This window comes from Strix uralensis, chromosome Z (genome assembly GCF_047716275.1).
Source record: "Strix uralensis isolate ZFMK-TIS-50842 chromosome Z, bStrUra1, whole genome shotgun sequence".
In the NCBI taxonomy this organism is placed as follows: Eukaryota; Metazoa; Chordata; class Aves; order Strigiformes; family Strigidae; genus Strix; species Strix uralensis.
Window position 1 is genome coordinate 12,692,783 of NC_134012.1, and position 210,004 is coordinate 12,902,786.

The window sequence follows — 210,004 nt, forward strand, 5'->3', positions numbered from 1 at the left end:
CATTTTCTTACTTTTCATAAAGCTTAAGCGAGTGTGGTGGTTTAGCCCCTGCCGGGGTCTGAGACCACGCGACCGCTGCCCCTCCCCCACAAAGGGAATGAAATACAAAGCCCCGGGGCTGAGATAAGGAAAGGTTTAATATAACAATGCAATAGCAACACAACCAACAACAACAATAACAGTAATAGTGATGGCAATTAACAGAGCAAAATAGCTACCAAATACAGCAGTTTGAAGCACGATGTACAAAACCACGAGTGCACCGCGATCCGCGCCAGGAAAAATGTGACCTGCCAGGATGTGACGTCCGCATGGTATCTGAATAACCCGGCTAGAGCTCCCCCCACTGCTGGGGAAACTTAACCCTATCCTGGTTAAACCAGGACAGCGAGGGAGTACAATTGGACTATGCTCCTATAAATTGATCTGCCAGGACTGAAGAGTGTCAGCTATCAGCAAGCAAGTACAAAACCTTCATAAAGAAAAGATGCTCCCTTTCAAACTCTTAACTCATAACAGTTTTTTTAAGTAAGGATAGATAACAGTAATAAATAAACAGCATAATAAATAAACTACATAGAAATGTAGTACCTATCATGTGCTCAATCTTCAATCTACAGTTTTCCTGGTATACAAAGCTCTAGAAGCTCTAGATATTCAACATGCTTTAAAATCTTGTCACTTAGGCTAGAGAGTAAATACAGAGCTAAATGCACAGCACCGATTCATAAATGCTGTTTGTCAGCCTCTTCCAACAAAGATGTTATGTGGTTTTGCGATTATCATTCCTTTTTCCACCTTACCAGTTTTATGTGTGACAGCATTTGTCTCATACCAAAATCTATTGTTGAGAAAACTCTGTCCTTTTCTGATGGAAATAAATTCTTATGTTCTGGAAACAAAGGACTGGAAAGCCAAATAAAAGCTATGACCTGGATCCCTATGGGCTGTTCACACAATCCTTTTTTAAAATATTTTCACTATCAGTTACTGGCATCAAGTGGTAGGCTAGCAGGAAGGAAAGCGTAACAGAGTCTGAGGCCACCTAGAAGAGGTGTCCACAGGTTTTTTCTGTGGGAACAATTTTTGTAGTATTTTAGCATTTTCCAGCTGAACTAGCATGGAGGTTCACTCACACTCTCAGACTTCCCTCATAGGGTCCAGATTCCTGTCCCTGTGCAGGTACGTGATTACCAGGGTCAGTTGTCCCTCATATTTTTTTCCATGTTGATAGAGCAACCCAAAGCAGATTTTCTGTGTAATACTAAATATGTACTGGTCCATCAGTTTCATATGCCAATCTTCTGACAAGTGTTCCACTGAAGATGGGAGAGGGACAGCTGAATGATTCACAGAGCTAACCAAATTATCTGCATGTCGTCTTCATCCACAATTCCTCTTTGTCACTTTGGCAGCTCAGGTGTGCACCCCTCACAAAGAGTTTGATATTTGTGGTGATGACTTGCCTCTCTGGAGTCAGTACTAAGTGACAGATGAATAGCCTTAAGAATTACCTCACCCAGAGATATTGGTATGGTGTCTAGATCAAAAATTTTACAGACTTTGTAGTTGCATGGAATGCAACACCTTTTTCCTCCATAAGCAGACTTAGCTGGACCTCTGGGTATCCTGAAAGTTGTAAATGGAAGGGAGATGCATCTACCCATATCTGAAAGTGTTTTTCTCCTTGCTTTTTGCAGCAGCATCCCAATCAGATGAAGATTGGCTGCTCAGAATGAGAAGGCACCTGAAGACCCAAGGTGATTCTCAGTAGCTGATGGTCTATTACAAGGCTGACACTTTTTCTACTGGTTAAGACATGGCCTAAGATGCCGCTGAAGGAGGATGCTCTTCCCATATACCTTCTAATGTGCTGGGAAGGATCTAGACTTCTTTGTTTTTATTTTTCATCCCAGGGCTTTTCCTTCTAACATGATTCAGTGCAATTCTGCAAATTTTCTTTCACAGTTTTACAACATAAAGGGTTACTTGCACATTTATTACTGGGAAATAATATATGGGCTAATATACTGAGAAATAATATGTGCTAATAATCCCATGTTTATAGGGAAGCTTTTGGAAAAGTCTAAAAAAGAAAACCTGAACTGAGAATTTTTCAGTAATTTAACTGAAGAACAACTGCAGGCAGTGCGCTGTTCACAAAGCAGCTAAAACTCTGCATCTGGTTAACCTTCTTGATGGGAAAGGGACCATTATTTACCCCTTAGCTTGCTCTGGACACTTCTGTAAGAAAAAAGAGATGCATCCCCAGAATTGCCTCAGAAACCAAATGAAAATATTTTTTTGAATGTATTAGCTTTGAAGAGAAAATTTTCAGAGAAAATTGAGAAACAGAGAAAGCTGTGCACAAAGAAAGCAACTGGATAGAGGCTCAGAGCCAAAGATTGGTCTGGTTTGAGTTACAATAGGGTTAGGGAACACCCTGTTGTGAATACTGCTTGACCTAGAAGGTACTGATTTTGGAAGGAAAAATGGGAGAAGAAAGGAAATAGAAAACATGGAAAGTCAAGAACAAAATACAGAGAAAAAAACCTTAAAATGTGTATGGGGGAAGATGGAAAAAGAAATAGACAGAAAATCTCTCAGGAAAAATCTATCATACAGTCTTTTTTAATTGTATGAACTGGTGGTGTGAACATGATAGAAGTAAAAGAAGAAATGTCACTTTTTTCCAAAATAAAATTATAATTCTTACTCTAGAATTACTCTACATGCAATACATGGACTGAGATTTTAACATCATGGGATGTAACATAACAACTTTTTTTAAAATTTTAGGCTACTAAAGGATTGATAAGCACTTCATATACTGCGTAGTATATAAAACCAGTAGCATGCTATTTGTACTTCATTATGTATCACTATGCCAAAATGGAAAACCAACTTTCTAAAACTGATCACATCTTGGCTTATCCTTTAATTATCAAATGCTTTGGAAGGAACAGTGATTATAAGCAAAAAAAAAATCTATTTTAATATCTAGTTACCATATAGAGTATTAATAAAGCATTGCAATGATTACTTACTGCTTCAGTTTAGTTGAAACACACTATTGATCAACAACGATGTTTTGAATACTGTTGCTATTGTCAGTAAATTTATGCAAAGGATTTCCTTAACCATGCAAAAAGCAGGCATAAACCTTTGAAATAAAACACTTTCATGGGAAAATATAACACTCTAATTAATATACTAAAAATATTCTATTTGGTCTGATTCAGACTGATTTGTTGCTTATGGACGATTGTGTAGTTTGCTAATAATTTGCAACCCATATCTGATAATGTTTTTTCACATAAGCTTGATCCCTGCCATACATATGCATGTTTATTGGAAAACCGTGTACTAATATTACTTCAATATTATTTGCCTCTTAAATTGAGTTCTGAATTGCTACCACAAATTAGATATTTGAAAGTGAAACACATCAAATTCAGTTTGATTATTTCAGTCTCTAATTCTTTCTAGGTACTCCTGCTTTTTAAAATTGGCAATGGATTTGTGTCCCCTTGCAGAATTACGTGCATGTTGACTACCTTCCAGATTGCATTTTTGAATAATAACAGTCTGAAAACAACCGTGCTAAAATGTGGCAAAGGTAACTTTGTTCAACAATCATGATAATGCTTCTTTGTAAACATTGATGCTGCAGTAATTCGGTGGGACAGTTTCATCCCTGGTGTAGCCCCACCAACTTATCTCCAGTGGAGAAGAACTGCAGCAGGAATTAATTTGTCTGAGTAAAATAACTCTGTCTTAATTCAAGGTGAAGGTTTACATCTAATTCCTGATAGTTCTATATAGAATTAGCTGATTTGTTTTAAGATGTTTCTGGCATGGCACAGGAGACTTCTCACTGTAAGTACTATTCCTATCATAGGGGCTCTGTCTGTCCTCTCCCTATTTAATTTGGTTTATGTGACTCTTGGCTCTCTAAGAAGTGCTGCTTCTCTTGCAGTAATTCACAGTTGATGTAGAGATGTAGCATTTCATAAAATTAGTATCTGTGTTACATTATAAAATTTGAACACCACCACAGCTACACTTTTCCTGACATAGAACAGTCACTGTTTGACTCAGTCAAGACATAGTTGTTACTCTGTTTCACTGTTCCTGAACTGTAACCCATACATGAGAGCTTTCTTTCTGAATTAATCATCTCCAAGTTAGCAGTCCAGAGACTTGCAAATGTTTTTTAAACTCAGCTTTGTTGTTACTGCCTGCGTCAGTCCCAGTTGTGGCAGGAAAGTTACATTCAAATTTGTGTGTTGTTCTTAGCAGAATTCTGCTGAGACCCTCACATATGTAGTTATGGAATTATTTTTATAGGTTTGCCAGTTTTTCAATACTTCATCTTCCCAAATAATAGACTACAGGCAACACTGCCAGAATTCTGTCATATACAAGGGACTTTGATCAGGCCACACTATTTTTGTCAAGTTTGCACAAAGAGTGTATTGACTGCACAGCCTTAGCTTTCATATGCAAAGAGCATCAAAACTAAGCTCCTGTTTGCAGTCAGGGGTTGCCCTGCAAAGTTTGAGCCACCTGGGAACTACCTGATAAAGTCTAGTTACATTTTTAATTTCCGGAACAGGTAGGAGGACTATTCTGAACAGACTGAGTAACATTAAGTTCAGCTCAGTGGAGCTGTTCACCTTGCCATGATGAAACACAGATCTGCTTCTTTTCTATTAAGCAGCTTTATTCCTATTGACCTCAGCCTTTTGATTCTTCTCTCAAATACAAATTGATTACTTATTTTTTCCAGTGTTGCTGTTTAGTGTTGCAGGACTATAACCAACACCTTCCTGGGTATAATCAAAATACAGCTTTCAATGCAATGACTTTCACAAAACAAAACCTTCTAGTAGTGAAACAGACACAAGTCCAACAAGGAATGGTAACTCAGATAAAAACATGCTGTGCATTCGAATAAAACCTAGATGCAACTGCATCTGGTTATGCATACACAGTAAGCTAACACTTGGTCTTTGGCAACATTTATTAATTTAAATTAATAATTTAACCATAAGAGCTTTACAGTCAGTGCAAATAGACATAAAATTAAACAGTTCTTTTAAATAAAAGCAAATGAAGCACCAAAGATGAACTATTACAAGAGACATCAATTTTAAGCACTGTAATTTGTTTCTGTGGATAATTTAGTGTTCTGGCAAAGATGTCTCTAGGTCATGACACCAAGAATAGTGGCTTGCCTTGTCACCAATCAAAATTCCCCAGTGTTCTATCAAATGAAATAAAACCACTTTATAATCTTAAAGAAACCTGAGCAACTGATTGTCAGGGAAATTATTTACTATAAATAGGTAAGGACTGGTTATTTATCAAGGAAACTGCAACATTAATCTAGTTTAATTCGTATTTTAAGTCCTTCTGCCTGAAACAGTCTCCAGCAACTCATTTAAATGCAACCTAAATTGCAATTATAATAGGAATGCCACCAAAATTACATTTGTCTTGGCTAACTATAATCCAAAAGCTCATTTGGAAGCACCTGCAAGCAGCATTTGTTGCCAAATAGAGAGGGCAAGATTATGTTTCATTTGACACAATAAATTTTCTAAAGTACAGAATTTAAAACGTTTGCAGAACAAAGATCTTCTTGTAACCATGGCTGATTATAATTATGAGTAGTTCGGCAGTGCTGAGGTACCTTGGAATGCGCATTGTTTAACCTGGAAACAATCTGAACTAAAACCTAGTGTTAGTATTGCCTGAAAATATGCATTAAATAGTCTCAGTGGCTTAATAACTAGAATTTCACATTTGGGAATAAGTAAAAGTATTGTGATCAAAAAGTTGTTATGCTAAAACAGTTTGAAATTAAATAAATAAATAAATAAAATAAAATTCCAACAAGAAAAAGAACAGTAGATCAAATTCAGTAAACCAAACCAAAACACTGAAAAAAATACCCTTCTTCAGCAAGTACATGGATTAGCTATCTTTTGTGAATAAATAACTCATGAAGGATGAATTGCAGACTCAAAGTAAACAGGCGCAAGGTGGCAATACCTTCTCAGGTGTCTCTGTTTTATATGCTGTTTATTGGACTTTTCCTTTTTTTCCCCAAAGAATCAAATACAATATAAGATACAGAGAATGTAGTGTCATTGTACCAAAATACTAAAGAATACTCAAGGTTTCAAGATAGACTTATTTTTACAAGATTATATGCCCGTGACTAGCCATAGCAATCTTCATTAGCATCACCTGTTCTCTCTCACATAAGCAAACAAAAAGCTCATGTGTATTTCTGCCAAAACTTTTTATCTAGAAATTTTTATGTCAGTCTTTCAAAATCATGGTTCTCTTATCTGCAGCAAAATCCAGAAAAATATAAGTTAATTTTAATGCCACCATCAAAAGTTGAAAAACTATCTGCAGAACAATTTAGTTAATTCACTAGGAAATGATGTCAGTAAGTTTGTACCAATCACAACTGAGTTTGTGAGAGCAGACGGTCTGCTCTTCCTTGTAACCTTGTAATACTACCTGCAAGAATGTGTTCACATCGCTAGATCAATTTTCTCACAATTTGAAGTTGGCTGTACCTATGTATTCTGAAAAGTGAGAAGAGCTGGGGGCTCTACACTGTACACACAGTCCATACTGTGGAGTGAGTCATTTTTTCCTCTTCATGTGTGTGCCAGTTTGGATCCCATCAAATCTGAATGGCAAGTAGCACTCCCTCAGGTTGAGATTTTCTACTGCATCAGTCACAACTGAAACCACTGTTCTCCCAGATTTGGCCTCTGATTCAGCAGGTGATTGTTTATCCATGAATTATGCCCTGGATGGTGACAGGGTTGTGACTGACATCTTTTTCTTGATCATATTAAAATCACCAGCTCAATACTGGGAGAATATGATATGGGTTAGATGGAGAAGCCCCCTGCTTACCTGATGCTTAGCAGAGTCAGAACTGTGAGGGGTTTTAAGCAGCATCAATACTCCAGAGATATAGCCTAATCGAATAAACCAAGCCAAGTACAATACTACCTTACTCAGTAACTATTGAAGTTAAAGAAATCTGTCCTTATTGCTTGTTGCTATCATGGCATCTATTTGATCACCACTGGTTATTATAGAAAACACAAAGATTAATTGAGGTTTACCAAGATGTCTGATCAACACTTCTCAAGATTGTCCTGTTATGATCAGCCAATTGTCTATATATGAACTGACAGACAAGGTTTTATTTAAGATCTCAGAGTCCAAGGGCAGTTCTGTGTGTTAGTAAGACTGGCTCAGCTGTGAATCTCAGGTACACTTCTCATATGTCAGATGGATATGATGTAAATAACCTCTAATTCAAAGCATGACTCTGAAATGATAGAAATGAGCATTGCCATTCAGAAGCCATGGTAACATAAGGAGTGTTCAGTTTCATTTGATCTAGGATATTATGAAGTGTCCTCTTCTTCAGAAAAAGGAAATAAGAATTTCAGCTTGCACTTCTGCTTGATCTCTTCTACAGTTCCAAAGTAAATCAAAGCAACCACTTCTTTTTATAAGAGTTACTGAAAAGTGAGGTGCAAAAATCGTCATATGAACATAAAATGAGATTTGCCATTGCTGATGATGTTTGCTGTTCAGATATCAACTGTAGTCTCTGACCATGTCCAGTGGAACCCACGTTTCCAAAAGTCAGCTCCAGGATGGTTTTAATGTGATTCATGCTCATGTCATGAAACTGCAGACTAGGCAATCAATTATTTTAAGAACAGACAGATAAGATACTGTCATCAGCTGGAATCACAGACACCTTTAAAAAGGTGTCTGAATTGTGACTCCTGCGTCCATGGATCAAGCAATGCTAAAAACTCATTACACAGACAATCGATATGAACACTAAAAAGCTAATGATAAAAGAAATTAATAACCTGGGTACATTCTCTGGAATCACTGTTGCCTTAATTTTAAACTCTAAATTATTTTCAAGAGCCACTTAGAGAAGATTTGGAAGTTATCAGCAGCCTGACAGACTAAATTTCCTAAAAAGATTAATTAATTTTTTCCTGAGCCACACTTCTCTGCAACAGAGATTCCCCTAAATACAGTAAAAACTATCTGAATAAAGATCACCTGTAGGTGGTGGGAAACGCATTGTTTTTTTCCCAAGATGTGTGTCAGAGCTTCGGTTCCGGAGTTGAAAAATGTGAAATCTCAATGATGTCAACAGTAACAGCAATCCACAAGTGGTCGGTTTGCCATCACTCATGTGTTAGACCTCAATATAGGATGCTTTCTGGATTTTAGTTTTGTGATTACTACTACCATATCTGGCATGTCAAGATGGACTGTGTTTCCAAAGGTTTGGTACCAGGAAGGACTTGCTTGTCTAGGTTGGTATAGCAGTGAACCCTTTTTTGTTATTATCCCTGCCTTTTGTTACTCTTCCACAATGTTTTAATGAGTCGGCTTTGCTTGGCTTTTTGTTGTAAGTTGGATGCATTTGTACTGATTTATCAATATGGCACTAAGCATGTGAAACTGAAATGTGATCTCTTGGTCACAGAGCTGATGCTGATGAAATTAATGTCAAAGTCATAGACTCCAAGGTGCAGCAAATTATAAACATGCTGGTATCAACAGTCACAACTCTTTTTATATTTCTTCCTCTTGGAATTACAGATGTCTTATTTTGAAGTAAGGGTAACTTAAAGCTTCTTAAATTTTGACTGAAGGACAGTAACAGATAAGAGTGGCTCAAGTGCTATAGCTGAGTATTCAAGTGCAGGATGTAAGAGAGCAAGAGCAATGGCTTTTTCACAGTTAAGTGATTTGTAACTGTGTACTAATTTATACACTAGCAAATGTACTTGATATACTTATATCAAGTATACTTATATGCAGGTTGCTCATTGTTGGCCCTTGACTAGGACCAGGCACAAAATGATTATTGTGAAGTGACAGAGAGGTCCAGCTAATTGAACCTGTCAATATCTCCCCTCTAAGAAAATTCGTAACTATCCATGCTTACACTATCACTAAAAGGTCATAATCAGAAAATGGATGACTGTGGGTTAGATCAAATTTTCATCTTACTCAGACTGGTAGCTCTGAATATTCATTGAACTTCCCTTTTTTTTTTTGTTAGCTTTGTAGAGGTAAAAATTGACATTAAGATAAACAAATCCTTATTTCATAGAATGCACACAGGTAGAGTCCCAGTATTAGCATTTATGGAAGAGTTAATTCCAATTAAACAATGTCACTTAGACATGCACAGAGAAAAAAAATTGAGAAATTACCCTACTCTGTCTTTAGATGTACTCCCCAACCTTCCTGAGTGTTGATTCTACTGATGGAAGATCCTGTTCCAAGCTTTTCTTATAATGAAGATCTGTTCCTCATTACTGCCTTGAACTTCTTCCATTTGCTTGCCAGGATTTTTCTAGGAGCTACAGCTTCCAGCTAGCTCTGTTTCAGTCTGAACCAGTTTCCCTTAAAAAGTGATAATGCAGTTTAGACCATGAGAGAAAATGGATTACCTCTTTCTGCAGCTTTTCTTTTACTGTAGTGACTTAATAGAGCCCAAGGAAAAAGCTCCATGCTGAAGTTCTGGGTTCTGAGCATGTGCCAAGCCTAAGCAGAAAGGCTTTAGGGAATGGATTAAGATACTGTAGAGCTGCAGGAGGGTCTCAAGGAATATCTATGTATCTTTTCAGGGCCCAACAGTTAGCAGGATAGGGATTTCTGAAACAGCTGACTGCCAATTTTCTTTAATAACCACTTCATGAATCTAAATTCTATAAACTTGCATTTTCTCAAAATTTGTACTTAATCTTTATAACACATTTTATGGTAGTGAGTTCTGCAATTTTATATAAAGCTTTATAGGAAGTGTTTTCTTTTAAATCTATTCTGATAATTTACTTGGATGAGATTTGATTTTGTGTTAGGAAAAATAATGAATATTGCATATACTCTAGAGCATTCATTTAGAGACTATCCTATCTCCTCAGTGGTTTGCAGGTTTTTTTTGGGGGGGGGGGGGGGGAGGTTTTTTTTTTCTTTTTAGAAGTAGAGAAGCTACTTGGTGTTTTCTTCAACTTACCAGTGTCACCACAGAAGCAGGCATCCAGGGTCAATGAAATATTTGAGCTTTGTAATATTAGTAATAAGGTAAAAGGATAGCAGACTACAAAGTATTTAAAATGAATGAAGAAAAAATCTAACAAGACAATGCTAGAAAGCAAGGCCAAGTAACTTGCTATTTGTATAATTAATTAAAAATCCTCTAAGATAAATGTGTATAGATTAGTTACACATTAGAGCTAGACTCTGAATAATGGAGGGCAGTTGGGCAAGCAGTATGAAACCAAAAAAAGTCAATGTTGATGCACAACAGCACACACTGCGACCTATACTCATACCTAATCCCCAGTTGTGTAGGTAAAATGAACAGCATTCACTCAAAAACACACAAGACATCGTGATTTTTTTGCTTTACATTTAATAGGGCTAAAAAAGGCAATTATGCTAGAACTTAGATGAGTCGACCCCTCCTCTTCTATGCATCCTTATACCATCTTGTAAAGTCATCATGTGAAATACTCTGTTGAGTCCTGTTCAGGACTTTCAAGTAGCTACAAGACCTAACTGCAAAAAATATCCTGATTTCAGTCATTGCATTTAGTTTATCTAGGAAGTTAAGGACAACTGCCTACTGCAGGTGGTGGAGAGCCCGATGAGAAGAGAGGCACTTCTGGACCTGTTGCTCACTAATGGAGAAGAACTTATTAAAGAGGTCAAGACGGGAGGTTGCCTGGGCTGCAGCAATCACACCCTGATGGAATTCTCAATCTTGAGGGGTACAGGATGGGTAAAAAGTAGTCAGGACCCTAAACCTCAGAAAGGCAAACTTTCATCCATTTAGGGTGCCAGTGTCTGAGATCCCTTGGGAAACTGCCCTTAGAGGCAAAGGACTGAATGAGACCTGGGAGATATTTAAAGACATTTTCCTTAGTGTGCAAGAGCTCTCAATTCAGATGTGCAAGAAGTCAGGCAGGGGAGGCAGGAGGCCAACTTGACTAAGTCAAGACCTAATAGCCAAACGAAAACACAAAATCAAAATGCATAGACAGTGGAGGCAGAGATATACATCCTGGGGAGATTATAGGGATATGGCCCAAGAACACAGGGAGCCAAGGCATAACTGGACCTGAACTTGGCTAGGGATGTGAAAAGTAACAGGGTTTCTTCAGGTACATAGGACAACAAAGGAAGATTAAAAAAAATCTGTACCCCCCGGATAAGTGAAATGGCAGACCAGGCTACAACAGACATGGAGAAGGTTGAGCTACTGAACAACTTTTTTGCCTGTCTTCACTTGCAAGTGCTCTAGCCATGCCACCCGGTTCACAGAATCCAAAGGCAGGGATGGAGAGAATGAAGAACTGCCCGCCATAGGAGATCAGGTACAAGACCATCTAAGGAATCTGAATGTGCACAAGTCCATGGGACCTGATGTGTATTGGGTTTCCATGGCAAGGTTTTGGCAGTGGGGGAGTGCTACAGGGGTGACTTCCATGAGAAGCTGCTAACAGCTTCGCCTATGTCCAACAGAGCCAGTCCCAGCAGGCTCCAAGACAGACCCACCATTTGCCAAGGCTGAGGTCATCAGTGATGGTGGTAGTGCCTCTCTGATAACATATTTAAGAAGGGGGAAAAAACCATGCTGTGGAGCAGCAGCCAGGAGAGAGAAGAGAGAATATGTGAGAGAAACAATTCTGCAGACATCAAGGTCAGTGAATGTAATGGTTTAGCCTCTGCCGGGGTCTGAGACCACGCGGCCGCTGCCCCTCCCCCACAAAGGGAGTGAAATACAAAGCCCCAAGACTGAAATAAGGAAAGGTTTAATACAACAGTGCAATAGCAACACAACCAACAACAACAATAACAATAACAGTAATAGTGATAGCAATGAACAGAGCAAAATAGCTACCAAATACAGCAGTTTGAAGCACGATGTACAAAACCACGAGTGCACCGCGCTCCGCGCCAGGAAAATGTGACCTGCCAGGATGTGACGTCCGCATGGTATCTGAATAACCCGGCTAGAGCTCCCCCCCACTGCTGGGGAAACTTAACCCTATCCTGGTTAAACCAGGACAGTGAAGAAGGAAGAAGAGGAGTTGCTCCAGGCACCAGAGCAGATTCCCCTGCAGCCCCTGGTGCAGCCCATGGTGGGGCAGGCTGTGCCCCTGCAGCCCATGGAGGTCCACGGGGGAGCAGATCTCCACCTGCAGCCCCTGGAGGACCCCACGCCAGAACAGGTGGATGCCTGAAGGAGGCTGTGACCCTGTGGGAAGCCCACGCTGGAGCAGGCTCCTGGCAGGACCTGTGGACACCTGGAGAGAGGACCCCACGCTGGAGCAGGTTTGCTGACAGGATTTGTGACCCCATGGGGGACCCACACTGGAGCAGTTCATGAAGAACTGCAGTCTGTGGGAAGGACCCACATTGGAGAAGTTTGTGGAGGACTGTCTGCCATGGAGCAAGGGAAGAGTGAGAGAGCGTGTGTGATGAACTGACAGCAGTCCCCATCCACTGCCCCTTGCGCTGCTCAGGGAGAAGGTAGAAAATTGGGAGTGAGGTTGAGCCCGGGAAGAAGGGAGGGGTGCGGGGAAGATGTTTTAAGATTTGGTGTTATTTCTCATCACCCTACTCTGATTTGATTGGCAATAAATTAAATTAATTTCCCCAGGTCAAATCTGTTTTCCCAGTGATGGTAATTGGTGAATGATCTCTCCCTGTCCTTATTTGACCCACAAGCCTTTTGTTATATTTTCTCTTCCCTGTCCAAGTGAGGAGGAGGAGTGATAGAGCCACTTGGTGGGCGCCTAGCTGCCAGCAAAGCTCAGCCTACCACAGATGCATCCACGGGTCCTGAGGGAACTGGCAGATGAAGTGGCTAAGCCACTATCCATCATATTTGAAAAGTCATGGCAGTCCAGTGAAGTTCCCCCTGACACGAAAAGGGGAAACATAACCCCCATTTTAAAAAGGGAAAAAAAGAAGACCCTGGGAACTACAGACCAGTCAGTCTCACCTCTGTGCCTGGCAAGATCATGGTGTGGATCTTCCTGGAAACTATGCTAGGGCACATGGGAAATAAGGAGGTGATTGGTGACAGCCAGGATGGCTTCACGAAGGGCAAATCATGACTGACAAATCTGGTGGCCTTCTGTGATGGGGTTCCAGTGTTGGTGGATAAGGGAAGAGAAACTGATGTCATCTACCTGGACTTGTGCAAAGCATTTGATGCTTTCCTGCACATCCTTGACTCTAAATTGGAGAGACACAGATTTGACAGATGGACCACTCAGTGCATAAGGAATTGGCTGGATGGTTGCACTCAAAGAGTTGTGGTCAATGGCTCAACGTCCATGTGGAGAGCAGCGATGAGTGGCATTCCTCAGGGGTTGTTGTTGTTGCTGTTTAACATCTTTGTTGGTGACATAGACAGTGGGATTGAGTGCACCCTCAGCAAGTTTGCTGATCACACCAAGCTGAGTGGTGCGGTCAACACGCTGGAGGGAAGGGATGTGCCATCCAGAGGGACCTGGACAGGCTGGAGAGGTGGGCCCATGCAAACCTCATGAAGTTCAACAAGGCCAAGTGCAAGGTCCTGTACATGGGTCAGGGCAATCCCAAGCACAAATACAGGCTGGGCGATGAGTGGGTTGAGAGCCGCCCTGTGAAGGACTTTGGGGTAGTGCTGGATGAAAAACTGTATATGAGCCAGCAGTGTGATTCTCCCCCTCCACTCCACTCTGCTGAGATCCCACCTGGAGTTCTGTCTTCAGCTCTGGAGTCCTCAGTACAGGAAAGACATGGACCTGCTTGAGCAGGTCCACAAAGATCATCATGGGGTGCAGCACCTCTCCTGTGAGGACAGGCTGAGAAAGTTGGGGTTGTTCAGCCTAGAGAAGAGATGGCTCCGAGGAGACCTTATAGCTGCCTTCCGGTGGGGAGGCCTACACGAAAGATGGGGAGGGACTCTTTATCAGGGGGTGTAGTGGTAGGATGAGGGGTAATGGTTTTAAACTGAAAGAGAGCAGATTTAGATTAGATAGAAGGAAGAAATTCTTTAATGTGAGGGTGGTGAGACACTGGAACAGGTTTCCCAGAGAAGTTGTGGATGCCCCCTCCCCGAAAGTGTTCCAGGCCGGGTTGGTTGGAACTAGATGATCTCTAAAGTCCCTTCCAAGCCAAACCTTTCTATGATTCTATACAACCCTTTAGTTTTCTATGAACTGAAAAATCATTACAGTTCCTACCTCAATAAACTGAAATCTGGGTGTATTTTGTTTCCCAAGGTTATAGTCACTACAGATACGCAAGAGTAGAATTCTGCACACACACGAACTACGATAATGAGGGCTACAGAAGAGCAGATTAGGATGACGCAGAATACCAGCATTTATTCTGAAGGTAACTGTGCATTGACATAACAGAAACTGTAGAAATTGAACAGAAGAGAGATCTGTTACAAGCCTTGATAAACTAGATCTTGAAAAAGCGAATACAGATGCTATTAGGCTATATGGCATAACACAATACGGGCTGTTTAGGAAGCATGCTGTTGTAGAGTTGCACACTCAGCATCTGTAGCCCTTTGCACAGAAAGATGTGCAGCTTTCCTAAGTGTTTATCTTAAAGCAAATAAATTTGTTTGCAAAGGCTCTGGAAAAAAACCCACAAAACCAAAAACCAAACCACATTCTGAGATGACACTTCACTGTTAGTTTCAAGTGTTTGGAAGGCCACATATAGGAGGAGCTAAGTTATTTAAAATTTTGCCTCTACAGAGTACAATAACATTTTAAAGGAAATTGAGAAGAGTTAAAGCAATCTAAGAAATGAACATTAAAAAATCATGTATAAAATATGATTTTTGAAGTGAAAAGGATTGTTGAAATCTTTATCTCTTACATGAATCTGCATCTTAGTAAAGCAGCTGAAAAAACTCTCCACAATGCAAATCTTGGCATTGCTTGCCATAAAACTGTAACTGTGAGCAGTTAAAAGTAGAAATTTTTGCATTTTTTCCTATTTCACACTGACCAAATATACATTTTTACTAAATTAAAATCCAAAAAAAAAAATCCTCCAACAAGAAGAGATTACCGATATGAAAAAAGCTTATCATAAGTATGCCTTAGCCCCCAAGTAAGAGTACACTGGTGCTTTGTTTCATTTTAAAGTAAACATGTAGGTCACACTACATATGAAAGGCTTCTAGGCGCATTCTTTTTGTATCTTCTGGATGTCTCAGGGCAATTCCATATCGCAGCAGGAGTTCTATATAAGGTGGCCAAAATGAGTCATTGATTTTTACGTAGGGTTCATGAGGTGTGCTCATTAATTTGTTTATAAGCATCTGGAAGACGAAAAGGATAAGATTTAGAAAATGAACAAAACAGCTAGATTTTTATCTCCTTTAATCAAATGTATACAAATTATTATAATGAGACACTTATGTAGGCCATATAAGAAATACAAGACTACAGGAGAAATAAAAGACCTGTTCAAAGTAGAAATAAAACTAAGAACTTCTATTTAACTTCATCATATCTTTTTTGATGTAAAAATTAGAACCAGAATTCTCCTTTTATCCAGACTAAGTTTTTCGCAATCTGTCAAAAATTTTTAGTGGACATTAGATAGTGAATCTATAAATGGCTAAAAAATCTGAACATGAAGGTGATAAATCCTTATATAATTGATCTTTAAATCAGTACCTGTTAATTTAAGATTCAAAGCATTAAATAGGAGGGAAAGCTAGATTTTTGGGAATCACCTCAAAACCTTAATGAGTTGCTGTCAACAAATAGTATTTCTCCTTCACTCTTTCAGATTTTAGCAGAGAATGTCCATCTTACAATTTTTCTAAATTTCATCTCACTAATAAGCTAAAAAACCCCTCTCTTCTGAGATTGGGAGGAATTTTTTTCCTCTATTTTGTGTCCTTCTGTAGGTAGTGTTAGAAATAAGTAAGTTTGCACATGCGAACAGTTTAACATCATCGTCCTACATTAACTTCACTATGTTTGCACACCAAATCTTTCTGCTCATCTCATAAATGGGTTATCCAAATTCTTAATATTACTTCTTGTTTGGGCATGACAAGACTCTTGCAACAAGTCACCTCCTTTTGATACTTCCTTACTCCTCCTTTGTTCCGTAACTAAACATAGAATTAGTTAATGGAGTTAAAAACAAGCATCAGTTTTGACATTCTTCTTCTGTTCTTGGAGACCATGTTTATACCCTCAGAATACTGCTCATGGGAAATACAGCACACATTAAATAATTTTACCATCCCATGGTGCTCTCTCTATTCATCCCAGATATTTCATCTTTCTACTCAGAGTTTCTAAATGTTACAGCTTTCCCAATTTCATTAGGTACAAAATACTCTGTCTGCCTCTTTATTGCTAAAGAAAAACTAAAAATCCTTACTACCAGACTTTAGTCTTTTTTCACCCATTGCTATTTAAAAAAAATTACTGCTCTTCTTTTTCAGAATATTCTGAAGAGTTGTTCCAGTTTATGTATTTTGTACTTATCTGCCAAAATCTGAGTATTTACTTTAAATGTATTATGTTAGATGATTTGTTACTTAGTCTTTTCCAACATCTGACATTCCAAAATAGCCTTTATAGCTCAACTTTACATACATTTCTATTGTAAACAGTCTTTCAGATCTTAAATTAGTTCAACAAATTCTCAATCAGAAAGGAATAATCCTCAGATTGTTTAAAAGGAAAAGAATTACTATATTTGTAAAAAATTACAACTCATTACCGGAACAAAAAGTAGTGTAATAAAAATTTTGAAGTTTGCATGAGAAAAGTTTACTCCTTGCTTACTACTTATGCTTACTATTTATGCTATTTTGAGGCCGCACCTCAATGACTATGTTCAGTTTTGGGCCCCTCACTACAAAAAGGACATTGAATTACTCGAGCGTGCCCAGAGAAGGGCAACGAAGCTGGTGAAGGGTCTGGAGCACATGTCGTACGAGGAGCGGCTGAGGGAACTGGGGGTGTTTAGTCTGGAGAAGAGGAGGCTGAGGGGAGACCTCATCGCCCTCTACAGCTACCTGAAAGGAGGTTGCAGAGAGCTGGGGATGAGTCTCTTTAATCAAGTAATAAGTGATAGGACAAGAGGTAATGGCCTCAAGTTGTGCCAGGGAAGGTTTAGACTGGATATTAGGAAGCATTTCTTTACAGAAGGGGTTGTTAGGCGTTGGAATGGGCTGCCCAGGGAGGTGGTGGAGTCCCCATCCCTGGAGGTGTTTAAGAGTCGGGTTGACATAGCGCTGAGGGATATGGTGTAGTTGGGAACTGTCAGTGTTAGGTTAATGGTTGGACTGGATGATCTACAAGGTCTTTTCCAACCTTGATGATTCTGTGATTCTATGTATTTTAATTAAGTAGGTACTGATATACTTAAATAATATAAATGTATACACCTAGCTTGTCAAAGTGGATTTATTAAAATGTACATTTTAATTATTTAACAAACACATGGATATTGAGGAGACATGGTTAGGAACACATGCACTGATTGCAATTCTGTGAATGAATTACATTTGTACAGCAGCAAATCCTAATTCTTTAATTATAATACAAAGATAACTTTGCATTTGTCTCTTTAAGAAAGTATTATCTGTATCTACAAAAACACTTTTGAAATTTAACAGGCACTTGAAGCTAGAACTGAATTGCTCAACAAAAAAACCTCCCATAAAACAAAGATAATGGACATGGACAGTTTACGCCAAGATAGTTAAAATGAAAAATAAGTCTGGGTTTTTGGAAGTAGTACGTTCTTCCAAATGGAAATCAGACATTGCTTAGATGTGTTCACATTTTGAGGAGATTAACAATATCAGAAAAATGTGAAGGGCAATTTTAAGCATTAGAAGAGCTTTAAAATTTTTATTCCATAGGGAGTGTGGCTATTTTAAATTCTGATCTGTTTTCAAGCTCTGCCTAATTTGGCATTAACAGGCATGCTGAGATACTTGAAGCATATAAATGATTTTGATGGTGTAAACCCCAAGTATGGGCTTTAAACTAAAGCACAACAATGTCATAGTGACCAGATCATAGCATCTTAATACCAGAAAGTTGTTAGTTATCAAGTTTTCCCTCAGGAAAAAACTTTTTCCCCCAGGAAGGTCTTACACATAGATACTTACAACTGTCTGAAGACTGAGGATGGAGGAGGAATAGAAAATTTCACTTCAAATCTTACATTTAAGAGAAGAAGGAACAATGCTAGTGAAAATATTTTTAATGCTCCTTCAGAATTGTGCTTTGCAATTCAAATTCATAAATTGCACAGTGATTAAAAATACACACTAAGCAATGCTCACATACTTATAAAATCAATTAGAAATGCTTGCATCAGATTAATTGATCTTTCATATGAAAAGATAATCCAGTTAATACGTGAGACTACACATTAACTGGTCCTTCTAGAACTGTTATTGTATTATATTTCAGAAATATTTTTATTGAAATAGTACAAAATATAGCATGAAATGGAACAATTAATTTTTTTAAGCATAGTGTTTGTCTCCTCTAAAATGAACCACTGAGGCTCATAAATCTTTAAAATAAACATTATAAAATTAAGAAATAAGGGATAATTATTCTCTATCTTAAACTGAAGATTAAATTATCTAAATTATTGCCACATCTCTTGTAAAAAATCGAGGGATTAATTTTATAGGAATTAAAACAGAAATCTGATAAAAACATTCTTAAACGTTCTACTTTTCAATTAACTATTTTAATTGTATGTCATATACTGTTATTTATCTTACTAATATATTATGATCAGATCTGAGTACAGGAAAAACCCCTAATCTCTATGTAACAAAACCATCTTACCTCTAAAATTTCATGCAGCGTTATCAGTTCTACAGATAGCTCTTCAGAAGAACCCTGCAAAGATAACCACCCCCCAGCCAAATTAACAAACGCCAAGACTATATAGTCAGGAAAAATGTTAATTGACAAAGAAAAAATAATCACCCAATTATTTGATTACATAGTACACAACAGATGAAGACTTTTACTTAGATTTAGTCATGACAGAAATACAAGGTAGTATTTAAATCTACCCGTTCAAAATCACACACTTTAAATGTAACATTTTAAAAATTGTTTATTAAAAAAGTGACCATAGTGTATCTACCTGGGTTTACATTTAAATAAAACCAAATACATCATTTTTATAATGTTGTACAGGGCAAAACATTCTATGAATATGATGTTAGGAAAAAATGATGTTTTTTCGTGAACTTTATGAAAATGTTTACAATGCAAATTTGACACAGCGCAAGACTTCTGTTCATAGTGCCTTAATATTTTTTCATGATTTGCCAATGAATATTTGTTTACTCTTACTCCGACTTCAATTAAAAAAATTGGCCAAACTTAAGAATCATTAAAAATTTGGGAAAAAAGTCCTTGATAAAATATCATTACAAAATTACTTGTTTTCATTTGCAGCAAGCAAATCAAGCCATTTGCCTATAAATTGATATGGATTTCGTAAATTGATATGGATTTCTTAAACAGCAATGCTAACAAAATCGCTTGTGCTGTTGCAAGGTGAACTTGATTCTTTTATTTTTCAATTTTATCCTTTTTCCCCATCCACTTCACATTCAACAAAATAATACAGCACTGGTGGCTGCTTACTCAAGCACTGCTGTTGAATATATCAACTTAAGTCCTAAGATATTAACAGCTGTGCAGCACCTTATACAAACTCCACTTCTGGAACAGAAGGAGAATACAAGCGATAAAAAAGAATTCATGAAAGGCAAGTTCTGGCTCCTTTTTTCCAGTCACAGTTGTTAATATTCTCACCTTCAGAAAGCCACAAGGGGGGACATACTACTGCCTGCTCCATGGACACCTCGCAAACCATGGAGCTAAGGCTCAGTAATGCCTGTCTTTGTGAGTAGGCTGAAGAAATAGAATCTGCACTAAGAAGCTGCAAAAGGTTCCTCAGAGCAATCATGAAGATACTTCATAGCCTTGGCTGTTGTATTTCCCTGGCCAAAAATATGACTTCATAACTTATATAGTGGGTTCAGAATTCATGTTTCAGAGTTGAAATTAGGTTATCACTTCAACAATTACTAAAACTGACATACAAAGAACAAAATCCTAAGGATATTAGTGTAAAGAGGTTTGCACTCCCACAGAACTAGAAAACTTATTTTGCTAGGTTTGTAATATACCTTGTATATGTTTTGTTTTTTATTATCTTACATATTTTAAGTGTCACCAATATAATAAGTACTTCTAATTAATTAATTAATTAATGCTTATAAAGTAACTTTTAAGCAGGATGTTTAGTATTTGTTTATTTAACCTTCCATGAGATGGACTGGCATTAAGAATATTCCTCAACATATGGCTTCTCATATTTCTTATCTTGGAAAAAAAAAAAAAGTCTTTTTTTAATCCAAGATTTAAAATGCAAGATAATTCTTACCTCAAACACTACCTATTCTAAAGGTGTTGGGCCACGGCAACAGAGGCTAACCTGAGCGGTGATTCAGTCTTCCCTCCCACTCCCAATCCCAGACGCAGGTGCCTGGTGAAAGGCGAGTGGAACCAGAACAGCGAGGCTGGGAGCAGTTTACGCTACTCTGCAGCTGTGCCCTAAAGACATCAGCCCTGTGCATTTGTCCTCACACAGAACTACTGGGAGCACAAGAAGCTTCCACAAGGTGAAGCAGAAATTACTGCTGTACAGAGTTAAGTTCTTCCAGAGTATTGAACCAAGCTGATAATAGATGTGAATAACATATTTCCCTGAATCAATGTAGCAGCAAATTTCATTGCTAATGATGACAATTTGTATTTCTGACACAATAAAGAAAACTATACAGGTAAAAAAAGCTGTTTCTCCTGCCTTCACAGTTAATCACTTTAGATGCAGATTATAGGGGACCAGCAGTTAAGGCATTCAGATCCAAGTGAGTCAAAAGATAAAGAAGAAGCTATGAATTCATAAGGAGTGAAAAGAAAGAAAAAGACATGTCAGAAAACAAACTGTGTTTAGGAGTTCAGGCAATGCATAAATAAAATTAAAGCTAAGACAAGATAAGACTTTGGAAATTTATAAAAATTAATTTTACATTTAAGTAAAACAAAAAAAAAGGTAGAAGGTGACTTCTGTGAGCAAGGGGAAGGGTTGATTAATCACTTTGGGTGATAATTTTTTTCTTTAGATTTTAATAAGGAAAATTGCATGGAAGAGAGATGAAGTCAGGGTAGCTAGTAAGAATTTCTGACAGTCAGTATAACAGAGGCTGAGAAAATTTAAGCAATTGATTTTGCTCTGGGGTGGAAGATTTTACATAAAATCTTCCTCAGAATTCTGAAACACACATGAATTCACTGTTCCTTTTATTTAAAACAGCTGGATATGACCATGAGCAACTTGATCCAACTTTGACATTGGCACTACCTTGACGATGGTGTTGGAATGGAAGATCTCCAGCAGTCACTTCCAGCCTATATTTTTCTATGGCATCACATAAATAGGAGCAAATAAATAGATGCATCTCATTATAGGAAATATATTTTTAAGGAAATAATGATTATATATACGGAAAAAATGGACAACTGCTTAAAATGCATTTGGGAAAGTCATTAGGTTTGAAGAAGCATATCCTAGAACAACTGTAAGATGAGTAAGAATCAGCAAATAGGGAGATGAGACTATCACGCCAGAATCAAGAAATATATGATTGAAAGACAACTGTTAATTACATCCCTGAAACCTTAATTTCTTAATGTTGGAGCAAAATGTATCATATTTAGTAATAGCAGAAGACTGTAAGCCATTGATATGCAGAAGAACTAAGCTGTAATAGAATAAGATGTTTGAAGATGGTTGAATAGGACTTAGAAAATGAACATCATGCCTTGAAGGCTCCATTTGGTATTTTTATGTGCAAAACAGGTACTTCTGGCAAAAACAAGTTGGGTTTTTTTAGTTAAAAGCTCAACGTTCATCAGTTGGAAATAACAGGAAGAAAAAAGACAAGGGTGTAATTAGTTGTTTTATGTGACTGTGAGCTAGTAGTTTTGTTTATAACATTGATTTTTACCAGGTTCCAAAAAAGATGAATCCAAGTGGAAGCAAATATAAAAAATGGGTATTAGGATATGCCAGGGAATTGTAAAAAATTATCTTACAGAAGAACAGGAAGCTTTGCTACTTCAAATAGCAAAACAAAGAAAGAAAGGGTATAAGATTGCTGTCTATAAATATATCAGGAGGAATAAACACAAGAAAGAAAAAGAGCTATTCTAAGGACAATGCTGGCGCAAGAATACATGGATCTGTGTTAGACATGAATAAATTTAGACTGGAAGTTAGGAGACCGGTTCTAACCAAAGTACTGAGGTAATAGAACAAACCCCAACAGGAACAGTAGTAACGAAAATAATTACTTTTTAAATGGAGCTCCATTATAATACTAAAGAAATTTTATTTTGTGGTGTCTGAAATAACAGGGAACTGGATTAAAGAAGTCCTTTCTATTTCTGTATTCTTAAGAATGTCTAAAATCAAAATCAATCCCCACCTTTTTTGTAACTATTCTTTCAAATAGTAATGGTAAAAGATTTATTTTTACTGCAGACTTTGAATTTATTATGCAAAATACTGCCTGACTGCCTATTTTCCCTAAAGTTTTAAGATAATTTTAGGCCCATTTTGCCTGAGCAGAAACTGATGGTTAACATTCCAAATCACACCATAATTATAAACACTTGTCCTTGTAATTGTTTCAAAAACATTGTTAGACAATTAAAATTTCTTTTGCCAAGGAAAATATGAGCCCACTTGCCTAGTCCAGTAAAAAAGAAAATGGGACAATTTGGAGTAAACCCCTCACCATTTCCAAATTTGGCACAGCTTAGAGTTCAGTAAGAAATACCATACATTGCTATGCATCTCACTGAGTAAAGGATACATGCATTAAAAAAGAAAATATCCAGCTGGGAACAGCCTTACACAATATAAAACAACCTGAAAGATACCAGTTAAACCTAAAGGATCAGCTGTAACAACCACACTTATTTCAAAATATAACTGCAGATTCTATGTTAGTGGATTTAAAAAGATATTGCTTCTAATTAAATAGAAGTCAAACATTCCAAGTTTTATCATTGTTAAGAAAATCTTACCTTCTTTTTAGCACTTCCACCATTCTCTGGAAGGGGAAAATGTTCTGCTAGGAATCCACCCAGAGCATTCAAGAGTTCTTCCTTATATATCTTTAGTTGTAACATTTTATTTTGCAGTTCATTAAATGCTCTAATATTCAAACTAATAGTAAAAAAATAGCAAGAGAATATGAAATTCAATAAAATAATTTAATTAAAAAGTTTTAAAGTAAAAGAGTCCCTTATTTTATATTCTTATGAGTTCAATGTCTTAAATCACAGGACATAAGCAGATAGGAGCAATATTTTCCATGTTTCAAATATGGATTACTGAGTTATTATATGATCTATTTAACAAAGCAAGGAGTATATTTTGTTTTCTCATTTGCTCTTATTGATATTTAAATTCTTCAGTATTGTCCTGGTTTCAGCAGGGATAGAGGTAATTTTTCTTCTTAGTAGCTAGAATAGTGCAGTGCTTTGGATTAAGTATGGGATTTGGTATCAGAAGAATGCTGATAATACACTGATGTTTTCCGCTGTTGCTAAGAAATCAAGCACTTTCCAATTCCCCATGTCCTGCCCATGCACAGGTGTACAAGAAGCAGGGAGGGAGCAGAGCCAGAGCCCCAGACCCAAATTGGCCAGTGAAATACTCCGTATCATGTAGTGTCATGCTCAGTATATAGAGGAGGGTTGGCCAGGAAGAAGGGGTTCTCTCTCATTTCTGGGATTGCAATTGGGGGATCTTAGTCTTCTCGGGATCACTAGCCAGGAACAGGCTGGGTATCAGTTGACAGGTGGTGAGAAACTGCATGGTGCGTTGCCCATTTGCACTTCCTATTATTGTTATAATTTTTTTTTATTCCAATTATTAATTTTTTTTTGTCTCAACCTATGAGTCTCCCTTTACCCCTCCAATTAACTCCCCCATACCCCAGGAGCAGGAGGGGGAGCAAGCGTCTCTGTGGTGTTTGGCTGCTGATCAGGTTTAAGCCACAACGGTCCTTTCTGCCACCCAGTGTGGGGCTTGAAGGTTGGAGATAATGACAGATCTGGCCAGAGTGTATTACAACGAATTTGCTATAAGCATTCATTATATTGGCTTATCAGTTGCTGGTCATAATGTTGATTTATTGGCTCCTAGGGTTGTGGCTCATTCTTAGAGTTGTGCTATGCATCACCTCACTTGCCGGATGTAGTTCCTGTGCTTCTGCTGCTGATCACCCATGTGAGGTGGATTAAGATTTTTGCTTTGCTGCACTAGGTAATATTGTTTTATGGCACAACAGAGTTGTTGGTCCCAAGATTAGTCCACTATTTGTACTCAGCATTGTCGTAATTTCTGTACTTCAGGAGTCATCTAACGGAAAGGGTTAACAATTATACCCTTTACCTTTTCTCCTCAGAGACCCAATCCATGGGGGAAACACTTCCCTTCACCTTCCCTTCTCCTCCAGGCTACTTACAATAGCGTTTGAAAATTTCGGACATTTTGAATATCCTTGGAATGTTCGTCTTACTGCTGGGAACCAGCATGTTCCTGCATGTGGTTCAGATTTTGTTCAGGGTTAAGCAACTATTTAAGAGTATCACACAGAGATCTACCCCAAGGCTGAAGAGTTATGAGTAGCAGGGTGTGTGAGATAGCATGGGCAAGTACCTAGGACAGTGGGTACCCCCAATGTTTTGGAACTTCACCCCTGAACAAGTGCAGAATCCTGAAAAACTAGTGAAATATTTAGAAGAAGTATTCTGTCACTGTGGTAATTCCAGAGAGACACAGATGACTGCAACATGCTGGGGCCTGGCCCGTGCCTACCGAGCCCTGTTCAACACTATTCAGTACCCTGAATGTGATTTAAACCACAATAAATATAAAAACACCGTAGAAATACCTTTTTTGGGAAAGTTGTTCAACTTGGGTGTTTGCCTCTTCTTCAGTTCCATTAAAGGCATATAGTAGCTGCTCCTGTTCCTCATGCCACTGCTGTTCTCTTTGAACCATGAAAAGTAGGAAATGGCACAATAGATAAATAGTTTTCCTGGACCGTCAAAAAAAAAAAGTGTGGTACACAAGCTTACGGCATTCAGAAGGCCAAATTATTGTATTACCTTTTCAGATCTTCTTCCAGTTGTTTATTTTTTGACTGAACTGTGGACAGCACCATTTCAAGGTGATTCTTTACTTTCTGCAACTATAAAAAAGTAAAAATAAACCTACAGTTTGCAGATAGCCCAGTCTGTGCTATTTGTTCTATGTAAGGCTACATCTGTAAATCTGGTAAAGAGGGCCAAAATTATCTAGAATTTCTTAAGAAATATGGCTACAGAGTGACACTCTATTTTTAAATCCAGTTGGAGCTATTTAAAATGTTACTGTCACCAGCTGCTAATTAGTGTCTTACTGAAGCTCTGTAAATTAGTTGATTTTACCTGAAGCAGATTATGGAGCATACACATGAACTTCTCATCTTATGAAAGACTGAGGAGAAAACATCTGCAGCACCAGGGCTGCGTTGTTTAAATTACTGCAGCTGCTTGCAAGAATGAATCTGTGCTAATAGCACCAACATAAAATGTAGAACACTCAGAAAACAAAGATGCTGCAAAGAAAGACTAATTGCATCCATTAATTAAATGGTCATTAGTGATATGGACATATCTGGGAGAGTAAAGAGGGAGAAATAAAACTACTGCAGCCAGAAGCTATATGCACTGCTAAAGATAGGATACAGTGGACTCTCAGTGGACTAGATCTTTCATTAGTGCATTATGTTCTACAAAGTAGTATTTCTAATAGTTTATGGCTTTTAATATAAACCATATATATGGTTTTTTAATATAAACCTATGATTTGGATGTATTTTGTCTCCTACCATAAAAACTATGAGAACTTTTACATTTAGCTCAAAGAAATAAAAATTGTGAAAATATTCTACAGAAGCAAATATTCTCTATGTATGCAACATCTGAAAAAAAATTTGAATCCTCAACAAAATAGGCCACAAAATGGGATATCAGATGAAATATGTCATAGCAATACAGTCAAATGAAAGTGTGTAACCAAACAACGTGTTAATTGTGATCCTTAACAGCAGTTGGGTACTAGAGGGAAGACGAAAACCAAAACGTTGTTTGGGGTTTTTTTAAGCCATAGTAATAGGAATATTCTCAGGTCATGTTGCATACCAATGTCCAATCAATGTAGTGTAATGGTACCCATAAGACATTCTTGATTTGCTTTCTTCCGGGGCTGGAAGAACTCAACAAATTATTGCCACAGAACTCTAGAACTAAGAATACTGACTCTTCTGTGTAAAACGTAATGTTACGTTATTTTATATCAAGTATGAAATGCAATATATAAAAAATTATTGTTTAAAAGGTCATTCATTGCAACTAGGAAATTTTAGTAGTTATAATACAGGGGAAGAAAAACATTAGAACAACAATGCCTGAAGAAACATACACAGTATCTTAGCAGTAATCCACCACAAGAGTAGTCATAGGAAAATGCAGCATTGTATATACTTTCTTCATTTTTATTCAACAAAATGTTATCATCCCTTAACAAACAAAAAGACTTACCTCTTCTTTTCCTAATGATACCAGTACATCTGGATTGGTAGAAATTACTGAAAAATAAAATTAATTGGGTTTTTTGCACTGAATGATACAGACTTGTTTATACTGAAAAGCAGCCTGGCTAGAGAGAAACTTGTGTAGCCTCTAAAAATCTAGCTTGGCTGTCAGCAGTTCAACCACGTTTTGTGGTGTCCTGCTGTGCTAACCTACTGTCACATTTCAGCAAGTGAAATCACACCAAAAAAAGTGTGGTGTTAATGCTTCTGCGTTATTTTTCATATCTGAACTAGCTTAGTTATATAGATATAAGTGCATAATACTGAAGTGTGAAGTAGTCATACTTCAAGATAAGCAAGACTGATTTTTCCAGTGGAATGGATTCCATCAACATTACTAATGTGGGCAATGAAATTCTTCTAGTCTTCCAATTCCTTGTTAAACAGCCTCCCAAATGCTTGATCAGGATTGTAAAACTTATCAGATTTAAAGAACTTAGAAAGCATGTCACTATTCTTACTGTTCACAAGAGCAGTCACATGTAGGGAGATTAAAGGCCCAGCAAGGCCAATATCCTAACTCCAACCCTGACCAACAGCAGTACTTAAGGGAAAGTACGGTACTGTTCAAGGATGTAGTAATGTTTTCCCAGAATGCTTCTGCAAAATGCAGTGATTTATGGCTCATGGATTTTCTGAATAAGAAGTGCGTTGTTGTATTTGATAGTCTTCAATGGACTCCAATCAATTCTCAGTTCGATGTCAACTTGCAGCATCTGCACACACATATAACTTGAAAAAGTGAGGCATTTGAATCTATTAACAGGAGAAATGAAAGTTACTCTAACAGATTTAAATCTTAATATGACAGGGATATTTTTTGTCCAAGCTTGGGCTCCAAATCTCAAATCTTAAAAATAATTACTTCAATAAAAGCTTTTCCTTTAACAAAAAGGAAAACCCTTAACCCTCTTATAAAAGCATTAAATATGTCCCAAATACAATACAGTTGATTTCATAAATTTATAAAAGTACTTTTTTTCGGCAATTTTATAGTTACTACCTCCACAAATTTTGAAAAGCATTAGACTAGTAGTTTTAATAGCAGTGTTTGTTCTGAGATGAAAATCAGCAAAACTACCGAGTTCAAAATGCATTAAATTACATGTCACAATAAAACTGCTTTTACTTAGAGAATTACTGTTTCTAAATCTTGACACAAAATCTGAGTAGAGTGCTCTCAAATTAAGCTTATGTTTAAGAGCTGTGGGAGGTAGTTGTCTGTGCTATTATTAGAGCAAGATTTCTTTAATCACATGAATATCCCACATACACAATAGGATTCACTGGTGTGCCTTTACTCACATTCACTGGCGTATTTGAAGAAACCCATACAACTCTTCCCCCCGCCACCCCTCTTGTCGATAATTATTGTGAGCCCTTACTACTTGGAATTACCAGTTTCTACTGCTGTTTTCCACCATGTCTTCATTTTTAGATACCCAATCCTGACTATGTACTTCCCATTCAAAATTCACATTGTGTGAGTATCAGAGTACGCCACATCTTCCTAGGAAAGAAATCACTAACCCTAACTTAGTGAAGGAACAGTGCAGATCTAAACCACTGTGACAACACATTTATGGCAGCTGCTACTGTAAAGAACACAGGTTGCTCTATCTGCTAGAAGTTAAAGCTTTTTCAGTTATGAATCACTACACTTGCAAAAATCAAATGTCAAACAGGATTGCTTAGTGATACATAGTACAACTACTAAGCAAAATACTACCAGATGCTAGGAATGTAAAAGCAACTACTATGCACATGTTTATACAGAAACTCCTATTAAAATAAGAGGAATCTGGCAGAATACTGATACTTTGTAAAGAAAAATAGAAATTATGCAGAGACCACAAATGTTTTATATGGTTTAAAATATGGTTGCTTCCACTTCCTTATTTCGCAAATATAAGTTAAATTCTACTTTTATGAATCAAATGCTTCTAACAAAGTTTTAATTCAGCTGATTTAGCAGCTCTAGAGCTACATAAATAGTACCAGAAATTGAGAAAGAACAAGAGACCAAAGTAAAAGCTTTGCAAAAACAAAATTTGCATTGTGGACTCAAGTCTGTTTGCCAATATTGCACCCAAAGAAATGTAGAACTGCCAAGTTATAACCTCTGAAAATAAGGTTTAAAATTGAAATGCTGACAGGCCCTTATTCACAAGAAATGAACTGTCCATTACTAAAAGCAGAAACCAAAGTAAAATGAGCCTGACATTCATGCACTATCAGTAAATTGTATGAAATTATTATTTCTGCTATTCCTATTTAGATAAATGCAGACAATGTCTTAAATTAAGTAATTCCTCCTTCAAAACAAACAGTAGGTATAAAGGAGCCAAGACTGACAGAGAAGATGTAAGCACAGTAGACTCCTCAATTTCATATAAGCACTTTAAGTCTATTCAAATTCTTAGCAGAAGCTTTTTTTTCTTCTGTCAGAAAGGTAGCCAAAAAGGCAAAGCTTTGGCTACAAAATATTATTTGCATTATAATAAGCATAGATCATTTATCTAGTAAAAAATTAAGATTTCTAATAATAAATCTTATCACCTGGGAACAAGTAAGAATAGTTGAGCAAAGCAAGTCAGCAAGCCAATAAAAATAGATCATGCCCCAAGAATATTTTTTAAGCAAATAGCTTAAAGTTTAAAATAATTACATATTTTAGTACGGAAACCTAACATCTCCAGGTATTTTACCCAGATAAAAACTGTAAGTGCTTTCAAATAATTTTCTTTAAGCCAGCATCTTATTCATGAGCAGCAGCCAAGAGCTAGTGTTTCCCAAATTCGTTCAATGTCACACTTTTGGTCTACATACCTCTAAGAAGCATTTGAGGCTGACCACTCTTAAGGGACGGGCTTACAAAGCACATGAACTATGAATTTATTCTAATAGAGCACAATATCTATTTATAAGAAGGAAGAACTTTTTTTCCCAGTTCCTATTATTTGAGCACAATATGCAGCACATTCATGAACTTGGAAAGAAGCCGAAGAAGTGACTTTACTGTTCATCTGAAAATGCATTCCAATTTGGCCAAATTACAAAATATTGAAAATTACCATTTGCTGTCTAAAACACATTCCTATCATTTTGTAAACCAAAAAACCCCAAGCCTTTTCTGGATTAAAAATATTCAAATGAGTCAATGTATTAATTTAAAGATTAACTAATAAGTTTTACTGGGTTGAAAGGTTCTTGACAGGAGACATAACAGTGAGTACTACCAGAATACTAATGATAGTGTAGTGTGAACTGTTTTACGAGTCTCCAAATGAGACATCTGAAAAAGCAGATTACTTTACTCACACTTAGATTCTGAATGGTTTTATTTTCAGTGTCTGGTCACATCAGCCTTGCAACAGAGTAAAATCAGTCAGCACTGATGTTTATGTACAAAAAGATACTTGAAGAACCGAGGAATTTATACCTTTTGACTGATAATGCCTAACAAATATAAAAACTACCACTTGTCTCAGTGGTTTGTGCTCCTCAGATCAGTAAGTGATCTGGATTCCTGTGTTGTTAAAATAAACTGTAGTGTCTTTTACTACCTTTTCTTGACCTGAAATCTCTGACCCCTGTTAAATCCAACATAGATACTTTATTACACTGTAATGGGCTTACCACTAAAGGTTTACTTCAAAGTTTTCAGCTAGTACATCATAATACAACACACTTTTGTGAAGCATTAATAAAAAAATCAAAGTAAGTATAGTTAAAAATATGTCTGGGTAAATTATTGTTAATTTATTAGCAATACTTGCAAAAATAAAATAATATATTAGCTTCTTAAAAGACAAAATGGATACAAAATTATTTGCCAAAGTAGTTCTGTCCTAAAAAGGAAATACAAATGAAAGATGGAGAAGAAACTACCACAGAAAGGAGAAACCTGAACAAGGGTAACAGCATAACAAACTTCTGTTATTTTGTTAGGAGTTCTACTACCAGTTTTTTTTCCGTTTATATGAGTATACCTTACATGGAAGCAGTTACTTACTTTCAGGACTTCTGTTTTGCCATTGATTATGTTCTGCTGTTAAAGCTTTCATTTGCATCGTTGTGAGTTGGAAGGAAAGCTGTATAATAAGAAAAGAAGCATCTTTTGAAGTGTGTTGAGTTGCATTGGAGTAAAATGAGATAGAATGGGATAGAAATTCAATTATTAAGTTTACAAACAGAAAACAAAAAAGCAACTATTACAATAAGCCGCTTATTCCTTCCAAAGATTTAAAAAGGCACTCACAGAGATCAAGAAACATTTTTATTCTTTTTTTAAAAGGGGGAAGTCAGAAGTAGTCAGAGTTGGCATTTTCCCCCTAATTTTCTCTGTACTATCAGGCAATGAGCACAGCTGAAGATGAGCCACTAGAAGCAATGACAGTGCTTCACATCCCCACTACTCCTTAGATGCATGGTTGATACACATTTAAGGTAAAATGGACTGTGCTTGATATGTGATGACTAAACAAAACATTGTCTTCTAAAAAAAAAAAAACAGTAGTCAAATAAATGTTCTATCAAAACCACATCTGTGGACTCAACAAAAAATGCTTTAGAACTAGTGCTCTAGCTCACTGTAATCACTGAAAATATAGGAGCAATAATGAAAAACACCAGTTCAGAAAAGTTTATTAAAAAACCCAGACTAAACAAACAGATTTTTTAAATCTTGTAATTACTTATAATCTGATACAAAATTAAGTATACATTTAAATACAACAGGTACTGCTGATATGGTCAAGCATTCCATAAAAAGCACTGCAGACTGCAATCGCCTTTTCATCAACTAAAAAGAGAAAAATATGCTAAGAATCATCAGCCAAGTTCTTACAATAAAAATACCAAGAATTGACAACTTAAGCTTAGCTTTTCACTACTCAAAATAACTTTGTAAAGTGCATCTTCAAAAGACAACCTTTTAAAAGAAAGGAAAACAAACCCAAACCAAAAGAAATAATCACCATACAAACATTTCTTATTTTCTAAATCAGCTGGTGTCATCGCTTTTGTAATGGAGCACTACTCTTGACAGTACCATCAGCTCATTCTTTGTTCCTTTAAATGTGATTTAAAAAAGGATGTACGAAACATTTTGGATATTCCAGTAATTGGACAAAAAACTTCCCAATAAATTAACACTATCATTAAGCAACCTTAAATCAAGGACGGTCTCTTAAAGACAAATGCATCCATCATATTTGAAAAGTCATGGCAGTCCAGCAAAGTTCCCACTGACTGGAAAAGGAGAAACATAACCACCACTTTTACAAAGGGAAATAAAGAGGACCTGGGAAACTACAGACCACTCAGTCTCACCTCTGTGCCCAGCAATATTACGGAGTGGATCCTCCTGGAAACTATGCTAGGGCACATGGGAAATAAGGAGGTAATTGGTGACAGCCAACATGGCTTCAGGAAGGGCAAATCATGACTGATGAATTTGGTGGTCTTGTATGACAGGGTTACAATGTTGGTGGGTAAGGGAAGAACAACTGACATCATCTACCTTGTGCAAAGCATTTGACACTGTCCCACATGACATCCTGTCTCTAAACGGGAGAGGCATGGATTTGACGGATGGACCACTCGGTGGATAAGGAATTGGCTGGATGGCCGCAGTCAAAGAGTTGCAGTCAACAGCTTGATGTTGAAGTGGAGAGCAGTGATGAGTGATGTTCCTCAGGGGTCGGTGTTGGGACAAGTGTTGTTTAACATCTTTGTTGGAAATGGGGACAGTGGGATCGAGTGCGCCCCCAGCAAGTTTGCTGATCACACCAAGCTGTGTGGTACAGTCGACACACTGGAGGGAAGGGATGTGCCATTCAGAGGGACCTGGACAGGCTGGAGAGGTGGGCCCATGCAAACCTCATGAAGTTCAATAGGGCCAAGTGCAAGGTCTTGCACATGGGTCAGGGCAATCCCAAGCACAAATACAGGCTGGGTGATGAGTGAATTGAGAGCAGCCCTGCGGAGAAGGACTTGGGGGTACTGGAGGATGAAAAACTGCTATGAGCCAATAATGTGTGCTTGCAGCCCAGGAAGCCAACTGTATCCAGGGCTGCATCAAGAGAAATGTGGCCAGCAGGTTGACGGAGGTGATTCTGCCCCTCTACTCTGCTCTCATGAGACCCCACCTGGAGTCCTGTGTCCAGCTCTGAGGCCCCAACATAAGAAGGACATGGACCTGTCGCAGCAGATCCAGAGGAGGCCATAAAGATGATCAGGGGGCTGGAGCACTTTCCTTATGAGGACAGGCTGAAAGAGTTGGGGTTGTTCAGCCTGGAGAAGAGAATGCTCCAGGGAGACCTCAAAGCAGCCTTCCAGTACCTAAAGGGAGCTACAGGAAAGAAGTAGGGAGACTCTTTATCAGGGAGGGTAGTGATAGGACAAGGGGTAACAGTTTTACATTAGGGCAGATTTAGATTAGAGATAAAAAAGAAATTTTTTCCTGTGAGGGTGGTGAGACACTGGAACAGGTTGCCCAGAGAAGCTGTGGATGCAACCTAGTGGAAGGTGTCCCTGACTGTGGCAGGGGTGTTGGAACTAGATGATCTCTTCAGGTCCCTTCCAAGCCAAACCATTCTATGATTCTATGAAGTATGTACATCATGCCTGGTATCTCTCATGCCTGGTGTACATTCCTAGCAAAATATGCTGCTCAGGAAGTCATCCATTACATCATAGACTAGAATCAGTCCCCAGACTTAAAGGATAAAACCAGGAGAGTACTTTGCAAAATTACAGTCTTGAGGTGATTAAGGTGCGAACATTAGTGACAAGGTCAACATCAAGGAAGAAAACCATAGCTTCTTGGTCAGCTACAATGAAAATATAATAGAATCATTCCAGTTGGAAGGACCTACAATGATCACAGAATCATTCAGGTTGGAAAAGACCCTTGGGATCATCGAGTCCAACCATCAGCCCTACTCTACAAAGTTCTCCCCTACACCATATCCCCCAGCATCTCATCTAAACGACCCTTAAACACATCCAGGGATGATGACTCCACCACCTCCCTGGGCAGCCTATTCCACTGTCTGACCACTCTTTCTGTGAAAATTTTTTTCCTAATGTCCAGTCTAAACCTCCCCTGTTGCAGTTTAAAGCCATTCCCCCTTGTTCCGTCACTAATTACCTGTGAGAAGAGACCAGCACCAACCTCTCTACAATGTCCTTTCAGGTAGTTGTAGAGAGTGATGAGGTCTCCCCTCAGCCTTCTCTTCCTCAAACTAAACAGTCCCAGCTCCTTCAATCGCTCCTCATAGGATCTGTTCTCCAGGCCCTTCACCAGCTTCATTGCCCTCCTCTGCACTCGCTCCAGCACCTCGATATCCCTCTCGTATTGAGGTGCCCAAAACTGGACACAATACTCCAGGTGTGGCCTCACCAGTGCAGAGTACAGGGGGACTATCACCTCCCTACTTCTGCTGGTCACACTATTTCTAATACAAGCCAGGATGCCGTTGGCTTTCTTGGCCACCTGGGCACACTGCCGGCTCATGTTCAGCTGCTTGTCAGTGAGAACCCCCAGATCCTTCTCTTCCAGACAGCTCTCCAGCCACACCTCCCCAAGCCTGTAGCCATGCAGGGGGTGGTTGTGGCCCAAGTGCAGGACCTGGCCCTTGGCCTTGTTGAAGCTCATCCCGTTGACGTTGGACCACTGATCCAATCTATCCAAGTCTCTCTGTAGAGCCTCCCTATCCTCATGCAGATCGACACTCCTGCTTAACGTGGTGTCATCTGCGAACTTACTGATGATACACTCTATGTCCTTATCAAGATCATGTCCTTATCAAGATCATCAATAAAGATGTTGAACAGAAATGGTCCCAACACCGAGCCCTGAGGAACACCACCTGTGACCGGCTGCCAGCTGGATTTGGCTCCACTGACCACCACTCTCTGGGACCGTCCATCCAGCCAGTGGTTGACCCAGCAGACTGTTCCCTCATCCAGGCCATGAGAAGCCAGTTTTTCTATGAGAATTCTATGAGGAACTGTGTCAAATGCTTTTCAAAAACCCAGGTAGACAATATCCACAGCTTTTCCCTCGTCCAATAGTCGGGTCATCTTGTCATAGAAGGAGATCAGGTTTGTCAGGCAGGACCTGCCTTTCATAAACCCATGCTGACTAGGCCTGATCCCCTGGTTGTCCATTATATGACTTGTGATGGCACTCGAGATGACCTGCTCCATGACCTTCCCTGGCACTGAGGTCAGACTGACAGGTCTATAGTTTCCCGGATCCTCCTTTCTGCCTCTTTTGTAGATGGGTGTCACATTTGCCACCCTCCAGTCCAACGGGACCTCCCCAGTTAGCCATGACTTCAGGTAAATCATGGACAGTGGCTTGGTGAGCACATCTGCCAACTCTTTCAGCACCCTTGGGTGTAACCCATCCTGTCCCACAGACTTGTGTGCACCCAAGCAGTGTAGCAGGTCTCTGACCACTTCCTCTTTAATTGTGACGACCTCATTCTGCTTCCCCTCCCCACCTCCTAGCTCATGAGGCTGGGTGTCCAGGGAACATCCAGTTCCACTGCTAAAGACTGAGGCAAAGTAGGCATTGAGCACCTCAGCCTTTTCCTCATCCTTTTTTACCATGTTTCCCTCTGCATCCAATAAAGGAGGGAGATTTTCCCTAATCCTCCTTTTGTTGTTAATGAATTTACGGAAACATTTTTTATTATGTTTAATAGCTGTAACCAAGTTGAGCTCTAGCTGTGCTTTGGCTCTCCTAATGTTCTCCCTGCATCTTTATAGTCTTCATGAGAGGCCTGCCCCTTCTTCCAAAGGTCATAGATTCTCCTTTTGTTCTTGAGATCCAGCCAAAGGTCCCTGTTCAGCCAGGCCAGTCTCCTTCCCCACCTGCTTGTTTTTCGGCACACAGGAACAGCCTGCTCCTGTGCCTTTAAGACTTCTCTCTTGAAGTATGTCCAGCCTTCCTGGACTCCCATATCCTTCAGGGCAGCCTCCCAAGGGATTTTGCCAATCAGTCTTTTGAACAGGTGAAAGCCTGCACTCCAGAAGTCTAAGGTGGCAGTTTTACTAACCCCTCTCTTTACTAACCTCTCTCTCCAAGGATGGAAAACTCAATCATCTCATGACCACTGCTGCACCCTAGACGGCCTCCAACCTTTACTTCCCCCACAAGCTCTTCCCTGTTCACAAGAGCAGGTCCAGGAGGGCACCTTCCCTGGTCGGCTCACTCACCACCTGTGTGATGAAGTTATCCTCCATACATTCCAGGAACCTCCTGGATTGTTCCCTCTCTGCTGTGTTGTGTTCCCAGCAGATACCTGGGAGGTTATCTGCTGATCATTTAGTTCAATTGTCTGGCCACTTCAGGGCTGACCAAAAGTTAAAGCATGTTACTGAGGGCATTGTTCAAATGCCTCTTAAACAGGCTTGGGGCATCAACCACCCTTCTAGGAAGCTTGTTCCAGTGTTTGATGATGCTCTTGGTCAAGAAATGCTTTCTTATGTCAAATCTGAACCTACCCTGATGCAGCTTTGACCCATTCCCATGTGTCTTGTGACTGGGTAGAAGGGAGATCACCAGCTTCCTCTCCATTTTCCCTCCTCAGGAAGTTTCAGAGAGCAATGAGGTCACCCCTCAGACTTCTTTTCTCTAAACTAGACAAACCCAGAGTCCTCAGCCGTTCCTCAGAGGACATGCCTTCCAGGCCTTTCACCAGCTTTGTTGCCCTCCTCTGGACGCATTCAAGGACCTTCACATCCTTCTTAAATTGTGGGGCCCAGCACTGCATGCAGCACTCAAGGTGAGGCTGCACCAACACTGAATACAGCGGGATAATCCCCTCTTTTGACTGCCTGGTTACGCTGTGTTGGATGCACCCCAGGATGTGGTTTGCCCTCTTGGCTGCCAGGGCACACTGCTAACTCATACTGAGCTTAGTGTCACACCAGCACCCCCAGATCCCTTTCTGCAGGGCTGCTCTCCAGCCACTCCTCTCCCAGTTTATACCTGTGCCCAGTGTCACTCCATCCTAGGTGCAGAATCCAGTATTTCTTCTTGCTAAATGTCATGCCATTGATGATTGCCCAATGCTGCAATCTGTCTAGATCCCTCTCCAAGGCCTCTTGTCCCTCAAGAGAGAGTCAACAGCAACTCGCAGTTTGGTATCATCAACAAACTTGTTAATGGTGCATTCAGTTCCTGCATCCAGATTGTTGATAAAAATAATGAATGAAACTAGCCCTAGGATTGAGCCCTGAGGAACACTGCTGATGACTTGTCACCAGCCAGATATAGCCCTATTCATTACAACCCTTTGAGCCCTGTCTTCAGCTGGTTCTTCTCCCAGTGCACCATGAACTCACTCATTCCACCGCTGGACAACTTGTCCAGAAGGATGCTGTGAGGGACAGTATCAAAAGCCTTACTAAAATTCAGAAAAATACACCCACCACCTTCCCTTCATCCACTGGGTGCATGATCTTGTCATAGAAGGAGATCAAATTAGTGAAACAGGACTTCCCCTTTGTGAACCTTTGTTGACTGTGCCTGATGATTGTATTGTTCTTTAAATGCCTTTCAGTAGCACCCAGTGTGATCTTCTCCATAATTTTTCCAGGTACTGACGTAAGATTAACACATCTGTAGTTTCCTGGGTCAATACAAGTGCCTATGTTAGGGCTGCAATAAGATTCCATGAAAGCTGCTGACAGAGGATGTAACATGACCTTTTCCTCTCCTCCCTATCTTCGATCATGAAGTGCAATCTTAATTTAATCTTCATTGTTGTTACTCCATTTAATCATTGCCTTGCTATGACAATTTTCAAGAAAAGCGTATCTCTAAAGCTTAAGTATTAATTACAAGGGTATGATGTGCTTCAGTAAAGCTGCAAAGAAACGTAAAAACCTCAGTCTACACCCAATTAAAGTGACACAGAGTTTATTTCTACTTATAGGATTTTATCCAGAGTCCTAAAAGGAGAAAAATATTGTATTTATGCATTTGAATACATATCTTCATTTATTTATTCTGATTAAATAATAGTTTAGAACATTGATTATTACTAGAAAGAGATGTTAGTAATTACATGGTAATTAAACATCTGAATGTATTCAACAGATACATCCCTGAAGTGCTCTTTTTGTTAGTTATTGAGTCAAGTGTATTGAATTAATCATCTGAATACTCTTACTGAAGTCACATAAGATGGAGCTTTATAGAACCTACATATTTCACCCAACCAGCCCAATGTTTAACTATTTATACTTCCCAAATTTGGAGTCCTCATATACATTGTATTTCAAAGGTTCCTATTTTGAGATTACAAACAGCTAAACAGTGGGCCAGCATTGCCTTTTTGCATGTTCCCAAAAATTTGAGGGATACAGGAACTCATGTTCATGCACTCGGCATCACTCAGTTCATTGCTAATTGAAGCACATGAGTTTCCTAACAATACCCACAAATGGGGAACAACTGTAATTTGCAAATACAAAGTTCCGGAGTAAAACTAAAGTGATCCATATAGTTTCACAAATTACATATACACTGATTAGGAAATAGCCCAAATGAGTACTGAAGTTACACATCCCTCCATTTTGCTGCCTATGTCAGTCATTTAGCAGTTGTGTGGCAGGAATGTGTGTAACCTTTCTACTATACAAAAAATGTAGCTGTTTAGTATAGGCTATATGCATGCTTCAGAAACATACCATATCTTTACAGAAAACTATTTTGTGGAGAATAAAAAAAAAAAAAGTCTTACCTTGGCATCTGACGTTTGAGGTGTCTCCATTTCTAGAAGCATTAGCTTGCTCTGACACTTGATAGAAAACAAACAATGTTTACTTACTCTTGCCTTTTGTAAGAAATAAACATGATGGTTAGAAATTCCAACAAAAACTGTTTAATATAGGAATAAAAGAGTTTTGACTTGGCTCCTACTACATCCCTCAGACCCTGACCCAGAACAGCAAATTAAAAATAATTCGAAATCATACCACAGTAAAATAGTAGAAATTCAATTAATTGAAAAGCAGAAAAGTAGCAGTTAACAAAAGATGTATGATTTGAGGAAAAAGGCAAGTTATGACGGAAAAGTTGATATGGGGAAAGGCACTGTACAGATAAAGAACATGAGAAACTAGGAAGAGTGAGTCATGGACAAGGCTGAATAGGGAAGCTGCTGAGAAGTTAACACGCTTGCTGCTACTATTCTGGCTCTCCAACAGAGCAATTGCATTATAATACACGTTTTTAGTTTTAACTCACTTAGGGCAATATACTGTAAACTTCAGAAATGGTCTGATTTTTAGAAGTGCACTACGTCAGCTATTACTGCAATGGGATGTATATCAAGTCTGAAATTCAGGCCATCACAGATATCCAAGGCTTCAACAGGATACACCTGCTAAACTCTTCCTTGTTTTGTAATTGTCAGCCATTTAACCTGTCCCGTGACAGGACAGCATGTATTCTACTGAGCAGTACTTTGGAAACACTGCTGTTAATGTTTTGGAAGCAAAACACAATACAGGATTTCTCCAATAAAAACTGCTAATGCTGACACACAATCATTGGGACATTACATCATAAACCATATAACCTAGGAGCTAATTCAATTACTATTAGTTCTTTAAACTTTTTGCTGAAATATGCATGCATCCAGGATGCAACAATCACAAAGTAGTAAAAATCCTACTGTTTATACCAACTTTCAAAAATAACACATATTATCACTTCCTGTGTTGTTTTGAGGATGCTGGGAAGGAGATACAAGATATGAAAGATTGTCAATTAAATTAAAAACAATAAACATTATCTTCCCTTCTAATCTGAAAATTTCAAAGACATTGTGTTGCCAAACAAAACTTCTCTTTATAACTTATTACATTACTTCACAAACACAGGATTCCCTGACGCTTACTGAATATTAAGATAAGTTTATATGTAACAACAAATAAAATCACATTAGTCTTTTAAAATCTAATTCTGAAAAATTGTTGCACACTGGCTTGTCTGTACTTTGTTCTACTTCAAGTTCTACTTCAAGTTTGAAAGTATTTTTACTTCAGTTTCTGATACTTTGAATCTACAAATCGGAACTTAAGCAAATAGCATATAAATACCACGTAAAATTGAGTGAAGCAATTAAGACTCTCAAAATATGATTTACAACATGAGTTTTCATCAGACTCAGCAGAATCTTATAGTATGCATAGCATTCCCTCAGAACCACTAAAAGTTTATCTTTCCTGGGATTCCTGTAAATAAAAATAACTCACTCTAAAACATTATTATTAGCAAATTGGATCATATATTGAGAGGGATAAATTTTATTCTTGAGAATGCAACCATCAGCTTGCATGAGCATATGCTAACATCAGCATTCTTCTAAGCTTCTTTCTCATCTTATTCTCTCTCTCCTTGAAGATCCAAAGTACTTGTGAACAGCAGTTGAATCCCATCTTGCACGAGGCTAAAGAGAGAAGGATCTCAAGTCTCAGTGTGCTGGTACTAACAGAACACAAGTAAATTGTTTCATCTTCCCTAGTTTTAACTTAAGTTTAATATTCCCATTCTATTTAACTAAATCATAATAATATCATCACACTGTAAACAAAGTTGGCACTGCAAGGCATTCTTCACCCTTTAGCCTGTGTGAGGATATTTTCATTTTCCCCTTTTTTTTTTTTCCTTTTCTTGTTGTGGTGGTTTCTTTGGAGGCGGTGAGGTAAGCATGCAGTGAAGGATGCAGAAATGAACAAAAAAATGCTGAGGAAAGTTTACAACAAATCTAGTTTACCACTTGTGATTTGCATACCTCTTCCATCTGCTTCCAAATACTCTCGCATTCATCAATGATTTCTTCCTTGGCCTCTACAGGACAGACTGACTCAGTGGTGATTTCTGGTAAATATTCAGCCTATTAACAAGCAAATAGAACAGTTATGTAGATCTACAATGATTATTAATAGGTTACTGAATCATACCTGCTACTTCAGATCAAATATGTAACAGAGCAATCCCACTGAATCCAAAGCTTTCAGTTAACTCCCCTATATTTCTAGATAGTACCCAATCATGCAGTAAAATCAGCTAACAATGCTACTATAGTAACATCTGAAGACACTAATAACGTTTCTTAAAATCAATCACAAAGTCCTAAATTTTCAACACTTCTTTGATTATCTGCAATGGTGTGGGGTTTTTTAACGACTTTAATACAGAAACAGTAAAAGAACCTCACATCTACAAAACCACACTTTTCTTCCATGTATCTGCAAAGTTCTTAGGCATAGTTATTTTTTCTCTGTCTTCCCATAATCCTCATCTATTTCTCCTTATTGCAACTTGAATTCAGAATCTTTTTGATTAACAAATTAAAGTGTTCTGGAGGTTACTAGAAAAACAGACAAAATAACCTGAAAGATATGCAGGCAACAAGGAGAGAGGACACCAGGACAGTCAAGAGAGAGAAAAATCAACCCAAGTCAAATTAAAAAGTGTGAGAAACTTGTGTCAGATAGAAGCACATACAAATTTAGAAATTTAATCTTAAATATATAAATTGCTGTTGTTATTCATATATGTCTTAAGAGGGGAAAAACAAAAAGGGACAAAATGGCACTCAAAGGGAATCTTTTTTAGTATAAAACAACCAACAGGAATTTCCTAGATGTACAAGATGCAGGAAGCATTTAAAAATACTTAAGTGAATCACTAAACCCACCAAATTCTTAAGAGATTAAAACCAGACATTAAAAAAGATAATGATCTAAAGAAGATATAAACATATCTGCTTTCTTAATGATGCACAATGTCCTAACTCAACCTTTTGTTCATTTGCAGAACAAAAACGCAGCATCAGAGAAAATTATGTCAAAAACCTGAATAATATAAAAGGAATGAAATATTCAGCTAGTACCTCCGAAGTTCAAGTATGCCATAGCAAAGTGGCTAAGAAAAAAATCAGAATGCCTTACTGAACACTGGAAGTGTTCTAGAGAACTGAAAGGTAGCAATAGTTCTACTAAGCCTTCCCGACAAATTTCTTGCATCAATAATTAAAAACAGAATCTGGATTGCCATGATGTGATAAGGTCTAATAAGCACAGTTTTTGCAAAGGAAAATCATCATCTTTTAAGAGTCTTGGAATGTCTCCATAACATAAAAGAGAACTAGTTCACAAAAGTTATTAAGATTTCTGAAATGCCTCCAGTGAAGTCCCCACAGAAGGCTAATAAAGAAATGAAGCAGTCTCGAGATGCAGTGTACTTTTTTTTCCTCAGACCAAAAACTGTCAAGGAGACAGACAACCACAAAAAAAGCCTGAACATACAATTTTCATCACGGCAAAAAGGTTCAGCAGCAGAGCTAAAAGGGCCTGAATGAAAAAAAAAAAAAAGTGGAAGAGAAAAAAAAAAAAGACGACATAACCTTTGAAAATTTAAGGGGGGTCTTTGGGTAGGAATAAAAAGTCCTATGCCCCTATGGCCTCCCGCAATAATACAATCCATCAACATGAAAACAAACAAAAAACAACCCACAAAAATAGTTAAATGATTATTGTTGACCTTCAAAATTTCCATGACTGATTTCACACAAAGTTTCAAAATGTACATATTATGAGATACTACAGGCCTCTGTAGCTCAAGTGACTGATTTGTGGTCCCTAATGCTGTGCTGTTAATTACCTTATAAAGTACATACATACAAGTATCATGTTCAGATACTTGCAGCTTCCCCTATTTCTGTATGTTAAATTAGGTTTCCATTTGTACACCATATCCGAAAACTGAAGGCTTTTTTTGCATCACATGAAAATTAATGAATTCTAGTTTCAATACTATTCCTTCTTACTTCATTTTAGAGCTACATAATTAGGTAAAAAATACGCACAGCAACAAGTGTGCATGGTAGGCTCTCTGCCAGCCAAGCAAACAAGCAAGCTTTATGGGAAATGTTTCATGTCGACAAATACAAAATGATGAACTACTGGAAGAAATTCAGAGATGAGGAAGAAAAGTAAAAGTAGCTCTGGGAAAACTGATGGGGGGGAGAAAAGAAAAAAAGAGCCAGAAACCAGGGAATTCACCTTAGGAAGAAGAAAAATAAAATCGGGATACAAACAGCATCACAAAAGAGGTTAGACAGGGAGCTCCCACTGTCACAGAATCATCTAGGCTGGAAAAGACCTTGAAGATCATCCAGTCCAACCATTAACCTGACATTGACAGTTCCCAACTACACCATATCCCTCAGTGCTGGGTTAACCTGACTCTTAAACCCCTCCAGGGATGGGGACTCCACCACATCCCTGGGCAGCCCATTCCAACACCTAACACCCACTCTGTAAAGAAATGCTTCCTAATATCCAGTCTAAACCTTCCCTGGCACAACTTGAGGCCATTACCTCTTGTCCTATCACTTGTTACCTGGTTAAACCCCATCTCCCTGCAACCTCCTTTCAGGTAGTTGTAGAGGGCGATGAGGTCTCCCCTCAGCCTCCTCTTCTCCAGACTAAACACCCCCAGTTCCCTCAGCCACTCCTCGTACAACATGTGCTCCAGACCCTTCACCAGCTTCGTTGCCCTTCTCTGGACATGCTCGAGTCATTCAATGTCCTTTTTGTAGTGAGGGGCCCAAAACTGAACACAGTCATCGAGGTGCGGCCTCACCAGGGCTGAGTACAGGGGTAAGATCCCTTCCCTGTCCCTGCTGGCCACGCTATTCCTGACAGAAGCCAGGATGCCATTGGCCTTCTTGGCCACCTGGGCACATAGCTGGCTTGTGTTCAGCCGGCTGTCAGTCAACACCCCCAGGTCCCTCTCTGACTGGCAGCTCTCCAGCCACTCCTCCCCAAGCCTGTAGCTCTGCTCAGGGTTGTTGTCCCTAACATAAACTCCAGAACTACGCCACCGGCAGGAAAACACGCGAAAGGAGGTCAGTCCTCACAGGCTGGGGCTAAACGCAGCCTTTCCACACACGGGAGCGGGCGGGCACGGCAGCAGAGCCCAGCCCGCTCTCTTTCCAGCAGCCCCACCGTCCCTGTAGGCTGTGGCCCCCCGCCCTAAGGGCCACGGCTGCCCAGCTCCAGCTCCGAGGAGCTACTCCGCGCGGCTGCCGAAACCCGGCAGCCCCCTGGGGCCGGCAGTGGTGCTCAGGGCAGCCCGCGGTGCAGAGACGGGTGGCAGTGGCGGCCGCGACCCCCTCCTTGCCCATTACCATGGCGGCTCCGCGCTCAGTTCCGCTCTCTCCAGTCTGACGCGGCCCGCGCTCTCTGCTGCGCGCGCTGCTCGCTCATTGGCTCTGCCCCGTGTCGTCACTTTTCCAGCGCCCAGCACGGGGTGTGGCGAAGGCGGGAAGCGTCGCGGTGCAGTGACGTTGCGCAGCATGGCGTCGTCCGAGTCGGAACGCAAACGAAAGCAGCATGAGATGGTGGGCGGCAGCGAGGAGGTGAAGGAGGTGGCGGTGGCAGACGACGACAAGAAGAAGAAGAAGAACAACAACAACAACAACGAGGAGGAGGACGAGGAGGAGGACGAGGAGGGCGAGGAGGAGCAGGAGCGCTGGGTCGGGCCGCTCCCGGGGGAGGCCGCGCAGGCGAAAAAGAGGAGAGGTAACGGGAGGAGCGGAGCCCTCGCCCGCCCGCCTGCCCTTTCTCTGGGGAGCGGCCCGGGAGGCGTCTGCGGCTCTGCCCCGGGCTGGGTCCGAAGCGGTGGGAACGCGGCCACGGCGTGGGGCTGCCCGCAGCTGGGCCGCCCTCGGGCGGTTCCCCCGCGCCCCGGGGCGGGGGAGGAGGATGGGCGGGTGGAAGCCCGTTGCCTGAACCGGTGTCCTATACGTAAAATGACCGGTCTGTGCAGTGACTCCTCGGGTGCGAAATTACAGGCCGGGGACACTGTATTTCTGCTTCCTCCGGAGGACACCCGTAGACTAAGAGGCCCTGCTTTGCAGCGTCTGTATTGCTGGAGCCGTGCTGCTTACAGCAGTGGAGTTAACTGTCTTCTGGATCACTGCCCTGAGATGGGCGAGTAGGAGAAGCCTCTAGTCTGTATTCTGGCATATGGTTTTTATGTGCCTGGCAACTCACAGCTCTCTGGGTATCATTGTAATGCTCAACAGAGGCAAACCTGCCAGTTCGGTAACAAGTGCCGTTGCACGTTACAGTTAGGATCTAAAAATCAGAGACAAACGGAGAAAATGAAGTCATTTTAGGTGGGCCAGTTAAACAGTGATCTAGGTAGGTGCTAGCACTTAAAATTTAAGCTACAATACCCATGTGGGACCTTGTATCTGGCTTAACAACAACAGGGATACATTTGGTTTGGTAAGAAAATAAGGTGCAGATGATTTTCTGTTTACTGGCAGTGCCCTGGTTTCGGCTGGGATAGAGGTAATTTTTCCTCTTAGTAGCTAGAATAGTGCAGTGCTTTGGATTCAGTACGGGATTTGATAATACACTGATGTTTTCAGTTGTTGCTAAGAAATCAAGTGCTTTCCAACTCCCCGTGTCCTGCCCATGCACACATGTACAAGAAGCTGGGAGGAAGCAGAGGGAGAGCCCTGGACCCAAGTTGGCCAGTGAAATATTCCGTATCATGTAACATCATGCTCAGTATATAAACAAGGGTTGGCTGGAAAGGGGGTGGTTCTCTCTTGCTTCCAGGACTGCAGTTGTGGGATCTTGGTATTTCAGGATTGCTAGCTGGGTATGGGTAGGGTATCAGTTGGTGAGTGGCGAGCAGTCGCATTGTGCGTTACCTGTTTGTACTTTATATTGTTGTTACTGTTTTATTGTATTACAAGGTAATAGTTACTCTAAAAGGCGGCATCTCTGTGGGTTAAAGCAGAGTTTGAGTGGCTTTAGTCTACTAATAATGTGTAAGTCTGAGTACAAAGCCACAGTGGAAACCTCTTTTATTATGTTTGCACAGAATCCTAGTATAGTCTTGACTAAAATGGGAGTAAGCTATTCAAGTGTTAAGGGAGAACAGAAGCTAGATGTACTTTTATGGGAAAAAATATTTCTTGATTTTTCTTTTTATTCTGTTTAGTTCTTGAATTTGAACACGTTTATCTTGAAAATCTACCATGTGCTTCGATGTATGAACGCAGTTACATGCACAGAGATGTCATTACACATGTAGCATGTACTAAGTAAGTGTCTTTTTCCACTGTATCTCCCTGTCAGAGATGTATTTTGTATACACTAGGAAGTTTTCATTGTAGAAGGTTAATAATGGAAAGTTACTGTGTCCAGAGGTGCGCGCTTTTTTTTTTTTGAAAACTAAGTGCAAAGGAAAGGGCTTACTGAGAAACAAGATAAAAATTGTTTAAATAGACTAAAAGAGGATCTTAAAATCCTTATTGCAGTGTGCAGTACGTACAGGAATAAGAGCAGCTGACTGCATCTGAACAAAATGGGATTCAGCATAGTTGCACAGATTGAGGAGATAGCTTTCTTCTCTTTTATGTGTCTCTATATATACACACATATATTAGTAAATAGTAACTACTGTGAAACCAGACCTAAAACAGGAGTAAAATTTATATAGTCAAAAGGGATAGTATTATATATTTCTTCAATTCAGGCTGTTGACTTTTCATAGATTAATCCAGAGTGCATTAAAATACTTGTTTGCTTTTCTGGGAGTGGGTATAATGTGGGTATCTTTCTTTTTTTTGTTATTTCTCTTTTGTCATTGTAGGACAGATTTTATTATAACAGCCAGTCATGATGGACACGTAAAATTCTGGAAAAAAATAGAAGAAGGGATTGAGTTTGTTAAACACTTCCGGAGTCACCTAGGTGAGAAAATGCTTTTTCTTCTCTAAAGGGCTGCACTTCTTCCTCTCCCTTGCTCTTAGTCATTTGAGGAGGGAGTGCAAGTAAAGAGGAGAGGGGTTCTGGGATTCATTTACTGCAGTCAGGGATTAAATGGTGTCAACCTATCTTCCTTTATTCCCCTGTCCTGTTAATGTTTTGGTCCTAAACTGCGGGAGGGATAGGGTGAGAATAAAACATGTGGCCCTCCTCCTGCACATCCTTTGCATTCCCTTGTGCCCCACCTGTGGGGAGATTGTCTATGACACAAAGAAACTGTTTAAAAATAAGTGAACAAGGTACATAAAATCCAGAGAAGTTTAAAAACATGTTACTTTAAGTAAGGTTACCGTCATCCCTTATTTTTCTCCCTTTTTTCCCTGTAGTATGGAAAAAAAAAATTATTATTTTCATCTGAAATTATTGCAACTTTAGAGTAAATTCTGCATCATTGTGATTATTATTGGCTGAATTGCAATTAAGAATTAATAATTTTAACCCAATGTTCTGAGTTAGTAAGTGCACATAGCTCTTCTGTACTGTGCTAAGTGTTAAATAGGCTAGACAGGAAATGAGGTTCTCATTGCTATTAGAAATGATGATACGCCTGATGGAAAAAAATGGTTTGATATGCAGACTGTTACAATGAGAAAAATATATAATATTAGATAGTAAAAGTACTATTTCTTTTTAGAGTTATTAAAAAGTATTGTGGTGAATTCTTTATCTTAACTCTCAGCTTCTCATTATACAGAGAAACAAAATGTGAGAACAAAGCCTACCAAGCAAAAATAAATATTGTGGAAAAACTTACGGAAGGCTCAGTTGCAGAGTAATTTTGAGTATTATGTGTGTTAATAGCGGGACTGTAAGAGTCTATAGAGTTCTGCTGCCTTTTCTGTTTTGGGAGATGCAAGCTGAGTAGCACATCATTTTTAACCATATCATAATGTGGTTCTCAATTTTTCTAAATAAACATTTAAAATTAAAATAATTACAATTATATTTCATTTATGGGTCATTTTGTGGATCTTTTTTCTGTGGAATATTGAAAGGAAGGATGTCCCTTTCCTGTGTCTTAATAGTATGTTAACTTTTTTAATAGGTGTTATTGAGAGTATTGCTGTGAGTTCAGAGGGGGCGTTATTCTGTTCAGTTGGAGATGACAAAGCAATGAAGGTGTTCGATGTAGTCAACTTCGATATGATCAACATGCTGAAACTTGGGTAAATTTCTTAGTTCTTAAAAATGTTTGTTTGGAATTATAAATGAGGGTTCTTTTGCTAAGAGGTAAGTCAGTATTTTGCTTTTTTTGAGGGATTTTTCCCACAGTCAGATGAAGCTGAGTAAGTTGCATTATTTGAAATGCATCCAGTGGCTGGAGACTGCCTGACTGAATAGAAAAATTTACAGCTCTGTATGGTACATGAGTGGAGTAGGTCTGTGCCTTTCCTCAGTGTCAAATATTATGCACAAAGATGTGTTTCTCAAAATACTTAGCTAGGCATAATTTTTTTTTTTCTGTTGTTTGGCACTGAACTTAAAAATTTTAGCCAACTAATAGTTCCAGCAGAGAAGGAATTTGGCCTGTATGTATTGTCTTATTTGTTGTCATAGGGATAGAAATTTACTACTTCTGTTAGAAAGAATGATGTTGTTTTCCTTAGTCTTGCTGTTGTAGCATTTCTGTAGTTATATAGTATGTAGCTAAAGAATCTGGGCGAAAAAAGAATGGATGTTATTGGAATTACAACAATACTGGAGGAAAACAAGCCCCACAGGGTTACAGGGGTGGCTTAAGAGGGTTGAAGGATCATTGAATGCTGTATCAAGAATGGTAGAAATACTCATGTGTCCACAGGCCTTTCAAAATTGGAAAACTTATTCCTCAAAGTCTTGTTGATTAGTTGTGAAACTGAATAGAAGCATAATCAAAAAACAACAACAAAAAAAAGCTTTTCAGGATGCCTATATAAAAGCTTATGTTACCTGCTTTGCTGGTTATAGTTTTAGTATTATCCTCCAGATAATGTACTTAGCCTATAAGAATTGATTCCCTCTTGACTGTCTGCTGTGGAAAACTTCCAGGTAGCTTTACTCTTTTGTTTTTACTGGACTTTTGGGCTTTTCTACTTAGCAGCCCTATATTGTAACTACAAAATTGGTAAAATTATAGGATTAAAAAAATTTAGTATTAAGAAAAACTTAATTTGATGTTACAATAGAAGGTGCTTTTTTTCTGTTTCAGAGTTTAGGGAAAACTGATGTAGCATTTAAATCCATTTTGCTTCAGGAATACCCTGAGAATGCTACCTGTAACATTTTGCTATAGTATGTGCCCTGATTTATCTTTAAATAGATTTTTTCCAGCCTCAGTAATCAAGACTCTTATCTCCCCACATATGTTTTTCAGAGATATTTGGGTGTCCTGGTTTTGACTGGGATAGAGTTAATTTTTCTTCTTAGTAGCTAGAAGAGTGGTGTGCTACAGGATTTGGTGTGAGAAGAATGTTGATAATACACCGATGTTCTCAGTTATTGCTAAGAGATCAAGGACTTTCCAACTTCCTGCCCATGCACAGGTGTACAAGCAGCTGGGAGGGAGCAGAGCCAGAGCCCCAGACCCAAATTGGCCAGTGAAATACTCCGTATCATGTAGTGTCATGCTCAGTATATAGAGGAGGGTTGGCCAGGAAGAAGGGGTTCTCTCTTGCTTCTGGGATTGCAATTGGGGGATCTTAGTCTTCTCGGGATCACTAGCCAGGAACAGGCTGGGAATCAGTTGGTGGGTGGTGAGCAATTGCATGGTGCGTTGCCCATTTGTACTTCCTATTATTGTTATTGTTTTATTCCAATTATTAAATTGGCTTTTTATCTCAACCTATGAGTCTCCCTTTACCCCTCCAATTAACTCCCCATCCCCCAGGAGCGGGAGGGGAAGTGAGCGTCTGGGTGGTGTTTGGCTGGCAGCCGGGTTTAAACCACAACATTGAGTTTTACCTGAAGTGAACTCTTTAATGAACAAGAGAACAGTATATAGCTGTAATACAAGCATTGTCCTGAATAGCCTTTTAAAACTTAAGGTTTGTTGCTCTACTGTATTACTGTTTGTCGAGCAGATAGTTTCTGTTGATGTGCCTGAGAATTTTTTCATGGCTGTTTGCTCAGGCTTGCAAGGGTTAATGTAGAATCCTAATCTGTGTGGTCTTTTCAATTCACATTTTGTGTTGCCTGCTTTTATCTGTATATGCTGGTGCATTGCAGGGTTGATAAGCTTTGTCTGAAATTCTTCAGATGCTTTCAGTTCTAAGCTACACAGTGTGACTATATGAAAATCCACATGCTTTATATGCTTCCATCAGTGATATAGAGAAGGGTGGCTATTTCTGCAGAAACTTTGGATAATGATGCATAGATCAATGGGACATCATTTATTTATTTATGTATATATTTGATCCTTTTCTTTCTAGTGAACCTGAGACAAACTTCTGGTTATGTCTATGAGAATTTTCAGCAGACAGACATTGAAAATTGAAATCTGTCTGTCATTTGTGAGTCCTTCAGTATCTGTTAGCTTGATTTATGAAAGGATACTAAATATGAGTTTCCTATGGAGACTGTATTTCTTTGTGGTCTGTCATATAGTTTGAGTTCTGGTTCTCAAAATCATTGCTCACAGACATTTTTAAAAAAAGCATAACATATTATTGATCATATCTGCAGCTTGTTTAATTTGTAGAGTATGTTTTTGGTAGTAGCAAATGGATTCCTTCTTAAATGTATTCAGAACACTTACTGAATGTAGGGTGATTGTCTTAATTTTACTTACATGACTTTCTGTTTGGGTATTTTTGTTTGTTTGTTTTTTGGCAAGACCTAGTTGAACTTTTCTGTAAATATATGGCGAAGGTGCAGTTGTCTTCATTTCCACTGAAGCATTAATCACTTAACAGGTGAAAGAAAAATGCTATTGAGTCATATAAGTTCAATAGTAATCATTAATGCCACTGGTGGTGTTCAGCTGGATTTCCATTCTTATTCTTCTTTTATACCCACCTTCTACCTTTTGCTTTCTATCACAGCCTCTTTATAAAACAATATGGGAGCAACAGAAATTGACCGAGCCATCCACTGAATTGTGTTGCTTGGAAAGCTTGGTTATAACACTGTTGAATTTTAGCAAGACTAGTAAATAAAGTTCAAAATTTGCTTCTGATATTTGATTTGATGTTTATAGCATAACTTGATTCTTATCTAAGTAACACCAGTCTTTTATTTTTTTTTCCCCACTCTTGGTTGCAGCTTCTACCCTGGCCAATGTGAATGGGTGTATTGCCCTGGAGATGCCATTTCTTCTGTTGCAACATCTGAGAAAAGCACAGGAAAAATATTCATCTACGATGGACGAGGAAATAACCAGCCACTTCATGTTTTTGATAAACTCCATACATCTTCTCTTACTCAGATACGGCTGAACCCTGTCTACAAAGTAGTAGTGTCTTCTGACAAATCTGGAATGATCGAGTACTGGACTGGTACTCCTCACGAATATAAATTTCCCAAGAATGTGAACTGGGAGTATAAAACAGATACTGATCTATATGAATTTGCTAAATGCAAGGCTTACCCATCCAGTATAAGTTTTTCACCTGATGGCAAGAAAATGGCCACGCTTGGGTCTGACAGAAAAGTTAGAATTTTCCGTTTTTTGACGGGGAAGCTCATGAGAGTCTTTGATGAATCTCTGAGTGTGAGTTTGGTCTTGCTTCTCTTTTTCCGAGGCTTTTCCTCTACTTTTTTCAATGTATTTACCAGCACATTCACCTAATTTATTATCTGTTTCTAAAGCTCAGCTTCATTGCTGTATTTTTACTGCAGAAAAGGTTTTCCATGTTCTCTTCCTTGCCTCTTGCATTTCTTTGCCCCAGAACTAATTCTTACTGATTTATGTTAGTTATACAGTGAAACAGCTGTTGATTTTCATCTGTGTTTTCATACTGCTAGATTCCTTTTTACTAGAAAACAATTATGGAAAATGCCTATTGCAAGTAACATCAAAATAATGAATTAAATTTCTCATTTTCTAAGAACTTTGCTAGACAGTTACACACTTTCCTTCCTTTGCTTAAGCCTAGTACTACAACGTGCCTATTGGCTCATTAAAAAGAGTGTTACCTGTATTTATTTTAATTCTTCAGTTAAGTTTGAGTGGAGTCATCTCACTTGAATTCTGTATTTTCTAAGCGTGTGGATCAGTGTTTTGCTAAGTATGTTCATATAACAGTGATTCTGTTTTTCTCTTTTTCTGAAGATGTTTACTGAACTTCAGCAGATGAGACAGCAACTACCAGACATGGAGTTTGGTCGACGTATGGCAGTTGAGCGTGAGCTGGAGAAAGTAGATGCAGTAAGATTAATTAATATAATTTTTGATGAAACTGGACACTTCGTTCTCTATGGAACAATGTTGGGCATTAAGGTCATAAATGTAGAGACTAACAGGTAAGTTCCAGTGACACACGTTAAGATAAATATGTTTGTTTCAAAGCCTATATTCAGTCAACTTTATAGTATACTTAAACTTTATATGACTGTGGGGGTCTCTAATCTTTTGCCTTACATTAGATACTCCCATGCTTAGTAATGAGTCATTGCAGTTTGAAGCTTAGTGAAATGAGGAGAAAATATGTGAAGTGTATTTGTATTAAAAATGTGTAATCAATTCATCTCTGTCTAACTGATGTGACAACAAAGTAAATGTGAATCATGCAGTTGGGATTTTATTGCATAAGGATACTGACTAGTGAATTATGTAGCAAGTTTGAATAGAGAAGTATAAAAACCAGTAAATTATTTTGAGAGAGTTTTGGAATTCTGCTTTGAGTCTTACAGTCAGAAAGGAGACATTCTCTGACTGCGAGCAGCTAAGAGTATTTACGCCTTTTTACATCTTGTACTTCAGGTGTATTCGTATCTTGGGAAAACAAGAGAACATCAGAGTGATGCAACTAGCTTTATTCCAAGGAGTAGCAAAGAAACATCGTGCTGCAATCACTATAGAGATGAAGGCATCTGAAAATCCTGTTCTCCAGAATATCCAGGCAGATCCGACAGTAATCTGCACGGCTTTTAAAAAAAATAGGTTTTATATGGTGTGTGTGGTTTCTATTTAAATAACTCCAATCTTGTATTGATGTTTTTTCTGCATTATTTTTTATTTTGATCCTTGCACCTTTCCATGCTTTTAGTCTTGAGTATTTGCAAACACAACTCTTCCAGAGGAGTCTCTTTATATTGCAACTATATTTTAGCTTTAGCTTGAACTTTGAACTAGCTATAAATTGACTAGAAACAGCTTTGTAGTTTTTAATTTTTTCATTATTGCTCAAGCAGTTACATAAACTTGGATGGTTTTGGCTGTCTAAATTATAGTTCTCTGAGAAGAATATATGCTTTTGTTCTAGTTGAAAAAAACCCACACTTAAACAAGAACACTAAAAAAACCTTACAAGATCTTATACAGATAAACAATAACTACCTGTATTTTTATTACGTATTTTATAATTAAATTCAGAGCAGCACTGGGACTTGGTAGCACCAAGTACATTACGGGCAACTAAGACAGGAGTCATCTTCCTGTTCACAATTTAGATTTTAGGTGAGATGCAGTGAATAAGCTAAAGAGACAATCAATTCCAGAGTAGTTAATAGTTGATCTGGGATGTGGTCATCATAGAGGTTAGAGATGATTCTGTCTGTTTTCACTTGTGCTTGAATTTGATCATGTTTTCCATTGGAGCTCAAGACAGTATACTTTATAAAGCTTTGTGTGGTTAGTGTATAGTACATAATGGAATATACTTCTCCAACCAATTTGACAGGTGAGGAGGAAGTTAGACAAAATCTGAAAACATTACTCACTGTTAGAGAAAACATGACTGTATGCATGTGGAAAGATTAGTGATTGTCATTTGATATGTGTATTACTCACTTAAGCAGATGCTCGTGTACTTGTATATTTATTCTATATTTTTCTGTAAGTTCTATAAAAATTGTATTTCTGAAATTTCTCCTGTTTTGAGTTAAATTTGTTGGTTTTCTATAGTTTTGTATTAATGCAGTGTTGGAATAAGAGGATTTAGTTTGGCTTTGTAGTGAAACTAAAAGCTTTGTGATGAAACCTGCAAGTTTTGCCTGAATATAACAGAACACATTGATATTTTCCATTCTTTTTGTTTTTTTAAAGAAAATATGCTGAACTATTGTGGGCTTTCTGTTGAAAAGGGAAGGAAGTTTAAAGAAAACATTTATAAAAAGTTGTGTGGATTTGCATGTAGTTGTACTGGAATTTGTGACAGGAAATGCTGGTAACGCACAAGACTGAGATGCAAGGATAGACTGTCTGTGTATTCTCTCCCTACATTTCAAATCTAGTTGGGTGTTTAGCAGGTTGAGTAATCACATTGATGTCTTGGGTGCAGAGTAGTGTGCAGGATGAGGGGGAAAAAAAAGAAAACCAAACAGTTAACCTTCTGTTGTTTTATTCTTCAGTTTACTAAACGTGAACCAGAAGATACAAAGAGTGCAGATTCTGACAGAGATGTATTTAATGAGAAGCCTTCTAAAGAAGAGGTCATGGCAGCCACTCAGGCAGAAGGACCTAAAAGAGTTTCAGATAGTGCCATCATCCACACAAGCATGGGAGATATTCACATCAAGCTTTTTCCTGTTGAGTATGTATTTGGTAATTTTTCCTTTATTTTGTTTCTCCTTCCTTCTGTGTTTTTTGGTAGGAGTATCCAAGACCTACATTTGAAGCTAGGAATAATTCTTCCCCTTTTTCTACTGTCCTTGTTTCCTACAGTTTCTTAATACATCAGTCTAGGAATGTGACTCTTGACAAACACAAATAAAGTATGGTAAAAATAGGTCTAAATAACAGTTGAGGCCACAGGTTTGTTTTAATGATTTTTGCTTTTATTTAATTATTGGTTCAGGGGGTTTATTCCTTTCTTAACTTCTGTTCTTTCTCTAAACCACAGGTGTGGGTAGGTCACGATGCTCTTCTGTGTAAGCTACATATTCTTGTAAGGCAGTGCTGTTTGAATCAGTCTTGGGAAAGAATGATGATGTTGTCACCAACAGTAGATTTGGCAGTAGGTCTGTGTAAGCCAGAGGAATAGTAGTTTGCAACTTCTAAATGGGGCCACTGTACTACATTTTCTGTTACTGCAGCTCCTTCAAGAGCCACATAAAATTTATATGAGCATATAATATTAGTGCTGTGTATATTCAAAACTATATCATTGAAAAAGTATTGTGCATGAAAATTGCTAAAGTTATTGTGTCAGCATCTCTCCTTTGTGGTACTAATAAATGCAAAGTTTTTGTTACGAAACAGTAAATTTATAGCATATTTTATATTGCTATACATTGAAACTTAAACCATTTAAGTGTAATCCATGCTTCACCAGAAACAAATTCATGTTTTGTCATAAGCACATGTAAGGCAACACAACCTTAGCTCTACCCTCTAGGGCTGCTAGTCTTCTATTGCTTTCTTCACCAGTGTCTCCTTGCATCAGGCCCTAGTTTCTGGAATTTGTAATTGTAGCATATAGGTTGCAGTAACAGTACTGCCCTTGCCAATGAGTGAAAAGCCAAGCTACATTATTTCTGATTTTTTTTTTTTTTAAATTCTCATGCCAGCATGTAGCTATATTTACATGTATAATATTGCAAGTGCTTCACTGCAATGTTTTCTATGCAATTTTAAATTAAATACAGTATTACCAGGCTTGATTATTGTTAGGTTTGTCCTTTCTTGTTCTAGTGTTTACTCCCAGCTGAGCTTCGAATTTAAAATCTCTTTATAAGATGAGCATGTAGAAGAGCATATAGGATGTGGCTTTGTATGCCCTTTAAATCTTTGGCTGTGTGCTCATGGAATAAAGTTGTGAATGACCATGTACTGCTCAGCAGGAACTGGGACTCTGGTCTTACCTGTTTGACTAGTTATGCCATTGGTGCTCTGTTTAATGAGATGGTTTTGAGTATCACTAAGCCCAAGCTAATGTTCCTTGTCACAGCTAAAGTAACTCTACAGCTATGGACTCACCTTGGCTATTTTCTTACTTGCTGGGAAAATGTGTGTGACTGTGTAAACCTGTCAGTGTAGATCTACCCAGGCTACTAATACATTTTATAAAACTAATGGAAGAGCTATTGCAAAGAATTTTTACTCTGGTAGCTGTTGTGGTTTATAACCCCAGCCAGCAACTAAGCACCATACAGCTGCTTACTCACTCCTCCCCTTTCCCTGTGGGACAGGAAGGAGAATTGAAAAAGTAGTAAAACTCGTGGGTTCAGATAAGAACAGATTAATAACTAAAATAAAATACAATAATAATGAGGATGATAAGGAATATAACAGAGAGAGAAATAAAACCCAAGAAAAGACAAGTGATGCACAGTGCAATTGCTCACCACTCACTGACGGATGTCCGAGCAGTGATCTGTCCCTCCTGGCCAACTCCCCCCAGTTCATGTACAGAGCATGACATTCTATGGTACGGAATAACCCTTTGGTTAGTTCAGGTCACCTGTCCTGGTCGTGGTCCCTCCCAGCTTCTTGTGCACCTGCTTGCTGGCTGAGCATGAGAAACTGAAACATCCTTAACTTAGGACAAACTCTACACAGCAACAGCTAAAACATCAGTGTGTTACCAACATGATTCTCACACTAAATCCAAAACACAGCACTGTACCAGCTACTGGGAAGAAAATTAACTATATCCCAGCTGAAACCAGCCAGTAGAAAATCTATTGGAAATAAAAAAATCAAGTCACAGAGGTGAAGGGGTTGATTGATTGGGTTTTTTTCCCATTTTATTCCATCAAGAGTAATATTCCACCTCATCACCCTGCTTCCAGACAAGGTTTGTGAGTAGTTTGAGGAGGGTAACTGACCGCTGACTGCAAGTTCTATAATACTAAAACATTGTGTCTTTAGATTTTACTTCTTGTATACAACACTGGACACCTTTACATGTATAGCTTAATAGAATTACAGAGGTAAAAGAGTGAACAGCTTTCTGCTTATGGAGCATAAACTCCTTAATTGATTTTGTAAATAAAACTAAGGAGAAAGCTGGGGAAGGAACATCTAATCAATGGTGTATCGAATTAGGCTCTGAGAAAATAGATTTGGTACCTGAGTGTCATGGTTTAACCCCAGCCAGCAACTAAGTACCACACAGCTGCTTGCTCATGTCGCCCTCAGTGAGATGGGGAACTTGGAAGGGTAAAAGTGAGAAAACTTGTGGGTTGTGATAAAGACACTTTAATAGGGAGAGCAAAAGCTGTGCATGCAAGCAAAGCAAAACAAGGAATTCATTCACGGCTTCCCATCGGCAGGCAGGTGTTCAGCCAGCTCTGGGAAAGCAGGGCTCCATCACACCTAATGGTTACTTGGGAAGACAAATGCCATCACTTTGAATGTTGCTCCCTTCCTCCTTCCCCCCCCAGCTTTATATGCTGAGCATGATGCCATATGGTGTGGAATATCCCTGCAGTCAGTTGGGGTCAGCTGTCCCAGCTGTGTCCCCTCCCACCTTCTTGTGCAGCCCCAGCGTAGTCACTGGTGGGGTGGGGTGAAGAGCAGAAGAGGCCTTGGTGCTGTGTAAGCACTGCTCAGCAGTAACAAAAATATCCCTGTATTATCAGCGCTGCTGCTGCCTTCCTGTGCAATCATGCAACTTTGTACTGTTAACTGCTTCCAGCCCTGGGTTTGAGGAGGTGGGATTTGTCTTTTTCCTTATTTGATGAAAGCTTTTTCTACAGTGTGCTGAAACACTGTTCAGACAACAGGTTCTTAGTCTGAGCTGAAATCTTTGTGGTCTTGCCACCGTACAATTAAATCTTTATTATAGCCTGTACTTTGTTACATGATTTCAGGTGCCCCAAAACAGTGGAAAACTTCTGCGTGCACAGCAGAAATGGTTATTACAATGGACACATATTTCACCGTATCATCAAGGTAACTTGCAAAAAGTTTATTTTTTGTTGGTTTAGCTATGTACCTTTGTGGTCAGTCCTCTCTGTTAACTCATTTCCCTTTTGCACAAAGCATTTCTGGAATGGTGTCAGAGTTCACTATAAAGTCTGAACAACTCTAAGGTTCTAAACAGCTTTATCACTTACTGGTGTTTAATAGTCATTCTGCAAAGACAAGGTGGAAGAAATCTGAAAATTGAAAGATCAATTCCGCAGTCCTGCTTGAATTAAGACTGTTTCATGTCAGAAGGCATTTTTTGTAAAGCTCCTGATTTCTGTTGCACCAGAATCAAGCTGATACAGCCTAAGTGTTTGCAAAAGGTACAGATAGTCAGGTTTGTCATTCATTAGCAGGAACAGCGAGTAAGCTTGTTTTTTCACAAGTACTCAAGTATCACTTAAAGAAGCTCTGAATGCTTTGTCCCTTATCCACAGCATTTTAATACTTAGATTTTCTTGAAAGGTTTGAAGTAAGTTTGAAAAAAATGTCATCTGGCATAAACCACTTCTGCTCATTTATTCTATGTGATGATGTAATAACATTTAATTTCTGTGCAGGGTTTCATGATTCAGACTGGTGACCCAACTGGTACAGGAATGGGAGGTGAAAGTATATGGGGAGGAGAATTTGAAGATGAGTTTCATTCAACTTTACGACATGACAGACCATACACGCTCAGCATGGCTAATGCAGGACCAAATACCAATGGATCCCAGTTTTTTATAACAGTAGTGCCAACTGTAAGTAATATTAAAGGCTCAGTTTAAGGCCTGAGCTGCTAACTAGATAGTTGTGGTGGTGCTGTCAACGCTGCTCTATCACTCCCCTCCTCAGCTGGACAGGGGACAGAAGATAGAATGAAAGGCTCGTGGGTCGAGATGAGGACAGGAGATCACTCGGCAATTACTATCACAGGCAAAACCAGACTCGACTTGGGAAAAGTAAATTAATTTATTGCCAATCAAATCAGAGTAGGGTAATAAGAGATAGAAACAAATCTTAAAACACCTTCCCTACCACCCCTCCTTTCTTCCCAGGCTGAACCTTACTCCCAGTTTCTCTACCTCCTCCCTGACCATGGCACAGGGGGGATGGGGAGTGGGGATTGTGATCAGTTCATCACCGATTGCCTCTGCTGCTCCTTCCTCCTCATGGGGAGGACTCCTCACACTTTTCCCCTGCTCCAGTGTGGGGTCCCTCCCACAGCAGACAGTCCTCCACAAACTCTCCATGTGAGTCCTTCCCACAGGGCTGCAGCTCTTCATGAACTGCTCCAGTGTGGGTCCCTTTTGTGGGCTGCAGTCCTCCCAGAAACAGACCGATCCAGCGTGGGCTTCCCTCAGAGTCCCGGCCTTCCTCAGGTGCATCCACCTGCTCTGAGTGGGGTCCTCCAGGGGCTGCAGGTGGAGATCTGCTCCCCTGTGGACCTCCATGGGCTGCAGGGGCACAGCCTGCCCCACCATGGGCTGCACCAGGGGCTGCAGGGGAATCTCTGCTCTGGTGCCTGGAGCATCTCCTCCCTTTCCTTCTTTGCTGCCCTTGGTGTCTGCAGTTGTTCCTCTCACATATTCTCACTCCTCTCTCCTGGCTGCAGTTGCACAGGGTTTTTTCCCCTGTCTTAAATATGTCATCCCAGAGGTGCTGGCGTTGGCTCTGTCAGACATGGGGGAAGCTTCTAGCCCTTCTCACAGAAGCCACCCCTGTAGCCCCACCCCCCACCAAAACCTTGCCACACAAGCCCAGGGTAAAAACATATTTTTTCTGATGGAATAAGGAACACACTAGTACTAAATCATTTTTTTTTGCAAATAAATGCTGCACACAACGATGTAGGCTTCACTGAAACCATCCTTTAAGAACCAGGAAAGTATTTTTGTCCGTTGTGATCAAGATGTCTTTTGCTTTTAACTGGAGTAGGGGCAATATCAAATTCTTAATAAATATTTGCAATTGTATATTACTAGAGTATTTTATATTAATATACTGGTTTAAACTTGATGGAAATCTAGCTATTGCTTAGGTTGCTTGATGTTTTTGGGAATGGTGCCAGGATGTCTCCTTAACATTGCCCAATTATAGCTATACAAAGAAGCCAGTATTGAGGTTTGAATATTTCCTTTGATCTGTGTACAATTTCAGAGCCAAAAAGAGAAATTTTGGTATGTGACTCTAACAGCTACAAAACAAATCCTTAAAGGTGACACTTACAGAAACTGCATTCTTACAGCACTTGTCAAAATCATGTCTTTTTTAAAAAAACACCCATCCACCATATTTTTGAGGCTTATTAAGTTACATCAGTGCCCATATTTAGATTGCTAATTGGGCATACTGTTTGAATGACTTGGATTTAAGTAGTATTCTGGACCAGCACTTAAAATTCACCTGTGAAAATACCATGAAATAAACAGCGTTTCTGTGAACTGAGAATACACTTTAAAATAAACTATGAAATTCTACTGCGTTGCTAGAACTTGACCTCTGTAGTACTTTAAGGAAACAAGTGAAAAGGTGAATTTAAGTGCATATGAATATGTATTAGCTGCACTCTAATTTACATGCTAATATTTACATTGTGTTAAGTTTCATAGTCTGAACATATAAAATATATCCATGTACACTTATTCTAGGTCAGTCCCCTTCTGGTTTGGTACCTAACCTATGTGCTGCTTTCTATTTTAATATGCTTTTTCTTTTTCCTCCCATACCCTCAAACAGCCATGGCTAGACAACAAGCACAGCGTGTTTGGACGGGTGACTAAAGGAATGGAAGTTGTTCAGAGAATCTCAAATGTAAAAGTCAATCCCAAAACTGACAAACCCTACGAGGATATCAGCATCATTAATATCACAGTGAAGTAAACTAGGAGTTGAAGGTTCCAGCTTAAGCAGAAAAAAGTTACAGTGGGATGCGGGAGATATGGACATGCCGACAATCAACATGATCAAGCAATGCCAATTTTATTGTGGTGAAGCAAGCCTTTTATAATGCTAGTGAGAATCACATGATATAATCACATGGTATAATTCTTTCTGATTGGACAGTTAGCTTTGCACATGCGCCTTAAGCTCTCTCTTCTGATTGGATGAAAACTGCCACATTGACATTGTACAAACTTCCTTCTCCGCCCAAACCCACACCCTGAAGTTCTTTAACTTCCTGGGTTCTTCCTCATTATTCAGGGTCATTCCCTCCTCACATCCTTGCTGAAGCTGAGGCTTTACCAGTCTTGCTCATATGCAGGATTGCTCACATGTCCATTTCCTCGCAGGAAATCCTTCTGAATCCCCACAGTGGGACCCAAAAAAGGACCCAGAAAGAACAGAAATGTTTTTGATAATTCTTAGATATAAGAAGTGCCAGGACAGAGGCAATCACCAGTTATACTATTTTTAATGTAACTCAAGTGCCCTAAGTCTGTATTTCTGGTAACTTTGTATTTTGAAGTAAAAACATCTGCATGTTTTTTATAAAGTCTACTGTTTTTCTTGCATCTCCTTCTATGCAAAGCTGAAGATAAACCACATCATGGCTCATGACAGTGTTTATTAAATAGGATCAGGGTATAGTTCATAACTTTTTCATGTTTATTTGCATCTTTCATATCAAATTAATCCTCTTCACAGTACGGAAATCTTTGACAGAGGAAAAAGTCAGAAATCCTAAACTATGGGTAAACTCTTCAATCATAGGTACATGCATCAAAATTTAGATTGTTATGATACTATTTGCTATGACAGTGTTTGTAATCTAGCTCTGTCCTTTAAAAATGGTTGTGTTTACATGTCTTCAGTATATAAGAGCAATGATCAGCTCTTGAAATGCTAGTGTATGAAGTCCTGTGCAACTTATTTGGCATTGCCAACAATGTTTTTTTCTTTCAGTGTTTGCTTTCTCATTATTTTACCCTAGGGAGCCTGTTTCTGGCTTCATTTTTACCTAAAGTCCTACAAACATTACTACTTCTACTGAAATACTTAGTTTAAAATAAATTATGGCAGTCTTTTCAACTAAGCTTGTGTCAGGTGGTTCTGATGCAGTCCTCAAGGAAAGCTCACACAACTTCTCAGGCTGTTGTGAATCTGTGGCTAGACACAGTCCTGTTCTATGTTGGATAGTTAAGTCTACTCTAAATACAGGAACATTAACTTGACTGTTGATGTTCACATAAGACCACTGCACTCATACAAGACTCAGGAGTTTATGGTTCTGGTAACTTCATTCATGAAATGAGATGTGGTGAATGCTCATCAAATTCAGTCCCTCAAAAGCTGCTACCACTAGGAAGTTTATCTTCAGTGAGATAATGGGCTATCTTCAGGGAGCGATACGAAAAATTCTATAGTAAGTTAAGTGTAGCACATCTCTATTCCGATAGGACCTTAACAAAAGGAAAAAAATGCACGTTTACTATAATTCATTCTCAAAGATTTAGATTTTTATTGAAAAGAATTTTCTCGGCAACTCAAATTGCAGCAGCTCATGAATTATTTCCATTAAAAGAGCCCTTTCTAAGAAATCTTTACATAACATCTACACCTACTCCAACAGTTCAGAGTAAGAACTATCTCAGAATAAAAACCTCATGTCCACATAGTCCACAATAAATTTGAAGATAGCATACAGTAAGACGATATCAAGTGATAAAACTATTTTTCAGTTAGCCTAGACATACTGGTTTTGAGCTGAGATTCTTTAAAGAAAGCCACAACACAGTCACTGGATGCTGTATTTACTTGATTTCACAACTGAGTCAAAATCCTATGAAAAGTTATTTAGTCTTTTCAAATAATCCTCATAGTTAGTAATGCTTGAGTGAGTTCTAGTTGAGGAAATATTCCAATTACATATTGCGTAAGTCAGTACACTAAAAACTAAAGTTCAGTAAAACTGGTGAAACAAGCTTAAATTTATAACTAAAGCTGTTTATATGTAGTATGAATGTATAATACAAATAAACCTCTTAGTGTACCTGTTTACACTGAAGAGTTCACAGATTAATGCAACACTTTCACAGTTAATTCAAGTCATCTTAAATAAATTCCATTTAAAAATGCTTTTATGGTAGCATTCCATGTATCGCAAACAATCCTTTGTACTCAAAAATAGGCATGAGTGAGAATTTTTCCTCTGCCCTCAAATGTAATGTTACAAAAAATCCAAACTGGTCGCCTTGAATATTTTAAAAGTAGAACTACTGAGAGGCATGTATAACTGAAGCATAAGCCAGCTAAAGATAAAACTACAGAATCAGGATTTTTCTGTAAAGAATGCATGTCTTCTCTGTTAAAAATATTCCAGGAAAAGGTATTTACCATGCTTAGCAGAACTTGTTCATATTTTCAAGAGAGCTACGAAGGGACAATCAGCCCTAACTAGGTATGGGACTGCTCTGCAGTACAGGCTAAGCAGATGCTCAAGTCAGAGCAGCCAACAGTCTATTGTGCAAGAAGTTACAGGCTGGGAAGGATGAACAATTTTTAGTTCGGTAGGTGGAAGAAAATACCTTTCACTTTGTTGTAAACTATTTCCAAATTTATCAGGTCATCTGAAGAAAGAGTAAATACCCCTTCTCAGTATCTATGTACATATATAGGCATTGAGGCCCATTTCACAAACCTTTAACTACTTCGAAGCTTAGTGTTCTTTCTGTTACTATTCAGGTCATTAGACTTGCTGAATCTGAAGCTGCATTTAACACCATTTACATGAAATTTAAGTAACAAGCGAGAACTACAAATAAGTGTCATTATGACAAAGTATTTACCTTAACTGTTTCCTCTTGAAGAAAATTGCAAATGTACTGAAGTATTTGTTTATACATTCTTGGCTTTACCTAAAGCCTAAAGTGGGATAACATCATAAAATTGATAATATTACAATAAAAGCCATAGCCACGAATAATAGGATACATTTTCTTTGCCAGGCGAGGTTCAAAGCTCTCACAGGTAAACACGCTTTTCAGTGTGGCAAAAATATCTACCCATCTGTGAAACAACACTGCTCACTTCCACTGTCTGGTTCTCCTGAATCACCTCTACTCCAGTAAGAAAAGTGATGATATGCAGTTTTGATCTATTGGTCGTGCTCTTTGTAGCTCCTCTACTGACATGAAGAGGTCCATGGCATGGCTTCTTCAATTGGCAGTGGCTGTGTACTTAAAGAGGAGGGACAAAGATTGTGGTGCACATACCAGACAGATAAAACTGTTAGCAGAGTTGCATGTGCAGCAGAAAAAGAGGCATCACTAAGTTGTTGCAACCTTTTCTAAATTTAAACACCTCTACACTCATTTCATGGGTTTATGAATAAGTAATCTTCAGAAATGAAGGCTTTGGTAACAGTTCCATGTAGAAGATACAGTAAGAACTGAAAATCTATTTATGGAAAGTTTATACTGGATTATACCATCTGTTCTTCTAAGAGTTATAATTAGTGTGCACTGCTTTTACATTCTGTTATTTAATATTTGAAGGCTACTACCTTAATCTGGAAGCATGACTTCTACGTAAGAGTACACAGCTGGATTGACATTATACCACACTACTTCTTTAAGAAGTTTTTATTTTTTTAAACTTCATTTGACTTCTTGAGGAGTAAACTTAATCTCTAAAGGCAGATTATGTCCTCAGGCATGCACAAAACACTTCCACCTCAGTATCACTATAGCCTGTCCATAAATAATTTAGCATGTGTCCGATTAACAAAAAAACCCAAATAATCTCTTCCCCCTCAACTAGAAAATGACTAGCTAAACAATGCCACAGCCCCCTAGCCCTGCAACACTGTTCCCCATTATCAGTTTTCTTTGCCCAGTTATACTGCCTTCTGGTAACAAACAGGGAAGCTAATAAATAATGAGGGAAACATTTTCTTTTTGTGGAGTATTTGCAAGTGATTTTCAATGCCACCTTTAGATGAATGCATTCTTTAGTCAGAAATAAATGGTGCTACTCTTTAATATCTAACAGAGCTGGCTATCCTAATAACTTGAGACAGATTTCGGAATAGTTTCCTGGGAAAGTATTTCTAAACCATTCAAAATTTTTCTGACAACAATTAACTACTGTAATCTTGTTATAATTATGACATGAACTCCAATGCATATTTTATCAGGGAAGAATTTTAAATCATAACAACTAACCTATAATTTCACCAAAAATAATTTCAAGGCACCCTTGTAACAAACCCATACCATTACTTGTAAATGTATCAGATTTCAAAAACACTGTAACAGCACAAGTTTACTGAACCAATTATCCAATCTAGGATAAAGGCTTATATTTTGTTCTAACCACCAAGTTAAATAAAGTCCCCTCTTCAGACAGCAGACCTGGCAACAACATCCTAAATCGTGCAAACAAAACAAAACAGTAAACTACAACCTTAAGTTGTAGCTACTGTAAAATTAAGCCACATCCAGGACACCAGCAGCCACTAACTGCCTTGAAAGCCAGTCCAATCCTTCATAAAGTCCTGTACCACTTCGGGCATCACAACCCTGAATATACCAGCTACGGCCACAGCAGAGTTTGTGGAGACTCAGCAGTTCTGTGATTTCTTCCACTGAAAGCGCACCTGCTACATCCTGCAACAGAATCAGATACAAGACTCAATTATTCTTCTGTATTATGTTTGAAGTATTTTATTTTTAACCAATGGCTTACACTGAAGCTACATATCACATAAAAGCTTTCCAAACACAAAAGCCAAATAAAACAGTTGCACACTTACTACTTGTTACCATAAAATAAAAACTGGCTGTTGGGACCTACTAAGCACTCTAGCATAACTTATTTTACCAACATTAGACATAAGGAAAACACTTACATTTTCTGCTTTCCACATTACCATTCCCTACCCATAGCAGAGAGTTCAGAAAGTTGGGATTTGATACCCAAACTGAGGAAAAAAAGTAACAGAGTGAAAAAAATCACAAGTACCTGTTTATTAGCAAAGATCAAGAGCAAGGCATCCCGCAACTCCTTCTCTGTTAATAATTTTGCAAGTTCACTGTGTGCTTCACTGACTCTGTCTCTGTGACTGCTATCAACAACAAACACCACCGCTATGAAAGAAAGATAGAAATGTTTTACACTTATTCAAATATAAGCTCTGAAATTAGCTTTCAATTTACACAATTCTTTTTTTCTAAGTCTTCTACGTGAAGTTTCTCAGCAGTGCACAGCTTCAATTTCAAAGCCAAGAGGACTGAGAAATGCCTTACATACCTCTACACTTTTGACAAAAAATAGAATTCATCCTTAAAGAGGGAAAAAAAAATAATCTGAAGTTCTTTGCCAAGTCTAACATAAAGGCTGTGATATTTTAACTACTTAGTTCTAAGACCAGATTTACTATGTGTGGATTGAGTATCTCAGTTTAAACCATTTCTTGTTCCAGTTTCCCTTAACTGGCTGTAAAATCTACAGGTTCAGCCAAATAGGCACAGCTTCCTTCAGCTACAGACCACACAATCCAGAGAAGATCGTTCTGGATCCGACACAGCAGCCATGGATTTTACTATCCACTACAGAGAACAACCAAGATGCCAGAAAGACTGGAGAGTCAAGAAGGGAAAGCTAGAGGACAGAATTTAAACGCATGGTTTCTGCAATGAAAAAACCCCCAACACTGAAACTAAACAAAACTTACTGCAGGTATGCACCAGGTTAACTGCTTAAGATTTCTCTCCAACATACAATTCCTCAAAGCCAACATGATTCCATGCTACTGGTGTTTACAGGGTAAGTTTTAGGAGGACAACAGAAATCCCAGAATATGATTTTTTAAAGTTTGAAAATATAAACAATGTAAAATGTTAAAGTTTGGAATGAAGGCACAAAGTGGAGCACATAAACTAATGTTTGTTATTCCTAGGTATTTCAGAAAATTTTGAATCACTTAATGAAGAGGAACCCCTTTCTAAATTGGAATACAACTATGGATGATTTACAGAAGGACAGCATGAATATCTAAGTCAGCACCATTTAGATCAATGTTTTCAGAATCAGTAATCCAGTCTACGAACCAGATATTACACTGCAATACGAAGTCAGAAGTTACAGAACTTTGTAGAATTTTTTGAAGTTGCCAACTAAAGGGTCCTGAAGGCTATTATCATCATATTTTCATTTCAAGTGCTATTTAAATTTCATACCTGGCAAGTACTACTTCTCACTATGCAAATTTTGGAATGCTGCACCTTGGCCATGGTCAGCTAGAACCAGTTTAACAGAGATTCTAATTTTGTTTGGCTCCATGAACTGTCTGATGGATTTATGGACAATGCACCTTTATCATGCAGCAACTATGACCAACTGGATTGAAATTTCTTAGCTCATGAATCTAGCAGCTGTACTTTGCATTAGATGAACAATTTTCTACAGTTATAAAGTACTTCTGTTAATAATCTTTTTGGCTCTGAAATACAAGCCAGAAGACAAAATACAGTTTAAAAGTTGTATTAGTCTCACCTTGTGTATTGAGATAATAATGTTTCCACAAGGGCCTCAATTTGTGCTTCCCTCCTACATCCCAAATAGTAAACTTCAAATTCTTGTATTCTACTGTTTCAACATTAAAACCTGGAATAAAAATATTAAAGTTTTCTAGTCTTGTTCTATATGAATATAAAATAATTAAATTCTACAGATAAGTCAAACACTCAAAAAAATCACTACATTTAAATTATTGCTACTAACCTATTGTTGGAATTGGTTGCATGAATTCATCTTGCTTTAACTTAAACAAAATAGTTGTTTTGCCAGCTCCATCTAATCCTAGAGTGACAACCCGAATTTCCATTTTTGGTCCAATATGTACCCTGTTGTCCTGGAAGAAAGAGCATACACTAAACATGAGCAAGTTAGGAAATTAAATTAGAAAACCCTTATGTTTAAGACACTTACCTTGTCACTATTTGTAAATGATTGGACTCCAAAAACAGATGGATTAAATCGATGGACTCCAAAAATATGAGGCACAATCACTAATCACCTCCAAAATATCCAGTAATCTCTGTAGTGAACCTGTAAACTTCTGCCCAAGTTATCACACACCTTTTAGAAAGACAGCCAATCTTATGCTAGTATGTCTACACTTGATAAAATTTCCAATTCTTTCATTATTCTTGGCTCAGACTGCTTGAATTGTTCATAGCAATTAGTTAGAATTCTCTGACCAAAAGACTCTGTTGGTTTTGTAGCTTTTCCACTACGTTTTGTCACATTTTTAATGCCCTCACCTACATAACTACTTCCTTGCTGGAGGCTCCATAGCTATGCCTCTTTACCTCAAGCCACTTCCAAGCCTTTACCACATTACAACAGCAACATTATTAGCATTTAGCAGCAATCTGAAATAGTGAAGAAAAATTAATAAAAAACCCCCCAAGTCTTGCTTGGAGACAAGGAAAGAGCATCAACTTCCTATTTGTAGTTTAGACCTAGCTACCATGAGTATTGAACAAGCTGACACTAACACTGTGATTACGTGTAATTACTAATACAAAGCAGCAAACTGTAAACTGTAAAATGAACAACATAAGCTAAGATTACTAGTTATCCCTGGAACATATTTTGAACTACTTAGAAATGCTACCTTGATGAAATACCAGTTTCAGTCATCAGAAACATGTGACAATTTATTTGTTTTCTTGCACTGTACTGGGCAAGCAACACACAAAAATCTGTGTCTACCCCACACAGCTTTTTATTTCTTCTTGCATTTGAAATGCTATTTATTGAATGCAAAAATGCTACAACCTCTCCCGGTACATGACCAACATGCACCAGAGTGACCAGATCTATAAACATCTACATCATGTGACATGAGATACATAGATAAATATATATACCCACACAGAGGATCCATTATATAGCTGGATATGTCATCATGACATGCAACTCCATTCTCTGCTCTGTCACAGATGAAGTAGTATACCACCAGAACAATCGGTACAGATTAATTCAATCACCTTATGCTATTGCAGTCTCCAAAGACAGTAAAAACACTTTGAGAAACTGCTTTCTAAAAATAAAAATGCAAATACTACAACACAAAAAGTCAGAAGCATCATGATTGTAGGAGTGAGATCAAAGGTCCATGTAATCTAGAATGTTGTCTGAAACTAGGTAAAGGTGGATACATGTGAAAGTAAAGAACAGGGAAAGCCCATGGTGATAACTCCCCTAAACACCCTCCCTGTGTCTAACAGCTTGCAGCTCATGGACTTACTGAGCCAACAGTGCAGTTTCTGCAACTAACAGATCTTGATGAATTATTCACCTATGAATCTATCTGTCTGTCTGTTTCTTGAAGCCACAGACATTTACGGCCTAGAAGATCCTTGGCATATCTCCACAGGCTAACTATCTGTTGTGAAAAAAAAAAGACTTTATTTGAATCTGTGAAATAAACTTGTACAAGCTGAGCAGTTTCAGAACTACAGCTTGATACTACACAAGGCAGATGCTCCAAAATCAAAAGGCTAACTGAATATCTGAGATTTGGAAAATAAGACATTGAAACTTATTTGCTTTTTAATAAAGTTCCTCTAAGCTCTAGGTATTTGGATTCAGAGCTGAAGCTGCAAAATTCAGTGACAACATTGCAACACAGCATGTTATCAGAAAGGGTTATCTCCTGGAGAAGAAAAACTTGTGGGCAGATGCTCAACAAGTGTGTCAGCAGGAAAGGTGCAGGCAAAGAGAAAGAACAGAAAGAAATATGCAAAAGGCACTGAAGAGTCAAAAAAATGCCATGCCTCCAAGCAGCCTCTTCACACTGAAGCCTCAGTTCTGATTTTGTCTAAAATTTCTGGGGATGAGTCTTCCCAGTTCTCCTCTGTGCCTGAAAGGAAGGGGGAAGGAAGAGAGGCAGCTCTGGATAGACCTGCTAAATTTACAGGTTTCTTGCTGGAGGCAGCACTCTGGCTATGGCCAGAGTTCACTGACAGTGACCCAGCCTGGCCACCCTCTCAGGGCTCCACCAGAAGCACCAGTTACCTCTACAGCTCCTGTGGCTGGAGGACAGAGACAGTGCTGGCCTGTGCAACTTAAAGCATCAAGGAAGTAGAGGAGATGGATAATTCTGTCAAATTTAGCCATCCCATTGCAGCTGGCTTTCTGTAAGGTTTACAGTGAAAATAGGTTGTTCTCAGTATGTTTGCACTCTCTCAGAAGGAATCAAAATGCAATCTGTGACAGACACCAAATTTCTACTTTTTGTGTGAGTAATTCTGTCACTTCAGGAAGAACCTTGCAAGAAAAGTTCCTACTCAGAAAACAATGTATAGCACCTGTAGTAAGTATTAGAAATAATTGACTATTGATGATCACAGCTAGAAACTGACAGATAAAAAAATATCTCTGCATCAACTGTATCAGCACTTTCAATTAAAAGTGTTACTTAAAAAAATCTGGCCAGTAAAACCTTTTCATGTAAGCATTTCTGGCAGGTGTATCACTTGATAGCACACTTAAAAACAGATAACCCATGATTTCTGTTCAAGTAAAACTTGGTGTTTTCTTAAATCTAAGTACAGAAAGTGCAGAAAAAAAAATCCACACAACTGCGGTCTCTTGCTTTTTGTCCTTGTCCTTTGTCTTTGCTGAGAAATTTATTGACATGACAAAAGCTGTATACAGGTTTACTTAAAGATAGTGTTAAGTGCTTTCCCTCTGACAGATTACTGTCTTCTTGGGTACTCCTGGTGTTGGTAAGGGTTAGCAGTTTCCCATACTTGCTTCAACATTGACAGGTAAGTGCTCTTTACAATCTCAGATTATGTTTTCTTAACCATTTTCTCTCTCCCCAGTATGTACACATAAATATTTAGGATGACTAATTGCTATTCCGGTATATATAACACTCCACAGCCACTGCTCCTGTTTGACCAGGACAAAACAGCAATCTCTCTCTTCATGTAAGGATCATACTCCTGGATGAGAAGTACGTGAAGATATTTCAACCTGACTTCTTCAAAGTCCTCACAAATACATAGGTAAAGAAGGATCCACTGGAAACAATATATTAAAAGAAATTATGTACAAATATATTTCTTGAAAGATCTTTGGCATCTTGTGCTGGAATTCTCCAAATCCTCCCTTCAGAGCTTTACACGCATCATTTTGCTTGATGGTTTAGGAGACAGAAACTGCACTATCCATGGTTTTGGTGCCATCAGTGAAACAATAAATATGGATAAAACCTGCTCACTTTCAATAGTGAAAAGGAATTCTGCCTCCCCTCCTTAAATCTCCACAATCTTCAGTGGATACAGAATGTTCCTCTGATCTGGTACAGTTTGAAACTTTTTCTTAATTTTATAATGGATGCAGCCTTCAATGCAAGACCTTCTCAGTTATATAATAACAGTCTACAGGTTTTTATCTGAAGATTTTATTTCTGTCTGAAATTTCCTGCCAGGCACAGACCTTTCAGGTACAACAAACCTCACTACAAGTCACAACAGTGCCCATCAGCATAACAGTATTCTAAAAAAACATTGTGTAGAAAGAGAGCTTTAAACTTCATCAGAAGTGAGGAAACATAAAGAGACTGAAGTAATTATTTTCACCTTACTTTTTTATGGTCACTGATGTTTTTGTGAAAAATTACATTTGCTTTAGCACCTTTGTGATTCAGAATCTAAGCTTCAGAAGATTTCATAAAAATACCAGAAGATTTCATAAAAATACCAATTTGTCACAGGAGAAAAACAATAAAAGCCCCATTTCTTTTTAAAGAAAGCCGAGGTGTAGAGAGACACTGGAAGACTTCCGGGTCCCCCAAGTCAAGTCCCATTTCAGATCTATTAGAGCTTAGCTGGCTGCAACCATTCTCTTTCCAAGTGCTCAGAAATTTGCAATCAAAATTTTCTGAGTCAGATGAACAGCTCCTAAAGGCAGAACCAGACATCCAAAATGCCCTCTCTGACTCAGTCCTGTGAGACAGCAGCATCAATTAATTCTGAATACACAGAATGCAATTCATCATCTGTGGAACATGAATGCTGATTCATTCATGGAACAATGGGGGTTTGCAGAAGAGATCTCCCTGACTGGACTAACTCTGGTCTCTGCTGAATAGGGAAGGGAGGGACAGAAGTGAAAATGCTGCATTTATTCATCTGACAAAGCAGGTATTACATGGAAATTCAAACATACTGAAGTTACAAAACAAATTATTTGGAAGAAATTTTATTTCTGACATCAACAAGAACTGGGACAGAATCCCCATAGAAGCATCTGTTTCCTTATAGTAAAAGCTTCAACAGCAACAGTTAAATCCCCACTTTCATCTCAGCAACAATAGATCCTACTCCACTTTCACCCATTCAGAACTAAAAAAAAACCCCATAAGCCAAAGTACCTGTTCCTTACAGTTTCAAACTTATTTACTCCCCTACATGAAAAGTATCATCATTATCGAACTCCAAATAATTTCATCCCTTTCAAAGAATAGGTGGTATTGAAATTATATTAAAGCAATAAAAACAACCTACTTAAAAGATGAACTGTGTCTAAACTATCAGTGATTACAAAGCAACTGTAAGACAAATTTTCATTTAACAAATTGAAGGAAATACATTATTTTTAATATTATACACTGAAAGTTATAATAGCATTATTGCACTTAAATATAGGTGTGCAATTTTCAGGAAATAATAAACATTTTGCAGAAGTTATGCTGTTGTCATGAAAAAGCCAAAAATACATGGAAAAACAAGGGGTAGATTCCAGGTCTGAATTGAATGTACATCAGGAATGTTTCCAAAGAAAGGCAATTCTAGAATTCACAAATACTATCTTACACATTTAAAAGAAAGCAGCTAATGTTCAAAGGTACTGGTGCAGACAATATCAAACGAATGTTTCTCACATTAATTAGAACAGAACAGTGGTTTTGTTGTTCAAATACCAGCTGGCACTCATGATATGATAAGACACTGTGGCTCAAAGTGATACTGAACTGCATAAATTCGCTGCAACAAATACAGCATCATAATGAACATATATTATTTCTGCTTTCTTTTAAACTACATTTGGGATAGCTGTACTTTTATGAGATTAAGAATACCTTTGTAAAAGTGACAGGTATGCTAGCATCCAGCTGTACATGATCTGCAAGTTCCGTAAATTGCTGCTGCTGTTTCTGTAATGTCTCTAGCAATCTTGTAATTTCCTGTCTGGCCAACACTACTCTGCAGTCATCCTAAACGGACAAAGAAAAGAAAAGCATGCCTTCCCTTTAGTAACTTATTTAAAATAACCAAACACAATGTAAATATTATGACTGGAAATCAAGCATTTTAAATAGAAATACTCTAGTTAAAGAAACTCACATTTACAAAACAGATTTATTTAGAATTCCTATACAAATGTGAAGGCCTTGTCATCCTTCCTTAACAGATAATATATACTTAACTGATACTAAATAGTTCTGTAGTTTTAAAAAACTTTTCCTTTGACCTCTCTTAGTCCTGTAGGAATACGAATATAAATTATAAGATACAGTAAGGTAATATATAAAGAAGATTTGTATCATTCATGCACCATTTCAGCAGCTGGAATAGAGCAGCTGCTTTGCAGCATACAGCCACACACAACACAAAGATTAATATCCACCCACCAATGATGGGAACATTTGCATAGTTAAAAGTACATCTGACTAAGCAAAAAGACACTAGCTCTAAACAAATTTAAAAAACAAGTACAAATAACACATTAGTGAAATAATTTCTCACACTGTTTACTGTTCAGCACATATACTATTTACTTCTTGCTGTCACTAAATTAAGTGAATAATGGATCAGATACTCTCATACAGCCACCTTCTTCACACATTCAATATGTTGAATTACCCATATTACAAGTGTACCAAAAGTTATTTTTTCCCGCCAGCCTCATGTGACAACTATCTTCAAACACCTATACTGGTAATTGCAACTGCAAAATTCTTCTCACAAATCTTGTAGGTTTTTTGGTTCAGTTTCATCTCACCTTCCCACTAACTTCACAAATAACTAAAAATTACACCAGACAAGGGAACCATGCCACAGGATGTCCAGCAACTGGAAGACTTGATGATTTTGTACTTATTATCCTTGTCTAACCGCCCCCCCATAATGAATATTTCAATCTCATGTTATATCATTATTGTTTTAACATTGGAAAGGAAATGCAGAGTACCATCTAACTTTTTCGTTTGTAGCCTAACCCTAATTTGCAGTTCCATGTACCTTGCCATATGTAACAGCTCACTTGCCAACCTACCTGTTGTAAAGTCTTTTCACAATGAAGGCAAGCTGTTGAAACCTGTGACAATAGGATGGTCATGTCTTCTTGCTGTTGCCTAAGCCATATCAACTTCTCTCTCACATGAGCATCAACAACACTAAGAGCCATTTCCTCCTGACGACAAAGGGTTTCATGAAGATCAGAAAAATAGGCTCGGACACATGAGCGAGCGTTCTCTGCAGTCCCTGGTACCTAGTGTTGCAGTCAGGAGATCCAGATGATTAAGGACACCAGTTGATTCCAGAAGCACATTTTTCATTTTATTCCAGTTTCTAACTTATGTTCACATCTCCTTGGCTACATCACAGTTCAAATCCCAGTGATACTGGAAGTCTTACCAACCCTAAGACCAAGGTCCTCCAAGAAATTACTTCAATAATCAAGTAGCTTACTTATATATATACACATCTTACTAAAAATGACCAGGGAAAAACCTCAGTAGCATCACAGCACCTGAAAACAGATGCAGTCGGTCACAGTTCTTCAATACCATACTAGCAGTTATACAGCTTTCCCTACTGCCTCCCTGTTTTCATGCAGTCTAAAATCATTGTAATGACAAGTTCCCCTCTATCTGCTGGCTTAAGCCTTAATACCAACTTGGTAGAGATAAGAACTTAAGGTCTTGTCTTATAAAACCTATGCGTAATTTTCAGAGAAATTCCTTATCTTGGTTATTATAAAAAGCAAATACTCTGTGAGAAAAAAGGCATACATGTTCAGTATGGGCCATTCCAACTCCATCTTCAACTATTTGTTCTCCTCCTTCTATATGCTGAACAATTCCAACTAATTTTCTGGAATAATCTGAGATTTCTTCTGTGAAAGTTCTTATACAGTGGGCCATGTCTAAAATGGATGCACGAATCTGGTTTGCTTCTGGTTCCAAGACAGAATGCTATTAATTAAAAGCAACATATCAAAGATTAATCATAAATATCTTAATAATATTTTCTATTTTACTACATATTCATGTATGTGTGTACATACATACATATAGGAGAGAAAAGCAAGAATTTAAAACCATCTTGCAAGTTAAAATGCAATCAGGAGTTACCGATTATGCTGAGACTTTGATAGGCATACAGCAATTACACAAATAAACACACAAATTTGCCTGTTTACCATAACCAATTATAAAAAAAGAAGGGTGGTTAGACTGCACCAGGTTGGGTGAGCCTACTGTTTGCATGATGAAAACAACTTTCAGAACTGGTGACTCAATGCTGCGAGAAGTTCAGAAAAGCAACAGATAAAGGGACTGTCCATCTTCATATATAAATAATTTATTGTTGTCTTAGAAAAAAATTTGTTTTTTTCTTGTAATTTTACCATAGCAGTTATCTGAAATGAAGGGAAAACAAAGGAACAGTATGCAGTTACCTCTATAAAGACATATCAAGAATCTACCCTCCTTTCTTCATAAGCTTTTGTACCCTCATTGGATAAGTAATTATAAAAGCCACCTGATGGCATGACTAGAAACAGATTATTAGCAGTACCTTATGACCTTGATGCTTTCCGTACTCTTTGCAGACACAACACATAAGAGGACTCGCCTGACAGCCCTCTTCTAAACAAACAAACTCAATAGCATGCACTTGGTGTTGGGAGCACATGGTCTTCTCATGAGGCTTATCAGCAAGAGGTACACGCCTGTGTTTCGCTAGTGTCTTTGTAGAATGAGTAAGCTGGGAACAATCTGCACACAGGTGAGTGGCACAGACAGTGCAATATACAGATGCAACGTGGGCTTCATCTTCATCGCAACGAATGCTACTCTAACAAAAAAAAACAAAACAAACAACTGAAGTTGTTAACATTGAATCCCAATAACTGAGAAAAATCAGAAGACCTGACAGCAATATAAGCCTGAAAACAGACTTTCTTTAGAATTTACACACTAATAAATATTTGGATTACTTTGAAAACTTGATTTTAAGTTCTCAATATATTTTTAAAAAAACAAAAGTCAGTTTCCTTTACAGGCAACTCCAGTAAATTATTCTAAAGGTGTTCAGTGATTTTATAAATCCAAACTTCAGTGGAAATTGTAAAGGTTTGGAGGATAAAATAACTCAGGTTCCACTAATTTCCTCCACAGCAGTCATTACAGAAAACAGAATTACAAAGTTACAGACAGACAAAACACCAATGGACAGATACACACTTAGGACAGTTATCTATTCCTAGAATGGCACTCCATGATACTTTTTGAGTACCAGTTGTTAATACTTGAAACTATTAAAGCAGATAGTTTTGATAATAAAGTACTATCACATGATGTATTAATATCAAATGACTATAAAAGGCAACAATGCAAGAAGAGTTGAAGCTTTAGAAAGAGTTTCTAAGAGGTTTTAGAAAGCTGTTCTTAACTCACTACAACTGAAATATCCAAATGAGTAACCTTTTCTAAAAATCTCAAAAGCCTAAAGAAAGGGAAAAGAGTATGCATGCTTGGCAATACCTTTTCATTTTCTGATTTAGTTAATACAGATCAGCATTTAATTATGAAGCAATTAACTGAAACCTTAATACTAGATATTGAAAGAAAACATAGCACTGTTAGTGAAATTACATTTGGCAAAGAACTGACTTTTTTTCTATCTAAAGATAACTTTAGGCAAATGTAACAAATTTTTGCTTTTTTAAAAAACTCAGTACCTCTCCAGATAGACCAATGGCTTCTTCTACTGTCCCACACTGCCCAGCAGGTCCATTCTGCAACCGTTCCAAGAGTTCCAACAAAGCAAAATTCTTTTTCAAGCCCCAGACACCGGAATCTCCTATTTTTGAGGAAGAGTTAAAGGAAGGGGAGGAGAGGAAGAAAAACCTCAAGCAAATACCATCATGAGAAGATCCACAAACCACAATTGAGATTCTGACAAATGTTAAGAGCACATTAACCACAATGATATTAACTAGAGATACAACTACTACTTTTTCTACATAAGCTCACACTACCCTTCCATCATGAAACTACTTAATATTTATGCAGAATTTCCCTGCCAAAAAGACGCCAGGATTATTAAAAATTTACAAAAGCTCAGTAAAAACACTTGTAAAATAACCTGCAATAGCTAACAACTAAACACAAACCCTAGTGTGTATCATAAAAATTAACATTTTGCATACCTATGACCAGTGAACATTTCTACTGTACTAACAGAAGCTGTGAAGAATTCACACTGACAAACCTCATAATGAACCACAAGATGCAACATCTGTTGCAGATCTCAGTTCAGTAAAAACCTCAGTAAGAGTTAAAACAATATTCAGAAAGAAAGACCCACATACCACACTATTTGATAGAGCAAAAAAGAAGATATCTCATACTCCCTAGAGCAAAGCAGAAGTCCATGTCTACTCCTGTATCATCCTCATTTTGTAGACATTAACATGAAGCAATGTGATGAGAAGCAAAACCAAAATTGTATCCCAATGACTGATGCTAAATGCTACCGGCATAGGCCATGAAGCACATGAGAACACTACTGATTGCTTCTCCAAGAAAGTACCATCCCTTGACTTTTTTCAGCATCATTGTCATAAAGTTAAAGACATTTTCTCTGTTGCAAGACAAAGGTGCCTCAAGAGATGAAGCATCATGTTTAAGCAGTGGATCATTACTTTTTAGTCATTACAGAATTACAGAATGTTTGAGGTTGGAAGGGACCTCTGGACATCACCTTGCCCAGTCCCCCTGCTCAAGCAGGGTCACCTAGAGCTGGTTGCCCAGGACTACACGCAGACAATTTTTGAAGATCTCCAAGGAGGAAGATACCACCACCCATGTGGGCAAACTGTGCCAGAGCTTGGTTATCCTCACAATCAAAATTGTTTCCTTATGTGCAGACAGAACTTCCTGTGTTTCAGTTTGTGCACATTGCCTCTAGTTCTGTCACTAGACACACTGAAAAAAGCCTTCCTCTATTTTCTTTACACCCTCCCTTCAGATACTTGTATCTCTCAGCCTTTTCTCATATGAGAGATGCTTCAGTCCCTTCATTATCTTACTGGCCTTTTGCTTCAGTAGCTCCACATTTCTCTTGTACTGGGGAGTCCGAAACTGGACCCAGTACTCCAGGTGTGGCCTCGGCAGTACTGAGGACAGGTGAAAAATCACCACCCTGGACTTGCTGGCAACACTTCCTGATCAGCCCAGGATACCATTTGCCTCCTTTCCTGCAACAGCACACCAGGTAAACCAGCACCCCCAGGTCCTTTTCTGCAAAGCCACCCTCCAGCTGGTTGTCCCATTCTCTTCTCTCATTCTCTTCCCAAATAAGAGAATTAGAATCATAGAATATCTTGAGTTGGAAGGGACCCATAAGGACCACTGAGTCCAACTCCCTGCTCCTTGCAGGACTACCTAAAACTAAACCATATGACTAAGAGCATTGTCCAGATGCTCCTTGAACTCTGACAGGCTTAGTGCAGTGACCACTTCCCTGGGGAGCCTGTTCCAACAGCCAACCACTCTCTGTTAAGAACCTTTTTGCAATGTCCAACCTGAATTTCCTCCGATGTAGCTTCATCCCATCTCCTTGTGTCCAATTGCCGGTAACCAAGGAGAGGAGATCAGCACCTCCCCCTCTGCTGCTCCCCTTGAAGAAGTTGTAGGCTGCAGTGAGGTCACCCCTTGGCCTTCTCTTCTCCAAGCTGAACAAGCCAAGTGATCTCTTGCCCTCAAGACCTTTCACCATCTTTGTTGTCCTCCTCTGGACACACTCTTAACAGTTTGATGCCCTTCTTATATTGAGGCGCCCCAAAGTGCACACAGTACTCGAGGTGGGGCTGTACCAGTGCAGTGTAGAGGGGGACAATCACCTCCCTTGACCAGCCAGCTATGCTGTGCTTGATGCACCCCAGGACACAGATGGCCCTTTTGGCTGCCAGGGCACACTGCTGACTCATATTCAACTTGTCATCGACGCAGATCTGCAGATCTCTTTCTGCAGGGCTGCTCTCCAGCCTCTTATCCCCCAGTTTGTACATATAACCAGGATTACCCCAGGATTAAATGTCTCCCCTTTCTCTATTCTCCTATTTGTGAGGTGACTGACTTCATCAAGCAGTGGACCTATGTTATCTTTGATTCTCCTTTTGCTATTAACATATTTTAGAGAGCCCTTTCTGTTGTCCTTCACACTGCTGGCCAGCTTGAACTGAATTAAGCTTTGGCCACAGGAATTTTGTCCCTACAGTGGTGAACAGCATCTCTGTAGTCCTCCTGTGTTGCCTGTCCTTGTTTCCAATGTCCGTACACTCTCCTTTTCCACCTAAGTTCTAGGAGATCCCTGGTCAGCCAAGCCGGACTTCTGCCCTGCTTGCTTGACTTCTGACACTTTTGAATTGCCTGCTCCTGCGCTCTTAAGAGATGGCTCTTAAAAAGTAATTTACATCTAATGCAGAAAGCACCTAGCAACTTCCCTCTCAGCAGAGCTGTTACACAGAAAACAAACATTTTAATAGTATGCTATCAGACACTCCTCACATGGGATATTTGCCATTTTCAAAGACTGAGTAGACAGAATCTGAGGTTCTCCTCAATATACAACACCTAGAAAGTTATATTTGATTAACTGCAATAGGCTGACTACCATTGCTGAATCACAACTACATACTTGTGGAAATCAGGAAAGGCCAATTACAGATGGATGATCCAAGAATAGAGAGGTGTTTTTAATGGAGCTTGGTGTTGAATTCACTACGAATTTCCAGAATAAGCGTCACTTCTGGGTGTAGGTTTGGGTGTGGTTTTATTCTTTAAAATCGGAGGCAGATCAACTTTTGAAGTTTTTCCTGCACAAACTAAACCTTTACTGCTTCACAGTTCAGAATCAGTTTAACTCCTCATTGACACTAACAAGGCTGTTCATATAGAGTATCAATACATGCCAATTCAGATAGATGGTGTAATTATTTGCTAACAATTCCTAATTTGGAAGGGATAAGAAATGCATGTGCTCTTTCCTCCTCCAGCCTCAATGCTACAATGAACTCTTCTGCTGTTGTCACAGGGATTTTACAATGATCTATTAAAATTGATAAACACAGATATATAAGCCAATCCTCATTAAAACCTCCAAACATCCTGTTTTCCTAAAAAAAAAAAAATCAGAGTTAACCCATGAATACCTATGATCTTGTAACATTTTTACCAGCTCAAGAAAAAACATATCCGAGAACAAAAAGAAACTCAAGAAATTACTTAATTATATCTAACATTACTGCTGAATACTAATTGAGTGCACCAAAGAAGTGCTCTAAGGAAGGCAAGATGTGGACGCTAGTGTTGTCACATAATATTGCCCTTATCTCTTTGTCAGATGTTTACTTAAGTGCACAGAAGCTACTAACTTTAGGAAAAGAAATAGGGAGGGTTTGTTAGCTTTCAGTAGAATGACAGAAGGCACAACATTACCAGTAGTGCCCAGGGTAGTGACAGATGTACATTTACATAGCTAAGAAGGTGTGTGGAAATGTCACCTTGTATTTAAACAGAATCTGTAGGACCTGAAATTGTCTCATCTTGTTTTATGATGAAACTTCTGAACTGTGTAAGACAAGAAAAGGTTGCTGCAGTTACTTTTTAGAGTGTGGGACACCACTATCGGGACAAAATTGCATATGCATGCTGCTTTTGTAATTCAACTATTTGCTTCACACTCCATGCAAACATATCCATCTAAGAACATGAGCCAAACTTGAGTTGTCTGGTTCTCCTGAGTGTCACTTCATAATTCCTAAATTATGCTGCCCTGTCATGGTCTGGTAGGAGTATGTCACCCCACGGATCTTATACAGAGATTAATTCCTCCTCCGTCAGTACTGAGATTTATCAAACACTCCATAGATTTTGATGTATCATTAGAGTGAAAGTGCTGTTCCAAATGAACAGAGACACACCAACTACTATGAGTACCAGGCAGTTATGAGAACTAGCAAAATGAAGTACCCACCCCAAATACTCATCTTTCACTGCTCCTCAGCTTGGTACACACAGCTACAGAATAATTACAGTTCCAAGAATATGGATCTTCAGCTCCCACAGGAGTCTGGATTTGCAGCACAGAGAGTATACCCTGCTACAAAGGCTCTTTGTTCAAATATAGTCATCACATAAAAGACAATACTTTTAAGAGCTAGATATGTTACAATATTGTTTGTATGAAAGAGTACACAAAAAGAAAACAAAATCCCCAAAACAAATGGATATGCAAGTCCTCCTATCATCAGCTTCAGCTTGTTAAGAATTGCTCTCTAGTTTTGGCTGGGATTAAGTTAATTTTCTTCATAGTAGCTGGTATGGGGCTATGTTTTGGACTTGTGACCAAAACGGTGATGATAACACACCTGTATTTTAGCTATTGCTGAGCAACTTTCACACAGCATTGAGGTCTTTTTCTGCTTTTCACACTGCCCTGAGAGTGAGTAGGCTGGCAGTGCATGAGAAGTTGGGAGGGGACACAACTTGGACAGCTGATCCCAACTGACCACAGGGATATTCCATACCATATGGCATCGTGCTCAGCAATAAAAGCTGGGGTGAAGGAGGAGGAAGCCAGGGGGACATTCAGAGTTATGGCATTTGTCTTCCCAAGTAACTACTACAGGAGATGGAGCTCTGCTTTCCTGGAAATCCTGCCTGCCAGTGGGAAGCAGTGAATAAATTTTTTATTTTGCTTTGCTTGTGTGCACAGCTTTTGTTTTACCTATTAAACTGTCTTTATCTCAACCCACTTTTGCCATTCCAATTCTCCCACCTGTCACACTTGCAGGGGAGTGAGCGAGCAGCTGCATGAGCCTGAGCTGCCTACCCGGGTTAAACCACAACATTCTCTATTTTACTCAAAGAGCTACAAAACAAAAGAGGCTGCCTTTCAGTCTTAAGACTTCAAAACTTGTTTGAAATACATGCAAGTGCTTTTACTACCTAACAACATTTTTCCTGCAGTACTGTTTCAGGAGCAAGGCCACATTACATGACTAGGCACAATTATGTGGAAGACTGGAATGCTCACATACCAATTGTTTTCCCATTAAGGGGAGCAGAACAAGTAATTTCACGAGGTGCACGCCACATCTGACAAAGTGAGAGCAACAATGCTAGGGTACCTCTGAAGAGGGATGTGACCAGGAACCAACATACCTACAATGTAAACATCATAATTTTGGGTAGCTTGCAGTTTTGCCACATGAAATTTTCTCTCCTAAGCATTTTTACCCACAGTTTAAACCATCAACCATAATATTCTCAGTGGCCAAACTCAAAATAGAAGTGCCTCACAGAAAAAAGACAGAGTTCAGAGTTTTCCTATAGCTATATGGGAGTATATATAAGCTACTCTCCCCTCCAACACCTTCAGCTGGTACAAAACAACACTGACTATCTGTTTAAAAAAAATGCTTTCCATTAAAAGACTATTAATTTTATAAAATCCGCTGTTTCTGGAAACGCACCTATCAAGGTATTGGTTAGTAACTTGGAAGTTAGGTATAAAGCAAGGGCATGTCAGTGCTCTCTGCAGTTATCAGTTCCACTGCAGAAGCCTTCTCTGGTAGAGATAGCATACCAACACCCAATCTAAGCTCAGTGTACTCCACAAAATAAATTGTGAACAAAAAAAGAAGTATTTTAACTTTTGTTTGCCACAGATGTTGACAGAGTTTACAGCAATTATGTTCTGGTCCTCCAGAATTACAGTTAGCACCAGGACAGTCATCTGCCTTGATATATTCTGACTTCAGAGCTTTATTATTTTTTAGCTCTAGCACTCCTAGCAGGATCACAGTGTTTTTTGTAACACAGAGCAAGGAAGAGTCACCTCTTATTAAAAGTTGAAGAAATAGAGAGTGCAATATCCACTTTTAGAATCTAGATTATGCCAAATCAGTTTGTAAACAGAGTCTGGATTTGCTGACACTGTATCTAGACAGATTTCTAGACACTAACTCACAGAGAGCAAAGCACAAAAAAGTGGCTAGATGGTTCTCCTCTACAGTGTTTAGAATAGCACTACCCCACAGCAAACTGACTGTGCACAACCTTCAGTTACCACAGTATACAAAATACTCACAATAACAATATAATGACTGCTGATACTAATGTGGACCTTGTATCTCCAGATTAGCCACTAATCCAGATACTCATTAATAGCAGAGCATATATGGATGTACATGCACCAAAAGGATAAACCTACTTATGAAATAAATTGTACCAAATTAGCCTTTAAGCAAACATTGGATATGGCTGAGAGAGAAAGAAGCTGTTCAATCATTGTAGCATTTCTTACAAAACTATTTTATTCCATAGTTTTTAATACATTTATTTAAAAAAAAAAGAGGAAAACAAACAACAAACTAAGAAGTTCTCTCCTCAGTTTACATTCTCATACCTGATTTTAATCATGTTAGTTCTGTTCCATGTCTGGCACGAAGACAAAGCCAAGCCAAGCCAGAAAAATCAAAGCAGAACTAATTTACTGAAATGTAACCAACAGAAAAGACAAGTCTGTAGCTATTCTGTGTTTATTTTCTAGTTCATAACTTAAAGCTGTCAAGAGAAACAAAGTTACATTGCTTTTGCCTTTTTTTTTTAATTACATGTCCTGAGATTCTGATACATGTTAGTAAGCACCCTATAAAATATATATTATCATAAAGTCATGTTTCATTTCACTGGTATCTACCATGAAGTTTATGTATTTGAGAAAAAGCTACTTTGCTTCTTTTTACACTAAACCTACTATAAAATTACTATGTACTCAACATACATATTTTCAACACATCTGATCAAGTGTTTATTTTATATTTAAAAACACTAAAAGATGAGTCGGGTGAATACATCCATTTAATCTCTTTGACTTTAGCTCAAATCCTGCTTTGGTCACAAATGAAAAAGAGTCCAGTGATCTCATCCTTGTGCCTACAAGGGATGTTTGTGTCCATTACAAAACCACTACACAATCTGACTGTCTCTTCTCAAAAGAAGAATAAGACATGAATAGCAGGAAGTGTGTCAGCCAGGAATGAGACAGTGACAGAGCGAAGATACTGACTCCAGCCAACAATACAAATGTCATTTTCAAAAGCATGAAGCTTGTCTGCAAAAGGATTATAAATAATGCAAAGAATAAAGGAGCAACTTTTGTCTAAAGGTCTGAACAAAGCTGAAAGAATGTTACGTTATAGCAACATATTCTTGCACAACATTTTGAAGTTTTATCTCAGCACTCAAACACTAGCAAAAGAATATACAGATATAAACAATACTAACAGGATGGATTGCATGAAGGATGCCAACGCCTGCACACACCAGTTCAACAAGTCCTAATGACAGAAAATAGTTTCAGTCCTGTAATGTGATGATGGCAGGGAGAGTTCAACTGAGCCATAAACTGTTAAAGGCTTCCTTAGCAGAGGTGCTCAGCTAAAGTCAAAAGCCAGAGACTCCGAAGCTTTTAAATAAGCACATCTTTCCCAACAGTTCCCTGGTCCCGTTCTATTTTTTTTAAAAAAAAACCCCAACAAACCACTAATCCAACACAGAAGAGAGAAAGCAGTTTGCAAGAAATGGTTCACCTCTTCTCCCAAACGGAAGTATTTTAAGGAAAAGGCTTTAAGAGGAGCCTCCTCTTCTACAAAGACCATTTTATAGATTTTTCCCTAAATATACTGACTGAGTCAACATAATCTCCAGAATATATGCCTTCAAAATTTTGGAAATTGAAAAGCTTTTCCATTCTAACATTTTGGTTAAAGAATGCTAATCTAGTTGAAGAAAGTCACTGGACAGTTCATATACCTTCAACACATACATACTCATTTAAAATTCTCCACTAGAAGATTAATCACAGGCAACTTCATCAAAGAACTCTCAAAAAAACCCCCCAAAATCTATGTTTAGTCTACTCTGCAAAGTAATATGGTCTGGGCAGGCTTCAGTCCTATCAGTTCATTACTAAATATTTTCTCTTATAGTAATTTTTCATGAACTATTAGTATATTTTGCTAAGCACGTAAACAATGTCTTGTCAATTTTCACTTGCAGACTCCATATTTCCAGAAATTCTGATTGACAAAGTACTCTAACCCTGCCTTCCCATACAGTTTTTTATATATATATATCTATATTTAAGAGACAGGCAAGTAAATTTAAACCATGTCCATTTCAGAAGGGAGAAAATACAGCCGTATCTGTACATATACATTCTTGAGTATTTCTTTCAAAAAGTTCCCAAGATGCCTTGGGAACACTTGGACTCATATAGGATTAAGTGATTTTGTAATAAGAGCAAAGGAAAACAAGCAAGTCTGTCTGCTGAACTGTATAGGTCAAATGACCATCTAAAAGCATCCGTAAAATCCACAGTTACTGATTAAGAAACTTTGTTCAACACAGGTAGCTTTATATCCTGATTATACAGCTCTTCTTTCAACAGAACTTTCTCTTGGCAGCAATCCTATAATCTAGATTTAGATACTAAACAGCTTCCTGAGACTACTTCATTAAATGGCAGAATGGTAATTGCAGAAATGGGTGAAAAACAGAGATTGTTTTCTCACATGTCCTGAAATGGAGGGGAGGGAAGGATGAGAAGTGCCCTGGGTCCAGAGTTGCAATGCCTCCCTCTCAGCTCCACTCCTGAGCTCTTAGAAGGAAACAGAACTACAAGCACAGCAGATTTAACCAAGAGCAGTAACTACTATGTGATTAGATCAAAACAAAAAATACACAGATGCCTCAGAGGGGCCCTGACAAGCTGCACTGCACAAAAGACCCCATTTTCACATGCTGGAAGAAATATTTCTTAAGACAATTCTTATGGACCTCGTAAGCCTAGAAGTGGCTATGACCCTCTTTTGGCCCAAATAACCATGCAGAACATTTTTATTCACCGAAGTATTTTCACTTTCAAGCTGTTTTGTAAAATTTTCTACCTATCAGTTTTTTGTGCAACTGCTGGTCACAGCGTATCATCCATCCTTCTTTCTAGTACTAGCCAGCAGCATGCAAGTCCACTATCCTAGACAGAAAAGCTGAAGCTTCTTTTCTCTCTTTCTATCTGTAGGAGCCTTATGAGTATAATAATATTTCACTGCGTTTCATCAGAAGACCCTCAGTATTATGTAAGATGAAAAAAAAACTTTAAATGTATTTATAAAGCTTCCATTTCTGTTGAACCTGAAACCCACGAAAAATTATGATAGGACACTCAAATGCCTGGGAAAAAAAAATGCACAATAAAAACGAAGAAGTGACAGGTTCCCTTGTGGAACTAAAACTAAGAAGTGGCATGTTCATAATAAAAATGCTCCTTTTACTTTACAAGATACAAGCAGTGGTCTTGGACAGAAATTTTCGCAACAGCAGGGCTAAGTCTTGTGCTCTAATGTTCTCCCCCTTAACAGCATGCTTTAAGAAATCTTGTGCAGCTATACAGTCATAGATAAGAAGACAAATCATGACTCTCTTAACCACGTCTTCTAGACTGGCAATCTTTCATGATGCTCATACTAACCACATCCCTCCTCCCAGAAAACAAACCCCTCTTTCATATGAGACTGGTATTTCTTTTCCTGACCCCTATTTCCATGAAAGCATCCCACAGAGTGCCTTAATATTCTTCTCAGTTTGATCTACAGTCTAGCAGATTCTCTTACTGCAAAGTAAATTCTTATTCAAGGGAATTTGACATTTAAACATTTCTTTCATGGATTACTAGATTAGAAATCTCCTTCTCTGAAGATTCTCCTCCTTCCAACAGCTATTTTACCCTGTGCTATTCAAAACTGCTGAAGCCAGTTCTGTTAACAAATTCTTCTTGGTAAAAATTCTTCTGATAACTCGTCTTCTCTGCAACCCTGTGTTAAATAAGCAATTCCTATTCTGAAGGAATTAAAAGCATGTGTCATCTTTTGTCTAAAATAAACTTCCACTCTTGGACGAAAGCTGTATCTTATCCTTTCAAACACTGTCTGCAGATGCTCCTACAGTAGGGGAATTCCTGTTGATAGCCTGTCACTATCAGTTATTGCATATATAGAATTACATTTAAAAAAACCCAGGTTTGTTATCACCAATACTTCCCTCTATATCCCTTCATCGTGAATCCAGACAAATCTGTTTGTCAAAGACACTACCTATTCAATTGCATGTTTTATTTAGCATTTAGGACAACAGGAAATTAATACCTATTCAGGAACCCTTAGTCACTAATTTGAAATTAGTCTCGTCGTAAATATAGGTGTACAGAAAGACTTTAGGTTATAAGGCTTGCAAGCCTAGGTTCAAGAAGAAAAAGACAAAAATCTTTACTTTCCTTTTACTAAAATATCTATTTTACTAGTGCGTAACAGTGCTATGAAGTTCTCTAAATGAAATGGAACACTGTGCATTCATTACTTGGAAATATTATCACTGAGTGGAGAATCTGTATCTAGAATTACCTTCTGGGTATCCTCGGCTGACAGGTTTTAAGAACTTTAGACTTACATTTTCTTACCTAGTTCAGTAACTTGTCGATCAAAAGGACAACGAACTGCTCTTCCATGAAGGGGAAGCCGGGTAAGACAGTCATGGCAGACAGTGTGGCCACACAAAAGCAGCCGGGGAACTTTGTCACCTTGCAAAGAAAACACATCTTCACAGACTCCACACTCAAGAACCTATAATTTAAAAAGAGACCATATTTGGTTTTGAGCTGATAAAAAAACAAAGCTTCATACAGTAAGCCATATGACACTGTCTATATTACAGAAGTTCCTGCAGTCACAGCAAATAGGCTGAGACATTAGTTTCACTTTGTACACACAAATAACGATCATACCAATGATATTTAAAACCCAAATAGTCATGAACAGAATATTTTAACTCTTCAGACTCCCACTGGATCAGCACCAGTTCTTGCCCACTTCATTTAATGCACTGCCACAAGAAAAGCCCACTGGTCAAGTGGCACAACCAAGTAAACAGAAACGTTCTCACAGGAAAAGGAAACGGAGGGCAAGACACTGCCAAAGTTGACCATCAGCCGGTGGAGAAAATTTTCCATTCATAGCTGATGCACATAAAAAGGTCAGTCATACCAAGTTAGACATTTATGAAGCTACAAACGCAGCACCGAGGTAGCAGGAACAAACAGCAGGGGACTGGAAGACCTTAAATCGCTAATAAAAAGCGAAATTGATCGTCATCTAGAAAGAAAAAATCCTCACGCGACAATCCGTAAGACAATAACGTCAGCTAACCACCTCAGGGAGCCAGGGGTTACGTTTTCTCCGACACAGCTCCCCTTTGGGGCAGTCACCCCTCCCCTCACACTGAGACCTCCCGCCTCGCAGTCCGCTCCGAGGCACCCCACGGCACGCGCGGAGGGGCCTCGGAAGCAGCCTCCTGGCCCGCCCCGCCCCAAGCTGAGCCCCGCCGCCTCAGGGGACGCCTCCTGCCCCGGAGACTCTCTTTCCCGCGCTACTCCTTCCCCTAGCTGGGGCAGCGACGGCGCAACCCCGGCCGCCACAGCCTGCCCTGCCGCAGGAGGAGGCTGGGCCGGACGGCACGAGAGGCCGAGCAGCCCGTCTCACCTTCACTGTGGCGCCCGCCGGGCCGCGGCCGCTACCACCGGACCCCCGGCTGCTGTCCAGCCCGGCACCAGCCCCGACCTTGTTTACACCTAGGGCCGACATCTTAGGGAGGGCGGAGCAGAGCGGCCGACAGCAGGAAGGAGCCCGGTGCCGGCAGGAAGGAGCCCGCCTCAGGCACCGCCCCTACGGGCGCATGCGCTCCCCGGCCGCCACCGCGGGCTGGTCTGCTCCCGCCTCCTTCGACACGCACCGCAGCACTGTGGTTCCCATCGTGCCGCGCCCAGCAGGCCGAGGAGGCGGCGGTGGCCCCGCGGAACGCCCCCGGGGCACCGGCCCGCCCCGCCCGCGGCTGGCAGTGCGTTCTGGGGGCTGTAGTGTCGCCCGCCGTGGCGGCGGCGCGCTGCATGCTGGGACAGCTGCTTCCGCCTCGGCGGTATCTGCTGCGCCCGGGCCTCGCGTTCGCGCTCGCCCTCGCCCTGCCTCTCCCGGCCGAGCGCTTTCCGCCACCGGCAGCGTTTTGGCCCGTCTGCCCTCCCGTAGGGGCGAAGGCTGGCGCCATGGACGTGAACCAGCCCAAGCAGGAGCACCTGCTGGCTCTGAAAGGTACCTACGGCGCGGCCCGCCAGGGCCCGCCCGCCCTGCCAGGCCGCTCGTGACGCGGCTGCGGCGCCTGGGGCCGGCCCCAGCCCTGCCCTCGTCCCCCTCCCGGCCCTGAGGGGCGAGGCGGGCCGGGCCCGGGGGAGAGGCGGGGCGCATCGGCCGGGCCGGCCGGGGCGGGGGGGAGCCGTGGCGGGGAGGGCTCTGATTGTGAACCGGTCGGGAAGCACTGCGGCCGTTCCGGAGGCGAGGCCGTTTCTTCCCTCTGTTTTAGACGAAGGTCGATCAAGGAGCGGCCCGGGAGGGGCGCCTGGCGGTGGGGCGCAGGGCGGGAGGTGCCGAGGGTGAAACGAGGCGGGGCGGGGAGGGAGCGAGGGATGCAGGTGGCAGAGGGCCCAGCACGGGGTTGTGTCCCCTGCCGGATGGGGCCATCGAGGCTGCTGGATATATTTGCATTTTGCACAAGACTTTCAGCACTTGCAAGAAAATATGGTTTTTAAGTTTTCTTTCCAGTTCCTTGCTGTCTGCTTTGTTTGATTTTGGGGTTTTTTTTCCCCTTTTAATGGTTTTTGCCCCTTTAACCTCACGCTTAATGCACTGGACTGGGTTTACACCGTTGATGCAGGAATCACGAATTGTGAAAAAAAAAAAAAAAAAAGGTGCACGTCTCTCACATACCCTGCAGAATTAGTACAGAAATCAAGAGAGCCCTGTAAAGAATTTGATCATTTCTGCTGGCAGTTGAGTAAGTCAGTAATTAAAACACTGAAAAGCCTGAATCTACTTTCATCTTATTTCAGTTAACGGGCATAGTATTCACTTTCTTTTTTTCCTGACCGTGCTTGTTTATAAAATAAATGCTGCTTGTTAAGTAGGAGTAGTAAATAGTTGGTTAAAATCTCAATTCTGTGAGCATTTGAAATCAGTGAGACTGTTCAGATGGGTAAAGTAGTGCAAGTGTGCAGATGATTTCAAAGCCCATCTTCTGCCCATTTACTAGTTTTACAACACTCCTGGAGAGAGTTTTTAATGGTGTCTGCATGTCACAGTAAAACCTGTTAACCATAATTCAGAGATCAGCAAGCCATTTTTCATACACATACACACACATACACAAAATAAAGTCCAAAACCTGAGAACAAAACCATCATCAGCTGACATTACAAATGCATTTTGATAATAACTAATTAAAAGCAAAAAGCTTTTCTTTTGTAAGAAACCAGTAAAATCTTTGGGCTTGTATTGAATTTGGTGCAGTGGCTGCAGATTTTGGAAAAGAAGTAAGAAGAGTATCAGGGTTTATTTACATTGTGACTATTTTAAACAAAATCTTGACAGTGTCATTGTATATTGCTGATCTCTGGCTGGGAACCTGAAATGATTGCAGAATTGTTAGGGGGAAAAAACAGGAGAGCAAGAGTGCATGTTATGTTAATGTTTCATAGTAGAATTCGAAGTTTACCCTGCCCCCCTTAATATAATCTTTGTATGAAAGAAATCAACTATGTATGAAAGTATTATCTTTAAAGACTTAATGAGTCTTTTAGTTATTCTAAAAGTCTAATAAATTAAGCAGTTATCTGGTCCTTAAGGACTAAAAGGATGTCTGCATGTATTGCTCAGAAGCTCCGAGACTAAAACTATATGTCTGGTTCTGATATGAAATGGAAGCAGACAAGTTTAATTTGCCTGTAGTGTTTCCCTTTTAACCTGTGACTTTAAAAATTGCATTATTGGTCAGTACTATTTCAGGAAGGGTTTTTGTAACACACGTGTTTTCTGGTTGCTTGATGTGCCCCGACTTAAAAAGTTGAAGTGTAGGAGGAAAACACTTTTTAAAAAAACAGAGTTTTCTGGTAAAGTTGAGAAAATAGGCAGTAGTAATTGTATGTCTTTGAATATGCATCACAACAGTATAGCAAGAATAACAACAGATGGATGCCAAGTGTGAGATGTTGACAGTAAAAGAATACTCTTGGAAAGGACAGTGTTGAGTAAACTGCGTGAATATGGATGTTAGCATACTGAAGTTACACTGGTAATGATAGAATACAGTCACTAATGTTCAGCCTGGATAAAGTAGAATGTTCTGATATATATATGGCTTACTTTTACTACATGCTGCTTTTTTGTAAAATATCCTAGTAATGTTTTTCTTAATATGGTAGTATCTTATTTTTTTTATAATACTTCTGCTTTAGGTCCTGTTTTCCACTGATCTTTGCAGCACGAGGCAAGGAAATTCTTGTAAATAAGATGTTTCAGTCTAGATTTGAGAATACTAGTCAAGAGACTGTTCCTTTTCCTAAGAATAACTGGATTCCTACTGTACAAGCATGGAAGTGGTCTTGCATTATCGACCACCTCAGAGAGATCTAATAAAACTGCAGAAATTTGCAGAAGCAGCAGTGGAGGAGTTTCCCATTCGCCAGTTACCAAGATTTACACCCTGGTTTCCAAATGATTTACACAGACTTCCCCTCAAACCAAAAAAGAGTCCACCTGTTATTTCTTGTGAGGAAGCAGAAGAATTGAAACAACTTTTTACACCTTCAGAATATGTTACAGGATCTCCTGATTATGACTGCACAAAAGATCTCCTTGAGTTTCAGACTAAGCTGAAACATGGGCAGACTTTAATCCAAGCACAAACTGTTCACAGACCAATTAACTTGGAGAATCCAGGAGAATCACCACCTAATGGACAACAAAAATTGAAAAGGTCTTGGAGTGTCTCTCTCCCTAGCCCTAAGCTTAAAGAAAAGATTCTTCCTTTATCTCAAGAACTGCAAAATAATTTGGAAAGACTAAAGCTGCATGCATTTTATAGAGCAAAGTGGACAATTGAACAGTCTATTTGTAATAATCAGAATTTGGAGGACATCTGGATAAAATTGAATAGACTCATCAAGCAGAACGAATTGCCATCTTGCAATGCTACTATCCAAAGATCTGTGGGACAGATATGGATTTTCTGTGATATACTATACTGTGAATATGTTAGAAATATTCTTAGGGAAAAGCTCAACCTTACTGATAAAATGAATTTGCTTGTACATAAATTTGGAATTATATTTAGTTTATAATTGTAAGGTAGAGTTTCATAATAAAATTGCTGTCTGAAGTACTAGAGTTTTTAAGCAGCATAGAATATACAAACTTTAGAACAACTGATGAGTTAATGAGCAGAAAACCACTTAATATTGCTTTGCTACAGTTTTTTAACTGTAATAATATATTTATTTAACTTTGTTTTGCCAGGAGATTTATCAATGGTTCCTGTTAAGATTAGTGAGTTTCTGTTTGGCTTAGAACTGCATTTTGTAGCTTTTCTCTACCTCCATGGTCTAAAGGAGAAAAATCAAACTAAAAATTCCAGGCTATTATAGCAAGTTGTGTCAGATAATAAAATTTATGCTTTCAGTCAAGCAACGTACATCCTCACTGTGATTCTTTGAAATAAGGAGAAGAAAAAATATTTTCCAGTGAGTTGTTATAAAGGGTCTGTGATTATTTTTGACACCAAGGCTTTCAAGATCTGATTATTTCCTGAAAGTAGGGCCATGGAGGGGGTTTGAATGAAGGCATAGCACTCGTGTGAAATACAGACTTACTTTCTATTGCATGTGTGTGCTGTCTTGGTAACATTATCTATATTTTCCCAGAAATACTAATTAAAGTTTCAGTGGAAGCTGAAGAATAATGAACAACTTAGCATTTGCTGGTTTATGACTTTGGTAATAAGATTTTTTCCTGATGTTTCTGGTCTTTTGTCTCTAATTATATTGGAGAACAAGGAAGCGCTGACTGCCAGCTACAGGTCAGGAAATAAAGAAATCAGACTTCTATCTGTAAACCTCTATTTGTTGTCTGTATGGAAGGTAAAGGTCTCTGAGCACTTGAATGCGGTTTACTGTGATAGAAGGCTGGGATCAGCATGACTTTTTGTCAGCTGAGAAAATAGAATGTTTCAAGGTCATGCTGTCCCTGCTCAATTCAGTGTTTGAAGGGTCAGCAGAGCAGTTGAACTGGGATCGGTATGATTGCAAGGGTGTGTATTTCTCTCAGGCACCCCTACTAACTCCAGATAATTTTGCTGTAGCTGAAGGTCAAGGTCTGTGGCATCTGGAAAAGGGGAAAAATAGGGGAATGGTATTTGTAGATTGTTAGATTATCATTAGCACTGATCAAATAAAAGTGCACATAAGTGTAACGGAGATCCCTCTATGTAAAAACTATAAATAAAATCCCCTTGGGCTTTTACTTACATTTTTCTTTTGCTGACATTCTTATGTTGGAATAATGATATTTTATTATAGGCATTACATATATTTTTGTAGTTTAAAATTAAGGAGTTTGCTCAGTTTGGATCATTGACATGAATTTCTAAACTAGATAAATGTTAAGGGGGTTTTATATTGACATTTAGCGTGTTTCTGAAATTTAATGTTACCACTTGCAAAATTGATGTAAAATGCTGTCTAGAGTAACTGAGGGTCATTATTAGTTTTAAAGCTTATATAGCCAAGTTATTTCACTGAAATTGTTCTTCTGAGCGTAACACAAATTAGTAACAAAGTTTCTTTGTGCATGAGCATTTTTAAAGATGTAGAGGAGTAGAATGCATCATGATTTGGGTTTTATTTATTATTGTATTTTATGTCTAGGATCTAAGAAGAAAGCACATGAGAAGTTGTCCTGCAAAGATACAATATTTTCTAATATTAATTTAGTAGTCCTATTAAATATGATAATCTACATATCTTAAGCTATTTGTGGTTTGTCTTCATTCCATGATCTATTTATTTATGGTTTGAAACGTGACTACATTTGATCTGTAGCTGTTCTTTTAGAAACAGTGAGCAAGTACTAGTTTATATGGGCTTACTGTAGACTTGAAAAAAATTAGGTAACTGTCAATAATACAGTCCCACTATATTTATTTAATATATCAACAAAAGAGCTAAACAAACATCTTGCTAAACAGAAAGAGAGATTGGTGTTCACTGTTCAGTGGTAGCTGTCAGCTTTCTGCTGCTTTGGCTTGGCTTGTATGTAAATAATGATACCTGCACTGCTAGCTGTGAGCACTTCAGCTGGATAACTGTCGTGTAATAAAAACTGAGCACAACATTTGGTTTCTCTACAGAATTATTACGGTCTTGGGTAGCACCAATGTACAAACTGAAACCCAGAATTTCATTTTGAACTGTTCCAGAAATGCTTAGTTCATATGCATGTATAATTCAGTATTTATATTGTTCATTTTCAATGTTGAATCTGATTCTTCATGTATTCTGTTTTGTATATTTGGGGGCTTTTAATTTATTTATTTATCTAAGCCTTCAGAGGTCATATTTTTCAACTTTTCACCATAACAAAGAGAATGTGTCACCTTTTTTATCTGAAAACAGATTTCTTTGTGTCAATGCTAGCTTGCATAGGTCTGCGGTGTAGTAGTTTAAGTTCTTGTGAACCAATACAGCTCACTACACCTGAATGTATATTGAAATAATTGAATATTTTACATGACTGGAAATAGTGAATGTTGACCAGACATATAATATGTACAAAAGTACAATAAAGAAAAAGCCCCATACGTGTGTCAGTGCAAGGATGTTGACTAACTTGTTGCAGTCAAGAGGAACCATTTTATTTTTTATTTTTAGTTTTCAGAAATTATACGGGTTTATGTTTCTTAAGTTTCAAAGGAAAACAAGTCAGGGATTTTTACATCTTCAGATCGACACCTAAGGTTACAAATGCTCAACTTTGTTTCATGTGAATGCTTTCATGAGAAGCTAGACGCAAGATTAGGACCATTGGTTCATATGAAGAGGGAATTATTTTAAGATGCTTAGATCTGTAATACAAATAAAAATAATGTCATTTTGAGGACTCTGAGTTAAAAGAGCCTTTAAAAATACCACTTTCTTGAAGTAGAGAGGTTTTAATAGCAAGATCTCAGTGATTTTGATTTTATCAGTATCAGTAAAATAGTTTTTTTGTGCGTTCCTGAGGCTTTTGTAATGGTTTCGCTGGTTTGAGTTTAAAGTCTGTGACAAAAAGAAAAAGTGGTTGTATAAATACTGTAGGCTTTTAGACTTGTAACTCTTATCTTGTGTATGTTTTGGAGATTAGGGTGCAAATGCAATTCCTTATAGCCCGGAGTTTGACTAAAATGCTCCATACTAGTTGTCATTTCCCATTCTGTCCCCGCATCATGTTCCCCCATCATCACCCATGTGATTCCCCAGGATCATAGAACAGTGCTTAGCCCTGAAGAGTCCACAAAAAAAATGAAACTAGTGTACTTCTCCACAAAGCACTTCAGGCTGTAGCAGGTATAAGACCTTTAGCATACAAGTTTGAAAGCAGCAGATGTTAGTGCACCAGGGGAGTAAAGCAAGAGGGAGCAATGGTATCACCAGTGCTCTTGGATCTCAGAGTAGCAGGGAATATGTTATATTTAAAAGGTCAGGTGATCCAAAAGGTTTTACCCTTTTTCAGGCTAAGATTTTGTGGTTGTGGGTTTTTTGGGTGGAAGGAGGGCAAGGCAAAATTACACTTTTTTTAAAAAAAAAAAAAAAAATTGTTTCATTGACCTGTGGTTTATTTTCTGATTTTTGCAGTGATGAGACTAACCAAACCTACTTTATTCACTAATATTCCGGTGACTTGTGAAGAAAGAGATTTGCCCGGTATGTCTTTACTACTGACTGATTATTATGTATATATTACCGGTTTAAGCAATGTGAGCATCTGAGACATAGATGTCAGAGCAGTCTTATGTCCTCCCATAGACAGTAATCTGAAACAGCAATATATTTTATATTTGGTCATGGAAAACACCAAGGTGCACTCTACAACTCTTGACCTATGGCTTTGAAAGCTTGATGATGATACTGCAAACACGTGACCTCAAAGTCTGAGTAATTAACACACAAGATGGAAGGCAGTTGTGAGAGAGAAACGTGTAGTTGTAGAAAGTTTGGTGTTACTGTGTTCTTTATCTGGATAAAATGCCCTGGTAATTAGAACCAACACATGAACGTTCTATGGAAAACTATTTTGCAGGAGTCACCGCTTTTGAGTTGTGTTGTGCTTGGTGTAGTCAGAAATTGAAAATCCCGGGGTTTTTGCCCAGTAGTAGTTGCAGTCTAGAAGTATAAGAAAGAGGCAAAGGAAGGATTCAAGAAAAGAGGATTGTGTGGAAATACAAAGCAAGCAGGGGAAGACAGTAAGTGGGGTTGATTAGTTGTGTTATATAATGTGCTTTAGTTGGGCAGAATTTCCCTTACAAGTTTCATTTTAATTTGAGCAATGCCTTTGGGATTGCACCCTTCAGTATATATACCGAATGATTCATTGAACACAAGTGCCTGGAAGTAAGTTGTTATTTATAGGCGGGCCTATAGATACGTATTTCATCCCTAAACAAGTTGGTTGTAAAATAAGTATGTCTTATTTATTTAGATGTAATTTATTTTAGTGTTATAACTTAAATGTAGACAAAGCTTTAGACTTAGCACATATTTAAATACTAGCAATTTGATATTTCTACAGGTAATCTATTTAACCAGCTCATGAAAGATGATCCTTCTACTGTAAAGGGAGCAGAAACTTTGATGCTAGGAGAAATGCTGACTTTGCCTCAAAATTTTGGGTAAGAATAAATTATTTAACTGTTAACATGAAAGGTTTAGGATTCATTTAATGATAATATGTTTATTACTTTTCTTTCTTTTTGAACATCATTGGTATGCAGTGAGATGTGCGGTCATTTTAAAAACAGTCTGTGGCTTGATTTATAATGAGACGTAATATACAAATGTGTGCTGCCTGATGTTCCTTTTCTGTAGCCTGACTCAGAATGTAATAAAAAATGAAAGTTGAAAGAAATTTGCAGCTGTAGGTGAATTTCTAATGTAATGCACTACTATAAACCACATCTTATACTAACAGAGTTTATTACAGTGATTTTTGTGTGTACTGTAAGCCGTCTTATTCTTCACAGATTTTTATCTAGAAAAAAAATTCTGATTTGTTTGTTCTCTTTTTAAGTTGTTTGTCTTAGAAGGATGACATTTAAAAGTATGAGTGTGAAAATGCCAATTTACTTTTAGGATTTGATCTGGCAAATGTGTGTGCACGTGTGTGTATATATATATTTTTTTTAAATCAGAATTTAAAGGGGTTTCAGTGACATGTTCTGTATTTTTTTAAAAAATAACTGTTACTAAACATACTTTATTTTTTTTTAAACACAGAAATATATTTCTGGGAGAAACATTTTCTAGTTACATTAGTGTGCACAATGATAGTAATCAAGTTGTCAAGGACATACTGGTGAAGGTATGTGAAGATAAACCTAGTTACTGGATTTATAAAAAAATAAAATATGTTGAGTATGTTTTCTGACAGTATCTTTTATGTTTAATGCTAATATATAGACTTTAGGAAGTATCTCTCACTTTTTCCAATCCAGAAAATATACCTGGAAATTGGGAACAGTAAGACATAAAAATAGAAATGATGACAGACATCTTTAAAAATTAAAATTAAGAACTAGGATTGTATTAAAAGAAGTGGATATGTTATAAAACTTCTCTGGAGAATTGGTGTGGCAAAACTTCCATAGCTAAAAAATTGCAGTTGTATTTGTTTACTTGTACTTTCAATACAGTCATCAAAGCAACTCTCTGTAAAGCATGCATTGACTTGTATTTTGCTTGCATTTCAAATGCATTCTTTTCTAGTGCATCCTTTTTTGCATTTTCTGTTGAAAAAATAATACACTGATAATAGAAATGCCAGAAGTTATTGTGGAACTCAATGTAAAAAATAAATGGAGAATTTATAAGCTGCATGTTAAAGGGTTGAACTGTTTATATGTACTTTAGAACTTGTCTTTAGCTTTGACAAGTATCTCATCATCTTAACATATTTATATAATGTGTATAAAAGTATGTAGGGTACAAAATGCTCAGTGAAACTTTATAACTTTATAACTTTATTTTTCTTTAGATTGCTTTAAGCAGCTGCAGTTCTAAACAGTGCTTTGTGTTTCTGTCCCCAGGCTGATCTTCAAACAAGTTCTCAGCGCTTGAACCTTTCAGCTTCGAGTGCTGCAGTGGCAGAACTTAAACCTGACTGTTGCATTGATGATGTGATCCATCATGAAGTAAAGGAAATAGGAACGCACATGTAAGGTTTTAAATTTTTCTGTGAATAAATGAGCTTAAATGACACTGCAGCACATGCATGCTATTCTGTTGCTGCTTTGATATAGGCACAAAATTTAAAGTAATTCAAAATTTAAAAAAAAAATTTTTTCTTTCAGCTTAGTTTGTGCAGTAAGTTACACTATGCAGACAGGAGAGAAGATGTACTTCAGAAAGTTCTTCAAATTTCAGGTATTGCATGAAGTATTCTACTCTGCTTTTAATAAGTGGGTGAATCTGGAAAACCCATTTTAAAACATTTGATATTTCAAAAGCACTTTTACATACTAAAAATCTGTTTGAGTTTTAAAAGTGAACCGATAAAAAATGTCGCTTCAAACTTCACATGAACTGATGGTTTCTAATTACCATGCACTTAAACATTTCAGCAATAATAAATATTACATCTTATAATTTTTATTTCTTTGTTGAGAAAGAAAAATCTAGTCTTTAAAAAAACCCCTCTTTATGGCAGCCAGCTTTATGATTATTTTTAAACAGAATAAGTATTGTTCATTATGACTTTGAAACATCTAACCTTTGAGTTTAGATTGTAAAATTCTGTTATTTCTTTTAACGTGTGTAACCTTTTTTAAATTGGAACTTAGTGGGGTTTTTTTTTTAAAGGAAACTAAGCAAAGAAGCCTAATCTGTTATATCTGACTAATATCCATAGAAGTAATTGATAGAGTTGAAACCTTTTGTTCCACCACACAAATTTCAAGACGTGAGATGAGAGTAATTGAGGAAGGTAGGAACTTACCATTATCTGTGGACTGGCTCTGGCAGGGAAGAGTCTATTTTAGCTGTGTATTTAATGGATGTTTATTTTTTAGAGAAGTATGCTGAGACTTGGATAATTGTGCATTCTTTCCCATAGAATGGAGGATTAGGTGACATGCTTTACTGAATACAATTTTAGATACTCTCACAGAGTGTCTGACAATACAAGAACATATAATTGAGACCTGTATCTTTTGTAAGTCTTTTGCAAAATTACATTTTGCTCTTTTCCAGTATTCTATCTAGATACTTCAGAAAAAAGCATTTTGGTCTTTAGAAGGCTAAATTGCTGTGCACTACAGAAAAGAACCCCCAAGTGCTTTTAATACTTGTGGGCCTTGAAATGACAGGTATTGATTAGCCCAAGGTGTTTCCAGACAATTGTACAGAAAATCATTCCTTATGAATTTTTGTGTTTCTCTCCTCCGAACCCAGAAAGTCTGCAGTGTTTCTTTGTCTTTATTGTAGCTGATTTTCATCTTTGTGTGTTTTGTCTTGCTATCCTTGTGAAACTCTTTCCCTTTCAATTTCTCCATTCTTTGTCCCCCAGGAGTTCAGTATTCTGTCCCTCTGTCCCCTCTAGGCTTTCTTTGATCACTAACGTATGCATCCACAGGCTTCCAGTTCTCATCTTCTCTCCCTTCCCTACCCTTCTCCTTGCCAGAGTCTTGTTCAAGATGTTGGGTTGTCTCCTTTAGATTTTATATGGAAACTTATTTGTGCACATCTTTCAGAGGTCTGCATACAAGTTGTAATTTCTGTGGTTTTTAACGGACAACTTTAATGTCAAAATAGCTAAGGCCAGTGATCTGTTAAATTTGAAGCTCTTACTTTAAGGAAGGAAGCATAAAAATTTCTCAAAAAGTATATATACACTTTAACACCATTTTATAAATACTTTCTGATTCATTATGAGAAAAACAATTCACTGAGCAATTTCAGCTGTTAATTTTTAAATTTTACATGGAGACACCAGCTAGAAAATCTGAGAAAAACAAAAAGAAACAAAAAACCCATTTTCTCTGACACATTTTCAACTTTCTCAGTTATGTTTTCTAGATCTTTTAAGTTAAACTGGTGTTACAGTTGGATTTAAACAGCTTCTTTTTCAACCATTATATGTAGTTTAATACTGATCAATAGTGCCTTTTTGTTTCAAAGCCTTCTCTGAGTAATTAACACAATTATGTTTATTTGGAGAAGGAATGATTCTTTCTAGGGTTTGGTGGTTGTTTTTTTCAGGGGGAGAGGGTGGGGGGTTAACCTTGAAATAATTACGTGATTTTTACTGGAAAGCCACTTGAAATTTACTGGAATGAATGGAAAGACTTCCTTTATCAGAAAGAGAGAGAAAACATTTAGGGAAACTAATTAAAAGCTCACTGAAGCAAAATATTGGGCAGAAAAAACCACTCAACCAGCATACACCTAAATTAATTTTTTGACTTTTTTCTAAGTAGAGAGATATAGTTCTGATTACTTGAAAGATTTGAACATTATTCCTGTTATAATGCAAAAATCTCTGTGAAGACTACTTTTTAATCTTGCATTTTTCAGGGCTAAAGAATTTGTTCACAAACTTGAAACTTTAGGGGTCTCTCAGGATGCAATACACTTATATGTGAACAAATGGAAAGTTCACCTGTGTAAAGGGGAACTTGTCTTCAGCAAGATACCTTTAATTTGTTTTCTTACAAGTATAATAGAAGATTAGTTCTTTCAGTTACATCAGTTTATATCCATTTCGTATTTAAATGTGTTAACTGTAGTGGCTTTATGCCCAAAATTCAAGCACTTAAGAGCCAACACTATTATCACCTTTTATATTATCAAAGTGTTTTCTCTTTCTGATTTAATCTCATGTGATTAAAATGATTTATTGGCTTTTTTATTTCTTGTAACAGTTGCATTTTCAAGAAGGAAGTGAAGCCTGATAATGGTTTGTTGTTTAAGCTAATCACATGAATAGTTCCCTATTTCATTTATTTTTAGAGAAGCTCTCAGTAACTTTTGTTTGCTGCAGAACGCTGAAGGACTTGTAAATATTGGATGGTTCTTGCTCACTCTTGAAAGCAAGTGCAGACCACTTCAGGTTACAAGATGGATGTAATGTTATTTTGAAGATATAGATCTACTTAATGCACTGTATTTGTCTGGTTTCGTAAGAGGCCAGTGCTTAGGTGGGGAAGTATTTGTTTTCAATCTGAGAAAACTGTTTAGTAGCAGAGCAGTCAAGTGTGCAGATAAGAAGCAGTGAGTATATACTCTGAATTGTGAGGTTTTAGCTGAGTTGATTGTATCATACATTCAATTATGCACCTGTTCTGTAAGATGAAAAAGAAAAATAACACTTAGTAAAGATTCTAGCACTTATAAACAGTTTATGCTGAAGTTGTCTGAGAAACCAATTGTCAGTCTGTCTCTTTTCCATTTCTTTCAGGTTCTTAAACCACTAGATGTGAAAACCAAATTCTACAATGCTGAGGTGAGAGCTGTGTGTATTTTGGTTTGTTCTGGTGTGCTGGGTTTATTACTTCATATTAGGTGGTTAGATTAAATTCAAACAGCTTCTTAAGTACACATGTTTCTGATAAAGATGATTAGTTCCAAAGGGAAAAAAGTTAGATGGTGGGTTTCTATAATTTAGTTTAAAAACAAGACATACTTTTGATGAAAGGGGAAAGAGATGGTAACTAAGGCAGATGTGTCAGGACATTAATGCAATTGACCGCCAATTTTGTGTATTTTCCATTTTCCCATGAACTCAAATACTTTCAGCTATTGCTTCTATATTTAGGCTGATAGAGTACTTACTGTAGGGGAGATTAATTGTTCACAAAGCAGATGATAATTTACCAGGTTGGGGGAATTTAAATTTCTCCAGTGTAAATATGACCTCTTTGTTCAATAATTTAATTTTTAGGTTTGTGACAGTTACACAAAGTGCTTCAAAACTAAATGACCTTACATATGCCTTGTATATTTATTTGGACATACTTAGGCATCTGTCTTTGGCTATTTATGGAAAGAATTTTAACTGAAGGTGACACAGATAGTGGAAACTCTTACAAATTACATACAGCATTCTTTTTATTTGTAGACATTCCCTGTGGATATTGGTATTAATATAGGTCTGTTATAGGGTATAAACTTCCACAATATCTCATTACATAGGAAGTTAGGACATTGATTTTCATCATTATCACTTACCTGTTTCGTGATAGTGAACAAGTAGCTTAATTTTGTGAGCATCGTATTCTGTATCGCTTGTACAAAATCCAGAAGTTGAGAGCTTCTGAGTATTAACTTTTTCCATAACCATAATATGGTCAACTATTACACTGCTAGTCATTTGGTTGAAAAACCTTCATTAGTATTCTTAAAGAGTTTGTTTGAAATAGTTTAAAAGAGAGAAGCTGTAGGTGTTTTATGTTGCAGCAAAAAGTAGGTGAGAGAAAAAAGACCCAAGTGTCAGTAGGAGAAGAAAATACATGGCATTTTGGCAACTTGAAAAATCACTTGTGTTATGCCAAGGAGAAAATATTTTGCTGTCCTGTTTGTTCTTAACTAAGCAAATGTATGTACTACAAATTCACATGTAGAAAAACAGAGAGTCTGCAGATCTGTTGTTCTGGTTATATATATCCATCATAGTCACACCTGGGGTTCATCATTGAAGATTATGGCTATAGAGGTGTGAAAGGTGTATTTCTTTCCTTTCCTGACAGTATCAATAGAGAAAATGGGAGAAATAACTGATAAGAATTTCTGCTCTACAAATGAGGACTCCAGATGCAAAGATCTGTCTTGTTCAGTTGTACAGAAAACTTCCCATAAATATTTTCTCTCTGCTGCGAATGAATTGCATGTAAATTACGAGACATTTGATACATAGTGTGTCATTTATTTAGAGGGAAAATAAACCAAGGCATAGGCCATAATCAATTTAAATATCATAGTACAGAGGAAAAGAGAAAAACATTTTCCTAAAAATATCTTGGTACGTGTATCTAGGCCACAGGCTTCAATCCTTAGGTTGACCAGGTGTGAGATACCAGAGTAGGGTTGGAACGTAAGCACATACCACTGGTTGAGTGCTTTATAGAACTGGTGTTACTCATAAATGAGAATGTCAGGAAATGTCTCCTGCTGTGATTTAAGAACAAAAATAATCCTAAGAAACCAGGTAGTTCCTCTGGGAACAAAATAAACCTCCATTTTGTGTGTGGATTATATTGTGGTTTCAAATAGAAGATATGGAGTAGGTGAAAGAGGGATAGATATCTTAAATGTTGCTATCTCTCCATACTTCGTGTGAAAATTTTGTTTTGTGCTGAAACACTTCGTAATGAATGGAAATAAAAACCTTTTAAAGGTAAATTTTGGGCAGACTGATGTAGATCAAAAGTATTCTTTTCTTACAAAATTGTTTTACTGACTGGCCTTGATAAAGGACTTAATAAACTCCATTCTTCAATTAGCCACCAATTCCTCATGATAAAGATCTGAGAGAAGCTTTGGTGTCTGAGCTGTTATTTGTGGTTTTTTAGTTTTGTTCCCCTATGCTACCCCCTGTCACCCGCCCCTGAAAAGATTTTAAAAGGCTGCTATGATGCCTTTTTTTCTTCCAGTTCAGGAATTTATGCAATTCGCATTACCATAACATCAGTATGATTAAAAAAAAAAAAGAAAAAAAAAAAAAGATTTTCAATTAGATTAACGGAACAGCTTTCATTCGCCTATCAAACTGATACAGTACCATTCATATTTCATTTCTGAAAGTATATAAAGTGCTCCTATGTGTGTGATCACAGAAGTAAAAAAAAAAAACTTAGAAACCTAGAAATAAGTCTTTGGTTAGATGTTGCACATGATACTCGTTGTCAAATCACCAAGATCTTCATCCTGAATATTAAGAAAGACTGTTATCCTTGGGAGCAGGGAGGAAGAAAAAAATTGGTATGTGAAAGTTATTAGTTAAGTGAAGGTCTTGAAGGGTTGACTAACCAGTTAAACTGTTACCATTAATATTACAGATGTGATACTATCTATTCATAAAGTCTGTCACTAAAATTATTTTCTACCAGAAACTATAATCCATAATTTCATTTTTTCTAAGACAAGGAATGACACTGAACCTTAATTTTCTTGCTTGTTGCTCGTATTGCAGTAGCATCCAAATCAAGTTGATTACTGAAATTCGTGCATAGAACGCATGCCCTGTCGCCCTAACCTGCTGCAATTCTGAGATTGAATTACCTGCCCCAGCCTATAGAAAGTCTCTCACTGACTTTGGTGTGCCTTGGAAAAGGCTCTGTAAAAGGTTCTGTTCCTGCAAACATGCACAGGGAGACAAATATGCAGACACTTAAGAAAACAAAGTTTGCGATTGAAGTTGGTTTTTTGGAACGACGGATGTTCAAAAAAGAGTTTTTCCTGATTGTTATGCCAAATTTTGTTATAAGCTGCAGTGTTGTAGCCTTGCTGGAACACCTTACCACGTTATTTTTATTTTGAGGCCTTATATATGTGGATACTTCAAATTATCTGTAAAATGGCAAGACTGTTTTTCCATTTCATATACAACCCATTGCATGGATTTAAATTCAGGACAAACTTCAAACTTGCTCAAAAACTAACATTTTTTTTTGGGTCAGTTTGTTCTACCGTATCTTATCTGTGACTTGTGTGCCTTAGGCCCTACTTTGGATTGGTTCTAAAGCAAAGCTAGTAAACCATGTAACCATACTAGCTATAACTTATTAGAAATGTAGTTGTCATCTTTGTTTGCATCCATTTTTATTTACATTTCTGTCTTACTAATGCTATCTTGTTTAGATGGTGCAAAAAAAATGCAGAAATGCATTTTGTTTGAAAGTTAGCCTCCTTTTTCTTTAACATTTAACCCTAATTTCTCTAATGTGTTCTTTTTTTATTTTCCCATTAGAGTGACCTCAGTTCTGTGGTAATTTTTATTTATTTTTTTATAAATATGTATGCTTTTTTAATTGCCTATCTGTCTCTGTGCTTGTTGTTGACATTCTTTTAAAAACATAATGGAAAAGCAATGTTGTTCTGCATATCATGAACTGATGTTTTCTCATCTTTATATGTGCAGCTAATAATTTAAATGGTTATCTCTTTCTTTAATACCCATTGTTGAAACTGAAAGTTGACTATTACAGACTCTTGCTTGTGGGGGTCTTCCTATAAAATACCTCACCAAAATTTGGCTAGATTCATTATTTGAAAATGGGAGTTAATCCTTATAAAATTTTCCTGCTTTTGACCCATAGAATGTAGGTTTTACTACAGCACTGCTTGTGTAAGCTGTAACAGAACTTTTCACGTCTGGTTGGTGGAGACAGTGGGTTTGAGGAGAGAGCAGCAACTGGATGTTCTTCCTTTCGCTAGCTGGAACTGCACTTTCCAACCTTTAACTGCATGTAACAGTTGATGAGTTAGTATGATACTTCTGTGGTCTGATTTCACTTCAAGGTGTGCCTGGTATTAAAATAAAATGCAGTCTTCTGAAGTAGTTAAGGATTTTTTTTTAAACCATATTAAAATAACTTAGGAATAACACGAAACTAACTTGCTTTTTCATTATGCTGCTTGTTTTTTCTTTTCCCTTTCAAATTAGCTTTTTTTCAATTTCTGCCTATGGTTGTTACATTGAAAACAACTAAAATTTGGGTAAATGGACACTTTGAGCAATGGATTTATGGGATATAAACAGTATGAATTTAAGTGACAGTCAGGTGGTAGTAATAATGATTATTGCAAGCTATGTTTTAGTTGAGGTTATTTCCAGCTCCTTCTGCAAGTGTGAGGTCTGTTGGTAATCCATGGAGCTTGCACAGTTTTTATTACAATATATATGCTATCATCTGCTTTGTGTTTAGTATGTTTATATGACACAACAAATAGTTCCAGTACCATTCTATATTTCTCCTAACACAGTGCCTTTTGAGACTAAAAATATTTTGACTATTTTGTCCCACTTTTATTTTGTAATTTATAAGCAGGACTCTTTGTTATTTGTAATTTGTTTACACTGATTAAAAAGAAACTTTAAGCTTCCTTTAAAAATACCTTTTATTAAAAAAAAAAATTATCATAACAAAATACCTAAACTGCTTCATACTGGATTTATAGAATAGAATATTTCAGTTGGAAGGGACATACAACAATCATCTAGGCCAACTGCCTGAATCAATAACTCTCTTGTAAATGTAGATTTGGTACACCCCCCCCCCCCCCTTTTTTTTTTTTTTTAAATTGAGACTACTTTGGTTTTCTTTTTCACTCCTCCAGGGGCTCAGATCTGTAATTGGCTGAGCCTTCCATAATTATTCTATCCTGAGATTTTAGAGCTGCTAAGTGACTTCACTAGTCTGCAATTCCACAGAAGCAGTGAGGCAAGAACATCTTTAGTTCCATATTTTTTCAGCTTCTGAAGATTAACAGTCTGTAGCTTTCATTCCTGTACTAGAATTGGTCCTTATATACCATCTTCAGTCATAGCTTCATTTAACAGATATCTTACAGGATGTTTTGAAGGTAGAGCACCAGTTAAATAGTTGGATGCATATAATATTGGTAACCATTGGCATGATGCAGCTGAGTGAGAGAAGAGGCTGGTTTTCGATTTTTAGCTAGTTCAATGTTTCATAGTAATAATAAAATCTCAGAGCATGTACCTGAACTATCTTACTTCAGTTAAACACACATACTTATTTTAATTTTTTTATACAGCTTGATGCACTAGTAATCTGACATGGCATGTTGTTGTGCACTGCAATTCCTTACCATTTATTCTGCTTTTTCTTTTTTCATAATTTGGATTAAAACTTGAGTTGCTGTTGAGTTGATGAAAGTCTTGGGAAGCGGTGATCTGATGCATTACAAATAAGCAATAGCTAGAACATAGCAAATTTATCCCACATCCATTGTTTGGCAAGATACCTGTTGACTAACACTTTTGCCTCTATTGTTACTGGGATTAAGGTTTTTTCTTGCATTAATTAATTTGATTTGCAGGCATGAACTAAACACATGTGACTTTATGTTTTCATTTTTTGTTTTGTTTTTTTTTTTTAACAAGAGGAACTGTCTGCTGTTTAATAACACTAATTACATTTTCATGAACTTCTGGTTTTTTTCAGACAGATGAAGTGTTTCTGGAAGCTCAGATTCAGAATATCACTACCTCTCCAATGTTTATGGAGAAGGTTTCTTTAGAGCCATCTATGATGTACAATGTTGCAGAACTGAACACAGTTGACACAGCAGGGGAAAGGTATGTTGAGATTCAGGATATTTGGCTTTGAAACTCTTTGTATTATGATTTCATGAGATATAAGTGTTACAGTCAGTTGTCTGTAATGGAAGGATTGTACTTACTTGCTTGATTAAAAAGTCAAATTCTTCTTATGTATTCACCTGGAAAAGCTGTTACAGTTTTCTTTGTATAGAAACACTTCTTAAAGCTTTGTAATTCTTCCCAGCAGAGAAATCCCCATCTTAATCCTCAAATAATCTGTAACGTGAATGACATGGTAACATGAAAACATACTACTTTTTCAGTATATCCTATATAAAATTTTGCCCACATCTGGTTCTGACTTGAGCTGTGTATGTACGTTTAGCCTTACAGGACCCATTTGACTTGTCCTTGCTTTCTTCTAGTAGACTGGTATCTTTTAAATTGTTCTAATCAAGATTTAGCAAGGCAGAAGTCAAGGCAAATCAGTGGAATACCCTTTTAGGATCTTAGACTATAAAAACTTGACACACTGAAATAAATTAAATGTCATTTAGTGTCAATTAGTAAAACACCAAATACGGGAAGAATTGTCTGTTGTGTTCAGTAAACTGTTGTGGATACAAAAGCTTGTGATATGTGGGTGGAAGTTAACTTTGGCTGTTTGTGCTTTGTGGTTGCTTGGGTTTTTGGAAGAGGTGATGTTTGGGTGCTTCTGCAGGCTGAAGTAAAAATTCTGTCTTCTCCTTGCCTGTTGAAGAGTTCACCTGCAGTGTAGTGAAGCACTGTTCTTACAAAATGTGTCTGCATCCACTGTGATGGTTCTTGTGCTGAGCAGGAATCTTAGGCTCCTGACGCTGAGATTTACTGGGAGGGAATCAAATAGCAGAAGTAAAATTGCCAGCGCTGTTGTCTAAATGCTAAGATGACAGATAATAAATTATAATGTAGCAAAGTGGATTTCCACCTCAGTTGTCTCTGACTCAGATGAATTGGACTTTTTTTCCCCTTGGTCCTTGATGCTACATAAATTCTAGATTGTTTTCTGTTGTGAAAACACAAAAATATTCTATGTGTTTTGCCATGAATAAAATACACTCACAAATTACTCACACAAATTAAGACTGGTGAGGGATGGGAAAAAAGGTTGGGTTCTTAAGTCTTCTTAAAAATAGCTGTTTCAGTTAAAGCCCAATGTTTTTTTCTCTTAGTGAGTCAACTTTTGGCTCAAGGACTTATTTACAACCTATGGATACACGTCAATACTTATACTGCCTAAAACCAAAGCAAGAATTTGCAGAGAAAGCTGGAGTAATAAAAGGTGTAACAGTGATTGGTAAACTGGACATTGTATGGAAAACTAATCTGGGTGAACGAGGAAGGCTGCAAACTAGCCAGCTCCAAAGAATGGTAAGTTTAACTTAAGCATCAACTTAACTTAGCATCCATTTTTAGGGCAACTCAGCGAACAATTTAATAATGACTTGAAGGAGAAGTTCAAGCTGCTTACTTCTGGGACCTCATTCTGAATTCGCATGTTTCTATACATATTTGAGAAAGTTATTTAATACATTTGGTCAGTGAAGTGTGGAAAAAACACTATTCCAAGGGACTGTAGCTGAACAAAAGCGTTCTTGTTCCTTTTGGCCATGTGAATGGCTAGTTTTTGTTTTCTCGAGGATTTGTTTTCTGGCACATAACATGCCTCTTTCTTTTTTTCACAGCACTGAACAACATAACTTAATGGATTGTGCACTTGAATTGCCAGAATCAAGTAACCTATCTAGCAAAATACTTTGGTTAGAATAAAACTAACTTCTTGGATGCCATTTGGCAACAAAGTGAAAAGCACTGACACAAGAACTCCTTTAAGTATGCCAACTGTTGGCACAGAAGTCTGCTCCCTAATTCATCCAGACATTTTAGCTTTGAGTGATAATTTTTATGTATAGGATAATACTATTTATCTTTCATGTTCACAATTTTGATTTAATCTGTTCTGGTTGATTTAGAAATCTTTCATGAATTTTAAGTTGTAATTACTAGCTTGCTTAAGTTAGCTGCACAGCCTGTTCACTCTAATGCGTAAATCTGACTTGCATCTTTTGAATTGAGGATGGTGTAATATGGGAGAGAAGTGAAAAAGCTTTGATGATTGAACCTTAGTTTGAGTCTGAGTTTACAAAGCTTGTAATGGGGTTTCCGCCTCTGTCTCTCCCTCTGCTCCCACCTTGTAGTAAATTGAGCAATTCTGTAGGTAACTCACATTGACTTGGAAGTAGGCAAGCAAACTTAAATCCTGGAAATTCACAGCTAAGTCACCAAAACATTCTCTTTGTTTTTAATTGAAGTGTTTAGTTACTGTATAAACCCACTAAATTAGAAACTGCCCTTTTTTCTAAACATAGTTACTCCTGTTACTTGGAAACTTATTGCTTGTTTTTTAACTAATAAACTGTCTCAACTGACCTTTCCTATAATTTCTCTTTAAAGACAGCTTTTTTTTTTCCCCTCCCTAAATCAGTATTCTCTCTGCATCCCTTCTTGTTGAACCTTTGAGAATTGCACTTGAAACACAGTGGTGATTAACACACCTCCACACTTCAGGATTAGTTTTTGTCACCATCATTGTTTTGTGCTAGTGATTAACAGAGAAACATGAGCTATTTTGTGTGCTTTGAGCAACATCTGTCTTTGGAAAAGCAGCAAACAGTTTTTGGGGTTTTTTCCCCTTTGAGTTGCAGTGCAGCTCCTTTTCATCTTCTTGTCTTTTAAGTGCTACCAGATTATTTCATTTCTAGGCTTTTTTTACCTTCCATCATTTTCCTCCTAATCCATTTACTAGCCCTATAATCATTGTTTCCCCCACAGGCCCAGAATTTTACCTGTACTGTGCCCCTCTGTCATTGTTTTTCAGATCAGGAATGCACTTTTGAAACAAGTATCCCTGGATCACCCTCACATGCCATAATTTGGGTTGTTTTGTGGAGTGGTCTTGGAATTCACAACTACATTTTTTTGGGGTGACATTAAACCAAACAGATGAATGTCCACAGTATGCCAAGGGTGTTCCACCTGCTTACAGGCATTCAATCCAGGACTGGACTAGAACCAGTCCAAAGTTAAAGAACATTATTCTTGAGTAGCACAAGCAAGGAATGTCCAGCTGATTCCATACTCTGAGCCATTATCTCATTTTTAGATGAAAACTACGTTCCTTCTTTTGGTGTTACTGTAAGGCCTTTACCATCAGTTCTTGCAGGTATCTCATTAAGGCCAACAGGTATGTATCTACTGGTTTAGGCCTTCTCATCTGCCCTGATCCTGCCTTGATTTGGTCAATTGCTGCTAAGCTTATTCTAGAAAATACTGCTTTTACTGTTCGGGGTTTATGTATTTCTCTTAAAAGAGGAGTCTAATGTTATGGCAAACTACCTGTTGTCCAGGGAACTGGGCTTAATTTTTCCAGTAGATTCCTTCCCGTCACCTAATACAGCCAAAAATGTATGCCCTCTTCCAGTGCTGGATAATTACTTCTCTTTCTCGAAAGGTTCCAAACTTACATTGCTCGACTGGTCTGAAGTCTCTTTGGTCACTCTAATGTCCAATTTAATATGCTTTTTAAAATGTCATTTGTCTTCAGTCTGTAATGAACTGTATATGACTAAAGGCTCATCCCAACCTGTCAGTCACTGGCTTTCTAGGCCTCTTTGGGAATATCTTTTAAGCTGTAAATGTAACTTACTACAGCATCCTTCTATCAGCAGAATTAGAACCTGTGTAACAACTAAGCCTTATCAGACAGGACAAACTTTTCCCTTGTTTTTTCTTTACAATCTGTTATTTGTGGGGTTTCAAAATGTAAAGCTTTTTTTCTGCAGGTTACCGTCTTGAGTCAGCCCTGGTTGGTAGTAACTAGGATATTTATCATAGATTTGTTAGTAGACCATATGAAAGTGTGTTTGGCTCTTGACCGAACTGGATAGTTGACAAGTGTTTATATCATGTGCCTTTTTAACTGGTGGCAATTAATTATTTTGGCAGAGGCTTGGAAGACTGAAATGGCAAGGAGAACGAACAATCTCTTATTACTTTGGATGTGGAGTAGTGGTGGGTTTATGCAGAAAATCTGTACTTACATTGTCCATAGTATATCTGTTACCTGCCTAGCAGAGGTGTCTTAGAATAAAGCTGATCTTCTCAGGAACTGTGTATCAGTATTCTCTAAAGACGTGAAATACCTGAAAAACTTAGTAATAAAGATCATCCTTGTGTAATGAATTGTTAAACCTATCAAGAAGGTGGTCATCACTAGCAGATGGAGCACTGCTGTGATTTGGGTACAAATCAAAAGCATGAAGAGTCAGTCTTTTTTCTTCAAATTCCTCTTATTCAAAGCTTGTTGCAGTAAATGACAACCTGAGTAGTAAAAACTTCAGCTTTACTATTCAGCATCTGAGAATATACCTTCTTGTACCTTCTCAGGCTCCTGGTTATGGCGATGTAAGGCTTTCTTTGGAGACAATACCAGACACTGTAAACTTGGAAGAACCTTTTGACATTACATGTAAAATAACAAATTGCAGGTAATGATATCATGTGATTCTTGTGCTTTTTCCTGAGTGGGTAAGTTGTTGCTTTGTTTCATTTTTCAATATTTTCTCCTGAAACAACTCAAACCTGATCTTCACTGAGTTGTAGCAACATGAAACTACTTGAAATACATCTTTTGGATTTTAAAAAACCCAAAGAAAGAAAAAAGCTTCCATCATGATCTGTTAATACTATTTGAACTAGAAGATTGCCAAAAACTTGTAGTGGTATTCCATGGAACTGGCTGCAGTATCATGTAAGATTGCACCCCAAACTTAAATCACAAATCGTCTTAGTTCTTACTTAATCTTGTAATAGAATGAGTGTGTATATAGGATTTTTTAAACTACAATCAGTTGTATCAGAATAAACAATGCCATTTATATCCAGTCTGATTTTACCTCTAGTTCTGCACCACTGCTGGAATGCCGGCTAAACATTGTCACCATAGTCTTTGTACATCTTTATCCATGTTTTGACTTGATTTGTGTTTACCCTAGGATCTGTGGTAGCCCTTTATAAAAGGGTTGCAAGAGTGACACTTAAATAAAGTATGAATAGAAGTTGAATCCAGGGACTAAAGCATGTATCTAGTCTACAGATACTTCTCATGAAAATCTTGTATTCCATCCAAAATCTGAGCAGTATTCTGCTACCCAGTATTGCTAAACCCGTGACAGGATGCTTGTGTTGGACAAAGCTATATGCAACTGAATTACTGCACATCACAGTAGATCTTGTTTGCCACCTTGCACTTATTTATAAATGCTTGATTAATAGTAACCTGAATAATAAAGTAATCAAGCTTTTACATGTCTGCAGTCCTTGAATGCTTAAAAAAAGCCCACGGGTTTATTCTTTTTTTCAATTTCCTTTAGCAGTGAAAGGACTATGGATCTGGTTTTAGAAATGTGCAATACTAATTCCATCCACTGGTGTGGAGTTTCAGGAAGGCAACTTGGAAAGCTACACCCAAGTTCATCCCTCCATCTTGCACTTACATTGTTGTCTTCAGTGCAGGGATTGCAAGTAAGTCTTTATAGCATAGTTTGTTATAAAATAGCTGGTTTATAAGCTTTGTAATTCTTTCTAATAACTCTTATGAATATTTTCTGTTTCTAGAGTGTCTCTGGCTTAAGACTTACAGACACGTTTCTGAAGAGAACATATGAGTATGATGATATTGCACAAGTCTGTGTAGTTTCTTCAGAAGTCAAACAAAGCTGAAGAAAAAATTCTGTATTTCTGCTGGGCTTTTTTTTTTTGGACCAACTTCTTGATGTTTTTGTAGCCAAATCATATTAAAGTGTGTACAAACAAAACCAAATCCCTATATATCTATAAATGTAGCTGCTTATTTAATTTCTCTGACCATTTTTGAATGCTTTAAAATCTTAAAAACATGCATATGCATTTACTGAAAATAAAGCCTTTGGAAAAAAGTGTCACTCTAGCAAATTATATTACATTAACATTACTTCGGGGCAAGGGGGTGAGATTGTATGAAATAGCACTTCATACTTATTTAAAAAATAATTAAAATAACAAAAAATATTTAAACATTTTTTAAATTGTGGTTCTGACAAAATTGCTTCAGTTCCAAGAAACTTGCCTTTTACAGACAAGTTCCTGGAATCCAAACCCCTAAAAGAAATATTTTGTGCCACCTCATGTGGCAGTGTATTTGAATGGTGCATGCATAGCCCTAAGAACTGGAGCCTGATAAAGGCATGAGTTAAGAGTGCAGCTGGCACGGTTGAGGTGCTAGCAGCTAGAAGGCAGAGTATCAGCCAAAGAATGTGCTGGTTGTGGCTCAGTCTTTGGAAAGGAGTAATACAGCAAATCTGTCCCAATTAGCTGCAGTCTTGTGCAAAGCTGTGCGTCCCTGCAATACAGGGCATGCTGTGAACAGGCATGTTAATTCTCAATTAGTAGGGAACTGAAAGCTAAAATAGCGGAACACAGGCATTTTTTATTGTTAAACTGAGGCGGTGCAAATTATTCTTCCCATCCCAGAGGCATTTTAGTTTTTTAGGAAAACGAGAAGAACCCTGCATGGCTGCCCAAAATTAAGTCCTCCAAAGCATATGCAGGAAGGAATTCTGAACTTGGTTAAGCACTGAAATGTACTTTTCCCTAGCTTTGTTTTGACAAAACATGGAAATGTTTTTGGCTGAAATAGCTAAGGTCACCCAAAGGTAGCCAATACATAAAATGGTGACTGCCTTTCCTAGTTTAACACTAGTTAAACTGAACTAGTTAAACTAGTGTTAAAGATTCTATGCAGTGGCTTGTCATATTTCTCAGCTACCATATTGGCACTGTGCAACCTTTGTTGCACAGTATTTTACTTAAGGTTTTCCTGTGTATAAAATCTTTAAGTGTAGAATTCAATTTTAAAATAGTGGATAAATTTAGGACTGGCTTACTAAATTGAGGGAATGAGTCCATACAGGAAAAAAAAAATTAAAACTATATCCTGCACATCTAATAAAATGCAGAGCAACCAACATAAACAAGTATTTTAAAGAATACAATTTACCTGTTACTGTAGATGCATCAACAAACTAAAACAGTAAAACCACAACTATCCAGACAAAAAATGTAAATAACTTTATTTATAATGTATTTTCAAGTTAAACTGACACAAGTTGAAGGAGACGTAACCAAGTTGAAGGAGATGTCACCATATGATAATAAGAGGTAGGAGAGATACAGAAATGGTAGACAAGCTGCATTTTGCCAGTATGACTTTCTGTGGCCCTGAAACAGTGTATGAATCCAAAGCTGCACATTTAGTTCTTTCTCAGTATGCATGAGTGATTTTCTTTGTACTTGTTACAAAACCAAAAGGGCAACTAAAATTTCTAAGCTGAATATTTCATTGTGTCTTTGTGATCAGGCATAGTTAGAAGAACATAATTCCATGCAAGCAGGTTACAGGAGTTTACAATTTGAGTGCAAAACATTTTCTTCTCTAACAATTATCACATTTATATGCTGATGGAACAGTAATGATATGAAACCAATTTGGTGTTAAATGCATATTTGCTCAGTTGAATGATAAACTGCAGTTGACCTTAAATTAAAGCAGTATTTACAGGGATTATAGTTTATCACTTGATCTAGCAGGATGAAAAATTTTAGTGCAAAATAAAGTGCAGTTATTACACAGGAAAAGATTCTGTCCTCACCCTGTGATTAAGACATATTGCATGACACTGAAACAATCTAGCCTATTCAAGGCAAGATAGACTTTAGCATAAACGATCCCTCTGTTCCTGATTTCAATGGAAAAGCATGTAATGACAGCTCCTATTATTGATTTCACTGTTTTTTTAGTTAGGCTATAAAGCCCTTTATGTTAATATACAAGAAACAAAGAATGTTTACAAGTTAAGTATTGTGCCAGTCATAGCACATTCCTAAAGGGTTAGCTGATGCCATCAGCATTTTAATAAATATTCTGGTTACATATTTTTGTACTGGAGTAAAACCTAAACACGACAGTACTGTAGTATGTGAAATAAAAGTTACCACTCTATAAGATGATTTCAAGAGTAGTTTTCAGGTAACTAACCAATGTTTCATTTCATTAACCTTGGGGATAGTTCTTCCATAAATCCAGTAAACTATAGGGCTTGTACTTCACAGTACAACTTCTACAGCCAGTCTTTGAATATTCCCGTATTTTGTAGTTCTTAAGGAACTCTCAAGAGGTTCTTGACACTCTTGTCCTAAAGTAGAAAGGTGACTGCATGAAGGTTGCTGTCACAAAGGATAAATTGAGTATGAAAGTTACTTCAGTGCTGTCCAGTCCACTCTGGATTTATTGGTTCCCCTTATCAAAGTTAGTAAAATTCACTCTGAACAGTTGAAAATTTGAAAGAGAAAACTAAGAGGAACTGTGAAGTTTAACAGGAGATATGCTAGGAGCAATGCTTCTCTCCTGAAACAACATGCTATTCCAAGCAATGTACAGTAGTTGTAGCCCACCTACGGCCTCCATTGATCTTTCTTGTAAATGGTATCCTGTCCTATTAAATGTAACTGAACTTAAGTGGCAGTTTTCTTGAATGGACTAGATTCAGGATCTGAACTACTTCTGAAAAAAAATCCTATTAGGGATTTTCTTCTTTGTCATCAGATGTTAAGTGAGTACCTGTTACTTGGAAATGTATTTAATGTAAAGCTTATTGTTACAGCCTCAGAAAAGCAGCTACAGCAACTTACATAGAGAATTCTAAAAAAGCATTTTAATGCTGTGTATATATGCAAGCTCTATTGAATAAAGTATGAAATGTCTTAAAGTTGTGTAAGTTGCTCTATTAAACTTTACCTCTTTATTCAACAGATGGTAATATGGATTTCCTATTTTTGTGGTTTCTCCAATTTTAATTTCTCCTTGGATCCAGCTGCATTTTTCCCCCCCATTTTAGTAGGGGAAGACTCATACAATAAATGCACAACTGGCATTTGTTAGAGTCAGTACATGACTTAGCCCCAAATTTTGCATTTGCTTCTACTTGAGGTGTTCTTTTTTGACTGCAAGATGAATCAGATATGATGTCTGGAATCCAGGAGTTCCTGTGTATTTCTCCATTTGGGAGTCTACTGTTACTCCTCCACATACTTCCCTCTACATACCTTCTCAAGTCTAACTGGCCAGCAGAAATCACTCTGTCTTAGGAATCAAAGCAGGCTCCTCAAATCAGTTTTTGATACACAAAGAGGAAAGTGTGAGTATTGAGAACCTCTCTAAAGTAAAAACAAAAGTACCTTGTACCAGAAAGCAGTGTGAACAGTAAGCAGAGTAAAAAAAAGTTAACATCATAATACAGAAAAGCAGTGGTCTCTGAAAGAGTAAGATTCACTGAGCTAGAAAAGCCAGGGTAGGAACAGAAATACTACAGAGTGGAAGAATCTTTAACTTGGTCATATAATCATCACTTAAGATAGGTATGTGTAATGAAACTTAAAAAAAAAAAATCTTTAATTGTTTAAGCCAGTGATTTACCACGCAAGAATAGAAAGAGAATCCTTCTAAGGCAATTATTTTTTGATAAATTTTCAGTACTAGTTATTTGTACAGTCACAGGACTAGTTTTAGCTTATTACAATTAAGAATTTAAAGCTTATGTTAAATACCGCATACATATGGAATGTAATACAGTTTGCCATGCCTAGGAAAATAGTGCCATAATGCTGACCTCCAGGGCTACCATCATGATTTGAGGATGTACATGGCAGTAGAAAAGCCTAAAACTTCTTAATACTCTTTCCCAAGCCAAGTTCCATTTTGGATTCTGTGTATCATTTTACTCAGGATTAGTGTCTTCTCTTTCTCTACATTTTGTGGTACTCCCTTCATATGCAATCATCTCCTTCCCTCCTGCTCAATGAAGTTGAAAAATATTTCATGTTACTAATGACAGCCCCTCCACAAGCTTGAAGAAACAGACTTCCCAAGCATTCGTTTTAAGTACACTCTATAGTCCCAACACTGATTTATGTTCATTATAAAAGGGCACATCAGATGGGCCTAGTGTTTCAATATTTGACAGGGAGTACAGCCATAATGAACTTCACCATAAGAATAACGTGCCGTTTACACTAGCATTTTAGAATTAAGCTGTTATGCAAGATCAGCCCCCTACAAAACTCTGCATTCAGTAGCCCTGGAGATCAATCTAATGCACATACTGAAAATTACTTGTACGTAGGGATTTCAATAAACCACCTATTTAGTGTATTAATTTTCAGAGGAGTAACTATACATAAACGATATGTTCCAAGTTATGTGCGATAGATCTGTTTAACAGATTTATTCTAGTTTGCCAACACACACAAAGAATTTTCTGTCTTCTATTTAAGCAGAAGAGTTACAATGGTGCTTTTGCTACTAACTATGGTATGCATTTTGGGGTTATATACCATTCCAATTCACACACCTCCTTTAAGTCAGGAATGCTCTTCAGTGCTGCCACTGAAAGATCTGCTCCGGACATGATTTCTCAGTTGCTCTATGAGCTCTGGATTCTGCTGCTGTATCTGTTGTGCAAACTGCTGCCCCCTGTGTTGAACAGTTTTAAGTAAAATCAACAAGTGAAAAAACTGACAGGCAGCATTTGTAAGGAAACAGGATATCCCAGTACAACTGAAAGGTGCATTATATGGAAGTTAAGACTAAAAATAACTTCCTGCATAGTCTTAATCAAGGTATTTGTAGTATTATGACTTTATCTAAAGCGTCTCCAAAGAGGATTTTCATCAGAGCTTCATTTTTGTTCTTTAGGACTCTTACTTCTACTCGATAACATGGACAAAAAAGTACTACCTTAACTTGGTAAAACTAGAATTTAGCAACAAATCTGCTCCAGTGATTTGCTCCTTTCTTTTTTGAGAGGATCCATTCTAGTTGTTTAAGATAACTACTTTTATAGTTGAAGTGCAACCTTATATTAGTTTTTCCAGAAATACAGTGTGTGGCTGCCAACTTGTGAGCAAGATGTTATTAGTAGAAATCAAGCATACAATTACACCTTTTGTCTTGTATGGCTGAAGTAATGACAGATCCATCTCCATATCAGTTGTAGCTTAAGAGTTAGATTAATAGGTGACAATTCCATGTAAAAGATAAATATAACACTGGTTTACTAAAAAAAGCAAGTAAGTAAAACATACTACTATGGCTTCTCTGTAACTTCGTCATTTTGCCCAAGTAGCAAATTACCAAGACTCCTTCAAACTACAGTGCAGGTTGAAAGAAAGCCACGATTTTCATAGATCTAGGTGAAATACGTGTTTTTTGTGAAACCAGCCCTTGATTTTGTGGGAGCACATTCCTGTCTATGATGTGAATTATAAATTACTTTTGTCCTGAAGGAGCAAAACTTAAAAATAGTTTGAAACAGGCTAGAATGCTGAAATAAAGTAAAATGGTATGCCCTTTAAGAGGTCTTGCCATATAAGCAAATGACATTTTTGTGTAGGCTCTTCCAGATGATTATTGTTATTATACTATAAAAGACTTGGGTCTTGGTTTTTGTAAAAGCTACTCCTCGTTATACCGAGTTCGCTGAAGCCTTCCTAGTGTAAATGGAGGGATGCCAGAGCAAAACTTGTTGCAACCTGTGCTAAGTAAATCTGTAACTTTTCTAACTAGTGTCTGGGATATCAGGTAGTAAGCTTATCAACACGATTTGAAAGCACATGTAGGAGTACTTAAAAGATTTAAAGAAGCATTTTTAGTAAGTGGCATTTAGCAAGAAGAGTGTATGAGAACCACAAAGTGAAACTGAGCACACAATTCAGTCATTCCAATTGATGGAAATGTACAAAGCAAACAAACAAGATAGTAGAAAATAAGTCTTCAAGTTCTCAGTTTTAATAATAATCAGGCATACAATGGAGACAGGCCACAGTATAATTGTCTTGACACTAGCCCTTTTAAATAGATGTTGCACAATGATGCTTCTACAAATGTAGCAGTTAAAACTATGCAATTCTTACTTACGCATGGATCAGACTGGACAAATCTGACAGGCCACCAACACCCGCAGCAGGGCCACCAATGGCGTTTGACATCATCCCTGACATCCTGAAATAGTTAGCACAGCGTTGGCATTGGGGTATGCAGGGACCTTTATAGTAAGCAATAAACCGTAGTTCTTTTTTTGAATTGCTGGGAGGAAATAAGCTGCAAGAGAAAGAATCTGCAGTAGTTTTGTTTACAGTAAGCAAAAATAAATTACATTTTCAGGAATACAGTACTATCCTCCTTTTCTCTTACTAATTCAAACCCCTAAAGACATTTGTTTTAATGGTACTCCATTTTAATACTTACAATTGTTGAACTTGAGGATTCTGCATTAAACTTGCTGCCTAGAATAGACAATATATAGCTGAAATTACAACACATTTTCTACTGAGGTATCATTGGGTAATACAGGATTTTTTTTTCTTTCTTTCATCAGTAACAACTGTGATGTAGGTTAGGGGCCCAAAAATGGAGGCTAGAAGTAATTCTCAAGGTCAGACAGTGAGTCAATTTTTTTCCTTCAAAAGAAAAACTACACCACAGGAAAATAATTCATTTGTTCCTGGCTGAATGCCCTGTGTTCTATCCACTTGACCAGGCATCTTCTGGAAATGACGCAAAAAACCCTTTCCCATATTGAAGAGTACATCTTTTGACTCTAAACAGATGCAGACTGAGTAAGTCATGTGGCCACTGAAGTGGTACACAGAGTTCCAGTCCTTTTTAATCAGTAATGCCATCGGAGAACTCGCTCACTTCTTCCTTGCCTACCGTCTCTATTATTTGGACCATAGTATCAGACCAGATGTATCGATCTCTCTTGTGTGCTGTGCATTTCTATACGGAAGCACTGGTTGAAATGTCCTGTTCCAATGAAGCTACCGGAAAGGCAGTAAAGTTTTAAAGGAAATAAGTATTTTCTTCTCAAAGGAAGTACAGGTTTTTTTGCATTTTTTAATCCAAATTCCATTCTTCAAAGTTAATTAATACCATTTAGCTAAGAAAGCCATGCATGGAGAAAAAATTACTGAGGGACAAAACCACAATTTGCTGTTGTACTGGAAGTAAAGGAATGAACTATATATACATATTTATATTCACTGTTAGCACCTCTCGTGAAGTTTTGCACACTTAAGGATGTCAGGGATAATTTGAAAGTGTAAGAACAGAAAGATCTCTTGGGTAGTTCTCCCCAAGTAGTTATTTTAGTGTTTGGTAGACTGCATCTGAATCAACTACTATTCACTTAAGAGGTGATTTGTTTGTATTCATTGTTGTTAACTGCTATGTGGAAAATAGAAAATAAATTTTCACCATGCTGTTGACAAGTGTTTTACTATCACACCATCTCTTAAGAACAGCATAGCTAATCTGCGTACATTGCTGTTCATAAGTAAGATAGAATCAAGTGGAAGATGGGCATTATAGGAGATTTATGCTTCACTTCTTGTTTTGAGTGTAAAATGACTTAGAAAAGTTTAAGTTCAGTGTAATGAAACCATTTCCATTATAATAAGCATTAGAATTGCTTGTGTTATTAAACAAAGAGTTGTTCTTAAAACTTAAGTTTTAAAAACAGTATAATGTAAAGCTTGAAATATACTCACCATACTAATGAAAGCAGGATTGTTTATCAAGCTTGCCATGTCAAAACTCAGTCCAGTTCCAGTCTAAAACAAATTACAATTAAAGATAGGCTTACCTATAAAATCCCAGTTAAAACTATTGTAAATAAATAGATACAGAGCTAACTTACAGGACTGGACATGTCTCTTAGTTTCTGTTCTGCTATTTTCAAATTTGACTTATAAGAGTCATTCTCTGGATCAAGATCCAGTGCTTTTTGGTAACTGGTAACTGCTTCTTCGTATTTATTCACTGAGGTCAGAGCCAACCTAATGTGAAATAAAGAAATCTTGGGTAGAACATAAATGACCATCAAAAGATAATAATGATACATTTTGTGTTCTGAATCAGTATCTCACAACTAATTTTCAGCTTGGGCACTAAGTTAAAGCAAGTTTTGCTATTGTGCTACTACTGCTTAGTGTAAGCACTTGTTTTTGCAGAAGAGATGATCCCTCAAGAACTCATCTTGCATTGTCTGTTCCATATATATGCAAGTTTCATGAAAAAACTCCTTGGCATCATCAAGTGATTTAGCCTGTATTTAAGAACACAAGCTGGATCCAGCATCTGTAACTTTTTGCATAAGCTCAGGAATTCCTCTAAGTGTTTCCTCCAGTCCTTTTGATCCAAGCGATTATTCAGAAGGGTACATAGGTAAGTAGGGAGAAGATACTCTTAACGTGGATTCTGCAGCTTCAGGAAACCAAATACTGGAACCACAAGTTTCAGCATAATAGATTTTTGTCTTAAGATCAGTGGAAGTTTCTCATTTTGCATCCTCTAATTCAACAGCTTGACAAATGGGTTATACAGGATAGTAGTGGCATCATTAAGATGCTCTAAGAAACCATTGTATCAGGGAAGTCTACTTAATGTTTTGAAAAAGATTCTTCTCCAGCACAGGAGAGCACAGAACAGATCTACTACTTTTGAAATAGTATTTGTTTTCAAATTCGATTAGCTACTACATTTAAAACATCATCTTTCTTTGGACTATTCCAGAAGTCCATCTGGTTGCAGTTTCAATTCTATCTTCTACTGCATTTTCAATTTATACTGACCACAAAACTAAACTGATCTTTTCCACACTGTTGTGTAACCCATATTCAGCTATTTAGTACTCCAGTCCCCCTTTGGTATGTGCTGAGCTACACAGACTGGTTGATAAGGCTGTGCTAAGGCCTACTAACAGACCTTAGTCTTTTATACCAGGGCAAAGAGCTCAGATAAATTGGCTGTAGTCATTACTGTCAGTGGTGATGAACTCAGTAACAGTATGAAACTCCAGGAGTTTCCAGTAATGCTCTTGGAGGAACCCATGCAACATTAATGTGTCCTCTCTGTTTAACACAGTTACTCCCAAAAAACAATTCTCCCTTTTTGCCCATTAACTTGCCAGAATAGTTTCTGACCAGACAAGAAATGCAATCTGATATTTCTGTGATGCAATCGTGTTTTTTTACAGAGAAAGTATGTAAAATTCTGCTTCTTGGAACACAGTACAAGTCAGAACAGCGGACAATGGTTTCCTTGCTCACAATTCTGACCCAGACAAGTGCTCTCTCAGGGTCGTGCTGGAAGTATCACTTTTAGCTATCTACATGGCTCCCATCTCTGCATATTTCTGTGATCTTATATGGAGTTTCTGGCAAATCCTAAGAAAAACTGATATGCCTGCATAACGAAGTCAGAAAACACAGCTTTCTCATACGGACTTTTTGTTGAGACTCTGGTTTCTGCACTTGTTTTTTTCAGTTATTACTAAACAAGTACTGTTTCCTCATTCAGCCTATGGCCAATGTGTTATATCCATCTGCTGAGTTAAGCACTGGCTTGTAGGTCAAAATCTATCCTCTATCAAAACAACCAATCAAACAAAGAGAAGCTTGATTGCTCAAGAATGATCCCTCTTACATTGTATATCAAAAGGCACACTGGTCTTAACCCAAAACTCTAAAATAACCTCCAATTTCCAATTAAATCGGTCTGTAGCTTCCCTCTATCTCACTGAAATCAGGGGATCTCAGGTTGTGCTTATGAAGAAACTATCTGAAGAGAATTAAATAGGACAAAACAGTCCTTAAAATTTCAAAGTTAATTAATCATCTCAAAAGCCATTCAGGCTACGCTTTTGTTAGTAAAACAAATTGTACCATGGAAAGTTTTCAAGTGGTAGAATTCCATCATCTTTGATCTGAAATAAATGCCCCCTGGCATGGTTTTGTCCCAGGCCAACAAGCATTATCCCAGACAATTTTGGGGCATGGTTCAGATTTTAACACAGGCCAACTCAATTTAGCAACAGGCAATTTGAATGTGGCCACTCCAGACTGCAAACTAGGTTTTAGTAACATGGACATGGGTCATTTTGTGCCAGTTGACCCAATGAATAGTCCCAAGTATTTTTTAATTTACTAGTATATATATAACCTCAAAAGCCTTACACAGCATTCAGCCCACACCCACAATACATTTGATTATTGAAAATGCAAAGCTACATATCTTGGAAGAATGGCCCTTCACTCAAGTATATACCCCAATTCACAACATTCCTGACATTCTTTTCAGACAGCATTTAATCAGACCCACCACCTAAAGAAGCTATACTGTTAATCTCTCAGGCACGACTGAAAAAAACTACCAAAGGGACGTAGCTTAGTCTTGCTAAAATATCTGTTTCCAAAGAGCTATTGAACAGAAAAATTAAGCCTCTATTCCTGCTGGTGTGAAGCCCCAATACTTTTAGGATTCTGTTCTCTTTACAGCATCATTAACAGATTCACTGTTCCAAGTGCAGAATTTTGATTACTCATAAGTAGGTAGGAGGTAGAAAAAACACATCATGACTTTCTAAACTAAATTTGCAAGGTTGATAAACTGAAAGAAAAAAAAATGCAAACCGATGAAATCTGATATGAAAATGCTGAGATCAACCGCATGTATAAATCTTAAAGCTGACTGCCTGATAGGGTCATCTTCAGAAAACTGCTACACTTTCAGAAGAAGAATCTCAGATCCACTTATTTCAGAAAATCTATGGTAATTTACACTTGGGTCTTCAGTGTTTACTCAGATTTGTATTAGCTTACCCCATTCTCCCATACGCTTTGCTGTACTTTGGATCTATTGCTATAGCTCTCTCACAATCCTTTATTGCTTCCCTGTAGTTGTTGAGCTTACTTTGAGCAGCAGCCCTAAAAGAAAGATGGGAGGGAGAGAGCTTTGTCAAAAAAACAATAGAAGAAGAGAACCCAACCTTAGATATTCACATGTCCATGACTAACTCTAGACTTGTCTAATCTTACTGACTTTTCATTCACTATTTAGGCAATGCCTCAGCTTTCCTCAGTTAAGTAGGACAAGCAAATGTTCTGAATTAAGTATGTGCTTATTAAGTGCATTGCTAGACTAGGGCTTTGGAGAACACACACTCACCTTTGAGGACACAAAGGATAAATAATTCTAAGGAACTGTGCACAAAATACATCATAAAACCTATTACAAGAATTGAAACTCTCAAGTAGTAGTTTACATAAAATCATTGTTTAAGCAGAAGTATTTTATACAATTGGCATTTTCCAGCAAGAAGTACAATTTTACTGCCATTCAATGGAATGCTGTGATTTTTTCCCTGCTCAGTTTTTTAGCAGGCAACTCATGCTTGCAAGTAAATCGGGATAACATTTCTCAATATCTCTGAATTACTAAATTACAATTGCATCTCTATACTAGAGAAATACTAAATGTTGCAGGCATTTATACAATAAGATTAAAGACTTGCCCAAATTAAAAGGGACATCAGAACAGATTAATAATCAAAACTTCCCCAGTCTGAAAGGTCTCAAAACACTCTAACTCATTCTTCTTTGATTAAAAAACTAGATATGACGATCTTTCCATTGCATAAAGCGTTCTTCTTTTTTATTAGGAATGCTAAATGCTACAATCATCACTATATTCAATCTCTTCTCCTGTGATAACCTCCAAATTGCATGGTTTTTCTGACTCTGATTAAAGTATCTTCTGAATGGGACTACTTATATATTTTAAATATTTAGGCTGCTTAACATTTGTCCGAGTTCACATGTGCCAGTGAAAATATATGCATAAAAGCTGAGGACAATGCTTAGTCTCTCATGTGTTTGAAAAGAAAGTGTTTTTTCCATGTTTACAAATAATTTATATGGCCAGGTAAAACTTCAAGGGCATCTCAGCTCTTTTTCTCACTGCTGTGAATAAAAAGCAATACTGTTGAAGGCAGTATGTTTCCATTGCTCCCAAACTACTTAAGAAAGATAGAGTAAGGCCCTATATTTATTCAAATACCACATCACTCACAGAACTCCAAGCAACTGCCTGTCTTCTTTTAAGTATCTTCATACAATACTGTGCTTACTGACATCGAGATTCATTTTGGTTCTCACAGATGTGATATATGACGACGTACCACACAGAGTGAATTATTTCTACTCTTGCCAGTCACAGATTTGGTGCTTAAACCCTATTCTACTGAGGAAACTTTCAGTGATTTGGGGAGGCTTTTGTATCTGGTCTTATATTTCAACTTTACACCTAAAATCACTTATGGGATCAGTTTTCTCAAGGAAAATAGACAATTTACACTTTGACTGCTGTCGTAAAGAGGTAAAATATTAGTAAACTGCACATTTCCTTTTTCCTTATGCTTGCCACAAAACACAATCTTTCACTTGTATTTATCACAAACTAAACTCTGGAGTAATGGAAGCACAGCTCCAAAAATAGAAAAATCCAGTGGTTACAGTGCCACAAGCCCTTGTATATATCCTTAATGTATTCTCCTGGTAATGGAGGCACTGAAGAGTGTAGAGTGGAGTGGCACTAGAGGCAGGCTAGTTCCAGTAGGGCTTATGAACTATAGTGCCTTTACTGTTATGCAGGTCTTCTAGGCAGTATTCTGAAAGAGCATACTTATGCTACTGGGTTAACATGCACTTCCAGACTTCATTCTTCCCCTCTACTCCACTCTGGTCAGACCCGACCTGGAGTACTGCATCCAGCTCTGGATTTCTCAGCACAGGAAAGACATGGACCTGTTGGAGCAGGTCCAGAGGAGGCCACAAAAATGATCAGAGGGATGGAACACCTCTGCTATGAAGAAGGCTGAGAGAGTTGGGGTTGTTAGCCTAGAAAAGAGAAAACTCCAGGTAGACCTTAGAGTGGCCTTTCAATACTTAAAAGGGGGCCTATAGGAAAGATGGGGAGGGACTCTTTATCAGGGAGCGCAGGGATAGAAGAAAGGGTAACAGTTTTAAACTGACAGAGGGCAGGTTTAGATTAGATATAAGGAAGAAATTCTTCACTGTGAGGGTGGTGAGACACTGGAACAGGTTGCCCAGAGAAGCTGTGGCTGCCCCCTCCCTGGAAGTGTTCGAGGCCAGGTTGGACGGGGCTTTGAGCAACCTGGTCTAGTGGAAGGTGTCCCTGCCCATGGCAGCGGGGCTGGAACTAGATGGTCTTTAAGGTCCATTCCAACCCAAACTATTCTATGATTCATCTTCTCCCATGTCACTATGTCTATGGTGAAGACTACATTATACAATGAAACTACAACATCCTTGTTATTTTTCAACAGGTCATGCATAAAAATGCTGAGTATTTATACAATGCTTGAAATCTCAGAAATAGTCTTCCCACATTGATGATATTTTTTCCAGAGAAAGTCAATAGTAGGGGAGATGGAGATGGCAGATGAGTCAATAGAACAGCAGAAAAAAAAAAATCTTTCCACTCTCAACAGACTGGGAATCACAACCTATGTTATGATTTAATATACACTACATAACTCACAAAAACCTCATCTCAAGTGTTACACGTAATTTTAAAGCCCATGTTACACCTTTAACTGACTTTCGCTCTAGAGCTTTTAAAAATTTAATATAAATTTCTGTATAGTGGGTTTTTTCTAGCCTCGTGTTGTTTTGATCTACTTCACAATTTATCTTTGAAATAATGTTAATGAAGTTCAGGAATGAAAAATGTGTACTATTTTGTTTTTACCTGTTGCAGTAATAGACCGCATTGTTTGGATCCAGTTCTATAGCCCTAGTATAACAATCCACTGCGGCACCATAATTTTCTTCTTTCATATGATTATTACCTGAAATAAATTTTAAAAAGCTCCTAAGTAGTTAAAAGATACCGTGCTATGTATGAAAGAAATAGAGCAGCCACATTATAGCATCTACATAAGGTAGTTATGATTGCACTTTTTTGAGATACATTCTTTTAAATAGAATTGGCACAGAATAATGCAAATAAAAATATCTGCTATGTCTGTAAAGTTTATTATCTACATCGTAGTCCAACACATAAACCTTCCCCTTCTCATCTTGCTATTTTGCACCTTCCAGCTAGTTTCTGCTGTTAAGCAAAGATCACTTTGTTGAGAAGTGTAATCGTAATTCCAGTTCGACTCTAATATAGATTCATCAGTTTTAACTATCTTTGCAAGCTGCATAATTCAATAGGCTGTATGTTAATTCCTTTTTGGTCTCATTTTCTCACATGTCCCAACAACTTGCTTGTAACTATCCATATAACATGGAAAATCAAATAAAAGCAAAACTAAGCACATAAGCCCAACTTCTGTGATGCCACATAATTCATTAATTAAGATAATGAAAAGTATGTATAGCACAGGCAATCTAAAATGATTCAGAGGTAACATATCTCACCAACAAAGCTCAGAACTTCTACTCTATTACAAAGTTTTATATTTTTTAAGTCCAGTGAAAAAATAGAAAAATATAACTTTTCTATGGAAAGAAAATTCAGAAGTAAGGTCTTTCAAAACAAAAGATATCTTACACATACTTTCCTCTCCAACCGAGAGCAGTCCTGGTAGTTTCTTTCTTTCCTGATGACAGAGTAGTAGTGTGCCCAAGCTTAAGGTTTTCCCTGGTCCTGCGACTATGGATCTTTGGCCTGCTAGATCCTACAGAAGCCTTGGTTTCACAGAAATGTCAAGAAATTGTCAAGAAAATTATAGACTTCCACTGACTTCCTTGTATTTTGGCAAAATATTTCAATCCTCTCTCAAACTAAGCAAGAGAAGGGATACATCAGTAGGTTACTACAGATAACTGGTAAGCAAAGGCTGGAAAAGTTCAGTCAGTGCAACATTTTATCTCTGATAGAAAGCAAAAGACTGTGGAGCAAGCAGTCCTAGGTGCTTGTACTAATTAAAAACAACTATACTCGCATTTATTTGTGAACATGCAGAGCTTGATAAACAAAAGCAGATTTAAGTAACTAAGTATCATCAAGGTAGTACAAAATTATCTCTTCCCAATAGTGATACACTAGACTGTAACTATAGTCAGCAATCCCTGCCAGTGAGAAGGCAAACTGCAACTATAATAGCATGTATACCTTCAAAACATACAGAGAATGTAACCACATCTGTCTCAGTTCTACATGCCCACCATCTACACATCTCCCTTTGATCTAAGGTAAAGATCTATACACTAAATCCTGTTGTCAGATAAAAGACTTGCAAGTTAGCTGCACTCAACAAGATTGCAGCAGTTAACATTTCTCTAAAACAAAACTGCCATCAATGACTATCAAAGTCGGAATTTCTGATACTGCTCTGAACTAAAGATGACCGGGGGTACAGGGCTAAGTTGGAGCAAGTATCAGTGGTTACCTTTCTTGCTCTCTCTCTCCACCTCAAAATTGGCTAAAGGAAAACAGAAAAATAGCTAGACCTACTATTCCTGCTGAGATTAAGCAATGCAGGATAAAAGGAAGAGCAACAGTAATATTTTATTATAACATCACACAAAAATTCATAAGACAAAAAAAGACCCAAAAATGGCTATACTTTTAAATTGTGTGTCCTCTATAACAAAAATAGTACCTATTGTTATGATTTATATCGTGGTAATATCCAGATCTTTTTAGGATCAAGCCACTATTACACTATACAAACCTGCACATAATCTGTGCTCTTACATAGTTTACATTAAGCCAAAGTGTCAAGTGATACACAAGGGTAGGCAAGTAAATTCAACTATTTGCTAGTCTGGACGGTGTATTACTTCCTGGTTTTATAACAACCAAGAAAGAAAACTCAGATATCTGATTTTGTTTTACCATTCATTAGCCAATTTTTACAGGTATTAGGGCTAGTTTGAGAGCAGAGGAGGAGCAGGCTGGTGGCCACAAAGGTGAGGGAAGTTATTCCACTGGTAAGGACATACAGATAGAAATGAGGAAATGACAGATTTATAGAATTACAATATTATAGAAGATATGGGTCAGATGGACTTCCCCAAGGTATATAATTTATCTCCCTAACTCAGAGCAGAAAATACTCATAACTGAAAAACATGATAGTGGTGATAGATAATACATGTGTGAAAAAGAGGAGGATTAATATGACAGAGCAGCATTAGAAAACAGGGCAGGGAGTTTTAATTTCATTATGGGAAATTAAACAGTGACATTTCAAGCAGGTCCAAACTGCTTCCTAATGCCTCTGATAGCTGGCACTTTAAATGGCCCTTTGTCAAAGTTTAGACCCTTTCAATTTTTTTCAGTAGAGACACAGAATTGCTTTAGTAGCACCACACAAAGACTAACACCAAGCACACTAATTTCACTTCCTCAGTCTATTTCACAAATCCCTGTGGGCTGACAGATGACAAGACTGAAGTCCCACATTTCACACAGGCATTGCTTTAACAGCCACACCTGGAAAGTGCTGAATTTCCCCTACAGTCCAATAACCATATTGAGTGCTTCAGGTACTCCTCAATTCCCATGAGCTGGCAGTAACAGACAGCAAAATGAAAAGCCAGCATGCACAGCAGGTATGTTACAACTTACAAACAAATTTTCACTTATGACCTAACCTTGTTAGCTCTTATCCTTAGAATTAAAGAGCTAATGAGCAACTTTAACGAGGAAAACTTACTTTCAGTGCCAGTAATGGACTGCCTTCATGACTACAGATGACCAGTTTTAAGATAAGACAGACATGGAACTCAATCTCAAAAACAGTAGAACTTTTTCCACACCATTATCCTAAAGTTTTTGAGAGGATTACATCTGCCTTGCAATTAGAAACTTAACTTATTTTTTCTGTAAAACTCAAATATCTGAAAACCCAACAGGTCAAAAAAATGTGATTTATAAAGCATCAATCCACCTGATAACAATTCATATCAGTTATCAGTGCTACATGCCTTTTTTTCCCCCTCCTTTTTTGGGGGAAATAAAATAGGTTCCTGGCTAGCATTAGTGAAGACTTCTATGGTACAGTTGCTTTTCCTCACATAACAGCTGTAATATCTACCAAAGGGAAAATAAACAACTGGCTTTTCTGCAGTTTTTATAGAGCACACAAATTATTTCACATATGTGAAATACTGACCCTAGGAGGTTCACAAGAATTTTTCTGTTGGCTTCAGCTGGGTCAGCTTTTTAGCAATGTTTTAGAAATCAGCTAGCACATAATCATTGGCATCACATAACCATTTCAATATAAAGTAGAAACTTGTATAACAATTCCATGGACAAAGAAAGAAATCTGTAATATACTGATTCATTCTTTTTTAAGCTTCTACTAGTCAGGAACGTCGCCCAGAACTTTACATGTTATCCCTTAGTTTTTAAGCAATCTCCCAAGCAAGGGAGAGAATAGACTATATTTTCTTAAACCCCAGATCATAGAATCATTCAGGTTGGAAAAGACCCTTGGGATCATCGAGTCCAACCATCAGCCCTACTCTACAAAGTTCTCCCCTACACCATATCCCCCAGCATCTCATCTAAACGACCCTTAAACACATCCAGGGATGGTGACTCCACCACCTCCCTGGGCAGCCTATTCCACTGTCTGACCACTCTTTCTGTGAAAATTTTTTTCCTAATGTCCAGTCTAAACCTCCTGTGTTGGAGTTTCAAGCCCTTCCCCCTTGTTCTGTCACTAATCACCTGTGAAAAGAGACCAGCACCAATCTCTCTACAATGTCCTTTCAGGTAGTTGTAGAGAGTGATGAGGTCTCCCCTCAGCCTTCTCTTTCTCAAGCTAAACAGTCCCAGCTCCTTCAATCGCTCCTCATAGGATTTGTTCTCCAGGCCCTTCACCAGCTTCGTTGCCCTCCTCTGCACTTGCTCCAGCACCTTGATATCCCTCTCATATTGAGGTGCCCAATCACTTAGCCTTCTTACAACATACCAAGCAACAGAGAATATAAGCTTAAATTTTTGTGCAGGGTGCGTGTTGCCCAGCTGCTCTACTATCATTATCTACAATAACCCAAAAATCTTAATAAAGCATAAGATGTTTATTCCTATGTTTATTACAAACCTTCATCCTTCAGTTGGTCAGCCTTTTCAACATCCTCTGGTAAAGAATCTGAGAGAGGCAGCATGTCATTCTGTATGTAAACAAACCAAGATTTTTTTCACTAAAATATAAGCCCTGATATTATTAAAAACTTTTTTCATCCTGGGCAGCATTGTATCAACAAGCAACCAGATTTTCTGTAGTGCACAGGAAGTATGAAAGAACTAAACATCACTAAAACATCCTTAGAAGAGAAAGATAGCTTGCTTTCTACTACTAAAAAAACCTTATGGCTCACCACACATTTTAAAGAAGTCAAGGGGAAGAGAGCTGATATGTATCTACAGTCTTGGTTTTCTTACTTCTCACTCTCCTATTTGCCATCCTAGTGTCCTGTACTGGGGATCCCAGATAACACATATTATTAATACACAGTTTAGAAGTTCCCATTTTAAGGTTAGTGTTCATGGAGATGTTTTTAAAACTGAACAACTAAATTATTTCCGGAAGGGAGTGAGAAGCATCAGCAAACTACGAATGACCTCAAGCACTTCACAGACATTTATTTCTGGGAATTGCAAAATGCTTAACTGAAGGATAAAATCTGTCAAGTGAGAATGAGACATCCACATCCACTGTTTAGTAATTTTCTACATGGAATTGTCTAGCTGAAATTAATTCCTCCCACTGTCCCCAAAGATTCTCATTCTGCTAGCTTTTATGGAAATTTCACTTTTTCCATATTTTCCTTAAGTTTCCACATCATTTTGACCTATACAGCACTTTAAGGTTGTGTATACAATATGAAATTTTAGCACATATTGGCAGAGTAACTCTAGAATCTAAAATTCTTACCTTGTGAAAAGAATTCGTGAACATTTCTATCAAATGCTGTGGAGGTGCAAGATGAGTATCTTCCAGGTTAATCTTAAACACAGTCTCCAGACACTGAATTGCAACTTACAAGAAAAAGATTAAAAATATAAGTCATCAATTTCTCAATAGAAGTATCATTTCACTAATTTATTTATAAAGCTGTGATTCACTTCCTTATTCAGCTAGTAAAAACAGCTCTTTGGAACATATAAAATAAAGACAGGCTACCTGATCCCCATAGAATTGACTTGCTGAAAAATAGTGTAAGCTATACAGAATCCATACATAGTTCAGCCATTATTCTTAAACCAATTTAAAACTTTTATTTCAATTCTTTCAATCATTTTTTTTAACATAAAAATATGAGGATTTAACAAAAGCACCACAATTCATGATACAACTATGCATGTGTCACACACCCCACCTCAAAACACCACAGCTGTCATGTATATGTGTGGCATAATAGTTGGAAGAAAATGGCTCATCTTTACTGTAAGGAATAAATGCAAGATACATTATTACTCTTATCTTTTTTTGGAACAAAATACATTCATTTGAAGGCACTATTTATTAATAAAATGCTTCACTAATTACAAGCCTTTATTCTATTAAAGAATGTATCTGCAGTATCCTTGCACATGTTCTGTTTTGTAAGGACTAAATGACCCTCCCAAACCTGCAATAATGCAAACACACTCACAATAAACAATTCTAGAGAAAGTAGAGCCAAATACCTAACTGAAGTTTTAAATGCAGTCACATATTTTTAGGCAAAAGAAGATCAATGGCAATTACCAGATACAATTTTGTGTATACATATATATATATATATATATATATATTTTCTGTTAATTATAGTATCTCGAATTATATAATTATTTTCCCTATCATCTTGAGAATCTAGTAGAATGTTTTTATTAAGGTATATTATTTAATTTTTTTGACTGATACCTGAGGAGGAACAAAGAAGAATCTTTGTAAAGCCTAGTTCAAAAAGAAAAATGACTTTTTAAACTTGAACTACAGATAACCAGGAGTAGCTAAATTCAAATTAAGGATTAGTAAAAACTGAATCTTAGAATTTAAATTGAATTTCAGTCCAATGTTAATAAATATAATTTGAATTCTTATTTGCAATATAATGAACTTAAACACTGACCCAAAATTAGAAAAGCAAAATTACTGAAAGTTAACAAAGGTAAGGTCAGTTTGAGGAGCCAATTTCCTACATCACAGCTGGGAGAAAGGGGGAAAAAGCACACTTGTAAAATAATAAAAATAAAAAAAGAAAACCTGGAAGACAATACTTTTTTTTTTTTTTTTAAATGCGATGATAACATATAAAAGAAATTATTCAGAAAAAGTCAAGTGGCATACAGAATTAATGTCAGTAACATGTAACAACTTAATACATTGCTAAATATGCATACAACTTGCTCCTATAAGCTACAAATGCTAAAAATTTACCAATCTGCTGAATTCTAAATTGCCCAGTAAGAGTGCTGAAGGATTTGGGTCAAACTCCTTTGTCTCCTGCTATGTAGAAAAACTTAATTCTTCTAAAGTAAGCACTGATTATGCTGAATTCAGAATTATATATTAATAGTACTTATTATCAAACCTATCATAAAATCAGTGGAATTACATATCTCAGTTTTCCTTATATGACTTAATAGAAAGCCACTTGCCATAGTATACTTTCTAGTTTTCCCCTCAATTTGTTTTCACCTGAAGGCATTCCCTTTTCTGAATGCCTCACATCATTTGTAGTTTTGCATAAATTTAAAATACAACCTTCTCCTTTATCTTTCTCAAGGCATTAAGTCTGTGACACCAACTCTCTATCATAGAAGAGATTTTTGCAAAGTGCAGCAGTGCAAAATATGCTTAAACAAAATAATCCCGAGTATAGCATTATTAGTAGTAAGCATTTCCATGAAATAATCAGTTGTTACAGTGAAATCCCACATTTCTCCTTTAACTGAAAAAAATGGAATTTATAATCCTTATAATCTATCACAGCTGTAAGAAAATTAGAGGCTCTTATGGGATGAATCCATAGGTTAGAATAATAACCACTGGTTAACATGCAAGCCAGCAATAGAAACCCATGTAAAAATAAACATAGCCAAAACAGAAACTTTTCCAAATCAGAAGAGGTATTAAGTTATGACAAGACCAATAACTACCCTGTTTTAATGGGACGTAAAAACCTGAACCCAGTAAAGTCAAAGGAGTGAAGACTTGTTTTTGTCTGAAAAGTATCTCAAGAGACTAGACCACCAGCATTTCACTATCCCATTATCAAAATGAGGCACTGTCAACTGCCACAAGCTCGACATCATTAGTAAACTGGGAAAGACTTACTGTACCACATGAATTATTATTCTAAGATTTTTCCCATGTCTGATTTCAAAGGCCAAAGTTACCTGTTCTCCCTATTATCTTCATCATTACACCCACCTTCAGGGGCTTAGGCAGTTGCTGAAGCTTGTACTGACCACCTTGCAAACTAGTACAGATACCTACCTCCCTGCTGAACTGCTGGGGCTCACACAAACACCTACTACCTGACAAGAGGAGCACTTGGGCTATGCTGGAGCCCAGCTCAGCATCCCCAGTGCTGCACAGCTCCAGGAATTTTTGCTGTCCAAGCACAAGTTGCAAGCAACATCAGGGCATCATAGCAGACATACAAGCTGTTGATCACTGAATAATGAATATTAATTGGGCTGCTGAGGCCCCTTTAGTACTTGGTATTGTCTTGCTTCATCTTACACATAACTTTCCCCATCTCAAGTATTACATGCATCCCTCGCCTTAAGGGGGTGTATTCCACTGTTTTGGAAACACTGCCTTAGAGAAATTAATTGCAGTACATTGATCTTAGAAGTAAGGAAAAAAAAAAAAAATCACAGCCTTGTGCATGTTGTAGAGTTTCTGCCTTCATCCCACAGAAATAGGTGCTATAGACAATAGAAAAAAATAGAAACTGTAAACAGGAAAAAGAAATAACTGCCATTTAAACACACTGTCTAAAATATAGCTTAGAAGTGAAGTTTCTCGTTCATACAACAGAGTTGAGCATTAACCACCAGAGATCTATATCACTGCTGTAGATCCTTGGGTGTATGGGAGTATATTTCTCCGGTCTACCTTCTGATTACTCTGCTTTTTCAAAATAAGGCATTTTTATTCATCATGCAAGTACAAAATTCCTAAAGGAAATTTACACTATCATTGACATCACTATATAATTCAGACATGCAGAATGCAGGTTATCAATATAATGGAATTTGAATCCGTGCTAGACTGCTATTTTGATATAGTCTCAATTTTATTTGTAATGTTCTAGCTCTTTTTGTTGTTTTTTGGGGGAATGGGAACCGTTTAAATTACTTCCTGGCATAGGCAATCATACAGAGTTTTATCTTTTCACAGACACCAAATAAGTACATAAGATACCAATGAAAAACATCAGTAAAATTTTTTCATCCCTTATGTCTCCACCTAACATTAAACACTTCAATGGGTGGGACTTGGGTTATTGCAACTCCACATGCACTGAAGATATTCTGCACAACTAAAATGAGTCAATTATTCAGAATGCCCGCCTCCTATCCTCTAACACATAGCATATGGTACCATGCTTCTGGCAGTGTACAGCTCTAAAATTAGGATTTCATATCTGTATTAAAATGGTAAATTTTACATCAGCATTTAAGTACAACTGAGGTTTTGTAATATTTTTTGTTCAGAAACCAGAATCTTAGAACTGATTCCTTCATTGCCTAAGGCTGCTCTAAGACACATTATCAGGTAAAATTTCAGTTATAAGCCAATGTTTATCAGTTTTGTTATAAAAACAAAAGGAATACTCTACATCTCTCATTATATGATTTCCAAAAACACTGCTTTATTTCATCAGCTGAACATCATCATAACGCAATACAGGTTAAATTCATAGATGACTACTTTTCAAATATACAAAATGCTCCAGATTCTGATGTAAAACCAAATCCTCTGGCTTTTATTCTTTTTGGAGTATCCTCTGAATATCATGATACAAATGTTTCTTTCTTGCTTACATTAGCGAACAATTACACTGTAAAACCAATAGACACTGGAAGGAAGCACAATCCAGGTTTATCTTTTTAAGTTTATGCCTCTGAGAAGCTGGACTTGCTTTGCACCTCAGGAAAGCCTACTCTACTCTCCACACCTCAGATTTCAGGTAATTAATTCAGTGATCAACTGCCTGGATGTTGTTTGTTGCACTGTTGGTCCTAGACTGCCTCCTCTTACCTCCAAATTCCTCCTCTGGTTCAGCAATACAACCAAAGACTGCTTGAAGCAGTGCAGATGTCTTTTAAATAGATGCTATGAAAAGTTCATTGCAGAATTAAGACTTTTTGTTCTTCTCTTGCCTAATTCCACATTGTGAAACCACCAGCCGTGAAGTCTCCAGGAAAAAAGAAAAAGGAGTAAAAGCAGCATGAAGGAGAAAGACAAGACACTGTAGTGCTAGGGCCTGAATAATAGGCCCCAAAACAAAGTTGACCTCTAGATGAAACTCACAACTAAACGTTATCCATTATTAGTATCTGTTAATTAGTAAAATCTGTATTACCATTAGCATTAGTTATTAGTATCTGATCATTAATGAAATACGTATGCTCACTACTGAAAGAGGTAGCTTAGACAGAGTATAATCAGTGGTGAGGATGAAATGCTGTGAGAATGTATCCAGCTTCCCTTGTTTGGCCTTGTTAAAGGCTGAGAAACCAAGTGTTTGGCCTGTTGGAAACTCCCTTGGTTCTCCCCCCTGAGCCCTGGCCAGGCTTTGGGTGGAATCCAACAGGAGGGTGAAACCAGATGTTTCCCCTCAAAACAAAGGTGCAAGTTATTCTGGCTTGCTGATTTTTGGTATATAAGGCTGGGCCCGCTCACAGCAACTTTGGAAGCCTCACCTATGGGTGGACGCACCGCGTAGGATTTCCCACTTGCCGGGACAGGCTCTCCAAATCCTCCCTGCAACCGGGGCTGCCCAGCGACTGTGGATATGGATGATGGTAGCGTATGCAACTGGTGAGGTATCTTCTTAATCACTATTCTCCCCTTTGTGTAGTAATGATTAGGTGCATTAACTGTATGTAGTAATAATTCTGTACTATTCTGTATTTTTCTTAGTGCTTATTTTCTGTAGTACTTAGTTATATCCTTTGATTATTAACAGTAAAATCAGCCTACTCTTTTCACTCTGGTGTCCGAGTTCAGTTGGCATCCTCGATCAGCAGAACAGATACTATGAAAATACTAACACTTAATGAATGTCTGTCAACAGAGGAATACACACAGCAGTCCATCTTCCTGTAGCTACATCTACAGAGGTGTAGGACTTGGATGTGCAATAGAAACTACCATACTGAAAATACTCACTACCATGCACTCTTTGGAATCACTATTCAAGTGAAAAAGAAATGAAAAGCATTTATTTTATTTTCCATATTCTTAGGATCTCTTAGCCTTCCCTCACAAATTACATGACATTCTTGCAAGTTTGAAACAGGACTTCTTCCCATATATCAAACCCAATATATGGTTAATTGTTTTAGTTCCTCTGTAGTCAGCACAGCTACTATCAGACACAAAGTGCAGAAAGAAACCAAACATAAAAGTAAGGAGAAAAAGAATCAGCAGGAAAAAATTTGTGGGACACATACACAAATCATTACCACATCCTGCATTATAGCACTGATTAACTTGATGTGATTTGCAGTATCTGCTGCTCAAAATTAAGGCAGTACACATTTTGTGACTTCAGGGCATTTTTTTAAATGAGAGATGTTTTAAAATTAATAATTTCAGAAACCTTAAGATCATGATTTTATTCACAGATCATATTTGGTGGCAGTTTCAGTTAGGTCACTCCAGTTACTTTCTGTGGTAATATACATCAAGCAATTTAACACATGGGTAGGTATTAAACATATATATAAATATATATACATATATTAGCACCTTGATCACTTACCTTCCAAGCTTTCTTGTTCATCTGGAGTGAAAGTATCCATCTGACTCTGCTCTCTCAAGAAATGGATGACTGCATAAACCAAGCGCTTGACTGATGACATTTTGAAATTGATGAGTTTCTCCTCGGTCTTAAAAACAACAGGATCTCTTATTTCAGAAAAATTAATTACTAGAGTATTCCAATCTCCCACAGACCTGAGTAAGAAGTTCACACAATACACAAAAACTTATCCTTCACCAGAAAGCCCAATAAAGCAATGCCTTGAAACAAGTGGTTAAATTGTATGGATTAGGGAGAACTCCTACAGTCATCTAGTCTAACTATCAGCAAAAGAGCACAGATTTCCTCAGATTCGTTCCTGAGGGAGAGTTCACTGAGGCTAAAATAATTCAGCAACTTATTTTCATTTTTTTATAGTTTGGATTTTATTTCTAAGACATACCCACTTGGAAGCAGGAGCACATGCTTAAGTCAAAATCAGGTAAAAAGCCACATTGACATAAAGAATGTCATACAATGACATAAAGAAACACACTTTAATAAAAGGTATTCTATTCTCTGCCCTTCTGAAGAGTTTATATTCACTTTGGAGAAAAAACTGGAACACTGTGACCTTAGTGCACACTTGTGACTAGTGACACTACTGGCTCAGCCTGATCTGCATTCAACATCAGCTGGGAGTTACATAACTTTGAGGAAAATTTTAGTTCCCGCTTTCCAAGTTATTTTTCCTTAAACCGTTACGATTTAAAAGGGCACAACCTGATCCAGTCGCCAGGGAAGGCAGGTTAGAAAAGCGCATTAAATGAACGGCAAGGCCAGGGCCAACCCTCGCTAAATTATTTTCTCTCTACAACCCCCGAGCGAATCGATGTGCGGCCAAACCCACGCCGAGCAGCCGCCGCCGTGGGGACGCGGGAAGGCGGCTCCGCGCCGGAGAGGCGTCCGCCGGGGATGCGCAGCGCCGGCGCCCGCCCCATTCGGGTTCCCCGCACGGAAGGGCCGAGGAAGCGCCCGCCGCCCCGTCCCGCTCCTCGGCCGCCGACACGGCCCGCCGAACGGGCAGAGCGGGGTCCCGTCGGCTGGGGCGCGCCCTCCCGGCGCGGGCACGGGCACGGCGGGGCCGCGATCCCCGTCCCGCCGCCCACCGCCCGGTCCCGCGGGAGGCCCGGGGCCGCTCGTTCAGGCCCGCAGGACAGGTCTGTCCCGCCGCCCGCTGGCCCCCCCTCAGCACCGCCCGGCCCCTCCCGCCGCCTCGGGCCCACCGGACGCCCGGACGGGGCCGATCCGCCCCACCACAGCTCGGGGACCAGGGGCTCCGGCGAGGCGGTGCGCAGCCTCCCCACCCCCGCAGAGCTGTGCTCGCCACCGAGACCGGGCATCGCCCTTACCCTGCGAGATGCGGCGAGCCCCGCGGCAAACGCCGTCCCGGTCCCGGTCCCGATCCCGATCCCGGTCAGCGCCGCCGCCACCGCCGGGTGGGAGAGACAAGGGGCGTGAGGGCGGGCGGGCGCGGGCGAGGAAGAGGAGGAGGAAGAAGAAGAAAACGGAGGGCGGGAGGCGCGCGCGGTGGCTGCGCGCGCTGGCTCGGTAGCGGCGGGAAGGGCGTGAAGAGGCAGCGACGGAAGCTGGTGCGCAGGTCGGCGGCGCGGGGCTGAGGGCTGCGCCCGCGGCCGGCGGGAGGGCGGGGTAGCAGCGAAGGCGGCCCTTCTTCCTCCTCCTCCTCCTCCTCCGAGCCCGCCTCTCCTCACACCGCCCTCCCCATGCTGGCCCTGTGTGCGGGCGCGGCTCGCAGGTAGGTACGGGGGGAGGGGAGCGCCTCACGGGTCGTCTGCTGCGTGGGGGCCGCCTGGCTGGAAGCCGTGAGAGCCCCGAGCCGCCCGCGGCTGGTGGGGAGGCCCTCGGACAGCCGGGCCTGGGCTGTGGCCGGGCGCCCTGGCGTGGCGCCGGCAGTGAGGCCTGGCTGACACCCCGTGCGGCCGGGCCGAGGGGGTAGCTGCCGCGCGGCTCTGAGGAGAGAAAACGCGGCAGCCTGCGGTCTGGGCGGTCGGTGGACTGTAGGTGTGTGGGGCGTGCTCCGAGGGGCCAAGGCAGGCAGCAGGGCAGGAAACTTCACAGCCCGTGGGGCTTATCGCTTCAGCTCCTGGCGTGTTTCCCGCAGTCCGCCTTCCCTCAGGTAACCTCCGTTATTGCAACTTCCAGGTGGGTAGGGCGGGTGAGTTGAGGTCTCTGCCTTGTAATTCTTGCACCGAGTATCAGACGGACCGCAGGAGAAATGGACAGGCAAACAATAGAGTGGGGCTCTGCAGCAAGGTGCATGTGAAGTGAGACCAAGCAATCTGGTTTTAATAGTTTTACAAAAAGGTGTGTCACTTTCACATTATGTGAGGGGTGAGGTGGGTACGAATATATTATCGAAGGGTTTTAAAATAAGGGATTAATTCTTTTATCTGTAATGAATGGTTTCTCTAAATGGACTCAGAAGACCAGTATGGAAGAAGCCATAGGCAGTTCTAGATGGACTAGACAAATGAGCATCACTGGAGAAACTGAGAGGGCTGAAGAATATGGGCAAAAGACCAGATTTGATGGGAAACATGGAAATAGTAGGAGGGTCACAGCGTAAATACATTGTGATAACGAGAGTGGAACTGAATTTGAGTGTAAATGAAGAAGATGGTTACCTCTTGTGGACTTTTGAGAAATGACAGTTGTGTACTTACTGCATGAAATGTACCATTTTTTTCCTATTCCACAGCCTTTGTTCAGGTCGATTTAGGATTGAGGGGTACTAGCAGTTAGAAGATAAGATCCAAAATATTTTCTTTTCATAAGGCTCCTGCTGTTGTAAATTGATTGACTAATTTACTGTTGTCAAATAAAGCACACCATTATTTTATTTTCCTAATATATATTTACATTATTTTTATATAGTCATTTTCACTGTTCTCCATATTTTGTGTTGACTGCCCTTGTTTGTGCTACAGATTTTTCCAACAAAAAGAAGGAAATTTAAGAAAGGAAAACAATGATGGAAGTTTTTTTTCCTTAGAAAAAAATTTAAAGGTCTATCTTTATTTGCAGTTTGCATTTGGAAACTGAAGTTACCTCCTTAAGTAATCATAAAGTATTGAGTAGTGATTTAAACTTTTTTTTTTCATCACTTGTTGTAAGTCCAGCAGGGAATAGTACTCCACTTTGTGATTGTTTTTTTCTTTCCCAAGTCATCATTTGAGTGTGCCCAAATAATTGTTTCACAAGAGAGTAGTCTTGAATACCTAATAGCAACCTCTAACTTTCAAAAGTTAACCAGTTGTTCACAAAAATGTTGAATAGCAAAGACTCTCAGCTTCTGTTTTTCCCCAGGGCATCTTAACAGGAGATAAAAATTACAGTTCTTAGTAAGTTTCAAGCATCATGCCTTATGTTGAATAAAACTACATTAAGGGTTGCAGTCTTTTGGTTAAAATAGACAGCTTCTGGGAAGGAGGCTATTTCCATTTAAATATTTTTCCTATTGGAATCCCAAAGAGTCAAAGAAACGGACTGGGAGAAAGAGACAGGAGGAGAAATGACATTGGAGGGCAAAGAAACAGGAAGAACTATTATAGTCATTTTCTTATTTCACACATCACCGTAGTGTGTGTGTATGCTTTCATTAAACTATCAGGTCCAACAGCTCAACAATGGCAAGGTTCAGACAGGACCCTTGGAACATTTTTCCCTTTCCTGTGCTCCATGGACTGCACAACCTTCTCTGTGTACTGCAGCGCATTTTTTTTCCTGTGGTCAAAAGCAACAACTGCCACCTTTCTAACTACAGCAGGCTCCAGAAGGCCAATTTGTCTGTTAGAGTTTGCAGAACAAAATTTGCCCCCTGGACTGGCTGAAGCAAAGATGTCACGCTCAGAAGCATTTTGTGGACTGAATGTGACCCATGGAACACCACCGGTTGGACCATCCTAAGTAATGCAAGTAATGTGTTTTGAGGACATACCTGTTCTATCACTCTCTCTATAAAGGAAGAAATGCCTGGTTTGGAAGGATTTCTTTGAAATGGTTTGGGTTAGTTCAGAAGTCTTTCTACAGGAGCCAGAGCCAGGTACCTTGGGAAGCATGTAAGATAGGATGAACATTCAGTACTATCTTTTCAGAACTGTCTAGGAACTGGGTACCTCCCAACAGAAAGCCAGTTGTTTCATATGACCTTGTACAAAGATTTGTACAGTAATATCTTTTTACATTGAAACTGCCTCCTAAAACTGTGTTTGATCTCTTCCTGAGTTATGTTGGAGGCAATAGGGGAAAAAATCGATCCCTGTTCATTCTCTTCATCCTCTTCATGATTGTATAAATCTCTGAAGTACTTCCTCTGTTGTCCTTTTAAAATTTTTTCCTTGCCCCCAGTCTAAAGAATCCCAGTCTAGTTAGTTGTTCTTTGAATGGAGTCCATTGCTCACTGCAGCTGGTTGTTACTAACCCATGATGACTTCACAGAACAGGAAAAGGTTTTGGCAGATGGGAGAACAGAAGATGAGAGAGTTTATAACTGCTGGGAGTATCCGAAGTGCAAATAATATGTGTGTGCTTCATGTTATTACAGAATAGTATAATGAATCTTCATGTTTCTCTGTTGCACCTCTACTAAATCCTGTCATTTAGTTCTTTCCAGCTGCTCTGTGGCTAATGTTTTGGTTAAACTGTTATGTCTCCAGAATTATTAGATCAGCTCACAGCTCATCACTGTGTATATAAAGTCAGAAGTGTGTGTTGCTTCACGTTTTTTAAGACTGAAATTCACTTTTTTAGTGGTTTTAAACTTTGCTCAGTATTCTGACATTCTTTCACATCTTTTTGTGACTGCCTTTATTACACTACATTATCATCAGTAAATTTTGTCAATTCATTAATCCCACCTTTTTGTAGATGAGGTATAAAGATGTGAAAGAATACAGAACCCAGCATGGAATCCTGCAGGGCTCCACTGGTCACCAGTTCCATTCAGAAAATGAGCAGCCATTTCTGTTTATTTCCTAGCTTTTAACCATTTATCCATAAGAGGATCTCCCTTCTCATCTCACAGCAGCATGATTTCTTTAGGACATTTTGGTCAATAGTCTTTAGAAATCAAATAGATTATGTTAACTGATCTCTGTCTATTGTGACTTTTTCAAAGAATTCCAACAGATTTGTGAATCAAGATTTTCCTCTGTAGAGGAGACTTTTTTCCAGTACAAGTTATATGTGTTTGGGTTAGGGAAGGCAAGGTGAGGATGGGGGGAATTACACTTGTCTCTGAGCAAAATACAGCTGGATGTGTGTGTTCATCATACCATCTCTAAGAGAGTGCCATCTTTAACAGAGACACTTTTTATTTCATGAGTGAAGTTCTTGGGCATACTTATCAAGCTGGAACAATCTTTCACATAGTCTGGAACCAGTGTGGGTAGCACTCAGTGTTGCTAAGTCACTATTCACTCAAAAGTCGGAGCAGAAAGCAGGCTTCATTTGCTTGCCTGGTTTGTGGCGTTGAGTGGGCCCACAGTAGCACAGAGTGCTGTCTGGGATTTTGCAAGCACTGAAACAATCATGACATACTGTAGCACACTGTATTGCCCAGAACAGTGACTTAAAATGGTGCAAATAAGCAAGTAAGCAGCATGGAGTTTTCCAACTAGCTAGTGATGGCAAAGAACATTTCTCATTGCTTTGACTGTATGAGACTTAAGACCGATGGGAAATCAAAGTGTATTTCCATGGTGCAGGCTGAACTGATTAACTGTGGGTGTAAATCATAGAAACCTTTTGTGTTTACAAATCCTCCTCAATGGTTTTCTCTGTCCTGCAGCATCACTTCTTTTTTAGCTGGAGTTAACAAGCTGCTTTTCATGCATTAGCTGATTGCATTCAAGTACCGAACAGTAATATAGTGTGTGGTGTTTGCACTAAATAGCATGCACTTTACGTGCTCTTTATGTTGCTGGCATGATAGACACTTATGCAGCAGCACCTGAGAGCGCTGTAGGGCCTTAAAAGCAGTATTTTTTCCACCTTGTTTCCATGGTTCTACCTGATGGTAGAATCAAACAATAACCCTAATGAGAACCTCTTGCATCAAATTTGGTGGAGTACACTTACTGTCTGCATGCAAGTATTGAAAAGTCTCTTAACTTCCTTCCTAAGATCCTCCAAGCAAGTTGTGCTGTGGTAGAGGTTTGCTGTAACACAGAATGGATTCAGTTCACAGAATGGGTTTGAAGCCTAGTTCAGCAGTTCTAGTAATTTTGGGTTTGCTTTGTTGTTTGTTGGTTTTGTTGTGTTTTTTTTTTTCTTTTTTTCCCCTAGAACCATGGATACCATAATTTTAGAGATCAGACACTCTGCAGAAACAGTACCCTGACACTTCTATGTGTTCCACTCCAGACTACTGTGTAGGAATAACCACATTTTATGAAAGTCAATCAGACCAGTTTCCAAATTCCTTTTAAAAAAAGACTGTTGGAGGGGGGTGGGGGAGAGGGTGTAAGTAAATTGTGACATGCAAACATGCATGTATGAGTTCCTAATTAAGGTCTGGATTTTCTGTCAGTTGCCACAGAGTGCCTCTTTCAATTACTTTGCTGTTGATGTTAATTCTATCAGAGAAACCAGTAAACATTGTTGCCAGATAGTAAGGTCATAAAAGCACAGCGCTGAGGGTAATGTATGTATCAATAAAGAGTTCAAAATGTTTGTATAACTTGCAACTTTTTGACTTGCTCACGTTGATCTGAAGAGCTGAAAGTGTATCTATTATAGGAGTATAATCAATGTAGAGTGTACAGTGAATTAAGTTGCAGAGATTCCTTTTTTTCTGAAAGGTATAATGACAAAATGAATGGTTTAGTGTGAAAAGGTGCTAGATTTTCTTCTATTCCTTCAAATGCAGTTTAGGAAAAATCTCAGTTTCTAATGACAGTTATAGAGCTTTAAATTAGGGAATCCTAAACATGCTATCCTTTTGCTATAGTGAGATGTCTGTGCCAAACGCAGTCATGTCACAGAGCCAAGTACTTTCCTAAGGAAAATGGCCCAGGAATTCAAAGCATGTATTCACTGTTCCATACACTGTCAAGAGCTAAACAGATGAAAGGACTGAGAAGCAAAGTGTAACAAGGACTTCAAATGTGTTTGTCCAGCAAGAAGTAGTGATGACATATTATAGGGCTGTAGTCTCATTCCTTTGGCTCAACTGAAATAATGTTGCCCTATGATTAACTTTGAGCTGTTTAACGAACTGTACTTTGCTTGTTCCGTCTTGGACTTCCTTTCCCCCCCGCCCCCCTTCTTGTTTTTGCTATGACTTACTCAGTCCTCTGCTTAGTTTTCTTGATTTTGCCCTTGCTTTACTATCAAATACACAATTACTTCTTGTTTGAAACTGAGTCAAAAGTGAAACAGTATGAAGATATATTTAAAACTCAAGCAAAAATTAAGGATCTCTAAATAATACAAAGATTTTAGCCTATTAAATTTCCATCTCAAAATCCATCCCAAGAACACAGCCCGACTGCAGTGTATCTTACATTATATTACATGCAGCTGAATACTCATTGTGGTTTGTTTCTGAAATGCGATTTAACTTCTTCATTTAAAGAAGAAAAAAAAAAAAGTATTCCATTCCATGTGAGGCTTGACTGTTTTAAAGCTTTGCTTAAACTATGCCTGTCTGCTATCATTTATATATGCTTGGTAGCACTTGAGTCTTACTTTCAAGGGTATGTCAACATATGCCATATTATTCAATTATTAAATAATCTGTACCGAGGCAAACTATCAGTTTTTGTATTGTCTTAATGGGACGTGTCTGGTTTTTGGGTTTTTTTACAAGGCCGCTAGGTGGAGTCAAAACATTGAGACCCTGTGAGTGTTGGCTGCAGATACTTGATGAATATGGTCTTCACACACAAAATGCTGGCTTCCGGCATGCTGTGCTAGTTCTCCTAAAGCCTGTAAGACTAGGAAGTGGTGTTTAACTAAGATCTGCTGTTTCAAAAGATAGAAAGACCAAAATGGGCTTACTGTTGTTCTTAATTTTAATTTGGCAGCTTTTACAAAACTTCATACAGTAAATTACTGATTGAAAAAGTTGTTCATTGTGATTTGGAAATCTGCTCTTATTCATATCTGTAGGAGTGTCCCCTGAAGTGTAAATAAGGTACAGCAAGAAAAACTTAGGCGTATTTATTTGCTGTTAGAGTATTTAAAAACTAGAAGATGACTAAATTGTCTGAATTTGAGACCCCTCTCTCTCTGTCTTTCTCTCTTCTTTTTTAAATCTTGGCTTCTACTTTATCCCTGAAGCTGTTATCCCAGATTTTTTGTCAGCAAAGAATATAGTTTTCCATCCTACATGACACTGATATACTCTGATTTTTATGTGGCTACATGAAACAGACAGATCTATTAACAAGTACAATAAACTGGTCTGTATATATGTATGTTTCCCATTAGTTCCCAACTTATCATTGTTACTAATACTGTTTAGGTGAAGATTTATTTGAAAACTGGAAGTACCATTAAAGAATCTTGGATGGAGTCATAGCTATCCATCTGTAAGCAGGCTTAAATCTTAACCGTATTATGAAGTGATTATCAGTACTAAAAGCATATTGTGGACAAGCTTGTAGGTTTTTGTGCCTGTATTTTCTAAAGCTGATACTACCCTTTGCTGCTTCTGCTTCACAGATTGTGGCTTTCCTGTTTTATTTTAATAGTGCACAAGTTAAAAATCAGTCTGTAAATTCAATTGCTTTGTTTATCTTTGCAGCAGTTGTGTTGGCTACTGTATTTCTGTAATAGAGTATTATAAAAGTCCTTCTCCTTTCTAAAATCAAATCAAATTTATATTTTCCAGAAGCAGCAAGTAATCATATTGTAGATCTGTTGGTAAAATAAATTACATGGCATTCTAGCAAAAATAGTTATGATTGCAGTCTGTAACTTAGAAGCTTTTTTGTTATTCGTAAAAATCCTATTTTAGAAGTAGCTGCTAAGCTTCTAAGTTGTTATTTAACTTACACTGCTTTTGGTAGAAATTATCATTCTTGCTGCTTTTGCGAGTGGCAGATTACTACCATAATTTGTGAAAACAGCTGCATCTATAATACTGTTTGTTGTAGCTGAAAGTCCTAACCTTCTGTGCTTTTCCTCCTGAACTTCTCATAGATGGATGAAGCAGTGCACAAATGCATAATATATTTCAGTCTGCCCTGTATGTCATTCCACTGACATCATTAGATGCTATAGGACTCACCCAAGAAAAAGGCCAGTGCAAGTTGCCAATAGGGGCCAGTTAGATATTCATAGTAAAAATGCAATGTAAATAAAGGTGTTTTAATTTTGAAGGACCTTACAGGAACATAGTAACTGGAAGGGACATTTGGGGTGATCAAGTTTGGTCCTGTGCTACCTTAGTTAACCAAGTAATACAATCTGTTTTATAAGCTGGTCAAGCTCTGTGGTATAAACAGAGGTGTTTTAACTTCCTGGTGCTTATTAGGCAGCCATTTCAGAATCTCACTGCCCTGATGGTTTTAAACATCTCTTAAAATTCTAGCTTACATGTATTCCTGATCAATCTGTTCTAATTTTTTCTTATGTCAGTATTGTCTTTTAGCATCGATAGCTCTTTTCACTTTGGGGCGTTTGAATGGTATGCTTAATCACAGAATCACAGAATTGTCTAGATTGGAAAAGACCTTGAAGATCATCCAGTCCAACCATCAACCCAACATTAACAGTTCCCAACTACACCATATCCCTCAGTGCTATTCAACCCTACTCTTAAACACCTCCAGGGATGGGGACTCCACCACCTCCCTGGACAGCCCCTTACAATGCCTGACAACCCGTTCTGTAAAGAAATGCTTCCTAATATCCAGTCTAAACCTTCCCTGGCGCAACTTGAGGCCATTACCTCTTGTCCTATCCCTTGTTACTTCATTAAAGAGACTCATCCCGAGTTCTCTGCAACCTCCTTTCAGGTAGCTGTAGAGGGCGATGAAGTCTCCCCTCAGCCTCCTCTTCTCCAGTTCCCTCAGCCGCTCCTCGTAGGACATGTGCTCCAGACCCTTCACCAGCTTCGTTGCCCTTTTCTGGACACGCTCGAGTAATTCAATGTCCTTTTTGTAGTGAGGGGCCCAGAACTGAACACAGTAATCAAGGTGCGGCCTCACCAGTGCCGAGTCCAGGAGTAAGATCCCTTCCCTGTCCCTGCTGGTCACGTTATTTCTGATGCAAGCCAGGATGCCATTGGCCTTCTTGGCCACCTGGGCACACTGCTGGCTCATGTTCAGCCGGCTGTCAATCAACACCCCCAGGTCCCTCTCTGACTGGCAGCTCTCCAGCCACTCCTCCCCAAGCCTGTAGCGCTGCTGGGGGTTGTTGTGGCCCAAGTGCAGCACCCGGCATTTGGCCTTATTGAAACTCCTACAGTTGGCCTCAGCCCATCGCTCCAGCCTGTCCAGATCTCTCTGCAGAGCCTCCCTACCCTCGAGCAGATCAACACTCCCACCCAACTTGGTGTCATCTGCAAACTTACTGAGGGTGCACTCGATCCCCTCGTCTAGATCATCAATAAAGATGTTAAACAGGAGTGGCCCCAAAACCGAGCCCTGGAGGACACCACTCGTGACCGGCTGCCAACTGGATTTAACTCCATTCACCACAACTCTCTGGGCCCGGCCATCCAGCCAGTTTTTTACCCAGCGAAGTGTGTGCCCATCCAAGCCTCGAGCAGCCAGTTTCGCCAGGAGAATGCTGTGGGAAACGGTGTCAAAGGCGTTACTAAAGTCAAGGTAGACAACAGCCACAGCCTTTCCCTCATCCAATAAGTGGGTCACCCTGTCGTAGAAGGAGATCAGGTTTGTCAAGCAGGACCTGCCTTTCATAAACCCATGCTGACTGGCCTGATCATCTGGTTGTCCCACATGTGTTGTATGATGGTACTCAGGATGAGCTGCTCCATCAGCTTCCCAGGCACCGAAGTCAAGCTGACAGGACTGTAATTTCCCAGATCATCCTTCTGACCCTTCTTATATATGGGCATCACATTGGCCAATTTCCAATCTGTTGGGACCTCCCCGGTCAGCCAGGACTGCTGGTAAATGATGGAAAGCGGTTTGGCGAGCACCCCAGCCAGCTCTTTCAGCACCCTCGGGTGTATCCCATCTGGTCCCATAGACTTGTGTGTGTCTATGTGATGCAGTAGGTCACTGACTGTCTCCTCCTGGATTGCGGGGGGGTCGTTCTCCCAGTCTCTGTCTTTTGGCTGAGGAGGCTGGATCCCCTCAATACAGCTAGTCTTGCTATTAAAGACTGAGGCAAAGAAGGCATTAAGTACCTCAGCCTTCCCCTCATCACTTGTTACCAAGTTTCCTTCAGCATCTAGCAGGGGATGGAGACTCTCCCTGGTCTTTCTTTTGCTATTGACATACTTATAGAAACATTTCTTGTTATCTTTGATTGCTGAAGCCAGATTAATTTCCAGCTGGGCTTTAGACCTCCTGATTTCCACCCTGCATAGCCTCACAGCATTTTTGTAATCACTGTGAGTGGCTAGCCCCTTCTTCCAAAGGCTGTAAACTTTCCTTTTCTCCCTGAGTTGCAGCCAAAGCTCCCTGTTCAGCCAGGGTGGTCTTCTCTGCCGCTGGCTTCTCTTACAACACCTGGGGACAGCCTGCTCCTGAGCCATTAAGACTTCCTTCTTGAAGAGTGTCCAGCCTTCCTAGATCCCTATACCCTTCAGGACCATCTCCCAAGGGATCCTGTCAAGCAGGTGCCCAAACAAGACAAAGTCAGCCCTTTGGAAGTCCAGAATGTCAGTTCTGCTTCCCCCTCTCCTGGCCTCTCTAAGAATAGAGAACTCTATTATTTCGTGATCGCTGTGCCCTAGTCGTCCTCCAACAGCCACATCATCCACCAGTCCTTCTCTGTTCACAAAGAGGAGATCCAGCAGGGCACCTTCTCTGGTTGGTTCTCTCACCAGCTCTGTCAGGAAGTTGTCTCCCACACATTCCAGGAATCTTCGGGACTGGTCACGCTCTGCTGTGTTGTATTTCCAGCAGATGTCTGGGAAGTTAAAGTCTCCCACAAGAACAAGGGCAAGTAATCGTGAGATTTCTCCTAAATGCCTATAGAATATTTCATCCACCTCTCTGTCCTGGGTGGGTGGCCTACAGTAGATTCCTACTACAACATCTGCCCTGTTGGCCTTCCCCCTGATTCTAACGCAAAGACACTCCACCCTGTCTTCACTACACTTGTACTCAAGGCAATCATAACAGTCCCTAACATACAGCGCCACCCCACCCCCTCTCCTTCCTTGTCTGTCCCTCCTAAAGAGCTTGTAGCCATCAACTGGCGCACTCCAGTCATGGGAGACATCCCACCATGTTTCTGTAATAGCCACTACATCATAACTTTCCTGTTTCATCACGGCTTCAAGCTCCTCCTGTTTGTTACCCATGCTGTGTGCATTGGTATACATGCACTTAATGACAGCAATCATCTTGACACATTTTTGCTAGTCTAAATCCATGCATTTCATAGCAGTAGTGCAGGCTTAGGTAGCTATCAACACTTTGATCCTTCATTTAGGCCAGCACAACTGTTTTGAAGTCACACATCAAATAGATGATGGAACTGGCAAGCTGAAAAAAAGCTGTCTCCCCTGCATTTTTTTGGTCCACTTAATTTTTCATCTGTATGCTGCCCTGACTCTTTGCATAATATAACCCTACCAATAGTTATGCTGCTGTCATTGATGGAGTGGTGTACAGGCACAGAAATGAGCTGCAGAGGGAGGAACAGGAAGGAAGAAGAATAGCTTAAGACAACACTGCTGCTGAACATGAAACTTATCCTTAACCCCGGCTTGTTTAGTTTTATCTGCTCTTCTACACTGTACTGCAAAAAATTGAATGTAATATCTTAAAAAGTTTGAACTAGTCAGTTCAGGCATTAGCAACAGCATACCCATGGCCACATGGGGTAATTGCAGTATACATGTAACATAATTTACAGACCTACATTTATTTATCCTTCTGTCTAATTTAAACTGAATTGACTGCTAATTGCTCAGTCCAGTCAGGGGCTGGCTGTCTATAATGTTGCTGCCGTTTACCAAAAGCAAACCTAAAATAATAATTGCGTCTTCTTCGTTCAGTTGCTATTTGAAGAAAGCTGTTTGCTGTTGAATCTGGCTCCTAACATTATTAATAGAATTTATTTTCCAGTTTATATCTGGTAAGTTAAAGTTTCCCTCAGTGATGCAATTTACTGTAATACTTTCTCTCTAATAACATGGCAGGTGTAGTTGCAGAGCATTTTTGAAACAATCATACTATTTTAGCTATCCTTTCTTGTCTCTTTATTTAGTCTTTACTTCTGGCATTGTTTCTTTGTTTCTTTCTTGAACAAATAAGGTAAAGTTAGTAAATTATCAATTTATTGCAGTATGATACATGGACTTCGGGGAATTTACTGATTATAGTTTTATGTAAACAAAGAATGGGAAGTACTAAATCATGAAAGACATGGACAAGATTTCACCTGTGCATATATTTTTACTTGCACATTGTTTTGTATTAATCTGATGTCAATTACATTGGCCCCAAGTACAATCTGATTGACTGGTAGAAAGGTAGCAACACATGTCTTGTTTCATGTAGTGATTGGTTTTATGTGAAATGTTACATTACAGTTTTTGAAGGCCCACCTTCATTTGGTCGATTAGGAAGATTGTCAGGTCTTTCTGAGTTTGTACTGCCTTTGTTAATCTATATAAATGACTCCTTCGCTGTATCAGCAGGAGGAGACAAGGTATCAGCATATCAAAACTAGGCAGTTCTGTGTTTTCCTGTCTAACAGATAGACAACCACTTGCTGGCATTTATGGCAATCATTTATGCAGCTGTCAAACTTGTATGTGTATTCCTTAGTGCGACTAGGCAACATACTAAGAAAATCAGATGGTATGTTTTTTTGTTATTTAAAAGTAGTGCTCTACAGTAATCAGGGACTCTGTGTTCAAGTTCATGAAATCAGTCCAACTTCAATTATTAATTAAACTTGTTGGACAGGCTGTTGGTGCCATGACTGTGTTAGTGTTTGTTTCTGATAATATGTAGTTGGTTAGTGACAGGACTGTGTTTTCTACATGTCTAGGTGAAGGTAATGAATGACAGAAAGCTGTATGTTCCTTTTCAAAAACAGTATCTGCTTCATATCCTGCACTTCAGCATAGTTCTCAGCTTTGATGTTGTTCAGGCATTTGTTTTCCTTTGATTCTATTTTACTTTTATTTTGACCCTAATTTGACACATTTTATATTCTTTCTGATGTTCTTAGGATGGGGTATGGGGAAGCATGTAGAGTTCAGAGCCTTGAACCTACTTTTGAGGAGGTTCCCCTTCAGCTCCCAGAGCTGCACTAGTGATGTGTGAAAAACTAGACATAGTGCAGTCCAGTGGGAAGCTGTTCATGACTGGATGGATTTGTAAATTCAGGGTAGAATTCAGTGGGTTTGGGGGATGGGAAACTAATATGTTCTGAGAATGCTAAAACTTAACTTTTTTCTTTCATGAAATCAGCTTCATTTATCATAAACTTCTGAGATTCAAAGTTTCAGTAGTCCAGTGGAGAAGCTACTGAGGCATTAATGCAGAACTGAGTTAGTATCAGAGACACAGAACAGAGGTGGAAGGACTATTCTTTATTCAGGTTTCATTTTCATAGTTAAATCATCAATATTCTAAACATTTATGTTTCTGTATGCCAATAGAAGGGAAACCTATGCTGGTATGGGAGAATTTGAAGAAACTGCAGTAACAAGGAAAAATAAATTCTCAACATAAAGCGTAGATAGAAACATTGTCTTTCATTTTCATCTTTCATAAAAATAATTTTGGCTTCACTATTTCTAGAGAATTCCTCTTATAGACGAGTGATACTTTTAAGAAAAAGTCTTGCCTTCAAACAGAAGGCCTGTGTGCCGCTCTTTTCAGATTGCTGGTATTTCACTCTTCTGCTGCGTTTTTTCCTCAGGCTAAAATTGCCTATCCTTTTATGCATGCTCTCTGCATTGTATGCCAAAACCTGTCTAAGCACTTATGCACATACCAGACTGGTTTTGCAATAAAATTAATACAGGTACAGTGGCTAGCATTAAGAGAAAAAGGTATTTAATGTAAAATAGTGTTAAGTAAACATCCCTTTGAGTAGCAACCTCTCTGTGTGTTCTTGTATTTCTTTAGTTATGGTTGAAAATTTTAAGTTGTCATTACTACTGTGACATGTGATTTTTTTTTTTTTTTTTTTTTTTTTAAATTATGCAACTGAAATATGGAGGCGGATAATAAGTCTCTGCCAGCCAGAGATCCTCCTATGATGCTCCTATGATACTAAATGCTGCAGCAAGTTTTACTCCTTGAATACAAGCTGTCTTTTAATTACTATCAAATTATTATCTTCCTCAACAACTACTTCATACATAACTGAGCTATTAATGTAGTAGCCAGGTGGACATCTTGTTGACTCTGTGGATTTCTATTAGCCCGACTTCAGTCAGTTGCCTGAGTCTGTATCCTTCTCCTTTATACAAGCAAATGACCTGTTGTTTTTTTGGCGTGAGAGTGTAGAAGCCTGTACTTCTGAAGCCAATATCTTCTTAACTTACATGTGGATTTGTTACTCCAAGTCACTTTTTTTTTAATATTGTCAAAAAGATTAGTGAAAAGGCACCCTCTGATTGCACAGCACACTAAGATCAATTATTTATGTAAACTTTTCTGCTAGCTAAAGCTGTAATATTGTTGATTTATGTAATCAGAATTAAAAGCACATAAATTCCAGTAAACTTATGTACCTTTTCTGTCAATAGGGTTAAACTGTCTATTTAAAATCCACAACAGTTAAAAGAATAAATTTTCAAGTGAGTTACAACTAGAAGTTTTCCTCCCGTGCCTGATCATGTGTCAGACATCCCATATAAATATAAAATCATTTATTATAATGAACATGACCAAATGACTTTTTTTTGTGTGTGTGTTTTGTTTTGTGCATCTTGCAGTTCTTGGTCTTCATAATCTACAAATCACTATCTGGATTTTATTCCTTATTTCAAAAATGGAAATAGTATCTGTTTCTGTACAGTTTCAGTAACTGTAATTCTGTTTTTCTTAGAAGATTGAATAGTAACTTAATCTGTCTGGTTTTGTCAGTAACAAAGTTTTTATCTCTGTCCCCACTTAGTCATCCTCGAGATGGAAAAGACAGAAGGCAGACCTCTGATTTATTTAACATTAGACTTAATTGATAAGGGTAATGGCTGTCTATGGTCCTGCTGGACAAGCTATGACTCTGAAAAGGACTTTGATCGTGCTTCCAAAAATATTCTGTAATTATTAAAGGTCTGTTGTCTGGTTTTTAATCTTTATTATAAATTACCTCTTGAACTAGAATCTTACTATGCAAAGATCATTTTTATACTTTCAGGTCCGTTGGGCCGCGGCTTGTGTTGAGAATGACATTAGGAGCAGAAATTGCTAGCCAGCTCAAGGCTTCTTCATACATATCATCAGGCCGAAACCTTTTGAGATGGGACCTGTCACCAGAACAAATTAGAACAAGAACAGAAGAACTAATCAGGAAGACAAAGCATGTATATGACAGTGTCGGAATGCTTGATATTGGTGAAATAACACATGAAAATACTATACAGGCCTTGGCAGATATAGAAGTGGAATACACAGGTTAGTGTACGTTTTCTGTGATTCTTTACATAGGGCGTTCCATCTGCACATAAAGAAACATTGAGAAAAGATAGCTGTTGCTTACAATTATGATCCATGCTGTTCTTGGGTAGAATGTGTAGAGGCCTCTCAAGGGTCCTCTGGTCATAATAACTGTTCAGGACCTGTCAGCAATGTGTAGCATGATCAGCGACAAAGTTCTGCTGCTTTATTCTAGAGCAAAAATAACGATTAGCAAAACTGTGCTGTTGATCTCTTTTACTCATCCAGAGAACTGCATTGGTCACCTGTTTTCTTTTTGTATGTGAAGCCCCCCAGTTACATTTTCTTTTCCAACTGTGTACAACCTCTAGGGGACAATGTGCAACAGTGTAGACTACAGCATCTACAGTGTTCATAGTACACTCAAACCTGGTAAACGGTAAACAGTGTTTTTTCAGATATCGCAGAATCTGAGACAAGCAAGTCAAATGGAACAATGGAAAGGTTCATAAGCTCCTAGTGGAGAATGTGATGGTTGAGATTGGGGGAATTTTGGAATGCTTTTTTGAAAGAAGACTGCTTTACTTGCTCACTTTTATATTATGGCCTGCAAGGCCTTGAAGAATCCAAGGAGAACTCTTGGTCATACAGTCACATCTAGATTGTTCTGAATGAGTTATCAAGACATGCCAATACATGGATGGAGTTTACTGGTCAAACACAGGTCATTCAGTTAATTTGTTAATAATTGTCAGTCAGAGGAGACGGGAAGAATAAAAACGTGTCTTGAGTGGCTTTGTTTTCAAAAACCTATTGGATGGTGGCTGCACGACTCTCAAAAAGTTGCCAGTGTAATAAAATTTCAAGTCCTCTTAAATCCTCTAAAAAAACATGCAGTAACAATAGAAATGCTGGAAACAGCCACCTTGGCTTGGAGCAAAATCCTCACCTAGCAAAAAAGATCAGCCTGCAGCTCAAATGATTGTCCTGTAATATTAGTCTGGCTTTCACATTACTTAGAATTACAGTGTAGGCACATCCAGTGAATTGACTGGAATTGATGCTGGCAGAAAGACTGAGTAATCTTCATCCAAACAGCTTCCTGTCAGATTCAGTTTTAATTGTACCAATGTATTTCGTATAATTATTGTATTTGGTATAAGTATTGTAAACCTTTTCACCAAGGTATAAAACTCTCTGCTTTAAATTAAATTAGAAGGAAAATCTGTGTCTGATTCAGAAAACAGTGGCCATCACCTTCTCAGTATAGCCGCCAAGATTTGCATCTTCCAAGATGTACTTTTTTGCTCTACATGCTATTGCAGTAGTGGGTCATATTTAAGATTTTAATACTAATCTTCAAAGCTGTATGTGAAATTAGCATGACTTACCTGTGAAACAGCCCTTGGCATATGATAAGGGTGTATTACTACAGCAAGACTTCCATTAGAACCTTGGATTTTTAAGGCCTGTGTGTCCCTTTCACATGTGCATGAAAGACCTATCCCAGTAACTGGAACTTATTATCTGGAAAGAGACAGATGACAGTGGGACTTACATTTTGCTTGAAAGCTACCAAAACTCACTTCATCATTGTGAAACATGTTGGCGTGAGGGGAGGGGGGAGGGGGGGCAGAAAGTTTCCTATGGACTTCAAAAAGAACCATATGCCCATGTTTGCATTCCAGAGGTCTCTGAAGGGCTGAGAGCATCTCATGGTTTGATAAAACAACTTCAGATTACATAAAATTACAAAGATTTAAGAAATCCTAAAATGTTGTTACTCTAAAATGTGCTTTTGGTGGAGAGGAGTGAAATTATAATTGGTTTTGAATCAAGTTAATTCAGTTGGTCATGGCGATTAATTTCTATTTTAGGATTTCTATTCAATGTCATTATAAGGTGCAATGTTCCTTTAATAAGCAAGGATTTACTTAATCTTAAAAGTGTATTCTAAAAAAGTACTATTAATCAGCTTCTTATATCTAGAAGTTCAGAATACGTAGACAGCATCTTCTGTGTTTGCTTTATTGTTTCACCTTAAACAAAGAAGAGAAGATCAGGATTTGACACTGTTCTCATAACAATGTAAAAATAACTTCAGGACAGATGGGCCTGTTTGAAAGATTCAGAGCTTTTCACTTTAAATGCTAATATGAAAGCATCTGTGCCAGCTATGAAACAGTGTTAGTTTTCACTTACAAATGGGTCATCTTTCAAAAATCATGTATGATATTTATACACCTTTCAGTTAATTTTGTAAAAGTAAGAAGATGAGATAATTAGTCTTTGGTAACAGATAGTTTCTGTAAAATGTTTATTTGTTATAATGGTGTCCTTTCACCTATTCATTTTTACATTATCTGTAATCACTTTATTTGCTTCAAGCCTGATCTGAAGTGTCAGGTTGCTTTGGGTACTTGTTTCTTAAGTCTTCTATATATATATATCAGAAGGGGGGGAAGTTCCTTATCCTTAAAGCATTTCTAGCCTTCTGTGTAAGTGTTCACTGCCTTTTATTCAACAGTGGAAAGAAGCATGTTGGATTTTCCCCAGCATGTCTCATCTGACAAAGAGGTACGCTTAGCAAGTACAGAAGCTGACAAAAAGCTTTCTCATTTTGATGTGGAGATGAGCATGAGAGAAGATGTGTTTCAGAAGATTGTTTATTTGCAGGTAAATCTCAATGATATCTGCATAACTTGTGGAAATGTAGAGAAAATTCCAGCAGTGAAAAACTCTTCTCTAAGGAAGTTAGTATCCACAGCACTTTTCAAGATCCCCATCAGTGTGTTTCCCCTGTGTCCATACCAGTCAAATCTTGCCAGTGGGACACAGTGATACAAAAAGGCAGTGGTTCCAGAAAAACTTAAACCAGTGTAACTTGGTGCTCCCACTCTTTGCCTCTCACGTCTGGGTGTGTGTGTCCTTCTCTCTTCATTGCAATAGCTTTGACTTCTGTGTAATCTTCCAGTGAGCTGGTACAAGGAAGCTAAACTAGCAGACAAAAACCCATCAGGAAAAATAAAATTTATTGTTTTCTGCTGGCTGAGCTCCCTGAACTGGTTTGTCTGGAGCATCACCAAGGGGGGAGGAAGAAAAGAGGCAATATAGTGATGTATTTAGGTTGGCTTAGAGTGCTTTTGAATTTGTGTCCAAAATTATGCTTTATTAAAGTTGTTGAGAATTTTAAATTTTAAAGTTCAGTTTTATGTTATGAAATTTAATGAGAACATGTAACTGGGAGTGACCTCTGAAATTACCTCTTGATCTGCTAATTATAGACAGCTACATTGTATATTCATATATTGCTTAAGCCTCAAAATAAAACTAAGTTAAAAGATACATTTACTGTTCAACTAGTTTCTATCCATTTTGTGTTTCTGTTTAACTTCCCTTCTAATTGAGCACCTACAGGTATCTTGTATTCTTGATTTGTACTGTTTCTTTTTTAGCTCAAACAGGAAGAACACCTGGTTTTGTTCAAATGCATCTAGTGACATGTAGTAGTAATAAGCTGGGAAGCTATCTAATGTGAAAGCTAAAATATATATGTGAATATTCCTTTTCAACCCCACTGATGTTTTAACCTTCTTGTGATGCTCATAATATATTGGAGCCCTATTTCTTGGAGTCGTTTGTGCTTTTTGCAGTGTTGACTGGGAACCAGAACAGTATTTGCAGCACCCTATTAAAGTACCTTCCAATACCATTGTCTTCTATTGCTGTGTTTTCTAGGCACATTTTCAAGTTTCCTCTAGCTGGGTATTGTTGTTTATATGTTTGTGGAGGTATTTAATAACCCCATTTTGAGGACCTTATGTTGTGTTGGCAGACAGTGCCTTATGTTTATTTTGTTTCCCCCCTGTGCCTTATGTTGGTTTTTTTTTTTTCCCCTGCTCTGTTGGTATTAATTAAATGGCTTGATATGTATTGATTATTTGCTGTGATTTTTTTCCCCACCCTCCAGTATAGTATACACAGCTACATTTAGGGCTAATCTGCCACATCTGCGTATCTATCTATTTTTAATTTACAGGAATTTCTGATAGTAGCTAGTGAAAACTGATTGCTGTTGTTTGCTGCTGTTGTTTATTTTTTTTAAATTGTTTTCATTTGGTGCTTTCCTACTTTATTTTCCTTTGCAGCAATACTTGGCTTTTATAACAGCTACAATTGTTGCTTAAATCTCCATTTACTTTTTTTAGAGATTTTTCTTGTGTAACTGCAGCATGCAAGCGTGTTTTGGTATTAGTTTTCCAGAGATGCAACCTCAGAGCATATATCAACTTCATAGTAACTATGAAGGTAGTATCAGTTTTTGCTGTAGAACAGATGTGAATGCCAATACTGCCAGGCTGATCAAGTCTTGGTATTTCCAAATCACAAAATTCTTGTTAATTTTTGCTAAATTTCTAATGCCTTATCCTGTTAGAAACTCCCAGTTGAAAAGTCAGGTTCCAGGAGCACATAAAAAAAAGGACTTCCACAAACAGAAATGTTTTACTGAAATAATTCTATCAGTTTAAATGAGTCAGTAGAACATTTTGATTAAATTTGGTTTTTCATGGCATCACTGAGGATTTAATAGCTCAAGTATATGAATTCAGTTTCATGATCCTGCACAGGGGCTGGATTAAAATGTGGTGAGGAGAATGAGTGCCCTCACACTCCCATGTTATTTATAATACTGTCAGTCCACTAAAAGATTAATAAATCTGCTTGATCTCAGTGACATCCTGAATGTTTTTCCTCACTTTAACAAGGACTGAACTTTTCTGAGTTAACAATTCTTCCAACTTCTTTTTAAATTCTGCTTTACTTAAGAACTGGTGGTGGTGGAAATTATGTAGGGGTTTTGTATTTAATTAAAAAAAAAATCTTAAAATAATCTAGTCTCTTTCTTTTTCCCACACATTAGGGGAAAAAATTCCTGCATAAATTTATGCAGTTGAATATGCTCCAGATCTTATTCATTAGAAAACTTTTATTTTGGGGTCTGAAACTTGGAATAAAGGTGAACTTGGTAGTGAAACTATAATTTTAAATTTTAATATTCCTAACATCTCACATGTTGTCTAGCAGAGGCAAGCATAAGAATGTTGCCAATCTTCTCCACCCACATGCCCTCAGGAAACTCAGCCTAATGTAAACAGCTGCTGCAGTTTTTGTTAATGATATTCTAAGTAGGTTTTGTTTCTTATTCTGCCTGAAGGTTTCTTCATGGAATAAGGTAGCATGGTTGTCCAAAACAAGTATGAAATGATGTATAAAATCATCAACAACAACCATACTAAAACTTCTAGGAAGTTGCAAAATTTCATGTGTATAGTATATTTGAAAATAGCACTTCTGTTGTGCAGATTGTTCATCAAAGAAACACAGGATGACGTAGACCATCCTGACCAGACTAAAGTTCAGAGATGACCACAGAGCACCCTTGCTTTCTGTGCCTGTGAGGGTTTATATGCTTCCTTATCCTTAAAGACCTGACAGGTCTTTTTGAATGTATATCATCTTTATCTTAAGCATGTCTGTGATGCAGATAAACTTCACAAAGGCTAATATTAACACTAGAAGCTATTTAATATTGATTTCTTTTGAAGTGTATGGAGAGAGGTATAATCATCAAGAGAAGGATGAAGAACACTAATTTAGTTTTCTCCTCCTTTTTCCCAGAAGAATCTTTCTCTTTCTTAGCTTTAGAGGGGCCAGTATTCACTGGCTTTAAGGGCTTAAAATTAGTGTTTGTGAATTCCTTTCTTTTGACTAAAATCTTTGCTGGGTTTGGGCCCAGGAGATTTTCATGAGCATGACAGCTCCATATGACCAATGGAGGAGCTGGGAGATCCCTCACAATGCCTAAATAACTCAGTCAGACTTTTACAATCCTCTATCCTTAGCTGTTACTGTAATAAAAGCAGTGTCTTTTTATAGAGATTACTCTTTTTTTTTTTCTCAGCCTTTATATTTTTGAGCCTTACAGCACAGTTAGCACAATACAAATGTTAATGTAGTGACAGTATCTGCATTTTTCACCTCTATCATTTTGAAGGCGTGCTTTTTCTATCACACTAGTCTTAGGTCAGAAAGAAGAACCCTGGAATTGCGGGTTGGCCAGTGGAAAAACATTCTCTGAAAACTCTGATTGTTACAAATATTTTTGTATTCAGTATCACAGCATTGACACTCCTGTCATAGCATCAATATCTTCATGAAGCTGCAGAATTTCAGGGAGTATTCTTTGCCAGGAGCAGAGCAGGAAGCCCAAATGTCACAGGGAATAGGGTAATAGCATTCTTTTTATCCTTGTGTTGGGAAATATTCTGTGTGGCTTGCTTTATGCATTATCACAAATGAGGATGAGGATATGAGGTTTGACCTGGAGAAGACAGAGGGCATGATTTTCTTCACTTACTTTCCTCCGAAAAGGAGATTTTCACCATTTACATCCTTTTATTTAAAAACAAAATCAAACAAACAAAACATGATGGCTGAGCGCTGCAAAAAAATCATAGCCATGGTGAAGCGTTCACCATGTAATCACATGGCTCAGTCATCATTGACTTTAGCTGTGTGGTGACCCATAGTAGTTAGATTATCCTTTCATGAGTCTATGGACTCTTTTAAAAATTACCTGTAAACAGATAATATTAGAAAGAAAAAAATATTCACTATTCATCATACGACAGTATTGGAAAACTAAGTTAAATCTGCCTATTGCTTTAGAAAAGTTAATCATAAAGTGAAGTGATAGTTGTAATTTTTTTTGCTGGACTTAAAAATTCTTGCATATAGACTATTGGTATATGCATAAGAGTTTTGGGCACAATTGTACTAATGCTTAGCAGTCCTCCTGTAGCATAATGCTACTAGGATTTGTGATTCTGCAGAGTGAAAGCAAAGCCAACCATTCTAAGCTCTTTCATGGTTCTAAAAACCAATTTCTGCTGATTTTGTTAATGCTATATGCAAAGCACTGGTGGGAGTAGACATTGTTTATGTGTTGTTGTGTGGATTATTTTTAAATGACAGTAGGGAAAATATCTGTTTCAGTGTTTTTATTCTTAGTTATTTTCTCTTGGAATACAACTAGGTTCCTGTCTCTTGTTTTTTCTGTTTAAGGAAGAGAGGTAATTTGCCCTGGCAGGTCATTAGTTTACAGCTGTACACAGTTGTTCAACTCTTTCATAAAATTTGCATGTTTCAATGTCCTTACTTTTTAGCAGTGCTAGTCAAAAATTAATTGTATGTAGGTAAGCTGACAAGAAGGTTGTTAAGACAAGTAGAGCTAATTCCAACAGCTGCATATTTTAAGGTGAATTTAAATATATGTCCTTTTTAACAAGGCCTATAAGTTAATACCTTTTTTTTAGATGTTCACTTTTAGATGAGGGAAGGTAAAATTAGACTGTGTACAGCATTTATTTTCAATTTAGATCAAAATGGCAAGTTTCTTCATTTTGAGGGAAGACCCTCAGAGGGCTGATCCATGCTCTGTTACAACCAGCATCTTGTCTCTTAATTTTGGTTGCTTTAGGAAATGACCATTCAAGAATCTTCGTAATGGTATAACCAGACATGGAAATATGGTTTTATTTGTTGTCACCGATTGATTTGTTCTGAAACAGAAAATGTATGTGCTCGAATTTTATGCCATCTGATAACCTTGAGTGACACATCTAATCTTTTGAGGTTTGTTAATCCCTCTGAGTTTTAAGGTACAGTGTTACCTTATAGCACTGATTTTCTTCAAGTATGTATAAAAAAGCAATCTCTACAGAAAAAGCTTAAGTGCACTGTACTATAAAGGGTTTGCCAGTATGACAACACGTAAATGTGCTGATATACTTGGTAAAAGAAGGTTTGCTACAACAATATGCATATAGTATTTTATAAGGTAACTGTTTTTGGAAAGTCCTTCATGCTAAAATCTGAACTGTTCCTTTTTTTATTATGGTGGTGTTCTAAAGAACAACTCTGTTCAGACCCTCGTAATGCTTGGTATGTTTCTTACACCATGTTGTAAATTCAATTATTCTATACTGTCATTTCAGCAAACCTGCGATCTTGAAAATGTAAAGCCTGAAACAAAGAGATATCTAGAGAAATCAGTTCAAGTGGGAAAAAGAAATGGACTTCATCTTCCTAAAGAAGTGCAGAATGTAAATATGGACTATTAGTTTATAAAACAAAGGTGACAAACTGTTGAAGGGATGAAATTATGGTTGAATAGTTGTACTAAGCATACATTTGAACTTTGTGCTTTTGGACCTGCTTAATTACTGCTCTGATCTTACCTCTTCTTAGTTACAGATCCATCATTTAAACTTCAATCACCTTAAGGTTTTTAAATTAATCTGTTAGATACCCATGGTACTCAGTGGATAGAGGTGGTATGCTCCACCTTCCAGAGTAAAAGAAGCCTAACCAGAAGAGTTTTGTTATATATTCTGATTACAGAGAATGCCTAAATTAGATAGATTTCTAACCAAGACTTCACCGTTTGTAGAAAGTAATAATTCTTCATTCACATCCTTAGTGGGAACAGTTTCATGTGTATTTGCATTGCTTAAGGGGAACTGAGACCTCTAAAGGAATTTTGAAATACTTTATAAAGAAACAATAGTTGAATTACTTTTAGGTAAAAACTTGTCAGTTAGTCTGCCAAGTTCTGTATTTGGTGTGTATTCTTCTATTGGTAATTACGTGAACTCCAAAGGAGTGTTTTTCAATAGGTTGCATGCATTTTTACTCCCTTGATTGTCAGTGTTTTTAGTGGAAATTTTTACACTTAAAATTACAATTTAGGATTTTCAAATAAAAGAAAATAATTGAATGTTTGCACATAAACACGTTCTCTGAACATCATTATGTGTTCAGTCCCCTCTGAGTTGAGAACACATTTGAAATGTCAGAGCTATAGCCCCATCCCAGGCTTCATTAACAACAATATTCCTTAGGAACAAAAGAAAGATAAAAGGGAGGCTGAGAGAGAGTGAAGTAAGATGCTACCTGCAGTATATTACTTGCTCAATGTTGGTATTTACAGCTGACTAGTAGAGAGCCTAGCAGGAAAAAGTGAAATTCTATTCATGTGGAGGATAGTAATTGCCAGATTTGATTTTTGTTTTTTCACTAAGTTCAGTTTATACCTGATACAGGAAATAAAGACGATGAAGAAAAAATTGAGTGAGCTATGTATAGACTTTAACAAAAACCTGAATGAGGAAAACACATTTCTTGTATTTTCTAAGGAAGAACTTGGTGAGTAGTATGCTTGCTCTTTCCATTTCTTCAGCCTTCCAGTTTTACTGAAGTAATGGTTTTGGCCCAGTGAATGATGGTTAGATCAAGTGAAATTCTGGCTGTTCTCCAGTCTTCTCTGTTTCCTTCTTAATCTTTCCCAAAGCCAGTTTAGAATTACCCTTTGCAGGTGTTTATGATCTCTTCATACATTTGTGCTTCCTGAAGTGTTTGCCTTGTATCAAGTTAGCGTATCTGTCCTACTTTGTTTTTCATAACTTTTCTCTGCTTCTTTTCTCAGTTCTCTACCATCAGGCAGTCCCCTGTGTATTACATTAATGGCAATTATTGGAAAAACTTTTCCGTCCTGCAATATATTTTAGCTACTTAGTCATTTAAACTGATCTAGAGATTTTATGTGACAGAGAATTTGGGGATTCATTATCGGAAGGGCATGACTTGAAATGTGCTTTATTAACACCAGAGATTTTTTGTCATATTAATTTTTTATCTGGTAGCCTTACATATACTTCTTTTTTGCTCACAAGTGTTTTCAATTTTTATTTTGCTTGGTTGTGATTTGAAAATGTTTTAGTAGTTAGTTGTAAAAAGAGGAGTTATATTTCTGATGTCAGATTTGATTGCAGCAAAACAAATGTAACAATCTCACAAAAAGAGAGAGTAATTCTGCTAAGCATTGTTTATTAAATTGTGTTCTATAGAAGGCCTTCCTGATGATTTTATTAAGAGTCTAGAGAAGACTGAGGAAGACAAACATAAAATTACTTTGAAGTATCCCCACTATTTTCCTGTCATGAAGAAGTGCTGCATTTCAGAAACCAGGAGAAAAATGGAGTCTGCCTTTAACTCAAGATGCAAAGAAGTATGTCATATATTGACTGTTTCAGGGTAATGACAGAGTTGAAAAATTGAGCTAGATATGCAAATGTTATATTTGAGTTTGCACCAGTTTATTCAGATTTCTAAAGACCATAGTCATAGAAGTTTATGATCTGCCTGAGTGTGTATGTGTCTTAAAGTTTCAGTGGTGCTATAAATAGAAGTAGGATTTTCATCTTTTGACAAATTTCCCTACAGTGTTCTGCGGCTGCTTATTGGCACCTTCCTCCCAGTGAAGGATATCTGATTGTAGTTTCTGTAGTACTTTGGAATTCTTCAGAATTGAGAGAGGTTATTTAAGCCCACATTTTAATTATAAAGTAGAGGTGATTCAATGTGAAATTAACGCATTGCGTATTGATGAGAATTTTAATTAGATGTTAAAAACCCCTAATTTTAATAAAAGATTTGTTTAATTATCTGAAAAATAGCTGTAAACATGCTTTATAAAAATACGAAATAATTTCACAAATAGTTTGTTTGATACTGATGAGACCAGGCACCTAGACAGGTACAAAAATAATGAAAAGGATAGAAAGAAGTGTCATTCAGGCAGTTTTACCAGCCATTCATTAGAGAACAATGGCAGAGTTGAGCTTTTGTACTTGAAGTGCTGGGAAATGTGAAGAGTACAAGATAAGATAAAATGGCACCAAGAACCGAATACTCTGCAAGTCAGCACACTTAAACGGATTTGCTGTTAAAACTGGGGGACAATCCTCAAACCTAGTGCTTGAAAAAATGTTTTTTCCCAGAGAAATCTCACTTTCCAGAACTGGAGGTTAACACAGTTACATTTGCGGGTCCTCAAGGATCCTCCACCACATTTAGGTTTTTGTATTTCAGCTCTCTTTCTCTGACTGCTATTGTCAGAGTGGCAAAAAGAGGGAAATTGGCAAACAAGCTCTGAATGTTGTCACAATTGCTTTGCAGTCTGTCTTCACCACTAACAAGCAATTAAGCCTGCTGTTAGTCTTTTCCCTGTTATCTTTCACATTTAAATGATTGATCAAGGAAAGAAACTCTGTAACAGTGGAAGAGTTGTTGTTATGCTAAAAGGAAATATTATATATTTTCATTAATTAAAATAGACAAATTGTAATAGGGAGAGTAATGACTCAGATCGACTAGAAAACTAGCTACCTGCAATTAAATGCTGTGACAAAATATTGCAAGAATCCAGCTAAACTTACATTATTCTGTATTTACATTTTAAATGTTTGCTGTTTCTTATGATTACAGATATTATTCAGATAATTATTTTGATAACATGCATTTTCTAGTTTCACTTTACAAATTTGCCTCCTTTCTTTTTCAGGAGAACACAGAAATTCTTCAGCAAGTGCTTCCACTAAGGGCAAAAGTAGCAGAGCTTCTTGGTTATAATACACATGCCAACTTTGTCCTGGAGGTAAACACTGCAAAGAGCACAGATAACGTAACAGCCTTCTTAGGTTTGTTCTTACTATAAACAAACTTTTATATTTGGTGTGGCAAGATGACTCAGCCAAGATAAATTTAAATATATAATTGGGTCACAGTGTCCATCATGTTTAGATATAAGAGGAACTCTCTGTTACCTCTGTTCTGGCATAGATTTTTTTAGATCATGCTCCAACACAGGGAAGCAGAAGACAAAAATCTGAAAATAACTGCTTTGTGACAGCCAGTATAGGCAAGTGATTATGTCTTCCTCTGCCTCAAAATGCAATTATCCTAATTCAGAACTAGAATAGCACGTGCAGCCTAAGCAGTTTTTTCAGTTCAAGAGGCTGTGTCACAGTTGCAGCTTTTCATTCCCTTAGGTTAGCTGTAAATTTTTGTGTGTCTGTAGCCTTAGTGGCTTTTTCTGATACAGCTGCATTAAGTATAATGAAAGATTACAGTATGTGATGATGCACCTTCCATGAGATGAATTAAAAAATTAATCTGGAATGACAGATTAAATCTGGAATTCAAAAGCCTGCTAACGGAATTCAATCTGAAAACAGAGATATCTTGAAAATTTTTAATGAGGAGTTTACGAATTTATAGTCAGCCTGTTGACCTCAGTGGGCCTGCTCTTGTGCATAGAGATAACCTTTATCTTCTGAAATTATGTAGTTCCACAGAATAGTATGTGTTTCTTTAGTAATGTGTCCTAATACCACTTAGGAGGGTATATTGGTATATCATATAAATAAACCCCCCAGAATAATTTTGTACAGCAATAAATTCTGTTTGGTGGTAGTGGGGTTTTTTTCTTTATACATCAGTAAAGACGTTCAAATATGTCTCTTACTTCACCTGTAATTCTGTCGCATTTCTGCTGTTATGGTGTAAGCTCAGCTCCATATTTGGCAACACCAATTATCTGTGTATTTGTCAATGAATTTATACTTAATTTTGATTTATAATCAAATGTTAGAATTACCTAATTTTTTAAAGTTTATTTAAAGTAGTTTGTACTCTTTTCTACCCATTATATTTTTGTAAATCTAAATGGGCATATATAATACTATGTTTTTTCATTTGTTTTTAAACTGACACACCTCATAATTTAGCAGTTATTCTTGTGACTTTAACTTCTTACAGTATGAGATCATATATTTTTCATAAATATCATGCTTCATGGTGATTCGCATAGAGGGAGAATGTTCATCAAATTAATTGTCAGCTTTAATTTAGTATTTTTGATATATCCTTAGCTACAAGCATGACAGTATGATTTGCTCTGCTTTTTCTTATATTTTCATGTTTCAAATCAATGTTCATAAGCCTATGTTATGGCTAGGAAGAAAAGTGTTCTGTCATATGACATATTCTGAATTTAGCATAATACAAGCTGCAAATGGTATTTCAGTCATGTAAATACATATAGTGCCTCACAGTCTACCTAGAAACAGGAGTGGTAATTCCTATATTTTACACCCTAGATACCAATAGTGAACATTAACCTGAATTCTTAAGGAAAAAAAAAGTGTCTGGTAGTCCAGAAATACTTACAAGAGAATAAGTGCAGTATGTACTTTATGGGAGTTTTGGTAAGCTTAAATATTTTATATTCAATATATTTGGTTCATAGTGCTACGACCTTTTCTTGTCCAAGAAAAGCTATATTGGAAAAAATTGGGACCATAGAGAGTAATATCCCGTGGCTTTGGTAGTCTAGAAGGTAGCCATTGTATAAGCAAGAACTCTTTAGTCTCTTGTTCTTTTATAGGACTTTACCTAGAAGTAGGTCATAAGATGTTTTGAAAAGTCTTAGAAGGAAAAGTGTTTGAATTTTGTGTTGCACTTCCAGGAACCAGTAGTAGTTGTAGTCTTTGGCTGTTTCTGCAGAAACGCATCAAGAGAACTGGGATTATATGAGGTAAAATCAAAGGCTTCAAGCAAAAGTGTCTAGTATTACTTTGCATTTCTGATGTCTTTGAAAAAGTCTAAATTTACCAAAACCCTTCACAGTACTGCTAGGCCTATGTGGGCTCCTATATTATTTATAGCATGCCTGCAATTCAAACTCATTAAGACAAGAAAGCAGACAGTTTGCTTGCTGTTAGTCAACAAATGGAAAACTTTAGCACCCACTCTTGGAGTATGTGCTTAAAGTTATGAGCATATTTTATAGGAATACACATTATAGTAAGGAACACAGAAGTTGATTCCAATCTTTGTTTCAGATGATTTGAGTAAGAAGCTACAGCCATTGGTTGAGGAAGAAAGAGAATTCATTCTAGATTTGAAGAAAAAGGAGTGTAAAGAGAGAAACTTTGATTATGATGGAAGAATCAATGCATGGGATCTTCCTTATTATATGAACAAAACAGAAGAGCTGAAGTACTCCATAGATCAAGAAAAGCTGAAGGAATACTTCCCAATTGAGGCTGTTACAGAAGGCTTACTGACTATTTACCAGAAGCTGCTGGGACTTGTATTTGAGCAAGTAGAAAGTGCTCATGTTTGGCACGACAGCGTTACTCTTTATACAGTAAAGGACAATTCAACAGGAGAAATGTTAGGGCAGTTCTATTTGGACCTTTACCCCAGGTAATTATGTCTTAGTGTTTTACTTATGTATTTAAAATGGAATTGGTCTTGGTGGTTTGCTGGTGTGGCTGAAATTAAATGCTTTTGGAAGTAAGTATTTGTCCCACTGACAAGACCATTACTGTGTTCATTAAGTTGTCCTCCAGACTGTTTTCTGATTGTTTACACTTTTTCTTTTTTTGCAGTACTACTGTATTTCTTGCTTATATTCAATTCATGAAACATTACTACTTTGTTCCTTTTCCATAGTATTGCAGTCTAGTCATTTTGTGCCTCTGAACTTTTCTCCTTCCTAACTGTGATACTGTGTTTTACTTTTCATTTACGTTGAACTGGTACTCTGGTCTGTTCAGATCAATTATATTCCTATCTGCCAAGCATACCTAGTTTCTCCCAGTTCCTCGTTATAGTTTGTGTGTATTTTGTACCCTGTTCTTCAGACTGCTAAAGAAAATATTAAATAGATCAGGACCAAGAATAAATTCCTATTGAGCACACCTTGAAATGTATTTCCAGGTTGATCTTTGTAGCTCTCCAGCTCTCTTTGTAGCTATTTACAGCATCGTCTGTGTTCTGTCAGGTATTAGGAGACTAGACTGATTTGGACTTACTCTTAGCTCGTCCTTTTTGACTGTTTCTCACTGTTTTTTTGGTTTGTTCTTTTTTGAATTACTTTAGCAATTTATAAATTGGCTAATAACCTTTAGTAATATAAATTGATTTAAGAGTTTCTGGGTATAGAAAATGAGGTTAGTCAATACAATAGTACACAAATTGTTCTTTTTAAGATAGGCACGTTACCTCCTTTACCTGTTTGCCTGCTCCCTCCTTTCTGCATATCGTGTGAATTGCTGAAGCTAGAAGAGTTAGTAAGACTCTTCTAATTTCCCAGTTAACTACTCAGGTTTTGAGCAAAAATTTCAAAATAATTTTTGTTTAAACTTTTGGATTACACTGAAAATGCAATAAACTGTATTCTTCTGTCTCCTGTAATGAAAGAAAAAATACTGCTTCAAAGGACAGAACCTAGTCCTTCCTGTTACAGTAACAGCTTAAAATAGAATTGACATCTAGAGTTTATATAGTTTCAGCATTTGAGTAAAAATCAGATTCTTGTAAATGCTGCTGTGAATCTTAAACTGATGTGATTTAAGTACTGGAGTTTTTTCCCCTTGTGCTCTTAACAGAATCTTGAACTTAGTGAGTCTTAAAATTCATGAAAAGGTGTAATTTCTTTGTGTAAAGCTTTAAAGAGAGACTGACTGTCCCTGTTGTTGAATAGGCTTCACCATTCTGGTGAGCAGGCTTGTGGTTTGAAGATAGTGTCTGATATATTTCCTTATACAGAGAGGGAAAGTATGGGCATGCAGCATGCTTTGGTCTCCAGCCTGGCTGTCTTCTCTCTGATGGCAGCAGAATGATGTCTGTAGCTGCTCTGGTAACCAACTTCACAAAACCAGCATCAGATCGCCCATCATTGCTGCGACATGATGAAGTAAAGACTTACTTCCATGAATTTGGTCATGTAATGCATCAGATATGTGCACAGGTTAGTGATGTTTCAATTCCACTGTAAGACTTACTTCTTTCTCCACTGTCTCAAAGCAAGGTATAAGTCTATTTTGGTGGTTTCTAATTTTAGTAAAGTACATGTGCACTTTTTTGGTTATTTTTCAAAGTGGCAGGTTGGCGTCCTTTTTGGTTTTCGTTTTTATTTAAAACTACAGCAATTAATACACCTCATTAGAAACATTTTCGTAGGAACATATGCTTTTGCATTTGCACTATGCAAGTACCTGTGACGAGTGAATAGACCCATGTGTAAGGTAAAGGAGGTGTCAGTGGTGGCTTCTATCACAGCTGTCAGGACTTTTTCTTACTTCTAGTAGCATGCTAGATATTAGAAACAAAAAAAGGTTGCTGTACCTAGGAATGAAAATGATTTATGAATCCAGATCACTTCCGGCATTTTGGCGTTTAGTATTCTTGAGAGTTATCACTCTTGACATCAAAAGCATAAAACAGGTCTTGTCTGAGCTATTGTATTTTATGCTTTTCTATCTGACAGTCAGGGTTCTCACATTGACCAGAAAGAACTGAAGCTAGTCTGTGTATTTTGCATAAAGATATCAATACATTTGTAAAATTGCTGGTTTCATTTTTACTTACATGTAAAATTGATTCTGTCAGATAATAAATTTATTATTGGCGTAATGAAAATGTTATATTTCAGAGAGACACAAGTCTCAGTTTTCATTCACCAAAAAATCTGCATAATTATCTACAGATCTTGACTTTGTGTAGCATTGCTTTCATCTTCTTTATAAACAAGTACCAAATAATAAAATCAGAGAAATATGACACACATGAGATTTTAATTCTTGACCTTGATCCTAGAGACTAGGATTGCAGAAAAAAGAAACAGTCATGGACATCCATATATTAAATCCAGAATTAAACAAATTGTGTTCAAACAAACTTCAGAACAAGTAGCTAGACTTGCTTGCATATTTTTGCATCATGTTGAAGGTAAAAATGTAATGATTATTTGATCATTAACACTGTAAGACAGGTGTTTCTGAGCTCAAAAATGGAGAAGTTAAACCTGTTATTTCTTTTAAAGAAACACTTTGTTAACCAGTGAGTATGTCTCTGGGTGTTGCAGAGCCCCTTCTGGGCAGCCCAAGCCAAGAATTCCAATGTGTATGTACTTCGCTTGCTATGGAATTGCACACAGGTCAGGGAAGCCTGCTTTCCAGTTGTCTCTCCCACTGCTGAGGTGGTTTCTGTGTGCATAGCTACCATGCTTACTACTGTTGTATTTTATTTAAATTTTTATTTGCACACCTGCAAATAACTTGTTAGTCACAAATAAGAACATTCTGTCCTCTGGGATTTGTGCATGCAAAGCACTGTCTTATTTCGTATGATGATTTGTTTAACCATGTTAAAACTTGACTTTAAAGGGTATGCAAGGATTGGACTGGGTGGGAATCTGTGAGCTGCTCATAAAGGTCAGCTTTTGGAGACTAATACTCCTTGCAATGTACTGGGGATCTGCAGGAGAGTGAGATACCAGGGCAGGGAGAGGATCTGTTTATGCTGTTAGGGAATGAGAGCTATTGAAGTACCTTGAACCAAATGTCTTGATACTTTTTGTTAGCATGGTGCTCTTGTGTATGGGCAAATTAGGATATCTGGAAGCCAACAAACTCTTGTACTCCTCTTGCCTTTTGCTCTAGCCACTGCTATCACCATTTCTTCCCAGCTGATGCTTCCTAGCTTTTCTTCATAGCTGCTATCCAACCAAGTACAATAAGAACTGCCAGCCTGTTACAACTATGGATTTGAGTAGCCCACAAGTGTAAATGAAGACAAATGTTTTTCTCCTCTTCCGCTGTTCTTCTGAAGACATGAGAGGAAGATATATGCATGTGACATAACTGTTAGTTCAGTGATATGTTCTATATTATACATGCTTTTTTTTTTTTTGGTAACCCTGCAAGTTCAAAAGCCTGCACTCCTGTGAACATCTACTCTGTGATGGAGGATGGAACCTAAGGATATCTACAGCTCTTGGAGAGTATGTTTGGGAAACTGAGAATTCTCTTTTTCTTTTAGAACTTGAAATGTTTTGTTAGAATGTTGCTGAGAAGGGAAGAACAATAAAATTGGGTTGGCAAGAGGACTTGTTACAGGACAAGTGTGGAGTGAGACCAAATAATTTCTGTTGTCATTTGAACAACTGTCTTTCAAAAGTGACTGTATCTTTTTAGAAATATTTTTGGTTCAGAATATATTTTAATGAAGATTTTTAACTGTACAAAACTCTTCTTCAAAATTAGTATCTGCAGCGACTTTTTAAACATGAAGTGATTGATGATACTAAAGTAAAAAATAAGAAGTTCTCAAGTACTTGGCTTTCAGAAGGAAGATTTATTCTATCAGTGATTTGAGTATCAGATTTGGAGACCTTTCACTGATAAAGATGCTACGATTCATTTATTTCAGGCCATGTATTACTGGCTCAAAAAAATGGGCTGTACGTTAACCATATGCCTTATAAATGAAGACGGTTAGGACAAAGCTTCGTAGGATAAGTTGGTCAAGTAAAATCTTTGAATCAGTGCAATAGACTGTAATACAAGAAACTATTTTATAAGTGTATAATTGGAGTTTATTATTTTACTTTGGGATAATATAACAAAATTTTATAACAATTTACAAAATATATCATTGTCATAAGACACCACAGAAACATTTGTACTGCTATCATAACCTAAAAGGTAAAAATCAATAATATTAAGAAAACTGAAATGCTGTTTCACATCAGTAGAGAATGCAGTAACTACTGAGTAATCTATTTTTTTGCTTGGTAAGAGTCTTTTATTTGTATTTTTTTCCCTCCTTTCTTTAAAAGTCATTTTTTATTATTATTATTGTTGATCTGTTCAAATTATTCCTTTTGCTGTGATTAACACTGAAATTTTGGCATCTGAAAATTTATATTCTGCTAGAAATCCCAGTTTCTAATTTTGTTTAATACAATGACTTTTCCTTTTAGACTGATTTTGCTAGGTTTAGTGGAACAAATGTGGAAACAGACTTTGTAGAGGTACCTTCACAAATGTTTGAAAACTGGGTGTGGGAAAAAGAACCACTACAGCAAATGTCAAGACATTATAAAGATGAGAGCCATGTTGGAGACACTCTGCTTGAGAAACTTGCTGCCTCTAGACTGGCCAATACAGGTATCTCTGCCCTTTCTCCCCACAGTATATGTATAAAAATATATAATTTAAAAAATTGGTGGGAAACATTAAAGGTAAACATAATAAGCCCATTACATTTCTTCTGTATGTACACTTAGCCTTGTCTTTCTGTGTTTATTTCCATGGATACTACCATTAATAAAGGCCATGATGACAGATACCACTATCTACAGGAACAGTAGCAGCTCTGATTTTCCAGGCTACCCACAGGACTAAAATACCTTTGCATTCCTCTCCATGTGACTTTTTTTTCCTACCAACTTCACTCATTTAAAATTAGGGGTGGAGGGGAAGGCCCTCAGTTTTCACTTGGTTTTTTTTCTGACAGCCCAGGACAGGCACTGTGTATGAATACAGTATCAGGTTTTCTACATGTATCATCTACATTTGATTTGCACATAACACTTGCAGACATGAGAGTTGTTTGGAGATTTGCAGAACGTACATAGCATACCCCAGACAGAAGTGTTATAGCCCTGAATTGCTCAAACAATTGCTCTTAACTTCTCAATCTGGAACCCTAAATCCATGTTCTCTATCTTCCCAGTGGATATACTGCCGTCCCAAATTAAGGCCCCAATTATCTTCTCCTTCCACATCTTGTACCACCTTACATGTATCTCCAAACCAAGACTGTAATCTCATATCATTACCTAGCATCTCATTGTTATTCTGTCACTCCGTCCTTGTAATCAGGACACCCCATCATATCATATCATATCATATCATATCATATCATATCATATCATATCATATCATATCATATCATATCATATCATATCATATCATATCATATCATATCATATCATATCATATCAGGTACAATTTGTCATTAAGCCACTGCTGTTTATTTCGTACTGCTTCCTTATCCTGAATAAGAAGTCTTTGTCCTTCTGGCTTGTACAGGCACTTTAGCTACATAAGCATTTTTTCTGAGTAAAGGTTCATATCTTGTAGCTTCTTCAAAAAAGCCTGCAGCAGCTGCAGCAGCAGTTCTTGCTGTTCTTTGAAGTGTCTTAGGGTAGATATACTTACTACCATCTGTGCAAGCCCTGAATGAATCGTATACTGGAAGTAAAGACAGCTGAAAACAATTATAAATACTGAAATTGGCTTTTAAAATATCTGCTTTATTTTGGTTTTGATCTGTAAGGAAAATAACATTTGAAAAGATGGAGCTCATAATGACAATTCCTTTATTAAAAATATGCTTCTCAACTTTTTGTAACTGAAGCAATTCAGATGGAAATGACATAACTCCAAGCTTCTTCCATGGTTAAAATTCTAATAATTTAGGATTCATGTTGAGATCTTTGAATGAAAGGTGCTAAAGAAACTCCAGCTACTTTGATGCTAGTTAATTAAATGTTCTTACCCAATTAGGCCTTTTAACACTCCGTCAGATTGTTTTGAGCAAAGTTGACCAGGCACTGCATACAAAGCCATCTGTTGACCCAGCAGATGAATATGCTAAATACTGTATGGAGATTCTAGGAGTTCCTGCCACCCCAGGTATGTCAGTATGAAGTTTTTATACAGTATGTCTAAATTCTCTAATTAAACATGCCTTTCTTTCCCAATAATGCTTGGCATACAAAAAAACTAGAGTTGTGGTTTATAAAAGAATCTACTTAATGAAGCTGGAATAATTACTTTGAAACTTGGGGTGATCTTAATGATCTCTTCTGAAGAAAGATTAAGGTAAAGATAAAATTTAACCTTTTGCAGATTGTATTTTAGAGTGACATGATGTGAATACCACTTTAGATGTTCTGTCACATCTGTGTTGGATGTGCAACTAGCCTAAAATGGGAAATTGAGTTTTCTTTGTAGTCAACAGAATACAACCAGTATTTTGAGGTGTACTCAGACCCCTTATGTTAGAAGTTTGAAAGTAGTTGATATAAATTCCTTATTAATTTATCCTTAAAGTTGAAGTACTGTATACATCAAAGGCATAACTGCGTTTTGGTTTAAATGAATTAATCTACTTTTCAAGGAACAAACCTGCCAGCTACTTTTGGACATCTGGCAGGTGGTTATGATGGTCAGTACTATGGATACCTGTGGAGTGAAGTGTTTTCCATGGACATTTTTTATAGCTGCTTTAAGCAAGAAGGAATAATGAATCCAAAGGTAGGTGGTGAATATTTTTTACTAAAGACTTTTGCACTTTGTCTCTGAAACCACATTTCTTGCAATCATGATCCATAGGTATAATATCTCAAGTACTTCTGTATCTGTCAAGTTCAGATCAACGAAAAAGAGGTGTATAAGTAACATAATACCTTTAGAAAATCATCTTAAAATTTCCAAGAGCACTTGGATTTTCATACAATTTTTACATAGTCATATATTTAATATTATATTATGACACTGTGTTACATTGACTAATGCCTTCCTCTTTTAGACTGAAAAAACAATAGTCCTCCATTGCAAGAACAGATGCATATTCTTCTGTTGTAAAAGCTGTATGATAATGGTGCTCTATTTCCATTAATAGTACCTCAAATGTGTGGTACTTTTATGTAGTTATTATTTAGAAAACTGAATTTATTTTGAGCTTTTGCTTTCACAGCACAGCATGACTTGCAAATTTTTTCCTCTTTTATTTTTTTTTCCCAAGTGGCTTTTGAAGTTCAAATCATTGAGAGGTTCTAGATCTACTGGGCTTTTTTTCCCCTTGTGTAATTCTCTAGCCTCTTCTGCCTTCAGCAGAAAGAAAGGATAGTCAGTGATGTGGTTAGTAGTTCTACTAATTCTGGCAACCTTTTTTATTTTTCAGAGATGGTAGTATTAGGCTTGTGAGTTGAGATACTGCAGTTCTATCACGGGAAAGACCTTTCAGTTTTCCTGATCCTCTTACCTGTCTTCTGGGTTCAGCAGCCAACACTAATTCTTCCCTTCAGTAAATGTATACAAGAGAGAAATAAAGGAGAGAGTAGAAAGTGCTTACTTTCCTGTTCCTCTCCTGGACTTTGCCTTTATTCCTCCCTTTCCATATCACAGCAGCCAGAACTTCTAGAACTGTCCTTTCCTCTAGAGGGTAGAGAAAGTAAACAAGATGAGCCTTTGACTTGGACAAACAGAGGAGGAGTCCAAAGAAGAGTTGGAGTAGAGGCTGGAAAACTGAAGCAGTGGTTAGGCCAATAAAAACCACAAGGGGTTTTATGAAGAAATGAGAGGAGAGGTCACAAAAGGTTTGGATGTCAAAATTTATTTTTGAAGTGTTAGGGATTCATGGCATGTGAGAATAAGCATACCCACTTATTCAATGGGAATGTTTTCACTTGTAAATAAGAGGCAGGAGTGAAGAAATGGCAAGTTAAATGAGAGACTAAAATAACTTTTTAATAAAATGGTTCATATGGATCTTAAAAATGGCATTTGGGGAGGGGTCAGACTTGCTGGGGTTCTTTTAACTTAGCAGTTGGGAGAGATGGATAAGGGTGCTGATGCCAAACTTGTGGGATTTTGTGTCAGTTCTCTGTTCTGACAGATGCACACCCCTGCAGTGTCATCACAGACCTCTTTTCTGCTAGCTTTGCTCCCTGGTCTCAAAACTCTCTTCTGAGTGATTGTATAGTCAAAATCTTAAGCTATAGTTTGCCAGAATTGCTCTATGACCTTTACACGTTCTGTGGGATGAAAGTGCTTTTTATTCTGTTTTTTTTCTGTGGGGAGTTTTGTTTTCTTTGTCTGTGTATGGAAGGCTTTGAGAATAAATTCATTATGCTAGGAATGAATATTTGCTGTGGTTCAGCTAAAAGCAACTAGTGCCTCTTTTAACATGAAACCTGCTATCCAGGCTAAGAAGTGAGGAAAAAAAATTATTATTTGCTTGTTTTTGTGTGTGTTGCTGTCTAGCATATGTGTGCACACACAGACTTTGCTGGAATGCTGATGTAACTTCAGGGATAGCTCTGTGGAGGTTTTCCCTCCCTCTTCAGAGCAATGCTGTCTTCTCAAATTGGTTCTTTCTCAGCTTGTTTTCCTTATTTGCTTTCCATGTAAGTGTAATAGAGTTCCACAGGATGGGACAAACAATCTTTTATAAATAAATACTAGATACCAGTATGATTTTGGTAGTTACTCATATTTCATTATATCTAGATTTAGACTAGTCTTCAGAATAGCAGGAAAGGAAAACAGTTATGGTATTATGACTAGGGCTTTTAGAAATTTGGCTTACCTCTTCCTGTTAGAATAAAACCTCTCTTCCTGTTTTGAGAAACAGTTATAGAAACTAGTTCCAGAGACTGTATCTGTAAAAGTTCTTCAGCAAACACTTAACTCTAACTTAATTAGTTGTCACACTCAATTCTTGCACATTATCTGAAATAACCTCTGGTCTCCCTAGAACTGAGCAATGTACTGACTGGGGAGAGACAAGAGCAAAGACTCAAGTCTACTCAAGTAACACTTTTAAACTATAAGGAACAATATCTTCATTTGCTGCTGATGTTCAGGAAACTAACACAAATAGTGAAGTATAAGCAATGCTTCAGTGATTTTTATTTTTTTTTATCTTAGTTTTTTCCAGCTGTAATTCAGACAGTGCGGTTGGTAATGCAGTTAAGTCATGGAAGTCCATGAGTTAAAAAGGCCTATGCTTGTCTTTGCAGTACAGCTATCAGGAAGCGGCGTGATCCTGTAATCTCACAGCTTTGATGTGTGGGGGAAGTATACATGTGTATATATAGTGACTAAAAGGAAGAACATTGTTTTCTTCAATATCAGAAGCGTATGGGGCATCTGCATGAAAAATAGTATTTTCTTGTTGATAGTCATGTCTCAGAAGCCCAACCTGAGTTAAGCCTCTGTTACTTTGAGATACTTTAATAGGGGAGTTAGATATGTTTGTATATATTATATGCACTACTATGCATATAATGTGTATATGTGCCATGTCATTCCTCAACGCTATATCTGTCTATCTCTGAACTATCATCTCTGTTCTCCAAAGAGAGATTGAAGAAAGATGAATCAATTAAGAGAGAATGGATTTTAGTTCTCTTTTCCTACCAGTCAGTCACCTGGATAATCCATCACTGAAGGTTGTGTGGAGATTGTGTGCGTGTTAAGCTTTATACAATAAAGACAAGTTTTGATTGTAACTTCCAAACCAGTGTAAAACCACAAGAAACATTATTTCTTCAAGAATAGCTTAAATTTCTGCTCTCTTGAATTCTTCCGGCAGATCTAAATTATACTTGTGGTGTGTCCTGATTTGGTATTAAGAAAATCTGGAAGGAGGGAAGGTATTTAATCATGAGTAGATTTTTAAATACACAACAAATACAGAACAGAAGCAGTTCACAAGATAAGAAATACTAACATTCTGCTTTACCTTTTATCAGGCTGGGATGAAATACAGAAATCTCATTTTGAAACCTGGAGGGTCTTTGGACGGGATGGATATGCTACAAAATTTCTTGGAGCGTAAACCAAGCCAGAGAGCTTTCCTATTGAGTAAGGGATTATGTGTTCAGTAAAATTATGGTTCCTGTGTAATGGCATATATGTATGGAATAATCTGGAAATGTCAGTGTATTTCACATTTTAACTATGTATCACTCTAGGGAAATTGGGTCACTTTTTGATGATTTTTTTAACTGTATAAATAAAAATTTGCTTTTTTTTTAAATTGTGTAGGACTACAAAATTCAACACATTGGGGAAAATGAGATGTGCAGAAGCTGAGGAATTTGGATGGTAATTTTTTTGTATTGTTATGAAATAATACTAATCAGTATGAGGCATTGATGCCATGTTTCTCTTTTAATAGATGCAGTTAAACTATGTCTTGTGAACAAATTTTAAAACTGGAGAGGAAAAAAAGGACACTACCAGCAATAAAAGAAACAGATTCATTCTTATTCTGTATTCTTCTATTGTATTGATGGCTCACCAGTGTCTTTGATGGAGAGAAAGAGTGTTTGATTTCATCATGGTTTGGGTTCAGTCTAGCTTCCAGACAAATTCAAGACTGAGAACTTGCCCCAGACAGCTTTACAGCAGAGATACTTGTGTGATACTTTTAGACTTCATCATGATGCATGTTAAATTCTTGTATCATTTATAAACTTATACAGTATAACTAAAAAAGAAAAAAAACCTACAGTTTGAGCTACCATTTTCTTCCCTTCAAGGAAAAGCAGCCTACATTTATGACCTTGGCAGTTCTTCCACCAGTTTTTCTTTTTTGTTGATAATCACAAATCAGGTCTTTCTTTTCCAAATTATATCAGCACCAGCACTGAAAAGTTATACTTTTTGCAATGGTTTCAGTTGGTTTGTGAAATATCTTGAGATATATATAAGGAATGAAGCGAAGATGATGTCCATGGTGAAAACGGCAAAAGTTGATCCAGGATTTTCCTATTCCTTTCCAGTGTGGCATGCAGAGGTGCTATGAAAAAGCATCATAGATTTAATGATTTAATCTGTGGGAATATGAAAATAATCAAATTATTTTGCAGTTTTTCTGCAAGATCAGGAAAAATGAGTCTTACAAGCCAACTCTACATCACCCAAATAAAACTGCTGATCCAAATGCACTTTTCTTGTCTTTAGATATCATACCTTACTTTGGTTTTGGTATTACAACATGTACATGAACAAACTTTAATTTTGGTACTAGCTAATATACTTTAGACATTTGAACCATAGCAGTAAACATGGTTGGTATTTTTATTTGTTTGTTCAACTGCAAAGTGAGAAAATGTGCCTGGTCAACATAAAAGACTTCCTATTTTCTAGCAAAGGAAAACTGGAAACATTCACTCTGGGTCAAATCTATGTGTTTCAGGGAAAAAGAACCCACAATTGTGAATGTCAGTGGAAACTTCATTTCTGTGTGTTTTTCTTTTAAAACATATAAACTGAGGGGAAAAAGGAGCTTAACTAGTTTCTGAAATGGAAAATTTGACAGGACTTACTTCTGAACCACACTAGTTATGCATGTGAGGAAACAGAAATATTTGCAGCCAAAACATATTAACTGTGTAGTCTTACCAGACCATATAATTAAGTCAATTCTAACTCTCATAGTCAGTTACAGTTTTAGACCACAGTTCTGCTGGGCCATGAAAAGGCAACACATGAAAATCACATATATGAGAACATCTTGAATGGTATTCAGAACAGCTATAAAGGAAAGTGGAGGAAACTGATGGATGCAAGATTATCCTAAAACCTGTGAATTTTGCCTAGATTAATTTCCCTTACATTCTGACTGGATTTGGAAGTATTTTGTTTTCTTTTTAAACGTGTTTAAATTCTTGTGATCCTATCTTATCAAAGGTTTTTTCCTTTCAGACTATAATGATAGCTCAGATGAACTAAATTGTTGCAAAAAATATAGTGATACTTTCCAAAAATGAATCTGCAAATCTAGGCAGTTGAACCTTTATTAAGCAAAATAGTTTTGATTTTACAGCTGGTAGGCAGATTTCCACATGAGGGAGACCTTCCTCTGCATAAACCAGCAGTCTTATATCAACGTAGATAATTGCAAATGTAGTAATTACAAGCAAAAATATGTGATGATAAAAAGTTGTGTGGTGATTTAAAAGTTAGGTTTAGGACAGTACTGATGCTAATGATGATAATTAAATTAAATTGTTTATTTTCCTGTTCTTTAGAGTGTGTGTGTTACACAGTGTATAGTAACTAAGATACTGAAGCGCAGGAGAATGCTGTTAGATTTATATGAAAATGCCTACATGACTGTACAGTTATGTTAGCATCAGCTGGATACCCATGTGTGTAGGGAGGAGAAAAATCTAAACCATGTTGTGACCACAAATGAAAGTGTTACATTCTATAACTGTCCCAAAGAATAGGATTTTTTGTAATTTGTTTGTGTAGAAGCCAGTTCCCTCAGTCTGCATCAGACAATAATTAAGGCAGATCATCTTATGGCTAAAGCTGCACTCAACATGGAAGACTAAGGGGTATGTTCTGAAGTGTTTCTGAAACATCTTAATATTGTAACATATCAAACTTGTCTGCTAATTTTTATATTGGCTTCATTGAAGCCTTCTGAATCAAACTGGGGTAGGACTGGCCCCTTCCAACCCGAACTATTCTATGATTCTACAAAATTCATGTTCATATTTCTTATTGTAAAGACCTAATCTTGGAATGAAAAAGATAACCTGGAGAAAGACATCTTTTCTTTTTTTGCAGCTCTCCATCATAGGCATGAAACTTTGACTATATAGGAAACAACTTACTCTGACACTATTCCAAGGCTGTGACGTAAAGTCCCCCAATAAACCAGGGAACACTTCTTGTGCTTTGGAAACATGAGTTAATTGCCTTGACACTGCATAGAAACAATCACATACATTCAAACGTGCCAAGAGGTAGGTATCTGGCAAAACCCAGCCTATTCTAGAGTTGCTAGACCCATGCTTCCACTGAATTAAATTTCAAAACAGCAGAAGACTGTATTTATTCCAAACCAACTTGAAGCATTCACTGTAATAAATAAAAAAGTAATTTGTATTCTTAGTCTGTAACAAACAGCTGTCTTTCCAAGGTAGTAATGTACCTTTTTAGAGTTTCATTGTATTTAGGATTAATTTTCTTTCCTCTGTCAGAAATTCAAATTGGACTTTGGCTGGCTTCACAACAAAAGCTTCAAATAAAGGGGAAAGGGTAAAATGGGAGACTTGGGGAGAAAAAGTGGTGGTAGTCACTCAGTAAATGGATAATAGGAAATGGCTTTCTCATTCTGCTGCTTCACTGCAAAAGATAGAATGGGTTGTCCATGCAGCTGGGTCACAAGATGGCTAGGTGATGGCCTCAGCAGCCCCTGCTGCTAGTTGTCTGACATAGGTCCATCATATAGGCTGTCCCTGGATTGCTTGCAAGTCAAGTGGTCAAACCTAAATGGTTTTCTTCAGCAGTCTGAAGTAAAAGTTTACACTTCGCTCTCTGAGCTGTGGTGGCTATCAGTTGTTATGCTGACTTAATAAAGAGAGCATTAAGACATAGGGAGTTCATATTTGTAGAGATAGGTGGAGTACTGACTGTCTCTTGAGCTTCTAATACTACTACAGTTGGTTTTCCTATACAAATAGTTCTCTGTTGTATGTTATTATTTTTAATAACACTGCAGAAGAAATCTGCCCTCATTTTCATCAGTAGTCAGGGTCAGTCAACTGTTAACCTTGTTCGACAAACAGCTTTGTTAAACCTCATTTTAACAAAAAATCAGGCAGCAACTGATTTTAATGGCTGTAGTCATTTGGTATGGGGGAAGTAAAATTACTGCAACAAGAAGTGAATCACAAGGTCAAGATCTCAGCTTCCTCTCTGAAAAATGACACAATTTCCAAATACTTTCAGAGGTAGTGGGGGGTAGTTGAGTTAAATGGAGACTCCTGGAGGGATTTTCTAGAAGTGTAGAGCTGTTTGCATAGGGAGTGGTTATTGTCAGGGATTAGAGAGACTAGACATCAGACACTTATGTGGTAGCACAAGTCAAAGGAAAAGGAAGGAAGGCACTAGGTGGAAGGCTGAAGTTGAAGAAGGGTGTTTGGACAAGAGTTGTAGAAAGGTTGGAGTGGATGTCAGAGGCAGATAGCAGGAAAAAGATAGTAGCTTAATGTATACTGATCTATGAAAGGCTACTGAATGCTTTTCATTGTTTTATGAATTAGAAACAAGGCATACTTGTCTATGAATAGATTTCTTATCTTTCTATTTGCATGCCAAAGAACAGAAGATTATGCACCAGCTTGTTGCTTGAATACTTGTGCTTCTTCCCGACATCTGGAGATTAATTTTTGTTTCACCACTATTTTCTTCATGAATATATTTTAAATAATAGTTCCCATGGTGGAAGGAAAAAAGTGTGATGTTATGGGGGAAGTTCAGTTCGCAGGGCCTGTGCTCAAAATCCTGTATAGCTAATCATCATTAGCCATTGAAAAAGTGTAGATGATACAAAAGACATGGTACCAAACAACAATCAAGCTTCTTTAGACCTAATTAGGATAGATAAAGACAAATTAATTAAATGAATTAGAAGTTAGTGGTTGCCTAGAAACCAGCAATCATGACCTAATTTTGTTCAGTATTGATTAACAGAGGATAGATTCAAGCAATACTTGCTTGCACTATGCTCCTGATTAATTAAAGAGGCTAAAGACATCAGTGCTAAGAGAACCAATTAGTAAAATTATTGGAAGAAAAATTGTAAATGAGAAGTGGTATGTCTTTAAAATTCAATTGGCCAAAACCCCACAATTTCACACCTTAAAATTTTTTGAGAACAATTCTGACTAAGAACTAATCTATTCACCGGTAAAAACAGCAATTAAAAATAAACAAAATGGAAATGGGAGGTCAGGAGTAGGAAATAATTATAAAATGGAGAATTGCAAAGTGTTAAAAATCATAAAGAAGGCTAAGACTGTCAACAACAAAAAAAAAAAGGATGAAAGGATTATACCAAATAAATTGTATAATTTAGTGTCTTAAGAACTAATAAATCCCATTTGTGTTACAGACCCTTTAGTAGATGGAAATACTAATATTGGAAATTATGAAAAAGGCAGTTTTTAAATACTGTTTCTCTTCTGCATTTAGAAAGAAGAAACGTGATGTCATTGTATCATATGGGAACAATGGAGTACTTTCCAGTCCATTATTAAATGAGGAGGATATTAAGCAACACCTACTAAGAATAAACATTTTTACATGAGTAGAATTGAATAACTTGCAGTCTATGAAACCTACAAGATTTAGTGGTGGGGGACTTTTCCCCAGTGCTGTTAATCTTGGGATACTGGCCATATGCCATTGTACTAGAACAGTGCTAATGTGTTCCAGTGTTCAAAAAGAGCAAATAGGTGACTATTGGTCACATAGCTTGAAATCCATCTTCTGCAAAACAGTGGGAAATAATAAATACACTTCTGCTGCTGAAGAATTAAACAATGAGTGTAATTCATACAGTGCAAGTGATTTTATGAAAAACAAGTTTTGTCAGACAAGCCCAATACAATCATTTATGGTCATTACAAGCCTGATGAAGGTGATTGTGGACAACTTTATGTAAGGGGTATTTGACTTAGTGCTGTATATTTTCACTTGAAATAACACTATATGGTATCAACAGAGAATATGTAAAATGGATTAAGAACAGCTAACTGTTCTCAGGGAGTACCTGTTGGTGTAGAATTACCATTGAACAGGGTACGGTGATCTAAGTGCTTCAGGGCTCTGTAGAGGCCAGTAATTTAAAGTCACTGGTGACAGAATTTATAAGCAAGTGACCAAAAAAATGCAGTCACACAGAATTCTTTGAATTGTTTGAAAGCTTTGGGCGTTCAGCCTGAAAATTTCTGTAGCATGGGCAAAATAACATGTAACATGCCTATAGTGACTAAAAATGTAGGTTAAAATTACAGCCTGGTGGACTGTATTCTAGAAAGCACTAACTCCTGAAAGTATCTAGAGGCTGGTTATAGTAGTCAGTTCAGTCTGAATTGTTATGAGACTATAGCAAAAATGGTTAAGCAATCTCATGATGGATGAGTGCAAGAATATTGCATAAGAGTAGGTTACTGATGCTATTTCTGTATACTGTAGCTGTAAAATGGGCACAGCGATTGTATGCAGTTTTGGTGTCGTGATTTTTAACTGGGGTTAGTAGGGCTTCTTATTCCAAATAAAACAGGCAGTTCTGTATGTACAAAAGAGTTAAGCTGTGGAACTCCTTCCCAAGGTTATTATAGAGGCAATAGGTTTACATGCATTCAAAATAAGACTCAACAAGTTCCAGTCTTAGAAGAGAAGCCGATGGAGGGTATTTAAATACATAAACCCTTTTTCATCATCAGGAAGTCCCTGCAAAGTAGAAGATGGAGATAAGAAGAGTACTGAAGGAAATATCTTATATGGCAGCCCTATTCATACTACTTTTAGGTATCTGCTTTTAGCCACTGCTAGAGATAATATACTGTATGAGATTGACCTGCTGTTTGATCCAGTATGGAAGCTGGAGAAAGAGCAGAAGAGAGCTGCCACAGAGGTTACCTGGGAGCTGGAGAACTTTCAAAGGAAGACTTTTAAAAACTTTATCTTTTCAACCTAAAAAAAAGCAGAAGATTCTGTGATGACTTAATTATAGTCCCTAGGTATTCATATTACATATTAAAGGCTCTTCAGTCTTTAGTAGGATAATGTCAGCTGGAAGCTGAGGCCAGTCATTTCAAAGAGAGAATAACAGCATTTTTAACAGTGAGGGAGACTAACTATTGGGCAAAACTACTCAGAAAATTGGTAGAGTTGTCGGTTCTTAATGTCTTGAAACCCAGACAAGTGAAAGCTCTTCTAGGAAATATGCTTTCACCAAACACAATGTATTAGACTTCTTTGAGAGTAACTGAGTGAAATGGAATAGCTGGTGATATATAAATCTGATTTTATGGGCCTTTTTCCTTTTAAAACTTTACAATTCTGTAAATCTTATCTTGGCAAAAAAAGTTTGTTGCATGTTTATGCAGGGCAGGGTTGTAAAACTACCCAATGTAATTCACTGCTGAGGACTTCTGGCCTTCTAAACTACTAATGAAAAGCAAAAGCAAATGGAGAAAGTACTTTTAAATTAAGCAAACATTTTAACCTGAAATAGTTTTCTTTAACTGCATAATTGTGAGATTTACATGCTTTTATAAGAAAACTGAGCAGACAGATGTTTTTCCACATGACAGAGGATAAACTTATCCTTTGATTTCTGGTTGAAGAAGGCGTATTTTTCTCTGTAGAAAGTAGAAACTGAGTAGTATTCCCAAGTTATTGTTACAAATAGAATTTTTAACTAGCCAGAGTTAGTTGCTTTTTCTTCATTGAGTTGTCCCCTTTGGATTTCCAGATTTCAGTTAGGCTGATTACTTCTTTTTGCAGAGCTAATACTTTCTGATTGGACTCATTATCAGGCCAAAAAATTATGTTCTTCCTCTCCCTCGCCTCTCCATTGCTCCAGGTGTTGCTCTCTTTAGGAATTTAGTCAACCTGTTAGCTGAGATATATGCTTTAAACTTGGGAGAAGCACTTGGCAAAGGAATGATCAATTTGTATTTCTCCTTTTATTAAACTCTTTATTTGCTAAGAATCAGTCGTGGCTCAACAGCCAAGATAACTTACAACCAAAAGGTTGGTTGTATCTGGCAAAAGATAACAAATCTAGTCAGATTTATGCAACCATATAATGTATAAGATGTGACTAATATTGTCAGTAATAGAAGGTTTTTACAAGGACTAATTGGTTTTATAAACATGAAAGTGTTTTGGCCTAAAACATTAATGAGAAATGTCTCATAGCACACATACGGCACATCATTGTGCTTTGAGAGGATGCACTGAGAGGAATGCATTTTGGTCACCTTGATAATTTTTTAAAAGAGTGTTTTTATATTTCAAGCCAAGCCAAGAAACAAGAGAATTTTACCCTATTGAAAACTCAGAATTAAGACCCATACAGATTACAGGTTTAAATCAGTTATCTGTAAAATATTGATTAAAATAATTAATTAATAATTTAAAGTTAATAGCAGTTAAACTTAATAGCATTAATAGCATTTGCCCCTTAGAATTAAATTTTATTTTTATACAAACAAGCTCACATTTTCTACAGGAAAGGAAAATCATCAGAAGTTGAAAAGTGTTGTAGATATGTTGTATGTATTCATATTCACATTATGAATGTGCTTATGCCCAAGTATGCTTATGCCTTACCTATTACTAGAGGGACATGCTTGTTATCTTTCCTGTCAAGCATAGTAAACCCTGGGTAAGCCCAGCCATAGGCCCCTCCAGCATTTCTAATGGAACTTAGTGAGCAAGGGAAAGATTGAGCAAGCATGAATCTGCATAGATAAAAGCCACATCTGAAGATCTTCTGGTTTACTGGCAAATCACCACCTTTTTTCCTTCAGGTTGTTTTCTGTACTCACATTTCCTCTGCTGAAGACATTCAGGAGGAACTTCTGGTCTAGGATGGCTCTCAAGAACTGAACTGCTTTTTTTTGGTGACATAATACTTAGTAAAAGCATGGATTAAGTCTGAGATGGCTGGCTTTCGTCTCATTCCCTACAGATGACACTAGGTTTGCTTGAGTTCTGATGGAAATTGCTTAAATCACAAATTGGTTTCATTTTAGCACTCCTGTTTTACCATATGCTATCCAGTGTGATAAGTTCTCAATAGAGCTGTATCTAGGATCCTGTCTGCCATGAAGACAAAAAGGGAAGAAGTCTTCCTAAATGATCTGTTCAGCCTAAATAGAAAGATAACATGATGTCTGGGTTGGAATGCAGTGGATCAGGTTTTTTAGGAGAAAACTGAAGTGAGGTGATACTCTTGCTTAGATAAAACAGAAATTTGATGTACAAGGGTAAGCTTGCTGTGGTGAAGGAATAACGTGTTACTAAAATGGTTGTTTCCCCCAGAGGTGTATGAAAACAAAGTTCAGAACCCCTTACGAGACAGAATCTGTGAAGAAAAAGACCAAACCAACCAAAACCTGCCTTTAAACAGTCTTTACAGAAAACTAATGTGGTGATCACTGAGAAAACACAGGGAACTGGGTAATGAATTCCAAGACATGACCTAGGATCACAGGGAACGAGGCCTTCATTACAGGGAAAGATTTATCTGCACACAGCAGAGGAAAATCTAGTCAGTTTAGTCACATGGACTTTCTCCTGGACAGAAGCAGCTATACTATAACCCATCCATAGGTTTGAAGGCAAAAAAGTCAGTCTTAAGTGGAAAATCCTACCCAGATTCTGCAAAAGCATGCCTAAAGCCTGCGACAGGATCTGGGCATTGTAAATTCTCAAATGATAACAATTGCCCAGGCAGGAATGGTGAGAGTTACATTTGACATATCACATATTTTCTTCTTCAGCACCTTGAAATTAGAAGATAACTAACAAGGTTCCAAGAGACGGGCTGGTTCTGCAACAGAAGGGGTGCCATTTTTTGCTGGTGTCCAAAAGTGATAGGGTCTCCTGATCTTGAAAAGGTGTCAGACTAGCTTTGTGTTTTCAATTTTTTTTGCTTTGGCCAGTCCACACCCAAAGCAGAGACTGAGGCTGAGACTATCTCAAAAGAAAAGGGGACAATTCAAGCCTCTTTAAGTGCTTTCTGGGCCGGAGGAGTCTTGGAGAGTAGAAATCCAACTTGACTGATACACATATTTGATTAATATGTGCTCAGTTCTGTAACTTAGTACATTGTTTGGGAAGCTGCACAGGTGTGACTCCGTACACCACTGTAGAATGATTTGCCAAATAAATCCCTAATATGTCTATTAGTATAGTATTTGTTTAGTTATCAGCAAAGTTTCTAAAATATTAAAAATGTGTATTGAGATTTTTTTATAATTATTGCTGGCCAACATCTGTAGCAAAAAATGAAGTCTCTAGATTAATTTCTCATGAGAACAAAGATGTTGCTGATATAATTTTCATGTTATTTTATTATGTACAAGGTTAATTAAAATGAAAAGTTGCATTCAAGATGCAAAGAAATTCCTCACTTATTTAAAAAGGAGGTAGTTTTGGTTTTGTGCAGAAGTATTATGATAAGAATGTAAAATTTAACATAAAAGATAATAAATTTAGGCAGCAGCAGAATTGGAATTTTCAGAAGCAAAATTTTAGATGTAAGAGTATAATATCTCAATCATTTCTAGTGTTGAGTGTCTCACTCAGGATTTTATCCCAGAGCTTAGCATCTAACTGGTATGATGATACCTAATTTTGAGGCATTCTGCATTTTATACTGGCTTTTTCTCTTCTGATTTAGGCTAGTTATCCTCAAAGGAGAAAATTTGGCTGAGGAAGGTTGTTCGGTTTGTTATATAAAACAAATAATGATTTTATTTGTAAAATATTGCTGTATGTCATACAAATAAAAATCAACAAGATGTCTAAGAAAATAACAGAGACTTTTCTTTTATACACTTAGTGAAAAAAATTGCCTAGTCTAAAACAAAGTACAAGAAAATATAATTTTGTTCTTGATGTTCTTTAATTAGATTTGGCTATCAATAATTGGATGATATCATGAGTTCAGGCTAGTGAGTTTAGTCTAGTGAATTCTGAAATGATTCTGCCAGTGTTTGAAAACTTTCTGTACATGACTTGCAAATTGATACCTCAGTATAAGCAACAGCACACTTCTGAATAATATATGATCCTTTTGATATATTTTAGATAATATATCTAAAAGAGCCTTCAGAATGGAGGGTAGTTTAAAGTAACATTTCTGTACTCACTTTTAATCAGATTGTCATTAGAGAACCTGAATCTTCTTAAATTGCAAGTACAGGTTGAGCATGAAGTTCCCCTCGTGTCTTTTCATGAGTACTGGCTGTGCCTTGTCTTCTGGTAGCAGTTATGCCTCTTTAGCTATGTTGTGGCTACTTCCACCGTGAAATGTTTTGTTTCTAAGTACTTTGTTCATTCTGCTGGTAGAAAAGGAGGGAGTGAATTTAAATAACCACTTTTCCCCAAGCACAAAGTATAACTCCTATATGTGTAACCTGTATTTATTAATGGCATTTTATGGCTACAATTTTACATGTTAAAATACAGAGCTCAAGGTTAGTTATTTAAGTGAAGATGATTTTCAGAGAATGAGGAACTATTGAGCTCAATGACAGCCACTGTTAAAGGAGCTGAAAAATCATACTATGGTAACTTGCCAAAGATCTAAAAATTTTTATCCTTCTCTTACTGACCATTTCTTGTCTAAAGCATTTTACAGAATGGATAACAAGGATAACTCTATTATCTCTACATGTAAAAAAGTGAGACCTAGAGAAGGTGAGTATTTTGCCAACTGTCAAACAATGAGTCTCTCAGATTTGAAAATGTAAACAAGGATGCCTGTCTCCTTATGTTGTACTTACTGGGGATGATGGCATCTCCATTTTCTTCAGGGAACACGTGTCCAAGTGCTGTAAATGATTTAATTTTGGGAAAAAAAATAAAAGAGGAATAATGTTCAGCCAGAAAAGTAGAAGCTATTTGGTATGACTGCAGGAGATTTGAATATGAATAGGGACAGATCAGTAATGTGATGATAAAATTTCCCTTTACTGGAAGAACTGTATAGCTGTCATTTTTACTGGAAAACATAAATATGAATGCATCATTTTTTATATACACAAAAATATAAAATTAAGGGTCGCATTTAGTATGTATTGTAAAAAGAGGCATATAAAGTACTGGAATAATTTTCATATGTGGGAGGCATTTGATATTCTTTTATTCTGACCAGTACAATTTCAGTGACCAAAATGCCCAAAAGGAATTGCCATGAAAAGAATGATCTACTTTGCATGCTCTCTGCCTGATTCAGCATGCACACCAACATGTGTTCAAGTCCACCCCTACTTTGAAAGCACTTGAGTAAATGCTCTGCTGGTTAATTTAAGGCTCTAGCTTTAAATTTTAAGCCTTGTAATTAATTGCTTTTGGCACTGAATTTTCTTATAACAAAGAAGCTTATGAGCTTGGGTGAAGAAAGTTGGGGCCCTTTACGCTGGGCATTACAGACAGTAATGCTATTAGTTTCACAGATCTTAGGTGCTGGTGCTGTTGTTGTTGCCGGTGAGGGACTAGATCATCAGTTTCGGGAAAAAAAAAGGTCCCTGTCATGGAGTGGAGTAATATCTGTTTCAAATACATTTCACAAGAACACAATAATTATGTTTCACTAGGAAACACAGGGCACAATGTGCATTTTATTAATTAATATTAATTATATATACTGAGAACATAAAGGGAATAATGAGATACTATCTAGATAGTCTTTTCTACAGCTGATTTATGTGCAACAACTTAACTGTAGCTCACAATCTACAGTTTGTGTCATAGCTTTAAGATACAGAAAAATTATTCAGTTGGTCCCCTTGCAGATTGTTCCTTCTGCATTAGCATCAGGGAGGTGACTTTCACCTCCTTATCTGCTGCCAGGAAATCGGTCACTGAGGGCACGTGAGGGGCAAGCTGCACTTCTACAGTTCTGCTGGTTTATCTTGCTCTAGTCTGGGCTGGTTAGCAATTGTTAGTACAGTCCACCCAACTTCAGCTCTGTGGCTGTGGCCTGGAGGGAACTCTTGCATGGGATAAAATGGCTCATTTGCAGTTGAGCCTATGCTAAACTGTGGGAGATCCAAGCATTTCAGGGGATTGCAGAGATTTTTAGGTATATAGCCACAGCAAGTTTTTACTGAACTGCATATTCTTAGAGGTATATAACCTGGGTAAATGTAGGTGTATCTTCATAAGAATAGCAAAAAGGGCATTTCAAAACAAAATTTTTCTCCACATATTTCAAATCTTACTCTAAAGCATGGATACCAGATGTTTTTAATTATTGAAATAATATTTATAATACTTTGCTTTGATTTCAGAAGTAGACAAAATAATTCAGCTGAAATTTTCCTCACCAAAAGCAGCCTGGGGAGTATATTCAGCATAGGGAGTTTCAGTTCAAACAGTTATAGTTTGGCATATTCAAAAGCAATTGAAAACAGGTTATTATAATAGGAAGTGTTGGGCAACTTAAATTGCAGGCGGGTTTGCAAGCCCAAACTATAATTTACCACGTGTAGAAAGTAACATGTAAATGTAAGATGATAATTTATAAAAGTGGGTGGAGAAAGAGTTTCTTGGTATGGTTTGTCAAAGTTGGTACTGGTTAAAATGTTATAATATTTTTAATGTTGACATATATTTAATGTTGACATATATGGAGCTCTGGATTTCAACAACATGTTTTTTTTTCCCAACATTTATTTCATCAGATGGTTTTGTACCATTTAGACTTTGGTCAGTTGTCAGACTTGCTGAAAAATTCCCTAAGACTTTTCACTGATATTAGTGGAAAAAATTAATTTTTTACTTGAAATGCTTACAGAAATATTCCTTTCCATAAAAAGCAGAGTTTTTACATATATAGAATGGTCAGGTTTAGAGTTAAGTTTTACTCTGTAATGAATAAGATGTGGGTTTGGATGGCTATTGTATGGAAATGAATCTTCAGCAGGGAGTCACTGATACAGGTCTGCTAAAAGTCAGTGGACCTATGTTAAGTGAGCTGTCTAGTCAGATTGCATTAACAGAATAAGTGAACTGTGAGGATCATCAAATACTTAAATGGCTGCTAAGGTAACTTTCTGGTTAACTTTAAAAAGAGAAAATACTGTGTTTTGTGTAAGGGACAGATTTACTTCAGCCATCATATTATTTAACTGATATGTATTAATACCACCTCTAGATCTCAATTAGACCTGAAATCTCACTGTGAAAAAAGCTGTAAAGCAAAAGCCTGAAAGACATAGAGAAACTCGGTCTCACCTAAAGAAACTATCAAGGCAGTTATTTTTAAAAAAGGTATACTCAAAGATTGAATGAAGAAGTTAAAGCTCCCAGAAGCAAACCCACAACACAAGACATCAAAACTAGAATTGGCAGCTACTGGTGAGAACAGCTATTGACAAGGCTGCCACTGCAAGTAAAATGGGCTAGATATTCATGTGGCTTCTCCTCTATGTCTCACACTTGGAGATGTGGATAAAAGGATGTCAGGCTGACAGATGCAAATGTAGATGTCACACACTAAGAAAGAAGCCAAGGGCAGGAAAGCAATTTGCCAGATGACAACAGTGTGTACTTCATTGGAAGATGTGTTGAAACTAAAAGCGGGATGACACTCGAGTGAGTAGTAATTATAGGATTAAACAGGAAGGTGACTGTAATCTTCAATTTAAGAGTTAATCCTTACTTGATACTGAAATCTGATATCATGATGTTTTAACTTTTAAAGGTGGAAATGTGAAAAGCTATCACCAGGAGTATGAAGTAGAGTAAATGAGATATTGGTAAGAAAACTGTGTGTTTATGAACAGGATACAAATAAGAGATTGTAGTTAAAAATATTTATTACTGTGGGAGGATGGAGGAAGGGAATACAACTTTATTGAAACACTTGTGTTGTTTCCAGATGTATAAGAACTTTAATTTTACTTACCCTGGTGTAATGTAATACATCAGATAACCTTCTCCAGTTGTTCCAGAGGCACTGAATCGTAACAGCTCTGGGTTGTCCAATGTGGTTAAAGAAAAGTAGAAATAGTTCTGTTCCTGCTGCCAAAAATCTTGCTGAGATTTTGTTGATGGAATTTGTGGTGCTGAACAAGAATGTTATGCCTAGCAGTCTGCTGTAGGAAAGCAAGTGCCCTCACTTGAGTTATTTTATAGAATGTTTTCCCAAGTTGGTCACAGCAAATTAAAAATACAGTAACTCTGAAATCTGTGGTCTCATCTTGTTTGGACTCCATTATAAGTTTGTACCTCTTTTGCATATTTGTCTGATAGATGCATATTTCAAATTTCTTTTTTTGATTCTTCCTATTTCAGAGGTTAGATAGTTACACTGCTAGTTAAACCAAAATAAGATCTTCATATGCTTCACCTGGTGCATGTCATCCTCTTGAATTTTCAAGTACACTTGTATTATAGACTGAGCTCCAAGATTTAGTTGTCTAGTTTTACATTATAAGGAGATACATAGTTTAATGGTATCTTTTTAAAAATCAGATTTAGGTTAGCCTATCATTTGGGACTGTTTTAGTACCACCAATGTAATTGCCATATAGATTATTTACACTCATTTCTAACAGACAGTCTAAGATTATGAGTAGTTAAATTTCTGTATTGCTATTGCATTAGTTATTTCAAAAGTATCACTGAAACTATGATTCTACCATGCTTCAAAAGCGCGGAGATGTTAATAAGCAGCAATTATGAAAGATTGCTATTAGCTGCTCACAGTGTAAATATTTCTTCATGATGCTGACATGTGAGTAGAAGATGAGTGCTCCATTCTGCTTTTCAGCATGCACACAAAGATTTGCCAGGTATATCTGAAAAACCAACTCACTTTTTCAGCATAGGCAACAGTAATAGTCTTTCAGTCTGTCATGCTATGTGCATATATTTGTGCTATGAATTGAGAAATTACTCTTGCAGAGATTTTTCCTCTTGGTTTGGCTGAGCTGAACAATGCTTTGTTGGGAGCGGGGCAGGACAGCAGATACCAGAGTCATGATCCTGCTCCCATTTAGTCAATAAGAATTTTACCACAGAAATAGAGGCTGGGTAAAGCCTTTTTTGTGAAAAAGTTCAGTCCTAGTAAGTAGCTTCTTATCCTAAAGTTAAGAAAGCAGCTCATAGAGCTGCTACGTATCAGCAGAGATTTATAAATACAGGCTTTAATAATATGCAAGCCAGACATGGAAATCTGTAATTTTTTGCAAATCTGCATGAGAACAATTTAAGTTGTGAGCTCAGACTTATGCCTCAGACTATTCACCTATTGCAAACCTAACTTCACACGAAGGCTGATTGTCCTGGACAGAGTGCAATGCAAATGCTACTGCACTTTCCAGTGTCCTAAAAAGCATATTTTATGGCAATTTTGGCAATCCTGTAGCACTGTGCCATGGAGACGGTCCTGACACAGGCAGAGATCCCATAGGGAAAAGAAGAAAGGAGGTGGTCATGTAATTGAAGACTATATCATAAAGCACAGCCACCAGTGGGTGTAATTATGGTTGAACGTAATTATGCACCTCCTAACCTTATGTACCTTAATTATAGCACCTCCTAACTGAGTGCTTGCCTTGGATCTGAGTCTGGTGTAGCTCTGCTGGCCTACGAAACACACAATGGTTGTATCAGCTGTGACCCTCTTATTGCTAAAGACAGTTACATGGTTAATGTAAGCATCAGTGGGCTTTCTGTATGTGTTTAAGTTTTTTAAGCTAGTTAGTGAATAAATTTGGCAGTAGACTGAAGAAAGTAAAGCTGTTACTAAGGGCTTTGGCTGTCTTGTTTTGCTGGGGAATGAGAGCTATTCAGGAGGGCTCAGGGTAGCAGCTAGGGAGCTCAGGAATCTTGGAAGCTTCTCAGAGCATCTGGAGGCGATAGTGTCATTTTGGAAAATGTCCAGACTGAGTGTCAGAGCAAAACACTGCCTAGCAACCACACGTTGCTGGAGTCATGTGGCATGACAGTTCCCTCCAGCACTCTCCACCTGGATGATCTTCACCACGCTTGCCCCTACCTACCTTTCCTGGTGAGAAAAACCCTAAGTTCTCTCTGAAATGAGCCATGATAAAATGTGTGTGTCTCGTGCGTGAATGTGTCACAGGCTCTCTATTAGAAGGAAGCTGTCCAGCCTGTTAGGTGTATGTTGTCATGGTGAAAGCAGAGAAGTGTTCCACCCACAGTGATGTTTTGCCCTTAATGGAAGAAGTTAGCCTAACCCTCACACTCATTTGAAAACACTTAACAGTGGTAGGCAGAGAGACAGGCTATGACAAATGCATCTGGATGATATAATCTTTCATCTCAACAGTATTTTGATGAAGAATAACTTTGGATTTCATTGTCTTTAAGAAAAATTCCTGCACTGAATAAGTAAGAGAAAATTACTTGTCATCTCAAAGGGTCCTGAAAATCCAGATGCATCAGAAACAGCTGTACAAGAATACATAGCTTAAAGCAAAAAAACCCCAGTATTTAGCTAAGAAAGTGAAAGATCACCTAGTGCAGTTGAATCTTGCTACCTTTTGATGGGGGTGGGAGGTACATATAAGCTTTATTTGCTCTGCTGTGGAGTGACTAGGTGATGTGACAACACTAAAGTAACCAGACACTCCAAAGGGAGCAGGTTGGGGGGGTGGATGCACTAGTGAGTAGGACTTGCACAAAATACATGCCCAGGGACAGAGCTTCATTTCAGATAGCTCTACCTGGCGCTTTGTTCTATTGCTCAGCCCTGCCCATAGGCAGCCCACAGTGTCATAGAATCACAGAATCATCTAGTTTGGAAAAGACCTTGAAGATCATCTAGCCCAACCATTAAGCTAACATTGACAGTTCCCAACTACACCATATCCCTCAGCGCTGTGTTGACTCTACTCTTAAACACCTCCAGGGATGGGGACTCCACCACTGCCCTGGGCAGCCCATTCCAACGCCCAACAACCCGTTTTGTAAAGAAATGCTTCCTAATATCTAGTCTAAACCTTCCCTGGCGCAGCTTGAGGCCATTACCTCTTGTCCTATCGCTTATTACTTGGTTAAAGAGACTCACCCCCAGCTCTCTGCAACCTCCTTTCAGGTAGTTGTAGAGGGCGATGAGGTCTCCCCTCAGCCTCCTCTACAGAAATGAGGCCCTGAGTGTCATGAGGCCCTGAAAGAATAGTATGAGATAAACAGAGGTAATCAGTATCCTTTTTTTTTTAATTACAATATGTGTTTAGAGATTGTCAAAATCCACTAGTAAACCAAGAAATATACTACAAAATTTTACCTACTATCTTGCCCTAACTTTCTTCAGAGCATTCGTCAGTTTCTTCTGAAAGAGCATCTCTTTCTGCTCAATAACCATAGCCAAAACCTTTCAGGCTGTATCCAGCCAAATGTTAATGTTGTTAGAAGCAGTCACTTCACTGGTCACTGAAGGTGAGTTCTGTATTTGACCTGAATGCAAGCAAGCTATTGCGTTTTTAGCCAAAAAAGGGTAAAATTATATATCAGATACCAAAAAAACTTGATTGTCCCTTCTGACTCCTCTGTAGGTAAAAGAGATGTTGCTGGGAGACCTTTGATGGCTTTTGCAATGCTGTAGAAACTGGTGCAGATCTCAGTGTATTATTAACTGATGCACTTGCTGCCTGGATGAAAGGTTTGTGGTGTGCATAGTGACTGGGTAGTGCTGCCCCGATGAGCATTTCATTCAGAGAGTTGCAGTGTAATAAGAAAAGCATTGGTACTTAGACTTGCCAGTATGGCTGCTGTACAGCATGTCTGTTGAGGTTTCTCCTTTCCTATTATCTCGAGATTTGTTACTATAATGACTTCTTTCCCCTCCCCCTCTTCAGCAAACTTTATTAAGCCATCACTGGGAACTTCTCTTCATGTTAGTGCCCTTTCTCTTGACTCTGAATTAACTAAGGGTGAAACTGGAACAGTGACTCATAGCAAAGGAGGAGAGTTTCTTATTAGTAATAAGCAAAGAAGGCCACAGTAACCCACTGTTTCCCGGCTCCAACAATGCCTTCCTTTTGTGTGTCATTCCCACATTGATCCTGTTAACTGATGCCTCTTTAGACACTAATTGCTGTATTGATGAGTCTGAATTGGATGGTTTCACTCTTTGGGGGCTTTGGGGGAGCCAATCTCCAAAAAGGTGAAAGTGCTAATTATATTGGTAATTACTTTAAAACTCTTCTCCTACTTTTGCCAGTGTCCATTTCCATGGTAACAGGAGCAGGTACAGCAGCACTCAGCCAAGCGGTTCAGAGCTCTTGGCTACATCAGTGGTGTCTGAGGTTGAAGAGATACCATACAAACTGCGCATACAGATTTTCCAGAGATTTCTTTGCCACAGATCTAACTTAAAATATCAAAAAGCTATCCTAAAAATGAGACTCCCTCTTTGTGAGCTGATTAGGCTTTTTTAAAGCTTTGATTTTTACCCTTAGGTGAGCTGGCAGGTCTTCTGAAGGCTGGGCTGCAGCCAGAGTCCTCAGGGGAAATTCTGTCTGACTCAGCAACTATTTTTTTTGCAGCCTCCTGGGTTGAGAACAACAGCTTTGCCACTTCCTGACTCTTGGGCCTTGTCTGCTAGGCAAGTTTCAAAAAAGAATATCCCACCAGCACTCTGAGCATGTCTGAAATTGTAAACAGTGTATTTGGAGTGGTTTATGTCACTGACTTACAGTCAGCATTGAACTTACTTAGGCTGCCATCAGCTGCAGCAACTTCCTAGATTTAGGCTTTTGGCACATAACTTTGGTATTTCCCCTCATGCTGTAAATGCGAATTGTTCACATTTTCTTTATAAAGCAGCAACAATTTCAGTCTGTTGTGGCTGGTTATTCATGTGCTCAGCAAAGCCAAGTGTGACATTTCCATGCTCTGGAGTGAAAGTTCTGAAGTGATCTGTGTCGAGTTGTGAGCGAGAGAAAATCATAAGGTATCCTACTTTCTGCCTGGGTGAGCTTCAGAGCTCAAAACAAGCTCCAACAAGAGTGATTCAACAAGGAGAGCAAAACGTTTGGCTTTACAGACAGGTGCCTCCATAGGGCATTTTAAAAAAATTACATCATAATGCAATAAGGATCATAAGGATTCTGTGGTACCAATTCCTTTCATGTGCTTCTGGAAATATTAACATATAGAAATATTTTTTTTTCTGTGATTAGCACTGATACATTTTAAAAGAAAATTCTTTGTTAGTTAATACTTCTTTTTATTTAATCTAAATAAAGTTTATTCAATTCTGCAATTGATACTCGATTTAATTCTTGAGCAAGTCTGCTGTCTACAGTGAGATTATACCTATCCTGTTTATTTAAAAGAAATAAATAAGAACAATAGATAAATCATAGATAAATAATATATGGTCCCTTAGAATTTAAGGAGGAACTGGATGATCATCAATTTTGAAGACTGGGGCACTTACATTAATTACTTATGTCAGAATGTAGAACCTTAAATATTTGCATGTTTTATTTATTTCCTTTTATTCTTGGCATTGCTTTTATGACACAGGATAAATTTTCTAATTCTACGTAGCTAAAATAAGTGGCAGTTAATATTTGGGCACGTTTCATCTTCCCTAATTCCAAGCAAAGAAAGATTGACTGAAGCTCATAGGGCTTTTCCATGCTAGGAGATACCTCACAACTTTATAAGGTATACTGTCCTCTACCCAGCAAAACCCTTAATGCATTAGCAAGGGATAAAACTCAAAGTGATGGGTCTACCTTTTGTAGAAAAGAAAATAAAAAGTGTTTTTGATGGCTAGCAAACTTGGGGGCAGGGGAAGGAGAAAATTGTTGATAATAACATTCATACAGTGCTACTGTTATTTTACTGACAAGTGACATGGTTGCTAACCACAACTAGTCTCTGTATGGGGAAAGATGCACTCTCTTCTCAGGATGTTTCTGCTGTAGAGCCCACCTACTTTCCTTGGATCCTTCCACTCAGTGAAACAAAGCATATTATTGAGTATCAAAGTTCAATAGTGTGTTTACTGGAGACCAGTACGAGGCTAAGACATCTTGTGCCATCCTCTTGTCCTCATTCGGCTTATTATTATTTTGTTAATGTCCTTACACCCGAGGTTAAAGGGCCATTGTTTTACTCCTGTGTTTTCTGTGTGGTTACTCATTAGCTACAGATTGCTTTGTCATGTGTGACATGCCTGTCAGACAAATGTTCCAGCCTCATAGGAGTTGGACTAAAGCAGAGGAGGTATCTCACTCACTTGTCTCTGTCATAATGCTCTAAAGAAATCTGGGAAAAGAAACATAGGAAAACCAATTCTTCATAAATCTCCACAGCTGCAAAGCCAAAAAGGCTCCTCTGCATCCAAGCAGACCAGCTACAGAGCCTGATGTCCCGTCTTCCGAAAACTCGGGAGACTTCTCTGCAGTTGGAAAACAAGCAGGCTAAATGAGAGTTTTACATCCTGGCAGAGAGATGGCTGTCATCCAGATTTCCCTCACAGAGAAATTTAGCAGAACTTCTGAACCCAGCATCTAGGGTAAACTGGGGATAGCATACTTACAAATGCTACATAAAGAAATAGCCGAGTTAAGGATGTTTACCCTAATTGGGTTACACAGAAACAATAATGTCTGAAACTGAAAAACTGAAAGAAAAGCCGTTCTGAATATACAGTAACACACTCTGCTCATCTTCTGTTGCATTCTGTAGAGCAGGCAAACAACTGGCATCTGGAGATGGGGAATCTAACACTGCAAGCCTGCAGATGGTTGGATCAGAGAAATGGACAGTCGATCTGGTTTGTCTGACACTTAAAATTTATGTGCAGAATATTTAATAATTTGACTGACTTAATTCTAAGTCTCTGTATTTGAAATCAGAACTCACGACGCAAAAGTAGAGGAGACTGAAGGAAAAAAGTGGTAAAGCAGGAGAGAGAGGAGAGAGAATCATGTGAAAAGCAAATATGGATGTGCTTTAGTGAAGAGGAAAAGCTTACTGGACAGGGGCTGCGAAAAGGTAGGACATGTTCCTAGCACATGATGCAAATGCCTTAAACTGGCACTTTGGAGAACTGTTTCCATATATTTGCACTCATGTTTAAGTCCACTTTGTGGAAACAAACTGATAAATGCTACTACGAATGATCACAGATGAGAGAGATCCCACTGAAATGTGCTTCCTATGTTTGGATTTGCCTTCATTTGTACCTTCAGTAATGAGGCCCTGGAGCTGTATTGTGCTGACAACAAAACCATTCACCTGAGCGGCTTCTGCCCTTGAGTTTGTCCCCACATAATTTTATTTATTCTCTTTGTGCTTCCTTGGCTGTGTGGCTTTTTGCGCCTTTTAGAGGAAGCTGTGCAACCACCTGTTCTTATTGGCAGACTAAATTGGCAAAATATTTGTTTCTCATAGACCTGAGGCTGGCTTACAGGGAAGAAAACAGCAAAACACAACCATATTGTGCCCTTCACCACCCCTGAGCAACAAAGTGCAACATCACAGGCTTTTGTAAGGCAGGTGGCATGCCAAAGTCCACACAAGGGCTGTGCCGGCCCTGGGAGTTTTGAGTGGCTGAAGGAAACACATATGATCTTTTTTTGCTGTTCTGCCGGTAAGCTATCATAATGTTTAGATGTCACGAGCTTGCAAGTGTAGAAACTTATCCAGTTTATCAAGCTGAACTGCCTTTTAGTTTGATTTATCTCTTCTTGTTTCTCTGCCAGGTGTAAGCAGTTTGTGGTTTGCCTGGGGCCTTCAGCAGCAAGGAGGAGGGCAGCACAGCAGCTCTGCTGTCGGCCAGCAGTTCTGGAGGACTTGTTAATCAGATCCCATAAGCTGAAGGTACGGCTATTTCTGTCCCCGTGCAGCCAGTCACACTCTGCTGGTCACATCACAGCAGCCGCCAGACAGCCCTGCTGACAGACGCAGTGGCTTGACTTGGCATGCCATTGCAGCCTGGCCCCGTGCTCGGTAACCGAGTTGCTTCTGTCAGTCACATTTCCTGCAGCGGTTCAGCAGATATTGGCACATGATCAGGAAGAGTTCAACAGCTTTGATAGGTTTCTTTAACACTACAGCACCTATTATTTGTATTACAAGGGCATACTGAATGCTGCAAATACTAAGTAAGGAAGGTTCCCTCTCCCAGGTTGTGTACCATCCAAAGCTGGAAGGATTACAGTGCTCCTGCTATGCTGGTCTGTGGCAGACCAGGATACAGAGTTCAGAGCTTCTAAATCCTAGATCAACGAATTAACAAGATTATCCTTTCACTCTGAAACAAGATTGAGGGAGATTTTGATAACAGCAGGCGACCCAAAACCAACGTTACATTAAATTGCCTGGAACTGTAAAACATTTAATTTTATATTGTGTGTATACTTAATAAAAAAACCCTCCACAACTCTGATGGTAAAGTGTAAAAGTGCCACCTTGATCGTACAGATACAGTCACATGTCAGTTGCAAGGCTGTTTGAAAGTTATACTACTGAAATGTCTTTTATTTTTAATAGCTCCCACGACATTATGAATACTTTCATAACCAAAATAATTTGTTCCATGAAAGAGCAGATGTCCTGGTACATAAATACGCAGTGCTGCAGCGCTGAAGTCTTCTGCTTAATCTCATTAGAAGCAGTAGTGGTCCTGATCAACAGCTCTGATGACGTCCTAGATGTAACTGAGAGCCAGAACAGGTGGGTCTTTCATAAACAAGGGCCAGGTCTCTTATGAAGGGCTGGGTGCATGCAGTGCCGCAGAGCTGTTCCCAGCATTGGGCACTTAGGCTGGTCTCCAAATTTCTATTATAAACTCCTTCCTGACGTTTATGACCTGTCTATATGAAGGATTGCATTACGCACAAGCAGTAGTAGATGAAGCTGTGCCAAAATAATTGTTTCAGGGAAAGAAAAAGTCACAGACAAATCTTATGTTTAAAATATATCTTCAGCAACGAAGTCCATAACCCAAAGGAAATTTCAGCTGATGTCTCACAGAATTCCAGTGACACACTTTCCCTAGCTTCTCTTGCAGCAGACAAGGTCCTCCCCTATTCCTTCCACTTCCACCTTTCCCAACAGACCCATTTCTTTCTTCCTTACAATATTGCCACCTGCAGCCTCTGTATTTTTTAGGGTCTTCTGAGGACGGAGCAGCAGAGTGGCCCCTCTGAGACCAGGTTCTCACAGGTGTAACAAAGTTGCAGAACCTGTATGTCTTTGAGTCGTGTGGGGATGCCCATAGGGCCTGGCCTCCATCTGCCTCCTCCTTCCCAAACACTTCGCTCAAACCACAGCAGCATTTCAGTGCTGTAAGGGTGAGCAAGTGCCCAGAGTGCTTCTCTCCTTGCCCCAGAACATGGTGAATGTTAACATCATACAACAGCGTACCCTCCTGGTTGCCTGACATGCATGGCAGGGAGGAGGGAGACATAGCCTGCCTGCGTACCCTCTGTGGGGCCAAAACCAAATCTCTGTCAGACAGCTGGATGTGCACTCAGCATGTGGTGGAGACTATGCAGGGTCATGTCAGATGTAAATTCAGTACATGCCATGAAGAAGCTTTGTCCATGTGTCCCTCTAGTGTCTCCTTAAAAAGCTCTGTTGGCCTGACCTGGTCTCAGAGTGCTTTATCTCAGCTCTGGACACCAATTTCTGAGTACAACAGTAGCTGTGCCCAGGAGCTGCCAGGACTGCAATAGCGTGGCTTTGAGGAGGGAGGGTAGAAAAGATGACCTAATTCTTGATGTATTTGCTTGAAACCTGTGTGTTAAGAGTATGAGCAGTAGAAAACTATGTTTAATGTGTTTGTGGGACTGTATCACATTGAGAAAGAACAGCCAATGTATCCAGTAAATTTAATAATAATAATAATAACAACAACAACAACAACAACACATCCTAGCCCAGTTCTGTGGTACTGCATTGCTGGATCATTAGCTTATTAGCATGACTTGCATTTACAGCAAAACTCGGGCAGGCAATGAGGATGAGGGAAAGCAGAGCTGTACTGATGGTTAATGGCCATCTCCCTGTGTTACCGTATTCCCAGAGTAAGGAACTCCCACTTTCCCATTGAAATCCATTTTTAGGTGTTTAAATTCATGTTTATATTGTATTATTCCATTAATTTTTCCTGATGTTTGTAATTTGCCTGTATGAAATCCACTGTAGGTTGAAATCAGAAATATACGATATCTAGACTGCCTTAGGAATGACCTTACTCTAGGAAGGGATTTTATAGATTTGCAAATCATCCTACTGCCCTCAGTACATTGCTGCACATGTTGTAGGATCAGGCACCAGCAGAGTAGCTGTGAAACATCAGCCCTCCCCTTGTGTTCTTTCACACCTCCATCACTGCCCTGCCCGTTGGCTAACCAGAAGAATAAATGTCACTTGTGTGCTACGCTACGGCCTATGCCTTCATCAGGGCCAAACTGCAAACCTTGCAGCCTGGGTTGGGAGCGGGGAGAAAATGCATGTTGCTTTCCTTACCCCATGATGCTGGAGGCTGTGACTGTGTGGCAGCACTGAGTCACTTCCGCTCCCAGCAGCCAGGACCACACTGCCCACTCCATCCCACTAACGCAATTAACCTAGGGTATAAATCGTGGTGACAACTGTCTTCCTCCAGGTCTGGAGTCAAGAGGCTCCTCTTGCTGTTACAATGTTCTGTGCATGAAGCCTGCCTGTGCTGGAAGATTGGAAATGTTTCCTTTTATTTTTCACGGGGTGTTTCATGTTTGAAAACTGTGAATTTACAGAGAGAAGAGTATGCAGATTCCACTACTGTAGCCAAGTCTTTGCGCCAAATTTTGTGATATAGCATATATACCTTTAAAGTCTCATTATCACAGAATCATAGAATGGTTTGGGTTAGAAGGGATCTTAAAGATCATCTAGTTCCAACCCCCTGCCATGGGCAGGGACACCTTCCACTAGACCAGGTTGCTCAAAGCCCCGTCCAACCTGGCCTTGGACACTTCCAGGGAGGGGGCATCTACAGCTTCTCTGGGCAACCTGTTCCAGTGTCTCACCACCCTCACAGTAAAGAATTTATTCCCGATATGGTGAAGCCATGTTGGCTGTCACCAATCACCTCCTTATTTCCCATGTGCCCTAGCACAGTTTCCAGGAGGATCCACTGCATGATCTCACTGGGCACAAAGGTGAGACTGACTGGCCTGTAGTTCCCCGGCTCTTCCTTTTCTCCCTTTTTAAAATTGGTGATTATGTTTCCCCTTTTCCAGCCAGTGGGAACTTCACTGGACTGCCATTACTCCTGAAGAGGTGATCCTTGAATATTAACCAGCTTTCTTAGGCCCCTCTCCCTTCCAGGACTTCATCCCATGCTACTGTGCCAAACATTATGCTCATTGTAGAACTATTTGCATAGGGAGACTTTGATTCTGCATAAACCGTTAGCATTAAATTTCTTTTCTTCTTTTCCAGACCATTGTTATACATGGTATTAGCACTGAATCTTAAATTACCCTACATATTTGTCTGACAATTCTGTACTGTGTTTTGGTCTAAATACGTAAGTGTCTAAATGTGAGTCTTTTTTTGCTTTCAGTTCACTTGTTAAATTCGCTCTGCCTGGAAAATGGTACATGAATAGTCTTATTTTTTTAAAGATATAAATGATGTAAAATGGAAGATTTTTAGAGCTGAACACATATGCCAGGATCAGTGTGAATTTAATACGAAATTACTCTTATCTATCGAGTTAAAATAAGTTAAAACATGTTTCTGAAATTATCTAGCACATAGATATACAGTCAGAATTCACAATAAATTCCTACAACAAGAATGTCTAGTAACTGAGGTTAACAAGCGAGGGGGTAGGAGTATTACAAATAGGCAGAGCACTAAAAATATATATTTACCAGTTTGACTTTAGAAAAATTCGCATCCTCCTGAGTATTTTAGAAAAACAAAACATCAACGGGCCTAAGAGTTCCATGAACCCAAGAAAATCTTATAGCTGTCTCAGTTCAGCTTTTAATTATATATTCAGACTATTCTGCTTAGCTTATTGGCTGTTTGCTTATTGAATGCTCATTTTTAGTGCACCCCTTCCATGAGGTCTTTTACTCCTGAAAAGCAACAAAATACACTAGTGACATGTAATACGGTTAGAACATCATCAGAAATCCTGGGTGTTTATCACTGTCTTTTGCTTAATTTGTAAGGCTTCTGCAAAGGTCTGCTATCTTTTTCTTGGAAGCTAAGTGCAGCATCATTGGTGGAGGTAATGGTGGAAATGATGCTATCCCACTTAGCAGTTAATCAAGCAGATAAAATGGTTTAGAAAAAACAATTCTCAGTGCAAAAAGACAGAAGAGTAGTAAAAGTAATGGTGACCTATCTACGTTAGTGCTGCTGTCCTTCCTGAACTGAAGGCTAAGAGAAGTAGTAAACCATTGATATATATTTTTCAAGCCAATAAATATTAGAATTTATTTGTAAGTGAGCTTTCAGCATTTGAATGGAGCTGAATGATTGAGAAAAATATTCTAGTATCTCTTTTAAATCTGGGATAAAGCCACATGGAATGCTAATCCTTAAAGCATTTTCCACCAATGATACAGATTTCCACAAGATGGAATGACTACTGTACAGGCTTCAGATTTGGAACAGAACTGTATCTGTTTATTGTAATCTTAAAATCTGCTTTCCTGTATCCTAAACAGTTCTTTATAAATAACCTATGAAATCGGATTATAATTACAAAAAAAAACGCACAACCACCCTTACTTGTTCTGGTTGCTTTCTTATGCTGATCAAAATAGGAATTCCTGTTCTTACCATATTAGCTAAGTTGCATTAGCATACATGTTGTGAACCTATACTTTAGCCGATGTGAAAGAATTATCTTTGAATTTCTTCAGATAAAACAGTGTTCAAATTGCACATGCATCCAGAAAAATATTTTACTGGAGAAAATAGTACTGGATCTTGGGTAACAAAACCAACAAACGGAATGGAATTAATTAATTGCCTCTGATTCTTCTAGCGTATCATTTAGTACCTCTAACTTCTGAATGACTAGCCTGTATTTTACAGTCAAAATACATCACACAAAAGAACTCTAAACAAATGTAATTATACTTTCACTGTATTATGCTTAGCTTCATTACTCTAAAAAAAGCACATTCCTTCTCCATCCTAGCCTAAAGAAAATCAGTTATTTACAATCTAAACATCCATTTTCAGTAAGAGATCTAGAAGAGTCTTTTTCCAACTAGTAGTTAGGTTTAGAGATTCTTATTATTTATTGCATAGATTCTTATTACTGTAATTCTAAATTTAATTTGAGGTCTAAGTCAGCAGGAAATTCCCAGCACTAACAGGTGCTGCTCAGAATCTCAGGAGCATGGTTTAAATAACAAAACTCAGCATACCTTTTTCAAAACAAAATCTAAAATGCTGGAAAACATAAGATAAAATTATTTAAATCTCATGTTTGATATAAAAAGCTAAGTTAATGATAGCTTAAGGTATATTGGGTTTGTGTTTTCTGGGTGAAGACTCATTTAGTACTCATAACAGTGAATTTATTTTGTAATTGAAAACATTTTTAACCGGGATTTTGGAAAATATGAGAATCTTCTGATGATTTTATGTCGGTCAGGGAGTAGACCAGTCTATCACCTTCCCCATATGAAGCTATCTGTGTTGAAGGGGTAGCTGTTTCTTAATAAGATCTGTCTGCTATTTTTAGAACTTTTTTTGAGAATATTTTCAAGAGAAAGAACTGTAGACTTACAGTAAAAGCCCGCCTTTGACATTTTTCTAGTGCATTTAGCAGAACTGGTAGCTTTTGAACTTCTGCCTTTGCCTCTTTTTCCCTATGCTGTCAAGCCGCTGCAGGGCAGTAACCGTTTTCTGTACTCACTTGACACATGTAAAGCTTTCTCTTTCACTTTTTGTAGAATAAGAGTCTGTACTGTTGATAAACAGAAGATTGACATTGTACAACAATATCGTTAGAAAAGCTATCTTTTTACTCAAGCTAGTTTTGTATTTTCTATAAATACACACATAGGAGGTTTGTCTTTTGTTTCTTTACCGTGCGACATCCCACCTGGAAAATAATGGTTGTGTACTGTAGAAAAACAAAGAAGGGGACAGGCTATATTTAAGCGTCATTAAACTGAGCTCATTCTTGCACTGCTGTGTTTACTTTGTCCTTTTGTAACTGAAATCTGAAATCTATGCAAAAATATCTGAGTGTGGGAGAGGGAAACAGAAAAGGATATCTGTGTGTTACTCTTCACAAAACAGCACAAGGAATTAATTTTAACTTAGGTTTGTGTTACGTAAATTGCCATCAGTGGAAATGGGAAACATAAGACATATGTAGACTATTCCAGGTCATTTTTTAACTGCAGTGTGACTCGTCCACTGTCTTCATATTTTCATCAACAAAGTTTAACAAGTAGTGGTAGTATGTCAAAGCAGAGTATGCATAAAAGATGGCTTTTACAGTGCTACATAGCATTAGCAGCCTTCTTCAAAAAGATATTGTTCTTTATAAAAGGCATAACAATCAGCTTCAATATATATGAAAATGTTCCTTAAAAAACAAACCAGACAAAAAAAAAATCAACTAACCCACCAAAAAGAAATATTTCCACACTTTTTTGTTTAAAAGCAACCAGTGAATAAATGCCTCCTTATATAAAAAAAAATTATTTGCTCTGTTTGAAAAGTAAGTAATCAGACAGCAAAGCTCGCATGAATTGAAACTCCATTTTTTATTATTCAGTAGTCAAGTAAGGAGAAATGAAAAAAGTATACAAAACATAAAAAATGGCAAGTATCTATACATACTTACAAAATGTATAGTACTTCAGTCACCTAAAAGGCTGCAAATTACATAAAAAAATGATTGTGTGCAATATGATTGATTTGGATGCCTCAGCTTTATACTTCCAGCACATAGAAAATATATTTAACACTTAACTAATTAATTTAAAGCATTAGAGAAAAACTGAAATATATCCCAGCTTAATTAAGTGTATTTAACGAAGATATTCTGAGTATATCTCACTAACTACAAGCGAAGTATCATTAATTTATATGGGTTGTGTTTTCTGCACTACGGCACTGGCAGAGTTGATTCTTCCTGCATCTGTGAAGAGATTTATCAGGTGGGCTACATTAGCAGAGTCCTAGAACCTCCACTGTAATTGTCCTTTTTGTGAGCAAGAAATCCAGCCCATATCAATAGAGGAAGTATTTAGGAATCTTACTTTCCCTAAAACAAATTGAATTTAGTGCCAAAATACGTTTATTTGATCTACGTTCTAGCCTTTTATTCAAAAGTCTCTAATACATATTCAGTCTTTAATCCTCAAGTGGCTGTAAACAACCACAGGGCTCTGGCAGAGCAGTGTAAGGCTGAAAATGGGAAAATACTGAAATCTCATTTAAATGTTTTGCCACAAGTTCCGGAGACTTGACGTTATGTATGCATTTATTTCATTGAGTATGATATTTGCATAGGTCTGGAGTTTTCTTTTTGGAGTAATGTGCTGAGAGTGGGTATTTT

General features: G+C 37.9%; 7 protein-coding genes across 15 annotated transcripts; 4 read left to right on the top strand and 3 right to left on the bottom strand.

Moving 5' to 3' along the window:
• Positions 1-14,454: 14,454 nt before the first annotated feature.
• On the bottom strand, positions 14,455-44,194 carry CENPK (centromere protein K). Its single transcript, XM_074856404.1, has 10 exons — positions 44,152-44,194; positions 40,747-40,848; positions 38,689-38,745; positions 30,936-31,014; positions 26,868-26,914; positions 25,392-25,474; positions 25,175-25,273; positions 23,298-23,439; positions 18,966-19,019; positions 14,455-15,439 (listed from the first exon to the last, which is right to left on the bottom strand). Exons 1-10 carry the CDS (start codon positions 44,152-44,154, stop codon positions 15,281-15,283), a joined length of 825 nt encoding a protein of 274 aa, XP_074712505.1. The 5' UTR covers positions 44,155-44,194; the 3' UTR covers positions 14,455-15,280.
• A 117-nt stretch (positions 44,195-44,311) lies between these two features.
• Positions 44,312-61,824, top strand: PPWD1 (peptidylprolyl isomerase domain and WD repeat containing 1). The gene is made up of 11 exons (XM_074855051.1): positions 44,312-44,545; positions 45,984-46,086; positions 46,638-46,738; positions 47,859-47,979; positions 51,056-51,503; positions 52,065-52,255; positions 52,716-52,905; positions 54,305-54,486; positions 57,710-57,791; positions 58,367-58,549; positions 60,528-61,824. Exons 1-11 carry the CDS (start codon positions 44,320-44,322, stop codon positions 60,669-60,671), a joined length of 1,971 nt encoding a protein of 656 aa, XP_074711152.1. The 5' UTR covers positions 44,312-44,319; the 3' UTR covers positions 60,672-61,824.
• A 402-nt stretch (positions 61,825-62,226) lies between these two features.
• On the bottom strand, positions 62,227-88,858 carry TRIM23 (tripartite motif containing 23). The gene is made up of 11 exons (XM_074855052.1): positions 88,707-88,858; positions 87,629-87,791; positions 76,782-76,903; positions 75,617-75,895; positions 74,830-75,012; positions 74,091-74,306; positions 72,895-73,029; positions 67,515-67,644; positions 67,287-67,397; positions 65,754-65,878; positions 62,227-65,398 (listed from the first exon to the last, which is right to left on the bottom strand). Exons 1-11 carry the CDS (start codon positions 88,806-88,808, stop codon positions 65,219-65,221), a joined length of 1,746 nt encoding a protein of 581 aa, XP_074711153.1. The 5' UTR covers positions 88,809-88,858; the 3' UTR covers positions 62,227-65,218.
• Positions 88,859-89,036: 178 nt separating this feature from the next.
• On the top strand, positions 89,037-116,479 carry TRAPPC13 (trafficking protein particle complex subunit 13). 4 transcript variants are annotated; one of them, XM_074855053.1, is made up of 13 exons: positions 89,037-89,309; positions 95,936-96,004; positions 96,870-96,969; positions 97,574-97,658; positions 98,383-98,510; positions 98,647-98,719; positions 101,751-101,795; positions 105,258-105,275; positions 107,479-107,612; positions 108,788-108,986; positions 112,062-112,162; positions 113,048-113,198; positions 113,292-116,479. In XM_074855053.1, exons 1-13 carry the CDS (start codon positions 89,111-89,113, stop codon positions 113,394-113,396), a joined length of 1,407 nt encoding a protein of 468 aa, XP_074711154.1. In that variant the 5' UTR covers positions 89,037-89,110; the 3' UTR covers positions 113,397-116,479. The 4 variants fall into 4 exon arrangements, with proteins under 4 accessions (XP_074711154.1, XP_074711155.1, XP_074711156.1 ...); XM_074855054.1 differs by having other exon boundaries at positions 113,051-113,198; XM_074855055.1 differs by lacking the exon at positions 105,258-105,275 and having other exon boundaries at positions 89,039-89,309.
• SHLD3 (shieldin complex subunit 3) lies at positions 89,181-94,434 on the top strand. Of its 2 annotated transcripts, none has more exons than XM_074855061.1 (2): positions 89,181-89,309; positions 91,505-94,434. In XM_074855061.1, exon 2 carries the CDS (start codon positions 91,640-91,642, stop codon positions 92,387-92,389), a length of 750 nt encoding a protein of 249 aa, XP_074711162.1. In that variant the 5' UTR covers positions 89,181-89,309; positions 91,505-91,639; the 3' UTR covers positions 92,390-94,434. The 2 variants fall into 2 exon arrangements, with proteins under 2 accessions (XP_074711162.1, XP_074711163.1); XM_074855062.1 differs by lacking the exon at positions 89,181-89,309 and adding an exon at positions 89,324-89,583.
• Positions 114,760-140,084, bottom strand: SGTB (small glutamine rich tetratricopeptide repeat co-chaperone beta). Of its 3 annotated transcripts, none has more exons than XM_074855060.1 (11): positions 139,979-140,084; positions 138,588-138,714; positions 132,533-132,636; positions 131,699-131,768; positions 127,378-127,477; positions 124,428-124,532; positions 121,466-121,604; positions 121,317-121,379; positions 120,016-120,053; positions 119,686-119,769; positions 114,760-118,242 (listed from the first exon to the last, which is right to left on the bottom strand). In XM_074855060.1, exons 2-11 carry the CDS (start codon positions 138,685-138,687, stop codon positions 118,131-118,133), a joined length of 915 nt encoding a protein of 304 aa, XP_074711161.1. In that variant the 5' UTR covers positions 138,688-138,714; positions 139,979-140,084; the 3' UTR covers positions 114,760-118,130. The 3 variants fall into 3 exon arrangements, with proteins under 3 accessions (XP_074711161.1, XP_074711159.1, XP_074711160.1); XM_074855058.1 differs by having other exon boundaries at positions 119,686-119,868; XM_074855059.1 differs by having other exon boundaries at positions 119,686-119,868; positions 138,588-138,781; positions 139,979-140,079.
• Positions 140,085-140,241: 157 nt separating this feature from the next.
• NLN (neurolysin) lies at positions 140,242-182,549 on the top strand. 3 transcript variants are annotated; one of them, XM_074855047.1, is made up of 14 exons: positions 140,242-140,382; positions 155,124-155,380; positions 157,890-158,038; positions 163,420-163,527; positions 164,527-164,629; positions 165,331-165,491; positions 166,827-166,962; positions 169,168-169,534; positions 170,882-171,083; positions 174,099-174,285; positions 175,690-175,818; positions 176,306-176,442; positions 179,667-179,778; positions 182,500-182,549. In XM_074855047.1, the coding sequence occupies exons 1-14, from the start codon at positions 140,351-140,353 to the stop codon at positions 182,532-182,534; spliced, it is 2,115 nt and encodes a 704-aa protein (XP_074711148.1). In that variant the 5' UTR covers positions 140,242-140,350; the 3' UTR covers positions 182,535-182,549. The 3 variants fall into 3 exon arrangements, with proteins under 3 accessions (XP_074711148.1, XP_074711150.1, XP_074711151.1); XM_074855049.1 differs by lacking the exon at positions 182,500-182,549 and adding an exon at positions 179,962-180,866; XM_074855050.1 differs by lacking the exon at positions 182,500-182,549 and having other exon boundaries at positions 179,667-180,866.
• Positions 182,550-210,004: the final 27,455 nt, after the last annotated feature.

Bases quoted from the DNA above. Each gene is read 5' to 3' on its own strand.
- PPWD1 (XM_074855051.1), top strand. From the start codon at position 44,320: ATGGCGTCGTCCGAGTCGGAACGCAAACGAAAGCAGCATGAGATGGTG. The intron at 44,546-45,983 runs GTAACGGGAGGA...TATTCTGTTTAG, and splicing joins GCAGGCGAAAAAGAGGAGAG to TTCTTGAATTTGAACACGTT. The intron at 47,980-51,055 runs GTAAATTTCTTA...TCTTGGTTGCAG, and splicing joins ATCAACATGCTGAAACTTGG to CTTCTACCCTGGCCAATGTG.
- SHLD3 (XM_074855061.1), top strand. From the start codon at position 91,640: ATGGAAGTGGTCTTGCATTATCGACCACCTCAGAGAGATCTAATAAAA.
- SGTB (XM_074855058.1), bottom strand. From the start codon at position 138,687: ATGTCATCAGTCAAGCGCTTGGTTTATGCAGTCATCCATTTCTTGAGA. The intron at 127,478-131,698 runs GTTTGTAATAAA...AATTTATTTCAG, and splicing joins TGACCAACTGAAGGATGAAG to GTAATAATCATATGAAAGAA. The intron at 120,054-121,316 runs GTGAGTATATTT...TGTCTATTCTAG, and splicing joins ATCCTGCTTTCATTAGTATG to GCAGCAAGTTTAATGCAGAA.
- TRAPPC13 (XM_074855053.1), top strand. From the start codon at position 89,111: ATGCTGGGACAGCTGCTTCCGCCTCGGCGGTATCTGCTGCGCCCGGGC. The intron at 96,005-96,869 runs GTATGTCTTTAC...ATATTTCTACAG, and splicing joins TGAAGAAAGAGATTTGCCCG to GTAATCTATTTAACCAGCTC. The intron at 112,163-113,047 runs GTAATGATATCA...AATTTCCTTTAG, and splicing joins TGTAAAATAACAAATTGCAG to CAGTGAAAGGACTATGGATC.
- CENPK (XM_074856404.1), bottom strand. The intron at 23,440-25,174 runs GTATTTCTACGG...TTTTACTATTAG, and splicing joins GAACAACTTTCCCAAAAAAG to TTTGAATATTAGAGCATTTA. The intron at 19,020-23,297 runs GTAAGATTTTCT...TTATCTTTGCAG, and splicing joins GTGGAAGTGCTAAAAAGAAG to GGTTCTTCTGAAGAGCTATC.
- TRIM23 (XM_074855052.1), bottom strand. From the start codon at position 88,808: ATGTCGGCCCTAGGTGTAAACAAGGTCGGGGCTGGTGCCGGGCTGGAC. The intron at 74,307-74,829 runs GTATGCCTTTTT...CTGCAACACTAG, and splicing joins GAATGGCCCATACTGAACAT to GTACCAGGGACTGCAGAGAA. The intron at 67,645-72,894 runs GTATTCTTAATC...TCTTTCTTCCAG, and splicing joins TACCTGTCACTTTTACAAAG to GACAACAGGGTACATATTGG.
- NLN (XM_074855047.1), top strand. From the start codon at position 140,351: ATGCTGGCCCTGTGTGCGGGCGCGGCTCGCAG. The intron at 176,443-179,666 runs GTAGGTGGTGAA...ACCTTTTATCAG, and splicing joins AAGGAATAATGAATCCAAAG to GCTGGGATGAAATACAGAAA. The intron at 179,779-182,499 runs GTAAGGGATTAT...CTTTTTTTGCAG, and splicing joins CCAGAGAGCTTTCCTATTGA to CTCTCCATCATAGGCATGAA.